This window comes from Bos indicus x Bos taurus, chromosome 17 (assembly GCF_003369695.1).
Source record: "Bos indicus x Bos taurus breed Angus x Brahman F1 hybrid chromosome 17, Bos_hybrid_MaternalHap_v2.0, whole genome shotgun sequence".
NCBI lineage: Eukaryota > Metazoa > Chordata > Mammalia > Artiodactyla > Bovidae > Bos > Bos indicus x Bos taurus.
This window is the reverse complement of record NC_040092.1, coordinates 71,829,489-72,110,818: the sequence shown is the minus strand read 5'-3', so window position 1 is coordinate 72,110,818 and position 281,330 is coordinate 71,829,489. Positions and strand designations below refer to the sequence as shown.

The following is a 281,330-nucleotide window of genomic DNA, read 5'->3' as shown; positions in this document are numbered from 1 at the left end:
TCATTTTTGCTTTTGTTTCCTTTGCTTTAGGAGACAGGTGTTCCCATACAAATACTAAAATTATTTGTCCCAGTTCTAAAAAAAAAGCCAGTGTTGTTTTGATAGGGATTGTATTGACTATACAGATTATCTTGGGTAGTGTGATCATTTTAATAATAATTCAATTCAATATAACAGTTCTTCCAATCTAAGAACATGATGTATCTTTCCATTTGTGTTATCCATTTGTGTTTCTTTCATCCGTGTCTTAAGAGTTTTCTGAGTACAGATCATTCATCTCTTTAGGTAGGTTTATTACTAGGTATGGTATTCTTTTTGCTGAAATGGTAAATGGGATTGTTTCCTTAATTTCATTGTTAGTGTATAAAAATCTATTGATAGAGTTCTATATATTAATTTTGTATACAACAGCTTTACCAAATTTATTGATAAACTCTGATAGTTTTCTGGTGGTGTTTTTAGGATTTTTCATGTCATCTGCAAACAGTGACAGTTTTACTTCTTCCTTTCCAATTTGGATTCCTTTTGTTTCTTTTCCTTGTCCTATTGTTGTGTCTAAGACTTCCAGTACTATGTTGAATAAAAGTGGGCATCCTTATCTTGTTCCTGATCTTAGAGGAAATGTTTTCAGGTTTTCACCATTGACCTATGTTAGCTGTGGACTTATCATCTGTGGCCTTTATTATGTTGAGCTATGCTCCCTTTATACTCACTTTATGGAGAAGTTTTATCATATGTAAATTGTAATTTTTGAATAAGCTAGAAGGGAATCTTATGGGGATTCGTGAGTATTATTTTGCAGTTCACTACGATTCTTGATGTCTCAACTCTTCAGTGTTGTTAATATGTTAAGACTTTGATCAAGACTGTTAAGATTTTGTTTTTATTCCAAATATAGCATGGTATTTCTGCAGCATTCATGTCATCTTCCCAAAAATGATGATGTTCCTAACTTCTCAGTATTTGCTTCAGTACACTAAGTGTTTCTTGAGAGCTTGCATACATGGTACATCTTCTCAGTTTAAACATAGGGAAAATAATGAACTCTTTTAACTAAAGAGTTTGACACAGTTCTCAGGAAGGAGTCTGTACCATATTGTTAGACAAAGAAAGAATTTATCAACACTTGGTAAACCTATAATAGTTTCTAATGCTTACTATTAACTTTTTTTCAAAAAGTGATGCCAAACTCAGACTCAGGCACACAGTCCTGATGTAAAGTAGGCATTTTGGGAATGTTCATCTAAAGCAGACTGGTTGCACTCATTGAGTTCATGTCTGATGGCAGTCAATACACACATCCTCTGTAATCAGTCTCTTCACTTCGTAGCCTCTCCTGGTGAGTCTCAACTTTAAGCAACTATTAACATTGATCCTTTCTGGGGATACTGCATGGGGCCAGCTGCTTATAGACTCCAGGTCAAAGGAGGGAAGAACAAAGAGTAAAGGGAGGAATTAAAAGGGCTGTGGCCTAAAGAAGAGTATCCTGTTACTGTAAATAAAGGACACAACATTTCCGAAATGATTTTTATAAAAAGGCCTGCTTTGAAAGGCAGAATTGTGTTTGAGTGTCTTAAGTTCTCATGCGTGTTTGGAATTCTCATGCATGTTTGGAATTTGGACTGCAGTGGGTCACCCACTGCATTATTTATGGGGCTGATTGGTTGGTTGTATGACTGACTGTCCAGGCCAAACTATCCCTCTCTGCCTTCTGCCCTCTACAGTTGACTCACTGGTCAGAGGTGGTAACTTTTTCAGAGAGAAAGGCCTGTTTCAGTTAAGATTTTATGAAGACTCCAGAGAAAAATGTGACAAAAGAAAGGACAAGCAATAATCTAGTTTACAACTAGTTACTTATAAACAGATCGAAAGCCTTCAAGTCTGTGCTTAGCATATGTTTCTTGAGTTTTGCAACCATTAAAGTCCCTGCTTTGAGATTTTTTAATAATAAAATTAACTGAAGATTAATCAATACAAGTTTTCACAATATAAAGGGATTTAAAAACAAGCCAATAAGTCAGTATAAGTTAATTACAGAGTTATGCATTTTGAAGGCAGATACCCTGAAACACTGACACTGGTGGAACAACACCAAAAATTCTGCTTTGAAATAGAATAGACAGTTAATGTACATGCTTGCTAGGGGGAAGGGTGGTATTCACTTCTGTGAAAGTAAAGAAATGGACCTTGCAGGATTTTTTTTTATTTATGTCATACATCTTAATAATTCTCTAGGAACTTTCCTCAAGGATTTATACATTAAAAACATTCTTTCTGAAATCTATGACCCTCGTAAATAGTAAACCATGTGATTTCTTTGTAGTTATAACTGACATCAGTGTTAGATTCTAGCCAAGGTATCACCAGTTACTTAAACATAGTTCTTTGGGGAAAAGAGTGGCTTTTCCCACCCAAGCCAGAACCTTTCATTTATTTTGTCCCCAGTCACAGACTGGAAGTTCAGAGGAGAAAGGTCAGATCATGCTCAGAGCAGAAATAGACAATTATAAAGTAATCTTGCCTAATTCCTTCATTTTATTGTTGAGACTGAGATATGAGCTTCACAGAGACCCTGAGGTTAGAATCAACTCTGATTACCAGTTGAACTCTTCCTTTTTTGTCAGGGAAGGAAGCTCTTCTAAAGAATTTCAGGAACAATACTGGAACCCTAGATTTTAGTTCGTCACAAGTTCTGCTAATAACTGCCTGTGTGATCTGGGCAAGATGGTTGACCTCTGGGCCTCTGCTGAGGTCAGTGGTTTCCATTGTAGATTTCTGAATTTAGGAGTAAGGACATTTAAAAGAGCAATGACTGTTTATTATTTACTATCTTTTTGTAAAGCCAAAAGCACTTCTTAACTAAGTACAGCCCTTTGAATTGAATACATATTCACTTTTCTTTATGGCTTGCTGAGCAAGTTGATAATCCTGATGGGGTTTTGTGAACATTTCTCTACATTGATCACTTCCTCATTTGACTTTAATCTGTGAACTTCATCTGTTCCCATTCTTTGGGAACCACCGGACACATTTGTTTCTGGAGTTCTTTCAGCTCAGAGAGTTTCTAATTCTGTCAATGTGTATGAAGAAAAATGCACTTATTTCTGGGAATGAAAACCACTGAATGGTGTTGCCTGCCTGTGTAGTAAGGCTTTCAATGCTGTGTGTATAGCTCCCTCAGCATTTGGGAGAACTCAGCTGTGATTGTAGCATGACACATCTACATGTCTTCATCTCTGGAATTCCTGATAAAAGTAAATGATCCGTGGGCAGCAAAAACAAGACTTACTTATTCTGTAGTGTTGCTTAAAGATCATTCGGACCATTATGCCTGGGCCTGAGTTTTGACAATTTCTTCATCTGTTTATAGTAGTGATAATAGCTGTCAAGAATTTAGAATATTGGGAGTGAGTGTTATAGTTCCTGGGCCTTAGTTACTGTAACTTAGCAATTATAATACAGAATCTACATAACATAAGATTAATTAAATAACATAAATTCCAGGTCCCATATAGACATTAGAGAAAAATCTAAGAATTTACTTTTAGTTTTCAGGTGAAACTTCTGATAGCAGAGGCTAATACTAAACGTTTTAATTTTTTTCTCCATAGGATAAACCAGAAACATGGGAAAACCAATGGAAATGTTTTAAAGTGCTTCTCTTTAATCACTTTTGTATCCAGCTTCCGTTGATTTGTGGAACTTATTATTTTACAGAGTATTTCAGTATTCCCTATGATTGGGAAACAATGCCAAGATGGTATGTAGATAAAGATTTGATTTTTATACTCAGTTATGGTTTATCATCCAATTAAAATATCCTTAGTATTACCTTCTTTCTTCATTTGGTTAATGTTTGCTCTTAACTTTGAAGTAAATAAAATATAGAAAACTACAGTAGAAACTTGAAATGTTCCCATTTTTATGTGTTTCTATATTTTAATATCTTTATTGGAGGGTGAGTTTCTTACATCAGAAGTTTCCATGGCATCCTTTATATGATTATGTACAGGATACAGGGGCTTATAGCAAGAAAAAATATATTTTAAGTCTAAAATGAATGAAAAAAATGAGTGAGGGTAAAGTTTATAAAAATTGTGTCCATATAGACACACACACACACACACACACACATATATATATGTATGTATATTATCTGAGCATATTTATGTTCAAATAATTTTTGTATTCTAGCTTTCTGTTCTGACGAAACCTGAATACAGATGTACAATATATAGATATGTGCTTTTCCTATTACTCTATATGCAACATATAAGAGAATTTGTGTATTTGTTCCTATATAAATAAAATACTTTTGCCTATTGCACTTACATGCTTCTCTTTGGCAGAAGAAAGTGATTTTACTATTATGAGTAGTAAGTCCTTTATCAGTGTTACTCTTTGCCTAGAAATTTTGAGTTTTCTTTCTTAGCTCTGATTTTATAACTTTTTTTTTTTTTATAATAGAATTGGTATGGTGGTCAGCCTCTTTAACCCTTCTTCAGGTGGTATCATATATCTAGCTTGTATCTATATGTATTGTTTTGAGAATTTGTTGATCAATATAACCAGTTAAGTCAAGATAGTATTTGATTTTATGCAGTGTCCAGCAGTGATCCTAGGTAAAAGTCTAGATTGTTTTAGTAAGTTATTTTATCCTCATTACAGTATTTTCATCTTAAAGGTACATGCTTTTGGCAAGATGTTTTGGCTGTGCAGTGATCGAGGATACTTGGCACTATTTCTTGCATAGGCTTTTACATCACAAAAGAATATATAAATACATTCATAAAGTTCATCATGAGTTTCAGGTATGTTCGAATTATATTTAATATATTTTTTACTCTTTGAGGCAAAAATGTTATTTTTTTTAAAGAATCTGAACTTAAAAAAAATTGTCAGTGATGTCTTTATTTCATTTTCCTTTGCATGATTGTTTAGAATACATACACACATAAACATGAACACAAAGCTAGTTCTACAGATTTTTTTCTAGTATCCTGATTTTGTGGTAAATTGAGGCCTGAAAGAAAAATAATTCATTTTTGTATTTTGGTTCAGAGCACTGTACTCACACAGCTGGGTACCTGGCAGTTTGATGGAGGCTCTAATGCTGTTATGATTATTTAAGTGGGACCCCAAAACAACAAACCTTGAATTATTAAATTTCTAAAACAATTTTCAACTTAGTTTTAATGCTTTTCCACCTCATTGCTAACTTCTTCCCACAAAACAGGGTTTTTGTTTTTTTTTTTTTTAATCAGAACTGCTTTGTTGTTAGCTTTGTCAGATTTGTTACGCTGGTATGTTCTGCATTGATCCTGATTACCTGATATGATAAATCAAATATCCCTATCTTGACAGAACAAATTCAGGTGCATAAACCAAATGTAGAATTCAAGCCAGTTGTTTTAATGCCTTTATCTCAAACCATTAAAATAGATCATATTAAGGACATCCCTAGCCCTTTTAATGTTTGGTAAAAACAGAGAGATATCTTTATTGAGAATTACTGTTAATGTTTATATAGGTATGACTAGATATACAGTTGACCCTTAGTATCTATGGGTTCTGAATCCATGAATTCAACCAACTAAATATGCACATCCTCTGGAAACCCTCATTGAAATATTTGGGGAAAAAATTTCAGAAAGTTCCTAAAGGCAAAACTTGAACTTGCCTTGAATGGGCAACTATTTACATAACATTTAAATTGTGTTTACAACAGTTACACAATTACATAGCATTTATATTGTATTAGGTCTTGTAAGTAATCTGTAGATGATGTATATGAGAGGATATGCATAGGTTATATGCAAATACTGCCAAATACTGCCTTTTCATTAAAGTTCGGTGTCCATGGAGGTCCTTGAACCAATCCCTTTAGAATACTGAGGGATGACTGTATTATCATAACATATAGAAGGGATATAGTATTATAAAATGATATGCACAAATAAATTAAAAATACCTATGTATATTAGGGTTCTTCCAAGAATCAATTGGAGATACATACACACAGATTTATTTTAAGGAACTGGCTCATGCAGTTGTGGGGGCTGGCAAATCTGAAATCTATAGGGCAGCTAACTGGAAATGCAGGAGAGACTTGATGTTGCAGGCCTGGATCTGAATTCCTATGGGCAACAGGCTGGAAAGCACACAGGTTTTCTGTACTGTAGTCTTGAGCATTCCTTCCTTCCTTGGGAAGCCTCAGTCTTTGCTTCTAAGGCCTTTAGCTGATTGAATGAAGCCCACCTGCATTATGGAGGATCCTCTTTACCGATTTAAGTATTAAATATTGATCACATCTAAAATAGACCTTCACACCAAATCTAGACTGGTGTTTGACCAAGCAACTGGGCACCATGGCCTAGATAAGTTGATGCATAAAATTAACCATCACAATATATTAAGCAATTCTTATTTATTTTAGGCTCCATTTGGAATGGAAGCTGAATATGCACATCCTCTGGAAACCATAATTCTTGGAACTGGATTTTTCATTGGAATCATGCTTTTATGTGATCATGTTATTCTTCTTTGGGCCTGGGTGACTGTTCGTTTGATAGAGACTATTGATGTCCATAGGTAAGGTTTGGTTTCTATTCAGGTAGAAGGTATCATAAAATATCCTTTCTTCATGGTCATAGATTATCTTTCTTTTTTTTTTTAATTGAGATGTAATTGACATATTGTGTTTTAGGTATACAGTGTAATGGTTTGATATATATATTGCTGATCCATCTTTATACATTGTTATAATTTTTTGTGTGTGTGTGATGAGAACTTATAAGATTTACTCTCTTTGCAACTTTCAAATTCACAGGACTGTTGACTTCAGCCTTTATGCTCTTCATTACATGCCCAAGGCTTATTCATCTTACAATTGGAAGTTCATACCTTTGACCACTTTCACCCATTTTACACACTCATAGTCAATGTCATAGATTATGTTTTTTAAGTAGACTAATAGTAAGAGAAGTTAAACATTGTTAATGTTACTGTTTTTAAGAAAACAGGAGAACATAATCATTGGGACAAATTCAAATAATAGACTTTTTTTTTGCATTCTTGTCTATAACTGTTGTCATTTTTATGGTGAGATTGTATTCATGTATTATTTGGGAAAATGAAACAAAGTTTTTGGAAGTGCTGCAAAACTGCTCTCCAAAGGGCCCCTCTTTACATGCCCAGCAGGAGCCTGCAAGAATGCTTTCCCTGCTTCTGATACCTTTTCCAGCCTGGACATTACAGTCTCGTTAATCTTGGTTATTAGGAGAGCAGAGAACCTTCAGGGCTGTGATCTGTGTTCCCCAGGGACTGGTGAGGCTGCACGCCTGTGTGCTTGTTGACAACAGTTATTTTCTTCCTTGAATTAGCTTTTATTTCCCTTGCCTACTTTTTGTTAGATTATATGTTTTATAACCTATTATGAAAAAAGTGAAAGTGTTAGTCACTCTGTTGTGTCCTACTCTTTGTGACCCCATGATGTGTAGCCCATCAGTCTCCTCAGCCCATGAAATTCTCCAGGCAAGAATATTGAGGGATGGAGTGGGTAGCCATTCCCTTCTCCAGGGAATCTTCCCAACACGGAGATTGAACCCAGGTCTCTCCTGCATTGCAGGCAGATTCTTTACCACCTGAGCCACCAGGGAGACTTATAACATTTTGGTTCACGTGTAAGCTTTGTTCAGTTCAGTTCAGTTTGTTCTCTCAGTCACGTCTGACTCTTTGCAGCCCCATGGACTGCAGCACGCCAGGCTTCTCTGTCCATCACCAACTCCTAGAGCTTGCTCAAACTCATGTCCGTCGAGTCAGTGATGCCGTCCAACCATCTCATCCTCTGTCATCCCCTTCTACCTTCAATCTTTGCCAGCATCAGGGTCTTTTCTAAGGAGTCAGTTCTTGAATCAGGTGGCCAAAGTATTGGAGCTTCAGCATCAGTCCTTCCATTGAATATTCAGGACTAATTTCTTTTAGGATTGACTGGTTTGATCTTGTAGTCTAAAGGATTCTCAAGAGTCTTCTCCAACACCTCAGTTCGAAAGCATCAGTTCTTCAGGGCTCAGCTTCCTTTATGGTCCAACACTCATATCCATACATAACTACTGGAAAAATCATAGCTTTGACTAGGTGGACCTTAGTTGGCAAAGTAATGTCTCTGCTTTTTAATATGCCATCTAGGTTTCTCATAGCTTTTCTTCCAAGGAGCAAGCATCTTTTAATTTCATGGTTATTACATGAAATTACAAAGTAGGTAACTTTGTTACATATGTTGTAAATATTTTCTCTTCCATCTGTCATTTCAGTTTTAACTCTTGATGGTTCTTTTACGGTACTGAAGTTTTAAATTTTTATATAGTAAAATCTATCAGTTTTATTTTTTTCTGGCTTTTGGATTTCATGCCTTGATTGAAAAGCAGGTTTAATGTTCCTGAAACACTGTTGAAAGAAATATATTTGTGGTTTTAATAAAAAATTTGGTTAAATAGTATAATTCAGGCCAGCAATTATTTTATTCTTCTGTAATGACCCTTTGGAGAAGGAAATGGCAACCTACTCCAGTGTTTTTGCCTGAAGAATCCCAGGGATGGAGGAGCCTGGTGGGCTGCTGTCTATGGGGTCGCACAGAGTCAGACACGACTAAAGTGACTTAGCAGTAGCAGCAGTCTTAGGCAGAGAAGTGGTAGATGATGTGTCCTTCTTTCTTTCTTTCCATTGCTCCTTTCTATTTCCTTCCTTCTCAGCCTGCTCAAGGGAGGGAAGGATTGGGGTGATTCAGACTGGTATAATTATAGATATCAGATTTTAGACTTGTAGTTAGAAATAAAGACAGGTACTCTAAAAAGAAGTTGCAAACAGTAATCCTCAGATTTAACCTTTGTAATGCTTGGTGCTAATTTTGTACAACTTTTCCTAAAAGACATATGTAGTAGTATGGGTGTTACAAGTTTGGTAAGCAAATTCCTCTAAAAGAGAAAAAATTCATGAAAATCTGTGTCTAAGAATTCATTACTATAATCCTTCCTTCATCTCCTGATTGTAATATCAATATTAAAATATTAATATTACATTAATACTACATTAATATTCTATAAATTGTTCAAGTTTTTCTTTAATTACTGAAAGTGGTTTCTAGAGTATGTACCATTTGCTGTGAACTTTTGTACACATCAGAAATAAGTGACTTAGGTACAGTGGAATGTTATTTGAATGGTTAACAAGCATATTATGGTCAATGAACAAGTTAATTATTGAAGGTGTACTTACTTCCTTAATAATCTTTATCATTTTCATTTCAGTGGTTATGACATTCCTCTCAACCCTTTAAATCTCATTCCTTTCTATGCTGGTTCTCGGCATCACGATTTCCACCACATGAACTTCATTGGAAACTATGCTTCAACATTTACATGGTGGGACAGAATTTTTGGAACAGACTCTCAATTTAATGCCTACAATGAAAAGATGAAGAAAGTTGAGAAAAAGACTGAATAAGCATGTCATATAAACCTTCCGGAAAATATGCATTTCCTGAATTGAAGCTAGTAGCTAACATTGCTTCTGGGGAGCAGAAATATACATATGACTTGGCCACTAAGTGATTAAAAAGACTATTAACAACTTTTAATTAATTTCCTAGTGGGAGCTTTCATATATTTAAATACAGTTTTCCTGAGGAAGCTTTAAGGGCCATTTTGCTAATCTTACAAAAAGGATTTAAGTAACGGAGTATTAATTGAAGTCTTTCCCCCAACATTGTACCATGGGCCTGAAGCCAAAATTGGTCTTTAAACCTTTTAAATATATAGTGGCCATTTCAGGAACTCTTGGTAGTGGTGTTGGCCTCCTATTGAACTTACCAAAAAGGTATTTACCTTTTTGGAATTTGAATAAAAATCAAATGCCATGGATTGAACTATACCAGTCTGTACAGTATGAGTGAGTGCCGAATCCCAGAGTAGCCACTGCCAGGAATTTCTTATCTGGAGCTGATCAGTTCGAAATGACTCTTTGGGAAGTCCTTTTTGATTACAATGTACCACTGTTATCTATAAATTAAGGCATTTATGAATTGATGTAAGACTCTTTTAGTCTAAAGGTTTTCAGGTTACTTCAACTTTTTAAAAAAATCGAGCTTTATTTCTGCTATTTCCTCTTTCATTTTTGTATATCAAGTTTTCATTGTACTTAAAGCAGTGTCCTGAAACTGTGTACTGGCTTGCTGTATTTGCACTTGCAGCTATTGAAATAAATGTGATTTTGTTTGATTATTCCGTTTCCAATTTAAAACATCATTTTTCACCTTTTATTTATTCTTATCAGGAAAAGTATAAAAATCACTAAATTATTGTTTTGTAACAAAAGGAATAATTTTATCTTTTTAAATGCTTCATTTCTTAAACTTTTTGACAGTTTCAACATGTATTTATCAGGCTATTGTGGGAAATTCTGTTGACCTAATAAAATGGAGGATACTGAAATAGCTCATTACTCCACTTAGAAAATATACAGATGGGAGAATAGAGACAAACTTTATGGGGCTGACTTAATTTCAAATAGGTAGCCCAGTGGAAAAAATCCACCTGCCAGTGCAGGAGACATGGGTTCAATCCCTGGGTTGGAGAGAGCCCCAGGAAAAGGAAATGGCAGCTCATTCCAGTACTCTTGCCTGGGAAATCCCATGGACAGAATAGTGAGGTGGGTTACAGTCCATGGGGTCGCAAAGAGTCACATGACTGAGCACATGTACATGCACCGTTTTTTGTTTTTTTTTTAATACTTATACAGTAAAGAGGTTCAAATAAGGACTGAGAAAGTTACAGCTGAGACTCTGGCTGTTGTTTGGTTGCTAAGTCATATCCCACTCTGTAACACCATGGACTGTGGCATGCCAGGCTTCCCTGCCCTTCATTATCTCATGGAGTTTGCTCAAATCATGTCCTTGAGTAAATGATGCCATCCAACCATCTCATTCTCTGTTGCTCCCTTCTCCCGCCTTCAGTCTTTTCCAGCATCAAGGTCTTTTCCAATGAGTCAGCTCTTCACATCATGTGGCCAAAGTATTGGAGCTTCAGCATCAGTCCTTCTAATGAATATTCAGGGTTGGTTTCCTTTAGGATTGACTAGTTTGACCTCACTGTCCAAGAGACTCACAAGAGTCTTCTCCAACACCACAGTTCAAAAGCATTGTTTCTTTAGCACTCAGCCTTCTTTATGGTTCAACTCTCACATCTATACATAACTACTGGAAAAACCATAGCCTTGACTAGATGGACCTTTGTCCACAAAGTAATGTCTCTGCTTTCTAATATGCTGTCTTGGTGTGTCATAACTTTATTACCAATGAACAAGCGTCTTAATTTCATGGCTACAGTCACTGTCCAGAGTGACTTTGAAACCCAAGAAAATAAAAGTGTCACTGTTTCCATTGTTTCCCCATGTATTTGCCATGAAGTTGTGGGACTAGATGCCATAATCTTAGTTATTTGAATTAAGTTATTTGAGTTAAGCCAGCCTTTTCACTCACCTCTTTCATCTTCATCAGGAGTAGCTCTTTAGTTTCTCTTCACTTTCTGCCATTGAATTGGTATTATCTACATATCTGAGGTTGTTGATATTGCTCCCAGAAATCTTAATGCTAGCTTGTGATTCATCCAGCCTGGCACTGCACATGATGTACTCTGCGTGTAAGTTAATAAGTAGAGTAGCAATATACAACCTAATGTACTCCTTTCCCAATTTTGAACCAGTTGGATGTTCCATGTCCAGTTCTGTTGCTTCTTGACCTGCCTACAGATTTCTCAGGAGGCAGGTCAGGTGGTCTGGTATTCCCATATCTTGAAGAATTTTCCATGGTTTGTTGTGATCCACACAAAGGCTTTGGCATAGTCAATGAAACGGAAGTAGATGTTTTTCTGAAATTCTACTGCTTTTTCTATGATCCAACAGTTGTTGACAGTTTGATCTCTGGTTCTTCCGCCTTTTTTAAAGCCAGTTTGTACATCTGGAAGTTTTCGTTTCACATACTGTTGAAGCCTAGCTTGAAGGATTTTGAGCATTATCTTCCTTGAATGTGAAATGAGTGCAATTGTATGGTAGTTTGAACAATCTCTGGCATTGCCCTTCTTTGAGATTGTAATGAAAACTGACCTTTTCCAGTCCTGTGGCCACTGCTGAGTTTTCCAGATTTACTGACATATTGAGTACAACACTTTAAGAGCAATATCTTAGGATTTGAAATAACTCAGCTGGAATTCAGTCACCCACACTAGCTTTGTTGGTAGTAATGCCCACTTGACTTCACATTCCAGGATGTCCGGCTCTAGATTTGTAGCCACACAATAGTGGTTATCTGGATCATTAAGACCTTTTTTGTACACTTTGGTATATTCGTGCCACCTCGTCTTAATCTCTTCTGCTTCTGTTAGGTCCTTAGCATTTCTACCTTTATCATGCCGCATCTTTGCATGAAATATTCCCTTGGTATCTCAAATTTTCTTGAGATCTCTCATCTTTCCCATTCTATTGTTTTCTTCTGTTTCTTTGCATTGTTCACTTAAGAAGGCTTTCTTATTTTTTTGTTTTGTTTTGTTTTGTAGTCTTGTTTATTTTCTTTCATTTTTTTTAAAATTTTATTTTATTTTTAAACTTTACAATATTGTATTGGTTTTGCCAAATATCGAAATGAATCCACCACAGGTATACATGTGTTCCCCATCCTGAACCCTCCTCCCTCCTCCCTCCCCCTACCATCCCTCTGGGTCGTCCCAGTGCACCAGCCCCGAGCATCCAGTATCGTACATTGAACCTGGACTGGCGACTCGTTTCATACATGATAGTATACATGTTTCAATGCCATTCTCCCAAATCTTCCCACCCTCTCCCTCTCCCACAGAGTCCATAAGCCTGTTCTATATATCAGTGTCTCTTTTGCTGTCTTGTACACAGGGTTATTGTTACCATCTTTCTAAATTCCATATATATGTGTTAGTATACTGTATTGGTGTTTTTCTTTCTGGCTTACTTCACTCTGTATAATAGGCTCCAGTTTCATCCATCTCATTAGAACGGATTCAAATGAATTCTTTTTAATGGCTGATTTCTTATCTCTTATTGCTATTCTCTGGAACTCTGCATTCAGTTGGGTCTATCTTTCCCTTTCTCCTTTGCCTTTCACATCTTTTCTCAGCTATTTTTAGCGCTTACTCAGACAACCATTTTGTTTTCTTGCATTTCTTTTTCTTGGGATGGTTCTGGTCACCACCTCCTGTACAATATTACTCACCTCTATCCATAGTTCTTCAGGCAGTCTTTCAGATCTAATCCCTTGAATCTTTTTGTCACTTCTCCCGTATAATTATAAAGGATTTGATGTGGGTCATACCTGAATGGCTTAGTGGATTTCCATATGTTCTTTATTTAAGTCTGAATTTTGCAATAAAGAGTTTATGATCTGAGCCACAGTCAGTTCCAGGCCTTGTTTTTGCCCACTGTATAGAACATTTCCATCTTCAGCTGCAAAGAATATAATCGATGTGATTTCAATATTGACCCATCTGGTGATGTCCATGTGTAGAGTCGTCTCTTGTGTTGTTTGAAGAGGGTGTTTGCTATGACCTGTGCATTCTCTGGGCAGAACTCCTGTTAGCCTTTGCCCTGCTTCATTTTGTACTCCAAGGCCAAACTTGCCTGTTACTCCAGGTATCCCTTGACTGTCTACTTTTGCATTTCAATTGCCTATGATGAAAAGAACATCTTCTTTTGGTGTTAGTTCTAGAAGGTCTTGTAGGTCTTCATAGAACCATTTGACTTCAGCTTCTTCGGCATTAGTTGTTGGGGCATAGACTTGGATTACTATATTTGAACGGTTTGCCTTGGAAATGAACCAAGATCATGCTGTTGTTTTTGAGATTGTACCCAAGTAATGCATTTCAGACTCTTTTTAACTATGAGATCTACTTCATCCCTTTTAAGGGATTCTTGCCAACAGTAGTAAATGTAATGTTCATCTGAATTAAATTAGCCCATTCCCATCCATTTTAGTTCACTGATTCCTAAAATGTCGATGTTCACTCTTGTCATCTGCTTGACCACGTCCAGTTTACCTTGATTCATGGCCCTAACATTCCAGGTTCCTATGCAATAATCTTTTTTACAGCATTGGACTTTACTTTTTCTTTTCATCAGACTTTATTTTCACCAGACAGACAGGGCATCTTTTCTGCTTTGGCTCAGCCTCTTCATGCTTTCTGGAGCTATTTATCTGCTCCTCCCAGTAGCATAGTAGACACCTACGGACCTGGGGGGTCACTTTCCAACCCTCCTCCAACGTGTGTGTGTGTGTGTGTGTTTAATAAGTCTGTTCTTAACTCTCAAACAACAATTTTGAGGCTGTACCTAAAACTATGCTGTTTAGTTGTAAGGTATCTAAGGGAATTCTTTTATCATGTACTTTCATTCCCTAATACTCTTGGAACACAGGGGTCTGAACTAAGAGTAGAGTGACACCTACTGTTGAAAATGGTGCTAAATATTTTTAAACAACTTATGTTCTAATTATCTTTTCATACTAGATAACTTTTACTGTGAATTGTGCTTGATCTTACTTATTGCTCTGGAATGTAAGTGCCTTTTTTTTTTTTTTTCTTCTATTCATATGTGAAGGAATTGTCTCAGAGGTGAAGTTAATCCGGATGTATGGGGCCAGACTTTTAACTTTAGAAACCATGATTGTGGCCACTACATGCACACACTGCAGACTTGCATCTTCTATAAAATCTCAGAAAATGCTTCCCAGAATTTCCCCCTTATGCACAATTTTTTGAGAAGACAGATGCTTTGAAAGGAGAGAAAAAGTTCTAAGCCAGTAGCCATCAGAAAGAAAGACTCATTAATAGGCACTTCAGTACAAATGAATTTTTATATGATTTACTGACCAGACTTCTTTTAAGATTACCTGAATTAAGCTGTCTTTTTTTAGCACTTGATGTGGGATAGAAACAAATAAATATGAAGACTAGAGTACAAAAACAATATGTAGATCTGTCTAGAAAACAAGGGATTCTCTGTTTCCTAGATTTTCTATTTTTAATTTTGCTGAAGTAGTAATTTGAAAACTTAAAGTTAATATCATAATTAAAATGAGAGTGTAGGATACGCTTAGTTAGTATCTATAATATTATAATTAATTAATATTTTGAGCTTCCCTAGTAGGTCAGTGATAAAGAATCTGCCTCCAACACAGGAAACCCAGGTTTAATTCCTGGGTAGGGAAGATCCCCTGGAGGAGGACAGGGCAACCCACTCCAGTATTCTTGGCTGGATAATCCCATGGACAGAGGAGCCTGGTGAGCTATAGTCCATAGGGTTGCAAAGAGTCAGACACCACTGAAGTGACTGAGCATGCACACAATTAGTATTTTACTCTCTTGTATATAATCTGGCTAAAGACATTTTAACCTTTGGGAAAGCTTGGATCTGCAATACTTAAAGAAATTCCTATCTCAACTTCTAACTCCTAAACTCACATAAAGCCTAGAGCTTTTAAATTTCCCAAGTTGGAGAAAGACTCTGTTCAAAGTCTTCATGTGTGAATGCACAGAGGGCTGTATGTTTGTCTCTGAGGATTTAGTCCCAATCTATTCTTTGAAAAGATTAAAATCTTCCAGTTAATGTTCAGAAGAGTGAGCTATGCCTTTGGTCAAATAGATGCTGTGGCAAGTGATTGTCAAATGCTGACATTCTCCCATAAAATCACCAGACTGTGGTAAAATGTCGTAGGACACACTGAGTACTGTTGTGCTCCCCATGTTGAAAGGAAGAGGATGTAAGAGGGTAGAACCCACTATACAAAATGCTACTTTCAAACTATTGAAAAAATAAAAGGGTGGAGTTCACTGTGCAATTGGAGGCTCAGAGCCTAGGCTACTGCTCACAGGAGAATGAACCCAGTACCAGGCAGGACTGAGCTGTGGCCTTGTCCCTTTGCTCCAAGTAACTGATCCACTTGCTGGAAAACCTTTCCCTCTCCTGCTACTCTACACCAATTTCCTCATCCTGAAATGAGGATGATAACGTTTCATAGGGAGTTTGTGAGAATTCATTAAAATGTTACACGTGAGGTACGTGTTGCTGTGTGCAATAAATGTTAGCTATTGTGTTTTAAGTTCCCGCCATGTTTTCTAACTGAACCAGCTCCAGCCCCCTCCCACCAGCCCTGACTCCCTCACTGAGGTCTTGTGCTGCTTCAGGGAACAGCAGCCTCCAACCCTCCTCCCTCCTCCCCATTCTGGATCACTAACCTCTGTCTGTCATGCCTCAGCACATTCTGCCTTGGGTTGCTACCTCTTTTAATCCAAAGATTTCTATGTACTTTCATTCTCCTGTAACATTGTTCTTGCTAATCTCTTTCTGAGCCTTTAAGAGGTTCAGTGAGGGTTATTACTAAGGTCAAAGTCATGCAGGTCATGAGTGACTGTGGAGCTGGGACCTTGCTATTCTCCATCTTTCCTCCCATATCCTCTGTACACCTGGCATGATACCTTGTACATGATAGGAGATCAAGAAATGTTCTATTAATTAAAAAAAGTGGAGACTATTGTAATAGGAACTTATAGGATTTGCCAATTATATTGCCATTTAAACAATTCAGAGTGTTTTAAGTAATAAGAGCCAATAGTGGGGGTGCAGGAGGGGAACGAGGGATGTTTGAAGTGCATGACAACACCAGAGCTAGGTGTGGGGCTGCTTGGGCCAGCTGAAGTCTTTGTGCTAATTCTTCAGGATCTTAAAGTTTGATATCACTGGTACAAATTCTCATGGAATATGCAGTTTGATGTGCTCTTTTAGGGAACAAGTTACAGATTAGAGGGCATATGTATTTAACTTGACAAAAAACCCTACCTAACTAAGATCATGGCATCTGGTCCCATCACTTCATGGGAAATAGATGGGGAAACAGTGGAAACAGTGTCAGACTTTATTTTGGGGGGCTCCAAAAATCACTACAGATGGTGATTGCAGCCATGAAATTAAAAGATGCTTACTCCTTGGAAGGAAAGTTATGACCAACCTAGATAGCATATTCAAAAACAGAGACATTACTTTGCCAACAAAGTTCCGTCTAGTCAAGACTATGGTTTTTCCAGTAGTCATATATGGATATGAGAGTTGGACTGTGAAGAAAGCTGAGCGCCAAAGAATTGATGCTTTTGAACTGTGGTGTTGGAGAAGACTCTTGAGAGTCCCTTGGACTGCAAGGAGATCCAACCAGTCCATTCTAAAGGAGATCAGTCCTGGATGTTCTTTGGAAGGAATGATGCTAAAGCTGAAATTCCAGTACTTTGGCCACCTCATGTGAAGAGTTGACTCATTGGAAAAGACTCTGATGCTGGGAGGGATTGGGGGCCGGAGGCAAAGGGGATGACAGAGGATAAGATGGCTGGATGGCATCACCAACTCGATGGACATGAGTTTGAGTGAACTCCGGGAGTTGGTGATGGACAGGCAGGCCTGGCGTGCTGCAATTCATGGGGTCGCAAAGAGTCGGACACGACCAAGTGACTGAACTGAACTGAACAAGAAAAATGTAGGGGGGTGGCCCCAAGATCGCAGAGGAATAGGATGGGGAGACCACTTTCTCCCCCACAAATTTATCAAAAGATAAGTTGAATGTTGAGCAACTTCCACAAAATGACTTCTGAACACTGGCAGAGGACACCTGGTACCCAAAAAGGAAGCCCAATCTCTTCAAAAGGAGGTGGGAAAAAATATAAAAGATGAAAATAGAGACAAAAGATTTAAGGGTGGACACCCATCCTGGGGAGGGAGCTGTGAAGAAGAAGTTTCCACACAGTAGGAAATCCTCTTACAGGCGTGTCTGTGGGGAGTTTGGAAATCTCAGAGGGCAACATAACTTGGAGGAAAACAAAAACCAAAAAACCCACAGAATATGCACCTAACCACAACCACTAGTGAAGTCAGAGAAGTGACACTGATGCTCGCATCCACTGCCAGCAAGTAGGGGCTGGGCAGGGAGGCACAGGCTTCATCATTGGTCCTTAGCTTAAAGACTGGGCCCAAATGCCCTGAGGGCTATCTGAGGAAGCTAATGTGAGATAGCAACCCAAACTGTGGGATCGCCTCAGAGACAGAAAAAGAAGACCTTTCTAAGAAAGGCTGTCATGCTGCACAGTGACCCCTGGCACACTCACAGAACAAAGGAGTGAGCAAATACCCAAGGAGAGCAAGCTGGCTGCCATAGAGGGAGGGTCCTCCCTCCCTGGAGGCAGAAAGGCAGGCGTGTGACAGCCAGAGCTGGAAAGCAAGAGGCTGCTGCAATCTTGGCCCCAGAAACTGCATCTTCCACCAAACTCTGAGCAGGTTGCCAGTTGCTAACCACATCTTCCTGGTATACTAGTCGGTTCACATCTGCCAGGAGTGTCACAGTATGAGATCAGCTCCCCAAAGAAGACACACAGCACACCTGGGACTGTGCTCTCGTGGTGCACCTGGGAACTGAGCAGCCAGGACCAGCGAGCGTATAAGATGCACGAACCGCTTGGGATGGGGTGCTCAACAAGCACCCAGTCGCCTGAGCTGCTTGAACCTGGAAAGAGCACAAAATGCACAGCCCATAGGGGTCTGTGCCTTTGCAGAGCACCTGAGAACCTGAACAGCTTAGAGCTGGTAAGTGCTTGAGACACAGGGTCCACTTGGGACAGTGCCCTTGCAGAGCAGGCTGGAGCCTGAGCAGTGTGCCTTGGGCTGTGGCAAACCCAGTGTGGTCCATCCACTGTAAGCACTCCCCACACATACCAGCAGTATTTGTCTGTAGTGTCCCTCCCTCCCCACAACACAACTGAACAAGTGAGTGTAAGTAAGTGGCCATGTTTGCTCCCTTGTGTCAGGGAAGAAATTAGACACTGAAGAGACTTGCAAAAAGAGGAAGCCAAGATAAGCAAAGAAGGGGGAACCACTCTGGAAGTGACAGATGCAACAGATTAAAAACCTGAAGTTAATGCTGAGACGGTACATTTGATAGACACCTATAGACCTTGAGAACAAGTACAAGCCAGAACAAAGGACTATCTGACACTGAACCAACCCCACACTGCCCACCACAGCTCCAGAGAAATTCCTAGACATATTTTTATTATTATCACTTTTCAATTTTTAAAAAAATTTTAGTTCTTTATTACTCCTCTAACTTTCATTTTTATAACCTACTATTACCTTTCAAAAAAACTATTTTTTAAAACAAATTCCATATATATTTTTTAATTTTTGTGATTGATTTTGTTTTGTATTTTTATATTGCATTTTTGAGAGTCTAACCTCTATTCTAGGTTTTTAATCTTTGCTTTTTGAGATTTGTTATCAATTTTGTACCTTTAAGAATCTAATCTTCAGTATCCATTTTCACTTAGGGATTTGATTACTGTCTTGATTGCTATCTCCTCTTTTGACTCACTCCTTTCTCCTCCAGGTCACCTCTATCTCCCTCCTCCCTCTTCTCTTTTCTATATAATTCTGTGAATTTCTCTGAGTGTTCCAGGCTGTGGAGAGCCATTAGGGATTTGATCACTGGCTATATTGCTCTCCCCTCTTTTGACTCCTTTTTTTTCCTCCTGGTCACCTCTATCTCCCTCCTCCCTCTTCTCTATATAATTCTGTAAATATCTCTGGGTGTTACTGTCTGTGGAGAATCATTTCACCATTAACATAGAGGTCTTATCTTCTGTGCTGTATGGATGGAAAAGTCTTGAGTCTACTGTAAGAGAAGGACTGAGCCAGAGGCAGGAGGCTTAACTCCAGAACTTTAGAACATCAGAGGACTCCCGACTCCAGGGGACATTAATAGACAAGAGCTCACCCAAAAGTCTCTATACCTACACTGAAATCAAGCTCCACACAGGAGCCAACAAGTCCCCGTGAAAAACACACCAAACTAATTCTCCAGCAAAACAGGAACACAATCATGAACATTAAAAGATGGACTCCCCAAAGCTATGCCAAACACATGGATCCCCCCAAAACTTGCTACTGGATGCTTCATTGCACTCCAGAGAGACAAGATCCAGCTCCACCCACCAGAACACAGACACAAGTTCCCACAACCAAGAAACTGTGACAAGACACTGGTCCAACCCCACCCACAGGGCGCAGACTCCACAATTAAGAGGAACCACAAAGTTCCATTCTGCAGAAAGGGCACCCCAGACACAGCAATCTAGGCAAAATGAAAAGGCTGAGAAATATTCAGCAGGTGAAGGAACGTGGTAAAACCCACCAAACCAAAGAGGAGGAGATAGGGAGTCTACCTGAAAAAGTACTCAGAACAATGATGGTAAAGATGATCCAAAATCTTAAAAACAAAATGGAGTTACAGATAAATAGAATAGAGACAAAGAATCAGAAGATGAGAGACATGTTTAACAAGGACCTAGAAGAAATAAAGAAGAGTCAATCAATAATGAACAATGCATTAACTGAGATTAAAAGCACTCTGGAGGGAACCAACAGTAGAATAACTGAGGCAGAAGAGAGGATAATGAGGTGGAAGATAGAATGGTGGAAATAAATGAAGCAGAGAGGATAAAAGAAAAAAAGAATTAGAAGAAATGAGGACAACCTCAGAGACCTCAGGGACAATGTAAAATGCCCCAACATTTGAAACATAGGAGTCCCAGTAAAAGAAGACAATAAGAAAGGGCACAAGAAAATACCTGAGGAGATAATAGTCAAAAACTTCCCTAAAATGGGGAAGGAAATAGCCACCCAAGCCCAAGAAACCCAGAGAGTCTCAAACAGGAGAAAAGAAACCCAAGGTGAAACACCCCAAGACACATATTAATCAAACTAACAAAGATCAAACACAAAGAGCAAATATTAAAAGCAGCAAGGGAAAAGCAACAAATAACACATAAGGGGATCCCCATAAAGATAACAGCTGATCTTTCAATAGATATTGTTCAGGCCAGAAGGGAATGGCAGGACATACTTAAAGTGATGAAAGAGAAAAACTACAACCAAGATTACTCTGCCCAGAAAGGATCTCATTTAGATATGGAAGAGAAATCAAAAGTTTTATAGACAAGCAAAAGCTGAGAGAACTAGCACCACCAAACCAGCTCCTCAACCAGTGCTAAAGGATCTTCTCTAGACAGGAAACACAGAAAAGGTTTATAAAAATGAACCCAAAACAACAAAGTAAATGGTAACAGAATCATACTTATCAATAGTTACTTTAAATGTAAATGGATTGCTGCTGCTGCTGCTAAGTCACTTCAGTCGTGTCTGACTCTGTGTGACCCCACAGAAAGCAGCCCACCAGGCTCCCCCATCCCTGGGATTCTCCAGGCAAGAACACTGGAGTGGGTTGCCATTTCCTTCTCCAATGCATGAAAGTGAAAAGTGAAAGTGAAGTCGCTCAGCAAAAGACAAAGATTGGCCAAATGGATACAAAAACAAGACCCCCATATATGCTGTCTACAAGAGACTACCTCAAACCTAGGGACACATACAGACTGAAAGTGAGGGGCTGGAAAAAGATATTTCATGAAAATGGAGACCAAAAGAAAGCAGGAGTAGCAATACTCACATCAGATAAAATAGACTTTGAAATACAGACTGTGATAAGGACACTACATAATGCCCAAGGAATCAATCCAAGAGGAAGATATAACATTTATAAATATATATGCACCCAACATAGGAGCACCACAATATGGAAGGCAAATGCTAACAAGTATGAAAGGGGAAACTAACAGTAACACAATAGTGAGGGACTTTAATACCCCACTCAACCAAACAAAAAATTAGTGAGGAAACATAAGCTTTAATTGATACAATGGACCAGTTAGAGTTAATTGATATCTATGGGCATTTCACCCCCAAAACAGTAGATTTCACCTTTTTCTCAAGTGCACACAGAGCATTTTCCAGGACAGATCGCATCCTGGGCCATATCTAGCCTTGGTAAATTTCTAAAAATTGAAATCATTTCAAGCATCTTTTTGATCAAAATATGGTAAGATTAGATGTCCAAAATCACTGCAGTCATTAAATTAAAAGATGCTTGCTCCTTGGAAGAAAAGCTATGACCAACCTAGACAGCATACTAAAAAGCAGAAACATTACTTTGTCAACAAAGGTCAGTCTAGTCAAATATACTGTATTTTAAGTAGTCATGTATGGATATGAGGGTTGGACCATAAAGAAAGCTGAGGACTGAAGAACTGATGCTTTTGAACTGTGGTGTTGAAGACTCTTGAGAGTCCCTTGGACTGTAAGGAGATCCAACCAGTCCATCCTAAAGGAAATCAGTCCTGAATATTCATTGGAAGGACTGATGTTGGAGCTGATACTCTGATACTTTGGCCACCTGATGGGAAGAACTGACTCATTGGAAAAGACTGAAGGCAGGAAGAGAAGGGGACAACAGAAGATGAGATAATTGGATGGCATCACTGATTCGATGGCCATGAGTTTGAGTAAGCTCCTGGAGTTGGACAGGGAAGCCTGGCATGCTGCAGTCCATGGGATCACAAGGAGTTGTACACAACTGAGAGGCTGAACTGAATGGAACTGAACAGGAGAAAAAACTATAAAAAATATAAACATATGGAGGCTAAACAACAAACTTCTGGATAACCAACAGATCATGGAAGAAATCAAAAAGGAAATCAAAATATGCATAGAAACAAATGAAAATCAAAGCACAACAACCCAAAACATATGGGATTCAATAAAAGTAGTGCTATGAGAGAGGTTCATAGTGATATGAGCCTACTTAGAGAAACATCAAATAAACAACCCAACTTTACATCTAAAGCAATTTGAAAAAGAATAACAGAAGAACCCCAAAGTTAGTAGAAGGAAAGAAACCATAAAAATCAGAGCATAAACAAGTGAAAAAGAAATGAAGGAGACTATAGCAAAGATCAACAAAACTAAAAGCTGGTTCTTTGAGAAGATATCTAAAATAGACAAACCATTAGCCAGACTCATCAAGAAAAAAAGTGAGAAGAATAACATCAATAAAATTAGTAATGGAAATGGTAAATCACAACAGCCAACACAGAAATACAAAAGATCATAAGAGTCTACTGTGAGCAACTATATGCCAATAAAATGGATAACTTGGAAGAAATGAATAAATTCATAGAAAAGTATAACTTTCCAATATTGAACCAGGAAGCAACATAAAATCCTAACAGACCCATCACAAGCACGGAAATTGAAGCTGTAATGAAAAATATTTCAACAAACAAAAGCCCAGGACCAGATGGCTTCACAGGTGAATTCTACCAAAAATTTAGAGAAGAGCTAACACCTATCCTACTCAAGCTCTTCCAGAAAATAACAGAGGATGGTCAACTTCCAAACTCATTCTAAGTGGCCACCATCACCCTAATACCAAAATCAAATAGTTCATTTCATTTCAGTTCAGTTGATCAGTCGTGTCCAACTCTTTGCGACCCCATGAATTGCAGCACGCCAGGCCTCCCTGTCCATCACCAACTCCCGGAGTTCACTCAAACTCATGTCCATCAAACAGAGATGCCACAGAAAAAGAAAACTACAGGCCAATATCACTAATGAACATTGATGCATAGATCCTCAACAAAATTCTAGCAAATAGAATCCAACAACATTAAAAAGATTATTCATTACCAAGAGGGCTTTATTCCAAGGATTGAAGGATTCTTCAATATTCACAAATCAATAAATGTGATACACCGTATTAACAAATTGAAAGATAAAAAGCATATGTTTATCTCAATAGATGCAGAAAGTCTTTGACAAAATTCAACACCCATTTGTGATAAAAGCTCCAGAAAGCAGGCAAAGAAGCAACATACCTCAACATAACAAAAGCCATATATGACACACCCACAGCATACATTATCCTCAAAGGCAAAAAATTGAAAGAATTTCCCCTAAAGTCAGGAACAAGGCAAGGATGCCCACTCTCACCACTACTCTTCAACATAGTTTTGAAAGTTTTGGCCACAACAGCCAGAGAAGAAAAAGACATAAAAGGAACCCATATTGGAAAAGAAGAAGTAAACTCTCACTGTTTGCAGATGACATGATCCTCTGCATAGAAAACCCTAAAGACCCCATCAGAAAATTACTAGAGCTAATTGGCGGATATAGTAAAGTTGTAGGATATAAAATTAATATACAAAAATCCCTTGCATTCCTATACACTAGCAATGAACAAAGAGAAAGATAAATTAAGGAAACAATCCCATTCACCATTGCAATGAAAAGAATAAAATACTTAGGAATAAGATTTACCTAAAGAAACAAAAGACCTAAATATAGAAAACTATAAAACACTCGTGAAAGAAATCAAATATGACACAAATAGATGGAGAAATATGCTATGTTTGTGGGTTGGGAGAATCGATGTAGTGAAAATGAGTATAATACTCAAAGCAATCGATAGATTCAATGCAATCCCTATCAAGCTATCAATGGTATTTTTCACAGAACTGAAACAAATAATTTCACAATTTGTATGTGAAACACAAAAAACCTTGAATAGCCAAAGCAATCTTGAGAAAGAAGAATCAACTTTCCTGACTTCAGACTATACTACAAAGCTACAGTCATCAAGACAGTATGGAACTGGCACAAAGACAGAAATATAAATCAATGGAACAAAATAGAAAGCCCAGAGATAGATCCATGCACCTATGGACACCTCATCTTTGACAAAGGAAGCAAAAATACACAATGGAGAAAAGACAACCTCTTTAACAACTGTTGCTGGGAAAACTGATCAACCATGTGTAAAAAAATGAAACTAGAACACTTTCTAACACCATACACAAGAATGGATTCAACTCAAAGTGGATTAAAGGTCTGAATATAAGACCAGAAGCTCTAAAACTCTTAGAGGGAAACATAGGCAGAGCACTCTCTGAGATAAATCACAGCAAGATCCTCTATGACCCATCTCTCAGAGTAATGGAAATAAAAACAAAAATAAACAAATGGGACCTAATTAAACTTAAAAGCTTTTGCACAATAAAGGAAACTATAAGCCAGTTGAAAAGGCAGCCTTCAGAATGGGAGAAAATAATAGCCAATGAAACAACTGAGAAAGAATTAGGCTCCAAAACATACAAGCAGCTCATGCAGCTCAATACCAGAAAAATAAATGACCCAACAAAAAAGTGGCTAAAGAACTAAACAGACATTTCTCCAAAGAAGACATACAGATGGCTAACAAATACAGGAAAAGATGCTCAGCATCACTCATTTTCAGAGAAATGCAATGGAGAACCATCTCACACAGGTCAGAATAGCTGCCATCAAGAAGTCTACAAACAATACTAGAACCTATCATACAGATGAAGTGAGTCACAAAGAGAAAGATAAATGTCATATTCTAACACACATATATGGAATCTAGAAAAATGGTACTGAAGAATTTATGTACAGGGCAGCAATGGAGAAACAGACATAGAGAATAGACTTATGGACATGGGGAGAGGGGAAGAGACGGTGAGATGTAAGGAAAGAGTAACACGGGAACTTACATTACCGTATGTAAAATAGATAGCCAACAGGAATTTGCTGTATGGCTCAGGAAACTCAAACAGGGGCTCTGTATCAACCTAGAGGGGTGGAATGGGGAGGGAGATGGGAGGGAGGTTCAAAAGGGAGGGGATATATGTATACCTATGGCTGATTCATGTTGAGGTTTGACAGAAAACAGCAAAATTCTGTAAAGCAAATATCCTTGAATAAAATAATAAATTATATAAAAAAAAAAGTCTACAAACAATAGATGCTGGAGAGGATGTGGAGAATAGGGAACCCTCTTCCACTATTAGTGGGAATGCAAACTAGTTCAGCCACTATGGAGAACAGTGTGGAAATTCCTTTAAAAATTGGAAATAGAACTGCCATACAACCTAGCAATCCCACTGCAGGCCATACACACCAAGGAAACCAAAATTGAAAGAGATATATATACCCCAATGTTCATTGCAGCAGTGTTTATAATAGTTAGGACATGGAAGCAACCTAGATGTCTGTCAGCAGACTAATGGATAAGCAAGTTATGGTACATATACACAACGGAATATTACTCAGCTTAAGAAAGAATGCATTTGAGTCAGTTCTAATGAGGTCGATGAAACGAGCCTATTATATAGAGTGAAGTAAGTCAGAAAGAGAAACACCAATATAGTATATTAATGCATATATATGGAATTTAGAAAGACGACAACAACGTGAAACAGCAAAAGAGACACAGAGGTAAAGAACGGACTTTTGGACTATGTGAGAGAAGGTGAGGGTTGGATGATTTGAGAGAATAGCATTGAAACATGTATATAATCATATGTAAAATAGATGACCAGTGCAAATTCAATGCATGAAGCAGGGCACTCAAAGCCAGTGCTCTGGGACAACCCAGAGGCATGGGGTGGGGACGAAGGTGGGAGGGGGTTCAGGACGAGGGTACACATGTTCACCCATGGCTGATTCATGTTAATGTGTGGCAAAAACCACCACAATATTGTAAAGCAATTAGCCTCCAATTAAAATAACTTTAAAAAAAAAGAAAAATGTAAAACTTTGTTTCATCTTTTGGCAGATTTGAGCAAGCCTTCTTGTATTCCATGAAGAGTCTCTGAGCTTTCTCTTGCTAGAAAATAACTCATCTGCTAGTGATAGAAGAAGGTAAAGAGGAAGCCTGAGGACTAGGTGCAACATCATTAATATCTAGGGGGCTTCAGAACCACTCAGTGCTTGCCCTTCTTCATCAAGGTAAATCCATGTACAAGGTAGAAAATGAATCAAATAGCCCTGCTGAAAGGGAATTGAATCCCAGTATAGAGGAGGAGATACTTCATCAAGTGTGTAATAGCTTTAAATGAACTATGAAGTTACCAGCTTCAAATGAGCTACATTTCTGAGAAGGGGAAGGATTTGCAAACATGATTCTAAAACCACTTTAGATGATCAGGCAGCACTCTGTTTTTTCAGACTTTGTCTCTTTCTTTAGGTTGAATTCAGTTTCTCCAGCGAAGAGTCTCCTAATCTCTGCATGGGGAAGAATATGCCCCAATGTCATCCTTCTGAGGATCAGCTATGGAAAAGGGACTAAGGATCCCTGAGTTCAGCAAAATGCTTCTGTTCTCAGCTGTATGCCCACCTCACATGAGGCCTCTCCAGTATCTGGAGAATCCTCAGCCTCTCTTTTTCAATTTCTACTCAATTTCTCCAGAGAATAATCTGCTCCCTTTGAGGGATGTCTCTGGAGAGCTAGGGGAAGAGGCCTGTGACATAAAGCCTTTGTGAACAGAGTTCTGAATAGAGATTGCAATGCTTTTGTCACTATTTTTCAGTACTGTGTTAGAGGGTTTTAACTGAAATACATCATGCAAACAAAAACCCACAGCTTGATAAGTGATCACATTCATGCAGTCACTACCCAGATCAAGAACTTGACTACCTCTTTATCACTTTTGACCAGGAATATAGTTAGATTCTTATGGGCTTCCCTGGTGGCTCAGCAGTAAACAATCTGCCTGCAATGCAGGAGCCACAGGAGATGCAGGTTTGATCCCTGGTCCAGAATATCCCCTGGAGAAGGGCATGGTAACCCACTCCAGTATTCTTGCCTGGAGAATCTCATGGACAAAGGAGCCTGGCGGGCTACAGTCCATAGGGTTGCAAAGAGTTGGACACAACTGAAGCGATTTAGCATGCACACATAGTTAGATTTTTACCTGGTTTAACAACAAAATACAAATTATCTTGATTAGTGAAAGTTTCTGTGCTGTGACAGGAAACTTGGCAGTGGTATTTTCCTGTTAAACTCATATATCATTCATTTGGATAATACTATTGAAGGCTAACTTATCAAATTATTGATCAAGACAAAGGCAAAAAAGAAAGCTAACACTTTGTTTTACATGACAGACTCAAGAACCAATAATTTTTTTGCTTTCATTTTAAGTTCAGCTGTTCAAATGGAAGCTTAGAGTTACAGACTTAGATAAATAGCAATATATATCTGAAGAATTTATAGAGTTTTAGTAGAGTACAAGCACTAACCTACTCCAATGTTAAAATCTTAAACTGAATTATTGGCAAGCCCAAACTTTGGAGAGAATAATCAGTCACCTCTGACTGCTTGGTTGACAGTACCTGGAACAGTATATCATGATTACTATGGTACATTTTGACTCAAAATGATAACCAGGAAGGGCTTAAGGCCCAGCAATAATGACACCAAAATAGTATGAGTGAATGTAGAGACCTAGTCTAGAGCTGCTTTATCAAGTATGAAAGTGACTGGCTACATGTAGCTACTGATGCAATTGATAGCATAAATTATAGAACATGTTCATCATTACAGAAATTCTTTTAGAAAGCACTGATTGGTGACAAAAGGACTAAATACAAATTTTTCTGTAGAAGAGGCTGAGGCATTCTGTATTGCCTCAGAGAGAAAAACTTTACTAGGAAAGAAAGTTATAGAATTCTTTTTTAATAGCTCAAACTTTGAAAGTACTTTATAGCCATTAGAGTTTGTTGCTTGCTTCTTCCTTGATGGTTTAGGCAGCAGCTGCTGCTGCTGCTAAGTCACTTCAGTCGTATCCGATTCTGTGCGACCCCATAGATAGCAGCCCACCAGGCTCCTCCATCCCTGGGATTCTCCAGGCAAGAACACTGGAGTGGGTTGCCATTTCCTTCTCCAATGCATGCATGCATGCTAAGTCGCTTCAGTTGTGTCCAACTCTGTGCAATCCTATGGACAGCAGCCCACCAGGCTCCTCTGTCCATGAGATTCTCCAGGCAAGAATACTACAGTGGGTTGTCATTTCCTTCTCCAAGGCAGCTGCTATAGGATCATTAATCAGTATTTCACAGAAGAAATCCCTGAGTTGAGGGAAAGTTTGAACAGGGTTGTTTCCAATGATACTTCCAGCTCTGCCCATGATTCTAATGGAGATATTTTAACTTATTGTTATAATCATTTTCATATGGTTACAGGGTTTTATCTCAATTGATCCTACTTGTACCACTCCAATCAGGTCCATACCAAGCTGCTCAGCCCTGCAAAGAACCTTATGCTCTCTTGCCTCTTGGCACTTTAATTTTCTCTTCTTTATCCCTAGAACAGTCTTTCATCTCCAAGATCTGGCTAATTCCCATGCATTCTGTCTCAGATCAGGCATTTCTGATGATCATTTTCTGATCTCTTCTCTCCAAGTCTGATATGGGTACTTTTCTGATGTACTCGACACTGTTCTTTCCCTATCATGCCACTGAGCATATTGCATTGCAAAGGCCAATTTGCTTGTCTTTAAAATTTCCCTCAATGTCTGTTGTAGTGGTTATTTTACTCACAGTAGCCTTCTCAGTTCCTACACAGTGTCTGGGGGTACTAGGAAAGCTAAATAAAATGAAAATATGACTATTTCTCACTGAAACCAGAATAGGTTGACAAAAATGCTAAGAAGAAAACTGATTTCAATGTAAATATTAAGTGGATGAATATTTAGTCATTGTTGAACAAAATGACACCACCCTTATGGCAGAAAGTGAAGAACTAAAGAACCTCTTGATGACAGTGAAAGAGGAGAGTGAAAAAGTTGGCTTAAAGCTCAACATTCAGAAAACTAAAGCCATGGCATTGGGTCCCATCACTTCATGGAAAATAGATGGGGAAACAGTGGCTGACTTTATTTTTTGGGGCTCCAAAATCACTGCAGATGGGTGACTGTAGCCATGAAATTAAAAGACGCTTACTCCTTGGAAGAAAAGTTATGATCAACCTAGACAGTGTATTAAAAAGCAGAGACATTACTTTGCCAACAAAGGTCTGTCTAGTCAAGGCTATGGCTTTTCCAGTAGTCATGTATGGATGTGAGAGTTGGACTATAAAGAAAGCTGAGCACAGAATAATTTATGCTTTTGAACTGTAGTATTGGAGAAGACTCTTGAGAGTCCCTTGGACTGCAAGGAGATCCAACCAGTCCATCCTAAAGGAAATCAGTCCTGAGTGTTCATTGGAAGGACTGATGTTGAAGCTGAAACTCCAATACTTTGGCCACCTGATGTAAAGAACTGACTTATTGGAAAAGACCCTGATGCTGGGAAAGATTGAGGGCAGGAGGAGAAGGGGACGACAAAGGATGAGGTGATTGGATGGCATCACCTACTCAAAGGACATGAGTTTGAGTAAACTCCAGGAGTTGGTGATGGACAGGGAGGCCTGGCATGCTGCAGTCCACGGAGTCGCAAAGAGTTGGAACGACTGAGTGACTTGACTGAAGACGATTTATCCCAGAAATATCAGTTCAGTTCAGTTCAGTCTCTCAGTCATGTCCAACTCTTTGCAACACCAAGGACTACAGCATGTCAGCCTTCCCTGTTCATCACCAACTTCAGGAGCTTGCTCAAACTCATGTCCATCAAGTCGGTGATTCCATCCAACCATCTTATCCTTTGCCATCCCCTTCTCTTCCCACCTTCAATCTTTTCCAATGAGTCGGTTCTTCACATCAGGTGGCCAAAGTATTGAAGTTTCAGCTTCAGCATCAGATCAGTCGCTCAGTCGTGTCTGACTCTTTGCGACCCCATGAATCGCAGCATGCCAGGCCTCCCTGTCCATCACCAACTCCCGGAGTTCACTCAGACTCACATCCTCGAGTCAGTGATGCCATCCAGCCATCTCATCCTCTGTCATCCCCTTCTCCTCCTGCCCCCAATCCCTCCAAGCATCAGAGTCTTTTCCAATGAGTCAACTCTTTGCATGAGGTGGCCAAAGGACTGGAGTTTCAGCTTTAGCATCATTCCTTCCAAAGAAATCCCAGGGCTGATCTCCTTCAGAATGGACTGGTTGGATCTCCTTGCACTCCAAGGGACTCTCAAGAGTCTTCTCCAACACCACAGTTCAAAAGCATCAATTCTTTAGCGCTCAGCCTTCTTCACAGTCCAACTCTCACATCCATACATGACCACAGGAAAAACCATAGCCTTGACTAGATGGACCTTTGTTAGCAAAGTAATGTCTCTGCTTTTGAATATGCTATCTAGGTTGGTCATAACTTTCCTTCCAAGGAGTAAGCATCTTTTAATTTCATGGCTGCAGTCACCATCTGTAGTGATTTTGGAGCCCAGAAAAATAAAGTCTGTCAATGTCTCCATTGTTTCCCCATCTATTTGTTATGAAGTAATGAGACCAGATGCCATGATCTTTTTTTTTTTTTTTTTTGAATATTGAGTTTTAAGCTAGCTTTTTCACTCTCTTCTTTCACTTTCATCAAGAAGCTCTTCAGTTCCACTTTGCTTTCTACCATAAGGGTGGTGTCATCTGCATATCTGAGGTTATTGATTTTTCTCCCAGCAATCTTGATTCCAGCTTGGGCTTCATCCAGCCCAGCATTTCACATGATGTACTCTACGGATAAGTTAAATAAGCAGTGTGACAATATACAGCCTTGACATCTTCCTTTTCCAGTTTGAAACTAGTCTGTTATTCTATGTCTGTTTCTAACTGTTGCTTCTTGACCTGCATACAGATTTCTCAAGAGGCAGGTCAGGTGGTCTGGTATCCCCATCTCTTTTAGAATTTTCCACAGTTGCTCCACAACTGTCAAAGGCTTTGGTATAGTCAATAAAGCAGAATTAGATGTTTTTCTGGAACTCTTTTGCTTTTTCTATGATCCAATGGATATTGGTAATTTGATCTCTGGTTTCTCTGCCCTTTCTAAATACAGCTTGAACATGTGGAAGTTCTTGGTTTACGTCCTGTTGGAGCCTGGCCTGAAGAATTTTGAGCATTACTTTGCTAGCGTGTGAGATGAATGCAATTGTGTGGTAGTTTGAGCATTCTTATGCATTGATTTTCTTTGGGCTTGGACTGAAAATTGACCTTTTCCAGTCCTGTGGCCACTGCTGAGTTTTCCAAATTTGCTGGCATATTGACTGCAATACTTTAACAGCATCATCTTTTAGGATTTGAAATAGCTCAGCTGGAGTTTCATCACCTCCACTAGCTTTGTTTGTAGTGATATTTCCTAAGGCCCATCTGACTTTGGACTCCAGGATGTCTGGTTCTGGCTGAATGATCACAGCATCATGGTTATCTGGGTCGTGAAGATCTTTTTTTGTATAGTTCTTCTGTGTATTCTTGCCACCTTTTCTTAATATCTTCTGTGCTTTATTGAGCCCATCTTTGCCTGAAATGTTCACTTGGTATCTGATTTCTTGAAGAGATCTCTAGTCTTTCCCATTCTATTGTTTTCCATAATTTCTTTGCACTGATCCCTGAGGAAGGCTTTCTTATCTTTCCTGGCTGTTCTTTGGAACTTTGCATTCAGATGGGTATATCTTTACTTTTATCATTTGCCTTTAGCTTCTCTTTTCTCAGCTATTTGTAAGGCCTTCTCAGACAGCCACTTGGCACATCCTAGAAATATAAAGCTTAGTTTAACATTCCCAAGCCAATAAACATCATGTTAATAGAATAAAAGAATAAAAACCATCTCAATGGGTGGAGGAAAAGTTATTCTACAAAAATCCAGCAGTATCATGATGAAAAAGCTCAACAAACTAGCACTAGAAGAGAAATACCTCAACCTGATAAAGGGCATCAACACAAACCCTACCAAACATCTACCACAGCTAGCATATTTAATGAGGAAATACTGATGGCTTTTCCTGTAAGATCAGAAACAGAACAAGGATGTCTGCTCTTGTCATTTCTATTTGTCATAGTAATGGAGGCTCTGGACAGGCTAATTGAGCAAGAAAAAAAAAAAAGGTATCTAGATTGGAAAAGAAGATGTAAATTTACCACCGTTTGCAGATGGGATAATCTTTTATTTTAAAAAAGTCCTCAACTAAAACTAGTTAGAATAACTAATTAGTTATAACTAATAATTATAACTATTAGTCAATTGAAAGTAATCAGAATAACGATCCCATGGACTGTAGCTTGCCAGGCTTCTCTGTCCATGGAATTCTCCAGGCAAGAAAACTAGAGTAGGTAAACCATTCCCTTCTCCAGGGGATCTTCTCAACCCAGGGATCAAAAATGGGTTTCCTTCATTGCAGACTGCTTCTTTACCATCTAAGCCACCAGCAAAACCTTTTAACAAGAACTAAATGGGTTTATCTAGGATTTAGAGTACAAGAACAATATACAAAAATAAATTGTCTTTCTATGCACTAATGAAATCAAGCAGGACCCTGAGGGGCCCTCCCGCATACAAAAGCCCTTATTTGTTCCTTGTTTCTTGTTTGCAGAGAAAGGCTTTAGTCTCCCAGGGGCATCCCCCGAGCTACAAAAGCATAGCTCAAGAATTAATGATTGAAAATATACAGACATATATGACAAAAATAGCAGGCCAAGAGAACTGCTAACAATTTAAACAGTGAATCAATCATACGACAATCACAGAATCTTTAGTTTTCCCACTGAAGGGCGTAGACAACAGTGTCAGATAGATACACATTCCTAAGCTGCTTTGCACAGTTCAAGAGGCTAGAAGCTGAGATCAGGTGTTGCCAGAGCTGATTTCTTCTCAAGTCTGCTCCATGAGCAACATTCTGAGGGAAAGTCTGTTTCACCCCTGTCTCCCAGGTTGTGGGGGATATTCCAGTCTCTGGTGTTCTGTGATGTATATTGATAGATGCATCCCTCAGATCTATGCTTTCACATTCACAGTGTTCTGTGTGTGTGTTTATGTCTTTTTGTCTAAATTTCCCCTTTTTATAAGGACACCAATCCTATTGGATTAGGAAAGTGAAAGCAAAAATGAACATGATAGTGTGGCTCAGTTCTGTCCAACTGTTTGCGACCCCATGGACTGTAGCCCACCAGGCTTCTCTGTCCGTGGAATTCTCCAGGCAAGAATACTGGAGTGAGTAACCATTCCCTTCTCCAGGGGATCTTCCTGACCTAGGAATCAAACCTAGGTCTCCTGCATTGCAGGCAGATTCTTTACCATCTGAGCCACCAGGGAGGCCACTGGACTAGAGACTTACCCTAATGACCTGATCTTAACCTGATCTTCAAATACCCTATTTCCGACTAAGGTCACATTCACAGATCCTGGCGGTTAGAACTCCAAATTCTTTTTTTAGGGGGCGGAGTATTACAATGCAGTAAGAAACAGTTAGGACATTATTATTTTCTTTCTTTTTCTTTCTATTTCTTCTAAATAGAGGCCAAGATGTAAGAATCTTGTTTCCTTCTAAAAAAGTCACTGCATTCTCTTTTTAAGACTTCAAGACTGTAATACAGAGAGAAGATCTTCTCCTTTTTAACCTCCTGTTAGCTTGAATACTTACTTGGAAGACACGGAACTTTTCCAGATGAAATTTCGGAATGTTTCTGTGTCCTTCAATGACCTTAAAAGTAATTTAATTTAGTCACCTTTCTAGACTTGAGTTTCTTTTATGTAATGATAGACATGAAACAGGGCTTGGAACTGGGACCATCCAATTCCAAGAACAATTCAAGTAGCTCCCTTTCCAACTGGTGACAGTATTTTACTTGAAGCCCTGCAGTTTGAGGAAAGGGCATAAGAACTGCAGTGTTCCCTGGTTTGGAGCCAGTTTATTGTGAGGCCTGTCTGTGTCACCTTGGGTGGTTGCTTAACTGAGTCTTTGTTTCTTTGTGTATAAAATGAGACTATTAATGCTTACCTTGCACAGTTAGCTAAAAAAAAAAAAAGCTTTTTTAAAATAGCAAAGTACCCAATACAAAACAGAAACAAGACCAACAAAAAGCTGCAAATTAAACAAAGCAACTGAGATTTGATTTTCCAAATTAATTGACCAATGTTTCTCAAATGCACCATCAAGGAAATTAAAAGTTTGGAACCAATACTTATCCTTTTCATTGCAAGTTCTGTTTTCCCACAGACACACCAACTGAGCTTTTTTTTCTGTTAAGTGGTGGGTAGATATACTCACTAAATTAAATTGATATAAGTATAAAATGCACATTTAAACTAAAAATAGTTATTAGTTCACAATATTATAACTAAGCAGATTTATTAAAAATAAAACCCTGAAAAATTTGTCTTCAACTCTTTTTTACTTCCTTTTCCCCCTGCTTTGGTCTTGCTGTGCAGCACATGAGATCTTTGTTCCCCTAATCAGGGATTGAACCTGAGTCCCCTGAAATGGAAGCAAGGATTTCTAACCACTGAACTGCCAAGAAATTCCTGATATTTCTTCAATTTGACTGGAAATTGTATGCTGCAATGATGTTTTTCAGCCATTTTGTCAGTTTTTCTTATTTTAGTCTAAAGAAATCATTTTTTATTTTTCAGTATCTCTTACAACACTGCAAAAATGAAAGTGATGTTCCTTCTATGCTGAATTGAAAGCATAAAATAAGTCTGAAACTAGATGGTCTAGGTGGCTATTCCCCCAGATGATCGCACTGACAAAAGTGAATAGTCTTCTTAAACTGTGTTCATTCTATTCCACTTTATTTTTACCTTCCCTCTCTCCTTTCTTCTTTCCCTTCCTTTCTATTTACTTATGCTGCTTTTAATTCAGCTTATTTAAATTGCAACAAAGGGGGAACTGATCACTTCACCTACTCAGGACCTTATAGTCAGTGGACTACATTCCAGGTTCCCTTTGGTTTCAGGTGTATTTCTACACAGACTGACTGAAGTGATAGTGAGAACGGGGTCCTTTCTCAAGCTCATAACACTATTCCTCTTGGATCTGCATATGTCCATAACCATGGGCTGCTTCCTGTGGTAATGGAAATGTTACAGCTTAGTGAACATAGATTTTGAACAAGTTAATTTTGAATTGATAAGGCTTAACTTTACTGGTGGTATCCATTATCAACTAAGACACAGAGCTTGATGTTTAAGAATTTATATATTCTTTCAGGAAATTTTTACTTAGTTTTAATTATATATCAAACTCTGCTAGGCACTAGGATAGTCTAGGAGGCATGAGAGAGTGTTTCCTATCTTCATAAAATGTATATATAAGGAAGATTAAGGTTGATTAAACAAACATTAATAATTATGAAGGAGCTCTGAGAAGGAAGAGAGGCACAGGGAAATTTGTTGACACAGAGTAGCAGGATCTTTCTTGCCTGATGAAGGCTGTTAGAGAAGGTTCCCATAGAAAGTAATGTTTACCTGAGACCTGAATGCATGATGGCAAGTTATCCAGGAAGAGGGGGGAGGGAGGGCAGGAGGGGATGAGTCATCCAAATCAGGGGACCTTGTGCTAAGATCTGATGGTGAGACTATGGATTACATTGCCACCCACCGAGAGAAGGATGGAAGCAGTAGGGTGAAGGTCAGAGAGAAAAACCTTGTTTGTGCTTGGGAGGTATTTTAGGCAAGGGAGCTTGCCCTTCCCTGAAGCCAGTAACTAGAAGTCAGGTGAGTGGAAAGATAATTAAGAGATGTGCAGTTCATGTTTCATCAGAGCACCTGTTACCACCACTGATTCCCTCTTTCCTCTCCTATGTAATCCCATCAGTTCAAGGTACCATTTATTTGGTGCTGTCGCCCAGAGCCTTTTGGCTGCCCAGTTGAACCTGGGCAAGTCATAGACATCCAGGGGTAGACATTAAATGGTTAACTAAATAGAAGAGACTGGGAGGCAGCCTAAACAACATAAGGAGATAAAAACTTCTACAAGCTCTGTGTTAATCAGTTTTGTATTCTTCACTGACCGCATTCCACCAAGTAACTACCAAGCACATGGTTCTAAATAAAAGTTTGTCTAGTGAACAAATGAATGTAAAGCCCTTTAGTACTGCATGGAAATAAAGCCATGTTTCTCTACCATCTTGCTTTCATCACTTCCTATACATATAAACTTATACTAATTATTTATAGTCTACACACCTTTGGAAAAGGAAATGGCAACCCACTCCAGTATTCATGCCTGGAAAATTCCATGGACAGAGGAGCCTGGCAGGCTACAGTCCCTGAGTCACAAAGAGTCGAACACGACCGAGCACTTGTCAGCAGCAAACCTTAGTCTTCTTATTTGTAAAATGCAGTAAAATGATGAAAGATTAAAAACAACAATTAGTACAGTGTTTAGTTCAAAGATTTTATATATTGAGACTACTAGAAATCATATTCTTCTTTTACAGGTAAATTGGTTATTTCCCCGAAATCTTTAAAGTCTAAAAGACATAAAGTTTTTGTGGACTTAATTTAAAATGTTAGGACATGTCTTACTTTTCAGCAAATGTTTATCATCTTCTTTACGGATTAGATTTTAGCTGCCATCAAGACGCTCACCTTCTCAAGGGAAAAGAAACAACCCAAGTAAAAAACATCAACTTTTGCTGAGTGTGAAGAGAGAAATGAGCCCAAAGCCTGACAAGTGGTAACAGGAGTGCCTGGGAGATCTAGGAAAGGAGATGGTAGAGAGGAAATAGGGGAAGGAAAGGAGAGGGGGGCAGGGAGAGGTGATGGGGGAGGCGAGACACAGGAGGGATGTGCTGTGCACATCTGTGCATTTTTGATTTCTGAGCAACTTAGCTCACACCATAAAGATCTTATTTATTTACAAGACTGATTAATTTACAATATTTAAAAGTTTATAAGATGGCCAACTTATAAGTGCTGCACTCAATATGCCAGCAAGTTTGGAAAACTCAGCAGTGGCCACAGGACTGGAAAAGGTCAGTTTTCATTCCAATCCCAAAGAAAGGCAATGCCAAAGAATGCTCAAACTACAACACAATTGCACTCATCTCACATGCTAGCAAAGTAATGCTCAAAATTCTCCAAGCCAGGCTTCAACAGTATGTGAACCAACAACTTCCAGATGTACCAGCTGGATTTAGAAAAAGCAGAGGAACCAGAGATCAAATTGCCCACATCCATTGGATCATCGAAAAAGCAAGAAAGTTCCAGAAAAACATCTACTTCTGCTTTACTGACTATGCCAAAGCCTTTGACTGTATAGATCACAACAAACTCTGGAAAATTCTTAAAGAGATAGGAATACCAGACCACCTGACCTACCTCTGTATGCAGGTCAAGAAGCAACAGTTAGAACTGGATATAGGATGATGGACTGGTTCCAAATTGGGAAAGGAGTACCTCAAGGCTGTATATTGTCACCCTGCTTATTTAACTTATACGCAGAGTACATCATGAGAAACGCTAGGCTGGATGAAGTACAAGCTGGGATCAAGATTGCCAGGAGAAACATCAATAACCTCAGATATGCAGATGACACCACCCTTATGGCAGAAAGTGAAGAGGAACTAAAAAGCCTCTTGATGAAAGTGAAAGAGGAGAGTGAAAAAGCTGACTTAAAACTCAGCATTGAGAAAACGAAGATCATGGCATCTGGTCCCATCAGTTCATGGGAAATAGATGGGGAAACAGTGTCAGACTTTATTTTTTTGGGCTCCAAAATCACTGCAAATGGTGACTGCAGTCATGAAATTAAAAGGTGCTTGCTCCTTGGAAGAAAAGTTATGATAAACCTAGACAGCATATTCAAAAGCAGATACATTACTTTGCCAACAAAAGTCTGTTTAGTCAATCTATGGTTTTTCCAGTAGTCATGTTTGGATGTAAGAGTTGGACTATAAAGAAAGCTGAGCACCAAGAATTGGTGCTTCTGAACTGTAGTGTTGGGGAAGACTCTTGAGAGTCCCTTGGACTGCAAGGAGATCCAACTAGTCCATCCTAAAGGAAATCAGTCCTGAATATTCATTGGAAGGACTGATGCCGATGCTGAAACTCCAATACTTTGGCCACCTGATGTGAAGAACTGACTTATTTGAAAAGACCCTGATGCTGGGAAAGATTGAAGGCAAGAGGAGAAGGGGATGACAGAGGATGAGATGGCTGGATGGCATCATGGACTCAATGGACATGAATTTGAGTAAACTCTAGGAGTTGGTGATGGACAGGGAGGCCTGGCATGCTGCAATCCATGGGGTTGCAAAGAGTCGGACATGACTGAATGACTGAAATGAAGATAGCCAACATCTCATCTAAAGAGAAAACCAGTCATCTTTTGTGATACTTGTCTGATGAGAGTGTGGCATTTGATTTTTTTTTTTTTTTGGTAACGTCATTCTCAAACGTAATGGATGTAAAAAATTAGCAGAAAAATTAAGACCTATAAAGCAAAGCATTCCTGTAGCTACTAGGGTCTAGCATAATATTTTATGTTTTTGTTATCTTTTTTATTATATTTCTGGAATGTTGTTTAAAATAGCAGAGTATATCATTTTAAGTTAAAAGTGGTGGCGGCGAACACCATCACCACATTTTATAGTTGTTAAAGACATATCACAATTTATCATTGACAAAGCCTGAGGAACAATTTCTTCATGGAAGGAGAGGAGTAGGCAGAAAAAAAATTCATTCTTGGCTCCAGTAACATATTAAGCCTCTAGATTTATAGTATGTTTTTCTAAAATATAATGATTCAGATCCAAAAGATTAAATGAAGGAGTAACTGTAAAATATATCTTTGAATTATAATAATTCCGTTTGACCCAGTGTACCCTTGCTTTGGAATTTATCCTCCATAAATTTAGGTGACTGGTCTCTAAAATGTGGATAATGAAATGAGGTCATTGTGAGAATCAAGTTAGAAAATGCAGGAGAAACACTTTGTAAATGTTACAGATTTTATTTGTTGTTGTTGTTATGCAACTGTGTATCTCAAATAAGATATATGAAGAGATTCTTCAGTTTGATTTAGGACTAGTCTTCCAAATTTCCCACACTTATCACAAAGTAGATGAAGTTCATTAAACTTCTAAGACCCTTGAATAGAGAAATTACCAGATTTTCACCTGCCTTACATTTTCATGTTTTCTTCCCCTCTTCCTCTTATTTTTTCATTCTCCCCCTTGCCCTCCTCTCTCTCTCACTATTTCTCTCCTCCCACCCCAATCTTTCTCTCTTACACAAATCCCACCTAGGTTCTCAGCTACACTCTTTTCCTTTCGCCATGGGATTTCCCCTAAAGAGGACAGTCTACTAAGGCACTCATAAGAAGATATGACTGGCCAGCAGAGCCTTCTGGGCAGCCACCACTCCAGACCTCCTGGCCCCTCATCTCCTAGTGAATTAGTCTGCCCTCTCCCTCTCTGGATGCAGAGTCATGGAGTAAATCATGCAACTGAGAGAGGAACAAGCCAAACCGTTTTCTTCTTTAACTTGGAGCAAGACTCAACCTATGAGTTACTTTTCAACAAAAAGGCCAACCCCAGTCCTATGTAAGGGGTGTAGGAGAAGTCTGATTTAACTTCAAAGACTGATCAATCCACACCGAGGTGCACAATAACAGTGACTGCAACTGTACCATGTTAAAGTCATAGATGTCTATGAACAGTGTTTGAGCATCCACTTGATGAATGTGCAATACTTTTTTTTTCTCGCAAAAAATGACGTGACTGACTGCTCACCTACCCACAGGATGATGTAAGTCATTCCTTCAGTGGGTTTGTTGTCATTCACAAAGCTTCTTTGAAATTAAAGGTACAGTCTTGGTAATGAGTGACAAATTTGCTTGTTGACTTTCTTGTTTTCCTCTCTGTAGCAGAGTCATCAGTCAGCCTCAATTTCAATCTCATTAGTACCTTGGTCTGTCCCTCTAGAAGCAGAAGCTTCCAAATGTTGGCCAAGGCAGAAGACACCTTAACTTATATGTGTGGGTGCAACATATATTTATTTATATTAATAACTTTGAGTTTACAGGAAAGTGGGCAGCTTCCACATATAAGAGACTGTTTCACTTTGACATTTCACATGTTCTATAAAGGCGTTTTCCTTGTGGTTCAGAAGGTAAAGACTCCACCTGTGATGCAGGAGATCCAGATTCGATCCCTGTGTCAGGAAGATCCCCTGAAGAAGGGAATGGCTACCCACTCCTGTATTCTTGCCTGGAAAATTCCATGAACAGAGGAGGCTGGTGGGCTACAGTCCATGGGGTGGCAAAACTAAGAGGTGAACAACTTTCTTTCTTGGACATTTGAGATTTAAAAAGATACAAAAAATATTATGTAATAGACAAGGCATGTTTATTGTTTGTAATGAGGAGTTTCAGTACTTCTTCATGATCTACATAATGTTTAATATTCCTGAGCTCCATAAAGTTGGCATCCTGTGTATGAAGTTGTTATGAATTATTCATGTTGATTGGCTTCCAGCAGTTGAAGGGAAAACCAATCATTCTTTGAGAGGTTTACATGATGGAAAATGACAATTTGATTTTCATTTCAGTAATTTGGTTTCCAAAGGTAAGAACATCATAGAAAAATCTACCTTTCTCTTCTGCATATTATATGTGAGATGCGGTTGACTTAAACTGACCATATGAACAACAACAATGTTGACAAAGATAGGAACTACGTTGAAGAATTACACAGATAAAATGAGATCACTGGCAAATGTATTGTTACATGCAAGCAACTTAGTGCATGTGGTTGATGAGTGAAGAGAAAACTGGTTGTGTCAAACCAAGGAAGGGAACCTGCAGAAGAATGAAAGAGCCCAGGAATTCAGTGAGTAATCAGAGCATTAAAAACACAGGTATTAGTCTCAGTGCCAAAAGTAGAAGGCAGCTGGAAGCAAGTTAGCAGTTTATCCACTGCCTGCAAGCATGTTGAGTCCCATTGGCCGTGGCTCTCTTTTTGCTGGGCTGTGGAGGCAAACACACAAGCCAGGCTAGTCTCTGTCTCTCAGTGGGAGGGAATGGATAAAGGACTCAACGTTAGGAGTGACAAACGGAGAGGTGATAATTGATACCGTAAGCAAGGATAAGGTCACCCAGACGGAGCATGTGAAGAGGGAGCAGGACAGTACTCCCAAGTGTGGACCTGAGGAAGCACAGGCAAGGCCAGGGGATGTTCAGTCTGGGTTGGGGGCAGAACCCACAGAGGAGAATTCACGTGGGAGAGAGGATGTGCTGTGAGAAAGCTGAGGTGTTTGGATGATAACTAATGGGGAAAGTAAAAAGTGAGAATTTCAGTGCTTTCTAGAGGAGAGAAGAGAGTTGCTCTCTCTTTGCAAGGACAGCAGACAGCTGCAGTTTCAGGAGGCAGGAAGAGTGCTTGGTGGGGAAGTGAGGGCAGGCGTAGGTTAGTAGATCGAGGTTGGACTAGGGAGGAGAAAGGGACAGACAGCACAGGGGTAAAGGAAGAGTAGACATAAATGTGTTGTGGTTTGAGGGGAGATGGTGCAGGAATTTGAGAGAGAAAAGGTGCTAGTGAAAGAAGCAGGAGGAGCACAAAAAGTGAGCTAAGGGAATTCTCTGAGGGAGAGGATCACAGCTTTGGCATTGATCCACTGGGTGATGGACAGGACAGGATGGTGGATGGCATAATCCAGGTGAATGAGGAAAAAGGTGGTTTTGGCAACAAGATTAGAAACTGAGGTTAACCGCTGATAAGAGGAATAATCTTCAGGGGAGGATGTTGCCATAGTCCAGGCAAGGAATAACCAGAGCCTGTGCTAAGGCATTATCTGGGAAGATAAACAGAAAGAATAATTTTAGAAGATAGGAATATAAGAAAAGCAGGATAGCCCACCTGTCCAACATAGCTGTCACCAGCCACTTGTGAGTTGTGAGCTCAGGAAATATGGGTAGTCTGAATTGTGCTGATGTGCTATAATGTAAATTACACAAGCGATTTTGAAGACTTAGAATGAAAAAATTTTATTAATAATTTATGCTATTTTCAAGTTGAAATGATAGCATTTACAATATATTGGGTTAAAATTATTATTAAAATTAATTTCCCCTCTTTCCTTTTTAAGAAACATGGCTACTAACAAGTTCAAAATTACATATATGACTCATAATATGTTTGTGTTGAGTTGTGCTGCTGGGAGATCAAAAATACTGGGGTGGCCACTGGGATACAGAGAAATTGATATAGATAGAGCTGTAGAAGGGGCTTTCCCAGTGGGTCAGTTGTAAAGAATCCACCTGCCAATGCAGGAGACATGAGATGCAGGTTCGATCCCTTAGTCAGGAAGATCCCCTGGAGAAGGACGTGGCAACTCACTCCAGCATTCTTGCCTAGAGAATCCTACAGACAGAGGAGCCTGGTGGGCTACAGTGCATGGGATTGTAAAGAGTCTAACACGACCGAAGCGACTGAGCACTAGAGCTATAGAATGCTTCCCAGGTGGTATTTGCCAAAGCAGGAGATGCAAGAGACAAGAGTTTGATCCTTGGTCTGGAAGATCCCTTGGAGGAGGGCATGGCAACCCACCCCAGTATTCTTGCCTGGAGAATCTCATGGATAGAGGAGCCTGGCAGGCTACAGTCCATAAGATCTCCAAGAGTCAGACAGGACTGAAACAACTTAGCACCCACACATAGATCTGTACAATAACACTGATAAACACTTTGGATTATATTTAATTTGAGCTGGTTATTAGGTTTTAGGCTGTGATATCTGTAAATGGGAGTTTTATCTTGCTGATTCATGTGGTAGGTTCAGAGTGCCCTGGCTGTTACCTGTCTGCGTGGTACATCCACCCACTAAGCTGATACAACTGGAATACGCAGTGGGTATTTAATGAAAGAATCAGGTAAAGAGGAGAGTCATTTTTCAAAAAAAGAAGAAAGCACACTTTAACTTATTTGAGCTTAAAACGTAAGTGTCCAGTTATTCACCTGTTGGTTTTGGTTGTTGGGATGAGAACTCCTCACCATAATGTGTTTTCTACCATTACAGTTTTAGTGTCAGATTTTTGAACAAATCTAAAAGCAGTATCTTTTGAGATTTTTTTTAATCTTTTCCTCAGTCCTTCACTGTTTTCTTATTCATACCCAATTCCATTTTTAAAATTCAAGTGCTTCCAAGGTATTCAACATTTTTCTACTCTTGTATTTATCAGTTTACTCAGTTTTGTTTTGTTTTATTAATTACACAGTGACAAGTAAAAGTGGCATGAATATTTTGGTGACACTTGCCTGATGCTTGTTTGCACACAACCCAATGATGAGAGAAATGAGAAATGGGAAAAATGGGAGACCCATGAGACCAGATGCAGCCCTGGTCAATTCAGGGACACAGGCTTCATGGTGTTGATGGAGAGAAAGTCAAGCAGAGTTTGATCAGAGAATTTCTCCAGGGCTTGCCAGGAAAGCCCTGCAGTGTGTTGGGAGTTCATGGGAAGGAGGAAGGATTCTGAAGTAGGATGACTGAATGGTGCTGCCAGGCCAGTGAGAGTACTGGCCACTGACCATGACTGGAGGCTGTCCTAGCAGGAAGAGAAGGAGCTCAGAAGGCTTCTTTACTGAGCACTCCTCTTGTACCCACCAGCTGGGAGGCAGGGGAGTGAAGTAAAGTCACTCAGTTGTGTCTGACTCTTTGCTACCCGTGGTGTATAGCCCACCAGGCTCCTCTGTCCATGTGACTTTCCAGGCAAGAATACTGGAGTGGGTTTCCATTTCCTTCTCCAGGGGATCTTCCCAACCCAGGGATCGAACCCAGCTCTCCCACATTGCAGGCAGATGCTTTAACCTCTGAGCTACGGAGGATGGCTATAAAGGTGGAGCTCAGCTCTGTGGACCAGAAGCTGAGCTCACTGCAGTCTCTGCTGGCCCAGAGGCCCTTCCCTGAGGTGCTGTCTGGCCTGGGCGCTGTCGAGCTACATGAGGATGAGTGTGGGGACCTGAAACTTGCTGCCCTCCTGATTCATGCCCACCCATGGGGCATCCATGTGCACTCTGTGTCAGAAAGAGAACAGTGTGGTTGTTGAGATCTTTTACAGAAAATGAAGTGAGTTTACATGGAGATAAATTCTTATTTATTCAGCATGGAAGCTAGGGGAGAAAAAGGCTTAGTTCCTTTTCCATCTTCTAGTGCCTGCCAGCATTCCTTGGTTTGGTGGCCTTTTCCTCCATCTTCCAAGCCAGCAGCATACCATCTTCCCTCTTTGACTCTGCTTCCCTCTGCTTGCATTATTATGAGTTCATGAAATGCTGTGTCCCTTATGATAGGGAGAAGTCATGGAGCAGCTTCTAGGAATAAGCAGACCTGGGATTAGAATGCTGTCTGTCAAACCTCAACACTAGTCTCCTTAACTGGACAGTATTCCTCTAATCCTATTATGCACCACAGTCCCCCTGAGAGAATAGGGGTGGGGTGAGCTTGCTCAAATGCAGACTTCTAAGCACCAGCCCCAGAAAATTGTATTCAACTGGTCCAGAATGTGGCCATGCTCACCAGGTGATTCTGATGTGTAAAGTTTATGAACCCTGAAGTTCAATACAACCTTGCCTCTACGGGGAACCACAGAGGAGGGCCAGGCTGGAAGGGGTCCTGTTGAGTGAGGAGTGGAGCTGGAGAGGGAAGAGTTGGAGCCATCCTGTATGGAAGGAAAATCAAACACAGTAGGCACTGCTAGAGGTGCTCTGAAACAAAGCCTCAAGGCCACCGAGGAAGTGATTCTGGATGGAATCTAACATTTTGACCACTTACTGTCTTAATTCGAGCATCCAGAACATCTGCCCAATGTCCCAGAAACTCAAGACGCTTATTGGACCCTTACCCTAAATAATGCAGACATCCTATCCTTTAAGGAAAAATATCTCTTTCTTGCATCGAAGTCCATCATGATTTTTGCCAGAAAACTTTAACAACTTTGTGGCTTTTGCCTTCATACATCCCTGACTCCTACTCTTCCTGTGAACTCTTGGTTTTACCTGAATCCGTGTCTCCAGTATTGCATTTTCTAGGACTTCCAGATAACGCTTTTCTTATTTGCAACTCCTGGGTTTCTTTGTTGACACCTGCAAGAGGCAATGGTAAAACTGAAGGAATCTTATGACTCACTTGTTAAATACAGTCATTATTTATTAAAAAATAAATTATATAAACTTACAATTAAATAAATTATATGAAAAACTTACAGATGTACAAGCTGGCTTTAGAAAAGGCAAAGGAACCAGAGATCAAATTGCCAATATCAGTGGGATCATAGAAAACACAAGGGAATTCCAGAAAAAACATCTATTTCAACTTCATTGACTAGGCTAAGGCCTTTGACTGTGTGGACCACAACAAACTGTGGAAAATTCTTAAAGTGCTGGGAATATGAGACCACCTTACCTGCCTCCTGAGAAATCTGTATGCAGGTCAAGAAGCAACAGTTAGAACTGGACATGGAACAATGAACTGGTTCCAAATTGGGAAAGGAGTACCTCAAAGCTGTATATAATCACCCTGCTTATTTAACTTACCTGCAGAGTACATCATGTGAAATGCCAGGCTGGATAAAGCACAAGCTGGAATCAAGATTGTTGGGAGAAATATCAGTAACCTTAGATATGCCGATGATACCACCCTTATGGCAGAAAGTGATAAGGAACTACTAAAGAGCTTCTTGATGAAGGTGAAAGAGGACAGTGAAAAAGCTGGCTTAAAACTCAACATTCAAAAAAATTAGATCATGGCATCTGGTCCCATCACTTCACAGAAAATAGATGGGGAAACAATGGAAACAGTGACAGACTTTTCTTGGGCTCCAAGATCACTGTTGATGGTGACTGCAGCCATAAAATCAAAAGATGCTTGCTCCTTGGAAGAAAAGCTATGACCAACCTATACAGCATATTAAGTAGCAGAGGTGTTACTTTGCCAAAAAAGGTCTCTATAATCAAACCTATGGTTGTTCCAGTAGTCATGTATGGATGTGAGAGTTGGACCATAAAGAAAGCTGAGCGCAGAAGAATTGATGCTTTTGAACTGTGGTGTTGGAGAAGATTAACGAGAGTCCCTTGGACTACAAGGAGATCCAACCAGTCCATCCTAAAGGAAATCAGTCCTGGGTGCTCATTGGAAGGACTGATGCTGAAGCTGAAATTCCAATACTTTGGCCACCTGATGTGAAGAGCTGACTCATTTGAAAAGACCCTGGTGTTGAGAAAGATTGAAGGCAGGAGGAGCAGGGGACGACAGAGGATGAGATGGTTGGATGGCATCACCCACGCAATGGACATGTGTTTGAGTAAACTCTGGGAGTTGGTGATGGACAGGGAGGCCTGGCGTGCTGTGGTTCATGGAGTCACAAAGAGTTGGACACGACTGAGTGACTGAACTGAATTGAACTGAACTGAATACAAGGTTTCGGATATAGGAAGAGACAGTTTCTGGATTTGAAAATAATAGAAGTGATGCAGGAAGTGAAGCCTCAGGGGGCTTAAATATGCTCATATAGATGTTCAGAAGTGACACAAAAAACAGATCTCTTTCTTCCTTGTGTGTGTGTGCATATATATGAATAATTTAAAATGTGCCTTCACACTAGATTTATCTATGAATGCACAGGGTCAAACATATTAAATGCTTAGCATGCAAGATTTTCTATCTAGCAATCAGGATGGGTATATAACCTTTTACATAATTGCCTATGAAACTACAAAAAATAATTACACTCCAGTGAAGCTGACCTACACCTAAAATTGCCCAGAAATTCAAAAACAAAGTTTTAATTCCTGTGAATTGATTTCTTGTTTTATGTGGTGTGATTCCGTGTTTTGGTAAACAGGAACTTTTCTCAAAAAGAAAACTTCCAGAGTTGCAGTATTTGAGATTTTCAAAGCATGTTCATCAATCAAACATCAAAATAAAAAATACCTGGGTTCTTACGAAAACCTGGAACCTTGTTAATACCTGAATCCCATCTCTGTATTGGTGGGTGCTTAGGAATCTGCACATTGTACAAATTCTCTAGATGACCCTGCTGCACTTGAGTGAATCAAAATATTTCATTTTAATAGATAAAGAAAACAAACTTCTAAGGTTCTTCCAAAAGATCCCTTTCAAGTGAGACCACAGCGCTGGCAGGATCTCACCTGTTTACAAAAAAGCAAAAAACAAAACAAAACAAAACAAAACCCATAAAACTGAGATTTGGGAGAAAATAGAAAATACACCCTTTGTTTGAAGAGAAACTTAAGGTCAACACAGGACTTCACCAAACCATATGCTGTTTACATGTGTTGTCACTAGTATATGACCCATCTCGCCACAAATTAGTGTGGTTACCTTAAATAGCTAACCTGAAAATCTTAACCTTCCACTGCTGAAGTTATTGGTTTTAGCTACACTGTTTTTTTTTTTTTTCTAGGTTTACTAGGTTGTTCTTTTGGGCATGATTTTAGAAATCTAATTATAACTCTGGTTTCAAACTCTTGAACCATGTAATCAAACTGAGATTGGTCACTGAGAAAAATACAGGGTTCTTAGCTCTGCCTAAATTGACAAGGTACGTGGCCAGGTCCAAATTCAACTGAGTGGCATGTCTTTACAGTGTCAGTTCATCCCCCCAAATTCAAAAAGGATCCATGCTGCTGTCAGAAAGTTTTGAAACCAGCACCATTTTTTCTTTTCTTTCTTTTTTATGAATCCATTCCCAGGAGAGAGTTTTTATTCAGTGCAGTGCACTGTTAGGGGGAAAAAGAATGAGTTAAGACAAAAAAAAAAGTCTAACATAAAAAATTACCCATATGATGTCTATTTTTCCTGCTTGGTTGAAATACCCAATGGATTATTTACTTAGATTTGTGCTATTATTGAATCCAAAAGGCAACCTCTTCAGAATAACGTTTGCTCTACTACAAATTCTGTGTAAAGGCTAGGTATCTAAAGCTATAAATGATTTTATATTTTTGCAATAATTATGGGAGGGGAATGGAGATATTATCTTTCATGATCAGAGTTTTCTTTCTGTAACAGTTTTGATCTTTAACTTTTTTTCTTGGAAGAAGATTTTCTAACCCCAGTCAAGCCTTCAGATGACTGCAGTCCTGGCGGCATCTTAGTTACAACCAGGTAAGAGACTGAGCCTGAACCTACCGGAAAAGCTGTTTTGGAAAGATTTAACCTTAATACCCAACTAAATCCCTTGACCATCGCTCGGGCTGTACTCTGCTTTCCCCACAGGAATTACAGAAGGGGGTTGACACAGGCACTGGCAGATGACATTGTCTTACTCTTTTCCTTCCCCGCTGGAAGAACCCAGGTATGTGCATAAATACAATTAAAGACACTATCTGCAAATCGATAGAACGCATTTTCAGTTTCTTAAACCTCTAAATCCAAGTGCCCAGTGTTCTGTTTTTCAGACAGACCATGCAATCAATTAACAGCCAACCTGTGGGTTTGTGTTTGAACTATCAATACAATTATTAAAGACACGTCACAGGCAGAAGGCAAGTGGCTGCCTTTGTGTTTCTTTCTTTTTTTTTTTTTCCTGGAATATTATCTAGTCTTGGGAACATCAAGATGGAAACCTGGTCGTCTTGGAACTGATGGCACGTTTAAAAGACTCTAACAATCTCAGAATGATTTCCCCCCAACAGGCACTGTCACGGGTCTCTCAATGATGACAGCAACGTGCCCACATCCGACCTTAGCTGTCATCTCACCTGGGTCCTAGCGGCGCCATTTGATTCTGACGTGGCTCCAAGCCCACAAACAGCATAGCGGCCCCCGGTTGGCCGCGAATCCGGCCGGCGGCGCCGCCCTCCCTGCCCCGCCCGTGCGCCTCGCCGGGCTCCGCGCCGCCTCCCTTGCGTCCCGCACTCGGCGGCGGTGCGTCCTGCGCTCCTCTCCTGCTTCGCGGTCCCTGCTTAGATCTTCGCTGCCCTCCCCGCTCCAGGCCGCCGGGAGGCGAGTCGAGGGGACCCGCAGGCCGTGCACCCCGAGGTTCCGGGCCCAGAGGAGGCCGCACAGGAGACGCGGTACGCGATGGCCCGGCGAGGGGGCTGCGCGCTGCTGGTGCTGTGCGGCTCGCTGGCCGCCTGTGCCTGGCTGCTGGGCGCCGAGGCCCGGGGGCCTGGGGGCCCTGTGGCGGGCGCAAGGCGGCGCCGGCGGCCCCAGGAGGACGGCATCTCCTTTGAGTACCACCGCTACCCAGAGCTTCGTGAAGCGCTCGTGTCCGTGTGGCTGCAGTGCGCCGCGGTCAGCAGGATCTACACGGTGGGGCGCAGCTTCGAGGGCCGCGAGCTGCTGGTGCTCGAGCTGTCCGACAACCCCGGCGTCCACGAGCCGGGTAAGGGAGCCGCGCGGGGTGGCCCGGCGGTGGGAAAGGAGGGCGAGAGGCACCCGGGGTGGAAAGTGTACGTGGGGGGAGGGCTGGGGCTGGGATTTGCCAAGCCCTGTCGGCTGGCTGTCCTCCCCAGCCTTGCACACCCCTCCCCCTGGGTAAGCCCAGGCCGGAGGGGCTGCCTCTGATGGAGGTGGGAGCGCAGCAAGCAAAGCTGCGCCCCCGCAAACCCGCTGTCACCCCCCACTTCGCTGTGCCTAAGACCGTAGGGAATAGCTGTGAGGCCTCAGGAAGGAGGTCGTCCTTCCTTGCAAGCTGGAGTAGAACGGTAAGGTGGAGAAGGCAGGGTCTGAGGAAATGAGGAAAAGTCATTTATCATTTGTTTCCTAATTTCCAGAGGGCCAGTTTATTGGCCTTGGAGGCTCTAGGTGTCCATCTCTACCTGTATGTGCGTGTTAGGTAACGCGCACTGCTGGGATGTTAAGGATCTTGGTAACGCTGGCGGGTAGAGGGTGATAAAGCCGCCTCTGGCAGGCATTCCGATTTCAAAACTGCACACAGTCTTTCTAAGGAAAAAGGAATATCCCCCCCGCCCCCCGCCCACCCACCTTTTTTTTTTTTTTCTGTTCTAGCCCTTGGAGATGAGTAGTTTGCGATCAGGATTTTATTACAACGGATGTTTCCATATGACCATCTTATTCATCTTCCTCTTGAGTGTGTTAGGGCACGTTTTAATTTATGTTAAATGTTACGCAATTGGTATTAATAAAGAGATATCTTGAAAAATGTTTTTGGTTCTTCTTTTTCTTTGCTCTTTGAAAATAACATAACTTTTAAGGCCTGGTCTTCTGACCATAAAGGTTAAAGTAATCTGGGCTAATTACATCAGCATGCTATGCTTTTTTTTTTTTTTTTAATGACAAAGAAAGCAAGAAAACAGGTAAAAACTCTCAAATGTAGGGCCAGAATAGTTTTATAATGATATTTATTATATCATTATATAATAATGGGATTAAAATTGAGATGGGATTAAAATATGTGATCCACGGAGACACTTTGATCTTCAAACGGAAGGAGTATGGTCTGATCAATAGTAAATTTTTAGTAAAATGGGAAACATTTCTTACCTTCAAATAATGTAAATGGAAAGGTTTGTATAATTTTGCCATCAAAACCCTAAAACTAGATCCTGGAAAACATTTTCAGTGGTGCTGTCTGATGCTAGTAACTATTGAAGGTGGGAGAAGAAGGGGAGGACGAAAGATGAGATGGTTGGATGGCATCACCGATGTGATGGACATGAGTTTGAGTAGGTTTCAGGAGTTGGACAGGGAGGCCTGGCCTGCTGCAGTCCATGGGATCGCGAGGAGTGGGACATGACTGAGCGACTTAACTGAACTGAATGCTCTCTAGCAGGATTCAGCATGTAGAATCGGAAATTTGGAAAGTTAGTTTCATATTTGTATCTGAAGATAAAGAAAAATTTTATATGTGAAAACTCATCTTCAGTTATTTTAGATAATTGAAGTCAAGACATCTTAGGTTTAAAGAGAATCTAAATATTTGTGATTCTCCTGCCTATTTAATTGGAACCTTTGGTTATTCTATCATAGATTGCTCCTCAGATTTTGTTGTTTCTTCAAAGAGATCATATGAAAGCAAATGTTAACTATTTGTTGTCTTCAAGTTTAGAAACAAAATTGTAAAGTGATATTACTGTTAAAATGTGATATGCTTTTGAAAATGAAAACCATAATTCTTTTGCTTAAATATCTGAACTGTATAGTCTGTCAAGATCTGCAGGTCCCTTTTCCAGCTCTAGGCTCCTTGGGGTAGATCTGTGTCTCCAGCACCTAGGGCAGGTCTGGGACACAGCAGGCACTCAGGTCACATTAGGGAAAAAGATGAGTCAGTCATTTGCTGAATAACACAATGCCTTCTATGTTTTGTTCCTTTTAAACACAAAATACAGCAACTTAACTCATTTTAAGAAAGCAAATAAATATTTTACATTACCTGCTTTACTGCTTGTTAAATGAAGGAAACTAAGCTCATGGTATTACTTAATAAATAGAATACAAAATGTCTACCAGTTATATTCCTAAAGGTTGCAATAAACTGTTATGAGCCAGCACGAAAAACATGGGGTGATTTCCCCCTCCACCATCTTTTAAGAAGAGATGAACAGGTTGGAAATCTTCAGGGAACTAATTAAAAAAAAATTGAGTAAATTTTAAAGATCTTATTGACTATTTGGTGATTCACGAATTGAACATCATTCAATCTAGCAGATAGAAAGATGTTCCTAAGATTTGTGCAGAATGAAAGACTTATAGGTAGATGGGAGCTGGAACAAGGAAGTTACACTAGGCAAAAAATGGGTTGCTTATTGCAAAGTTACTCCCTTTTACAGGATGTTGTACTGATCACAGGATTCCTAATTGATTGGGTTAAGATTTCATTTCTGAAAGAGCCAAAACTGTAATTTAGTCTTGGTTTGGTCTTGTGAGGCTTTAGCATGAACAACTCCATGTGGTGCCTATTGTCTTTTCTCAACAAATTATTTATATATTTGGCTGCATCTGGTCTTAGTTGGTCAGGTGTGAGTTTGCCCTTTGGCACATGGACTCTCCAGTTGTCGTGTGTGGGTTCCAGTAATTGCAGCATGCAAGTTCTTTAGTTGAGGCACGTGAGCTCAGTTGCCCCAGGGTTGTCCTAGAGCACTGGCTTTGGGTGCAGAGATCTGATCAGTATATGAGCTTAATAGCACTTGTGGGAATTAACTTTTAGGAAGTTTTGAATGAAGGGATGTAGTTACCATTCTTAAACGGCCTTCATATTCCTTTTTAGATTAAAATATTTTAAGGAATGAAAAGGAATTTTCATACTTATTTTGAGATAGAAATGGATTAATTCAGTGTTTTGAACATCCACACACTAGGTGAGCAAACTTACATAGGTTGTATAGTGATACACAGGATGGTCCTTGCCCTGTGAGAGATTGAGAGTTGGGAGGTTGCAGGACAGTTTAAAGGTCATTAGGGCTTCAAGAAGGGAGTGGGAGGCCCAGAGAAAGGAGACTATGGACATTAGGTCAGGGGCATTTGGTTACTGAAGAACAGATGATGAGAAGGCAGGGATATACTGATTACTGAAATTTACCAATTCCAATGTACCTCAACTGTTTTCATATTATAAGTGTTTTGGGGAGAGTTGAAATAATGTTTCTGATGAAGCTACTCAGAAATAATGTTTAACTTAACAAATTTGTTTACTTGACTTAAACATTGATGAAGTTTCCCATATTCATTTTATCTTCCAACATGAGCGAGGTATCACGTGTCTTCTTAATCTAAATTATTTTTCTGAACTTAAAAAAATTGTATATCATGCCCAAATATTTAGTATCACCATAGAAAAACTCTCCCCAAATAAGACATCAAGCCTTTCTCTGTGGTAGAAGTTGACGTGGTTAGATTTGCAGTTATGGACAGAGGGTGTTCTTTCATCCCACCACCTCCATTCCTAAGTGGGAAAAAAATGATCATCAGACTTGTTCGGCACCAGACCATGGGCCGAATTTGAACTGATCTTCTGAAAATGATCTATTCTCTCAGGTATTCTGCATTTGAATTCATCAAAAGGGAAAGTAAATTCTATTTGGAACTGGTGAGGGAGGAATATCAACATCTATTTTGACCAGCTGGATGCTGGATCTCAGTTATCGTTTTCATTACTTTGGAGGACTGAACAAATCTGCTGGAGGAGGGTGATGGGTTTAGCCGTTCTCAGAAGACCTGTACGTGGTCTTGTCCCCAGTCTCATCTCCTCACACGTTGTGAATCTGGACTCCAGACCTGGGACTGGGATAGAGCCTCAGCTAAGATTTAGACTCTGCACTCAGATGTGTTCCCTTGAGATATACCTGCCAAACCTGTTCTTGTTTCCCATTTTTCCTTCTGTTTGCTTATATTTTACACATTTAAAATATTTCTACATATAGGGGCTCATATGCTTGAACCCAAATATATGCTTTCCTAGGCATACATATTCATCATTGCAGTACTCATAAAAGAAACCATTATCAATTTATGTCTAAGCAATGGAATCTGTTTTCCCAGACCACTCCTCTCAGGGCTAAACATGAGTTAAAATTAGTTTGTTTAAAGCTCTTAATTCTTTTACATGTAGTTTAACATTGCTCTTGGGGAGTAAGTCTGATTTATAGCTAAAATGTTATCTTAGAAATGTTCTTTAGGGCATAAACTCTCCCCTCTCCAAGTCTGGAATGATTATTTTGGACTTGTTCCTCCCCAAATCTGTTCAGATTTAAAGTGTATGAATGCCAGTGTGCATTTGCCAAATATTGTGATGGAACATTAAATGCTGTCAAAATTTCTATACAACTCAAAAAAAAGTGGGGATTTTGGTTATTTTGTATGGCCTCTTTTAATACTAGATTGGGGTGAATTAGTGGGAAATGCTTACAGCTGAGAACACCTTACAACTGGTGAATATTGATGTTAGATTCCGGAGAAGGATCTAAATGTACTACATGTGGTCAAGAGTTATTTTTTAGACCCAAGTGAGTCACTGTAGCTCTTGCCAGAAATAATGTATTGGATTGACTTGTGACTGGCTAAAGGAAGAGAGGAAATTGAGCTGGCCCCTAACCTTGTATCAGATAAAATAAGTGTCTTTCTGTGAAAACTGATTTGAGAGGCAGCAAAGGAATCATCTGCCAGCATCTCCCTCATTGTGTAGCACAGAGAATATTCCTATACTCATCTTTATAGTTCTTTAGAAGAGCTATTTTTGACAAATACAAAAACAGTTCCAGAAGTAGTGACACATGACTGGCTTTTCCCAAAGTGTACTCAATGGAATATTAGTTAAGCTTGGTTTGAAAAGGATTAGGTAAACAAAGATGAAAACGTTTGCATGTGGCAAGACTTGAAATATGATAATGTGTGTTTCAAACCTCCAACTGTATACCCTACAGTATTTTCACCATTGAACTTCTTTTTGTCCCCAAGGAGGTTATCTTGTACCTGGTATTACACTACTTTGAAAAGCATAGCACTCAGTCAGTCAGTCAGTTCAGTCACTCAGTCATGTCTGACTCTTTGCGACCCCATGAACCGCAGCACGCCAGGCCTCCCCATCCTGGAGTCCACCCAAACTCATGTCCATTGAGTCAGTGATGCCATCCAACCATCTCATCCTCTGTCGTTCCCTTTTCCTCCTGCCTTCAATCTTTCCCAATATCAGGGTCTTTTCAAGTGAGTCAGCTCTTTGCATCAGGTGGCCAAAATATTGGAGTTTCAGCTTCAACATCAGTTGTTCCAATGAACACCCAGGACTGATTTTCTTTACGATGGACTGGTTGGATCTCCTTGCAGTCCTTATTATTATTCCTTTTCATATTTTGAGGGATTTGCTTGATAATTCTTTAGCAGAGACACTCAAATAAGAAGTTCCTCAGGGATGTGGCAGAGAAGGCAATGGCACCCCACTCCAGTACTCTTGCCTGGAAAATCCCATGGACGGAGGAGCCTGGTGGGCTGCAGTCCATGGGGTCGGTAAGAGTCAGACACGACTAAGCGACTTCCTTTTCACTTTTCACTTTCATGCATTGGAGAAGGAAATGGCAACCCACTTCAGTGTTCTTGTCTGGAGAATCCCAGGGACAGGGGAGCCTGGTGGGCTGCCGTCTATGGGGTCGCACAGAGTCGGACATGACTGAAGCAACTTAGCAGCAGCAGCAGCAAGTGTGACTGATGCTATATTGACACGTAGACTAAAATATCATATAGACATGTAGATTTTGTCTAAGTCTTGATGACAGCGGGATAATCATGAGTGGAGCAGTCATTTTACATTATTTTAAATTTCACTTGCATCTATAGAATCCCTTCATTTTAATTGTTTTTATCTGTAGCTTTTATCAGAAATTAAAGAATTTTCTCTTTTATCTAAGTGGCTTATATGAAAAATCACTTCTCAAAATTTTTTTTTCAGAAAATTTTCTTGGGCTATTATTTTTTTCTTTAAATATGGTCATATATTCCACCAGGATTTTAAATATTTGGCCATATTGCCTTTCCTTTCATGAGGATTCTGCTTAGGTACCCTCTGAGATGAGTTTGGAGACTTAATGGATGGATGTAGCCTTTTCTGTTCTACTCCACCCCCCCCCCCCCCCCCCGCCCCCGCTTCCTCCTCTTCTGTGGGTATTAGAATAAGAAAGGGTCATCATCTGGATATCAGCTGGGAGGCTTCCTCTGATAAATGTGGGGCTTCCTTGGTGGCACAGATGGTAAAGAACCTGCCTGCAAACGTGGGAGACCTGGGTCCGATCCCTGGGTCAGGAGGATCCCCTGGAGGAGGGCCTGAAAACCCACTCCAGTGTTCTCGCCTGGAGAGTCCCAGGGACAGAGGGGCCTGGCGGGCTGCAGTCCACAGGGTCACACAGAGTTGGACACAACTGAAGTGACCTAGCATGCACAAACCCACGTTGTCCTGGCTCATTTACTTCATGGCTCCCCATAATAGTCTCCAGTTTGGTCTTAAATAAACAGCTTTTTCATACCTATCACAGGTGAGGAATTAGATAATATTTATCTTCATGGGGACTTAAAGATCCAAGGAGAGTTTGCTGGTTGTTGAAAAGAGGTATTTAAGAGAAAAATTAGAAATGTGGATTGTCTTGTTTTTTAGAGACCTTGTCACAATGATCTTAATTCCCTATTAAAAAGCGCATAAATTGCTGTACTTAAATTTTGAAAAATCTTAGTGAATATAGTAAGAACAGTTACACTGTAAAAAAGGTAACTTCAGGTGTTTATTTTTTAAGGAAGTTATTTTTAACAGCTGTAGAAGGAACAGTTTGAGTCTTAAAATAATGCACATTTTGGTTAAGTCTGTGCAGTCATCCTTCAGTATCCATGGGGAATTGGTTCATCTGTGTATTTTACACATTCTCACGTACTTTTCAAACCCAACTTAGTGCCTAATTTGTCATTCTTCACTGTTGCCTGTGGACGACCTGGAGAAATCTCATTGACAGAATTAATTTCACTCTGTTGTCTACATGAGGTGCTGTATGTTGAGGACAACTCTAGGTCTTGAACTAATGGTAAAAGCCATGAAATATGTGATAAATGTCTTTAATATTTCTGAGACATCTTTTACATTATTTCTAAATCTTTTGGTGTGCTTTTCATAGTTGATTCAAATGGCTGGATGGCACCTTGTATTATTCTAACAAACATTTTCCCTTCTCTTTGGACTCTGTTTCAGTTTGCACAAAGTATATTTTTAAAAATGACACATAACTTTCAGAAACATCAAGCATTTTTCCTGAATAGTTTTAAAACTTGTATTGTTGCTGTTGTTTTTTTAACATTGAGGCTGAATCGTTGGCTGTAGTAATTCTATGCCATGTTTGCACAAGGAGAGGGCATGAATTAAAACGTGTTTCTGAAATGAATCTACAGAGGGTGAGGCTGGATGGTATTTCCCCCAAAATTTATAAAGATAATGTGTTTATAGCCTCTGTAAAGACAGTAGCATAAGCAAACCATTCATACCCTTACCAGCATTTTCAAGAGGCCAAAAAGGCTTTCCTTTGTAGCTAGTTCATGTCAGACTTTCCATGATGTCCTGTTTCCAGACCAAGGTAGTAACACTTTAGTATTTTTATATCATATTAACCTTGCAGGTATCAGTTCAGTTCAGTTCAGTCGCTCAGTCATGTCCGACTCTGCGACCCCATGAATTGCAGCGTGCCAGGCCTCCTGTCCATCACCAACTCCCGGAGTTTACTCAAACTCATGTCCATTGAGTCAGTGACGCCATCTAGCCATCTCATCCTCTGTCCTCCCCTTCTCCTCCTGCCCCCAATCCCTCCCAGCATCAGAGTCTTTTCCAATGAGTCAACTCTTCACATGAGGTGGCCAAAGTATTGGAGTTTCAGCTTTAGCATCATTCCTTCCAAAGAACAACCAGGACTGATCTCCTTTAGAATGGACTGGTTGGATCTCCTTGCAGTCCAAAGGACTCTGAAGAGTCTTCTTCAATACCACAGTTCAAAAGCATCAATTCTTCTGCATTCAGCTTTCTTCACAGTCCCAACTTTCACATCCATACATGACCGCTGGAAAAACCATAGCCTTGACTAGGCAGACCTTTGTTGGCAAAGTAATATCTCTGCTTTTGAATGTGCTGTCTAGGTTGGTCATAACTTTCCTTCCAAGGATTAAGCGTCTTTTAATTTTGTGGCTGCAATCACCATCTGCAGTGATTTTGGAGCCCCCCCAAAATAAAGTCTAACACTGTTTCCACTGTTTCCCCATCTATTTCCCATGAAGTGATGGGACCAGATGCCATGATCTTAGTTTTCTTAATGTTGCAGGTATAAATCACCCTAATTGTACAAATTACCAAGAAAACTCAAGGCATTTATTCACTAGACATTTGGAAATACCAGATAGAAATGCTTCTAAACCAGTTCACATTTAAAACTCAAACTCTTGAATAGTGCAAGGCAGAATGAAGTGCATCTTTCGTTACTGTGTGTGCTATTATATTTGTATCTGTAATGTACTTTACAAGAATAGCCAAGTGCCTGCTGTTTTAGTGCCATTCTGAACACTGAAGAGATACTTAGAAAAGGAGCAGCACACAGCAGTTTTTAACAGGGTACTTAATATGAAGGAATAATTCAAATTCTACGGTAAAGTTGACAGAGATATCAAAGGAAGGTGTTCAGAAGGATGTGGGGATTTGAGCAGGTCTTAAAGGATGAACCACATCTGGAAAGAAGATGAGAGGACTTCATTCTGTGCCAGTATAAGATCATTTTGCATCTTATGTCTTTTTCTCCACTATCCCAATGGTGGTGTCCTAGCTATATTCAGTTAGCATTGTGACATATAATTATATTCCATTAATGTGAAATAATGACACATTCCATTAACTTGAAATTTCTACCTTGTTAGAGATAATATAGTTTTTGGGGTGTTGTCCTTTAGGGTTGATTTCCCTCATCAGGAGGATAAAACTGTTTGAGATGGAGGTTATGATATATATATGCTTCTGAACTATGGTGTTGGAGAAGACTCTTGAGAGTACCTTTATTTCTAGTATTTCAATTTGCGCTGCCTTCTCTTTCCCCCACGGTGCCTGTAAGTCTATTCCCTACGTCTGCATCTCCAGTATCATTTTTCTAGATTTCATATATATGCATTAATATGGATTGCAAGGAGATCCAACCAGTCCATCCTAAAGGAGATCACTCCTGGGTGTTCATTAGAAGGACTGATGTTAAAGCTGAAACTCCAATACTTTGGCTACCTCATGCAAAGAGTTGACTCATTGGAAAAGACCCTGATGCTGGGAGGGACTGGGGGCAGGGGGAGAAGGGTACGACAGAGGGTGAGATGGCTGGATGGCATCACCGACTCGATGTTCATGAGTTTGGATGGGCTCCGGGAGTTGGTGATGGACAGGGAGCCCTGGCGTGCTACAATTCATGGGGTCGCAAAGAGTCTGACATGACTAAGCGACTGAACTGAACTGAACTGAAGTATATACAGAAAATCTTATCTTTCTTGGCAGTAGAATCCTTTCTCAAGGAAGAAACAAGCTTTTGTTGAAAGGCTGTTCTGATGAACTCTTTTGAGATCTGGGTCTTTGGAGCTCAGGAACAGGCTAAGTTGAATAAAAAGAAGAGGCATATTTTCAGAGGCTTGGTGGAGAGTCAGAGAGGGACAGAAAGACAATGTCTCAGGAGAACTTTGGGGAAAACAGACATTGTGAATGGAGACATCACAGAATCTTCTATGCTCTGTGATGCTTTGTATGGTAGGTTGCTTTGGGAGATGGGATGAAGTACTTAATCTTGTTTCATTATCGCCAAAACCAGAGGTTGTCCAAGGAAAGACAATTACACAGCAGTTATGAAACAAGAAATTATTAACCTTATTAACAAAGATCAGATACACACTATACCGCAGTGCTTCCTAGAAGCCATAAAGGCATTTTTTTGGAATGTCAGCCAGATGTCCCCCATTCTACTGATCATTTACCTTATACTTCCAGGTTCCTGAGTTGTGTATTCCAAATTGGAATCCTGATCCCAAGAGAATGCTAGGTGAGAGCCTTTGGGTTATGGTTGTAAGCCAGTTTGAGATTTGTGCAGCAAGCAGAATGAATCATATGTTGTATTAGTGGAGGTTAAGTGCATGGAATATAAATAACTGAAATTGGGTGAGGTTTCCTTTCAGAAAAATAGTACTTGTATTGACCTGTTCAAGTGTCTACATTATATTTTGATGTGAAAAAAGTTGTTTTTACAAAAGAGGATTACATATTTATTGAGAATTTTTCTAACCCATCAGCATACAGTTTCTTAAAGAACTTTATTTCCAGTATTTCAATTTGTCCTGCCTTCTCCCTCCCCCATGGTGCCTATAAGTCTATTCTCTATGTCTGCATCTCCAGTATCATTTTTCTAGATTTCATATATATGCATTAATATGGACTGCAAGGAGATCCAACCAGTCCATTCGAAAGGAGATCAGTCCTGGGTGTTCATTATAAGGACTGATGTTAAAGCTGAAACTGCAATACTTTGACTACCTCATGCGAAGAGCTGACTCATTGGAAAAGACCCTGATGCTGGGAGGGATTGGGGGCAGGAGGAGAAGGGGACGACAGAGGATGAGATGGTTGGATGGCATCACTGACTCGATGGACGTGAGTTTGAGTAAACTTTAGGAGTTGGTGATGGACAGGGAGGCCTGGTATGCTGCGATTCATGGGGTTGCAAAGAGTCGGACACAACTGAGCGACTGAACTGAATTGAACTGATGATATTTATTTTTCTCTTTCGGACTTACTTCACTCTGTATGACATAGGTTCATCCACATCACTACAAATAACCCAATTTTGTTCCCTTTATGGCTGAGTAATAGTCTATTGTATATTTGTACCACATCTTCTTTATTCACTCATCTGTTGATGGATGATTAAGTTGCTTCCATGTCCTGGCTGTTGTAAATAGTGCTGTAGTGAACATTCAGGTACCTATGTCTTTTTGCATTATGCTTTTCTCAGAGTATATGCCCAGTAGTGGAATTTCTGGGTCATATGGTAGTTTTATTTATAGTTTTTTAAGGAACATCCATTCTGTTCCTCATACTGGTTGCATCAATTTGCATTCCTACCAACAGTGCAAGAGGGTTTTCTTTTCTTTTTGGCATTAGATTGGGAAACTACTGTATAGCACAGGGAAGTAAGCTCGGTGCTCTGTGATGACCTAGATGGTTTGGATGGAGAAGGGTGGAAGGGAGGCCTAACAGGAAGGGGATTTATGTATACATATAGCTGATTCACATGTTGTACAGCAGAAACTAACACAACATTGTAAAGCAATTATACTCCAATTAAAAATAAAAAGAACTTTATATCCATATTTGTGAATATTTTATAACACATTACAATGGTGTAAGAATTATTGATATTATGTTGCATATCTAACAAATAGCCTATAGTAAAAGAATAAATATATATAAGAACTATGCTTAGAGTAAAGTGTGTCCTTAAATTATTATTCAGGGAATAGTGGAATTCAAGAATATTTATAAAATATAGTTGGAATTTTTTGTTTTGTTTCTTGCCATTTGAGAAACTCTACCAAGATGAATAGATGATAAAAATTCTGTTGGTAGTTTGTAATCAGGATATGGACAAACAAGAAACATGCCCATATCTTCAGGCTGATGTTTGTATGAGAGGTTGTATTCTCATGAGCAGGAAGGGGGCTAATAACAGTGAAATGACAAGATAGTTTCAGTTAATTTGGGGTAAATAACTTACCTTTTGATGACCGTGTTATTTCAGGTGAAAGTGTTTGGTCTGAATGATTCAGATAATTACTTAAATCTTCTTTTGGTCTGTGTACAGTCATAGCTGTTGGGCATTAGGAGAGTGGGAGCCCAGAGCCTAATCAGGTGCAAGGGCAGGAAGAAGGTTGGGGAGCGACAGTTCTGTGTGTAGTAGGGGTCAGTAAGTAATGCTGGGATCCTTTGGGCAGTTTTATTAGTAGCCATTTCTTTTTGTCAGACTAATAAACAGTGACTTATTACCATCATTTCCAAGTCCTTTTATGTAAATGGATTAGAATAAAGAGAAAAGACTGTGAATCAGGTTTCATTTTTTTCTTTCTGTTAAGTATATATTCAGTTTAGAAGCTAAATAGACACTTAGGATACACCTTGAAATCATAAATGCTGTGCATTCTATGTAGTTCAAAGGTATTAGCTATTGTTTCCCATGTAGGGAATTGTACAGGACCCTTGGGAAATGTTAATTCTAGAAGGTGCTAATCCATTACGTGCAGGACCCATTGGTGCCTGGAGTACTTCAGAAGCAGGATATGACGACTCAGTCACGCATGCATGGGCCAGAGAGTCTGGCTAATTCTGAGATGTGGAATTCTGGCCTTCTCTTAAGTATGATAAATAAAAAATTATATCGACCTCTATCCAGTCAGTTGTTCTAGACCATTTTTTCTCCCCACAAAAAGGAGGCACCTCAGAGATGTTCCATTTACTTTGCTCTTTTCTCCTGCCTTCAAAGGGAAAGTGTGTGTGTGTGAGTGCATGTGTGTGTGCTTGTGTGTGCACATACATATGCGCTCTTATGCGGAAATTTCAAATACAACAGTTTTCATGAAAAAAACTTTTCAGACCACTAGCTGTATTTTTTTGTACGGTGAGGTTTTTGTTTCCTGGGACGAGTTCTGAAGTCATCTTTCGTTAGGGGGAGGTGACAGAGGTGATGTAGGAGCTGTCAGTGTCACAACCATGGTTTGTGGCCTGGCGTCAGTCTGTCTGTTGTAGCTCCTACAACTTGGCTTTGAGGTATCTCCTAGGAAGTGAGCCGTCAAATACAGGAAATCTCAGATAGGAAATTAAGGTAATAAAAGATGGCTAAAAAGATTAAGACAGACTGAAATATAACAAAATAAAAGAAGGAAGTGAGGCAAACGTAAAAAAGAAAAATTAGGAAACAGTAGAAGAAAAAAATCAAATTTAAAGATGAAATAGAAAGATTAAAGAGAAAATTTAAATGTTGCAAAATGTACAATGAATATATTTTCCCCCCTCATAGTTAAGTAATGCTCAGTACATAGCAAGTACTATTTAAAAGCTTAACTCATCTAATCCTCAACCCCTGTGGAGTTGGTACTATTATTATTCCTATTCTATAAATTAGGAAGCTAAAGCACAGAGAGATAAGTGATTTATTCCTTTACCTGAGAGATCACAGGCTTGTAAGTGGCAAAACCAAGATATGAAAAATGTATTTATATATAGCTACATTGTTAGTTAAAAATAAAAATAAGTACATTAGACACCATTTGCTTCATCCTCTTTCCTTCTTCTGAATTATCTCCTTCTTCTCACCTTTCTTTCATTTTGGAAAATTCTTCTTACCATGTGATTTGAGTGGGAGTTGCTGCCATGTTCTAAGATACCCTGTGTCCTTGCTTCCAAAATAAGCCCCCTCTCCACCTCACCATCATATCTTGATTCTACAATGTATTTACAAACATTATTTCAGATTCTCTGCATTTTCATGAGGTAAAATAAGATCATTTTCCTTGGGCAAATTATCATTTCAACTTAACTATGAAGCTCTTTTAAAAATAAGATTTAATTGTTACTTTGAATGTTCATATTAGGTATCTCAAGTAATAATAAGAATGTCATTCTGGTCTTACCACATTATTTATTTCTTTGCTTATTCTCTTTAATCAGATATAATAACAGACTGATAAGAGTATGTACAAGTGAAAATTTTCTAAGGCAGTAACATTTGTCATTATATTTACAACTATTAGCTTGCAAGTATGTGCACATAAATTTATATACACAAAAACACCTTTAAATGGAATGTGTTTATCTAGGAAGTCAATAAAGTTAGAAACTGAGTGTAAATAAATATTTTTAAGTGAAAGGGCAAATGGGTAGGTCTGATTTGAGATGAGTGAGAAAATCTAGGCAGTTCTTTTAGCTGAAGTATGATCATCATAAGCTTGGAGGATACTTAAATTTTAAGATGGGTGGCCCTTTTAACCTGAAAATCCAATATTTTTTCTGAACTAGATGTTGCCATGGTGACAGGATGGCTTAGCAACTGAAGACTAGTTTCATTGGTTGAGTGTCTGCAGACTTGCTTGCTGAGTAGCATTAATATGTTGCCTCCTGCTGTTTTTTATTGAGGAGACCATCTGGCATTAGCTGTTTCAAAAGGTACAGTTCTGTTGGATAATGAATATGGGATGACACACTGAGGTGTTAGAAACAGGTTTTGCCTGCATTAGTTGTTTTAAGAAATAAGTGACTAAGAAATTCTACTTCAAATCACTGCCTATTATAGCCAATTAGTAATTCATAATTCTTGGCTATGAGACTAGAAATTAAAAAGCTTTATTTTTGAGCTTTACATATACTACATAAATAACATATGTTACATATATTTAATTCCCTAAATACACACCTTCACATGGTCACATTAATTTTTATATATCTAAAAATGTACCTATTCAATAAAACATCCTCTCACACGGTATTTTTTAAAATAATGACTGCCGAGGATGCTTAATAGGTTAGAGCATGAATAGTTGGAAGTGGAGGAAGTGTTCTGCTGCAACACTAACCTTTTTGTTACCCATCAATCAAACCGAAGTTCTTGAAAGACTAGTCTTCATCGCACTTTCCTTCTGAACGCCTAACAGTGTGGCTTGCACTGCTTCTCTCTATTGAAACTGTTGGATGAAGGGGACTGGTGACCCCTTAACAGGGTGTCCTTATGTCCTGGTTTGCACAGGACAATATTCCATGATCCTGAGGTATTTGCTACTGGAGCTCTCTTTCACTCTCAAAACTGTCCAGGTTTGGATGACAATTTCTGAGTCACCCTAGCTCTTAACTAAAAATTTCAGTGAGCAGTTTTCATTTTTTATCTTACCTGACCTTATTTAAATTTTTTGCTTTATGAGTTCATCATGATCTTTTACTGTGACTTGAAATTCCTTTTCTTTGACTTGTGCTGAGTACCTCTCCTGGTTCTCCTCATATATTCGCAGTCACTTCCCAGGTCCCTCTTTCTTCTCTTCAGCCTTCAAGTGGTAGCATTGCTCAGAGTTCTGTTCTTGTTTTTTCCTTCTTTCTATTATACACTTTCTCTGTGGATATGCTCATTCTTAGAGATAGGTACAGCTAACCTAAGCCAATGACTGCAAAATATTGATCTGATTTCTCTTTTTAAAATTTCAGGTTTATATATTCATCTGCCTAGTGGACACTTTCACTGTAAGTGAAATTCAACACATGGTAGAGAATTTGAATGTTGGAGTAAGGGAGACATAGGTTGCCAGCTGTCCCATTTAATTGTTTAGAAACCTTGCCGAAGATATTTAAACTCTATGTGACTCAGTGTTCATTCTGTAAAACCAAGAAACCTCTCAAGCATGATTTATGTGGGGAGAGAATGAGATAGCACATGTAATATGCTAATAATGGCTCATGGCACACAATCTTTAATAAGTATTGGGAATTACTATTATTCCTCAAACCTTATTCTCCTCCCATATTTCCCATCTTGATAAGATGCAGAACACCTGCCTATCTGAGTGCAGGCAGGTTCATGTTCGAGAAGACAACTTATTAGAGCTGCATTAAGTAAAAGCTAATGTTTGCATACGGGTGAGGAGGCAGTGTGGAGTGGTATGAAAAATGTTAGAGAAGTTTATTTTTGTAAAATGCACAAGTTGAAATAGACAATCACTAGGGCCCCAGCTCTGAAATGTTGTCATTACTATTAATGTGACAATGATTTAATTTTTGAAAATTTAAATTGCATATATACCATAGGGATGTATTTTCTGACTTGCTAATGACATAAAAAGATAAAGTCAATGGCCCCTTGAACTCACATTTTTAATCTTATTTTCATCTTTTTAAAAATTTCCTTTGATACACTGTAATTAAGAAGAATATAATTGAACTGACATCACAGTTTTGTCCCTGAGATTTCAGTCATATTGTTCTCAAACTCTATCCTAAAACTTGCTTCTTTTATTTTAATGGCTGAAGCCTTACTGTTATTATTATTTTTACTATAGTATATTTATTACAGTAAGTTTTGTTTATTGAGAAAGATATCACACACCAAACAATTCACACAGTGTATTCACAGTTCTGTGCAGCCATCACCACAGGCAATTTTAGAGCATTTTTATTTCCCTAACGAGGAACCCTGTACCCATTAGCAGTCATTTTCCATTTCCTCATTTCCTACAGCCCTTGGCAATCATTAATCTACTTTTTGTCTCTATGGATTTGCCTTTTCTAAGTATTTCATATATATAGTGTCATACAATGTGTGGTCTTTTGTTAACTGGCTTCTTTCATTTAGCATAATATTTTCAAGATTCATCCATGTTGTAGCATGTATTAGTACCTAATTCATTTTTATTGCCAAATGATATTTATTTATGTGAATATTCCACAGTTTAGCCATTCATCAGCTGATAGACTTTTGGATTGCTTTCTACTTTTTGGTGATATGAACAATGCTGCTATGAACATTCATGTACAAGTTTTTGTGTGGACATATGTTGTCATTTTTTTACATACAGTCCTAGCAATGAAATTGCTGGGTCATATTGTAACTTTTAGTTTAACATGTTTAGGAAATGCTTGACTGTTTTCTAAAGTGGCTGTACCATTTTACATTCCTCCCATCAATATATGAAGGTTCTGATTTTCCTATATCAATAGCTGGTTATTTTATGTCATTTTGACATAGTCATTCTACTAGGTATGAAGTGGTATCTCATTGTTATTTGATTTGCATTTCTCTAACAATTAATGATGCTAAGCATCTTTTCATGTGGCTTTGGTATGTCTCTTTTTTCCCCTTCATGGATCACAGCCTTGTTGTGGCGAAGGGGCTTGTGCAACTCAATGAAGCTTTGAGCCATGCCAAGCAGGGGCACCCAAATAGGTCTTAGTGAAGAGTTATGACAAAATGTGATCCACTGGACATAGAAATGGCAACCCACTCCAGTATTCTTGCCTAGAGAACCTCGTACAGTGTGAAAAGGCATAAGATTCAACACCAGATGATGAGCCATGCCCAGGTTGGAAGGAGTACAATATGCTACTGGGGAAGTGCATGTGCGTGCTGTTGCTTCAGTCATGTCTGACTCTGTGAGATGCTATGGACTGTAGCCCACCAGGCTCCTCTGTCCATGGGATTTCCCAGGCAAGAATACTGGAGTGGGTTGCCATTTCCTGCTCCAGGGTTTATTTACTATAAAGTTGGCCCCAAAGTTCGGGTTTTTCATAACATTTTATGGAAACCCAAATGAACTTTCGGGCCAACCAGTATATTTCCAGGAACTGACACATGCTATTCACAAAATGACCTGAACTAGCTGAGAATTTCATCCCTCACTGGCATGGCATCACTTTTCCCAGGAGCTAACTGCATCACATTTAGTACCTCTTTCATACCATACAGCAGTTTGTAAAAAGTAAGAAGGCCTTACTCTTCTTTTCTCAGGAACCTGTCAGGAGCATTAATGACTATCTCCCTCACTGTGATTCTTACCTGAGCACATCTGATTGACAGGAGAGGATAGCACTTGGCTGAGTCTTCCTAGAGACTGCCATGCAAACCAGCTTCCATTCCACCCTTGAAAGCAACTCTTAACTCACACTTTCATCTTTGCTTCATTCAAATACTGGGAATATTAAAGATGGGAGTAGACTTATTGGAGAGTATATTTCAGGGCAAGCCTTCTGCTGAGTTAATGCTACCTGCTAAAATGATGCTTATGCTCAAATGAGGGAGCTTCTTATTGCAAAATTCAACCTTAAAATGAAGAAAGTAGGGAAAACAACTAGGCCTTTCAGGTATGACCTAAATCAAACCCCTTATGATTATACAGTGGAGGTGATGACTAGATTCATGAGATTAGATCTGGTAGAGAGAGGGCCTGAAGAACTATGGACAGAGGTCTATACATTGTATAGGAGGCAGTGACCAAAACCATCCCAAAGAAAAAGAAATGAAAGAAGGCAAAGTGGTTGTCTGAGGAAGCTTTACAAAGAGCTGAGGAAAGAAAAGTGAAAGGCAAGAGAGAAAGGGAAAGATACGCTCAACTGAATCAGAATTCTAGAAAACAGCAAGGAGAGATAAGAAAGCCTTAAATGTAAAGAAACAGAGGAAAACAATAGAATGGGAAAGATGAGAGATCTATTCAAGAAAATTGGAGATATCAAGGGAACATTTCATGCAAGGATGGGCACGATAAAGGACAGAAATGGTAAGGACCTAACAGATATAGAAGAGATTAAGAAGAAGTGGCAAGAATACACAAAAAACTATACAAAAAAGTCTTCATGACCTGGATAACTACGATGGTGTGGTCACAAACCTAGAGCTGGACATCCTGGAGTGTGAAGTCAAGTGAGCCTTAGGAAGCATTACTACGAACAAAGCTAGTGAAAGTGGTGGAATTCCAGTTAAACTATTTAAAATCCTAAAAGATGATGCTGTTAACAAGCTGCAGTCAGTGTGTCAGCAAATTTGGAACACTCAGCAGTGGCCACAGGACTAGAAACTGTCAGTTTGCATTCCAATCCCAAAGAAAGGCAATACCAAAGAAGGTTCAAATTACCATACAATTGTGGTCATTTCACACGCTAGCAAGATAAGATTCAAAATCCTTCAAGCTAGGCTTTAACAGTATGTGAAATGAGAACTTCCAGATATGCAAGCTGGATTTAAGTTGTCAATATTCATTGGATTATGTAGAAATCAAGGGAGTTGCAGGAAAACATCTATTCTAAAGCCTTTGACTGTGTGGATCACAACAAATTGTGGAAAATTCTTAGGAACACCAGATAGCCTTACCTGTCTCCTGAGAAAAGTATGAGGGTCAAAAAGCAACAGTTAGAATCGGATAGGAACTGGTTCAACATTGGGAAAGGAGTATGACAAGGGTGTATATTGTCACCCTGCTTATTTAATATATGCAGAGTACACCATGTGAAATGCTGGGCTGGATGAATCACAATCTGGAATCAAGATTGCCAGGAGAAATATCAATAATCTCAGATATGCAGATGATACTGCTCTAATGGCAGGAAGTGAAGCGGAACTGGGCTTACCTGATGGGTCATCGGTAAAGAATCTGCTTGCAGTGCAGGAGATGCAGGAGACTTGAGTTCGATTCCTGGGTCGGGAAGATCCCCTGGAGCAGTGCATGGCAATTCACTACAGTATTCTTGCCTAGAGAATCCCATGAACAGAAGAGCCTGGTGAGCTACAGTCCATGGGGTCATAGAGAGTCAGACATGACTGAAGCTACTGAGCATGACTGAGCATGCACACATGTGCAAAAAGGAACTAAAGAGCCTCTTGATGAGAGTGAAAAGGCTGACTTGAAATTCAACATTATGAAAACTAAGATCATGACATCTGGTCCCATCACGTCATGGCAAACAGAAGGGGAAGTAGTAGAAGCAATGACAGACTTTATTTTCATGGGCTCCAGATTTTATTTTATAAACCACTGCCCATGGTGAGTGCAGCCATGAAATTAAGAGACACTTGCTCCTTGGAAGGATAGCTATGACAAACCTAGATGGTTTGTCTAGGTTTATTAATTAATGTATTAATAATTATTAATAAAAAGCAGAGACATCACTTTGCTGACAAAGATCTGTATAGTCAAAGCTTTGTTTTTTCCAGTAATCATGAACTGATGTGAAAGTTGGACCATAAAGAAGACTGAGTGCTGAAGAATTGATACTTTTGAATTGTGGTACTGGAGAAGACTCTTGAGTGGTCCTTAGATTGCAAGGAGATCAAACCAGTCAATCCTAAGGGAAATCAAGCCTGAATATTCATTGGAAGGACTGATGCTGAAGCTGAAGCTCCAGTACTTTGGCCACCTGATGGGAAGAGCTGACTCATTGGAAAAGACCCTGATGCTGGGAGAGATTGAGGACAGGAGAAGGGGGGCAACAGATGATGAGATGCTTGGATGGCATCACTGACTTCTCTGGTAGCTCAGACAGTAAAGCGTCTGCCTACAATGTGGGAGGAAGGAAAGAAGGAAAGTTGCTCAGTCGTGTCTGACTCTTTGCGACCCCATGGACTGTAGCCTACCAGGCTCTTCCTTCCATGGGATTCTCCAGGCAAGAGTACTGGAGTGGGTTGCCATTTCCTTCTCCAACAATGCGGGAGACCTGGGTTCAATTCCTGGGTCGGGAAGATCTCCTCGAGAAGGAAATGGCAACCCACTCCAGTATTCTTGCCGGGAAAATCCCATGGACAGAGGAGCCTGGTAGGCTACAGTCCATGCTGTTGCAAAGAGTTGGACATGACTGAGCGACTTCACTTCACTTCACCAACTCAATGGACATGAGTTTGAGCAAACTCGGGGAGATAGTGAAGGACAAGAAAGCCTGGCATGCTGCAGTCCATGGGGTCAGAAAGAGTCGGACATGATTTAGTGACTGAACAATGACAACATGGTGTTTGAAAGTGTTCCCATTTCATTCTTTCACACGTAGCTGTCCAGTTTTCTCAGCACCACTTATATGCAGGCAAGCATACAAGCTGTTTCTTTCTCCAGGCGATCTTCCCAACCTTGGGATTGAACCTGGGTCTCCTGCATTGCAGGCTGATTCTTTACTGTCTGAGCCTCCAGGGAAGCCCACTTACTGAAGAGACTGTCTTTCACCATTGTGTTTTCTTGCCTCCTTGACTCTGCAATTCCACTCTTGGGCACATAATCAGAGATAACTGTAATTAAAAAATATACATGCACCCCAGTGTTAATTGCAGTATTGAATAGATAAAAGGAGGTAGTGTACAAATACAAGGAAGTATTTATTACTCAGCCATAAAAACAATCAAATAATGCCATTTACAGCAACACTGATGGACCTACAGATTATAATAATAAGTGAAGTTAGGGAAAGACATATCATATGATATGGCCTATATGTGGATTCTAGAAAGAACACTGATGAAATTATTTACAAAATAGAAATAGACTCAAGTACATAGAAAACGAACTTATGGTTACATAGGAGTAGGATAAATTAGGAGTTTGGGATTAAAATATACATATGGCAACCTACTCCAGTACTCTTGCCTGGAAAATTGGGTGGACAGAGGAGCCTGGTGGGCTACAGTCCATGGGGTTGCAAAGAGCAACCGAGTGACTTCACTACACTGCTATATATAAAATAGATAACTAAAGAAGTCTACTAAATATCTTATAATAACCTACAATGGCAGGGTATTAAAAAATATATATATGTATGTATAACTGAATCATTTTACTGTACACCTGAAATTGATGCAACATTGTAAATCAACTATATAGCAATACATTTTTTAAAAAAAGTAAAAAAGAAACCCACCTCAAGTCTTTGCTTCCAACTGCTGAAATCACAGAGCAGAAATGTATTTTCTTACATTTGTTTTGTCACAACTTTTCCTACAGCAGGTGAGCTGCTGAGTACATAGGCAATCTCATTGTGGAATGGGTGGTGGTTCAGGAGCAGTTGCTGGAAGAAGTGTAGCGAGAGCAGCTAGACTGTGAATCTGATTCAGGAAAGTAATGTGAGTGAGGCTGATTAGAATCTTCTAACCCACAGTCAGTTTCAGTGAATTGATGCCATTTGTATGACAGACTAAAATTAAATATTGGACTTAATTTGATGATTCTCTTTGGCTTTAAGTCCTTCAAAGTACAAATGAAATCTTGATAAAGAAAATATGAAAAATAGAAGATTTTCTAAGAAGTTTTTTTTGGGGGGGTTATTACTTCTTTTTTTAATTTTTTTTTTTTTATTGAAGGATAATTGTTTTATAGAATTTTGTTGTTTTCTGTCAAACCTCAACATGAATCAGGTGTAGGTATACATGTATCCCCTCCCTTTTGAACCTCCCTCCCATCTCCCACTCCATCCTACCCCTCTAGATTGATACAGAGCCTCTATTTGAGTTTCCTGAGCCATACAGCAAATTCCCGTTAGCTATATTTTACAAATGGTAATGTAAGTTTCCATGTTACTCTTTCCACACATCTCACCCTCTCCTCCCCTCTCCCCATGTCTATAAGTCTATTCTCCATGTCTGTTTCTCCATTGCTGCCCTGTAAATAAATTCTTCAGTGCCATTTTTCTAGATTCCATATATATGCATTAGAATACAATATTTATCTTTCTCTTTCTGACTCCACTCTGTATGATAGGTTCTAGGTTCATCCACCTCATCAGAACTGACTCAAATGTGTTCCTTTTCTAAGAAACTTTGAAATTCTATGATAACCTCATCCTGCAGTAAACATGAATGGACTAGTCTTTATTGTTTTATACTATAGTTTATTTAGATTTTATGCTCACCTAGTAATCTTCATATTGCTGAGTTCTGTAAATTCATTGCAGAAGCAATATTAATGGAATTTATATAATCTCAGGATTGAGTACTGGTTGCCTCTATATCTATCAACCATACAAGGCTTTTTTTAAATTAATTAATTTAAAAAATCAGGGATCTTAGTAGATCAGTCTTGAACTGTATGAATGATCTACTGAGAAGAACAATTTGATAAAAAAAAATGGTCACTGAAGCCAAGAGCTTTGAACTGATTCCTTTTTGATGTAGGCTGATTATTAATGGTCCTATTCACAGTTGTGCCCAAAGAACTCGCATCCCCTCTGGGTGAGTTAATTAAAGAGACCAGTAACTCTGTCAGCTGCCGAAGACCCAGCTATTAATGGAATTTATTTTTTAGTATACATTTGGATGGTTTTTTGTCATCCCAAAAAGTGCTGAAATAGAATCTCAGTACTATTTGATTTAAGAGGCAGAAGTTTTATAAGTTTTAGCTATTGAAAAAAAAGAAAAGATAACTAAAGGAAGTGGATCAAATTTGTTTTCACATTTATTCCTTCCCCAGATGGAGGGTGGAATAATTTATTAGCAGATGTTTGAAAGCCTTAACTAAAAACCTGGGCTTCCCTAGTAGCTCAGATGGTAAACCATTCACTTGCAATGCAGGAGACTTGAGTTTGATACCCGAGTTGGGAAGATCTCCTGGAAAAGGAAATGGAAGCCCACTCCAGTATTCTTTCCTGGAGAATTCCATGGACAGAGGAGCCTGGTGGGCTACAGTCCATGGGACTACAAAGAGTTGGACAAGACTGAGCGACTAACATACAAAACTAAAAACCTGGGATTAATTTAGAGAATGAGAAAATCTTGCTCTAAATTTTTTTCCATTCCTTAGGTACATTGTGTGTGTGTATGTGTGTGTGTGTGTTGGCATTCTCTTTCTGTGGGTGCTACTGTATTTGAGGCTAAATAACAACAGTTCAGGAGGAAGTCTGGTTTGGGGGATGTCAAAGGTAATTTCCTGACTGCACAGGGAGATGAATCCAGGACCAACGAGTGTGTGAATGGAAGCCGTTATAGTCTTTCAGACGTGAAAGATATAGGGAAGTGATTAGGATCTTGACCACACTATCACTTAAGATAAAAATCTAACTCATTGTTTTTGAGAATTGGCCTTTTTCTTCTCTGGAGGAAATATTAACCACCCCCACCTTTTTGTCTTCTGTGAAAATAAATTAAAACAACTGTTATTAGAAAGGAAGCTTTTTTAGCCACATAAGAAAGGCACTGCCAGTGCTTGTTTATTTAAAAAATGACTTTATCAACTCTGCTTCTTTTACTCCATCTTTCCCATCTTTCACACCTTTCCCACTTTCTCCCTCCCTTTCCTCCTTTCCCTCTCTCCCTTCCTCCTAACTCCTTGCTACGTTTCCCCCTCAACTTCCTGTGACCCCTTGTTTCATTGTTTATCTCATTCTGGAGTTCACAAGTCAACCCTCTAGTAGAATCCACTTGATATTCCATACAGTTGGCCAGTCAGTACCACAGAAATTGCTAAATGATTGGCCAACAGTGGCCTCCTTAGTGTCTTTTGAATGAGGATGGACACCAGTGTTCTCCTCTTTTTTAGGTATGGCCACTTGAATTCTAATTCTTTATGGTACACAGTGGAAACCTTGTAATGTGCTTGAAGCCACTTTTTCATGGGTAGCACCTGTCAGGGGATAGGGTACATGGCAAACACATTTTGTTTATATGATCAAATGATTTTTTCAATAATTGTATTCATAGTGAAGTTTGCTCTTATTAGTGTCTTATGAGTTGTTCAGTGGATTCTGGCCCTGCTGGATGAAGCACTACACCTGTTCCTGATGATTGGAGGAGAAAACCTTTCTTTACTGGAAGGAGTGGAGAAAGCAAGTGTGCAGAACAGTAGGGTCTGAGTGTCTAAATTCCTGCATGAGAATGAATCCCTCTCTTCAAATATAAAAGTATTTTCTTTCTATGATGGAACCATCTTTTTTGTACTCATTCACAACTTTTGGCACAGCAAGCAGCTGCCATCATCTGAGCTAGTATGTCTCACCCAAGGGACAGCTCTTCTGGTGAAACAATATCTGTCCACGACCACGGCAGGTGCAGGTGATGCTGGAGGGCATTTGGGTCCGAGCCAGCCTGAAACTGAGGGTTTACAAATACATTCAACAGGTGGGGTTTTGTTTGAAAGAATGGAGCACATAATGGAAAAGTTAAGAAAGAAACGAAAGAGAAGGATGTACCACCCAGAGGGATGGTATGGGGAGGGAGGTCGGGGGCGGTTCAGGATGGGGAACATGTGTATACCTGTGGCGGATGCATGTTGATGTATGGCAAAACCAATACAATATTGTAAAGTAAAAAATAAATAATTAAAAAAACTTATTTCAATAAATATATTCAATGAGTAAAAAAAAAAGAGAAAGATGTAAACTTCCTTTTTATGTTTAACACAATAGATGCGCTATTAACAAACATTGTGGAATTTTTTTAGTATAGTGTTAGTGGGGGAAATTGGAGACATTAAATATATTTCATAGTTACAGTGACTCCTCACAATTACATATGAGTGCTCAGTGATTCAGTTGTGTCTGACTCTTTGTGACCCTATGGACTGTAGCCTGCCAGGCTCCTCTGTCCATGGGGTTCTCTGGGTAAGAATACTGGAATGGGTTTCCATTTCTTCCTCCAGGGGCTATTCTTGACTGGTGGATCTAACCTGTGTCTCCTAAATTGACAGGAAGATTCTTTACCACTGAGCCATCTGGGAAGCTCTCAGATAGCCAAAATCATCTTGTAAAAGAAGAGGAACTCATTACAATTACATAGTCCTTTATAATTTTCAAATTAATTTTAACATTAATAAGCACTTACTAAATACCAGGCACAATTCTAGATACTAGAAATAAGGCCATAAATAAAACAGACATTCTTTCATTAAATCCTCTCAATAAACTGTGAATTAGGCACCAGTATTACCTCTATTTCACATATTAGGAAACCGAGGCACAGAGAGGTGACATAACTTGCCCAGAGTTTCACAGAGGAAGCAGAGAAGACAGTGTTGACACCCAGACTTTTTACCCCAAGTCTGTGCTCCCAGGTGCTGCATACCCAGTTCATGCAGTCAGCCCTGCCACTGTGTGCTGTCTTAGCCATAACAATAGCCCATGAGGCAAGCAGGGCAAGTATTTTTCTTCACATTGAAAACATATGAAAAGATAAAAAAATTAGAAAGTGCTGTATTTGAATTGCTACATCAAGGAGAAGTTCTGGGGCCTGCTCCTTTATCTCTAGCTTGGTTAATGCCCCAGGCTCCTTGTTGGCTTACCAGCCTCCAATCAGCATGACCTCCTTCCCCATTCTCCCCACTGTTGAAGAGTATTTTCTGCCAAACATAGATCTCGACAGTTCCTCTGCTCAAAACCCTCCAGTGATCTGCCTGTACTCTGGTCAGATTCAAACTTCTTAGCAGGCTCTCTATCTCTCAATCTCTGTCTCTTTTAATTGAAATTTAATTGACATATAACATATAATGAGAGTCTGTGGGACTTTGTAATCAGATGTCTCTTAATTGAATCCTGGCTTTATCACTTACTACTTTTGAGACTTTAAGCCAGTTACTTAACCTTTCTGAGATTGTTTTCTCAAATGAAAAAGCAGGGATGACTAAAATGGCTTGGAAACTTTTCTGTGGGAAACTGACTTGTTAACAGATAATTATGGCACATAATGCATATTATAGGATACTGCTGTGGGAACACAGAGGAGCAGCAACCAGTGCAGCCCAGAGTCCAGGAAGCTGCCACTGAAGTCTTCATCTTCCTTAAAGCATCTGGCATAGATATGCCTAGAGATACTAGACATTTATTTTTCTGAAAAGTGTAGTCCAAGGTCTTTCTGAGCATTGGGATAGGGCAAGTGATCTTCCATTCATGCATATTTATGATTCTAAGTTAAATTATTAATAGCACTTGGAGAATACTGTTTCTAATATGGGTAAGAAGATGTTCAGTTTGAAACATTTTCTGAACTTGCTTATAGCTTACTGGGAAAAAAAGTCTTAGCTTTATTATTTCTTGAAAGATTTGTTTACTTTTCCTAGAATAGAATAGCAAAATAAAATCATTAAGGATTTAGAATTTTTAAAAGTGTGTAATTTGCATTTTAAGCTTTTACTCTTTCATTGGTTCTCCTAAAATAACTTGAGGAATTATTCCTTGAAGAGGCTTTATGTATCAAATTGGTCAGATGAACATATTTTGAAAATAGTTCTGCCTTTTTCGGTAATATATATTTTGTTCTAAAGAAAGTTTTTTTTATTATAAATAAAAGCAAAGTTATAAATTTTAAAGAGTCTTGTAATGAATAGGATGACCTGCCTTAAAGAAGGGTGAATTTAAATAATAAGTGTAGTTGTATACAACCTAAAGCCAGATGTTCTTATTTGAAAAACAAAATTTGTTAGGCTTCTAAGAATAGCTTTTATGTAAGAAAAATAACAACAATAATGCAGTCAGGAAGGTAAGAATATTTTTTCTGAATAAATTGTGTGTGTGTTAAAAAGCTGAAAAGTGTTCCTTTGAAGGCTGCCTGGCTCCATCGTTACAGTAGTTTGATAAAAATCCAAATTGGTTTGTACTGTTTATCCAAAGAAATGTTGGCAAAAATAACCTGGGTGGCCATATATACATACATATATATATATATATATATATATATATATATGTGTGTGTGTGTGTGTGTGTGTATGGTAAAGTGAATCAGAAAAATGTACCCAGAAATAAAATTGAGCTTAAAAAGTACCACGTCACATGACTGCACCAATAGTTGATCATTTGCGGATGATAATATTTGCATTTTGAAGTGAATCTTAGTGACTTTTTGAGACACTTTGGACTATAGCCCACCAGGCTCTTCTGTTTATGGGACTTTTCAGGCAGGAATACTGGAATAGGTTGCCATTTCCTCTTCTAGGGGGTCTTCCTGACCCAGGGATGGAACTCGCTTCTCCTGAGTCAGTCAAGTTCAGTTCAGTCGCTTAGTCGTGTCCAACCCCTTGCAGCCCCACGGACTGCAGCACGCCAGGCCTCCCTGTCCATCACCAACTACCAGAGTTTATTCAAACTCATGTCCATTGAGTTCATGATGCCACCCAACCATCTCATCCTCTGTCGTCCCCTTCTCCTCCCGCCTTCAATCTTTCCCAGCATGAGGGTCTTTTCAAATGAGTCAGTTTTTTGAATCAGGTGGCCAAAATATTGGTGTTTCAGCTTCAGCATCAGTCCTTCCAATGAATATTCAGGATTGACTTCCTTTAGGATGGACTGGTTGGATCTCTTTGCTGTCCAAGTGACTCTCAAGAGTCTTCACCAACATCTTTGTTCAAAAGCATCATTTCTTCAACTCTCAGCTTTCTTTATAGTTCAAATCTCACATCCATACATGACTACTGGAAAAACCATAGCTTTGACTAGATGGACCTTTGTTGGCAAAGAAATGTCTCTGTTTTTTAATATGCTGTCTAGGTTGGTGATAACATTTCTTGTAAGTAGCAAGCGTCTTTTAATTTCATGGCTGCAGTCACCATCTGCAGTTATTTTGGAGCCCCAAAATAAAGTCTGTCACTGTTTCCCCATCTCTTTGCCAAGAAATGATGGAACCAGATGCCATGATCTTAGTTTTCTGACTGTTGAGTTTTAAGCCAACTTTTTCACTCTCTTTTTTCACTTTCATCAAGAGGCTCTTTAGCTCTTCTTTGCTTTCTGCCATAAGGATGGTGTCATCTGCATATCTGAGGTTATTGATATTTCTCCCAGAAATCTTGATTCCAGCTTGTGCTTCATCCAGTCCAGCATTTCTCATGATGTACTCTGCATATAAGTTAAATAAGCAGGGTGACAATATACAGCCTTGAGGTACTCCTTTCCCAATTTGGGAACAGTCTATTGTTCCATGTCCAGTTCTAATGTTGCTTCTTGACCTGCATACAGATTTCTCAAGAGGCAGGTCAGGTGGTTTGGTATTCTCATCTTTGTAAGAATTTTCCACAGTTTGTGGTGATTCACATAGTCAAAGACTTTGGCATAGTCAATAAAGCAGAAATAGATGTTTTTCTGGAACTCTCTTGCTTTTTTGATGATCTAGCCAATGTTGGAAATTTGATCTCTTGTTCCTCTGCCTTTTCTAAATCCAGCTTGAACATGTGAAAGTTCACGGTTCATGTATTGTTGAAGCCTGGCTTGGAGTATTTTGAGCATTACTTTACTAGCATGTGAAATGAGTGCAATTGTGTGGTAGTTGGAGCATTCTTTGGCATTGCCCTTCTTAGGGAATGGAATGAAAACTGACCCTTTCCAGTCCTGTGGCCACTGCTGAGTTTTTCAAGTTTGCTGACATATTGAGTGCAGCACTTTGACAGCATCATCTTTTAGGATTTGAAATAGCTCAACTGGAATTCCATCACCTCCACTAGCTTTGTTTGTAGTGAGACTTCCTAAGGCCCACTTGACTTCACATTCCAGGATGTCTGGCTCTAGGTGAGTGATCATACCATAATGATTATCTGGATCGTGAAGGTCTTTTTTGTATAGTTCTTCTGTGTATTCTATCTGGGACCCTCACGTTTAGAGGTCAAGAAAATCAAGAAGAGACAATATAAGAAATTGTGAAGGAATGGAACATGAATCAGGTAGGAGGAAAACCAAAAGAGCATTTTTGCCGTTCTCCAAGGTTATCATGTAATACTATGTCTTGTCAAAAAGTCAAGTAACTACTATATGGTCTTTTTCTCCTCTCCCTTTACAAAAGCTTTCAATACTTAAAGTTGCTAGAACATATCAATACAAAATACAGATCTTTTTGTTTAACTCTCCAATCTTTAGTCCATGGGGTTGCAAAGAGTAAGTGCCAGATTGGAAGGACAGGAAGCCAATTTTTGTAGCAATGTTAATACTAAGATGAGTTTTCCAGTTATTACCTCCATGTTATAAGTTAACTCCAAGTTAATATGTTTGAAGGAAACATTGGTCTAGAATCTTTGTTACATCCTTAGCCTTGCTGATCACAAATCTTTAACAGCTAAAATCAGTGAAAAAGTTAATAGTGCCAAACCTCAAAGTTTCTCTGCATCATTGACTTCCTGACTGGGGAAACCTTTGCAGAAAGTTTTTAACAGGTTTCTGTGGTGGTGAGCTAATCTTCTTCTGATGTGGGGGTAACAGATAGGATTGTATAAGTTGTTCTCTGCTGCTGCTGCTGCTAAGTCGCTTCAGTCGTGTCCGACTCTGTGCGACCTTATGGACTGCAGCCTACCAGGCTCCTCCGTCCATGGGATTTTCCAGGCAAGAATACTGGAGTGGGGTGCCATTGCCTTCTCCAAGTTGTTTTCTAGGGAATGATTATGTAAGAACTGACTTGTTCAGTTCAGTTCAGTCGCTCAGTCGTGTCCGACTCTTTGCGACCCCGTGAACCGCAGCACACCAGGCCTCCCTGTCCATCACTGACTTGAGTAGTCTTTTAAAACTACCCTGCTACCCGGAAGGTAGTTTTAATAAATTATTTTACCACCTGAATTAAATATAGCAAAATGAAAGCATCATTATTTAGGGTAGCTGTCACCACAGTCTTTAATATTTTCTCAGTGTTATTTTCCTTGAAGATATGTTTTGAGGTAATTAACAATAATAATACTTAAATTTTCAGAAGTACAAACTTTTGGGTGAACATTTATAGTCTGTGTCTGTCTCTGGTCCCCTGCGCTGTCTGTGTTTACTCGCTCAGTCATGTCCAACTCTTTGTGACCCCATGGACTGTAGCCCACCAGGATCCTCTGTCCATGGGGATTCTCCAGGGAAGAATACTGTAGGGTGTTGCCATGTCTTCCTCCAGGGGATCTTCCCAATCAAGGGATTGAACCGAGGTCTTCTGTATTGCACTGCAGATTCTTTACCGTCTGAGCCTCCAGGGAAGCCTTCTGGTCCCCCAGCATCACCTAATTATTTCATAACTTGAAAGTACATAATTTCAATTTTGTAGATAATAATGTTGTATAGATCAAAATTGTCATTTTGTCTTCCTTGTAAAGAAAATGGGAGAAATGAACTAAATTTCATTAAAAAGTGAAAATGGAAGTGAGAGTTGCTCAGTGGTGTCCAACTCTTTGCAACCCCATAGACTATATAGTCCATGGAATTCTCCAGGCCAGAATACTGGAGTGGGTAGCCGTTCCCTTCACCAGGGGATCTTCCCAACCTGGGGATCGAACCCAGGTCTCCTGCATTGCTGGTGGATTCTTTACCAGCTGAGCTACAAGGGAAGCCCAAGAATACTGGAGTGAATAGGAGTGCATAGCCTATCCCTTCTCCAGCAGATCTTCCCCACCCAGGAATTGAACCAGGGTCTCCTGCATTGCAGCTGGATTCTTTACCTACAGAGCTATCAGGGAAGACTAGATAAACTTCACCATGCTATTATATATAAGCCCTCAAAGAAGACAGGCTCTTTGGTTGAGTGTGTAGCTTAGTTTGTTTTTTTTTGCTTTTTTTTTTGATCTAGATCCACTAGATTTAAACAGTAGATATAAAATAGAGAGAATATGAACTTGGCTTGAGTTCTCTAGTTCTATGCATGGCACTCATGCTTTTTTGGAGACTTAAGTGCTGGTCCAGGTGAGCACATTCGCATCTGTATTCCCTGCCAGCTTGGCCACCATCCATACTACTGTGCTAGCTCAGCCATAACTTTAATTGAGACCAAGTCAGTGCCTTCCAGTTCAGTGCAGGGAAACTCTGGCCTTTTTAGTACAGCTCAGACTGATCTTCCATGCTGTGTGATGGAGGGAAAAGTGTATCCACGGAAGGTGTAACGAAGCTTGGTCCTGACTCTGCCTGCCTCCCTCCACTTTCCTTCCCTGGTGGCTGTCTGCAGTCTAGCTGTCATCACAGGCCTGGTTCCCGGGGCCTGCTCTCCTCACACTCACTTCCACGTGAGGACACAGAATACGTTTTCCAGTTTTCATTAGCACAGCTCATGGCACGGCGAAGCACTCACACATGGGAAGTTAGAGGCTTTGGGGTAACAGATTGGAAACCAGCGAGAGAAGGAAATGCTATAGGCAGTTTAAGCCCTTCCATATAACTTTGTCTGCACAGCCCCCAAACGCTCCAGTTCCAGGCTTTGCACATGCTGTTTCCCTCTTCACAGTCTACTCTTCCTATCTTTGTCTGACTAGCTTCTTCTTACTCTTTAGATTTCAGAGTAGGTAAGATTCCCCCAGTTCCCAAGGTCTGGCTTAGATTGCCCATAGAGACTCTAGTAAACCCACAGCTGCCTGTTCATCACCCTGTTTTGCAGTCACACATCATATTAGGCCTTCTGCTTGCAGAGGTAGGCATTTTGTCTGTCTTTTCCAGCACTGTATCGTCAGCACCCAGAACTGTGCTTGAGGCACAGTGGGCACTTAAATAATTTATGGTAAACAAGAAAAGTCAGAACTGTAAATCATTTTCTGTTCAGTATTAACAAAGTCCGACTTTTTTAAAAGTCTAAGTGAGTCAAAGTGAATGGGAGTTCAGAAAAACAGAGCTGAAACTCTGCCATCTGGTTTCCTTTCACCTTATTGGATGATGCTTTCTTGATTGTAATGTTTCAGGATAGGGATTGGATTTTATTTGGAAAGCTGGTAGGTTTCTTATAAAAGGTGTAAATTGACCACTGAATTCAAGAGGCAGAGAGATAGGGCATTTTCTCAGACTTGAAGATAATATGGAATGGGGTAGCTGGTGCAGGGTGAGTGGCAGTTGTTGTGTTTATGATTATGAAAATTGGAAAACTGTCCATTCTGTTTAATTTGAACTTTTTTTTAAAATAAGTGAATTTCCTAAAAGGCATATGTAGCCATAGGAAAATGTCTGGACTCAGTCAAATATGGTTCTCTTGATATTATTGGATGACATTTGATTTAGAGACAGTTATATTATTTTTTTCTTATTTTAAAATTTATTTTTAATTGGAGGATAATTGCTTTACAATATTGTGTTGGTTTCTGCCATATATCAACATGAATCAGCTATAGGTATATATGAAAGAAAAGAAAGTGAAGTCACTCAGTTGTGTCCAACTCTTTGCGATCCCATGGACTGTAGCCTACCAGGTTCCTCCGTCCATGGGATTTTCCAGGCAAGAATACTGGAGTGGGTTGCATTTTCTTCTCCATGAGATCTTCCTGACCCAGGGACTGAACCCGAGTCTCTCACACTGTAGGCAGATGCTTTATCATCTGAGCCACCAGGGATAGGTATATATAGAACTATATTATTGAGCAACATTTATGGGCTGGGACTTGATATGGATTATTACCTTCTTTAATACAATAATCTATTGAGGTGTGAATTTTACTTTAGAGATAAGAAAACAAGCTCAGAGGGACCAATTAGCTTTAGAGTTGCAAAACTAATGAACAATAGAGCTGGGCGCTATTCACTTATTCAGTCATAAACAAAATTTGTTGGCAATTAGTTTTTCATCACTGGCTTTATGTTTTTCAATGGCAACAAGTACATTAAATTTAGAACCTCCTAGATTTTATTCCAGAAAAAGCTATGTAGAAAAGAGCACTAAAATAAGTAGATAATGTCAGTATAAGGGAGAAACGTCACGATTTAACTCATCCAAAAGTGTCTAGGGCTGTAAGTTCTGTAACTTCTGTTATAACTTTAATATGTTGTCTCTTTAACAATAACTTTAATATGTTGACTCATCAGCCCCTGGAATAATGCCTGGAACATGGTGGACACTTAATAAGTAATTTATGGTGGAGGAGAAAACTCAAGTCAAGCCCATAAATCATTTTCTACTCAGTATTAACAAAGTCTGATACTTTCCCCCATGGTTCTGTGTAAGGTATTTCACTGAATGTAAGTTATGAAGGACTTTAAGAATCAAATTCATATGATACTGTTACACTTGGGCTTCCCAGGTGGTGCTAATGGTAAAGAACCCACCTATTCTTATGCAGGAGACATAAGACTTGCGTTTGATCCGTGGGTTGGGACGATCCCCCAGAGGAGGGCATGGCAAAACCACTCCATTATTCTTGCCGGGAGAATCCCATGGACAGAGGAACCTGATAGATTACAGTCCACAGGTTTGCAATGAGTCGGACATGACTGAAGCGACTTAGCATACACTCACGTTGTTATACTCACTGTTGGAATAAAATTCTGAGGGGAACTAAGTTTCTTGTTCTCTACACCTTTAAGACAGAGGATACAGATGTAACAGTTGTTTAGAATAATAGATAGAGGAAGTAATACGTATGTTGGCTTAAAACACAAGTATCATCAGCTGGCAGCAAGGCAAACACGTTTTATGTGAATAAGAACTTAGCCCATTGATTGACATACAAGATCCATTGGAAAAACCAGGAACACATGAGTGGGAAGAGCTGAGACTTGATCAGATTGGAGCAGCTCTCCAAAAATACAGAAGGCCAGGAGGTGGTGAGAAAAATGCCAGACAACTGATTGCAGAAATGAAGCAAGCCAAGAAATGTTCTATTTGGCCTTAACAGAGGCATATGGTGACAGGAAGTATTCAGTGAGGGGTAATTGTGCTAAAAATCACAGACTGTAAAATTATTCATCTATATTTTGAGGTTTGGGGAAAAAATTAAAACTTTGGCTAGTGTTTATTAAAAGAAACAGTAATAGTACCAAAACAGACGATTAAGTGTGTATTTGTGTCAGGATAACAGAAATGTGATATATGTTATTCCATTAGAGGTTTTGTTTACTTAGAGACTGTGACCAAAATTATTTTAAAAGTTTTGTTTATCACATTTTTGATGTAATAAACAATTCCTCTAAGAATGGCAATAGGATGGCAATTTTAATTTTTTAACTGAAAGAAAATACAAAATGTTTTTGGACTTTTTTTCTTTAGAAAGGCCTTTGGTATGGGATATAGAAAATGAGAAATAAAAATATTGAGGCTTAAGGTACAGAATTTTAATTAAAAAGTTGAGGGGAAAATATAGCAGGGAGAATGGATCATTTGGCATGGTATTGGGAGAATTTGAAAAAAATTCATTCAATGTTTTAAGATAGACACAGTCAAACACTTAGAATTGGGAATAGGTTTTAAGTAAAGGACTTACTTGTCTATGCTTAATTTTTAAAAATTGAAATGTAGTTGATGTACAATATTATTTCAGGTATACTACATAATGATTTGACATCTAAGTACATTATGAAATGATCACTATGATAAGTTCATTAATCATCTGTCCTCATACAAATTTATTAAAATGTTATTGACTATATTACTTATGCTCTATATATCATTTTAGGATTTATATATTATGTAACTGGAGGTTTATACTCTTAATCCCCTTTACCAGTTTCCTCCACCCACTCCCACTGCCTTCCCATTTGGCAACCACATTTGTTCTCTGGATCTATGAGTCTGTTTTCATGTTGTTTTGTTTCCTAGATTTCACATATGAGATCGTACAGTATCTGTCTTTCTCTGACTTATTTCACTTAACATAATGCTCTCTAAATCCATCCATGTTGTCATAAGTGGCAAATTTCATTTTTTATGACTGATTAATATTTAATTGTGTGTGTATATATATATATATATCAATCACATTTCCATTATCTATTGATGGACACTTAGGTTTCTTCTGTATCTTGGCTTTTAGAAATAATGCTGCATTCTACATAGGGGTGCATATATCTCTTTGAATTAATTAATGTTTTTGCTTTCTTCAGAAAAAGAGCAATTACTAAATTGTGTCATAGTTCTTTTAATTTTTAATGAAAATTTTAATTAAAATAGTTTTTAATTTTTGGAGGAAACTCCATGCTATTTTCCATAGTAAACTGCTGCACCAGTTTACATTCCCACCAGGAATCATTAGGGTTCCCCCCGCCTTTTATTGCATTCTCACCAGCGCTTGTTATTTGTTGTCCTTGAAGATAGATATCAGGTGACATTCTGAAAGTGTGAGATGGTATTTTGTGGTTTTGATTTGTATTTCCTTGTTGGTTAGTGATGTTGAGCTTTTTTTTTTAATGTGCCTGTTGATGATCTGTATGTCTTCTTTGAAAAGTGTCTATTCGGATCCTTGCCCATTTTAAAATCAGATTGGCTGTTTTTTGACATTGAGTTGTAAGGTCTTTGTATATTTTGGATATTAGCCCTTTATCAGGCATATAATTGGCAAATATCTTCTCCCATATACTAGGCTGAGTTTTCATTTTGTTGGTACTTTCCTTCAGTGTGTAGAAGTTTTTTAGTTTGTTGTGTTTCCATTTGTTTATTTTTGCTTTTGTTTCCCTTGCCTCAGGAGAAAAATCCAAAAAGAATATTTTAAGACCAGTGTCAAAGAGTGTACTACCTATGTTTTCTTCTAGGATTTTTATGGTTTTAGGTTTTACATTTAATCCATATTTGAGTTTATTTTTGTACATGGTGTGAGGAAGTTATCCGATTTGATTCTTTTACACTTAGCTGTCCAGTTTTCCCAGTACTGTTTATTGAAGGAGCTGTCTTTTCCCCTTTGTACATTCTTGCTTGCTTTTTTACAGATCAATTGACCATATACATGTGGATTTGTTTCTGGGCTATTCTATTCCATTGATCTATGTGTCTGTTTTTGTGCCAGTACCATAATGGCTTGATTACAATACTGCTGTAGTATAGTTTGAAATCAGAAGTTTAATACCTTCAGCCTGTTTTCACTTCATAAGGTTATTTGGCTATTTGGGATCTTTTGTATTTCCATACAAATTTTAGAATTATTTGTTTTAGTTATGTGAAAAATGACTTAGGTATTTAGATAGGGATTGCATTGAATCTATAGATTGTGTTGGTTAATATGACCATTTTATTTTAATTCTCCCAATCCATGAACACAGTATATCTTTCAATTTGTTTGTGTTGTCTTAAGTTTCTGACTTTAGACAGAAGTTTCTGACTTAAAGTGACTTTAAGACTAAAAGTCATTAGTCTTTTAGTTTTCTGAGTATTGAGTCTTTTACCTCATCAGCTAGATTTATTCCTAGATATTTTATTCTTTTTTATGTAATTGTAAATGAAATTGTTTTCTTAATTTCTCTTTATGATAGCTCATTCTTAATGTATAAAAATGCAATAGACTTCTATATATGGTATATACATATTATATATAATATAATACTGTTTATTATATTGTAATATAATAACACAATATTATTATATACAATATAATACTGTTAATATATATAATATAACACATACTATAATATATATACAGTGTATATTATATATTACTATATAGTATATATATAATTATATAATATATATACTATATATATTATATATAGTATATATATTATTAATATTAGAAGTATATGTACTTCTAATTCTATATCCTGCAACTTTACTGAATTCATTGATGAGTTCTAAGGCTTTTGGTAATGCTTTTAGGATTTTCTATATATAGTATCAGTCATGTGCAAACAGTGACAGTTTTACTTCTTTCCAATTTGGATTATTTTTATTTCTTTTTCTTCTCTGAATTATGACTTCTAATATTTTCATTTTTCCCAGATTCATTCTTTGATGCATTTTCAGTCAGTATAAAAGGGGATATTTTTGCTACATGACAAAATGATTCTACAGCCAACATCACAGTCAATGGTAAAAAGCTGAAAGCATTTCTTCAAAGATAAGGAACTAAGAAGTGCTTTCAGCTTTTTACCATTGACTGTGATGTTGGCTGTAGAATCATTTTATCATGTAGCAAAAATATCCCCTTTTATACTGACTGAAAATGCATCAAAGACTGAACCTGGGAAAAATGAAAATATTTTATATCTTTTGTTTCTCAGAAAATTCTAACAGTTTATTAATATTGGTAATATACTTTTTATTATAGTCATTCCTATATAAACAATGCTTTTATTGCTACTGTGGATGAATTGCCTTTCAATAGTATTTTAAAGTTGTTATTGCTGGAGTATAAGAACTGTTAATTTTTATATATGTATCTTGTTTTTGGCCATTTTGCTTACATCTCAAACAACAGTTCAGGTGATCCTTTCATTTTTTCTGAATATACAGTATAATTTGTATATGATGTTTGCATTTTCTTTTTCAGAGTTTACGTATCTTAATTTATTCACATGTGTATAGTAAAAGTTAAGAATTTCTAGTGTATTGTTATATAACAATACCTTTAGGTATCTCTTTCCTCTGACTTTTAAGGGAATGGCTCTGTATCACTGCATGATGGTCCATGTGCCTACTTGAGCGTGTAAATGACTATACTTCTACACTTGCAGATTCAATATGTTAAGCCTTAATTAGCTTTTAATTAGTTTTATCAAATGTTTTGACTTGAAGTAATTTTTTATTTAAAAGATATTGCAAAAAACTCTGACTGGGGTGGGTTGTTCTAATATATTCTGTTTTCTGATGTTTCACTTAGATTTTTATGTCTATTTTCATAAAGGAGATTGGCTTTGTCAATGAAAAATGTTGCCTGCTGTATCAGTCACAAATGGTGTTGTAGCCTTCAAGCCATCACATTACAGCTGCCCTAACAGTGAGCCTTAAGAGAACTCAGGATAGAAACAGGATGCCCCACCATCTAGCAGTCAGGCACTGCAGTTACCCTCCTTCTCACTTGTGGACCTGAGGCGATTCAGGATGGAGAAAAGCAGGATACTGACCCTAGAGAGCTAAGATGCATATCAAAGGAATAATTTAATAAACCCTGAGTCTTGCATCTTCCTATACATAGAAAAAGGTCTTCCCTGGTGGCTCAGTGGTGAAGAATCCACCTGCCAAGGCAGGAGACAGAGGGGACATGAGTTCAATCCTTGTGTAGGGAAGATACCCTGGATAAGGAAATGGCAACCCACTCCAGTATTTTTATCTGGAAAACCCCACTGACAGAGGAGCCAGGTGGTCCACAGTCCATGGGGTTGCAAAGAGAAGGACACGACTTAAGTGACTGAGCATAAGTACGATAACAAAGAAAAGTATTAAATTCATTAACTTGAGATGTCTGATTGTCTTTAATTAACAGTAATCTTTTGATGTTCTGACTACCTGGTCTTGGTTGCAAAAACTCCTATGTATCCTGGATCCTCCCTTCCCTCTTCAGAGCTGTCTCTCAGAGCTACTGAGAGCCTGTATCCCTGGCTTAAGTCCTCATATTGTCCCCAATAATTCTCAGCTTTTAGGTTGTGCATTTTTTTTTTTCAGTTGGCTTTTCTATTTTATATAATTTTTGTCAGATTTGGAATTAGGGTTGTAATTTATTTTCAGAAAATCATTTAAGGAGATCAACATATTTATTAATGTAATAATAAATGTATTTAGGTCTGTATCATATAAGAAAATTACATTTCTTAACACTGTGTGATTATCTACTCTTTCCCTTTAATTGCCTAAGACTGACCAAATTAAGCATGGCAAACACTTAAGTGTTGTAGTAAAGTAAAACGTATTTTACCATCTAAATCTGTTTTTTTTATGCTCCCCTCATAGTTGGATCTGGAGACTTTTCATTGCTGTGCTCTGTAGGCTGATGGTTTCTTTGGGGAAGGAAATAATAGATATATTGAAGGGTTTACTTTCAGGATGTGCATGCCTGACTCCTTGTCCTCCAGTGTGCAGAGAAGGGACTGAATCTTAATGTTTATGTCCCTGTGTGACTGATCAGCAAATAGCCTCTGCCCCATTCCATTTCCTGGACTTGGCAATTTAAAGTTCCTGTCCCTGTGTCTCACTGAAGTAGGGATCATTTCCAGTGGGTGAATTCCCTTTTCTTCTCCAAGTTTGCCCAAAGAACCCCTAACATTTGCATAACAAACCCCCTATCCTTCTCACTTTAAAAAGAGAAACACTTGAAATTTGTCTCTCTTCAAAGAGCCTTTTTTTTTTTTTTTTTCAAACAGCCTGTCTTTTTAGCGGGAGAAAGGATAATATGAATTATAGTTGTGGATCCTCACTTAAAATTTGATTTAGGCTAAATATTTTGTGATTACATTTTCATCCATCTTATAACCCTAATTAATATCACATCCTGATTTAAAACAAAAGTTAAAATGAGAAGGTAGCATTTTCTTATTGTGTTCTCCCATTTTAATTAATGTGTGACTGTGCATAGCATTTCATTTTAGCACATTTTTCTCTATATATTATTTCTATTTTTCTAATTTATTATTTCTGCTTTTTTTCATTAGTAGTTTGCTAGAAGTTTGTCTAGTACAAGATTTTGCAAGCTGTTCTCAGAATACTAAAAAAGAGGGCAAATAAGCTTGGTAAATTGCAGTAAATACCCTCCTTGAGGATTCAAAGTACTTATTAACATAAGAAAAGATCTGAGATGTTTTAAAGTAAAAGAGAAAACTCCTGGTCTATTTAATGTTTTAAAGAACTTAAAAATAAAGAACTTATTTGTGTAGAGGAAGAGTTTCTTGGCACAGTTACTGACTTTTTCTTAACACCAGTTTGGAAAGTGTTAGTCTATTTCATCCCTTGAGAAAGGAATGGCAACCTACTCCAGTATTCTTGCCCGGAGAATCCCATGGACGCAGGAGCCTGGTGGGCCCCGATCCATGGGGTCGCAAATAGTCAGACATGACTGAGCGACTATTTCATCAACATTATTCTTTCTTCAAAAAAGGAGCTTTGGAATTTGTTTATTCAATTCACAGTTTTTCCATCGTATTTGTTTAGTTTTACTTATTTTTAAAGAAAATTTCCATCTTTTTAAATTTTTAAATGGGTTTTTCCATTTATTTTAATATGTAAATATGAAAAAATAACGATAATATCTCTGAATACATATACCTTTGACCAATCCCAACTCACTAAATCCTGAGTTAAAGTTGCTCTGTCCTGTTGGACTCTTTGCAACCTCGTAGATTTTAGCCTGTCAGGCTCCTCTGTCCACGGAATTCTCCAGGCCGGTATACTGGAGTTGGGTAGCTGTTCCCTTCTCCAGGGAATCTTCGCAACCAAGGGATTGAACCCAGATGTCCCACATTGCAGGAGGATTTTTTACTATCTGAGCCACCAGGGAAGCCCAAAAATACTGGAGTGGGTAGCCTGTCTCTTCTCCAAGGAACTTCTTGGCCCAGGAATCGAACTGAGGGTCTCCTGAATTGCGGGTGGATTCTTTACCAGCTGAGCTACCAGGGAAGCCCTAAAGGGACCAATCCTAAAGGTTTTGGTAAAGCAAACTCATTATTGCTATTTTATTTTTAATTTTTTCTTTAAAAAACTTATGCAATTTTTTAGGAAAAAAGTTTCAAACTTTCTAATTTTATTTGTTGCTGTTCAGTTGCTCAGTCTTGTCCGACTTTGTGACCCCATGGACTACAGCATGCCAGGCTTCCCTGTCCTTCATTATCTCCTGGAGTTTACACAAACTTATCTCCATTGAGTTTGTGATGCCATCCAACCATTTCATCCTCTGCATCCTCCTCTCTTCCTGCCCTCAATCTTTCCCAGCAGGGTCTTTTCCAGTGAATCAGCTCTTTGCATCAGGTGGCCAAAGTATTGGAGTTTCAGCTTCAGCCTTGGTCCTTTCAATGAATATTCAGAGTTGATTTCCTTTAGGATTGACTGGTTTGATATCCTTGCTGTCCAAAGGACTCTCAAGAGTCTTCTCCAGCACTGTAATTTGAAAGCATCGGTTCTTTAGCACTCAACCTTCTTTATGGTCCAACTCTCACATCCATGAAAGACTACTGAAAAAAACCACAGCTTTGACTATACAGACCTTTGTCAACAAAGTGATGTCTCTGTTTTTCTTTTTTAAAAAATTGTTATTTATTTTAATTCGAGGCTAATGACTTTACAGTAGGTGGTCGTTTTTGCCATACATCGACATGCATCAGCCACAGGTGATGTCTCTTCTTCTTAATACACTGTCTAGGTTTGTCATAGCTTTCCTTCCAAGGAGCAGCATCTTTTAATTTCATGGCTGCAGTCACCATCTGCAGTAATTTTGGAGCTCAAGAAAATGAAGTCTGTCACCATTTCCATTTTTTTTCCTATTTGCCATGAAGTGGCAAGGGGACTGGATGCCATGATCTTAGATTTTTGAATGTTGAATTTTAAGCCAGCTTTTTCACTCTCCTCTTTCACTTTCATCAAGAGGCTCTTTAGTTCATCTTCGCTTTCTGTCATTAGGATGTTGTCATATGCATATCTGAGGTTATTGATATTTCTCCTGGCAGTCTTGATTCCAGCTTGAGCTTCATTCAGCCTATTTCATGTGATGTACTCTATATATAAGTTAAAAATAAGCAGGGTGACAAGCCTCTTTTCAAACTTTTTATTAATTGCCAGTTTTGTTGTATGGTTATTAGAGAATGTGATCTATAATTTTATTTATACAACTTTGCCTTTTAAAATTACTCAGAAATTTGTCTATGACCAGTTATGTAACTAGTCATTATGTTTCATTTGTATGCTTAGAAGGTGAATTCCTTATTTCTAGATTATCAAGTTGAATATGTTTTCATTAATATTTATCTTTCTTTTTAAAAATCTCTGCTGTTCTTCTTTTTGTCTGCTTGACTTACTGAAAACTGATTAAAGTTGGTTGGTCTCTTTATGTAGTTGTCCTTTGACAGTTTTCTACTTATATCTCCTAAGGTGTTTTTGTATGTACTTTTCTTGATGCGTTATTCAGACTTATATGTACTCAGTAATATTGTGACTTCAAAATATGACTTCCTTTTAGAAAAAGTTAAAGTCAACTCTGCAGACTAGCTTACTTTCTTATTTTTTGATTTGCTTTATATGCATTATACATATTCTTTTAAAAAATATTTCCAAGTCATTTTATTTTAGGTATACTTATCAGAAGTTGTAGAGTTAGTTATTTCTCGTCACATCTTAGGCTTTTTATCATTTTGATATTAAATATAAAAGATTGATATTGATTGCCATAATTATAATGCTTAATCTTGTCATTCTTTTATTTTCTATTGCTATTTGCTTTCTATTCTGCATTTTGCAACAAGGGTCATCATCTTTTAGTTTCTATAATGATTTAAAAAGTAGAAATCTTTTTAATTCCACTGTTGCTGACCATAAAGATAATATAGATTTATAATCTTTTTATTAATATAAAAATATAAATTCTCTTTTAATATTTATTGGTTCTTTGTATTTAACTTATGAGTTTTTACTTTGATTTTTCAGCTTCTATACTTTTTATCTTTTCATACTGTTCTGTTCATGGGGTTCTCAAGGCAAGAATACTGAAGTGGTTTGCCATTCCCTTCTCCAGTGGACCACATTCTGTCAAATCTCTCCACCATGACCCGCCCGTCTTGGGTTGCCCCACGGGCATGGCTTAGTTTCATTGAGTTAGACAAGGCTGTGGTCCTAGTGTGATTAGATTGACTAGTTTTCTGTGAGTATGGTTTCAGTGTGTTTGCCCTCTGATGCCCTCTTGCAACACCTACTGTCTTACTTGGGTTTCTCTTACCTTGGGCGTGGGGTATTTCTTCACGGCTGCTCCAGCAAAGCCCAGCCATTGCTCCTTACCTTGGACAAGGGGTATCTCCCCACTGCTGCCCTTCCTGACCTTCAATGTGGGATACCTCCTCTAGGCCCTCCTGTGCCCGCGCGGCTCTGGGTAACTCCTCTCGTCGCGGCTCCTGGCCTCCGGTGTGGGTTGCTCCTCCGGGCCGCCGCCTCTGGCCTCAGACGTGGGGTAGCTCCTCTCGGCCGTTCCTGCGCCATCACAGTCTGGTACTCTCGGCCTCTGCCCCTGACCTCGGATGCGATGAAATTAAAAGACGCTTACTCCTTGGAAGGAAAGTTATGACCAACCTAGATAGCATATTCAAAAGCAGAGACATTACTTTGCCAACAAAGGTTCATCTAGTCAAGGCTATGGTTTTTCCTGTGGTCATGTATGGATGTGAGAGTTGGACTGTGAAGAAGGATGAGCGCCGAAGAATTGATGCTCTTGAACTGTGGTGTTGGAGAAGACTCTTGAGAGTCCCTTGGACTGCAAGGAGATCCAACTAGTCGGAGATCAGCCCTGGGATTTCTTTGGAAGGAATGATGCTAAAGCTGAAACTCCAGTCCTTTGACCACCTCATGCGAAGAGTTGACTCATTGGAAAAGACTCTGATGCTGGGAGGGATTGGGGGCAGAAGGAGAAGGGGACGACAGAGGGTAAGATGGCTGGATGGCATCACTGACTCGATGGACATGAGTCTGAGTGAACTCTGGGAGTTGGTGATGGACAGGGAGGCCTGGCGTGCTGCTATTCATGGGGTCGAAAAGAGTCAGACACGACTGAGCGACTGATCTGATCTGATTGATCTGATACTTTTATCTCGTTAAGAAACTGCTGCTGCTGCTGCTAAGTTGCTTCCATCATGTCCGACTCTGTGCGACCCCATAGACGGCAGCTCACCAGGCTTCCCTGTCCCTGGGATTCTCCAGGCAAGAACACTGAAGTGGGTTGCCATTTCCTTCTCCAATGCATGAAAGTGAAAAGTGAAAGTGAAGTCGCTCAGTCGTGTCCGACTCGAGCGACCCCATGGACTGCAGCCTAGAGGCTCCTCCGTCCATGGGATTTTCCAGGCAAAAGTACTGGAGTGGGGTGCCTCCGCCTTCTCTGTAAGAAACTGCTACAGTTCCTTTTTTCTTACTGTATTTTCTTGTTCTTGAGTTAATTTCAAGTCTAAGCTATTTATAAAAGTCTGTTCAAGCAATATTTCAGATTAATATTCCCTTATGTGCCTACAGGGTGAAAACTTTGCCTGATTCTTGTTTAGGAAAATATTTAATAGAAAATTTAACCTGCCTGTTTCTTGGATAAAGATGAGCCATAAATGAAAGACAATCTGTCAGAGTTGTTAAGATATCGACAATGTACTTAAAATCGTGCAAAGATTGCTCAAAGTCAGATACTTTTAAAAGTAAAATATTTTTCTAAAAATTTACTTAATACCAATAAGTCTAAGTAGATGTTTTAAATTAGTGGTTTTCAAGGGGAGATTGCTCCCCAGGGAACATTTATGAATGTTTGGAGACATTTTTGGTTGTCACAACTCATGGGGAGGTTTTACTGCCATCTATTGTGTAGAGGCCATCAGTTCATTTCAATTCAGTTCAGTTGCTCAGTTGTGTCAGACTCCACCACCCCATGAGTTGCAGCACCCTAGGCTTCCCTGTCTATCATCAACTCCCGGAGTTCACCCAAACTCATGTCCATCAAGCCGGTGATGCCATCAAGTCATCTCATCCTCTGTCGTCACCTTCTCCTCCTGCCCCCAATCCCTTCCAGCATCAGAGTCTTTTCCAATGAGTCAACTCTTCACATGAGGTGGCCAAAGTACTGGAGTTTCAGCTTCAGCATCAGTCCTTCCAAAGAACACCCAGGGCTGATCTCCTTTAGAATGGACTGGTTGGATCTCCTTGCAGTCCAAGAGACTCTCAAGAGTCTTCTCCAACACCACAGTTCAAAAGCATCAATTCTTCAATGCTCAGCTTTCTTCACAGTCCAACTCTCACATCCATACATGACCACAGGAAAAACCATAGCCTTGACTAGATGGACCTTTGTTGGCAAGTAATGTCTCTGCTTTTGAATATGCTATCTAGGTTGGTCATAACTTTCCTTCTAAGAAGTAAGCATGTTTTAATTTCATGGCTGCAGTCACCATCTGCAGTGATTTTAGAGCCCCTTAAAATAAAGTCTGACACTGTTTCCACTGTTTCCCCATCTACTTGCCATGAAGTGATGGGACCCAATGCCATGATCTTAATTTTCTGAATGTTGAGCTTTAAGACAATTTTTTCACTCGATGATGCTAAACATCCTATGGGGCACAGGACAGCCCTGCAATGATAAATAATCTGATCCCAAAGGGCAATAGTGCCATAGTTATACCTTCTTTAGCTTGCTGCTTCTAAGTTGCTTCAGTCGTGTCTGACTCTGTGCGACCCCATAGATGGCAGCCCACCAGGCTCCCCCATCCATGGGATTTTCCAGGCAAGAGTACTGGAGTGGGGTGCCATTGTCTGGGGTATCTTAAATTAAGTGTTTATGTACAGTAGTAAATTTTTTTATAATGTTGATGTGCATTGTATAATTTTTGTAAGATAGAAGGAGAAATCCAAATACCTATCAGTGCCTGAATGAATTATTTGAAGGCTTTAGCAATAAACTTTCTGTATTATTCTCTGTATTTTGGATTTCCGGGCTCTTACTAGCTATGATCTAGAGTTTTCAGCCAAGTCAAAATAACTGGTAATTTTCCCACACTGAAAAGACTTCTCTTGGGGAATGCCTTTCAAAACTAGAAATTTAAGGCTCTATTTTAGTGGCTCAACCAAAGCCTTTGTAAATCTATCACTTCAGTTCAGTTCAGTTGCTCAGTCATGTCCAACTCTTTGCGACCCCATGAATTGCAGCACGCCAGGCCTCCCTGTCCATCACCAACTCCCGGAGTTCACCCAAACTCACGTCCATCAAGTCGGTGATGCCATCCAGCCATCTCATCCTCTGTCATCCCATTCTCCTCCTGCCCCCGATCCTTCAGAGCATCAGAGACTTTTCTAATGAGTCAGCTCTTCGCATGAGGTGGCCAAAGTACTGGAGTTTCGGCTTTAGCATTAGTCCTTCCAAAGAACACCCAGGACTGATCTCCTTTAAAATGGACTGGTTGGATCTCCTTGCAGTCCAAGGGACTCTCAAGAGTCTTCTCCAACACCACAGTTTAAAAGCTTCAATTCTTCAGTACTCAGCTTTCTTCATAGTCCAACTCTCACATCCATACATGACTACTGTAAAAACCATAGCCTTGACTAGATGGACCTTTGTTGGCAAAGTAATGTCTCTTCTTTTGAATATGCTATCTAGGTTGGTCATAACTTTTCTTCCAAGGAGTAAGCGTCTTTTAATTTCATGGCTGCAATCACCATCTGCAGTGATTTTGGAGTCCGCAAAAGTAAAGTCAGCCACTCTTTCCAGTGTTTCTCCATCTATTTCCCATGAAGTGATGGGACCAGATTCCATGATCTTTGTTTTCTGAATGTTGAGCTTTAAGCCAACTTTTTCACTCTCCTCTTTCACTTTCCTCAAGAGGCTCTTTAGTTCCTCTTCACTTTCTGCCATAAGGGTGGTGTCATCTGCATATCTGAGGTTATTGATATTTCTCCCAGAAATCTTGATTCCAGCTTGTGCTTCTGCCAGCCCAGCGTTTGTAATGATGTACTCTGCATAGAAGTTAAATAAGCAGGGTGACAATATACAGCCTTGACGTACTCCTTTTCCTATTTGGAACCAGTCTGTTTTTCCATGTCCAGTTCTAACTGTTGCTTCCTGACCTGCATACAGATTTCTCAAGAGGCAGGTCAGGTAGTCTGGTATTCCCACAGAATTTTCTACAGTTTATTGTGATCCACACAGTCAAAGGCTTTGGCATAGTCAATAAAGCAGAAATAGATGTTTTTCTGGAACTCTCTTGCTTTCTCAGTGGATGTTGGCAATTTGATCTCTGGTTCCTCTGCCTTTTCTAAAACCAGCTTGAACATCACAAAGTTCACAGTTCACATATTGCTGAAGCCTGGCTTGGAGAATTTTGAGCATTAATTTACTAGCGTGTGAGATGAGTGCAATTGTGCGGTAGTTTGAGCATTCTTTGGCATTGCCTTTCTTTGGGATTGGAATGAAAACTGACCTTTTCCAGTCCTGTGGCCACTGCTGAGTTTTTCAAATTTGCTGGTATATTGAGTGCAGCGCTTTCACAGCATAATCTTTTAGGATTTAAAATAGCTCAACTTGAATTCCACCACCTCCATTAGCTTTGTTTGTAGTGATGCTTTCTAAGGCCCACTTGACTTCACATTCCAGGATATCTGGCTCTAGGTGTGTGATCACACCATCGTGATTATCTTGGTCTTGAAGATCTTTTTTGTACAGTTCTTCTGTGTATGCTTCTGTTAGGTCCATACCATTTCTGTCCTTTATTGAGCCCATCTTTACATGAAATGTTCCCTTAGTATCTCTAATTTTCTTGAAAAGATCTCTAGTCTTCCGCGTTCTGTTGTTTTCCTCTATTTCTTTGCATTGATCACTGAGGAAGGCTTTCTTATCTTTTCTTGCTATTGTTTGGAACTCTGCATTCAGATGTTTATATCTTTCCTTTTCTCCTTTGCTTTTCACTTCTCTTCTTTTCACAGCTATTTGTAAGGCCTCCCCAGACAGCCATTTTGCTTTTGCATTTCTTTTCCACGTGGATAATCTTGATCCCTGTCTCCTGTACAATGTCATGAACCTACGTCCATAGTTCATCAGGCACTCTATCTATCAGATCTAGTCCCTTAAATCTTTCTCACTTCCACTGTATAATCATAAGGAATTTGATTTAGGTCATACCTGAATGGTCTAGTGGTTTCCCCTACTTTCTTCTATTTAAGTCTGAATTTGGCAATAAGGATTCATGATCTGAGCCATAGTCAGCTCCCGGTCTTGTTTTTGCTGACTGTATAGAGCTTCTCCATCTTTGGCTGCAAAGAATATAATCAATCTGATTTCGGTGTTGACCATCTGGTGATGTCCATGAGCCACATTTGTCTGTTACCCCCACGTGTTTCTTGACTTCCTACTTTTGCATTCCAGTTCCCTGTAATGAAAAGGACATCTTATTTGGGTCTTGGAGGTCTTCATAGAACCATTCAACTTCAGCTTCTTTAGCGTTATTGGTTGGGACATAGACTTGGATTACTGTGATATTGAATGGTTTGCCTTGGAAATGAACAGAGATCATTCTGTCATTTTTGAGATTGCATCCAAGTACTGCATTTTGGATTCTTTTGTGGACCATGATGGCTACTCCATTTCTGCTAAGGGATTCCTGCCCACAGTAGTAGATATAATGGTCATCTGAGTTCATTTCACCCATTCCAGTCCATTTTAGTTCGCTGATTTCTAGAATGTCAATGTTCACTCTTGCCATCTCCTGTTTGACTACTTCCAATTTGCCTTGATTCATGGACCTAACATTCATTCTTTCTGAAGTTATTTCTCCACTGATCTCCAGTAGCATATTGGGCACTTACCAACCTGGGGAGTTACTCTTCTAGTATCCCATCATTTTGCCTTTTCATACAGTTCATGGGGTTCTCAAGGCAAGAATACTGAAGTGGTTTGCCATTCCCTTCTCCAGTGGACCACATTCTGTCAGACCTCTCCACCATGACCCACCCATCTTGGATGGCCCCACATGGCATGGCTTAGTTTCACTGAATTAAGACAAGGCTGTGGTCCATGTGATTAGATTGACTAGTTTTCTGTGATTATGGTTTCAATGTGTCTGCCCTCTGATGCCCTCTCACAACACATACCATCTTACTTGGGTTTCTCTTACCTTGGATGAGGGGTATCTCCTCACAGCCGCCCCTCCTGACCTTGAATGTGGAGTAGCTCCTCTCAGCTCTCCTTAGCCTGCCTTGTAAATCTATAAATACTGTTTTTTTTTCAAGAAGTGTGTGCAGCAAACTTCTGTATTTTTTAAAAAATAAAATTTAAGGCCAGGTTTTGGAGAAATTCTTTTTACTAAACTACAGTTTCCAAAGTTAGCCTTTGTTATTTATGGTGATTCATTCTGTTTAAACAAGTAGGAAAAATGCTAAATCCAGCATCTAGTTATATTGAGTATGTCATCTCAGGTGCTCTATGCCACCTGCTCCCTGTTTCTTTCCTTGCTCTCTGAAGTGTGGTGCCCATCCCGCCCTCTCTACCAGCAGCATTGGCAACACCTGCTTTACACGTGCAGTCTCTCAGGTTCCAGACAGACTCACCGCATCAAAGTCTCTGAGTTAACAAGGTCTCAGGTAATTTCTATGCACAGTAAAGTTTGAGACACCTCTTTTGTTGGTCTTGGTTCTACTTTCAATTTCAGTTGTTTAGTTTATGTAAGAGGCTTTCCTGGTGGCTCGGTGGTAAAGACTCTGCCTGCAAATGCAGAGGATGAGGGTTTGATCCCTGGGTCAGCAAGATCCCTGGAGAAGGAAATGGCAAACACTCTGCCTGGGAAATCCCATGGACACAGGAGCCTGGTGACCTGCAGTCCATGGGGTAGCAGAAGAGTCAGGCATGACTTAACTAAACAAAAACAACAGCAGTTTATGTAATGTTAAATTGTGTAAAGTGAAAATGTTAGTCACTTAGTCATGTCTGACTCTGCGACCCCATGGACTGTATCCTACCAGGCTCCTCTGTCCATGGAATTCTTCAGACAAGAATACTGGAGTGGAGGATTCCCTTCTCCGGGGATCTTCCCGACCCAGGGATTGAATCCGGGTCTCCTGCATTGCAGGCAGATCCTTACTGTCTGAGCCACCAAGGAAGCCTCATAATTTCTGTAAGCTGCCTCAAATTCTTTTAGACATAGGAAGAAACAAATATCTGTGTCCATCTTAGGTGGGGCATTTCTGGTTTATAAAAGAAAGACATCAACACAGTTGGGAAAATGAAAAACATAAATAACCACAGCAGTGCTTTGGCATTACTCCTTTTTTGCCCTGTTTCCATGCATATGTGTATATAGATATTATAGTTTTGTCTTGCCTTTTTAAAGCATTTTATCAGAAACATCTCCTCAACCATTTTCTACAGGGATTTGGAAAACATATTAATGGTTGCATAATATTCCATTTTGTGGATGTAGAATAATTGTTTTGTGAAGAATACTTTCTGAATTAAAAAAAAAAATTACATGGACATGGGGTAAGAACCTACAAAATTTTTTGATTTTTTGTTTCTGAATACTAGATCCTCTGAAGTAGACCCTATCTTCTACAATGTGGACAGAACTCCCTACTGATGATGCTTCATCTCTCTAAGACTCTGTCAGGAGTGTCCATTGTCCCTGTCATGTGAATGTACATGAATATAACTCATCTCAGTATTGTTCATGAAATTTCCTCTAGCAGTAGGGGATAGTGATTTAGAATCTCCAACAATCTCAGGGGGCACTCTTAAGCACCCATACCTTGTACATTTGATATTTATTTTAGGTTTAATTTTCTTCAAAAAAATCATATGAATTTATATTGCATTCTCTTGCATTTATTACTTACTAGTGAAATGAACTCTTTCCTTAAGATTTTATGCTTTATGCTGTACTTTCTTACTCCTTGGCCAGTTTGAAGTATCCCAGTGTGAAAACACTCAAAGAATGACCTACTGCTCAAAGAAAAAAGATCTATCTGTAATGGGAGATAATATTTTCTTTGACATCACACATAAAGACAGCTTGTTTCCCATATACATTCATTACCCATTGTATTAGTTTCCTGTGGGTTATGTAACAAATTTGGTGGTTTAAAACAACAGAAATTTATTCTCTACAGTTTTGGAGGCCAGAATTTTGAGATTAGTATTACTGAGCCGTAATAAAGGTGTTGGAAGGGCCAGTGTTCCCTCCGGAAGCTCTAGGGGTGAGCCCCTTCCTTTTCTGTTCCAGAATGTGGTTGCTGCCAGCATTCCTTGGCTTGTGGCCACCTCACTCTAGTATCTGCCTTTGTAGTCACATTGCTTTCTTGTCTTTTGTATGTGGTATCTCTTCTTACAGCATATGGAATCACTCATGCTGAGCCCCACATCACCAAACCAGACTTAATTATAGTTTCAGGTCTCTTGGAAATGGAATCTCTTTTTTTATTCTCTTTTTTAAAAATAATTTTTAATTGAAGGATAATTGCTTTACAGTATTGTGTTGGTTTCTGCCAAACATCAACATGAATCAGCCATAGGTATACATATGTATCCTCCATCTTGAACCTCCATCTTGAACCTGGAGGTTCACCCCTCTAGGTTGTTTCAGAGCCCTGGTTTGAGTACCCTGAGTCATACAGCAGATTTGGAAATGAAATCTTCACCAGTCAATTAGGAAGCACCTGTCAGCACTAGTAGGTAATCTGCCTGATAGATCTCTGCCATTCACTGAAGGAAAGTAATTTTGCATGACTGAGCAACTTCACTTTGACTTTTCACTTTCATGCATTGGAGAAGGAAATGGCAACCCACTCCAGTGTTCTTGCCTGGAGAATCCCAGGGACGGGGGAGCCTGGTCGGCTGCCATCTATGGGGTCACACAGAGTCGGACACAACTGAAGTGACTTAGCAGCAGCAGCAGCAACAGGGTTTAGTGTCCTAGCTATAGTTTGCCGAGAATCCTCCTCAATTAGAAAATCCCGCTCAATCCTCCTCTGGCCTGTGATGCTTAAATGCTGAGTGAATCGTGTCTGACTCCTGCCTAATGCTTTCACAGCTCATGGGAGTAAATTGGAAATGCCTATGTCTTTGGTCTACTTATGATCCCCTTCTTTCTTGATCATTGTAAGCCAGTCCTTTTGGCCTTATGTCAGTGAGATCCTTGAAAGCTCCAAGCTCCTTCCTGACTTGTGATCTTTACATAAGTTGTTTTCCTTTCCATGGAAAACTTAACTTTCTTAACTCCCACTCAACCTTCTGCTCTCAGCTTAAATATCACTTTGCAAGGGAAATTGTCCCTATCCCCCTAGACTAATTTAGGTTCTTTATGCTATGTCCATACTTTTAAAAAATGGTTTTTAGTTGTAGTTTTAATGAAACAACACTTGTGTCATTGTTTGTCTAACATTTAGCCTCTTACTAAGGAGTGAAACCTGAGGGTCAGGAAACATGTCTGGAGTTTCAACTATGAATTCTCAGCATCAAATAGTGTGCCTTTAGATTAGGCAGTTAGCAAGTATTTGCTAAATAAATAAATGTACAATTGTTATCTGTATATGTGAAAATTGATATTAGAGAAACTGTTTCTAGTTTCTAGTATGAAGGTGAAACTTGATATGTAACCATGGAGGACACACAGATTTTTACAACGAAAACATTTTTTTGCAGAGGCTGAACTGTATGAGACTGCCTACATTTGACTATTCTTGACCTGCAAAAAAGGTGGTTTCTTGTGTCTCAACCTAATGTGCCCTCTTTCTCATAGTTCTCTACTTTCAGCACCTATAGATCTCATTGGAACCAACAAACACCAACATGGGATCACAGTGCCCACCTGGACTATGTTGCCATGAACATTGGGTTTAATGAGCTCCTGATGGAGATGAAGCTCTGGAAGTAAGAATGAGGGAATCGGCTAGTAGGGTTTGAGCAGGTAGAAGAGCTGTAGCAACACTTGGTGATTGATGTATGCTAACAAAAGATCTTTGTAGCTAGTTAGTCAAAACTATAGGAAAAAACATGGAAAAGTTATAGTCTCATAACTTTTCTCATAATCTATATAGCCTCTGTGAAATGAAAAGGACCATGATTTTGCACATTATGACTTTCTGGGTGTTGTGCTGAAAGTTTTACTTCCATTTTAGGTTTGAAGGATTCGTTAACAGAACAGAAGAAACCACATGTTACATACATAAACAATTTCAATTTTTTATAGAAGATTTGACCTAATTTCAATATACAATCATTAAAAGAAAAGAAACAATAGAGAGAAGTAACAGTGTACATATCATCAAATTGGGCTTATCTTCAGACTTAAATGGAGAAGGCGATGGCACCCCACTCTAGTACTCTTGCCTGGAGAGTCCCATGGATGCAGGAGCCTGGTAGGCTGCAGTCCATGGGGTCGCTAAGGGTCGGACACGACTGAACGACTTCACTTTCACTTTTCACTTTCATGCATTGGAGAAGGAAATGGCAACCCACTTCAGTGTTCTTGCCTGGAGAATGCCAGGGACAGGGGAGCCTGTTGGGCTGCCATCTATGGGGTCGCACAGAGTCGGACACGACTGAAGTGACTTAGCAGCAGCAGCAGCAGTCAGACTTAAAAACGGTGCTGAGAAGTCCCTTCCTTAATAGCAATCTGGAGTCCCACTTGGGAAAGGGTCCCAGGTTGTGCATCCACCCCCTGGATAAAACTTCAAATTGCAGTTTCAGGGACTCCTGATTATAATCCCAAGCCTCAAACTGATATTATCATCAGTTTGCACACAGAAGTTTCAGCTCTGGGTTTACTTTAACCTTTTTACAAGGCTGTTTTTTTCACCTGGTGATTCATAGGATTTTGTTAGACTTTGAGTATTGGTCAGAACTTCAGGAGATGAGGAATTCCAGGACTCACTCCCTTCTTATCTAAAGTGCCACCTGACTTGCTGTGCTTGTGGGCAGACACGGAATCCAGGCAGTGTCCAGGCACATCAGAGGCCTGCTCTCCTGCTTCTGAAGCCTGAACAGAGCTTCCCCCATTTAAAGTTCCCAAACTCTGGGAGAATTGAAATGCTAATGCTTTTGGGGCTGTAGAAGAGAATACAACTTGGAAAATAATTCAGAGATGCAAAGGAAGAAAGGATGAAAGCTTGAGCTTGGGTTTTTACAAAGACATATATAGTTAATTCATTAGTGGAAGAGGTCATAGGTTGTTTAGTCATAGAAAATGATTATACCTATGATGCAAAATATTAAAAATTACCTAAAGTTTTGGAAATATGAGTACTGTTACCTCTTGTGTGCCCTCTTAGCTTTATGATTCATAAAAGGTACAGAAGGGGAGAGAAAAATAATATGTATAATAATACATTTGAATACATTTTATATGCCATAATTGATACCAAGTGTACTGACATTTTTTCACTTCATTGGTGCCATGCCCCTCACACATTTTGGATATTTATCTGTGCCATTTTACTGGAAGACCTTTGTGTTGGAGTCTTCACTTTCCTTCCTGTTGAATAAATTACAATTAAGTTTTTCTCCTTCAGCCCCACTGAAGGTTACTATCTCTGACTGTGAGACTGTCAGGAGCCATGTTGCTGATACAGTAGTGATTGGATTAGTAGTTGCTCTTGCTGGTCATTTCTTCCTTCTTAAAACAAACACTTTTTTTTTAAAATTTAAATTTATTTATTTTAATTAGAGGCTAATTACTTTACAATGTTATATTGGTTTTGCCACACATCAACATGAATCTGCCATGGGTGTACACGTGTTCCCAATCCTGAAGCCCCCTCCCACCTCCCTCCCCATACAATCCCTCTGGGTCATTCCAGTGCACCAGCCCCAATCTTCCTGTATCCTGCATCGAACCTGGACTGGCGATTTGTTTCTTATATGATATTACACATGTTTTAATGCCATTCTCCCAAATCATCCCCCACCTCCTTCTCCCACAGAGTCCAAAAGACTGTTCTATATATCTGTGTCTCTTTTGCTGTCTCGGACACAGGGTTATCATTACTATCTTTCTAAATTCCATATATATGATTTGTATACTGTACTGGTGTTTTTCTTTCTGGCTTACTTCACTCTGTATAATAGGCTTCAGTTTCATTCACCTCATTAGAACTGATTCAAATGTATTCTTTTTAATGGATGAATAATACTCCATTGTGTATATGTACCACAGCTTTCTTATCCATTCATCTGCTGATGAACATCTAGGTTGTTTCCATGTCCTGGCTATTATAAACAGTGCTGTGATGAACATCAGGGTACACATGTCTCTTTCAATTCTGGTGTCCTCAGTGTGTATGCCCAGCAGTGGGATTGCTGGGTCGTATGGCAGTTCTATTTCCAGTTTTTTTAAGGAATCTCCACACTCTTCTCCATAGTGGCTGTACTAGTTTGCATTCCCATCAACAGTGTAAGAGGTTTCCCTTTTCTCTACACCCTTTCCAGTATTTGTTGCTTGTAGACTTTTGGATCGCAGCCATTCTGACTGGCATAAAATGATACCTCATTGTGGTTTTAATTTGCATTTCTCTGATAATGAGTGATGTTGAGCATCTTTTCATGTGTTTGTTAGCCATCTGCATGTCTTCTTTGGAGAAATGTCTATTTAGTTCTTTGTCCCATTTTTTGATTTGGTAGTTTATTTTTCTGGAATTGAGCTGTAGGAGTTGCTTGTATATTTTTGAGATTAGTTGTTGGTCAGTTGCTTCATTTGCTATTATTTTCTCCCATTCTGAAGGCTGTCTTTTCACCTTGCTTATAGTTTCTTTTGTTGTGCAGAAGCTTTTAATTTTACTTAGATCCCATTTGTTTATTTTAGCTTTTATTTCCAATATTCTGGGAGGTGGGTCATAGAGGATCCTGCTATGATGTATGTCGGAGAGTGTTTTGCCTATGTTCTCCTCTAAGAGTTTTATAGTTTCTGGTCTTATGTTTAGATCTTTAATCCATTTTGAGTTTATTTTTGTGTATGGTGTTAGAAAGTGTTCTAGTTTCATTCTTTTGCAAGTGGTTGACCCGTTTTCCCAGCACCACTTGTTAAAGAGATTGTCTTTAATCCATTGTATATTCTTGCCTCCTTTGTCAAAGATAAGGTGTCCATAGGTGTGTGGGTTTATCTCTGGGCTTTCTATTTGTTTCCATTGATCTATATTTCTGTCTTTGTGCCAGTACCATACTGTCTTGATGACTGTGGCTTTGCAGTAGAGCCTGAAGTCAGGCAGGTTGATTCCTCCAGTTCCATTCTTCTTTCTCAAGATAGCTTTGGCTATTCGAGGTTTTTTGTATTTCCATACAAATTGTGAAATTATTTGTTCTAGCTCTGTGAAAAATACCGTTGGTAGCTTGATAGGGATTGCATTGAATCTATAGATTGCTTTGGGTAGTGTACTCATTTTCACTATATTGATTCTTCTGATCCATGAATATGGTATATTTCTCCATCTATTAGTGTCCTCTTTGATTTCTTTCACCGGTGTTTTATAGTTTTCTATATATAGGTCTTTAGTTTCTTTGCTGCTGCTACTGCTAAGTCGCTTCAGTCGTGTCCAACTCTGTGCAGCCCCATAGATGGCAGCCCATGAGGTAGATATATTCCTAAGTATTTTATTCTTTTCATTGCAATGGTGAATGGAATTGTGTCCTTAATTTCTCTTTCTATTTTCTCATTATTAGTGTATAGGAATGCAAGGGATTTCTGTGTGTTGATTTTATATCCTGCAACTTTACTATATTCATTGATTAGCTCTAGTAATTTTCTGGTGGAGTCTTTAGGGTTTTCTATGTAGAGGGTCATGTCATCTGCAAACAGTGAGAGTTTTACTTCTTCTCTTCCAATTTGGATTCCTTTTATTTCTTTTTCTGCTCTGATAGCTGTGGCCAAAAGTTCCAAAACTATGTTGAATAGTAATGGTGAAAGTGGGCACCCTTGTCTTGTTCCTGACTTTAGGGGAAATGCTTTCAATTTTTCACCATTGAGGATAATGTTTGCTGTGGGTTTGTCATATATAGCTTTTATTATGTTGAGGTATGTTCCTTCTATTCCTGCTTTCTGGAGAGTTTTTATCATAAATAGATGTTTTATCATAAATGGATGGATTTTGTCAAAGGCTTTCTCTGCATCTATTGAGATAATCATATGGCTTTTGTTTTTCAATTTGTTAATGTGGTGTATTACATTGATTGATTTGTGGATATTAAAGAATCCTTGCATCCCTGGGATAAAGCCCACTTGGTCATGGTGTATGATCTTTTTAATGTGTTGTTGGATTGTGATTGCTAGAATTTCGTTAAGGATTTTTGCATCTATGTTCATCAGTGATATTGGCCTGTAGTTTTCTTTTTTTGTGGGATCTTTGTCAGGTTTTGGTATTAGGGTGATGGTGGCCTCATAGAATGAGTTTGGAAGTTTACCTTCCTCTGCAATTTTCTGGAAGAGTTTGAGTAGGATAGGTGTTAGCTCTTCTCTAAGTTTTTGGTAGAATTCAGCTGTGAAGCCGTCTAGACCTGGGCTTTCGTTTGCTGGAAGATTTCTGATTACAGTTTCAATTTCCGTGCTTGTGATGGGTATGTTAAGATTTTCTATTTCTTCCTGGTCCAGTTTTGGAAAGTTGTACTTTTCTAAGAATTTGTCCATTTCTTCCACGTTGTCCATTTTATTGGCATGTAATTGTTGATAGTAGTCTCTTATGATCCTTTGTATTTCTGTGCTGTCTGTTGTGATCTCTCCATTTTCATTTCTAATTTTATTGATTTGATTTTTCTCCCTTTGTTTCTTGATGAGTCTGGCTAATGGTTTGTCAATTTTATTTATCCTTTCAAAGAACCAGCTTTTGGCTTTGTTGATTTTTGCTATGGTCTCCTTTGTTTCCTTTGCATTTATTTCTGCCCTAATTTTTAAGATTTCATTCCTTCTACTAACCCTGGGGTTCTTCATTTCTTCCTTTTCTAGTTGTTTTAGGTGTAGAGTTAGGTTATTTGTTTGACATTTTTCTTGTTTCTTGAGGTATGCCTGTATTGCTATGAACTTTCCCCTTAGGACTGCTTTTACAGTGTCCCACAGGTTTGGGGTTGTTTTGTTTTCATTTTCATTCGTTTCTATGCAAATTTTGATTTCCTTTTTGATTTCTTCTGTGATTTGTTGGTTATTTAGCAGCGTGTTGTTCAGCCTCCATATGTTGGAATTTTTAATAGTTTTTCTCCTGTAATTGAGATCTAATCTTACTGCATTGTGGTCAGAAAAGATGCTTGGAATGATTTCAGTTTTTTTTTTTTTATAATTTACCAAGGCTAGCTTTATGGCCCACGATGTGATCTATCCTGGAGAAGGTTCCATGTGCACTTGAGAAAAATGTGAAATTCATTGTTTTGGGGTGAAATGTCCTATAGATATCAGTTAGGTCTAACTGGTCTATTGTATCATTTAAAGTTTGTGTTTCCTTGTTAATTTTCTGTTTAGTTGATCTATCCATAGGTGTGAGTGGGGTATTAAAGTCTCCCACTATTATTGTGTTATTGTTTATTTCCCCTTTCATACTTGTTCCTATTTGTCTTACATATTGTGGTGCTCTTATGTTGGGTGCATATATATTTATAATTGTTATATCTTCTTCTTGGATTGATCCTTTGATTATTATGTAGTATCCTTCTTTGTCTCTTTTCATACCCTTTGTTTTAAAGTCTATTTTATCTGATATGAGTATTGCTACTCCTGCTTTCTTTTGATCTCTATTTGCATGGAATACCTTTTTCCAGGCCTTCACTTTCAGTCTGTATGTGTCCCCTGTTTTGAGGTGGGTCTCTTGTATACAACATATATAGGTGTCTTATTTTTTTATCCATTCAGCCAGTCTTTGTCTTTTGGTTGGGGCATTCAACCTATTTACATTTAAGGTAATTATTGATAAGTATGATCCTGTTGCCATTTAGTTTATTGTTTTGGGTTCAAGTTTTTGTGTCTCCTGTCTAGAGATTATCCTTTAGCATTTGTTGGAGAGCTGGTTTGGTGGTGCTGAATTCTCTCAGCTTTTGCTTGTCTGTAAAGCTTTTGATTTCTCCTTCATATTTGAATGAGATCGTTTCTGGCTACAGTAATCTGGGCTGTAGGTTATTTTCTTTAATCACTTTAAGTATGTCTTGCCATTCTCTCCTGGCCTGAAGAGTTTCTATTGAAAGATCAGCTGTTATCCTTATGGGAATCCCCTTGTGTGTTATCTGTTGTTTTTCCCTTGCTGCTTTTAATATTTGTTCTTTGTGTTTGATCTTTGTTAATTTGATTAATATGTGTCTTGGGGTGTTTCTCCTTGGGTTTATCCTGTTTGGGACTCTCTGGGTTTCTTGGACTTGGGTGATTATTTCCTTCCCCATTTTAAGGAGGTTTTCAATGATTATCTCCTCAAGTATTTTCTCATGCTCTTTCTTTTTGTCTTCTTCTTCTGGGACTCCTATGATTCGAATGTTGGAGTGCTTAATATTGTCCTGGAGGTCTCTGAGATTGTCTTCATTTCTTGTAATTCATTTTCATTTTTCCTCTCTGATTCTTTTATTTCTACCATTCTATCTTCTATTTCACTAATCCTATCTTCTGCCTCCGTTATTCTACTATTTGTTGCCTCCAGAGTATTTTTTGATCTCATTTATTGCATTATTCATTATATATTGGCTCTTTTTTTTTCTTCTAGGTCTTAGTTAAACTTTCTTGCATTTTCTCAGTCCTTGTCTCCAGGCTATTTATCTGTGATTCCATTTTTGTTTCAAGATTTTGGATCATTTTCACTATCATTATTTGGAATTCTTTATCAGGTAGATTCCCTATCTTTTCCTCTTTTGTTTGGTTTGGTGGGCATTTATCCTGTTCCTTTACCTGCTGGGTATTCCTATGTCTCTTCCTCTTGTTTATATTGCTGAGTTTGGGGTGGCCTTTCTGTATTCTGGCAGTTTTTGGAGTTCTCTTTATTATGGAGTTTTCTTGCTGTGGGTGAGGTTGTATTGGTGGCTTGTCAAGATTTCTTGGTTAGGGAAGCTTGTGTCAGTGTTCTGGTGGGTGGAGCTGGATTTCTTCTCTCTGAAGTACAATGAAGTGTCTAGTAACAAGTTATGACATGTCAATAGTTTTGGAGTAACTTTGGGCATCCTGTATATTGAATCTCAGGGCTGTGTTCCTGTGTTGCTGGAGAATTTGCTTGGTATGTCTTGCTCTGGAACTTGTTGGCCCTTGGGTGGTGCTTGGTTTCAGTGTAGGTATGGAGACATTTGATGAGCTCCTGTCGATTAATGTTCCCTGGAGTCAGGTGTTCTCTGATGTTCTTAGGATTTGGACTTAAGCCTTCTGCTTCTGGTTTTCAGTCTTATTTTTACAGTGGTCTCAAGACTTCTCCTTCTATACAGCACCACTGATAAAACATCTAGATTAAAGGTGAACAATTTCTCTGCAATGAGGGACACCCAGAGAGTTTCACAGAGTTACATGGAGAAGAGAAGATGGAGGAGGGAGTTAGAGGTGCCCTGAATAAAATGAGGTGGAATCAAAAGAGGAGAGAGCAAGCTATCCAGTAATCACTTCCTTATGTGAGCTCCACAGTCTGGACCACTCAGAGATGTTCATGGAGTTATACAGAGAAGAGAAGAGGGAGGAAGGAGACAGAGGTGGCCAGGAGGATAAAAGGGGGGAATGAAAAGGAGAGAGACAGATCCAGCCAGTAATCCGTTCCCTAAGTGTCCTCCACCATCTGAAACACACAGAGATTCAGAGAGTTGGGTAGAGAAGAGAAGGGGGAAGGAGGAGACAGAGGTGACCTTGTGGAGAAAAAGGAGAGTCCAAAGGGGGAGAGAGCAGTCAAGCCAGTAATCTCACTCCCAAGTAAAAATGGGTACTGAAGATTGGGTTCTTAAAGGTACAAAATTGATAACAAATACCAAAAAGCAAAGATTAAAATTCTAGAGTAGAGGTTGGTTTTTCGAAAATACAATATTAAAGAAAAGAAGAAGAGGAAAAAAAAAGTCACAAAAGTTATTTAAAAAATACATTAAGTTTGCTTTAAAAATAGTCTTTTTTTTTTTGAAAAGCAATAGTAGGTTATAAAAATGAAAACTAAAGGAGTAATAGAGGACTTAAAAATTTAAAAAAAAGTTAAAAAAAGGAAAAGAATGATTGTAAAAATAGTAAAAATGTATCTAGGACTTTATCTAGTGTTATGGGCAGTGTGGGGTCAGTTCATTTTCGAAGAGTTCCTTGATCTGGCTTATATTTCTCAAGATCTATAGACCCCTTCCTATGTAGTTGGTACTAACTACAGGCTTTTAATCTATTGCACCTGTCACTTCCAAGGCGGTTCCCTCAGTTTTAGCTTCTTCTGTTTGCTGGTGTCTTCAGTGTCTGATTTCCACCCTGACACAAGGAAGGTGGTGGTGGACACTTTTTTGGGGGGGGGGGGAGGGCGGAGCTCACTTGTTCAATTGCACTGTGGGGAGGGAGGGACGCTGCAGACAAATAACACTGACGTGTGCTCGTAGTGTCTCAGCCACACTGGGCCTGCCCCCGTTCATGGCGGGTGCACCCTCCCTGCCCACACAGCTCAGGCTCTAGTTTGCTCCGCTGCAAACCGTCCGAGGCTGGCCCTGGGCTGCATGCACCTCCCAGGTCTAAGCCGCTCAGGTTCAGGCATTTGGGTAGTCCTCAGTGGCGCAGACTCCGTTGGGCCTGTGTTTTGTGCCCTTTCCAGCTCTGAGCAGCTCGGGTGATGAGGTGTTTGGCAAGCTTGGTCACTGAGACTTATCACCTCTCCCATCCCTGCCGCTCGGTTTTCTGGGTGTACAACCGGCAAACCTTCTCAGGTGGATGATGACTGTCCAGAACCCCAAGAAGTCTTAGTTAGCAAAGAAGCCTGCTTGCAGTTAGGTAGATAATGTCTCTCTGGGGCTGCAATTGCCCCCTTTTGGCTCTGGCTGCCCTCGCCTGCCTCTCACCGGAGGGGGATAGGCTGGTCTGCAGCCAGCTAGCTCTGCTCAGTCCTTTGTTCTATGAGTGGGCCTGGCAGTGTCTTAGGTTAGGGCTTTTCGTGTGGTAGTTATCCCATAGTCTGGTTTGCTAGCCCGTTGGTTCGTTCAGATTGCCCTTTGGGGCATTCAGGCGCAGTCCTTACTATAAGCAACGCAACCCGTGCCTCCCTGCCCAGCCCGCGATTGCTAGTGGCAGGTGCAGGCGTCTGTTGTGCTTCTATGCTGGGGGAGTTACCGTTGGGCTCTTAATCTGTGGGTTTTAATTATTTACTTATTTTTCCTCCCTATTATGTTGCCCTCTGTGCTTCCAAGACTCGCCACAGACTCGGCAATGAGAGTGTTTACTGGTGTTTGGAAACTTCTCTCTTTTTAAGACTCCCTTCCTGGGACAGAGCTTCATCCCTACCTCTTTTGCCTCTTTTTTTGTCTTTTATATTTTTCCCACCTCCTTTCGAAGACAATGGGCTGCTTTTTTGGGTGCCTGATGTCCTCTGCCAGCATTCAGAAATTGTTTTTTGGAATTTACTCAGTGTTTAAATGTTCTTTTGATGAATTTGTGGGGGAGAAAGTGATCTCCCCATCCTACTCCTCTGCCATCTTAGGACCAACCAACAAACACTTTTTGACATGGTTTCTTAGTTCTCTTTTCTCATTAGCTGATTCTTCTCTATTTGCTTTATAGTTCCTCAACTGCTGCTGCTGCTAAGTCGCTTCAGTCGTGTCCGACTCTGTGCGACCCCATAGACAGCAGCCCACCAGGCTCCCCTGTCCCTGGGATTCTCCAGGCAAGAACACTGGAATGGGTTGCCATTTCCTTCTCCAATGCATGAAAGTGAAAAGTGAAAGTGAAGTCGTTCAGTCGTGTCCGACTCCTAGCGACCCCATGGACTGCAGCGCACCAGGCTCCTCCGTCTATGGGGTTTTCCAGGCAAGAATACTGGAGTGGGGTGCCATTGCCTTCTCCGAGTTCCTCAACTACCCAAACTCAAATGTTTAGAGTATCTGGGACTTTGTCCTTGAGCCTTTTCCTCTGTATACATTTCTTTATTCAGTTACTTTGAAACTCATTTTGATTCGTATGTAGTAAAAAAAAAAAAATTACTTTTGATGATATTCCTGAGCGTGTGCACTCACACACACACACACACACACACTTCATCAAAGTCCTCCCAACACAATGCACTTTGATGTTTTCTTTTCTCTTTTCTAATTCATTAAGCATTCTCTTCACATCCACTAAATTCATTGCAGTACACACTTATGAGTCACAACTTGTTGTTGATAAAACATTTTTCTAAGTAGGTCTCACACAGTGCCACAGCTTTGGATGCCACTTTTGTGCTGATAAATACCTAAATACATAGGCAGTTTTCACTTTGCATAGCAATGTAGGATCATAAAAATGACTGGCCGTAAAGAGCAGTCTTAATGAATAATGGGAAAAGTTACAATCTTTAAAAATTTTTGTTAAAACTTAAAAAACTCTTACTCCTGAAATATATAAGGAAATGAAAAAATAGTAAGCTCACTACTATTTTAGTGTGAAGACTGGGCAGAGGCAGAGATGCTTGGGCTGACTTCCAGTGTGAGGACTAGTCCCTTTCACAATGGGTGATTTGGCACAGGCAGTTCTGACTAATGTGTCCTGGTATTTTAAAAGAGTAAGTGTATTTTTCAAAGGTGTCTGATTTGCAGCCGGGGAGAGACTTAAACCTTCAGAGAATATGGCTCTTATAATTCTGACATAGAAAAAAAGAATATTGAGAAAGCATTTCATTTGCCTATTTCACTAAAGATGTTTTTGGGTAAATAGTCTAGTTTCACGTTTCTAAAAAAAACCAACCTAGAAACCAACCCAGTTAATAACCACCACCAAAAATCCCCCACCTCCAAATAACAAAACGTAAAAACTGGCTGTCCAGTAATTGCCACTGGATCATAGAAAAAGCAAGAGAGTTCCAGAAAAACATCTACTTCTGCTTTATTGACTATACCAAAGTGTTTGACTGTGTGAATAATAAGAAACTGGAGAATTCTTCAAGAGATGGGAATACCAGCCCACCTGACCTACCTCTTGAGAAATCTGTATGCAGGTCAGGAAGCAACAGTTAGAACTGGACATGGAACAACAGACTGGTTCCAAATAGGAAAAGGAGTACATCAAGCCTGTATATTGTCACCCTGCTTATTTAACTTATATGCAGAGTACATCATGAGAAATGCTGGGCTGGAAGAAGCACAAGCTGGAATCAAGATTGCTGGGAGAAATATCAATAACCTCAGATATGCAGATGACACCACCCTTATGGCAGAAAGTGAAGAAGAACTAAAGAGGCTCTTGATGAAAGTGAAAGAGGATAGCGAAAATGTTGGCATAAAGCTCAACATTCAAAAAACTAAGATCATGGCATCTGATCCCATCAGGCAAATAGATGGGGAAACAGTAGAAACAGTGTCAGACTTTATTTTTTTGGGCTCCAAAATCACTGCAGATGGTGACTGCAACCATGAAATTAAAAGACGCTTGCTGCTTGGAAGAAATGTTATGACCAACCTAGACAACATATTAAAAAGCAGACACGTTACTTTGCCAACAAAGGTCTGTCTAGTCAAAGCTATGGTTTTTCCAGTAGTCATGTATGGATGGATGTGAGAGTTGGACTATAAAGAAAGCTGAGCGCCAAAGAATTGATGCTTTCGAACTGTGGTGTTGGAGAAGACTCTTGAGAGTCCCCTGGACTGCAAGGAGATCCAATCAGTCCATCCTAGAGGAAATGAGTCCTGAATATTCATGGGAAGAACTGATGTTGAAGTTGAAACTCCAATACTTTGGCCATCTTATGTGAAGAACTGACTCATTTGAAAAGACCCTGATGTTGGGAAAGATTGAAGGCAGGAGGTGAAAGGATCGACAGAGGATGAGATGGTTGGATGACATCACTGACTCAATGGACATGAGTTTGAGTAAATTCTGGGAGTTGGTGATGGACAGGGAGGCCTTCCATGCTGCAGTCCATGGGGTCACAAAGAGTCAGACACCACTGAGTGACTGGACTGAACTGAGTAATTGCAAAGAGTGACCTTGGGTTAAGCCAACTTTAAAATTTGTCAAGGCAACAAAAAGATCATCTGAAAAGGGAAATAGATAACGTAGAAGAGAGGAAAAACCATAGACTTAACTGGGGAAGGACAGTAGACCATGTCCTTGTTTTTCATTTTGATTTATGAGTTAAGAGGAATTCACTTCCTACTTAAATTGTTAAAAATAAATTATTCATGTAAGAGCCACCTGTGTTCTTTATTGCTGATTTATCCATATGGGTAAAACAATATGTTGTGGCAGAACTGGCTGCAGCCATTTTTTATGTCTTTTTGAAGATTTTACCTCAGTTTTAAACTTATTTCTTATGTGATGAAAAGTTTATGCTGCATTTCCTATTCATAAAAAATTCAGAGAGACTAACAATAAAAGGATGCTGTTACTAATGAGAATATAAATTTGCAGTTGATGCTAGAATTTTCTGTATACCAGAAGCTTGGGGCAGCCATCTGATTAGGAAAGGAGAACAGATTTCTTAAACTGAGAAAATGTCAATGTTCTACAGAAAAGAATGTTGAGGTGATGGGGAGCTGATGGACTTACGAGACAGCTACACTTCCCCAGATCAACTCATTAACCTGATGAATGAACCAAATACTATTTTCCTGTTTGAAGATTTACTTCTATGCTTTCTAGGTTTTTTTAGATTTGAATACCTTAGCTGAAAGACTATTGCTTTCATACTATATTTATGCTGTTATGTTGCTTTACATAAGACTTCCATACCAGCCTTTTTTTCTTGTTCAGTTTTTCCTGCAAAAGCACAGTGTGTTTATGTGTGTTTTCTGTTTTTATTTTCCATATATCTTTCCCAGGTTTTCAAAATACTTCTCATGCAGTGATGTCTTTAACCACAAAGGCCCCTAATGATTTTTTCAGTGCTGAATCAGTGGGAGACAGGAAGACTGGTGGCTTTAGAGTTAATCTTCACCATCACAGAAAATAACTTTGTTTACTTATTCAGAATTCAGATCATCTAAGTCCCTCTTATAACATGCATGTTAGCAAATGAAAGTATTACCAAAGTACTCAATTTGCAGCAGAAATGAGCCAAGCATAAGTTTCATAATTCCCTCAGCTTCTGCCATGCTGCTGCTGCTAAGTCACTTCAGTTGTGTCCGTGGGATTTTCCAGGCAAGAGTACTGGAGTGACAGCTACTGTCATACCCCCTCCCTAACTGGTTTCTGGAATACTGGTATTGCTTTCAAGGTTTTGGGAAATGTCACTGATTTTATGATTCATAGAAACACCATGGGAATGAACAAGAGTAAAATTTTATAATAATTTCTATATAATACTTTACGCCTTATCCACTTTACAGGATATGCTCTTCATATCTTCCCACCTGAGCTATGTTATAGTATCACTATGACCTATTCAGTTCTGTTCAGTTGCTCAGTTGTGTCTGACTCTTTGTGACCCCATGAACTACAGTATGCCAGGTCTCCCTGTCCATCACCAACTCCTGGAGTTTGCCCAAACTCATGTCCCTTGAGTCGGTGATGTCATCTAACCATCCCATCCTCTGTTGTCCCCTTCTCCTCCTGCCTTCAATCTTTCCCAACATTAGGGTCTTTTCAAACGAGTCAACTCTTCGCATCAGGTGGCCAAAGTATTGGAGTTTCAGCTTCAACATCAGTCCTTCCAATGAATATTCAGGACTGATTTCCTCTAGGATGGACTCCTTGCAGTCCAGGGGACTCTCAAAAGTCTTCTCCAACACCACAGTTTAAAAGCATCAATTCTTTGGTACTCAGCTTTTTTTATAGTCCAACTCTCACATCCATACATGGCCACTGGAAAAACCATAGCCTCACCTAGATGGCTTGCTTGACAAAGTAATGTCCCTGTTTTTTAATATGCTATCTATGTTGGTCATAACTTTCCTTCCAAGGAGTAAGTGTCTTTTAATTTCATGGCTCCAATCACCACCCGCAGTGATTTTGGAGTCCCAAAAAATAAAGCCTCTCACTCTTTCCACTGTTTCCCCATTTATTTGCCATGAAGTGATGGGACCACATGCCATGATCTTCATTTTCTGAATGTTGAACTTTAAGCCAACTTTTTCACTCTCCTCTTTCACTTTCATCAAGAAGCTCTTTAGTGTTTCCTCACTTTCTGCTATAAGGGTGGTGTCATCTGCATATCTGAGGTTATTGATATTTCTCCCAGCAATCTTGATTCCAGCTTGTGCTTCTTCCAGCCCAGCATTTCTCATGATGTACTCTGCATATAAGTTAAATAAGCAGGGTAACAATATACAGCCTTGACGAACTCCTTTTCCTATTTGGAACCAATCTGTTGTTCCATGTCCAGTTCTAACTGTTGCTTCCTGACCTACATACAGGTTTTTCAAGAGGCAGGTCAGGTGGTCTGGTATTCCCATCTCTTTCAGAATTTTCCACAGTTTCTTGTGATCCACACAGTCAAAGGCTTTGGCATAGTCAAGAAAGCAGAAATAGATGTTTTTCTGGAACTCTCTTCCTTTTTTGATGATCCAGCCAATGTTGGCAATTTGATCTCTGGTTCCTCTGCCTTTTTAAAAACCAGCTTGAATATCAGGAATTTCACGGTTCACGTATTGCTGAAGCCTGGCTTGGAGAATTTTGAGCATTACTTTACTAGCATGTGAGATGAGTGCAATTGTGCGGTAATTTGAGCATTCTAACCTTTAGTAAATGCTAAACTCAGTGTTGGGGGAATTCCAAGGACTGAGCAAGAAAATATGGCCACATCTGTCTCGTATCTCCAACGGGCAAATACTTGCCTTGAGGCACTTGCCCTAAGACCTGTAAATTCTTGATCAGGACTGGCTACTGAATGTCTGATAGCCCCCTCTGAGTTAGGGACTTGATTCCCAGTGTGGCTTCTATGCTCCTTATTGCAGGGAGAGCATCAAAAATCATCAGTATGATACAAATCTTAAAATCTACCCCCTACAATCTAATCTCATCAGTAAAAGAATATAAAATGCTGTACCTTAAAGGAACTGCAGGGTGTCACTGGATGGAAAACTTCATCAGTACAAAGACCATCCAAAGGGAGACAAAGCAAGGGAGATGCAGGTGCTGAACCATCCCTTCCATTCTCTTACTGCTGTTGTTCTAATCATTGATCATCTCTCTTGCTAAGAGAAGGGAGTAAATTCTTTTTCTGGGGGATGGGTGAGGTAAGTAAATTTTTATTATTCAAGTAGCATTTCTTGTTTGGCAGAACCTTTTAAAATTTCCCTACTAAGGAATGTTTCTTTCTATGCAAAACGATGAAGTTTTATTCTAAAATATAACTACAGCTTGTGCTTGTTTGTCCACAGCACTATTTCTGAACTTCCTTCCGATATTCCTCAAACCTTTTTTTTTTTTTTTTGCAATGCAAATAAACTCAGCATACAAGGAATTAATAATAATAATAATAAAGCCAAATTCAGTTTCCATATTGTTATAAACAAACAAAAATATTCTTCCATATGTGTTCAATACTGTGTTCTTCAATATGGTAGCTGCATACAGCTATTAAAATTAAGTATAATTAAAAATTCAGTTCTCAGTTGCACTAGCTACATTTTTGGTGCCCTCGTGTTACTATAGTGGACAACACAGATATAGGAGATTGCCACCAGTACAGAAAGTTCTACTGGACTGAGATAACAGAGGAATAGGCAGATTTTGTATAAACACTCCTTTTATTCTCCAGTAAAAATATAGTTGAGTCAACCTACAGTTGTGTATTCATATCTGATTCTGTGCTAGTGAATCAGAGCTCTAGGAGAAGCCTTTATGTTACTTTGAGGAAGAGCAATGAAACATAAGAGTGATCCCAGAATTTAGAACCCTAGGTCTGAGAGACTTGAAGTTTCATGAAGGCAAGGTCTACATCTGCTTTGTTTTCCACTGTGACCCCAGGGCCTGGCTCATAGCAGACACTCAGTTAATACTTCTGTGAATGAATAAATGAAAGAGCTTAGCAAAGACCAATTAAAGGGGTTCTAATACCAGACCACCTGACCTGCCTCTTGAGAAATCTGTATGCAGGTCAGGAAGCAACAGTTAGAACTGGACATGGAACAACAGACTGTTTCTAAATAGGAAAAGGAGTACGTCAAGTCTGTATATTGTCACCCTGCTTATTTAACTTATATGCAGAGTACATCATGAGAAATCCTGGACTGGAAGAAACACAAGCTGGAATCAAGATTGCCAGGAGAAATCTCAATAACCTCAGATATGCAGATGACACCACCCTTATGGCAGAAAGTGAAGAGGAACTCAAAAGCCTCTTGATGAAAGTGAAAGAGGAGAGTGAAAAAGTTGGCCTAAAGCTCAACATTCAGAAAATGAAGATCATGGCATCCGGTCCCATCACTTCATGGGAAATAGATGGGGAAACAGTGGAAACAGTGTCAGACTTTATTTTTTGGGGCTCCAAAATCACTGCAGATGGTGACTGCAGCCATGAAATTAAAAGACGCTTACTCCTTGGAAGGAAAGTTATCACCAACCTAGATAGCATATTCAAAAGCAGAGACATTACTTTGCCAGCAAAGGTCCATCTAGTCAAGGCTATGGTTTTTCCTGTGGTCATGTATGGATGTGAGAGTTGGACTGTGAAGAAGGCTGAGCGCCGAAGAATTGATGCTTTTGAACTGTGGTGTTGGAGAAGACTCTTGAGAGTCCCTTGGACTGCAAGGAGATCCAACCAGTCCATTCTGAAGGAGATCAGCCCTGGGATTTCTTTGGAAGGAATGATGCTAAAGCTGAAACTCCAGTTCTTTGGCCACCTCATGCGAAGAGTTCACTCACTGGAAAAGACTCTGATGCTGGGAGGGATTGGGGGCAGAAGGAGAAGGGGACGACAGAGGATGAGATGGCTGGATGGCATCACTCACTCGATGGATGTGAGTCTGAGTGAACTCTGGTAGTTGGTGATGGACAGGGAGGCCTGGCGTGCTGCAATTCATGGGGTTGCAAAGAGTCGGACATGACTGAGCGACTGAACTGAACTGAACTGAAGTACAAAGATGTGGGCCTCTCCTGAGGTTTGGATCATTTTTAAGTTTCTCTAGGAATTCTGAGAAGGAGCATGTTAAGAGTCATTGGAAGTTCCTTCCACATAGAGGTCAGGATAAAGAATTTAGCAAGCAGCGTTTTTCTGAGGGCTTTCTCCTCTTCCTCTCTTTTCTCCTACTCCCCTCTCTCCTCCCTCCTCTCCACCATCATCACTATTATCAAATAGTTAATATTTTGAGGCATTTATTACATGCAAGCCACTATCCTAAGTGCTTTTAATATATTTTTAAATTTAATCCTCCCAATAACTCTATGAAGTAGGTTTTATTGTTATTCCAGTGTCCGAGTTGAGGAAACTGAGGTACAGGGGATGAATACCTTACCCAAAGTCTGCTGCTGCTGCTAAGTCGCTTCAGTCGTGTCCAACTCTGTGCGACCCCATAGATGACAGCCCACTAGGCTCCTCTGTCCCTGGGATTCTCCAGGCAAGAATACTGGAGTGGGTTGCCATTTCCTTCTCCAATGCATGAAAGTGAAAAGTGGAAGTGAAGTTGCTCATTCGTGCCCAACTCTTAGCGATCCCATGGACTGCAGCCTACCAGGCTCCTCCATCCATGGGATTTTCCAGGCAAGGGTACTGGAGTGGGTTGCCATTGCTTTCTCCTACCCAAAGTCTCCCAGCTGGTAAATGATGAAACACAGAAATCTAGCCTGTCTACCTCCAGTACTTGCATTTTGACATTATCTTCTTGACAGTCCATTTGGGTTTGAAACGTATTAGGCAAAGAAATAGCTTTTAATTGAGATGGAGTTTTAGGGATGATTATGACCAAGTAGGGAAAAGAGTTCACAGGTTTGATGTAATCCCGCTTGTTTCCTTTCTCTTTTGTTGCTCTTTTTTTTTTTTTTAACTAATGAGAATAAAAGTGATTTTAACTTTGTCTACATTTATGTTATTTTTCCCTTTCTTCTAATAGTATGTAAATTTATTTTACTTTTTTGTTTTTTTCTCTTTTCAGGCTCAACAAAACTTAATTAATATTTCCTATTGTATTGGTTGATTTTTGCTTATAGCTTTGAAAATTTCCCACCTTCTTTTGCTGATTTTAGTATTTTCTTTGCATTTGAAAAAATAAAGGGAATGACAAAAAGTTAACAGTTTTTAAAAAATGGTGGCAATAATAAGTTAGATATAGTAGTGGAAAATATATTCCTTTCACCATTATATATCCAGGAATATATTTAACAAGAAGGGTGCAGCTTCTATGTGAGGAAGGATGTACAACATTATTGATAAGAGTTGAATAAATGAAAACTGAATTCACAGGAAGACTTAAAATCATGAAAGTAGTAATTCTTCCAAAATGAACGTGCATTTTTAATTAAATTCCAACCACAGTCTTATGTTTCCAAAATGAAGGAAATTATTTTCACTTTTATGTGAAAGAATGAATGTACCAGAATTCTAGAGACTGTCTTAGAAAATGAAAATTATATTGTATTACCAGCTGTTAAAATATACTTTTAAGATTATCTGATCAAAAAACATGATATGAAATCCAGAAACTAGTAGAAAAGAAAAACATCCAGAAATAGATTTAAGTTATATATGGAAATCTAATTTGTGATAAATGTCTAATTTAAATTCAGAGGGAAAATATTATAGGCTTCCAATTATGGTCTCCATCTGGAATAAGATAAAGTTAAAAGCTATTTCGCATCATATATGTGTGTGTGTGTGTGTGTGTGTGTGTATGTATAAATTTGAGGTAGAATAAAGATCTAAATACAAAGATTAAAATGATAAATAGAAGAAACTTTAGAATTACATTTGTTTAATTTTCCTTAAAAGAGAGGAAAAATCCAGATGCCACTTAAAAAGAGTTGAAAATTTTTTGACTAACAAAATTAGTAATTTCTGTGTGGGAAATATATGACAAAAAGTAAAAAAATAAGTCTAAACTGAGAAAATATTTGCAAGACTGCATGATAAACAAGCAATTTGTACTTAATGTGCAATGAGCTTCTATAAAACAATAAGAAAAATAGAAATATGATGAAAAAAATAGGCAAAGCCTGCAATTATACAGTATTTAAGATGGAAGGCAGATGGCCAGTACAAATGTATGAAATATATAAAAGAGGTTCAACTTCTGTAATAAAAGAAATTAAAATTAAATCAAAATTATTATTAAAATTAAAAATAGACAACAAGCTCCATTGCTGGCAATGGTATGGGTAAACAAATACTGTCATATATTGCTGATGGGTGTGTGAATTACTGTAACTTTTTGGAAGAAGCTATTGAAGTATACATATCTATCCGTGTAAATAGACCTGTGCAAGTTTTTGGTTGTTTTTGATTTCGTGCAGTTTCATGTGCATTTTTTCTGTTTGTTTTTAGTTATTAATTCTGTTCCCAGAAAAGACATTCTTTTCTCTTGTTGGGCTTGGGATATAATTATTTTTCTTTTTTCTGAGCTGTTAAGCAGTTAGAAAATCTTTTTAGATAGAAACTTTTGATACACATGATGATTCATATCATTAAACTTGAAATAAACAGACAACTGTTTATTTTGTTCACTAAGATATGTTCCCATAAGAATGTTTTGACAAGATATCTCAAACCATCCAAATATACAATCTTAAATAGCTTTAAAAGAATCATGAATAAAATCAATGATAACAAAAGTAATGACAAGGTTCAATATAAAATTTTATGTTGATATTTTGGGACTCTAGATATGGTTTATTTGTGATCACATGAAGTTAAAAGTAATTAGCTAATATTTAGGACATTATTTCTTCATTACCTTTTAACTGAAGCCAGGTAACTCATAAAAACATTTCAATTTTTTTTTTTTTTACTTTTGAATGCTTGTAGAACAATTATTTAAATTAACATTAAAGAATCCCTAAGGGAAGGAAAAGGTAAAGTACTAATACAAACTAATATTAAGAATTATATAAGATCAGAAATATCTAGTCTTTTGGGGGCCCATGTGAATTTGTTTAGTTGTCTACTTGTCCTTATATGATTTTGTCCCTTATTTTACTAACCTTTTTTCTTCATTGCAAAAAAAAATTTTTTTTCTATAGGTCTTAGTCTCTGAAGAAATACAAAGAGTAACGGAAAATGGGTGAGATGGAGTGGGAGGTAAAGTTAGAATAGTTTCAATGAGTGAAAATCATGAAAGTACTTAATGAGAAAACTATAAACAAAATAAAATATTATAGTACATGTCCTGAAGACTCTACTCATAATTTATTCATAACTTTATTAAAAATATAGCTCAGTGCATAATTATTTCATGTATATTTAAAAGTTAAACATTGGATTTAGAATTGAGAAGAGCCGTTTGCTTTCCTATGATCTGAATAGTTCCAGAGTGTTTAGGGTTATTTCAGGAAACCCTGTAATAGTCTATCATCTTTCTGCATCTAACGGGTTCAGAATACACCAGCAGATAGTTTTTTAGTCACACAGTTTAGCATTTATAGTGAATCTTAGACCCAAGGCCGTGTCATGGCCTCCAGAATTATGCTGTATGCCTTTGGGGTGGTAGGCACTCAGGTTGATTGGAGTAAGCCAACAATAAGAAAAAGCACTCAAGTTATTATTTAAAAGTCATTCTCTCTTATTATCTCCTTCTCTCCCCTATTCTTGATTTCAGAGGTTTCAGATAGTCTTCCCACATTGAAAGAGTGGTCCACAGACTAACAGCATGGTATCAACAGGGAGATTATTAGAGCTTCAGGCTCTCATGCCCCACCGCAGAGCTACTGAATTGGAATCTACATTTTAACAGGATCTCCGGGCCATTCACATGCATATCCAGGCTCAGAGAGCCTGCTATATGGGATAGGTTGACAGTAGGCTGAAATTATTATCTACATTCCTGGAAAGATTGGTTAGTTTTCCAAATCCACTTTGGTTCCATAGTTCTTTGAAAGATCCAAGCACAACCTCATATTCCTGTTGGAAGCTTCTAGCCTGTATATGTCTTGGGTAGGGAAGATTGTTCATATCATAGCAATGTTTTTAATGGGTAATGTTACTTCCATTTATTGGTTACCTATTATTCATTTTGGATGGTGCAAAATATCTATATATTTTCTTATTTAACCCTCTCAAAAAGTCAACGAAAGAGGTTTTAATATGCCAATTTACAGAAAAGAACACTAGGGCTCAGAGAAGGTGCAGAAGTTTATATATGTTAGAGCTGAAATTCAAACCCAAGTTTGTCTTACCCAAGTGCATGCTCCCCACTTTCCCAAATTTTTAAACAATACCAAATTGCTTTCATGTTCTATCTGCAGGAAGGAAGTACACATAATAGTCTCCTGTTTGTTTAGAAGGGAAAACAAGCCTATGTACGAGATTAATATTTATGGTGGCTATGCTTTTCCCTCTTTCCTGACATGTAATTCCCTCTTTCCATACATTGTTTAGTATACAATTCCTTACATTTGTAAGATCTTTACATACTTTTGTGGATTATTTTCTTGCAAATGTGAGGAAAAAGAATTCATAGTGTTGTTTTAAATCAACTTCTCAAAAAAAGTTTCTGACCCATAAATTGTTAAAAACTATCACCCTACTTGGGTTATATTCTGATGGAATTAGCTGTTGGAATTCCCACCTGTCTGGTGTCATTATTGACCTCCTCCCACCACTAGACTTTCCCTGTACCTGCCTCCTTAACCACTCCTTCTCAATCCTGGGAGTTCATCAGAATCATCTCTAGATCCTTTAAAAAATACATGTGTTCAGCCTCTTCCTCAAATCTTTTGAAGTAAGATCTATGATTATGAAGCTCAGAAATCGGTATGTATAGGAAGCCCACAAGTGATTCTGACCTACAGAGCTGTTATGTCAGCATACTTTTCTTTAAAGACTTTGAAAAAAACGAAGATACTTCATGCATTCCCTGATATGGAAATATCTGGAGGGAGACCTGGAGTAGACCCAGCCCTCCCACAGGTGAGGCATAACTGGCTAGGTGCTGGCTTCAGTGCTGAGGCAGCAGAGAGACCCAGGCTCTATTTGATCCTTTTCTCATCTTTAAAGATTCTACTGTATTGCTCATTTCTTCTGAGACTGATATACGTTTAGCATTGCAAGTCGTTAGTTATGATGTTGAAAAAAATAACATCTTAAAGATGTTTGACAAGTAAATTTGACTTTTGAGTTTTTTTTTTTTTTTTCCTGATTGAATTGAAAAGAAAGTTCCAAGGAGTTTCTGGTGAGGGACTGATCAACTAAACTTTTATGTTGCTGATTTTGTTTTAGGTAGTGCTCATGCTTGTGCTACCACTTTATCTGCTTATTAGCAAATTGAGGGTTTTCTTCATCATTCATCCATGTCTGCTAGAAATGCTTGGCATTTTCCACCCACACAGATTTTGTTCACCCTCTCAAATATTTATTTTTGAAATAAGATGAACTCTTTATTCATGGGCATTCGTGGGAATAGACTCATGTTTTTCCATTACATTTGTGATCATGTCTTAGTTCACTATGATGATTCATCATTTTCTCTTTCAGAGAACTATCAAAATTATCACGTATCATATATTGAGGGCTGTGATTTGTATAGTACAAGTTTAGATGCTCGAATACCAATAGCTTGTCAAAGGTCCTATTTCAATGGAATCATAGGATGATGTTTCAGAGACCATCCAGTCCAACCTCTATACCATGTCTCTGAGATAGCTTTGTGCCTTCCAGAGGAATTAATGACTTCATCCCAGACATTCTATCTTCCAACAGCTCTAGCTGAAAGATTTGTTCTTCACCTGTGTTAAATGCTCCCTGTTGGAACCTTCTAGTTTCAATTCTAGTTTTGTCCTCTGGACTTTTGCAGAATCAATTAAATCCTTCCCCGCATAACAACTTTAGGAAACTTAAATTTCAAACTTTAGAAACTTGATGCTACATCTAATCTTCTCAAGATACGAAGTGAATTCTTCATGAGCATTGTTTTTCAAATAGACATACAATCACAGCCAAATATGTTAGAGAGCGAGTAGGCAAAGACTGAATCATAATCACTTGTCTGAAACTAGGTCCTTTCCTGTTTCTTTTCTTCTAGTGCTAATTCTTTTAATTCTATTCTGTTTCTGGCCTCTTAGATAAATTTTTCCTTATAGTTTATTTTATTTGATAAGACTACTGGTGAAAGACAGCAGAATCTTCTGAGTTATCTAAAATAACTAGAAATTAATACTTTTAAAGGATGCTTTAAGGTCAAAAAGCCATTTTTAGTAAATGAATGCACAAATACACCCTACCAAGCTTTTGAGGAGATCCATAATTGTTGTGGTGCTTTAAAGCAATTCTCTGATGACAGAAAGATTATCTATCATGAGACTACATCATTAAAACAATATCTGCCTTATCTCATTTCTGTATTAAAAGTCTCTTTGTTCACTTCAAGATGTTTTTAAGTCAAAGGTTTTTCTGAATCTAAAGGTTTTTGTGGGCAGTCTCTTCTCAGTAATTATAAAATGTTTCACATTACTAATTTTAAATACTGATTTCTGTGAGTGGGCACAGAAATTATATTGCCTTATCCATCGTAAAGATAGCCTTGTAGTTCAAGACTGTAAGAAGAACAGAGGAACTTGGAAGACATGAAATTGCTGATAAATATCTTAGAAAAACTATTGAATAGGTTAAAGTTAAATTTTTTTCATTGATTTATTGTGGCCAAATTTAGAGCAAAGGGTCCAGTGAATTAGTAACTGCTAGGATAATTAACTCAGCCCCAAAATATTCCCCACTTCTCTCTACCTTTCCTTCCTCCTAGAATGAATGAACAATGGTGCAATGCTTTGGAAAACAGGTCTATTTCAGTATAAGAAAAAAAAAAAAATTGGAACCTCTTTCAATTCTTCCTGTATAAAATGAAACATAAAGACAATAGAGTAGAAGCTAATCTGATTATATTTCTTATTATGTGTTTGAAAAGCCTTCAGACTGTCTAGGCCTCAGATTCCCCTTCTGGAAAACTTATGAAGAAACTGAGAGTCATACATCCCAAATAATTGCTCTCCATATGCAGTGGTATGCTGGAATATGTTTGTGCTGGTTTATGAGGGCTATTTTTTACTATTCAGTAAATTTGTGGGCAAATTGACCTCAGGTATATAGCTTCAAATTGGCTATGGTGGGAGTATTTACAGCATGGAAATTAGCAAATGCTACAGATCAGAGCTGGCTATTAAATATTTACCAGCTTCTCATTGTAATCTAGCATTCTCGTGTGAAAACAAATATTTTAATTAAAATATTTATTTTTCCTTTCCTTCTTTCTTTGCTTCTCATAGCTTCTGTAGAAGAGGAATCTAATTTTATAACCATAGTCACTCTCTTCCATTGTTTATTTGCATTTCTTTTAGGAATTTGCTTAGCATTTTAGGTTACTATGATGTGCTAACACAGGAGCCAATTAATGACTATTATTTGTCCACAAGTTCTAGGAAACTTGCAGGGTTCATTCTGTAAGAATTGTTTACAGGCTATAATATGTTAGGATGTCAAACAATTGGAAATCATTACTAACACTAATGTCTTAATCTTAGGGTTTACCACTGAGGGAGGAAAGTCATTGATTAAAAGGCCATCTGTTCCAAAGGTGTGTCTGATTTGCTTACACAGTGAGTCAAGTCAGTTCAGTGACTGTGCTGCTTGTGTAACTGTTTATCTGTTTCTCAAAATCATTGATTATGTTCTCATTTTAACATGATGTCTTTGAGAAACGGGGTTTTAGTTTTGGATGCTATAGGTATTCAGTAGTGTGTTTAATATATTACATGTACCAGGGGACATGTATTTGGAATTGTCCCTAGCTCTAATAACTGTGTAATCAGTGAGTTAAGTATATGGAGGTATTTGAGAATTTCCCTGGTGGGGGCTTCCTTGCTGACTCAGATGGTAAAGAATCTTCATGCAGTGTAGGAGACCTGAGATTGATCCTTGGGTCAGGAAGATCCCCTGGAGAAGGGAATGGCTACCTACTCCAATGTTCTTGCCCAGAGAATTTATATGGAGTAGAACATGGCAACTCACTCCAGTATTTGTGCCTGAAAAATCCCATGGACAGAGGAGCCTTGTGGGGATACAGTCCATGGGGTCCCAAAGAGTCAGACACAACTGAGCACATATATTTACTTCAAATGAGTGAAATAATATTTTGGTAATAATTTGATGTTGGAGGATTAATCTTGGTATGAGTTCCATTTCTATTTTCAGGATGAAAGATGAAGGGTTTGTTACTATCATCAAGTTCTTTCTTAAAGTATCCTTAGTCTGCCTATTTTTTCTATATAGTGATGCTGCTGCTGCTGCTGCTAAGTCACTTCAGTTGTGTCCGACTCTGTGCGACCCCATAGACAGCAGCCCACCAGGCTCCCCCGTCCCTGGGATTCTCCAGGCAAGAACACTGGAGTGGGTTGCCATTTCCTTCTCCAATGCATGAAAGTGAAAAGTGAAAGTGAAGTCGCTCAGTCGTATCCCGACTCTTAGCAACCCCATGGACTGCAGCCTACCAGGCTCCTCTGTCCAGGAGGGATTTTCCAGGCAAGAGTACCGGAGTGGGTTGCCATTGCCCTACACCTCTTAAATAGAACTTCACAATTTACCACCCACTTTCACATTTATCGCATTTTCCACTAGATATTTTCCCTCTGCAGGTTTCTTCCCATAAAGTCATTAAATAACTGACTCTAAGATATAAAGGGGCCTTAAAATATTTGATCACTTATTCTACCGAGTAGTTGGCATGTCTGTTATTTCCAGGAGGAAAACATATTAGAGGGACTAATTGGGTCAAATAAGGAGGTGAAAGGTTTTTTTGTGGAAAAGGTAGGCAGTATTATTTTTTTACTTTTACCCATTTGTTTGGTCATTTTGTTTCAGGCTCAGCTGATTGAATATGGATTCTGCTTCATGGTCTCTCTGGTCATTAATTACTCCTATTTGGGGATTTGCCATTCTGCTGTCAGCTGTAGACTTCACTCAAATGCTGAGCCTAAAGATGTGGTAGAAAATACTTACGTTTTATTTTTAAAGCAATAGAAATTCCTTCCTCCCTTTCCCCTCTCCTTTCTTCCTGATTTAGTTATTCAAATCATATCAATACACGTGGGAAAAATTAAGAGTTTAAAATCATTTGTTTCCTCCAGTTTAGTATTTATTATTTCTGACTTCAATAAAAGTTTGGATCTTAGGTTTAAAAATCCTTGTAAGTTATTCTTATCTTGTTCTGACAGATCCACTCAGGTGCATTCTGAGACACAGATGAGAAAGACAGAAACAGCCGACCCAGACTGAATGTGGTTTGTGAGTTGACTGTCTTTTAATGCTGGCCTAATTGAGGATTGTGTGCCTGGAAAACTGATAGTACACAAAATTGAGGAAACATTAATGCCACAGGGAAACTATACTTCCTGAGCCAATGTGATGCAGCCTGTGCAAGTGTGATTCCTCACCTGCAGAAATACTTAACAGGGTAACTACTTCATAAAAAGATACTGAGTAAAGTAAGATGAAAGTAAAAACAACCATCCCCGAGTGTACAGGGAAGCGTGGCTGCTGCCTTTTCTTCTTGTTGCCAAGAGAGAGATAAGCCCTTGCCCGGGTACACATGCGTCACCAGTTATGTCCACGAGGAATGATGTCCATGTTAAACCTTGGATCTGGTAAACAGGAATACATATGTCATCCTGTTGTAAACTCCATCTGTATAGCCACAGAAAACAAGTGCTGAGGAAAAGCTCTCACTCTTTTGTTAAACAAATTGAAAGTAAATTGACACAGAGAAGCTTATTTCAAGTCTAAATTCTTCCATTTTATGTCTATTTCTGGATTAAAGATTATGAAGGCAAAGTTTCTTCAGAATTCTTTGTTTGGACTTTACAGCAAAAACAACCTTAGGGAGCTGTTTGCCTGGAGAGTTTTTATGGTTCTCTGTGATCCTGGAGATTAATCTTCCTAGGATATCAGCAGCTGTTCACAACACTCCTGCCTTCATTCCCAAATAAGAAATTCCATTCCTGCCTGAGAATGTGAGATAGGGCAACAAATGCTGAGGCCTCAGGCTTGACTTCCCTGACACTGCCTCAGGCCCCCTTCAGTTATTCAATTATTCCTCTCACTATTCCAGAAAGGAACATCTCAAGGGCAAGTTTTACTGTTAGCTATGCTGCTGGGATCATCGGATTTAGAAGAACACTATTCGTTTATTTACTTAATAATGAATTTAACTATTCTCTCACTGTGTCTCAGACTCAATGCCAGGCACAGGTGATAAACATGTAAGCTGACATGGACACCATCCCATTATATACAGTGTGGGGTGGGGATTAAACATATAATCACTCTGGTTAATGTACATTTCCAACTGAGGTATTAAAGATAACAAAGGAACTGAACTGTGACAAAAATGCTCTAAGGAAATCATAGTTACCATAATCATAGAGATGAGAGAGCAAAATGTGTGTGAGGAGTAAAGAGCATCACAGAAAGAGCCCTGTGCTGAAGGAAGTATGGCTGGAAGATGGGAGAGGAGATGGTGCTCAGGAGACACCAGAGTCCTCAGGCCAGACCCTTCATTCAGAAATGAGACAGGGAAATCAAGAAAGTAAAGTGAGGATTTATTTAAGTAAGAATATGCTCTCAGAGGGAGAGCTGGCAGACAAGAGAGTAGCTGGGTTTCTTTGGCAAGCTGGTTATGAGGGGCATAAAATGAATGGGTGGAATATTCATTAGGGAAGAAGTTTGGAGGGTCTTCTTCCTTGATTTTCACCCCACCTCCACCTTTCCAAGAGGAGGAGGGATTTTTGTCCTTATTTAGCTTAGATTAGAATTGTTATGGCATCAGTGCATGATGGGTACTTCTTAGCTTCTAGGCTAATTTTATTGTAATGAGCAACAGGTTACATTTGGACACTGGAGATTCTTGCCTTTTCCTACCTTTCTTTGTCTGCCTCAAAATGTGTGGTTTCCTGTCAGTCTGAAGGTTCCTCCTTTTTTTTATGTGCCCATGGATGTACACTGTTTACAAGATGCATGGTGTCCTGCCACCTGGCTCATGCTCCCCTTTTTCTGCTCATATCCAGTTACCTGCCTGCTGTAACACTATGGAGAACTTTGGTGTTTATGGTACAGCCCAGTGGGAAGTTAGCTGCTGGATTTTCATGTAGAGGGAATCAGATGAGGACTGTATTTTGAAAAATGTCAACTTAAAAATGCTCACAACTTAAAGTTGAGAATTATATTTTATTCAGTGGGAATTTTTAGAACTCCAAGCCCAGAAGATGGCATCTTAGGTAACCCTGAGAGAACTGCCCCAAGGAGGCACGGGGAGGAACCAGGTTATTCAGAAGTTTTGCAACAAAGGGCAGGTAGTCTGAACATCAAAAGGTTATAGTTAATTAAAGAAAACCATGGATGGATGTTCTGACATTGTACAGGAGACAGCGAGCAAGACCATCCCCAAGAAAAAGAAATGCAAAAAAGCAAAATGGCTGTCTGAAGAGGCCTTACAAATAGCTGAGAAAAGAAAAGAAGTGAAAAGCAAAGGAGAAAAGAAAAGATATACCCATTTGAATGCAGAGTTCCAAAGAATAGAAAGGAGAGATAAGAAAGGCTTCCTTAGTGATCAGTGCAAAGAAATAGAGGAAAACAATAGAATGGGAAAGACTAGAGATGTCTTCAAGAAAATTAGAGATACCAAAGGAATATTTCATGCAAAGATGGGCACAATAAAGAACAGAAATAGTATGGACCTAACAAAGAAAGAATATATTAAGAAGGTGGCAAGAACACACAGAAGAACTATACAAAAAAGATCTTCATGACCTAGATAACCACGATGGTATGATCACTCATCTAGAGCCAGACATTCTGGAAGGTGAAATCAAGTGGGCTTTAGAAAGCATCATTACAAACAAAACTAGTGGAAGTGATGGAATTCCAGTTGAGCTATTTTAAATCCTAAAAAATGATGCTTTGAAAGTGCTGCACTCAATATACCAGCAAATTTGGAAAACTCAGCAGTGGCCACAGGACTGGAAAAGGTCAGTTTTCATTGCAGTCCCAAAGAAAGGCAATGCCAAACAATGTTCAAACTACCACACAATTGTATTCATCTCATACGCTAGCAAAGTAATGCTCAAATTTCTCCAAGCCAGGCTTCAACAAGTTCAACAAGTTCATACATGAACTATGAACTTCCAGATATTCAAGCTGGTTTTAGAAAAGGCAGAAGAACCAGAGATGAAATTGCCAACATCCACTGGATCATCAAAAAGGCAAGAGAATTTCAGAAAAACATCTATTTCTGCTTTATTGACTATGCCAAAGCCTTTGACTGTATGGATCACAATAAACTGTGGAAAATTCTGAAAGAGATGGGAATACCAGACCACCTGACCTGCCTCCTGAGAAATCTATATGCAGGTCAGGAAGCAAAAGTTAGAACTAGACATGGAACAACAGACTGGTTCCAAATTGGGAAAGGAGTACGTCAAAGCTGTATATTGTCACCCTACTTATTTAACTTATATGAAGAGTTCATCATGAGAAATTCTGGGCTGGAGGAAGAACTGGCTGGAATCAAGATTTCTGGGAGAAATATCAATAACCTCAGATATGCAGACGACACCACCCTTATGGCAGAAAGTGAAGAGGAACTAAAGAGCCTCTTGATGAAAGTGAAAGAGGAGAGTGAAAAAGTTGGCATAAAGCTCAACATTTAGAAAACAAAGATCATGGCATGCAGTCCCATCACCTCATGGGATATAGATGGGAAAACAGTAGAAACAGTGGCAGACTTTATTTTTTTGGTCTCCAAAATCACTACAGATGGTGACTGCAGCCATGAAATTAAAAGACACTTACTCCTTAGAAGAAAACCTAGACAGCATGTTAAAAAGCAGAGACATGACTTTGCCAACAAAGGTCTGTCTAGTCACAGCTATGGTTTTTCTAGGAGTCATGTATGGATGTAAGAGTTGGACTATAAAAAAGCTGAGTGCAGAAGAATTGATACTTTTGAACTGTGGTGTTGGAGAAGACTCTTGAAAGTCCCTTGGACTGCAAGGAGACCCAACCAGTCCATCCTAAAGGAAATCAGTCCTGAATGTTCATTGAAAGGACTGATGTTGAAGCTGAAACTCCAATACTTTGGCCACCTGATGGTAAGAGCTGATTCAGTGGAAAAGACCCTGATGCTGGGAAAGATTGAAGACAAGAGGAGAAGCAGACAACAGAGGATGAGATGGTTGGATGTCATCACCGACTCAAAGGACATGAGTTTGAGTAAACTCCAGGAGTTGGTGATGGACAAGGAGGCCTGGCATGCTGCAGTCCATGGGTCGCAAAGAATTGGACACAACTGAGTAAGTGAACTGAACTGAACTGAAAGAAAACCAGTCATTCCCAATTAAAGAATTTATCACTTCTCTATGTATGGGAAGGTGCAAGAGTCTGGGCTCACTGAAATCATTCCTTTCATATGTACCTCACCTATCTGGGGCCAGTATATTATGTTTTTCACATCCTGAACTCCCTTGGGTTCATCGTATGGAGTGGCTGCAGTCTGATGAGTGGTAGATCCCAAGTATTTTTCTCCTTCCTGAGTGCCCTTAGGGCTCACCAGCTGTAACCACTTGGAGGGCTGTAACCACTGCTGACTGCGACATCTTTGTTTATTGATATGGCAGAAAATATTTCATTTCTCAAAAAATAGATCTGGCCTTGGGAGGGAAAAGGGCTAGAGAGAGGCTAGAGCAGTGGTGGCAACATTTCATCTTGGGGACTTGAAGCTGGTTCATTATGGATCCAACATTTCTTTCTTCTTCATGGTTGCCTCCTACCTCCTGACTGCTGTCTGCATGTCTGCACCCTCCTCCAGACCTTGCATTCCTTGAGTTTAAGAGTGCTGCTTTATTTGCTTTGGGGGCCCCTTACTGTCTGACACTGGGATTTGCATATTTGCATACATTCAACAAATGCTGTATTTGAACTACGACTCTTCCTTATCTCATGTGTTGTGCTGTGCTTACTCGCTCAGTTGTGTATGACTCTTTGTGACCCCATGGACTGTAGCCCACCAGGCTCCTCTGTCCATGGGGATTCTCCAGGCAAGAATACTGGAATGGGTTGCCATGCCCTCCTCCAGGGAATCTTCCTAACCCAGGGATTGAACCCAGGTCTCCCACATTGTGGGCAAATTCTTTACCGTCTGAGCCACAAGGGAAGTGCTAAAAGATCATAACCCTTCTATATTCTGGTGGTAGCATTATCTAGCAATCAAATTTATTCCTGAAGACCAAAGAAGTATATAAAAATACACTTTATTTTCTTTTGCTAACTCACATATGCCTTGTACTTTATTTCCATATATGAATATCTTCTATAAAATGACCTTTACAATCCTACCTCTATGTCAGCCTAAAGCATTGCTGTTGTCATTACTACCTTCTTACAAATATAATAAGCATATTGGGAGAGATTTGTTTCTGAGATTTTCTACATAGTTAAAGAAGCAAAACCACACTGGAAATTTTCTGACTCTGGAAACAAATAAAGCAGTGATATGGCATGGCGCCACCTGAAGCAGACTGGAAACTGCATGCTCTATGCCAGAGCATTCAAATTCAAACACGAGTTTAGGCTCTGGCAGCCAAATTTGGCTGAGTGACTGAGTTTGCTATTTCTCCTTTAAATCATTAAAGAATTTTTGCTTTTTAATCCAGAAGAGTAATAGAAAATTTCAGTGTGTTCATTATGGGTTGTGGGCCAAGGTCTTTTGAGTGACTGAAGCTTCCAAGTTGTATTGGGGTAAAGCAACATGACCAGAAAGCCTCCAACATTGCAATCTCCTCAAATACTTTGGGGAGGTAGGCTTCTAAGACCCCCTGGCATCCTGGTTTCTGTTTTCTCTTGGTCCAGTCTCAGTGGACTGTGGTAGCTTCCCCTGTACCTCAGTCCCGCCAACACACACACTGAGAGAGTGAGTTTGACAGAAAGGTACAAGATTATTATGACTTGAAATCAGAAGGAAAGAAAACTTGCTTTCCACATACATACCTTCTGGACGAGTCCCTGAGTGTAGTTTTATGGAGACTTTCCTTCCAAGTGAAAAATGAAGGTCATATAAATATAGCTCTGACTGCTCCCACCTGATCCTTAGGTTAGGATTAGCTTCAGCTCAGGCTGAGAAGTCACAAGGGACATGGTTTCTAAAGTTAGTGGTCACTCAAATCACACAGAAAATATTTAGATAATGTATTTCTGAGAGAAGGATAATTCCAACTTCTTTTTTTTTTAAATGGGAAGGTCTTTTCCACTGCAGAAATTGGGCCTGTTTGGATGGGTGAAGCAGAAAGGATCAGAACAACAGATTAATTCAGATTATTTTGCAGCCATGCTCGGCAGTTTTATTACTCCTTATAAAATGCAATGGAATGGGCAGCATGATTTATGTTTGAATTCTGGGCCCTTCAAGGAAACTTATCTTCTTTTCCTGCATTTCTATGATAATGATAATAAGTGTCTTCAGTATTTTATTGAGATTTTGCAAAGAGAAAACTAGATTATTTGAGGTAAGTCTTCTCACAATGACAAGATAATGTGATATGATAATGATATTTAAAAAATTATAGCAGTGTCCGCTGCGCGACCCGCCCCCGGCCCCGCTTGCTGAGGTGCGCGCGGCAGTGGTGGCGGCGGCGCGTGGCAGGTATTTAAAAAAAAAAAAAAAAAAAATTATAGCAAACACATGGCACTTGTTTGTTTGTTTTTCACTCATTATTTCACTTAGTTCTTACAGCAACATTGTGAGGTAGAATCTAGTATTTCATGTATAAATGGGGAAATAGAGCCACAGAGAGCTAAAATAACTACTTGAGGCCAGCCAGTAAGAATTGCTGCCAGGATTTGAACACACACAGTCTGATTCTAGAAGTTAGTGCTTTCAGTCATGATGGTTAAAAAAAAAATGTAGATTTTTTAACTAAATGAAGAGACCAACATTTGAGTCCTGGGTCTATTGGCTGTGTAACTGAGGTAAGGCCTCTTAAGCAGTCTGAATTTTAGTTTGCTTACCTTAAAATAGAGGTGGATAATAATACTTATTTTAAGATGTTTGATAGGGGCTAAATAAGAAAGCATGGAAGTTCAGTGTTTAAGGATAGAAGGCACAGAATGTACTATTATTAGTTACTGGGGTAGAGTGCTATATGTGTCCACTCTGGCTGCCGTAACAAAATGCCACAATGGACACTTGTTTTCTCACAGCTCTAGAAGCTGGAATTCCAAGGTCAAGGTATCTGCAGTGTTGGCTCCTAGTGAGGCCCCTCTTCCTGGCTTTTAGGTAGCTGCTTGCTTTTCTTCATGCATCTGAAGAGAGAGGGTGGGTAGGGAGGATTCTTTGGTGTCTCTTCCTCTTCTTCTTTTTTTTTTTTTTTAACTTTTTATTTTATATTGGAGTATAGCCAATTAGCAAAGTTGTGGTAGTTTCATGTGGACAGCAAAGGGAACTCAGTCATACATATATGTGTATCCAGTCTCCCCAAACTCCCTTCCCATCCAGGCTGCCACATAACTTTGAGTAGAGTTTCCTGTGCCATACTTAGGTCCTTATTTTGTTATCCATGATATATATAGCAGTGTGTACATGTTGATCCCAAACTATCTAACAATCCCTTCCCCATCTTTCCTCCCCAACCCCTATAACCATAATTTTGTTCTCGATGTGAGTCTGTTTCTATTTTGTAGATAAATTCATTTGTTTCATTTCTTTTTAGATTCTGCATATAAGGGATATCATGATGTTTCTCTTTATCTGTCTAACTTACTTCACTCAGTATGACAATATCTGTGTCCAGCATGTTGCTGCAAATAGCATTATTTCATTCTTTTTCTTGGCTATTGTAAATATTGCTGTAATGATGCTTGGGGAGCTTGTATCCTTTAGAACCATGTTTTTCTCTGGATATATTCCAGGAGTAGAGTTGCAGGGTCGTAGTGTAGCTCTATTTTTAGTTTGTTAAGAAACCTCCATACTGTTCTCCATAGTGGCTGTACCAACTTCCATGCCCACCAAGAGTATAGGAAGGTTCCCTTCTCTTCACACCTCTCCAGCATTTATTGTTTATGGATTTTTTTGTGATAGCCATTCTGACTTGTGTGATATTTCATTGTAGTTTTGCATTTCTCTAATAATTAGTGATGTTGAAACTCTTTTCATGTGGCTCTTGGTCATTAGTATGTCTTTGGAGAAATGTCTATTTAGGTCTTCTGCCCAGTTTTTGATTGGGTTGTTTGTTTTGATGATACAAAGCCTTATGAGCTATTTGTAAATTTTGGAGACTAATGCACTGTGGGTCACATCATTTGCCAATATTTTCTCCCAATCCATTGGTGGTCTTTTTATTTTACTTATTGTTTTCTTGTTGTGGAAAAGCTTTTGAGTTTAAGAGGTCCCATTTGTTTATTTTTGTTTTTATTTCCATTATTCTTGGAGATAGATTGAAAAAGATATTGCTGTGATTTATGTTAGAGAGTGTTCTGCCTATGTTTTCCTCTAGGAGTTTAATAGTGTCTAGACTCTGATGCTGGGAGGGATTGGGGACAGGAGGAAAAGGGGACAACAGAGGATGAGATGGCTGGATGGCATCACGGACTCAATGGACATGAGTTTGAGTGAACTCCGGGAGTTGGTAATGGTCAGGGAGGCCTGGCGTGCTGCGATCCATCGGGTCACAAAGAGTCGGACACGACTGAGTGACTGAACTGAACTGAACTGAAGTCTCACATTTAGGTCTTTTATCCATTTTGAACTTATTATTTTTTTTTAAATGTGGCTTAAAAGAATGATCTAGTTTCATTTTCTTACATGTAGCTGTCCAGTTTTCCCAGCACCATTTATTAAAGAGACTGTCTTTCCATGATTCTTTAGTTTTGCCTCCTTTGTCATAGATTAGTTGACCACAGGTGCATGGGTTTATTTCTGGGCTTTCTATCCTATTCCACAATACCTTACTGCTTTGAAGGCTATAGCTTTTATAGTCTGAAGTCCGGGAGCTTGATTCTTCCAGCTCCATTTTTCTTTCTCAAAATTGCTTTGCTTATTAGAGGTCTTTTATGTCTCCATGCAAATTTTAAGGTTTTAGTTCTGTGAAAAATGTGATTGGTAATTAGATAAGAATTGCATTGAATCTTGTAGATTGCCTTGGGTATGACAGTCATTTTGATGATATTGATTCTTCCAATCTACAAACATGGTATATCTTTCATTCGCTTATGTCCTCTTCAGTTTCTTTCATCAACGTCTTATAGTTTTCAGAGTACAGGTTTTTTATTTTTCTCATTAGATAGGTGTATTCCTAGGTATGTTATTCTTTTTGGTGCAGTGGTAAATGGGATTGTTTCTTGAATTTTTCTTTCTGAACTTTCATTGTTAGTGTATAGAAATGCAAGATTTCTGTGTATGAATTTTGTAATCTGCAATTTTACCGGATTCCTGGATGAGTTTCCTGATAGCATTTTTAGGATTTTCTATGTATAGTATTATGTCATCTGCAGACAGTGACAGTTTAACTTCTTATTTTCCAACTTGTATTCCTTTGTTTCTTTTTCTTCTCTGATTGTTGTAGCCAGGACTTCCAAAACTATGTTGAATAAAAGTGGTGAGAGTAGACATCCTTATCTTGCCCCTGGTCTTAGAGGAAATGCTTTCAGCTTTTCACAATTGAGTATGATGTTAGCTGCAGGTTTGTTGTATATGGGCTTTATTATGTTGAGGTATGTTACTTGTATGACAACTTTCTGGAGAGCTTTCATCATAAATAGCTGTTGAATTTTATCAAAAACTTTCCCCACATCTATTGAGATGATTATATGGTTTTTATTCTTCAATTTGTTGATGTGGTATTTGCTGATATTGAAAAATCCTTGTATCTCTGGGATAAATTCTACTTGGTCATGGTGCATGATCCTTTTAATGGATTGTGGATTCAAAATTCTAATATTTGTTAAGGATTTTTGCATCTATGTTAACCAGTGATATGCATGTGCGCTTAGTTGCTCAGTTGTGTCTGACCCTTTGCAACCCCATGGACTGTAGCTCGCCATGCTCCTCTGTCCTTGGGGATCCTCCAGGCAAGAATACTGGAGTGGGTTGCCATGCCCTCCTTCAAGAGATATCCCCAACCCAGGAATCAAACCCAGGTCTCCTACATTGTAGGCAGATTCTTTACAGTGATATTGGCCTGTAATTTTCTTTTTTGTGATATCTTTATCTGGTTTTGGTATCAGGGTGATGGTGGCCTCACAGAATGAGTTTGGGAATTGTTCTGCCTTTGCAGTTGTTCTGGAACATTTTCAGAAGTGAAAGGCTCTGGCTGCAAGCTGTGAATGACACCAGGATTCATGGCCTCTGGAGGAGAGGATTTTGATCCACAGGCAGTGATGAGGCTTGATCACTTGGAACTTTTGTGTAGCAAAGTTTTATTAAGGTATAAAAGAGATAGAGAAAACTTCTGACATAGACATCAGAAGGGGACAGAAAGAGTGCCCCCTTGCGAGCTCTTCAATTCAGTTCAGTAACTCAGTCATGTCCAACTCTTTGTGACCCTATGAATCGCAGCACGCCAGGCCTTCCTGTCCATCACCAACTCCCGGAGTTCACTCAAACTCACGTCCATCAAGTCAGTGATGCCCTTCAGCCATCTCATCCTCTGTCGTCCCCTTTTCCTCCTGCCCCCAATCCCTCCCAGCATCAGAGTCTTTTCCAATGAGTCAGCTCTTCACATGAGCTCTTAGCAAAGCGTTATATACTTGTTAGCTTTAAGCGTTAGTCGCTCAGTCGTGTCCGACTCTTTGCGACCCCATGGACTGCAGCCCACCAGGTTCCTCTGTCCATGAGATTTTTCCAGGCAAGGATACTGGAGTGCGTTGCTATTTCTTTCTCCAGGGGATCTTCCCAACCCAGGGATCGAACCCAGATCTCTTGCACTGCAGACAGATCCGTTAGCAAGCTGCTAATCAGATAAAAGAAATGTCTCAAGACTGAAAGAGTTGCACATGGCCCCCTCACCTACAACATGTATTTTGAGATAGCACTGGCACAAGGGGAGTAGTCCTGGGCCATAAAACAATTGACATGAATCTTGAAGAAAGGCAGATTTCCAAGCAAATACATAGTTCATTAACATCGCTTAAGAAAAATATTTCCGTGAGAAAAACGCATGGGTTTGCTCAAGGTTTGAGAAAAGTTAAATTCATGCAGAACCAGGTGTCATCATGACAGCACAGAATTAGAAGAGAAAAAAATGTCTACCACTTGCAGTTTATTTCCTCCTGCTGCTTGTGGACCCCTGGCCTTCCTACATGACTGTTAATCCTCTTAGAAGGATACATGCTAAGTCCTCTCTAAATGTTTGATAGAGTTCAACTGTGAAGCCAACTGGTCCTGGACTTTTGTTTATTGGAAAATTTTAAACCGCAGTTTCAATTTCAGTGTTGTGATTAGTCTGTTCATGTTTTCTATTTCTTCCTGATTCCGTCTTGGGAGACTTTATCTTTCTAAGAATTGTCCATTTTTCTTTCAGGTTGTCCATTTAATTGGCATACAGTTGCTGGTAGTAGTCTCTTGTGATCCTTTGTATTTCTATGGTTTCAATTGTAACTTCTTTTTCTTTTCTAACTTTCTTGATATGAGCCCTCTCCCTTTTTTCTTGAAGAGTCTGGCTAAAGTTTTATCAATCTTTTTTATCTTTTCAAAGAACCAGCTTCAAGTTTCATCGATCTTTGTTATTGTTTTTTTGGTCTCTGTTTCATTTATTTCTGCTCTGATCTTTATGATTTATTTCCTTCTACTAACTTAAGGTTTTATTTATTCTTCTTTCTCTAGTTTTAGATGTAGGTTAAGTTGTTTCTTTGAGACTTTTCTTGTTTCCTGAGGTAAGATTGTACTGCAGTAAACTTCCCTCTTAGGAATGCTTTTGCTGCATTCCATAGGTTTTGAATCAGTGTGCTTTCACCTTCATTAGTCTCTAGGTATTTTTTGATGTATTCAGTGATCCATTGGTTGTTTAGTAGAATATTGTTGAGCCCTGATTGTTTGTGTGTTTTTTTTTTTAATTTTTTTCCTATAGTTTATTTCTAATCTCATAGTGTTGTGATCAGAAAAGATGCTTGATATGATTGCAGTTTTCTTAAATTTTAAGGCTTGCTATGTGGTCTAGCATGTGGTCAGTCCTGGAGAATGTTCCATGTGCACTTGAAAAGAATGTGTAATCTGCTGCTTTTGGGTGGAATGCTCTATAAATAACAATTAGGTCCATCTGGTCTAATTTGTCATTTAAAACCTGTGTTTTCTTATTGATTTTCTGTTTGGATGATCTACCCATTGATGAAAATTGGGTGCTGACTTCCCTCACTATTATTGTGTTACTGTTAATTTCTCCCTTTATGGCTGTTCTTATTTGCCTTATATATTGAGATGCTTCTATGATGTGTGCATGTATACTTACAATTCTTAAATCTTCTTAGATTGATCCCTTGATCATTATGTAGTGTCCCTTTTTGTCTCTTGTAACAGTTTTTGTTTTAAAGTCTATTTTCTCTGCTATGAATATTGATTTTCCAGCTTTCATTTGATATCCATTTACATGGAATACCTTCTTCCATCCCCTCATGTTCAGTTTGTATGTGTCCCTAGGTCTGAGGTAGGTCTTTTATAGAAAGCATATATAAAGATATTGTTTTTTAAATCCACGCAACCAGTCTATGTCTTCTGTTTGGTGCATTTAGTACATTTATATTTAAGGTAATTATTGAGATGTGTATTCTTATTGCCATTTGCTTAATGTTTTGGATTTGTTTTTTGGTTCTTATCTCTTGTGGTTTGATTACCATCTTTATTTTTGTGTTTGCATTGCTTTTTCTTTTGTGTGTGTATATCTGTTGTAGCTTTCCTGTTCCCATGAGGTTTTGATATAATAGTTTGAATGTGTAGAACCTCTGTCTATAGTTCTTCAGGCACTCTGTATATCAAATCTAATCTCTTCAATCTATTTGTTACTTCCACTGTATAATTGTAAAGGATTTGATTTAGGTCATACCTGAATGATCTAGTGGTTTTCCCCACTTTCTTTAAGTCTGAATTTTGTGATAAGGAGTTCATGATCTGAGCCACAGTCAGCGCCCAGTCTTGTTTTTGCTGACTGTATAGAGCTTCTCCATCTTTGGCTCCAAAGAATATAATCAATCTGATTTTGGTATTGACCATCTGGTGAAGTCCAAGGATAAAGTCGTCTCTTGCTACGACCAGTGCTTTCTCTTTGCAAAATTCTGTTAGCCTTTCCCCTGCTTCATTTTGTACTCCAAGGCCAAACTTGCCTGTTACTCCAGGTATTTCTTGATTTCTTACTTTTGTATTCTAGTCCCCTATGATGAAAAGGACATCTTTTTTTTTTTTTTTTTTTGGTGTTAATGCTAGAAGGTCTTGTAGGTCATCATAGAACTGTTCAACAGGGAAACAGTCAGAGTTCCAAAGAATAGCAAGGAGATATAAGAAAGTCTTCCAAAGTGATCAAGAAAAGAAATAGAGGAAAACAACAGAATGGGAAAGACTAGAGATCTCTTCAAGAAAATTAGATACCAAGGGAATATTTCATGTACAGATGGGCACAATAAAGAACAGAAACTATATGGACCTAATAGAAGCAGAAAATATTAAGAAAAGGTGGCAAGAATACACCAAAGAACTATACAAAAAAGATCTTCATGACCCAGATAACTATGATGGTGTGATTACTCACCTAGAGCCAGACATCCTGGAATGCAAACAAGTGGGCCTTAGGAAGCATCACTACAAACAAAGCTACTGGAGGTGATGGAATTCCAGTTGAGCTATTTAAAACCCTCAAAGATGATGCATGAAAGTGCTGCACTCAATATACCAGCACATTTGGAAAACTCAGCAGTGGCCACAGGACTGGAAAAGGTCAATTTTCCTTCCAATCCTAAAGAAAGGCAATGCTAAGGAATGTTCCAACTACCATGCAATTGTACTCTTCTCACACACTAGCAAAGTAATGCTCAAAATTCTCCAAGCTAGGTTTCAACAGTATGTGAACTGAGAACTTCCAGATGTTGAAGCTGGATTTAGAAAAGGCAGAAAAACCAGAGATCAAATTTCCAACATCCTTTGGACCATAGACAAAGCAAGAGAGTCCAGAAAAACACCTGCTTCTGCTTTATTGATTACACCAAAGACTTTGACTGTGTGGATCACAACAAACTGTAGAAAATTCTTCAAGAGATGGGAATACAGACCACTTTACCTGCCTCCTGAGAAATTTGTATGCCAGTCAAGAAGCAACAGTTAAAATGGGACATGGAACAACAGACTGGTTCCAAATTGAGAAAGGGGGTATTTTGAGGCTGTATATTATCATCCTGCTTACTTAACTTGTATGCAGAGTGCATCATGCGAAATGCTGGGCTGGATGAAGCACACCCTGGAATCAAAATTGGTGGGAAAAATATCAATAACTTCAGATATGCAGATGACACCAATCTTATGGTAGAAAGCAAGAGGAACTAAAGAACCTCTTGATGAAAATGAAAGGGGAGCATGAAAAAAGCTGGCTTAAAACTCAACATTCAAAAGCAAATATCATGGCATCTGGTCCCATCACTTTATGGCAAATAAGGAAACAATGGAAACAGTGAGATACTTTATTTTCTTGGGCTCCAAAATCACTGCAGATGGTGACTGCAGCCATGAAATTGAAAGATGCTTGCTCCTTTGAAGAAAAGCTATGACAAACCTAGACAGTGTATTAAAAAGCAAAGACATTACTTCCAACAAAGGAAGTAATGTCCATCTAGTCAAAGTTATGGTTTTTCCAGTAGTCATATATGTATGTGAGAGTTGGACCATAAAGAAAGCTGAGTTTTTTTATGCTTTTGAGCTGTGGCACTGTAGAAGACTCTTGAGAGTCCCTTGGACTGCAAGAAGATCAAACCAGTCAAACGTAAAGGAAATCAGCCCTGAATATTCATTGGAAAAACTGATGCTGAAGCTGAAGCTCCAATACTTTGGCCACTTGATAAGAAGAGCTGACTCATTGGGAAAGACGTTGATCCTGGGAAAGATTGAAGACAGGAAGAGAAGGGGACAATAGAGGATGAGATGGTTGGATGGCATCATCAAGTCGATGGACATTAGTTTGTGCATGTTCTGGGAGGTGCTGAAGAACAAGGAAGCCTGTTGTGCTGCAGTCCGTGGAGTCACAAATAGTCGGACATGACAGAATGAACTGTACTGAACTGAATGTGTAGAATTATTTTTCCTTAGAATTGCTATTCTCTTTTCTGCCTAGAGAAGTCCTTTAGAATTTGTTGTAAAATTGGTCTGGTGATGCTGAGTTCTCTTAGCTTTTAGTTGTGTGTAAAGCTTTTTATGTCTCCATCAAATCTGAATGAGATTCTCACTGAGTAGAGTTTTCTTGGTTATATATTCTTCCCTTTCACACCTTTACATATATCATGACACTCCTTTCAGCTTGCATCGTTTCTGCTGAGAATTAGTTGATGGCCTTATGGGAGTTTCCTTGTGAGTTATTTTTCGTTTTTCCCTTGTTACTTTTAATATTTTTTCTTTGTCTTAGTTTTTGTCAATTTGATTAGTATGTGTCTCAATCTGTTTCTCCTTGTGTTTATCCTGTGTGGGATTCTCTGTGCTTGCTGGACTTGGTTGACTGCTTCCTTTTCCATATTAGGGAAGTTTTCAGCTCTCATGACTTCAAATATTTTCTCATGTCCTCTCTCTCTTTTCTCCTTCTGGGACCCCTATAATGTGAATGTTGGTGAATTTAATGTTGTCCCAGAGGTCTCTTAAGCTATCTTCATTTCTTTTCATTCTTTTTTCTTTATTCTGTTCTTCAGTGTGATTTCCACCATTCTTTCTTCCAGGTCACTTATCTGCTCATTTGTCTCAGTTATTCTGCTATTGATTCCTTCTAGTATATTTTTCATTTCAGTTATTGTATTGTTCATCTCTCTTTGTTCTTTAGTTCTTCTGGGTCTTTGTTAACTTTTTCTTGCATCTTCTCAGTCTTTGCCTCCATTCTTTTTCCGAGATCCTGCATCATGTTCACTATAATTATTCTGAAAAAAAAATTTGTTTTTTTTTTTTTTTTTTGAAGTTTGCCTATCTCCACTTCATTTAGTTGTTTTTCTGGGGATTTTATCTTGTTCCTTCATCTAGGACATAGTCTGCTGCATTTTCATTTTGTCTAACTTTCTGTGATTGTTGCTTTAATTTTGCAGGCTCTAGGATTGTAGCTCTTCTTGCTTATGCTATCTCTATCTTCATTTTCTTATAAGGGCAGTAGTCCTTCTGGGTTATGACCTCATTTAACCTTAATTACCTCATTAAGGGTCATATCTCCAGATACAATTACATTCAAACTTAGGATTTAGACTTTTGATTTTGGGGGTCAAAATTCAGTGTACAATAAGTGGGAGATTGGGAAGAGAGAACTCAAAAGATGGAAGGGAAATGTTAAGTATTTTGTGTTTAGATTAGATTTCTTAGACATCAACTGTGGAGGGCAGGGAGTTTTATTCTTTGTGTAATAAGTTAGTAACTGTACAACTTTTTTTACACTGTTATTTGCCTTCTCTTTGGTATGATAGAAAAAAGTTTCTATATTATTTATTTTTGGGCTTTTAGGTGAGCCTGAATTTAAATACATCGGGAATATGCATGGCAATGAAGCTGTCGGACGGGAGCTGCTCATTTTTCTGGCCCAGTACCTGTGCAATGAGTACCAAAAAGGGAATGAGACAATTGTCCAGCTGATCCACAACACCCGAATCCACATCATGCCTTCTCTGAACCCTGATGGCTTTGAAAAGGCAGCATCTCAGGTGGGTGTGGGTCAGATCACAGCAGAGCATGAATTTTTTTTTAAGGTTTGTACATATATACTTATAGTCAAGGAATATATGCTCACATGAAGCTTACAGAGAGTGCAAGGCTGAATATAAGTGATATGGTGTTCTGTTTCTGGGTAAGAAAAAAGTTCAGAAGGTAAGGAATGATGGGTGACGGTTTCTTCCATAGAAATTCCAAATGAGAATTTTATAAGTCAATATTTAATTTTTTGGTTATTGTTGTTAAATGAATCATATTTATTCATTCATGTTTGTCACTAGGTAACTTTCTTTCTAAAAATCCAGAAGTTTGACAGCTATCTACTCCCATGTATTGAAGAGTGATGCCATTGCTGTTTCTAAATTAGATGATATTATATTGCCATCTACTGAAATCAAGGATTTTTGGCTAGATAATGTTTTATGGATGCTTAATCCTATTCTTATCTATTGATATACATGATCCATAAAGTAAAAAAAAAAAAAAAAAAACAAATAAACAGAACAAAGCCTTCCTAACATAAATAAAAAACTAATTTAGTAAATTTTAACTGTTAGAGAAACTGGGTAGTAATTATGTTTTCATAATTATGTGTGCTCCCTTTTTGTTTGGACAGGAATGCAGGACATTTTATTTGTTGTTTTCTACAGTTTGAAATAATTTTTGTGTTTAATGGGAACATATTAAAGTATATATTTAGTATGTTAATCTATAGCTAAGAATTTGTTTTGTACATTAAAAATAAAAGATCCAATTACCATTTGACCTTGTAAAAAACCCAAACAGTGAATTTCTGTAAGTACAATGTTGATATAATTTCTAAAGTTATGAAGAGAAAAATTCTAGTATATTCTAGTACATACAGAATTAAATTACTGACTATTTTAAAGTGATATTTAGGACTGTCAGGATGGACAAAAAACTGTCATTGCTATTTTTTGTCTTATAGATTTCAATTCCTCACAGTCTAAGCTATCTGAACTTACCTGACTTTAAGAATATGTGCATTATCTCTGTGTTAGAGATTTAGTATTAATAGTAAAACAAAAATGGAATATAACTGAATATTCTAGAAATTTGTTAAGTTCCTGGATTATATCATTGGTGAAATGAAGTTTTTAGAATTAAGCAGAAAATTTTCAATTTACAAAGTTGAAACAAAAGTTACAGAGCTTACACTTTTTCATTAAGACTATAAGAGAGAGGTAATATGTAAATAATTCATGTTAAACTCATTTTAAGTGCCCAACCTTCTTTAGTAATTTATTCTTTCAAATATTTGTAAGTAGATTGCTGTGGTTTTCAGAGACAGTGAGCATTTTACTTAAACAAAGTAATGAGTAGTGTGCTGTGAGGCATGCCATCTACATTAATAGCTAACATATATGCAGTTTGATGTTGAATATCTTGTATATATAATTAACATTTAAAATATTGTTCATTGAGAATGTTTTGAAAATATCCATAAAAAATGCTTTAAACCCGATACTTTCATGTGTGTATCAGTTAGATAATAAAATGTCACTGTAGGAGGATATTGTTGAAATGAATAGTCTTATAAATTATTTTAAAAGCCATTAATGAAGACTTTAAATAAATGATAACATTAACAATAAATAACTGATGATTTTCCTCTGATTTTTTTTTCTAGCTTGGTGAGCTGAAGGACTGGTTCGTGGGTCGAAGCAATGCCCAGGGAATAGATCTGAACCGGAACTTTCCCGACCTGGACAGAATAGTTTATATTAATGAGAAAGAAGGTGGTCCAAATAATCATCTGTTGAAAAATCTGAAGAAAATTGTGGATCAAAACACAAAGGTAGAGAACATGTATGGTTTTCTTGGGTTCTGTTCCTCCAGCCTAAGGAAATACATCTATTATCTTCATAACAATGAAGGATGCAGAAGTGTCATGAATGCTTGTATGGGACACATCCCTGTGGCTGTGAAAGTCAAGGCTGGGGGCCTGGGGCCTGGAAACTAGTCCTGCCACTAGAATTGGTCATGAATTTATGACATTGAATGTAACAATAAGGGAAGGAGGGAGGAACCCAGTTGTCTAGAAAGTATTTTTGGCCTATTTAGGAGCCCTTTATCAGCACATTGGCGCGCGGGAGCAGTGGGGCCATGCTGCGGGCCTGGGCCATGGCTGCCGCCGATGCTGAGGTGGTTCCGGCGAAGGGGGAGACCACGGAGGACTGCAGCCTGGGAGCCGAGCTACCGAGCGAAGCTCAGTCAGTAAAGAATCTGCCTGCAGTGTAGGAGATCTGGGTTCGAACCCTGGGTTGGGAAGATCCCCTGAAGAAGGAAATGGCAACCCACTCCAGTATCCTTGCCAGGAAAATCTCATGGACTGCAGGCTGCAGTCCAAGGGGTCACAAAGAGTCAGGCACGACTGAGCGACTAACACTATCAGCACATTTGATTTGCTTCTCCTACAGCATTTTACACTGTTGACTTTTTCTTCTTTTCCAGAACTTTCTCCTGCTTTGCACAACTCTACTTTCTTCTACCTCTTCTAGTACCTTTTAAATCACTTCTGAGTTTCTTTCCCTGCTTCTTCTGCCTTGGCTTAAACACTGGCCTTTAGGGTCCCATTTGCTACCCTTATTTCTCTCCCTGGGTTTCTATCCTCTTCTGTACCTTCAGTGTGTTGTTGATCATACAGATTCTACCAGATCTCTTTACTTACTCAGTCCCTTTATGTGGTGACATCTAGGGCTTCAAACTTAGCATGGCCAGAAATAAATTTTTTCCTGAGTAAACACTATTCTCTCATTTGCTCGATCATCAAGACCTTGAATTTTCTGTCTGTCACCACTCCCTACACATGTTACCAGATCTTGGTGACACTCTCAGCCTCTCTCTTCTCTGAAAACTCAGGCCCTATGGTCTTCTGTTCTGATGAGGAAAGTAACCCCCATCCTTGTTTTGGGTTCAGCCTCTCCCAACTCCTTTCAGTCTTCTCAAATTCCTCCGGAGTGATTTTCATACAGAAATAAATGCTCTATTGGTTAAAAACTCTAAACTTGTCAGGTCTCCATTGCTCCAAAGAATAAAGTAAAAACTCAAAATTTGAGGCCACTGTGATGATTTAGTGTGAAGATTCTGGAGGCAGCCACCTTGGTTCAAATGTTGGTTCTGTCCTTGCTGTATGAGTTTTAGAAAGTTATTTAACCACTGTGTGCTTCTTTGTCTTTATTTGAAATATGGAGATAATTGTAGTATCTATTGCATAGAGTATCTATGCATTTGAGAGGATTGAGTGAGTTAGTACATATGAAGGGCTTGAGGCCAGGATCTAGAATTCTTACTACTGTGTCGGCATTGTTTCTCAGTGCTTTATTATGGACCACAGGGTCAAATGGACACACACCCACCCACTAAACATTGAGTTTGAAGCTTATACTGTTTGAATGCTGTTTTTAGTTCCATGGAGGGGAGGTGAGCCCATTGTGGAGAAATGGCGACGACTACTGGTCCCTCTGCCTCTTGTGTCTTTCCTGGCAATTCCACTCTTACTTATCAACTTCTTCTAGTACCTTTCTAAGTGAGAGATTGGAAAGGACAGCCATTTTATTATAACTCCAGGACCATTCAAATTTCCCTTGGCCCCTAGCAGCTGCCAGCTCAGCCACTCCTTAATCTGGCTTTGATATGCCATGTACTCCTTAAATGTACCATCTTCTAATAACTTTATATCTTCATATGTGTGCTTATTCCAGCTGTTTACAGTGCTTTTCACTTCCCTTCCATATCACCTCCTCTGTGAAGCCTTTCTCTGCTCTTCCAGACATTCTGTTAAGCCTGCCTTTATGTTCTTTATATATACTTCCAGCCTGGTGTTTATAGTTATATAGAACTTTATATATGTCATATATATGTCATATGACATATGTCATATGTCATACTACTTGTTTATATAGCTGTTTTTCTTTTGGATTTTAGATTTCAGTCCCTTGATTACAGGAATTAGAATTCCTATTTTAATCTAACATATAGTAGGCTTAAAGCCTATTATGAATGAGTTCAATCCAGCCTGGCAAGCATATCACAACATCTGAAAACCGGCTGCTGGAGCTCCAGACATGCACTCAGCACATGGCTGGGATACTTGTTAGAAGATCCAGGAGAAAGAGTCTCAGATTATTTGTATAAAATTCTTAAAATTTTCCTGTCTATATTTAGAATTCATCCTAGAAACCTGGACTGAGTCTATAAATGGGGATCAGTCTTTGAAAGGGCTGCCTGGGGCCAAGGATTTTGGCAGAACATGATAAATGGGTGACTTAAACGCTCTTGCCTCTGAGTCACAGGTCTTCATTTTTTCTGCTCCTAAACCAATTTTCCTGGGAGAAGGGAAGGCTAGAAAAGAAAAGGTCAGGGGTAATCAGAAGGGAAAAGAGGATAGTCCTGTGTGACATGGCATAAGACAGAAATGAAAAATTGTTCTGGAAGCTTAGTGTGGCTATCTTCCCAAATTTTCCCCATTGCCCATGCTGTCTGTTACAACTAAGAAATGAGAGCATCTTCTTCTGTGAGAGCATTAAAATCACAACTAGCTGTTGAATGACCATCAATAGGAGGACACTGGAACCCACCACAAAAGGATACTCCACATCTAAAGACAAAGAAGAGACCACAGAGAAATGATAGAAGGGGTGCAATCATGATAAAATCAAATTCCATACCTGCTGGTGGATGACCTGCAAACTGGAGAACAATAATACCAAAGAAGTTCTCTCACTGTTGTGAAGATTCTGAACCCCACATCAGGCTTCCCTGCCTGGGGATCCAACAAAGGGACTAGGAATTCCCAAGGAACTTGACCTTGAGGGCCAGTAGGATTTGACTATAGGACTTCCACAGGACTGGGGGAAACAGAAACTTCAGTTTTGGAGGGCACAAATAAAAATCCTGTGCACACCAAGACCCAGAGGAAAGGAACAGTGACTTCACAGAAGACTGAACCAAAATGAAGGGTTTCCTGTGGAGGTGTGGGTCAGCAGGGGCTCACCACAGGGACTAGGACACTGGCAGCAGTAGTCTGGGATGGTCTTCCTTGATGAAAGCCCTCTTGGAGGTCACCATTAACTCTACCATAGAGCCCATAGACCCCAGGGCTGGGTTGCTCAGGCCAAACAACTATCAGGGAGGGAGTGCAACCACACCCATAAGCAGATAATTGGATTAAAGCTTTACTGAGCAAGGCCCTGCCCACCAGAGCAAGACCCAGTTTTTCCCACTACCAGTCCCTCCCATCAGGAACCATACACAAGCCTCTTAGCCTCTTCCATCAGAGGGCATACAGAAGAAGCAAGAAGAACCACAGTCTCATAGCAGCTAAAACAAAAACCACATTACAGAAAGCTAATCATGATAGAAAAGGCAGAGGAACCAGAGATCAAATTGCCAACATCCGCTGGATCATGGAAACAGTAAGAGAGTTCCAGAAAAACATCTATTTCTGCTTTATTGACTATGCCAAAGCCTTTGACTGTGTGGATCACAATAAACTGTGGAAAATTCTGAAAGAGATGGGAATGCCAGACCACCTGACCTGTCTCTTGAGAAACCTATATGCAGGTCAGGAAGCAACAGTTAGAACTGGACATGGAACAACAGACGGGTTCCAAATAGGAAAAGGAGTACATCAAGGCTGTATATTGTCACCCTGCTTATTTAACTTATATACAGAGTACATCATGAGAAACACTGGACTGGAAGAAGCACAAGCTGGAATCAAGATTGCTTGGAGAAACATCAATAACCTCAGATATGCAGATGACACCACCCTTATGGCAGAAAGTGAAGAGGAACTGAAAAGCCTCTTGATGAAAGTGAAAGAGGAGAGTGAAAAAGTTGGCTTAAAGCTCCACATTCAGAAAACAAAGATCATGGCATCTGATCCCGTCACTTCATGGGAAATAGATGGGGAAACAGTGGAAACAGTGTCAGACTTTATTTGGAGGGGCTCCAAAATCACTACAGATGGTGACTGCAGCCATGAAATTAATAGACGCTTAATCCTTGGAAGAAAAGTTATGACCAACCTAGATAGCATATTGAAAAGCAGAGACATTACTTTGCCAACAATGGTCCATCTAGTCAAGGCTATGGTTTTTCCAGTGGTCATGTATGGTAGTGAGAGTTGGACTATGAAGAAAGCTGAGAGCCGAAGAACTGATGCTTTTGAACTGTGGTGTGGGAGAAGACTCTTGAGAGTCCCTTGGACTGCAAGGAGATCCAACCAGTCCATTCTAAAGGAGATCAGTCATGGGTATTCTTTGGAAGGAATGATGCTAAAGCTGAAACTCCAGTACTTAGGCCACCTCATGCGAAGAGCTGACTCATTGGAAAAGACTCTGATGCTGGGATGGATTGGGGGCAGGAGGAAAAGGGGATGACAGAGGATGAGATGGCTGGATGGCATCACCAACTCGATAGACTTGAGTGTGAGTGAACTCCGGGAGTTGGTGATGGACAGGGAGGCCTGGTGTGCTGCAATTCACAGGGTCACAAATAGCTGGACACGACTGAGTGACTGAACTGAACTGAACTGAACTGAATCATGATGAAAAAGCAGAAAGTTATGTCCCAGATGAAGGGAGAAGATAAAACCCCAGAAAGATAACTAACTGAAGTGGGGACAGGCAACCTTCCAGAGAAACAATTCAGAGTAATGAATAATGAAGATGGTCTAGGATCTTGGGAAAACAATGGAGAAGATGTGAAGGAAGCAATAACAGAATAACTGAGGCAGAAAGATAAATGACCTTGGGGACAAAATGGTGGAAATCACTGCCACAGAACAGAATATAGAAAAAAGAATGAAAAGAAATGAAGACAGTCTGAGAGACCTATGGGACAATATTAAATGCAGCAATGTTTGCATTACAGAAGTCCCAAAAGGAGAAGAGAGAGAGAAAGGTCCTGAGAATATATTTGAAGACATAATAACTGAAAACTTCCCTACCATAGGGAAGGAACTAGTCAACCAAGTCCAGGAAACACAGAGAGTCCCAGGCAGGATAAACCCATGGAGGAACACATCAAAGCACATAGTGATCAAATTAACAAAAATTAAAGACAAAGATAACATATTGAAAGCAACAAGGGAAAAACAACAAATAACGTAAAGGAACTCACATCAGGCTGATGTCTCAACAGAAACTCTACAAGCCAGAGGAAATGGCATGATACATTTAAACTGATGAAAGGGAAGAACCTACAACCAAGAATACTCTACCCAGCAAAACTCTCCTTCAGAGTTGATAGAGAAATCAAAAGCTTTCCAGACAAGCAAAGGTTAAGAGAATGAGGCACCACCAGACCAACTTGAAAACAAATGCTAAAGGAACTTCTCTGGGCAGGAAACACAAGAGAAGGAAAAGACCTACAGAAAATAAACCCCAAACAATTAATAAAATGGCAACAGTATCATGTATATTAATAATTACTTTAAATGTAAATGGGTTAAATGCACCAGCCAAAAAACATAGATTGACTAGGTGGATGAAAACATGTGCATGTGTGCACTTCCACTTACCACATCACTCTACTTGACCCCAAAATTGTATGTAATTATTTTACATTGTTAAGTTAATCATGTTACTATTATGGCTTGCAATTGTAATTATCTTTTACTTTTTGTCTATTGCTTATGAAAACTGATAAACATCTTATACTATTGTATAAAAAAAAGAAACTAAGCAACGAGAAAAAGAATTATTGTTACCAATCATAGAACAATCATGAAATAAACTCATGTTGACAGGATATTAGATTAACAGTTTTAGTGAAAATGCTGTCATTTTCAGCCAGCACTGCCATCCTTTTCCCCAATGGAACCTATATAATATTTCTGTAAGCTTTATATTAGATATTTTCATATATCTAGTTTAAGAAATACTTTAAAAAGATGCATGTTCATGAAACTTAAAAAAAAATTAGAGCTTTTATTTTAAAAAGTCTCTTTGCCAATACCTTTCCTGGGTATTATAAAGGTAATAAAAAGAGAAACATATAAAAAATAAGTTTTGAACTCTTTTCAGGAACAGAAGCAAGATTTGTTTATATTTTACTAAATCTTCAGTAAATCGGCTTTAATCATGGATGATATTGCCCATGTCTGCCTTATCTCCTTTTTCCATCTTTGTTAATTAGGCTTAGACAGTGTTTTGATATGGCCCGGTTCAAGATACATAGTAGGCATTTCATTAATGTTATTACACATCACCCCTTTCTCACTTCACTCTTAGCCTTTTAATGCTTTGTAGGTATGTCCAGTTCAGTTCAGTCTCTCAGTTATGTCCAACTCTTTGCAATGCCATGGCATGAAGCACGCCAGGTCTCCCTGTACATCACCATCTCCCAGAGTTTACTCAAACTCATGTCCATTGGGTCAGTGATGCCATCCAACCATTTCATCCTCTGTCGTCCCCTTCTCCTCCTGCCGTCAATCTTTCCCAGCATCAGGGTCTTTTCAAATAAATCAGATCTTCCCATCAGGTGGCCAAAGTATTGGAGTTTCAGCTTCAACATCAGTCCTTCCAGTGAACATTCAGGACTGATTTCCTTTAGGATAGACTGGTTGGGTCTCCTTGCAGTCCAAGGACTGTCAGGAGTCTTCTCCGGCACCACAGTTCAAAAGCATCAGTTCTTCGGTGCTCAGCTTTCTTTACGGTCCAACTCTCACATCCATACATGACCACTGGAAAAACCATAGCCTTGACTAGACAGATCTTTTTTGGCAAAGTCATGTCTCTGCTTTTGAATATGCTATCTAGGTTGGTCATAACTTTCCTTACAAGGAGTAAACGTCTTTTAATTTCATGGCTTCGGTCACCATCTACAGTGATTTTGGAGCCCAAAAAAATGAAGTCTCTCACTGTTTCCACTGTCTCCCCATCTATTTGCCATGAAGTGATGGGACTGCATGCCATGATCTTCGTTTTCTGAATGTTGAGCTTTAAGCCAACTTTTTCACTCTCCTCTTTCACTTTCATGAAGAGGCTCTTTAGTTCTTCACTTTCTGCCATAACGGTGGTGTCATCTGCATATCTGAGTTTATTGATATTTCTCCCAGAAATCTTGATTCCAGCTTGTTCTTCCTCCAGCCCAGCATTTCTCATGATGTATATAAGTTAAATAAGCCGGATGATGATATATAGCTTTGAGGTACTCCTTTCCCAATTTGGAACCAGTCTGTTGTTCCATGTCCAGTTCTAACTGTTCCTTCCTGAACTGCATACAGATTTCTCAGGAGGCAGGTCAGGTGGTCTGGTATTCCCATCTCTTTCAGAATTTTCCACAGTTTATTGTGATCCAGACAGTCAAAGGCTTTGACATAGTCAATAAAGCAGAAGTAAATGTTTTTCTGGAACTCTCTTGCTTTTTTGATGATCCAGCAGATGTTGGCAATTTGATCTCTGGTTCCTCTGCCTTTTCTAATATGAGCTTGAACATCTGGAAGTTCATGGTTTGGTTCACATACTGTTGAAACCTGGCTTGGAAAATTTTGAGCATTACTTTACTAGCATGTGAGATGAGTGCAATTGTGTGGTAGTTTAAGCATTCTTTGGCATTGCCTTTCTTAAGGATTGGACTGAAAGCTGACCTTTTCCAGTCCTGTGGCCACTGCTGAGTTTTCCCAATTTGCTGGCATACTGAGTGCAGCACTTTCACAGCATCATCTTTTAGGATTTGAAATAGCTCAAATGTAGGTATGTAGGTTCTGTGTTTATATATATCTATAGATATAGATAGGTATGGATACAGATACATACCTATAGATATAATTAATTTATAACATTATTTAATTTGAAGCATACAACATATTGATTTGATATTTGTATATATTGTGAGATGATTGTATAACAATCTAGTTAACATTTATCACCATACATAGTTACACTTTTTTTTTCTTGTTTGTAATGAGAACTTTTAAGATATTTTCTCTTAGCAACTTTCAAGTATACAATACAGTATTATTAACTATATTATCCATGCTATACATTACATGTCTAGGATTTATTTTATAATCCAAAGTTTTTAATTTGCTTCTGGCAACCATCAGTCTCTTCTCTGTATCATTAGAAGGTGAAAGTTGCTTAGTCAGGTCTCACTCTTTGTGACCCCATGGACTATATAGCCCATGGAATTCTCCAGGCCAGAATATTGGAGCGGGTAGACTTTCCTTTCCCCAGGGGATTGTCCCAACCCAGGGGTCGAATCCAGATCTCCTGCATTGCAGGCGGATTCTTTGCCAACTGAGCTATGAGGGAAGATGCTGTATCATTAGAGTGGTAGATGCTGTATCATTAGAGTGGTTTTAAAACTATAGAGTTGTAGGAATGAAGGATTAAAAAGGCAGATTCTTTATTTACAGTAGTCAAGATATGGAAGCAACAGATATTAGATAAAGAAGCACACACATACATGCACACATAATGGAAAACTACTCAACCATAAAAAAGAGTAAAATGTTGCCATTTACAACAACATGGATGGATATGGACAGTATTAAGTGGACTAAATCAGGCATAGATAGATAAATACTGTATGGTATCACCTATTTGTGAAATCTAAAATATAAAACAGACTAGTGACTATAAGAAAAAGGAGGAGACTCACAGATATAGAGAACTAGTGGTTACCAGTGTGGAGGGGGAGGGGGAAGGGGAAGAGATAGATAGGGGTAGGGGATTACGAGGGTCAAACTACTATGAATAAAATAAATAAGCCACACGGATATATTGTACAGCACAGGGAATATAGCCAGTATTTTATAATAACTATAAATGGAATATAACCTTTAAAAATTGAAAATCACTATGCTGTATACCTGAAACTCATGTAATATTGTACATCAACTATATGTCAATTAAAAAATTCAGATTCCTGTGAATGTTGAATCAGGAAGTCTGGGGTATATATGCAATGGGGTTGAGTTATGGAAAGGAACATACATTTTTACCAAGTCCTCCAGATGCTCTCTTTGCTCTTCTGAACCTCTCTGAGCACAGGGTCCCTTCTGTTCCCTGGAGTTCCTCCTGCTGAATCATTTCTCATCTGCCCTCGAGGTCTTCAGTCTGGTTATGTCCACCATTGTCTAGGCTCAGTATATGGGCCTTGGCTTGGATTGCATCCAAACAATGATTACATCAAATAATTATATTAAATACTTGCCTTTAGTGGCTAGAGTTGTGAAGAATATAGAATAAACATGGCTTTGATATATTTTAAGAGCCAAGCTATATAATTATAGAGCATAACATTTGAACTATAGTTATAGTCTCTCAATGAAAGTTTAAAAAATAGGTTATATTTGGCTTTAGATTCTGTTAAGGACTGGCTTAACCAGCCCCATTTAGGGGTGCTCCAAAGCCACCTCTATGGATTAGTTAAATATGTGATTACAGTACTGAGGATAGTTCAGCATTTAGTCAGCCTAAAAGACTCTATTAATAGTCAAAGAGAAATTAAGTTTAACTGATCAAATTGTGGAGTTTGTTTGTTTTTGAACATTTAGTAACATGAACAGTGTATACAGTATATGTAAGAAATAGTCTCTGTATAGGAACTAACAGTAGGCAAAAATCTAGTAGTCACATACTATTTTGTGTACTCAGGACTGTATTATTTTTTCTTTTTCTCTTTTTAAAAAGCAGGTTTATTAACATATGATTTACATAACATAGAACTCACCCATGTGAAGTATATAATCCAGTGGTTTTTAGATATTCTGTCCCTAAGAACAATGTGAACCATATTTCCAGTGGGGCGGGGGGAGCGGGGTGGGAATCAAATAAAAAAGGTAATTGGGAGTTTGAGAGTCTTCCTAGTTGCTATTAAAAACACATCACATAAAAGTGTCAAGCTTTTGGCTCAGATTAATTCTTTGGTGTAGATTTCTTTCCTCCTTTGTTTTGCTTCCAAGGTAAGAGGGGCTGTGAATCTTTCAAAAGACCACATGAATTCCTAAATTGCTGTTGTCTTAAATTTATATTAAAAAAAAAAGAAAAAAATAAATTTGAGATGATCATCCCAAAGTACATTATTTGGTGGTGAAATCTGAAAAAGACCCGATTTAATTTTTTTATAGGAAAAATGTTGAAGTTGTTGAAGGGAATTGGAGAAATAGTATACAAAACTCAGAAAGAAAATCTACCACCTTTCTTGAGTTGAACCACCATAAAGAAGAACCTTGTTTGGCTCAGCTATTTTCTTTTCTCCTTGTCTTATCATTATTATTAACAAGTTCAGATGGAGATGTACCCAAATTTGTAAATGATTTGTATGCTGTTTTTCAAGTTACAAAGAAAGAAAACTGGCAGCTTTTAAATAGAACTTTTAAGGAAATAGAAATATTTTTTATTATAAGTCTGAGAAAGATAGAGATGAGGAATGCTCCTCTTTTCTTTTTTCTATGAAAACAATCACAGAGTGCTTGGAATATGACAAGATTTCAGTTGTCATTGTTCTTACCTTTTATATGTCTTTTCTGTCAAGTGACCCCACCAACGACTGTCACATTTAGAATCCTTTTAACCTCTAATCTTTAATATAGCTTGCTCCTGAGACGAAGGCTGTCATTCATTGGATTATGGATATTCCTTTTGTGCTCTCTGCCAATCTTCACGGAGGAGACCTTGTGGCCAATTATCCATATGATGAGACGAGGAGTGGTAGGTGTTCTTCCTGTTTCTATAATTCATTCAAGGTTTACAATTACTTTACAAGGGTTTATTGAATGATTTCTGTAATATTCTTTTAAGGAACTGGTTGTTCAGTGATTTTGCCTATAGAAATACATCTGTTGAACTGGAATATCCCCTGTTTCATGTGGCATTGGTATATATCTGGCAACAAAAGACTGTAATTTTTTTAAAAAAAATTTAAATGAAGAGAAACATAATTACTTAGGTAAGAGAAAGGGGAAAAACGAAAGTTGTGAACTTGGGTAACTCTTGGATTCCGATAAATGGAGGAATAACGGATCTATGTAGCTTTATGTACAAGACAGCTTAAAACTGAAGGCAAACTTTTAGAACTCCATCAGGGGCCCATGAATATCTCTGCATGTGTCTTATTATGCATTCACACTTCTACATTTGGAACTGTTTCTTGGTGGTGTCAGGGAGAAGAAGTGATGCTTTGATTTTCTTTAACTAGTTTTAGCTAATCTTCAGACACAGCAAACTTTAGCCAGATAGATGTTCTCAGCTTAATTTTTGTTGTTCCAAGAAATTACCCTTTTTGAATAAATTTTCAGGAGACTTTGAAGAGTTAGGTCTTTGTAATACAGGATATTGTTGTTGTTCAGCCTCTAAGTCATGTCTGATTCTTTGTGACCCTGTGGACTGCAGCATGCCAGGCTTCCCTGTCCTTCACTGTCTCCCGGAGTTTGCTCAAATTCATATCCATTGAGTTGGTGATACCATCCAACCATCTCATCCTCTGTCATCCCCTATTCCTCCTGCCCTCAGTCTTTCTTAGCATCAGAGTCTATTCTAGTGAGTCAGCTCTTCACATCAGGTTGCCAAAGTATTGGAGCTTCAGCTTCAGCATCAGTGTTTCCAATGAATGTTTAGTGTTGATTTCCTTTAGGACTGACTGGGTTGACCTTCTTGCTGTCCAAGGAACGCTCAAGAGTCTTCTCCAGCACCACAATTTGAAAGCACCCACACAGGAAACTTTTGAAATTTAGACTTTATGGTTCGTCAATAGCTTGGAAATTTAAAGGACTGGCATATTTGATAATACAGAATAAGAATACTGTGTACCAAAATAGATATTATTTATTTCAGTAGTAGGAGGTTTTTAAAAACTGTAAATTCAGATACTGAAGAATATGTGTGACAGTGGTTCACAGTGCCTATTGGATTTGTACAGGTGCAATTTATAAATTAAAAATTTTAACAATGGAAATCTCCTTACTGTCTTCCCAAGTCCAATTTACTATGTGCTTATCTCTTTTCTTGTGAAGCTTTCAATTCATTAGAAGAATGTACATTCTACTCAATTTCTACTTTGCAGTATCAGCAGTGGACCTTATAAAACCTGAAAGAAAACTAAGTGTAATTGCTGAGTACTTAAGCCTTCACTCCTTTCCCATAGTGATGTAGCTAAAAATGTATCAGCAGGAGATCAACACTAAATCAATCTCCAGAAAACATGCAGTACTAGTTGGTTTGTGTCAGTTTCTTTAGTGTTGTGGCTTTGTTTTCCAGGTAGTGCTCACGAATACAGCTCCTGCCCAGATGACGACATCTTCCAAAGCTTAGCTCGGGCATACTCATCCTTCAACCCCCCAATGTCGGACCCAGATCGGCCCCCATGTCGCAAGAATGATGATGACAGCAGCTTTGTAGAAGGAACGACCAATGGCGCTGCATGGTACAGCGTGCCTGGAGGTGAGTTTCCCTTTCACTCTTCATGTGAGTAGTGACTTTTAAAAAATAATTACCATTTATATGTAGCTTTTGAACTGTGGTGTGGGAGAAGACTCTTGAGAGTCTCTTGGATTGCAAGGAGATTCAACCAGTCAACCCTAAAGGAAATCAGTCTTGAATACTTATTAGAAGGATTGATGCTGAAGCTGAAACTCCAGTACTTTGGCCACGTGATGAGAAGAACCGACTCATTGGAAAAGACCCTGATGCTGGGAAAGATTGAAGCCAGGAGGAGAAAGGGACAAGAGAGGATGAGATGGTTGGATGGCATTACCGACTCAATGGACATGAGTTTGAGATGTAGAAGAGATGTAGGAAAGGAACTGAAGATATCCACTGGGAAAATACAAATTGAACATTGTTAATTACCCTAGTTTTCAAATTCTGGCCTTAGGGAACAAGATACCATCATGATTATATGTTAGTCATGCTTTGACATATGTAAATGTGTATTTTAGAGGGCTGGCTTTGGCCTCTAGCATATCTTGGTTCACATACCTTTTGTTTTTATTTAATAAGTTCCACTTCATATGGGATGTTTATTTTGTATTCATTACTGCAGTAAGTTCTATTATCAGTTCAGGAAGCTCTACACATTTTATTGAGTCTGGACATGGAAAAACCCACCTCAGCACAGCTGCAGGAAGCAGTTCTAGACATCAAGGCAGCTCTTATGGCTCTCTGTTCGAGTATGAACTTTGAAGAGCTCTCATTTTTCTGGCTACCTGGATCACTCACAGTTGTGTAGTATCACCTCTAACAAGGATAAAGAGTGAAATGTAAAGATACCATTTTTTTCCTCTGCCTAAGAACAATTTTCTGTGGCCCACCTAAAAGAATAGTGAAAAGAGAATTAGGACAGTAGCAGTACTGGCTAATTATAGGACTTGTTTGGTTTAATACGCTTTTTTTTTTTTTCTTTTTTTGGTTGAATTATGCCTTGATAAATATATTCTTTCAGATATTTTCTTTATTATATATGTTTATCTTGTTTTATTTAAAATTGAGATAGTTGATGTACAATATTATGTAAGTTACAGGTGTACAACATAGTGATTCAGAATTTTTAAAGGTTGTACTCAATTTCTTTGTGCTCAGTTGCTCAGTCATATCTGACTATGTGTGACACCATGGACTGTAGCCTGCTAGGCTCCTCTATCCATATGATTTTTTCAGTCAGGGATATTGGAGTGGGTCGCCATATAAAATATTGGCTGTCTTACCTATGGTATAAAATATATCCTTGTAGCTTATTTATTTTATATGTAATAATTTGTACCTCTGCTGCACTCAATATGCCAGCAAATTTGGAAAACTCAGCAGTGGCCACAGGACTGGAAAAGGTCAGTTTTTATTCCAATCCCAAAGAAAGGCAATGCCAAAGAATCCTCAAACTACCACACAATTGCACTCATCTCACACGCTAGAAAAATAATGCTCAAAGTTCTCCAAGCCAGGCTTCAGCAATACATGAACCATGAACTTCCAGATGTTCAAGCTGGTTTTAGAAAAGGCAGAGGAACCAGAGATCAAATTGCCAACATCCGCTGGATCATGGGAAAAGCAAGAGAGTTCCAGAAAAACATCTATTTCTGCTTTATCGACTATGCCAAAGCTTTTGACTGTGTGGATCACAATAAACTGTGGAAAATTCTTCAAGAGATGGGAATACCAGACCGCTTGACCTGCCTCTTGAGAAACCTATATGCAGGTCAGGAAGCAACAGTTAGAACTGGACATGGAACAACAGACTGGTTCCAAATAGGAAAAGGAGTACGTCAAGGCTGTATATTGTCACCCTGCTTATTTAACTTCTATGCAGAGTACATCATGAGAAACACTGGGCTGGTAGAAGCACAAGCTGGAATCAAGATTGCCGGGAGAAATATTAATAACCTCAGATATGCAGATAAAAACACCCTTATGGCAGAAAGTGAAGAGAAACTAAAAAGCCTATTGATGAAAGTGAAAGTGGAGAGTGAAAAAGTTGGCTTAAAGCTCAACATTCAGAAAACGAAGATCATAGCATCTGGTTCCATCACTTCATGGGAAATAGATCGGGAAACAGTGTCAGGCTTTATTTTTTTGGGCTCCAAAATCACTGCAGATGGTGATTGGAGCCATGAAATTAAAAGATGCTTACTCCTTGGAAGAAAAGTTATGACCAACCTAGATAGCATATTGAAAAGCAGAGACATTCCTTTGCCAACAAAAGTCCGTCTAGTCAAGGCTATGGTTTTTCCAGTGGTCATGTATGGATGTGAGAGTTGGACTATGAAGAAAGCTGAGCACCGAAGAACTGATGCTTTTGAACTTTGGTGGTGGAGAAGACTCTTGAGAATCCCTTGGACTGCAAGGAGATCCAACCAGTCCATTCTAAAGGAGATCAGTCTTGGGTGTTCTTTGGAAGGAATGATGCTAATGCTGAAACTCCAGTACTTTGGCCACCTCTTGTGAAGAGTTGACTCATTGGAAAAGACTCTGATGCTGGGAAAGATTGGGGGCAGGAGGAAAAGGGAACAACAAAGGATGAGATGGCTGGATGGCATCACCGACTTGATGGACGTGAGTTTGAGTGAACTCTGGGAATTGGTGATGGACAGGCAGGCCTGGCATGCTGTGATTAATGGGGTCCCAAAGAGTCAGACATGACTGAGTGACTGAACTGAACTGAATCTCCTTCCCCAATCTTTCCCCTCCCCTCCTTGCTGTCTCCACTGGTAACCACTAGTTAGTTCTCTATATCTGTGAATCTTTTTTTTTTTCCTTGTTATTATATTCACTGCTTTATTTTTTAGATCCCATGTATAAGGGACATACAGTATTTTTCTTTCTCTGTATGACTTATTTCACTAGGCATAATACCCTCCAAGTCCATCCATGTTGTTGCAAATGACAAATTTTCATTCTTTTTTATGGCTGAGTAGTGTTCCATTGTGTATATATACCACATCTTCATCCACTCATCTGTTGATGGACACTTAGGTTGCTTTCATATCCTGTCAAGTATAAATAATGCTGCTTGAATGTTGGGGTGTATGTATATTTTTGAATTAGTATTTTTGTCTCTTTTTGGATGTATGTCAGGCTATATGGTATTTCTATTCTTAGTTTGTTCAGAAAGCTTCATACTGTTTTCTGTAGTATCTGTACCAATTTGCATTTCCTACAACAGTGTTGGAGGGTTCTTCTCTGCATTCTTGTCCACTGATGTTATTTGTGTTCTTTTTGAAGATAGCCATTCTGACAAGTATAAGATGATATCTCTTGTGGTTTTCATTTGCATTTCTCTGATGACTAATGATGTTGAACATCTTTTCATGTGCCTGTAGGCCATCTGTGTGTCTTCTTTGGAAAAATGTCTATTCAGATCTTTTGCCCATTATTTAATCAAGTTTTTTTTTTTTTTTGAAACTTATCTTGAGTTGTATGAATTCCTTACATATTTTCAATATTAGCTCCTTATCCAATATATGATTTGGAAATACTTTCTCTCATTCCTTAAATTGCCTTTTCATTTTGTTGACTGTATCTTTTGCTGTGCAGAAGCTTTCAGTTTGATGCAGTCCCACTTATCAATTTTTGCTTTTGTTACATGTATTAAGTTGGTGCAAACAAAATTGTTTCAGACTGTGAATTTTAAATTATTATAATTAGGCTCAAATACATGTTTATTAGTCAAAATAGGAACCATTACAATCAACACATTTTTGCCAACAAGAAATAAGTTTGTTTATTCTTAAAACATAAAAATCCATGCTTTGGGATTCAGCAAACTCTAGGAAAGCCTTTTCTGCCTCTTGCTGGTTGTGGAAGCATTTTCTTTGTAAAACGTTATTGAGATTGATAGCTTATGGTGTTTGGTGCCAAGTTTGTGGTCTCCGAAGGAGAAGATTTAACTCTGGAACCAACACAGTCTCAGTCACTCAGAGCTTTGTGCAGCAACATTTTATATAACTGATAGGACAGAGAAAGCTTCTGACATAGAAGCTTCTGACATCAGAAAGTGGTAGAAAGAGTACCCAACTCACTAGTTGAAGCAGAGCATTATATACTTTTCAACTGGAGGCTGAGAATAGATAAAAAGAATACCTCAAGGTTGTAAAAGTTCTACCAGACCCTCTCCCAAGGCATGCATCCTGAGATAACTTCAGTACAAGCTTAGCCAGAAGGAATAAGTTCCTGGCAATATATTTATGAATGAGATATATTGTTACTGAGAAACAGTTTCCCAGACAAGATTTGTTACAATTATAATCATTAACATAGAGCCCAAGAAAAGCATAATGGGGTCTAAGAAAAGCATTTTCCTTGAGTAAAATGTATGGCTGCTGTATATTCATTAGCTCCAGATCTAAAGAAAAGCCAGTTCTTTTGGGCAAGATGCATTGTTGCACAAGGCTTAAGGAAAGCATGAGTGAGAATATTCACCTTCTCCTTAAAGGGCCCTGGACTGCCTATCAACCTGCTTACCTCTCTCAAGATGCTTGAAGAAGTGGTAGATGGTTGGCAAGAAGTCAGATGAATATGGTGGATGAGGCCAAACTTCATAGCCCAGTTCATTCAACTTTTGAAGCATTTGTTGTGTGATGTGTGGTTGGGTGTTGTCATATAGAAGTATTGGGCCCTTTCCATTGACCAATGCGAGATGCAGGCATTGCAGTTTTCAGTGCATCTCATTAATTTGCTGAGCATACTTCTCCGATATAATGGTTTTGCCAGGATTCAGAAAGCTGTGGTGGATCAGATGGCAAAAGACCACTAAACAGTGACCATGATCTTTTTTTGATGCAAGTTTGACTTTAGGAAGTGCTTTGGAGCTTCTTCTTGGTCCAACCACTGAGCTGGCTATTGCCAGTTATTGTTGTGTAAAATCCACTTTTTGTTGCACATCACAATCTGATTGAGAAATGATTCATTGTTGTTACATAGAATAAGAGAAGATGACACTTATAAAATGATTTTTTAAAATTTTCAATCAGCTCACTTATTGAACTTTTTCACCTTTTCAATTTGCTTCAAATGCCTCATGACTGTAGAATGATTGATGTTGAGTCTTCATCAACTTCTCATGTAGTTGTAAGAGGGTCAGTGTTGATGATCTTATCAGTTGGTCATTGTCAACTTCCAAAGGCCAGCCACTGTGCTCCTCATCTTCAAGGGTCTTGTCTCCATTGTCAAACCTCTTGAACTACTGCTGCATTGTATGTTCATTGTGAAGAAAGCTGAGCGCTGAAGAATTGATGCTTTTGAACTGTGGTGTTGGAGAAGACTCTTGAGAGTCCCTTGGACTGCAAGGAGATCCAACCAGTCCATTCTGAAGGAGATCAGCCCTGGGATTTCTTTGGAAGGAATGATGCTAAAGCTGAAACTCCAGTACTTTGGCCATCTCATGAGAAGGGTTGACTCATTGGAAAAGACTCTGATGCTGTGAGGGATTGGGGGCAGGAGGAAAAGGGGATGACAAAGGATGAGATGGCTGGATGGCAACACCGACTCGATGGACATGAGTTTGAGTGAACTCTGGGAGATGGTGATGGACAGGGAGGCCTGGCGTGCTGCAATTCATGGGGTCATAAAGAGTTGGTCACGACTGAGCGACTGAACTGAACTGAACTAGCAGTTCCTGTGCTAAATGCATTGTTATTGCAAGTTGTCTCCACTGCTTTATGACCCATTTTGAACTCAAATCAGAAGATCACTCAAATTTGCTTTTTGTCTAACATCATTTCTATAGTCTAAAATAAATATAAAATAAACAGCAAGTAATGGCATTAGCAAAAAACATAAAGCTAGACATTGCACAGTAAAATTATGTATAACATAACCACATTTATTTAAGAATGCATTCCAGTATCAAATGACAAAATTCAACAATGCAAAACCACAAACACTTTTGCACTAATCTAATACTTTTGGTGTCATACCCCACAAATTTAGTTAAGACCAATGTTGGGAGTTTTTTCTCTGTTTCCTTCTAGGAACTTTATAGTTCAAAGTCTTGAATTTAATCCTTTAACCCATTTTAAATTAATTTTTGTGTTAGTGTAAGATAAAAGTCCCATTTGTTGCTTTTACAGGTATGTATCAAGTTTTCTCAAAACGTTTTATTAAAGAGACTATCTTATTTCCATTGAGCATTCTTGGTTCTGTTATCAAATATTCAGTTCATTTCAGTTCAGTCGCTCAGTTGTGTCCGACTCTTTGCAACCCCATAAATTGCAGCACACCAGGCCTCCCTGTCCATCACCAACTCCCGGAGTTCACTGAGACTCACATCCATCGAGTCAGTGATGCCATCCAGCCATCTCATCCTCTGTCTTTCCCTTTTCCTCCTGCCCCCAATCCCTCCCAACATCAGTCTTTTCCAGTGAGTCAACTCTTCGCATGAGATGGCCAAAGTACTGGAGTTTCAGCTTTAGCATCATTCCTTCCAAAGAACACCCAGGACTGATCTTAGTTGGCTGTATATATCAGGGTTTATTTCTGGGCTCATTCTTGATTTTGTTCAGTGATATGTGTCTGTTTTTATGCTGATACCAAACTTTTGATTATTTTAGTTTGGTAGTATGACTTGCAATGCAGGTAGCCTGGGTTCAATCACTGGGTTGAGAAGATCCCCTGGAGTAGGAAATGGCTACCCATTCCAGTATTCTTGCCTGGAGAATTCCATGGACAGAGGAATCTGGTTGGCTACAGTCCATGGGGTTGCACAGTTGGACATGACTGAGTGACTAACACTTTCACTTTTCACTTGAAATAAAGAAGTTCTTATTTTTTCTTTGTTCTTTTTTTTCAAGATTGTTTTGGCTACTCAGTGTCTTTTGTGATTCTATATGCATTTTAGGATATTTTTCTGCTAGCTATGTCAAAAACGTCATTGAGATTTTGATAGGGATTGTATTCAATCTATAGACAGTTTTGAGTGCTATGGATATTTTAACAGTATTAAATTTATGAACATCGGGTATCTTTCCATTACAATTGTACCTTCTTTCATTTCTTTTTTTTTTTTTTATCACTGTCTTATAGTTTTCTTTGTTCAGCTCTTCCATCTCCTTGGTTAAATTTGTTCCTAAGTATTTTATTGTTTTTGTTGCTATTGTGAGATTGATTTCTTTATATGTTTGTTGGATAGTTTTTGTTAGCAGATAGAAATGTAACTGATCTTTGTACGTTGATTTGGTATCCTGAAACTTTAATGAGTTATTTTATTAGTCCGAATAGTTTTGTGTATGTGTGTATGTTCTTGGTAGTCTCTAGTGTTTTCTTTATATAAAGTCATATCATTACAGACAGAGATAATTTTACTTCTTCCTTTCTAACATGTGTGTCTTTTATTTATTATTCTTGCTTCATTTCTCTGGCTAGGACTTCTAAAACTATATTGAATAGGAATGGTGAGAGTAGACTTCCTTGTCTTGTTCTTGATCTTAAAGGAGAAGCTTTAAATCTTTCGACATTGAGTATGTTAGTTGTGGAATTGTCATATATGGACTTTATTATGTTAAAGTATGTTCCTTTTCTACCCAACCTGTTGAGAGTTTTTATCATTAAAACATGCTGAATTTTTTCAGGTGATTTTTCTTCATATTTTGAGATGATCACTTAATTTTTATCTTTCATTCTATTAATGCAGTGTATTATATTTGTTGATTTGTCTTTGTTGAACCATCCTTGCATCCTAGGGATAAATTTCACTCAATCATGGTGTATGATGTTTTTTATGTGCTGTTGAATTCAGTTTGCTAATTTTTTGTTGAGAATTTTTGCATCTTTATTCATCATGATAATTAGCCTGTAATTTCTTTTTCTGTAGTATCCTTATCTGGCTTTGAAATCAGCATTATGCTGGACTTGTAAAAAAAAGTTTGAGAGTGTTCCCTTCTCTTCAGTTTTTTTTGGAAGATTTTGATGAGGATTGATGTCAATTCTTCTTTAAATGTTTGGTAGAATTCATCAGTGAAACCTGATTCTGGGCTTTCCTTTTTGCAAAGTTTTTGATTACTGATTCAATTTCCCTATTAGTAATTGATTTGTTTTGATTTTCTGTTTCTTCCTGGTTCAGTCTTGGTAAGTTGTATGTTTCTGGGAATGTATCCATTTCTTCTAGGTTGTCCAGGTGTTGGCTTATAATTGTTCACAGTCTTTTATGATCCTTTGCATTTCTATGGTATTAGTTGAAATGTCTCCCCTTTCTTTTATTCTTGGTAAGTCTAACTACAGCTTTGTCTATTTTATCTTTTTCAAAAACCAGTCATGTGTACCCATGGCTGATTCATGTTAATGTGTGGCAAAAAAAATCACAATATTGTAAAGCAATTATTCTCCAATTAAAATAAATAAATAAATAAATAAATAAAATATAAGAGAAAATAAAAAAAACAGCCCTTAGATTTATCTTTTCTTTTATTTATATTTTTTATTTTATTTATCTTTATTTTATTTATCTTTATTTATTTATCTTTTCTTATCTTTTCCCTGCCTGTATTTCATTTATTTCTGCTTTGATCCTTGTTATTCCCATCCTTCTGCAATTTTGTGCTTGATTTGTTCATTTTCTAGTTTTCTTAAAGTGTAAGATTAAATAATTTATTTTACATATTTCTTTTTTCTTTTAAATGTAAGCATTTATCATAATAATTTTCTTTCTTAGGATTGCTTTTGCTACATCTCATAAGTTTTGGTAGGTTGTTACTATTTTCATTTGTTCAAGATATTTTGGTTTCTCTTTGACTTGTTCAAGTGTGTGTTGTTTACTTTTCTACATGTTTGTGAATTTTCTAGTTTTTCTCTTGTTATGATTTCTAGTTCTGTACCATTGTGGTTGGAAAAAATAGTTGGCATGATTTCAGCCTACCCTAGTCTGCTGAGATTTTTTTTGTAACCTATGATATGATCTATCCTAGAGAATGTTCCATGTTGGATGGCTTGTTCTGTATGGCTATTAGGTTCATATAATATAAAGTATAGTTCAAGGCCAGTGTTCCCTTGCTGAGACTGTATGGATGGTCTAGTTATCCATTATTGGAAGTAGGATACTGAAGTCCCCTACTGTTATAGTACTGTGGTCATTCCTCTTTTCAGACCTATTAGTATTTGCTTAATATATTTAAATACTCCAATGTTGAGTGTTTGTGTATTTTTGATAGTTGTATCATCCTTTGATGAATTGACCCCTTTATCAAAATATAATGATATTTGTCTCTTATTACAGTTTTTGGCTTAAACTGTATTTTGTCTGAGAAAAGTACTGCTACCTCTTCTCTCTTTTGGTTTTCATAAGCACTGAATATCTTTTGACATCCCTTCGCTTTGAGCTTATGTGTGTTCTTAAACCTGAAGTGAGTTTCTTGTAGGCACCACATAGTTGGGTCTTGTTTTTTTTTTAATCTATTCAGCTACTCTATGCCTTTTGATTAAAGAATTTAATCTGTTTACATTTAAAATAATTATTGATAGGTAAGGCCTTGCTGTATTGTTGTTTTCTGTTTTGAAGTTACCTTGTTCCTTTCTTCTTCTCTTGCTGTCTTTCTTTATGAATTGATGATTTTCTACAATGGTATGCTTTGATTCTTTTATCTTTACTGTTTTTGAATAGGTTTTTGCTTTATGGTTACTATGTGGCTTACATAAAACATCATATAGTGTAATAGTCCATTTTAGGCTGTCAACAACTTAACTTTGATTGCAAGCAAAACTTTACCCCACATTTTATGTTTTGATGTCACAATTTACATCTTTCCATTTTGTGTATCTATGAACAGATTATTGTAGCTATACTTATTTTTAATATTTAAAAAACTTTATAGTAAAGTGAATAATACACTTTCATATTACAGTACTAGAATATTCTGAATCTAACTATATACTTACCTTTACCAATGTGTTGTATGTTTTTATATGTTTTCATATTACTAATTAGGTTTCTTTGGCACTAAGCTACCCCACCTTAGGGAAGGAGGTGATACAGGTAAAGTGAAACTGTTCCTCTTCCTCACTTCAACGTGTCCAGTCTTGAATTTTTTTCTCCAATAGTGTGCTTTAACTTTTCCATTAAATTCCTGAACTTCCACAAACACATTCTATTCATGGGTAATTGTTAAGATTTGTATTTTTGGGGGGAGGGAAGACAGTAGAAAATTCCTGCTTCACCTTTTTGATGATGTCACTCTCCTGTTGTCTTTGAAGTTGATTCCAGCACTGTGGAATGTAGCTGATACTTGCTTTAGGACTATCAACAGCAATGCATTACACTAAATGACTGCTTGTGCTTGTGAAGTGGTAACTATCCCCCAAGTATGTTGTTCCTTCTCATATAGTAGGTGATTTCACTTGCAATTTCCCACAGTCTCCTCAAGATGCATGGATTGGTACAGTATTTACCTAGCTGTCAGCAGAACAGTCAGTGTGGGTTCTAGTCACCACATGCATAATTTAACTTTTCATTTGGTGTTTTGGCAGGAATGCAAGATTTCAATTACCTCAGCAGCAACTGCTTTGAGATTACTGTGGAGCTTAGCTGTGAAAAGTTTCCACCTGAAGAGACTTTGAAGAACTATTGGGAGGATAACAAAAACTCCCTCATTAGCTACATTCAGCAGGTAAACCCAGTCTCCAGCATAAAATAGGAGGTCTAAGTGCACAATAGTAACTTGGTGAACAATAGTCTCCTAAGAGGATCCCAGACTATATGAATCCACCTGACCCAAAGTAAGAATGCTACATTTGGAAAAATGCATCAGTCATGATTCAAATAGTCTTTCATTTGTAATTGGTTTTTTAGTTCATGAATATTTGCTGAGAACTGATTAAACTGGAGTTATGGAAAGGTAGGGCGACACCCTCTTTTCTTTCATATTGCATTAATTAAGGGCAATCCTAGGATACTCCTCTACCCTGATCACCTTGGATTTGTCAGACATTCCAGGTAGGACCAAATCTAGAATGAAGTAAATGAAGCACCCAGGGTGAAAAATTTAATGAGCCATTCACTCCCAGGGTTATGCAGGTGTAGGATCAGCACCTAGGAGTGAAAGTCTCCTTATGCCTCACTTGTCACAGCCCAGACTCAACTGGAGATGAGGTAATGGCAATGATGGGTAAGTTACATTTACTGGGCATTAACTCTTTCCCTGGCATTATCCTAAATGCCTTACATGTAGTAATTGATTAATTTACTTGTCACAACTCCATAAGGAACGTTATATCATCAGCAACATCGTCTTATTTTATTCCACCACCATTATCATCCATGAATTAAAAATAAGAAATCAGAAGCACAGAGAAGTTAAACAACTTGCCTGAAGTTATTCTGCCAGAATCCAGGCTGTCTAGTTCCAGAATCACCATGCTGTATTGCCTCTCATGACATAAATTTAGATCTTTAGCAGAGAGTCACTGTACAGAAATTTGTAGAATCTCACCACGTGTCAGAATGAAATACCTACCTGTTCAGACTTGATCCAGGCCAGTTCCCTGTAGCCCCACCCCTATGTACTAGGTAGAGACTGACACCAGGGGCAGTACTGTTGGGAAAGACCTAAGGACTCTGTTCTTTGCTTGCAGTGCCTTGACAGTTTCACTTTCCATTCTGTATGTGGCCATTTACATCCAAAGTCAGGAAGAGTAATGTTAGTTTCATATACTGGCAGGTAGTATAGACTGATTTTTAAACTAATTTGATATAAACAAATGCTATTATATAGATAAGTAGCTATTTGCACATACATGTACATATAAACGGGCTTCCCAGGTGGTATTAGTGGTAAAGAACCTGCTTGCCAATGCAGGAGACATAAGAGATGCAAGTTTGATCCCTGGGTCAGGAAGATCCTCTGGAGAAGGCAATGGCAACCCACTCCAGTGTTCTTGCTTGGGAAATTCCAAGGACAGAGGAACCTGGTGGGCTACAGTCCATAGGGTTGCAAAGAATAGGACACCACTGAAGTGACTTAGCTCATACCCACAGGTACATAGAAATATATACACGTGAACCCAATACATTAAAAATGTGAAATCAGCTTAAGAATTCTTTTACACTTGTCAAGTATCCATGCTGCTGCTGCTAAGTCACTTCAGTGGTGTCTGACTCTGTGTGACCCCATGGATGGCAGCCCACCAAGCTCCCCCGTCCCTGGGATTCTCCAGGCAAGAATGCTGGAGTGGGTTGCCATTTCCTTCTCCAATGGATGAAAGTGAAAAGCGAGAGTGAAGTTGCTCAGTTGTGTCTGACTCTTGGCGACCCCATGGACTGCATGGGGACATAGAGACAGCCTACCAGGCTTCTCTGTCCATGGGATTTTCCAGGAAGAGTACTGGAGTGGGTTGCCATTGCCTTCTCCACAAGTATCCATATACCTTACCAAAAGGTATTATCATGGAAGAGATACAGTCATGACAGTTATAAAAAAACATCCATTATACAGGATTTTTATGTCAGTGGAATTAACATAAAAGTGCATGTTAACACAAAAAGATATTTTCAACAACAAAGCTAAAGATAATTAGCTATGTTGATTCTGAAAAAACTTGAGTGGGCACCCTTCTAGAATGTTGTTTGAGGAGAGCTATATTTGGATGGATATTTTAAGAGCAAAATTTAAAAGTAAAGTTGTAGGCTGAGTAAGTAAGATGGGGCTATTTGGTGTGTTCTTTGCTTATATAGCAAAGAATGCTTCCTTAATTCAATGCTTTTCATTTTATTTATTAATTTTTACAGCAAAAATGTATTAAGCTACTTTTGTGTCCTGCTGCTGCTGCTGCTAAGTCGCTTCAGTCATGTCCGACTTTGTGCGACCCCATAGATGGCAGCCCACCAGGCTCCGCCGTCCCTGGGATTCTCCAGGCAAGAACATTGGAGTGGGTTGCCATTTCCTTCTCCAATGCATGAAAGTGAAAAGTGAAAGTGAAGTCGCTCAGTCGTGTCCGACTCTTAGCGGCCCCATGGACTGCAGCCTACCAGGCTCCTCCGTCCATGGAATTTTCCAGGCAAGAGTACTGGAGTGGGGTGTCCTAGGCACCCTATAAGGCTCTGGGGAGAGTGTGTTTCATCTTAAGTTCAGATATCAATACCTAACTACAAGAGAGGATGATAAATGCTAAAATAAAGAGCAATGGCAGTACACAGAAGGGTCCTTAACCCAGTGCTGCCAGTTCAGAAAAGGCTTCTTGGAGCTATGCTCTAGGATTCCCTACAGTTGATGTCAGTAAAATTATTACCCCATCAACAATTAAAAGAAAATGTTCAGCTGCTATTTAAGTTCTTATTCTAATTTATTTATTTTTGACTGTGCTGAACCTTCATTGCTGCACATGAACTTATTCTAGTTGCAGTGACTTGGAGCTACTCTCTAGTTGTGGTGTGCAAACTTCTTATTGTGGTGTCTTCTCTGGTTGCAGAGCATGGGTTCTAGAGTGTGCAAGCTCAGTAGTTGTGGTGCCCAGGCTCAGTTGCTGTGGTGCATGGTTATGGCATGTGGAATCTTCCTGGACCAGGGGTTGAACCTATGTTCCCTGGATTGGCTGGTGGATTCTTAACCACTAAACTACCAAGGAAGTCCTATCTTAGTTCTTGAGAAAAATTGCACTATAAAACAAAACCCAAATGTGTGCCATCAGAAAGAGTAGAATGATTGTCATATTTATGGTGACAGTTGCATTAATTAATGTAAAAGCTGTATCAGTTTATGTAAGAATCAGCTGAAAACAAGAGGGATCAGATGATACAGTCCTGTTTTATGCCACTTGAAATGAAAGTTTTATCTGTCGACAGATCCCTGTGACCCATCCTGGTGTGACATCACTATTATTGTACAGAATGTATGGAAGCAGTAAGATTGGTATTTGCAGTGAACTCACACCAGCTTGCCTCAAAGGACACTCCAGATTAGGGAATCAAAGGCTGGTGGAATATTAGTGAAGGCTTCCAGAAGTTCTGTGTTGAAATTATTTCACGACAGTGGAATATAGTAGTGATAAATAATTGAACACCTGGGCCTAAAATCTAATCATTGACTAGTTTTATAACAGATGGAAAAATAGGTGATTCAGTTCATTTCAGTTCAGTCGCTCAGTTGTGTCTGACTCTTTGAGACGACAGGGACTGCAGCATGCCAGGCCTCCCTGTCCATCACCAACTCCCGAGGGCTACCCAAACTCATGTCCCTTGAGTCAGTGATGCCATCCAACCATCTCATCCTCTGTTGTCCCCTTCTCCTCCTGCCGTCAATCTTTTCCAGCATCAGGGTCTTTTCAAATGAGTCAGCTCTTCGCATCAGGTGGCCAAAGTATTGGAGTTTCAGCTTCAGCATCAGTCCTTCCAATGAACACCCAGGACTGATTTGCTTTAGGATGGACTGGTTGGATCTCCTTGCAGTCCAAGGGACTCTCAAGAGTCTTCTCCAACACCACAGTTCAAAAGCATCAGTTCTTTAGCACTCAGCTTTCTTTATAGTCCAACTATCACATCCATACTTGACTACTGAAAAAACCATAGCCTTGACTAGATGGACATTTGTTGGCAAAGTAATGTCTCTGTTTTTTAATATGCTGTCTAGGTTGGTCATAACTTTCTTTACAAGGAGCAAGCATCTTTTAATTTCATGGCTGCAATCACCATCTGCATGATTTTGGAGCTAAATAAATAAATAAATAAAGTCAGCTGCTGTTTCTCTATTTCCCATGAAGTGATGGGACCCGATGCCATGATCTTTGTTTTCTGAATGTTGATCTTTAAGCCAACTTTTTCACTATCTTCTTTCACTTTCATCAAGAAGCTCTTTACTTCTTCTTCTTCACTTTCTGCCATAAGGGTGGCATCATCTGCATATCTGAGGTTATTGTTATTTCTCCCAGAAATCTTAGTTCCAGCCTGTGCTTCATCCAGCCCAGTGTTTCTCATGATGTACTCTTCATATAAGTTAAATAAGCAGGGTGACAATATACAGCCTTGATGTACCCATTTTCCTATTTGGAACCAGTCTGTTGTTCCATGTCCAGTTCTAACTGTTGCTTCCTGACCTGCATACAGGTTTCTCAAGAGGCACATCAGATAGTCTGGTATTCCCACAGAATTTTCCACAGTTTATTGTGATCCATGCGGCTTTGGCATAGTCAATAAAGCAGAAATAGATGTTTTTCTGGAACTCTCTTGCTTTTTCCATGATCCAGCAGATGTTGGCAATTTGATCTCTGGTTCTGCTGCCTTTTCTAAAACCAGCTTGAACATCAGGAAGTTCACAGTTCACATATTGCTGAAGCCTGGCTTGGAGAATTTTGAGCATTACTCTACCAGCATGTGAGATGAGTGCAATTGTGAGGTAGTTTGAGCATTCTTTGGCATTGCCTTTCTTTGGAATTGGAATGAAGACTGACCTTTTCCAGTCCTGTGGCCACTGCTGAGTTTTTCAAATTTGCTGACATATTGAGTGCAGCACTTTCACAGCATCATCTTTCAGGATTTGAAATAGCTGAACTGGTATTCCATCACCTCCACTAGCTTTGTTCATAGTGATGCTTCCTAAGGCCCACTTGACTTCACATTCCAGCATGTCTGGCTCTTGGTGAGTGATCACACCATTGTTATCATCTGAGTCATGAAGATCTTTATTGTATAGTTCTTCTGTGTATTCTTGCCACCTCTTCTTAATATCTTCTGCTTCTGTTAGGTCCATACCATTTCTGTCCTTTATTGAACCCATCTTTGCATGAAATGTTCCCTTGGTATCTCTAATTTTCTTGAAGAGATCTCTAGTCTTTCCCACTCTATTGTTTTCCTCTATTTCTCTGCACTGATCACTGAGGAAGGCTTTCTTTTCTCTCCTTGCTATTCTTTGGAACTCTGCATTCAAATGGGTATATCTTTCCTTTTCCCCTTTGCTCTTTGCTTCTCTTCATTTCACAGCTATTTATAAGGCCTCATCAGACAGCCATTTTGCTTTTTTGCATTTCTTTTCCATGGGGATGGTCTTGATCTCTGTCTCCTATACAATGTCACGAACCTCGATCCATAGTTCATCAGACACTCTATCAGATCTAGTGTCTCAAATCTATTTCTCACATCCACTGTATGATTGTAAGGGGTTTGGTTTAGGTCATAACTGAACGATCTAGTGGTTTTCCCTACTTTCTCCTATTTAAGTTTGAATACAGCATAAGGAGTTCATGATCTGAACCACAGTCAGCTCCTGGTCTTGTTTTTGCTGACTGTATAGAGCTTCTCCATCTTTGGCTGCAAAGAATATAATCAATCTGATTTTGGTGTTGGCCATCTGGTGATGTCCATGTGTAGAGTCTTTTCTTGTGTTGTTGGAAGAGGGTGTTTGCTATGACCAGTGCGTTCTCTTGGCAAAGCTCTATTGGTGATTAGGAGATCCAATTCAATGATTGGTTGAGAAGAAATCTATTGCAGAGCCTTAAAAGGGTGTTTTTAGGACCTCGAGTTGTAAAGTTAATCAACGTAAATAGTTTTCTAAGAAGAGCTCCTATGCAATAGCCATGGAACTGTCTAGTTCTCAAAATTTCCAAAGAATTTTTCAAAGAATGGTTCATGAGCACTTGCCTCAGACTCATCTAGATTATTGTTAAAAATGAGTTTTCAGTCCCAACACTGAATCACATTCCTTGAAGGGCAAGACCCGAGTCTCCATTTCAGCAAGCCCTCTGGAGGACACTTAAGTATTTGAAGATTTAAAGGTTATTGACATTAAACTATTCTAGCGACAATGAAAATTTAATTTTTTTTTTTTGTTTTTAGCCTTGCTTGATTGAAATGTCTAGGATCTGGGGAAGGAGAATTATAGGAAGAACAAGTGTAGTAAAATAACTTGCCCAGATATGAGTGAAATTTATTAATAAACTTCTGGGGTTTCTTTTGCAAACACCATAAAGTAACTGTTTTCCAGTCTGCATTCCTGTGGAGTCCTAGTAGCCCATAACATTTCCATTGAGGTTTATTCCTATAGTGGAAAATTTCAAACAGAAAAATAATGCTCCATAATTGGCGTATCATACATTTATTTATTTAACCATCAGGTTGGTTTGTTTCTCACCTTTGGTTCTTGTCTCATAGTAACAAAGATTTAGAAAGATGGACTAAAGGGTTTGAAACAACAGAAAAGTTGCAGTTCAGTTATAGCTCAAGCAGACAGAATATTTATTAAAGAGACGTGGAAGTGGGCCAACCTGAAAGGAATCATAACAATCCCTCTTGGCTTCTCCTTTTATACTTCCTGTCTCTTCCTCTTGGTTCTGTCCTGTGCAAAATAGGGCCTGTACTCACCACCTATCAGGAAAGAGCATACCCTCAAGGCTAGTTGGCACTTGCAAGTTACACAGCCACAGTCTCTGTTGTGCATGTCTTTCCCATCATTCAGTTTGTACAATCAGATATATGTATATATGAACACATACATATTTATGACTATGTAAAAATTCATAAATCCATACATATTATGAGTATTTATGAGCGCTTAATGGGCTCCTAGCTGTTTAAGGTTACTTGAAGAAGCCCTTGTGGTTAGTTTGTATTCACTATGTGCCTAGGGTGCATGTGCAGGAGTTGGAAAAGTCTCTGTGGTTATTTTTGTAGCATATCTGTGAGCTCTCCTGGGTGTGTTTAGGATGGGGTTTAGAGATCAGCTTGCATCCTTTTCGGCTAGGCCACTGCTTGTTGCTCATGCCTAATTTCCTACCTAACATAGCTATTTGTTAATCACATACTGTAATTTAAGTCTTGGGTTGCAGAGGCAGAAAAACATACAATTATGAATATTAATGGGTATATTTATACCTAATGTAGGTGAATTATATGTTTTTGAAGTGATTGATTTATTTTTTCAATGATGAGGACATTTTAAACATATATCAGGATTAGAGTGCCCCAAGATGAATAAATTAATCTCTACAATTTTTCTAATACTTTTACCATGTGAATTTCATTAAGAAAGCTAACTTCTCTTGTTTCCAGTAGCTAAATTTCAGTCTCATTCAATTTTGGTTGGCTAATCCATAGGTGAATCTTGGGGAAAAGATTAAAAATATCTTTTTGTTTTAAAATTGTGTTTACTCTCTTCTCACTTTGCTGGTTGCCATTAAAATTATTATTATTACTGCAAATGTATCACTTTTTACAAAAATGTTTATTTGGCTGCATTGGATCTTAGTTTTAGTACATAGGATTTTCGATCTTTGGCATGCAGGATTTTTTAGTTGTGGCATGTGGGATCTAGTTCTCTGACCAGGGATCAAACTCAGGCCTCCTGCATTGAGAGCACACAGTCTTAGCCACTGAACCACCCGGAAAGTCCCTGTATCACTTTTTTACCATGAGTAAATTGCGTTTAGAGAAAAGAATTATGTGTTACTTAAAGAGTTTTGCTTTTTTTAAAAAAATAGAAAATTCAAAAAAATTTTACTAGTATACAAAGGGTATCTCTTTGATAAAAAATTTTACCACTGCCATATTTATTCTCCAGTGACAAAGGGTCACATGAGATTTATTCTATTTTCTGTAGGAAAATATGTAAATATCATCAATAGCAAAAGAAAATTTATTTTCTGGGGTCATATGAGTGAAGAGCAACTGGAGTGGGGTGGATGGTGTTTTGCTAAATTATCAAGATTGATAGATTATCATTTGATATTCCAGAAGCAGTACTTTCTCAAAGACCTTAAGTGACCCTACTTTACTTCAAATACATGTTGACTTGGTTGAATTATCATTTAGAAATAAAATTGTTTTTGTAGTTTTCATTGTAGTAGTTAGTTGATGACAGCAACTTAATTCAATAGCTTGTTCTCAACATAAACTCTTCTTTTTTATTAATAAACCCAGTTTTCAGTTAGTAAGTTCACTGACTTTTCATGCACTGATTTTCAACCAAAATAACATTATTAGTGGGTTTAATGCAAAAATATTCACAGTATATATATATATATATATATATCTTTTTATCTAAAAGGAACAAGTATTGAAGGGCTATAATGTGATATCTTGTTAACTGATACGTGGCATATAAAGTATACATAATTAACCAAATTTAAAATAGAAAGCAATGAAATATGTTCAGACCAGAACTGTTTTACACATTGACAGGTTTTTTGTTTGTTTGTTTGTTTTGGTAGTTTGGAAGGTACTTCAAAGTCTTATTTGACTCAGAATAAGATATCAATTTTCCAGGGGTTACTTCTCATTTGTCTACTTGAGAAAAAGCAGAGTAAAGAATGTACAAAAAATTCAGTGACTTTTTGAGCTTGTTTTGATACCTAAACAATAGAAATCTGCAGTATTTTGCTAGAAAATAAGGAGATGTTTGATATGAAGCATGTTTTTAGGTTGTTTCTAATACAAATTTTTTTGGTTATTCTTGACCATCACAGATACACCGAGGAGTTAAAGGATTTGTCCGAGATCTTCAGGGTAACCCAATTGCTAACGCCACCCTCTCTGTGGAAGGAATAGACCATGATGTCACATCTGGTGGGTGTTCTTTGCTGTGATCAGAGGCTCTAGTATTGCATATGAGACCGTGGCTACTTCTTAGCGTAGTTACATTCTTATACTGTTCTATGCAAAGCAATTAAATGCCTCATGTCTCTTTACACTCTCTCCAGCTTTGATCTAGTTAAATTTTTATCTGGGGAACAGGTCAGGTAGTTACTTAGGAGGGCTGTGAGGCAGGGCCGTCTGTGAGACTCTTTGCAGTTGTCAAGTCAAAGGAAGATGAACCAGCTGGAATTAAAATGCTGTATCCTAATGATCTCTCCTAAGAAGGGCTTCCCTGGTGGCTCAGAGGGTAAAGTGTCTGCCTGCAATGCGGGAGACTTGGGTTCGATCCTTGGGTCAGGAAGACCCCCTGGAGAAGGAAATGGCAACCCACTCCAGTACTCTTGCCTGGAAAATCCCATGGAGAAGTCTGGTGGGCTACAGTCCATTATCGCAAAGAGCTGGACATGACTGAGCGACTTCACTATCACTTTCAAGAAGAGATTCTAAAGAGCTGTTAATTGGTGGACCTCAGGAGGGAGCAGAAGAGTAGGAAGGAGGTTAACTGCCTGTGTTTTGTTGTCTAGGATGTCCCATCCATTTCTTCATTTAATCTGTGTCATAAAGCCATATATATCCAAGGCTGAAAAGGACCTTACAGGATTGAAGTTTATGTTAGTTGTTTCTAGGTTTAAAGCCCTCTTTCCATTTTCCTAGTTTGGGGGGAATGATGTGTTTTTCTGGCAAACCTATCTACTACTAGCAAGTTGCTTCAGTTGTGTCCGACTCTGTGCGACCCCACAGATGGCAGCCCACCAGGCTCCGCCATCCCTGGGATTCTGCAGGCAAGAACACTGGAGTGGGTTGCCATTTCCTATCTACTCCTGTTAATAAACATCTCTCCAACTCATTTTAGTGTAATTCTCATTTGTTGGTATCTTATCAAAAACAATAATATCTTTTTAGCTATAAACTCCATTTATACATGTTTCAAGACCTTAGCATTAGTTAACCTTTAAATTAGTGCCCAAACATCCTATACCATTAACTCTTATTTAACCTCCACATTTATAATTTGTATTTTTTAATCTTGAATATTTGTTTTCTAAAAATCCATTTATTTATTCAAACAACAATGCTTTTCAACACCCGATGAAGTGCCAGCCCACCTTCTGGACCAATATGCCAGAATCTGTGCCAAATTATTGCTCCCTTCACCCCTGGGGCGGGACTTCTTGAAGGACCTAGGCCGTGCACCCTATGGCCACAAGCAACTGCTTTTGTTAACATTAGTAACATATAAACATTATTTTCTCTGCATTCCAGATGTGAAAATTTTAGGAAAATCTCACGTTGGCAGTATAAATAGGTAGAAAGGAATGAAATCTGAGGAGCAGGTTCTGGGACTAGCTTTTTTAAAAAATAATTTATTTTTTATTGAAGGATAATTGCTTTACAGGATTTTGCTGTTTTCTGTCAAACCTCAACATGAATCAGCAATAGGAATACATATCTCCCCTCCCCTTTGAACCTCCCTCCCACCTCCCTCCCCATCCCACCGCTCGAGGATGATACAGAGCCCCTGTTTGAGTTTCCTGAGCCATACAGCAAATTCCCATTGACTGTCTATTTTACATATGGTAATGTAAGTTCCATGTTACTCTTAACATACATCTCACCCTCTTCTCCCCTCTCCCCATGTCCATAAGTCTATTCTCTATGTCTGTTTCTCCACTGTTGCCCTGTAAATAAATTCTTCAGTATCATTTTTCTAGATTCCATATATATACATTAATATAAGGTATTTATCTTTCTCTTTATGACTCACTTCACTCTGTATATGTTCTAGGTTCATCCACCTCATTACAACAGACTCAAATGCATTCCTTTTTATGACTGAGTAATATTCCATTGTGTATATGTACCACAACTTCTTTATCCATTCATCTTTCGATGGACATCTAGGCTGCTTCCATGTTCTAGCTATTGTAAATAGTGCTGCAATGAACAATGAGATACATGTTTCTCTTTCAATTTTTGTTTCCTCAGGGTGTATGCCTAGAAGTGGGATTGCTGTGTCATATGTGGTTTTACTCCTAGTTTTTTTTTTTTTAGGAAATCTCCATACCATCTTCCATAGTGGCTGTATCAATTTACATTCCCAGCAAAAGTGCAAGAGCATGCCTTTTCTCCACTCTGTCTCCAGCATTTATTGTTTGTAGGCTTTTTGATAAGGGCCATTCTGAGCAGTGTGAGGTAGTATCTCATTGTAGTTTTGATTTGCATTTCTCTAATAATGAGCAATATTGAGCATCTTTTCATGTGTTTGTTAGCCATCTGTATGTCTTCTTTGGAGAAATGTCTGTTTAGGTCTTTTCCCCACTTTTTGATTGGGTTGTTTGTTTTTCTGGCATTGAGTTGTATGAGCTGCTTGTATATTTTGAACATTAATCTTTTATCAGTTGTTTCATTTGCTATTGTTTTCTCCCATTCTGTGGGTTGTCTTTTCACCTTGCTTATAGTTTCCTTTGCTGTACAAAAGCTTTTAAGTTTAATCAGGTCCCACTTGTTTACTTTTGTTTTTATTTCTGTTACTCTAGGAGGTGGGTCATAGAGGATCTTGCTTTGATTTATGTCATCGAGTATTCTGCCTATGTTTTCCTCTAAGAGTTCTATAGTTTCTGATCTTACATTTAGGTCTTTAATCCATTTTGAGTTTATCTTTGTGTATGGTGTTAGGAAGTGTTCTAATTTCATTCTTTTATATGAAGCTGTCCAGTTTTCCCAGCACCATTTATTGAAGAGGCTATCTTAGCCCCATTGTATATTCTTGCTTCCTTTGTCAAAAATAAGTTACCCATGGGTGCATGGGTTTTTTCTGGGCTCTCTATTTTGTTCCATTGGTCTGTATTTCTGTTTTTGTGCCAGTACCATACTGTATTGATGACTATATCTTTGTAGTATTATCTGAAATCAGAAGATTGATTCCTCTAGCTCCATTCTTCTTTCTCAATTCTGCTTTGGCTAATCAGGATCTTTTGTGTTTCCATATGAATTGTGAATTTTTTGTTCCAGTTCTCTGAAAAATACAATTGGTAATTTGATAGGGATTGCATTAAATCTGTAGATTGCATTTGGTAGTATAATTATTTTTACAATATTTATTCTTCCTACCATAAACATGGTATATCTTTCCATCTGTTTATGTTGTCTTTGATTTCTTTCATTAGTGTCTTATAATTTTCTGTGTACAGTTCTTTTGTCTCCTTAGTTAAGTTTATTCCTAGATATTTAATTCTTTTTGTTGCAATGGTGAATGGGATTGATGCTTAATTTCTCTTCCTGATTTTTCATTGTTAGTATATAGAAATGAAAGTAATTTCTGTGTATTGATTTTGTATCCTGCAACTTTGCTAAATTCACTGATTCACCCTAGTAATTTTCTGATACTATCTTCACAGTTTTCTATGTACAGTATCATGTCATCTGCAAACAGTGAGAGCTTTACTTCTTCTTTTCCAATCTGGATTCCTTTTATTTCTTTTTCTTCTCTGATTGCTGTAGCTGAGACTTCAAGAACTATGTTGAATAATAGTGGTGAAAGTGGACACCCTTGTCTTGTTTCTGATCTTAGAGGGAATGCTTTTGGTTTTTCACCATTGAGAATAATGTTTTCTGTAAGCTTATCATATATGGCCTTTATTATGTTAAGGTAGGTTCTTTCTATGCCCATTTTTTGAAGAGTTTTAATCATAAATGGGTGCTGAAATTTGTCTAAGACTTTTTCTACATCTATTGAGATTATCATATGGTTTTTATCTTTCATTTTGTTAATGTGGTGTATCACATTGAGGGATGTCCATATATTGAAGAATCCTTACATCCCTGGAATAAACTCAACTTGATCATAGTATATGAGCTTTTTGATGTGTTGCTGAATTCTACTTGCTAAAATTTTGTTGAGGATTTTTGCATGCATGTTCATCAGTGATATTGGCCTGTAGTTTTGTTTTTTGTATTGTCTTTGTCTGGTTTTGGTATCAGGGTGATGGTGGCCTTGTAGAATGAATTTGGAAGTGTTCCTTCCTCTGCAATTTTTAAAAAGAGCTTTAGAAAGATAGGCATTTGTTCTTCTCTAAATGTTTGATAGAATTCTCCTGTGAAGTCATCTGGTACTGGGCTTTTGTTTTTTTGGGGGAAATGTTTGATCACAGCTTCAATTTCAGTGCTTGTAATTGGGTTGTTCATAATTTCTATTTCTTTCTGGTTCAGTCTTGGATAATTGAACTTTTCTATGGATCTATGGATTTCTTCCAGGTTATCTATTTTATTGCCATATAGTTGTTCATAATAGTCTCTTATAATCCTTTGTATATCTGCATTGTCTGTTGTAACCTCTCCTTTTTCATTTCTAATTTTATTGATTTAATTCTTCTCTGTTTTTTCTTGATGAGTCTGGCTAAGTGTTTGTCAGTTTTGTTTATCTTCTCAAAGAACCAGCTTTTCATTTTTATTAATCTTTACTATTTCATTTCTTTTTCATTTATTTCTGCTCAGAGCTTTATGATTTCTCTCCTTCTACTAATTTTTCTTTTGTTGTTGTTGTTCTTCTTCTTCTTTTTCCAGTTGCTTTATGTGTAAAGTTAGGTTGTCTATTTGATATTTTTCTTTTTTCTTGAGGTAGGATTGTATTGCTATAAGCTTCCCTCTTAGAACTGTTTTTGCTGCATCCCATAGGTTTTGAGTTGTTGTGTTTTCATTGTCATTTGTTCCTAGAAATTTTTTTTATTTCCCCTTTGATTTCTTCAGTAACCTGTTGGTTATTTAGAAATGTGTTGTTTAATCTCCATTTGTTTGTGTTTCTTACAGGTTTTTTTTTTTTTTGTAATTGACATCTAGTCTCATAACATGTTTTCATCAGAGAAGATGCTTGATACAATTTCAATTTTCTTAAATTTACTGAGTTTTGATTTGTGACCCATGATGTGGTCTATCCTGGAGAATGTTCCATATGCACTTGAGAAGGTGTATTCTTCTGCATTTGGATGAAATATCCTGAAGATATCAATAAGATCCATCTCATCTAATGTATCATTTAAGACTTGTGTTTCCTTATTAATTTTATGTTTTGATGATACGTCCACTGGTGTGAGTGGGGTGTTAAAGTCTCCTACTATTATTGTGTTACTGTCAATTTCTCTTTTTATGTCTGTTAGTGTTTTTCTTATATTTTGAGGTGCTCCTATGTTGGGTGCATAGATATTTACAATTGTTATGTCTTCCTCTTGGATTAATCCCTTGATCATTATGTAGTGTTCTTCCTTATCTCTTGTAATCTTCTTTATTTTAAGGTCTATTTTGTCTGATATGAGGATTGCTACTCCAGCTTTCTTTTGCTTCCCATCTGCATGGGATATATTTTTCTGTCCTCTCACTTTTGGTCTGTATGTGTCTTGAGGTCTGACGTGGATTTCTTGTAGACAGCATATATATGGGTCTTTTTTATTTTTGGTATCCATTCAGCCACTCTGTGTCTTTTGGTTGGAGCATTTAATCCATTTACATTTAAAGTAATTATTGATATATATGTTCCCATTGCCATTTTCTAATTGTTTGGGGTTGATTTTGTAGGTCTTTTTTCTTCTGTTGTGTTTCTCGACTATATAAGTCCATTTAACACTTGTTGCAAAGCTGGATGGTGGTACTGAATTCTCTTAACTTTTGCTTTTCTGTAAAGCTTTTTATTTCTCCATCAATTTTGAATGAGATCCTTGCTAGGACATTAATCTTGATTGTAGATTTTCCCCTTTCAGTACTTTAAATATATCCTGCCATTCCCTTCTGGCCTGCAGAGTTTCTGCTCAAAGATCAGCTGTTAAGCATGTGGGGTTTCCCTTGTATGTTACTTATTGTTTCTCCCTTGCTGCTTTTAATTGTAGGGAATATGCTTCCCTGGTGGCTTAGACGGTAAAGTGTCTGCCTGCATACAGGAGACCCAAGTTTGATCACTGGGCTGGGAAGATCCCCTGGAGAAGGAAATGGCAACCCACTCCAGTACTCTTGCCTGGAAAACTCCATGGACAGAGGAGCCTTGTAGGCTACAGTCCATGCGGTCGCAAAGAGTCAGACACGACTAAGTGACTTCACTTCACTTCACTTTGCTATGCACAAGCCTGTACTATAATTAATAGAGCCTCTTTGAAAAATAAGAATAACTTTCTCATTTCCCCCAGGCGAAGGGCTGGGAGCAGTGAAAGGTCCATCGTGGAAAGACATCTTGAAAACAAGATGTTGAAGTTCTGATGTGACTGATGGAAAACCATTAGTGACTGTTCCCATAAACAGAGCCTTGAGGTAGATGCTGAGAAAGTGCATCACTAGCCAAAGGGCTAAACAAAGTCATGAAAGGGCTGAAGGTTTGACACTGAGGACTGTGCATTGTATATCTTTATCCCCAATCTGAGATTGTAAAGAATAGATATCTCTAGAGCATGAGTAAAGAAGTAGAAATTAACAATAAAAGGCATGCGAGGATTAGGATCTGGGCTTTGGACTGCTATTGGCATCAGCCCCCTGATCCCCACTTTATTTCTGAGTCTTATTTTTCCTTATTCTTCTGCATCACCACTCCCTCAGGTCGGTTCGTTGTTGGGCTGGTCCCAACATTAATATTTTTCTTTGTGTTTAGTCTTTGTTAGTTTGATTAGCATGTGTCTTGGCATGTTTCTCCTTGGGTTTATCCTGTATGGGGCCCTTTGTGCCTCTTGGACTTGGTTGATTATTTCCTTTTCCATGTTGGGGATAATTTTCAACTATAATCTCTTCAAAAATTTTCTCATACCCTTTCTTTTTTCTCCTTCTGGGACCCCTATAATTCAAATGTTGGTGAATTTGATATGGTTCCAGAGGTCTCTGAGACTGTCCTCAGCTCTTTTAATTCTTTTTATTTTATTCTGCTTCTCAGAAGTCATTTCCATCATTTTATCTTCCAGCCCACTGATTTGTTCTTCTGATTCAGATATTCTGCTATTGATTCCTTCTAGAGTATTTTTAGTTTCAGTAATTGTGTTGTTTGTCTCTGTATGTTTATTCTTTAATTATTCTAGGTCTTTATTAATTGATTCTTGCATTTTCTCCATTTTATTTTCAAGGTTTTGATCATCTTTACTATCATTATTCTGAATTCTTTTTCAGGTAATTTTCTTATTTCCTCTTCATTTATTTGGACTTCTGTGTTTCTAGTTCCTTCATTTGTGCAGTATTTCTCTGCCTTTTCTTTCTTTCTTTTTTTTTTTTTTTAGGTTACTGTGTTTGAGCTTTCCTTTTTCCAGGCTTCAAAGAAAGTTGAATTCTTTCCTTGAAGAAAGTTGAATTCTTTGTTGCTTTTGGTTTCTGCCTTCCTAAGATTCATCCAGTGGTTTATGTGAGCTTCATATAGGGTGAGATTTGTGCTGAGTTTTTGTTTGCTTGTTTGTTTGTTTTTCCTCTGATTAGCAAGGCTGAGTGAGGTGGTAATCCTGTCTGCTGATGATTGGGTTTGTATTTTTGTTTTGTTTCTTGTTTAGATGAGGCATCCTGCACAGGGTGCTCCTGGTGGTTGGGTGATGCTGGGTCTTTTATTAAGTGGTTTCCTTTGTATGAGTTCTCACTATTTGATACTCCTTAGGATTAGTTCTCTGGTATTCTAGGGTCTTGGAGCCAGTGCTCCCACTCCAAAGGCTCAGGGCTTGATCTCTGGTCAGGAATGAAGACCACAAGTGATTTGTTATATCATTAAGTGAGATTAAAACAAATATCCAAAAATGAGAAACCAAAGATGAATCCCAGACAAATGCAGTTACAAAACCAGGCAAATAATAGTTAAAATAATAGAATATAAACATATACATATACACCCATGAGCAAAGTGAAAACAGTCCAACAAAAATAAAGTACAGTAGATTGATCTGGCAAACAAAGGAAATCAAAGATTATATTTACCAGTTAAGAACAATACTAACTTATGCACAAACTGGAAAACAAAGCTAAAGCAAGGTGCCAAGTTGGGAATAAAGCAGTGAAAACAAAACTAACAAATATGTTGAGAGGAAAGGAAAGAAAGAAAGAATAGGTATGCAAAGTTAAATAGAGGTATATGAAGAGGATTTATATACATTAAAGATTAACTGCAAGGGGAAGAGAACAGTAGGAAAGGCAAATAAAAGGAATAAATGTAGAAAAAGTATAATAGGTTTAAAAATTTCATAATTAAAATTATAAAAAAGAGAAAAAAAGTAAGAAGAAAGAAAAAAGAGGGGGAAAGGGGAAAACTCTACAGAACTGCAAAAGTCCAGTGTAGAGGCAAAGGTTTATAACAACAATAGAAAATGTGACTGAATACACACATATACATATACACCCATAAGCAAAATCCAAACAGCCCTCCAAAGATAAAGTACAGTAGATTGACCCAGCAAATAAAAGAAGCCAAAAACTACACCTACCAGAACAAAACTAATTAAAGCACAAACTGGAAAACAAAACTAAAGCAAGCTGCCAAGTGGGGAATAAAGCAATGAAGATAAAACTAACAAATATGTTGAGAAGAAAGGAGAGAAAGAAAAGAAAGAAAGAATAGATATGCAAAGTTAAATAGAGGTAGAAAAAGATTTATATATGTTAAAGATTAACTGCAATGGGAAAAGAACAGTAGGAAAAGCAAACAAAGGAATAAATGTGGGAAAAAATAATAGGTTTAAAAAATTAAAAATTAAAATTGAAAAAAGAGGAAAAAAGTGAGAGAGGAAAACACAGAACTGCAAAACCCAACCTAAAGGCAGAGGTTTATGACAACAATAAAAAATGTGACTGAGGAAAAAAAAGAAAAAAGCTCAAAAGCTTAATTGGATTTCTTAGTGCCAATAAAATCGACAACTACAACAGAGGGGGGGAAAAAGGAAAAAAAAAAAAAAAAAAGAATCTACAGAATAAGTAAAAATAATAATAATAAATGTTTTTCTTGAGTCACTGCTGTAAGAGTCCTTTCCCGTGCTAGGAATCACAGTCCACCTTACCTCCCTAGGATGCCCTCCAACACTGTGCTGATCTCTGGACTTGCTGTAGGGGCTGCTCAGATTCTAATCTGGTCCTACTCTTGTGTGTTCGTGCCTCCAATGTCCACAGCTATCAGAGCTAGTGCATTTTCTTTTGTGGGCACTCTCAATGGCCTTTTATACATTCCATAGATACAGAGTCTACTTAGTTGGTTGTGTGGCTTTAATCTGCAGCTTGTACAGCTGATGGGAATGTTTTGAATCTTTTTTCTTAGCCTCGCTACCTCTGGGTTTCAGTTGCGGTTTTATTCCCACCTTTGCATGTGGGTCGTCCACTGGGGTTTAACTCCTGAGGCTGCCCTGGACTTGGGTCTGCCCCAGTGAGGGCCAGGTGTGAAGGTGGTGCAGCTGCTTGGGTCGCAGGGGTTCTGGCAGCACCAGGTACTCAGGGGGGTTGGCGGCTAGGGCTGCAGGAAATATAGTGCTCTAGAAGGGTATGGCAACTAGTCTTGGCCAATACGCTCCAGTATTCTTGCTTGGAGAACCCTCTCTCTGACAGAGAAACCTGGCAGACCACAGTCTACAGGGTCGCAAAGAGTCGGACATGAACGAAGTGACCCTGTGTGCATAAATGCAGGACTATTTTTTTTTGCCTGTGGCATCTCTTCCCCTGTGAGAGTTGAGGGTGAACATGGTGCAGCTGCTTGGGTTTCGGGGACCCTGGTGGCACCAAGTGTGCAGGAACACAGACTGCTTCCACTGCAGGAGGTAGGCCCTATCAGAGTCTTTTTCGAGCCTCTTGTAGCTGGTGATCAGAAGGCCTCTTTGGCCAGTCTTTCTTCACAACTCCACCCATTCGGGCACTTAGAAGGCTCCTTTGCCTGGGGTCAGGCACATAGAGGGGCCCCCCTGAAGGGTCATACTCTGTAGATTGGCACATGGGACACTTAAAGGGTCACTCTAGGTGGGTTCCTACTCTGCAGTTTGGCGCATCAGTCACTGAAAGGAGTACCCTGCGTGGGGTCCTACTCTGTAGTTCAGTGAAGTCAGGTTTTTGATGGGCCAGCCTCTCTGTTGTTCAGCTGCCAATGCTGACATGTGGGGAGAAAGAGGCTATGGTGATGGCTCCACCCACTATGCGTGACTCAGCAGTATCGCCTTGCTTCCATGGTTGCCTGGCTTTCTTCTACCGGCATTTCTCACCACTATCTCCTCCCTCACATCCCCTCAATCCATATCTCTGCAGTCAACCACAGCCCTCACCCTGGCATTGCTCCACAATCCCTAAACTCCAGCTCCCAGCAGCTGCCCCTTCCAGGAGACCAGCATTCCTACTCGGGGTATGTATGGCTGTGGCAAGGACTGTCTGATTCTCATTCCATTTAGGCTGCCACAGATCAGCTGTTTCACTCTCGGCCTTAAATGTTTCTCCTCTGACTCAGACAATTGCCCCAATGTGGGGATTGGACCCCTGCTTCAGTTCCCCCACCCACCAAAGGCAGGTCCAGTCCTACTAACACTCCTGTTTCCCCCCCTAGTTCCTTCACCCTACCGAATTTTGTGTGGTTCTACATATTCTTTTCCACTGGTCGGGTACTCCTGTCCAATCTCAGCTGGTGTTCTGGATGCACTTCTGTGTCTGAAGGTGTATTCCTGATGTATCCATGGACAGAGATGTACTCCACGTCCATCTACTCCTCTGCTATCTTGTTCTCCCTTGACACTGCAGCTTTTCAAGGGCAGCATAGGGTAGTAAGGAGAAACAAGCAATGGGTCAGTGGAGTCAAAGGTGGAGAGAAAATGTAGTGCCTTGTCCGGGAATCCTGAAAGTGTTTCAGGACAGATGAAATGTGAAATGTCAGGAAAGATGCACCTTTGAAAGAGGCAGTGTGGAGTCTTGATGAGTCTATTTCAGTGGACTGTGGAGGATGAGGAAAGGGCCTGAAATGGAGAGTATTGACAAGTCTTTCTAGAACTTTTGCTGTAAACTGAAGAACAGAAATGAGACACTAGCTTAAAGGAGATGTAGAGTCCAGAGAGGAGAAGAGATGGTGATGAGAGTTTATTTTTTTCTGATGGTTTCCATATTCACAGTGAAATATTAATACAATGTGAAGCATCAACTAAGAGTGAGGATGAAGAGGATGCTGTACAAGTGTTAAGAAAAGGGAAAATTCCACTTGGACCTTGCTATTCAGAATGTGGCCCCTACCAAGATTGAATTCAGCAATCACCTGGAACTAGCTAGAAATGCAGAATCTCAGGCCTCATCCCAGATCTAGGGAATTAGAATTTGCTCCTTACTGTTTCTCAGGTGATTGATGTGCACTAACCTAAGATACAGGAAGGTGAAAGGACTTTGGAGGAAGACAGGGCAGGACCAGGGCCTTGTGTTTGTAGACAGGGGACAGCTCATCATCGGTGTGTGTTTTCCTGCAGCCCCTTGCAGCCACAGAGGCAGGCAGAGAGTAGAGGGGTGGGTGTTTCCCAGTGCTGGTGGCTTGCCAGGCATATAAGCAGGTGGGGAACAGCACATCAGTTGAAGGAGACATGTGAGTGGATGACTAGGGGGTCTGGGAACCTAAGCTGCTCAAAGAGAGGATGGAGGTACAGGAACACAACTCTGCTTAGAAATCCTCTGGAAAGCTGGTAGAAAATGCAATCCTAGAAAGCATGCCAGCTATTCTGAGTCTTTATAAATCTAAATTCTAACATGTCCCTCAGGATTTCCAAAGAAGTGCCATCGGGTCACACTTTGTGAGATACTGACCAGACTTTCAGATCTTCAGATCTTCACAGCCAGATGGCAGCAAGAATCAAATCAAAATGGTGCCAGCAGCTTGGGGACTTGAGAATATCCATTAATCTGTGTTATTTCTGATGTGAATATGATGATTCATTATATTAGAAGATTCATTAAATAACATTAGTATCTGTAAAACTGCTATAAAAAATGATGCCTTCTAGAGAGTGTCATACTCTTTTCAATGGAATTTCATTAAATTCTATAAATAACTAAAGACAGAGAATAAAAATTGAATTTAGGTGGCATAACTATGAATTTCTCATATGTGCCTGTGACTTGATATTCTGTTCCCTACAGCAAAGGATGGTGATTACTGGAGATTGCTCGTCCCTGGAAACTATAAACTTACAGCCTCAGCACCGGGCTATCTGGCAATAGCAAAGAAAGTGGCAGTTCCTTATAGCCCTGCTGTCAGGGTAAGTGATTGTGATAATAGCTAAAGTTTATTAAACACTTACCATAGGTCAGGCATATTTAATCATTATATTTAGCTTTCATAATAACTCTATGAGGTAGAGTTATTATTACCCTGTTGTCCATCTGTTAAAAGAGAAAACTGAGGCCTTGAAAAGCTAAGTGACTTGCCGAAAGGCTCAGTGTTTAATTTAATACCACTCAATGTGAAACTTTGTTACCATTTCTCAATTTCTGAAGAGATCCACAAAAAAAATAAAACTTAAAAAAAGTAAGGTTTTATTTGCTGATCTTGATTTATATCTAAATAATGTTCTGTTTGATTTATCTTTTTATCCCAAACAGCTAGTATCATACCTTACTCAATGAGGATTTTGAAAAATAAATTAGGCTTGCAACATAATTTTAGGCATTAACTAAACATCTATTAAGCACATACTATGAGCAAAGTCAGGTCCTTTATGATAAGAACTATAAAATATGATACTTATTTAAGTAGATGCCATTTATTGATATTTTACTACTAAGGGTGATAATGATGAGACCAAAAATCTCATAGATCATGATTTTACTATTATCCTTGTAATATATTACTATGGAATGGCCTACAGGATTTCCAATTAAAAGCTTTACTTGAAAAGAATTTATTATATTTTTGGTTATATACCCTAAGTTTGGCAATAAATGCTCGGTTTTGCAAGCTAAATATCTTGGGTTTTTAAGTGATCCTTTGGTTTTGATTGTATGTGTTTATTAGGCTGGATATGTATTAAAATCAGGAAGTAAATTTGAACAAATAAATCCTGGAAAAATGTGACTTCAGAGTCAGGTTATAAAAGATTTCATTTTGACCCTTGACCTTTCTGCTATGTGTTAATTCAAAGAGGTGTTGAGTAGTCACATTCTTAAATAACCATAGAGTGCCTGATGAACTATGGAATGAGGTTCATGACATTGTACAGGAGACAGGGATCAAGACCATCCCCGTGGAAAAGAAATGCAAAAAAGCAAAATGGCTGTCTGGGGAGGCCTTACAAATAGCTGTGAAAAGAAGAGAAGCGAAAAGCAAAGGAGCAAAGAAAAGATATAAGCATCTGAACGCAGAATTCCAAAGAATAGCAAGAAGAGATAAGAAAGCCTTCCTCAGCGATCAAAGAAAAAGAGGAAAACAACAGAATGGGAAAGACTAGAGATCTCTTCAAGAAAATTAGCGATACAAAAGGAACATTTCATGCAATGATGGGCTCGATAAAGGACAGAAATGGTATGGACCTAACAGAAGCAGAAGATATTAAGAAGAGGTGGCAAGAATACACAGAAGAACTGTACAAAAAAGATCTTTATGACCCACATAATCACGATGGTGTAATCACTGACCTAGAGCCAGACATCCTGGAATGTGAAGTCAAGTGGGCCTTAGAAAGCATCACTACAACAAAGCTAGTGGAGGTGATGGAATTCCAGTTGAGCTATTTCAAATCCTGAAAGATGATGCTGTGAAAGTGCTGCACTCAATATGCCAGCAAATTTGGAAAACTCAGCAGTGGCCACAGGACTGGAAAAGGTCAGTCTTCATTTAGATCCCAAAGAAAGGCAATGCCAAAGAATGCTCAAACTACCTCACAATTGCACTCATCTCACATGCTGGTAGAGTAATGCTCAGAATTCTCCAAGCCAGGCTTCAGCAATATGTGAACCGTGAACTTCCTGATGTTCAAGCTGGTTTTAGAAAAGGCAGAGGAACCAGAGATCAAATTGCCAACATCCGCTGGATCATGGAGAAAGCAAGAGAGTTCCAGAAAAACATCTATCTCTGCTTCATTGCCTATGCCAAAGCCTTTGACTGTGTGGATCACAGTAAACTGTGAAAAATTCTTAAAGAGATGGGAATACCAGACCACCTGATCTGCCTTTTGAGAAATCTATATGCAGGTCAGGAAGCAACAGTTAGAACTGGACATGGAACAACAGACTGGTTCCAAATAGGAAAAGGAGTACATCAAGGCTGTATATTGTCACCCTGCTTATTTAACTTCTATGCAGAGTACATCATGAGAAACGCTGGACTGGAAGGAACACAAGCTGGAATCAAGATTGCCGGGAGAAATCTCAATAACCTCAGATATGCAGATGACACCACCCTTATGGCAGAAAGTGAAGAGGAACTAGAAAGCCTCTTGATGAAAGTGAAAGTGGAGAGTGAAAAAGTTGGCTTAAAGGTCAACATTCAGAGAACGAAGATCATGGCATCCGGTCCCATCACTTCATGGGAAATAGATGGGGGAACAGTGGAAACACTGTTAGACTTTCTTTTTTGGTGCTCCAAAATCACTGTAGATGGGACTGCAGCCATGAAATTAAAAGACGCTTACTCCTTGGAAGGAAAGTTATCACCAACCTAGATAGCATATTCAAAATCAGAGACATTACTTTGCCAACAAAAGTTCATCTAGTCAAGGCTATGGTTTTCCTGTGGTCACATATGGATGTGAGAGTTGGACTGTGAAGAAGGCTGAGCACCAAAGAATTGATGCTTTTGAACTGTGGTGTTGGAGAAGACTCTTGAGAGTCCCTTGGACTGCAAGGAGATCCAATCAGTCCATTCTGAGGGAGATCAGCCCTGGGACTTCTTGGGAAGGAATGATGCTAAAGCTGAAACTCCAGTCCTTTGGTCACCTCATTCGAAGAGTTGACTCTTTGGAAAAGAGTCTGATGCTGGGAGGGATTGAGGGCAGGAGGAGAAGGAGATGACAGAGGATGAGATGGCTAGATGGCATCACTGACTCGATGGACGTGAGTCTGAGTGAACTCCAGGAGTTGGTGTTGGACGGGGAGGCCTGGTGTGCTGCGATTCATGGGGTCGCAAAGAGTTGGACACGACTGAGCTACTGAACTGAACTGAACTGAGTGGCCAAATCAAAGATCTCTTAGCTCCATGTGGAATGGAGCATGGCTATCTCATGGGCCCAAAGAGGTTGCATATTTTAAATAGTCCTTTGTGGAAAAATATATGAATTCTCCATAGACCTGATTAGGATGCCTGGTCTACAGGCAAGTTGAGTTCCTGGGTTACTGATCTTCATGGTGGTTTGGAGGTGTGTGTATTTCCATCAGTTCTTTCACAGATGCAAGATTCTGGAAAACAGAACCCTGTAAAAGCTACATTTAAAAAAATTTGTTTTTTTTTAATTAGAGGATAATTACTTTACAATATGTGATGGTTTCTGCCATACATCAGTATTAATCAGCCATAGACAGAGTGAAGTAAGTTAAAAAGAGAAAGACAATATATATTAATGCACATATATGGAATCTAGAACAGAGAAGGCAATGGTACCCCACTCCACTACTCTTGCCTGGAAAATCCCGTGGACAGAGGAGCCTGGTGGAGTGCAGTCCATGGAGTCACTAAGAGTCAGACACAACTGAGCGACTTCACTCTCACTTTTCACTTTCCTGCCTTGGAGAAGGAAATGGCAACCCACTTCGGTGTTCTTGCCTGGAGAATCCCAGGGACGGGGGAGCCTGGTGGGCTGACGTCTATGGGGTCGCACAAAGTTGGACATGGCTGAAGAAACTTAGCAGCAGCAGCATGGAATCTAGAAAGATAGAACTGATGATGATCCTACTTGCAGGGCAGCAAAGGAGACACAGGCATAAAGAACTGAGTTTTGGACGCGGTGAGGGAGGAGAGGGTGGGGTGGTTTGAGAGAAGTTACATCTTTTTATGGGAGAAAAGACTGCCTTTAAATAATCTGCCTATAAATAATCTGCTTTCCAATAATCCTGAGCATGTGCATGTGCTAAATTGCTTCAGTCATGTCCGATTCTATGCGACCCTATTAGATGAAAGCACATTTCAAACATAATGACTTTTGATATTCTTTTTCCCTAAAAGTATCTTTTTGGTTATCATGAGAGATTTTTTACGATTTACTTTTATTCAGATGGCTAGATTGAGATTATTCTAATAAACTTTAAACCTGTTCATTTTTAATTTTAGTTTTTAAAAGTACACAATCAATTTGATAATAATATATTATTATTTTCTCCTTTAGGTTGATTTTGAACTGGAGTCATTTTCTGAAAGGAAAGAAGAAGAGAAGGAAGAATTAATGGAATGGTGGAAGATGATGTCAGAAACTTTAAACTTTTAAGAAGGCTTCTAATTAATTGCTTTTAATCTATATAATGTATGTAGTATGATGTAATGTGGCCATTTTCTTTTAGATTTTGTGCAGTTAATATTTAACATTGATTTATTTTTCATCATTTAAATATTAATAGACATTACTTAAAATAGACTCTTAGGTTAAAATATAAGAACTTGGTCTATAACATTCATTTTCGTATATATGTGATACAGAGGACTGTAGAAGAGATTTGAGTGATTTTGCCATGTTAGGCTTAGATACAATATTCCATATGTTATTTACAATATAGAACTTTTTGAGTAATTCTAGGTTTTAAAAATTAGTGAGTCCACTTATGGTTGCTGTAGGGGAAGAAGAGATATGGAGTCTGGGATCAGCATGTACACACTGCTATATTTAAAATGGATAACAAACAAGGTCCTACTGTATACTACAGATAACTCTGCTTAGTGTTATCTGGCAGCCTGGAGGGGAGGGATATTTTGAAGAAAATGGATACATATATATGTATGTTTGAGTCCCTTTGCCATACACTCAAAACATCATAACATTGTTAATCAGCTAAACTCTAATATAAAGTAAAATTTTTTTAAAATCCTAAAAAGAAGAAAGGAAAATGTATTTGAAAAAGCATCTGTGCAATGGATAGAAGGGGAGAGTAAACAAGGGGTACTTTGACGTGATAAAAGCTAAAAGTGAAAAAAAAAGATAAAATAGAGAGTCCCTTTAATTAATGTAATTGGTGACAGTGTCACATAATGAAGCCATTGGAAAAGTCAATAGCTACAGCTTGAGTTGTCAGCACTATACTGCAAAACTTAAACAGTCCCGTATTGATCATCATTGTGTAGTGTGCTGTCTAGCTATAGAAGTATGATCTTGTTAATGCATTCTTGATGGGAAAGTTAAAGTGAAGGTGTTCAGTCGTGTCCAACTGTTTGCGACCCCATGGACTGTAGCCTACCAGGCTCCTCTGTCCATGGGATTCTCCAGGCAAGAGTACTGGAATGGGTTGCCATTTCCTTCTCCAGGGGATGTTCCCAACCCAGGGATTGAACTCGGGTCTCCTGCACTGTAGGCAGACGCTTTACCCTCTGAGACACCAGAGTAAGTATACTTGATGGGAATAAAATGTAAATGTTTAGTGAGAAGTTTTATGAAAAGAGTGGAAATTGATTTCTTGCTTGTATACATTGGTGCAATAGTGTTATATTATTCAGTGTGCTAACACTACTTTAAAGTGTAGGGTTTTTCTTGGTTGTAGATTGCCCCAGAATTGCATTCTAAATGAATAAAGGTTAAAAAAAGTCCCTATGGTATGTATTTTAATTCTTTTTAATTTTTTGGTCTACAGTTTTGATCACGTGATAAAAAATGTATTCCCTTGAGAGCAGCCTCTCATTGGTTCATCTTCTATAATTTTAAATTTGTTAAGTGACTGCTGTATGCCAAGCACAGTGCAAGCACTGCATGCACTGTGTACATTATTTTGGTGGTCAAAATGTGATTCCATGGATCAGGTGTGTACATAAACTTTAAATACATATACAGAAAAATGAACATGTAATTAAGCATTGTGATGAGTAAAGTTATAGGAAGGACTAGTGTGTGGATAAAGAAATGTCAGAGCAACTTGCTTTAGACTAGATTCGGGGATAGCTTCTTAATGCAAGTTAAGCCCATACTTAGACTATGAGTTCAGTTCAGTCAGTTCACTCTCTCAGTCATGTCTGACTCTTTGTGACCCCATGGACTGCAGCATGCCAGGCCTCCCTGTCCATCACCAACTCCCAGAGTTTACTCAAACTCATGTCCATTGAGTCGGTGATGCCATCCAACCATCTCATCCTCTGTCGTCCCCTTCACCTCCCATATTCAATCTTTCCCAGCATCAGGGTCTTCTCAAATGAGTCAGCTTTTCACATCAGGTGGCCGAATTATTGGAATTTCAGCTTCAGTATCAGTCCTTCCAATGAATATCCAGGACTGATTTCCTTTAGGATGGATTGGTTGGATCTCCTTCCAGATGAAGGGAGTCTCAAGAGTCCTCTCCAACACCACAATTCAAAAGCATCAGTTCTTTGGCACTCAGCTTTCGTTATAGTCCAACTCTCACATCCATACATAACTACTGGAAAAACCATAGCTTTGACTAGACGGACCTTTGTTGGCAAAGTAATGTTCCTGCTTTTTAATAAGCTGTCTAGGTTGAACTGTGGAGTTGGAGAAGACTCTTGAGAGTCCCTTGGACTGCATTCTGAAGGAGATCGGCCCTGGGATTTCTTGGGAAGGAATGATGCTAAAGCTGAAACTCCAGTACTTTGGCCACCTCATGCGAAGAGTTGACTCATTGGAAAAGACTCTGATGCTGGGAGGGATTGGGGGCAGGAGGAGAAGGGGACGACAGAGGATGAGATGGATGGATGGCCTCACTGACTCGATGGACATGAGTCTGAGTGAACTCCGGGAGTTGGTGTCGGACAGGGAGGCCTGGCATGCTGCGATTCATGGGGTCACAAGCAGTTGGACATGACTGAGTGACTAAACTGAACTGAACTGAGGTTGGTCATAACTTTTCTTCCAAGGAACAAATGTCTTTTAATTTCATGACTGCAGTCATCATCTGCATTGATTTTGGAGCCTCCCAAAATAAAGTCCGTCACTGTTTCCACTGTTTCCCCATCTATTTGCCATGAAGTGATGGGACCAGATGTCATGATTTTAGTTTTCTGAATGTTGAGTTTTAACCTAGCTTTTTCATCTCCTCTTTCACTTTCATCAAGAGGCTCTTTAGTTCGTTGCTTTCTGTCATAAGAGTGGTGTCATCGGTATATCCGGAGAAGGCAATGGCAACCCACTCCAGTACTCTTGCCTGGCGAATCCCATGGACAGAGGAGCCTGGTAGGCTGCAGTCCATGGGATCGCTAGGAATCGGACACGACTGAGCAACTTCACTTTCACTTTTCACTTTCATGCATTGGAGAAGGAAATGGCAACCCACTCCAGTATTCTTGCCTGGAAGATCCCAGGGTGGGGAGGAGCCTGGTGGGCTACTGTCTATGGGGTCTCACAGAGTCGGACACGACTGAAGCGACTTAGCAGCAGCAGCAGCAGCATCTGCATATCTGACTGAGGTTATTGATATTTCTCCCAGCAATCTTGATTCCAGCTTGTGTTTCATCCAGTCCAGCATTTCTCATGATGTACTCTGCACATAAGTTAAATAAGCAGGGTGACAATATACAGCCTTGTCATATTCCTTTTCCGACTTGGAACCAGTCTGTTGTTCCAGGTCCAGTTCTAACTGATGATTCCTGACCTGCATACAGATTTCTCAAGAGGCAGGTCAGGTGGTCTGGTATTCCCATCTCTTGAAGAATTATCCACAGTTTGTTGTTATCCACACAGTCAAAGGCTTTGGTGTAGTCAATAAAGCAGACATAGATGTTTTTCTGGAACTCTCTTGCTTTTTCCATGATCCAGCGGATGTTGGCAATTTGATCCCTGGTTCCTCTGCCTTTTCTAAATCCAGCTTGAACATGTGGAAGTTCACAGTTCATGTATTGCTGAAGCCTGGCTTGGAGAATTTTGAGCATTACTTTGCTAGCGTGTGGGATGAATACAATTATGCGGTAGTTTCAGCATTCTTTGGCATTGCCTATCTTTGGGATTGGAATGAAACTGACCTTTTCCAGTCCTGTGGTCATTGCTAAATTTTCCAAATTTGCTAGCATATTGAGTGCAGCACTTTTACAGCATCATATTTGACGATTTGTAATAGCTCAACTGGAATTCCATCACCTCCACTAGCTTTGTTTGTAGTGATTCTTTTTAAGACCCACTTGACTTCCAGGATGTCTGGCTCTAGGTGAGTGATCACACCATCGTGATCATCTGGGTCATGAAGATCTTTTTTGTGTAGTTCTGTGTATTCTTGCCACCTCTTCTTAACATTTTCTGCTTCTGTTGGGTCCATACCATTTCTGTCCTTTATTGTGCCCATCTTTGCATGAAAATTTCCGTTGGTATCTCTAATTTTCTTGAAGAGATCTCTAGTCTTTCCCATTCTATTGTTTTCCTCTATTGCTTTGCATTGATCACTGAGGAAGGCTTTCTTATCTCTCCTTGCTCTTCTTTGGAACTCTGAATTCAAATGGATATATCTTTCCTTTTTTCCTTTGTCTTTCACTTCTTTTATTTTCATATCAGTTTGTAAGGCCTCCTCAGACAACCATTTTGCCCTTTGCATTTCTTTTTCTTGGGGATGTTCTTGATCCCTGCCTCCTATACAATGTCATGAACCTCTGTCCAGAATTCTTCAGGCACTCTGTCTATCAGATCTAAGACCTTGAATCTATTTGTCACTTACACTGTATAGTCATAAGGGATTTGATTTAGGTCATACCTGAATGGTCTAGTGGTTTTCACTACTTTCTTCTATTTAAGTCTGAATTTTACAATAAGGAGTTCATGATCTGAGCCACAGTTAGCTCCCTGTCTTGTTTTTGCTGACTGTATAGAGCTTCTCCATCTTTGGGTGCAAAGTATATAATCCATCTGATTTTGGTGTTGGCCGTCTAGTGAGGTCCACGTGTAGAGTCTTCTCTTGTGTTGTTGGAAGAGGGTGTTTGCCATGACCAGTGCGTTCTCTTGGCCAAACTCTGTTAGCCTTTGCCTTGCTTCATTCTGTACTCCAAGGCCAAATTTTCTCCTTACTCCAGGTATTTCTTGACTTCCTCCTTTTGCATTCCAGTCCCCTGTAATGAAAGACACTTTTTTTTTTTTTTTGGTGTTAGTTCTAGAAGGTCTTGCAGATCTTCATACAACCATTCTACTTCAGCTTCTTCAGCTTTATTGGTTGGGGCATAGCCTTGAACTACTGTGATATTGAATGGTTTGCCTTGGAAATGAACAGAGATCATTCTGTCTTTTTTGAGATAGCATCCAAGTACTGCATTTCGGATTCTTTTGTTGATTATGATGGCTACTGCATTTTTTCTAAGGGATTCCTGCCCAAAGTAGTGAAATAATGGTCATCTGAGTTAAGTTCACCCATTCCAGTCCATTTTAGCTCACTGATTCCTAAAAGTCAACATTCAGTCTTACCATTTCCTGTTTGACCACTTCCAATTTGCCTTGATTCATGGACCTAACATTCCAGGTTCCTATGTAATATTGCTCTTTACAGCATCAGACTTTACTTCCATCACCAGTCACATCCATAACTGGGTGCTGTTTTTGCTTTTGCTCCGTCTCTTCATTCTTTCTGGAGTTAGTTCTCAATTGATCTCCAGTAGCATATTGGGCACCTACTGACTAGGAGTATGTGTGAGCAATGCAGAGTTACTTAGTATGCATTTGTATGTATGGTGGTGGTGATATGGTTGAGCAATGCTTCAGGTTGATGATGGTTTTCAGTCACTAGTTTGTGTCCGACTCTTTGTAATATCATGGACTGCAGCACACCAGGCTTCCCTGACCTTCACCATCTCCCAGAGCTTGCTCAAACTCATGTCCATTGAGATGGTAATGCCATCCAACCATCCCACCCTCTGTTGCCCTCTTCTCCTCCTGCCTTCAATCTTTCACAGCATCAGGATCTTTTCCAATGAGTTATCTCTTCATAACAGGTGACAAAATATTGGAATTTCAACTGCAGCATCAGTCCTTCCAATGAATATTCAGGGTTGATTTCCTTTAAGATTGATTGGTTTGATTTCCCTTCAGTTCAAGGGACTCTCAAGAGTCTTCTCCAACACTACAGTTCAAAAGCATCAATTATTCACCACTCAGCTTTCTTTATAGTCCAACTCTCACATCCATACCTGACTACTGGAAAAACCATAGCTTTTACTATATGGATTTTTGTCAGCAATGTGATGTCTCTGCTTTATAATATACTGTCTCGGTTTGTCACAGCTTTTCTTCCAAGGAGCAAGCATATTTTAATTTCATGGCTGCAGTCACTGGCAGCAGTAATTTTTGAAGCCCAAGAAAATAAAATCTGTCACTGTTTTCATTTTTTCCCCATGTATTTGCCTTGAAGTTATGGGACTGGATGTCATAATCTTAGTTTTCTGAATGCTAAGTTTTAAGCCAGCTTTTTTCTCTATCCTATTTCACCCTCATCAAGAGTCTTTTTAGTTCCTCTTCCCTATCTACATATCTGAGGTTGTTGATATTTCTCCCAGAAATCTTGATGCCAGCTTGTGATTCATCCAGTCCAGAATTTTGCATGAATGTACTCTGCAAGTAAGTTAAATAAGTAGGGTGACAATGTACAGCCTTGATGTACTCCTTTCCCAGTTTTGAACCAATCCATTGTTCCATGTACAGTTCTATCTATTGCTTTTTGACTTGCATACAGGTTTCTGAGGAGACAAGAAAGGTGGTCTGATATTCCCATCTCTTTAAGAATTTTCCACATTTTGTTGTGATCCACACAGTCAAAGTCTTTAGGATACTCAATGAGGCAGAAGTAGATGTTTCGCTGGAATTCCCATGCTTTTTCTATGATCCAACAAATATTGACAGTTTGATTTCTGATTCCTCTGCCTTTTTAAAATCCAGCTTGTACATCTAAATGTTCTCATTTCACACACGGTTGAAGCCTAACTTGAAGGATTTTGAGCATTACCTTGCTAGCATGTGAAATGAGCACAACTGTACAATAGTTTGAACATTCTTTGGCATTGTCCTTCTTTGGGATTGGGATGAAAACTGACCTTTTCAAATCCTGTGGCAACTGCTGAGGTTTCCAAATTTGCTGTCATATTCAGTGTAGCACTTTAACACTGTAGGTGAGTGACTACACCATCGGTTATCCAGGGCATTAAGACCTTTCTTGTATAGTTCTGTGCATTCTTATTACCACCTCTTCTTAATCTCTTGTTCTTCTGCTAGCTTACCATTTCTGTCTTTTGTCATGCCCATCTTTGCATGAAATGTTCCCTTGGTAGCTCCAGTTTTCTTGAAGAGGACTGTGGTCTTCCCCATTCTATTGTTTTCCTCCATTTCTTTGTATTATTCACTTAAGGCTTTCTTATCTCTCCTTGCTATTCTCTCAAACTGTGCATTCAGTTGGATGTATCTTTACCTTTCTCCTTTGCTTTTTACTTCTCTTCTTTCCTCAGCTATTCATGAGGCTTCCTCAGACAACCACTTTGCCTTCTTGCATTTCTTTTTCTTGGGGATGGTTTTTGTCACTGCCTCCTATACAAAGTTATGATCCTCTGTCCCTAGTTCTTCGGGCACTCTACCAGCTCTAATCCCTTGAATCTATTCATCACCTCCACTGTATAATTATAAGGGATTTAATTTAGGTCATACCTGAATGGCCTAGTGGTTTTCTCTACTGTCTTTAATTTAAGGTGGGTATAGGTTTTTTATTACATAGTTTTAACCATTGTAATAGCTGCAAAAATATATACTGGCTTAAACATGATAGAAGTATATTTCTTGCTCAGATACCTGTACTGAGCAGAAGACAGAAAGATTAGATGGCTTTTCTCTACCTTGGCATTCTGAGTCACGTTCTGACAGATGATCTGCCATCTTCCACATGTGGCCACCAAGTTGCTGGTGTTCCTCTTCATTGTAGCCAGTGGGAAAGAGGAAAGACCATGGAGGAGCAGGTTAGGGTTGCCTGTATGAATCAGGCCTGGCAGTAGTATATGCTACTTCTGCTCACATAATATTGCCTAGAATTGTATCTTCTGGTCATAATATTTGCAAGAGAATCTAGGCAACGTAGTCCATCAGCACACCTCGGCTGGTGAAGGAAAACTTGATATTTGGTGAGCATCTGCAGTCTCTGCTAGATAGAAGGAACAGCACATGTAGAGGCATCGGGGGTAGGAAAGAACATGGATTGCTGAAGGAATAGAAAGGGAGGTGGGAAGTCAAGGCCAGGTAAGTCAGCAGGCATAAAGTCATGCAGGACATTATGGACCAGAATTGAGATTATGGGGTTTTGATTTTAGAATCACTGAATGGTTTTAAGCTAGAAGTAGTAGTTGCTCGTCACTCAGTCATGTCTGACTCTTTGCAACCCCATGGACTGCAGGATGCCAGGCTTCCCTGTACTTAACAATCTCCCAGAACTTGCTAAAACTCATATCCATTCAGTCAGTGATTCTATACAACCAGTTTGTCCTCTGTTGTCCCCTTCTACTGTCCTCAATCTTTCCCAGCATCAAAGTCTTTTCCAATGAGTTGGCTCTTCCCATTGGGTGGCCAAAGTATTGGAGTTTCAGCTTCAGCATCAGTCCTTCTGATTAATATTCAGGGTTTATTTCCTTTAGGATTGACTGGATTGATCTCCTTGATGTCCAAGGGACTCTCAAGAGTCTTCTCCAACACCACAGTTCATGAGAATCCATTCTTCAGCGCCCAGCCTTCTTTATGGTCAAACTCTCACACTCATGCATGACTACTGGAAAAACCATAGCTTTGACTGTATGGACCTTTGTTGACAAAGTACTGTCTCTGCTTGTCAATGCATTGTCTAAGTTCGTCATTTATTTTCTTCTGAGAAGCAAATATCTCTTAACTTCATGGCTGCAGTAACCAGCTGCAGTAATTTTGAAGCCCAGGAAAATAAAGTCTGTCAATATTTCCATTGTTTTCCCATCTATTTGCCATGAAGTGATGTAACTGTATGCCATGATCTTAGTTTTTTGAATGTTGAGTTTTAAGCCAGTTTTTTCACTCTCCTCTTTCACCTTCATCAAGAGACTTTTTAATTCCTCCTTGATTTTTGCCATAAGGGTGGTGTCATGTGCATATATGAAGTTGCTGATATTTTTCCCAGCAATCTTGACTCCAGCTTGTGCTTCATCCAGCCTGGCATTTCACATGAAGTACTCTGCATATAAATTAAACAAGCAGGGTGACAATATACAGCCTTAATGTACTCCTTTCCCAATTTGGAACCAGTGCATTATTCCATGTCTAGTTCAAGTTGTTGCTTCTTCACTGCATACAGGCCTCTCAGGAGGCAGGTAGGGTGGTCTGGCATTCCTATCTCTTGAAGAATTTTCCAGTTTGTTGTGACTGACACAGTCAAAGTCTTCAGGGTGGTCAATTAAACAGATGTAGATGTTTTTCAGGGATTCTCTTGCTTTTCTATGATCTAAAGAATGTTGGTGATTTGATCTCTGCTTCCTCTGTCTTTTTAAAATTCAGCTTGTGCATCTGGAAATTCTCAGTACACATACTATTGAAGCCTAACATGGAGGATTTTGAGTATTACCTTGCTATCATGTGAAATTAGCACAATGGTACTGTAGTTTGAACATTCTTTGGCACTGTCCTTCTTTGGTATTGTAATGAAAACTGACCTTTCCCAGTGCTGTGGCTACTCTGAGTTTTCTAAATTTGCTGGCATATTGAGTGAAGTACTTTAACAGCATCATTTTTTTAGGATTTGAAATAGCTCAGCTGAAATTCTATCACTTCCCTTAAGCTTTGTGCATAGTGATGCTTCCTAATGAGGTAGAAATTGCTAGGCAGGCAGGCAGTGTAGGGCTCTTTGATCTCGGTCTTTTTTTCAGTAAACATCTCACTCCATAACCTAAAGCTATACCCTTTGTTTCAGTTTCCTGACTTTCAGAGCAATTCATCTTCAGTCCTGGTAGACCATAAAACACTCAGATTCTGGACAGGACAACCATTAACTCCTGGCCCTCTTATCTAAAAGAAAAACAACAGGTAGACCGTCAACTTTTGGCCTATATCTGGTCCTTTGTGGAATGGCCAGGGTTATAAGGTAGGGTCACAGGACGGTAACTCAATGTCATAAGAGACTTAGAAACTGGGAATCAAAAGAAGCCATAAAAATATCATGTTAAACATTTTAAAATGTTTGGTTAGAAATGGCATATGTTATGGACAGGAACCAACCATATCAATACCAAATGTACAGATCAATACTAATGAGGATATAAGCTGCTGTTAGCCCCACCTTTGGGGGACACTTTGCCCACTCTCAGTGTCTATGCTGAGAGATTTGTACTTTCTTTTAAAAATAAATCCTATTTGCTGGCTACTGTAAAATTTGTGTGTTTGTGAAGTTCATTCTTTTGCCCTGGAAAGAACTTGGTTTCCCATTTCACTAAGGCCAATTTGAGTTCACATTCCAGGATGTCTAACTCTAGGTGAGTGATTAAACCATCATGGTTATCTGGGTTATTAAGATCTTTTTTTTGTATAGTTCTTCTGTATATTCTTGCCATCTCGTCTTAATATCTTCTGTTTCTTTTAGGTTCATAACATTTCTGTCCTTTATTGTGCCCATCCATGCATGAAATGTTCCCTTAGTATCTCAAATTTTCTTGAAGAGATCTCTAGTCTTTCCCATTTTATTGTTTTCCTCTATTTCTTTGTGATCATCACTTAGGAAAGCTTTCTTATCTCTTCTTGCTGTTCTTTGGAACTCTGTATTCACAAGGGTATATCTTTCCTTTCTCCTTTGCCTTTCACTTCCTTTCTTTTCTCAGCTATTTATAAAGCCTCCTCAGACAACCATTTTGCCTTTTTGCATTTCCTTTACTTGAGGATGGTTTTGATCACTGCCTCCTGTACAATGTTCAGCTCAGTTCAGTTCAGTCACTCAGTCATGTCCGACTCTTTGCGATCCCATGAGTTGCAGCACGCCAGGCCTCCCTGTCCATCACAAACTCCCGGAGTTCACCCAGACTCAAGTCCGTCAAGTCAGTGATGCCATCCAGCCATCTCATCCTCTGTCATCCCCTTTTCCTCCTGCCCCCATCCCTCCCAGCATCAGAGTCTTTTCCAATGAGTCAACTCTTCGCATGAGGTGACCAAAGGACTGGAGTTTCATCTTTAGCATCATTCCTTCCCAAGAAGTCCCAGGGCTGATCTCCTTCAGAATGGACTGATTGGATCTGCTTGCAGTCCAAGGACTCTCAAGAGTCTTCTCCAACACCACAGTTCAAAAGCATCATTTTTTCAGCGCTCAGCCTTCTTCACAGTCCAACTCTCACATCCATACATGACCACTGGAAAAACCATAGCCTTGACTAGATGAACCTTTGTTGGCAAAGTAATGTCTCTGCTTTTCAATATGCTATCTAGATTGGACATAACTTTCCTTCCAAGGAGTAAGCGTCTTTTAATTTCATGGCTTCAGTCACTATCTGCAGTGATTTTGGAGCCCCAAAAAAGAAAGTCTGACACTGTTCCCACTGTTCCCCATCTATTTCCCATGAAGTGATGGGACCGGATGCCATGATCTTCGTTTTCTGAATGTTGAGCTTTAAGCCAACTTTTTCCACTCTCCAATTTCACTTTCATCAAGAGGCTTTTTAGTTGCTCTTCACTTTCTGCCATAAGGGTGGTGTCATCTGCATATCTGAGGTTATTGATATTTCTCCCGGCAATCTTGATTCCAGCTTGTGTTTCTTCCAGTCCAACATTTCTCATGATGTACTCTGCATAGAAGTTAAATAAGCAGGGTGACAATATACAGCCTTGATGTACTCCTTTTCCTATTTGGAACCAGTCTGTTGTTCCATGTCCAGTTCTAACTGTTGCTTCCTGACCTGCATACAGGTTTCTCAAGAGGAAGGTCAGGTGGTCTGGTTTCCCATCTCTTGAAGAATTTTCCACAGTTTCTTGTGATCCACACAGTCAAAGGCTTTGGCATAGTCAATAAAGAAGAAATAGATGTTTTTCTGGAACTCTCTTGCTTTTTCCATGATCTAGTGGATGTTGGCAATTTGATCTTTGGTTCCTCTGCCTTTTCTAAAACTAGCTTGAACATCAAGAAGTTCATGGTTCACATATTGCTGAAGCCTGGCTTGGAGAATTTTGAGCATTACTTTACTAACGTGTGATATGAGTGCAATTGTGCGATAGTTTGAGCATTTTTTGGCATTGGCTTTCTTTGGGATTGGAATGAAGACTGACCTTTTCCAGTCCTGTGGCCACTGCTGAGTTTTCCAAATTTGCTGGCATATTGAGTGCAGCACTTCCACAGCATCATCTTTCAGGATTTGAAATAGATCAACTGGAATTCCATCACCTCCACTAGCTTTGTTGTAGTGATGCTTTCTAAGGCCCACTTGACTTCACATTCCAGGATGTCTGGCTATAGGTCAGTGATCACACCATCGTGATTATCTGGGTCGTGAAGATCTTTTTTTGTACAGTTCTTCTGTGTATTCTTGCCACCTCTTCTTAATGTCTTCTGCTTCTGTTAGGTCCATACCATTTCTATCCTTTATCGAGCCCATCTTTGCATGAAATGTTCCCTTGTTATCTCTAATTTTGTTGAAGAGATCTCTAGTCTTTCCCATTCTGTTGTTTTCTTCTATTTCTTTGCACTGATTGCTGAGGAAGGCTTTCTTATCTCTTCTTGCTATTCTTTGGAACTCTGTATTCAGATGCTTATATCTTTCCTTTTCTCCTTTGCTCTTCACTTCTCTTCATTTCACAGCTATTTATAAGGCCTTCTCAGACAGCCATTTTGCTTTTTTGCATTTCTTTTCCATGGGCATGGTCTTGATCCCTGTCTCCTGTACAGTGTCACGAACCTCATTCCACAGTTCATCAGGCACTCTATCTATAAGATCTAGGCCCTTAAATCTATTTCTCACTTCCACTGTATAATCATAAGAGATTTGATTTAGGTCATACCTGAATGGTCTATTGGTTTCCTTACTTTCTTCAATTTCAGTTTGAATTTGGCAATAAGAAGTTCATGATCTGAGCCACAGTCAGTCCTGGTCTTGTTTTTGCTGACTATATAGAGCTTCTCCATCTTTGGGTGCAAAGAATATAATCAGTCTGATTTTGGTGTTGACCATCTGGTGAGGTCCATGTATAGAGTCTTCTCTTGTGTTGTTTGGAGAGGGTGTTTGTTATGACCAGTGCATTTTCTTGGCAAAACTCTATTAATCTTTGCCCTGCTTCATTCTGTATCCAAGGCCAAATTTGCCTGTTACTCCAAGTGTTTCTTGACTTCCTACTTTTGCATTCCAGTCCCCTATAATGAAAAGGACATCTTTTTGGGGTGTTAGTTCTAAAAGGTCTTGTAGGTCTTCATAGAACCATTCAAGTTCAGCTTCTTCAGCGTTACTGATTGGGGCATATACTTGGATTATTGTGATATTGAATGGTTTGCCTTGGAAACGAACAGAGATCATTCTGTCATTTTTGAGATTGCATCCAAGTACTGCATTTCGGACTCTTTTGTTGACCATGATGGCTACTCCATTTCTTTGAGGGATTCCTGCCCGCAGTAGTAGATATAATGGTCATCTGAGTTAAATTCACCCATTCCAGTCCATTTCAGTTCGCTGATTCCTAGAATGTCGACATTCAGTCTTGCCATCTCTTGTCTGACCACTTCCAATTTGCCTTGATTCATGGACCTGACGTTCCAGTTTCCTATGCAATATTGCTGTTTACAGTATCGGACCTTGCTTCTGTCACCAGTCACATCCACAGCTGGGTATTCTTTTTGCTTTGTCTCCACCCTTTCATTCTTTCTAGAGTTATTTCTCCACTGATCTCCAGTAGCATATTGGGCACCTACCGACCTGGGGAGTTCCTCTTTCAGTATCCTATCATTTTGCCTTTTCATACTATTCATGGGGTTCTTAAGGCAAGAATACTGAAATGGTTTGCCATTCCCTTCTCTAGTGGACCACATTCTGTCAGATCTCTCCACCATGACCCGCCCATGTTGGATTGCCCCACAGGCATGGCTTAGTTTCATTGGGTTAGACAAGTCTGTGGTCCTAGTGTGATTAGATTGACTAGTTTTCTGTGAGTACAATGTTACAAACCTGCATCTGTAGTTCTTCAGGCACTCTATCAGATTTAATCCCTTGAGTGTATTTGTCACTTCCACTGTATAATCATAAGGGATTTGCTTTACATCATATCTGAATGGTCTAGAGATTTTCTATACTTTCTTCAATTTAAGTCTGAATTTTGAAATAAGGAGTTCATGATCTGAGCCACAGTCAGCCCCAGTCTTGTTTTTGCTGACTTTATGGAGCTTCTCCATCTTTGACTGCAAAGAGTGTAATCATCTGACTCGGTGTCGGCCGTCCGGTGGCGTCCGTGTGCAGTGCCACCTCATGCAGCAGTCCACAGTTTGTGGTGTAAGTCCTCTTGGGGGAGGTCGCCATCAAACCCACTACAGAGTCGCCAAGTGGTGACCCAAAGACTGGAGAACAATTATACCAAAGAAGTTCTCACACTGCTGGGAAAGTTCGAGGACCCACAACAGGTTTCCCAACCTGAGGATCAAGTGAAGGGGTTGAGAACCCGGGGGAATTTGACTTTGAAGTTCAGTTGGATTTGATTACAGAACTTCCATAGGACTGGGAAAACAAAAACTCTTGGAGGTCACAAACAAAACTTTATGCACACCAGGGCCAAGGGAGAAGGAGCCGTGACCCCACAAGAGACTGAGCCAGACTTGTCTGTGAGTGTTTGGGAGTCTCTGGCAGAGATGTGGGTCAACAGCAGCCTGCTTTGGGGTCAGGGACATTGACTGCCTCGGTCCTGTGAGGACTAGTATAAGTCCTTTTAGAGGAGGTTGCCATTATCCCTACCATACTTTGGCCTCAAGCCAAACTACAGGGAGGGATCATAGATCCATCCATCAGCAGAAAAGTGGATTAAAGATTTACTGAGCATGGTCTTGCCCACCAGAGCAGTTTTCCCCACAGCCAGCTTCTCCCATCACAAGCCTCTTATCCTCATTTATCAGAGAGCAGAAAGAATGAAAACCACAATCACAGAAAACTAACAAAACTGATCACATGGATCACAGCCTTGTCTAACTCAACTATGAGCCATGCTGTGTAGGGCCACTGAAGACAGATGGGTCATGGTGGAGAATTCTGACAAAATTCACTGGAGAAAGGACTGACAAACCACTTCAGCATTCTTGCCTCGAGAACCCCATGAACAGTATGACAAATCAAAAACATATGACACTGAAAGTTGAACTCCCCAGGTTAGTAGGCACCCAATATGCTACTGGAGAAGAGTGGAGAAATAGCTCCAGAAGGAATGAAGAGGCAAAGCCAAAGTGGAAATAATGCCCAGTTGTGGATATGTCTGGTGGTGAAAGTAAAGTCCAGTGGTGTAAAGAAAAATATTACATAGGAACCTGGAATGTTAGGTCCATGAATCAAGGTAAATTGGAAGTGGTCAAACAGGAGATGGCAAGAGTGAACATTTTATGAATCAGTGAACTAAAATGGACAGGAGTGGGCAAATTCAGATGACCATTATATCTACTACTGTGAGCAAGAATCCTTCAGAAGAAATGGAGTAGCCCTCATAGTCAGGAAAAGAGTCTGAAATGCAGTACTAGGGTACAATTTCAAAAATGACAGAATGATCATGGTTCATTTCCAAGGCAAAGCATTCACTATCACAATAATCCAGGTATATGAACCAACCACTAATGGCAAAGAAGCTGAAGTTGAATGGTCCTTTTCATCATAGGGGACTGGAGTGCAAAAGTAGGAAGTCAAGCGATACCTGGAGTAACAGGCAAGTTTGGCCTTGGAGTACAAAATGAAGTTGGGCAAAGGTTAACACAGTTTTGCCAAGAGAACGCACTGGTCATAGCAAACACCCTCTTCCAACAACACAAGATAGGAAGGGACAAGATCTAATTTAAGTTTAAAAGGTTCTTCTTGCTGCTGTGTACAGGGTAGAAGGAAGAGTAGAGACTAGTCAGGAATTTGTTGCAGGGTCTAGAAGAGCAGTAACTTGGATCATGTTTTGGCAGTAGAAATAAGAATATGTGGGAGGTTTGCAGTGTATTTCAGAGACAGAATTGACAGGCCTTGGTGAGAAATTGGATGTGGGTGATGAGGGGGAGGCAGGTGTCACAGGTGACATCATGTTTCTAACTTGATCATGAATATGTGGCTTGTGATATATTGGAGAAGCAGAAGATTTGAAAAGGTGAGAAGAAAAAAATCCAATATAGGAAATGTTAAGCTTATTTTGCTTATACTTATAAGATACCCAAATAGAGATGTTGAGTTTGTGGCTGCCTAGTCTCTGTGTGAAGCTCTAAAAGATGCCTGAGTTTGGAAATATAAATTTGAATTTAATTGGTGTATAAATAAAGAGCTATTAATTATACAAATCCAGGGCAGTTTTGAGAATGAAAGGGGTACAATTAATTTTGCCAGGACAGGAAATACAATTCAGAACTGCATGGGGCAAGATTGAGAGTAGGTTCCCCTACATATAGATGGTATACAAAGTCATATAAAATCATGGGAATGTATAAGATCCCCCAAGAAGAGGCCATAGAGATAGAAGGAAGTAAGACCTGGACTGATTTCTGAGGAACTTCAGAATTCTGCTCCTTGTGGTTCATATCAGATAGGATAAGTTAGGCTATGATGTAGTAAGAAACAACCCTAAGTCTCAGTAGTTTAACTTAACAGTAATTTCATGGTTACATGACATTACATAGGTCTATGTAACTCTCCAGGAAATTTGTCCCTGCACGTAGTGATGCTCCTATGGAATGTTTCTGGCCTGCAGCTCTGCTGTCTCAGCATAAAGCTTCCTCAGTCTTTAGTTTTAGTCATAGGAACATACCTGAAGTCACTTCTGCCCACTGCTCAAGACTTCAGCCCTTAGCCTTGTTGATCCAGAGAGCTTGGTGAACATCACTGTCTACAGCTTAGTCTTCCCTACTGGCCTTCAACATACCTTTGCACATCTTTTTCCAAATATATATTTCATCTAACTCCTCCACAGAGGAGGCAGTTTAAAAGTCACATCAAATCAAGGCTTTGAGCTTCAAGTTGGGAATTTTTGAGGAATCCCATGATAGCCTCTGTATCAGACATGCATATGGTCACTCTTGCTCCAGAAAATTGTGAACTAAAAGGCGAGATTGTATGCATCCCTCACACCCATCATACAATGATGGAACACAATACACTTCCTGCAGAATGATGAGGAGTAAGATGTGCCCAGTGTTTATTGGTCCTCAACAATTCTGAAATCTTGCTGAACGAATATTTTATAGGCCTTTCTTTGGGGGATGAAGAATGTTTTTGTCCTCAGAATTGATTCTACACTTTGGAAAGCACTTCCTCTTATTGTTCCCTGCAGCCATGACCTTGCCTTCTTGTAGGTTTTTCTCATTCACTCAGGATCTAAGTTGACAGAGGCCCCACCTAGCACTGCTCACTATCTGGAATATGGGACCTCCAGGTCACTGCAACAGAGGGTGAGAGAGACCCAAGAACCAAGAACAGACTTACCTTGGACTGTAGGTGGCATATCAGCTGTGTTTACAATTTACTGGGCAGTGTAGAGGATACAGAAAATATTGCAAATATCATGTCTGTCTCTGCCACAAGGCCATGCAGGCCAACTTGTCACTCATTTAGCAGTTGGAAGGAAGGTTTTAATTTGATGTAGTTCTTTCATCACAATCACTTATGGTTCCCTGGTAGCTCAGCTGGTAAAGAATCAGCCTGCAATGCAGGAAACTCTAGTTCAATTCCTGGGTTGGGAAATTCCCCTGGAGAAGGGATAGGCTACCCACTTCAGTATTCTTGGGTTTCCCTGGTGGCTTAGACAGTCAAGAATCTGCCTGCAATCCAGGAGACTGGGGTTTGATCCCTGGTTTGGGAAGGTCCCCTGAAGGAGGGCATGACAACCCACTCTAGTACTCTTGCCAGGAGAATCCACATAGACAGAGGAGCCTGATGGGCTACAATTCATGGGGTTGCAAAGAGTCAGACATGACTGAGCAACTAAGCAAAAACATACAATGGTTATAATACAGGGTTTCAAAGGTCTGCACTATCTTGGTCATGGTCTCAGCATGCTCAGATTTTATCTGATAAGCAATCTAGAATTGGATCAAAATCTGTGTAACTCAAGGAAGATATGAGCCATGCCATGCAGGTCTACCCAAGAGGGATGGGTCATTGTTGGAGATTTCTGACAAAATGTGATCCATTAGAGAAGGAAATGGCAAACCACTTCAGTATTCTTGCTTTGAGAACCCCATGAACACAGTGAAAAGGCAAAAATATATAACATTGGAAGATGAGCCCCCTCAGGTCAGTAGGTCTCCAATATGCTACTGGAGAATGGCAGAGAAAGAGTTCCAGAAGGAATGAAGAGCCTGGGCCAAAATGGAAATGTTGTCCAATTGTGGATGTCTCTGGAGGTAAATGTAAAGTCCAATGCTGTAAAGAAAAATATTGAATAGGAACCTTGAATGTTATGTCTGTGAATCAAGGTAAATTGGATGTGATCAAGCTGGAGATGGAAAGGGTAAACATCAACATTTTAGGAATCAGTCTAAAATGGACAGGAATGGGCAAATTCAGATGACCATTATATCTACTACTATGAGCAAGAATCAAATAGGATATGGGGAGGGAGAAGGGTTCAGGATGGGGAACACATGTATACCTGTGGCGGATTCATTTTGATATTTGGCAAAATTAATACAATTATGTAAAGTTTAAAAATAAAATAAAATTTTTAAAAAAATTAAATAAAAAAATAGAGTAGGCCTCATAATAAAAGAAAAAAAAAAAAAGAGTTTGAAATGCAGTACTTGGATGCAATCTCAAAAATGACAGAATGATCTTAGTTATTTCCAAGACAAACCATTCAATATCACAGCAATCCAAGTCTATGCCCCAACCAATAAAGTCAAAGAAGCAATGCAAAAGGAGGAAGTCAAGAGATAACTGGAGTAACAGGCAAGTTTGGCCTTGGAGTACAAAGTGAAGCAGGTCAAAGGCTAACAGAGCTTTGCCCAGAGAAAGCACTGGGCATAGTAAACATCCTTTTCCAACAACATAAAAGACAACTCTACACATGAACATCACTAGATTGGCAACACCAAAATCAGATTGATTATATTCTTTGCAGCTGAAGATGGAGAAGCTCTCTACAGTGAGTAAAAATAAGATCTGGAGTTGATTGTGGCTTAGGTCATGAGCTCCTTATTGTAAAATTCAGACTTAAATTGAAGGAAGTAGAGAAAAACACTAGGCCTAAATCAAACCCCTTATGATTATACAGTGGAGATGACAAATAGATTTAAGGGATTAGAGTTGGTAGACAGAGTGCCTAAAGAGCTATGATGGAGCATTGTACAGGAAGTGGTGACCAAAACCATCCCCAGGAAAAAGAAACGCAAGAAGGTAAAGTGGTTGCCTAAGGAGGACTTACCAATAGCTGAGAAAGGAAGATAAGTGAAAACCAAAGGAGAAAGGAAAGGCTATACCCAACTGAATGCAGAGTTCCAGAGAATAGCAAGAGGGGATAAGAAAGCCTTAAATAATGCAAAGAAGTAGAGGAAAACAATAGAACGGGAAAGACTAGAGAATTTTCAAGAATATGGGGGATACAAAGGGAACATTTCATGCAAAGATGGGCTCAATAAAGGATGGAAATGGTATGGACCTAATAGAAGAAGAAGAGATTAAGAAGAGGTGGCAAGAATGCACAGAAGAACTATAAAAAAGGTATTAATGACCTGGATAACCATGATGATGTGGTCACTCACCTAGAGCCAAACATCCTGGAGTGTGAAGTCAAGTGGGTCTTAGGAAGCATTACCACCAATAAAGCTAGTGGAAGTGATGGAATTCCAGCTGAGTTATTTCAAATCTTAAAAGATGGCACTATTAAATTGCTGTACTCCACATGCAAGCAAATATGGAAAACTCAGCACTTGCCACAGGACTGGAAAAGGTCAGTTTTCATTCCAACTGCAAAGAAGGACTGCCAGAATGTTCAAACTACCATACATTTGCACTCATTTCACATGCTAATAAGATTACATTCAAAATCCTTTAAGCTAGCCTTCAACAGTACATGAAAGGAGGACTCAATGTACAAGCTGGATTTAGAATAGACAGAGGAACAAGAGATCAAATTGTCAATATCCTTTGGATCATAGAAAAAGCAAGCTAAATTCCAGAAAAGATGTCTACTTCTGCTTCATTGACTATCCTAAAGCCTTTGATTGTGTGGTTCACAACAAACTGTGGAAAATGCTTAAAGAGACGGGAATACCAGACTACCTTTCTTGTCTCCTGAGAAGCCTGTATTCAGGACAAAAGATGGAGATGAAATGACAGACTGATTCAAAATTGGGAAAGGAGTACATCAAGATTATATACCGTCACCCTGATTATTTAACTTACATGCTGTGTATATCAAGGGAAATGCTGGGCTGGGTGAATTACAATGGGAATACATCATAGGAAATGCTGGGCTGAATCAAGACTGCTGGGAGAAATATCAACAACCTCAGATATACATATGATACCACTTTAATGGCAGAAAGCAAAGAGAAACTAAAGAGCCTCTTGATGAAGGGAAAAGAGGAGCATGAGAAAGCTGGCTTAAAACTGGCATTCAAAAATCTAAGATCATGGTATTTGGTCCTATCACTTCATGGTAAGTAGATTTGGAAATAACGGAAGCAGTATCAGATTTTATTTTCTTGGGCTAAAAAATCACTGCAGATGGTGACTACAGGCATGAAATTAAAATATGCTTGTTCCTTGGAAGAAAAGCTATGACAAATCTAGACAGCGTTTTGAAAAGCAGAGATATCATTTTGTCGACAAAAGTCTGTATAGACAAAACTATGGTTTTTCCAGTAGTCATATATGCACATGAGAGTTGGAACATAAAGAAGACTGAGCAGCAAAGAACTGATGCTTTTGAACTGTGGTTCTGGACTCCAAGGGTGAGAGTCCCTTGGATTGCAAGACAATCAAACCAGTCAGTCCTAAAGGAAATCAACCCTTAATAGTCATGTGATAGGCTGATGCTGAAACTGAAGCTCAAATACTTGGGTCACCTGATACAAAGAGCTGACATGATGCTGGGAAATTCTGAGGGCAGGAGAAGTGGGCAACAGAAGATGGGCTAATTGGGTGGCATCTTAAATGTCACTTTCTCCAATTAGTTTATCAATAATAAAGTTGACAGTTTAACATGTTAGTCTTCTGTGTCTTATTTTTCAGTTGGTTCTAAACACAACAATGGAAGAAATGGATATTATGTATTGAATCCCTAAAATCTTTAAGAGACATAAATAATACGTTCGGTGTGGCTTTTCTTTTTTTCCTTTTTTCCAAAAGTGAAATTTTTTTTCCAAAGGTGAAATTGGACCAGCATCTCTTGCATTCTGAATAGTGTACTTCTCTTATTTCCAAGATGATACTTACCTTTTTTTGGAGGTTATGTCACATTTGTGCCTCACATAAACTTAGCATAAATGTAAACTCTGATTTGATTTGAAAGTACAAGTTAGAGCAGAGAAGAACATGAGGGATATGAGAGCTGAGGGCTAAGCAAATCAAACCATAAACAACAAGACCAAATTATTTTAGGTAACCAAAATCAGGAAGGGAGAAGACTAGGCAGTTGATTTTTAATGAAATAATGAACATACGTGAACTTTGTTTTTTCCTCATTGACAATGAAAATCAGACATTACTACAGAAGGACTCTCCACTCACATTTTGATTTTCAATTCATCCCAAGATAAACTTGCAGGAAGGGAACTTTAAACTTTGATGTTCATATAGTCATATTTTATTTATACTTCTGAAATCTTTCGACAATTTTATGTTCTGGGAGACTAAAAACTTATCACTTTTTCCAAAATATGACTCAACTTCTCTTTCAAAACTCATGAGGGTCATCTTCTGTTGGGATTGGATGGCATTCAGGGGGTCTACCTCAGAAAAGTCTGATAGAATAGCACTGAATTTCAGAATTCACTTTATGTATATACTACTTCCTGCTTTTGCTTTTCTTAGGTAAACATTCATTCTAGGTACTTACGAATGTTCTGATTCTTTATCCTTCATTTATTTCTACCAGACAGCCAAAGAATCATCTCAATTATAACTTCTGTTTGTAGCATAGTGTCATATTGAATGCATACCTTTAGTTTCATGTGATTAATTTAAATCATCACAAACTCCTGGATGTTTTTAAAGACAATGGAAAACTCAGTTGGGTTAAGGATCCTCATTGCAACCCAAGCAGATTTTCAAATATCTGTAATGGCTGAGAAAAGAAAAATCACCTTGGTGAAGCTTGTAGGAAATGTTTATGATGCCAGGGGCTACAAGACTGGTTTTAAATTGCTTTAGATTTGTTTAGGTTGCTTCGCTTTCTTTTGACTCTTGTAGTTTTTAATATATCTTAGCTTCTTCCCCCCCCCCCCCTTTCCCTTGTTTTTACTTCTCATTTATTTTCTTTGACATTTTCTTCATCAATTACCAAATGCTCATCCCATCCTGCAGGCTCTCCCAGAGAGCCAAATAGCACATCTCCAGGGTCTATGTCCATGGCTATCATCACTGTACTCATCAGCATTACATCAGTAGCATCCTCACCACTACTGCACATGCATCTGTGTCACTGTCCATGACAGGCATTTCAAAGTATTAAATGCCATATTTGGAAGCCATGCCACAGCACTGTAAGACAGAAATGTCTCAGCATTTCTATTTAACAAATAAAGAAACAGATGCAGAACTTAAATTCCTCACTTCACACAGCTGGTAAGTGACAAACCAAGATTAACACTTCTGATTGCTTGACCCTGAGCTTGCCATGTTTCCTTATTTTTCTAGCATGACCTAGAAAGAGTTGTATTCTTCCTGATTAAGCATACTGTTGTTCTATTTTTTTGACTACTTCACATATGCTTACTGCTATACTTTGGGTTTCTGGGGAGTATTTATTATCTATTCTGAAAAATACCCTTTAAAGATAATTTTAGAACATTTTGCAAATAATTATAATAAGCTTATGTTTGACAGCTTCTTGCTACATGGAATTAGTGTGAATCGATTAGTTCCATCAAGCTCCTTGTGGACATGGTAATGTTTGGCCCTCACATGAATTCCGTAGAGAGATGCATTTCAGGATTTACAGGACATGTCAGTAACTGATAACAAAGCAGGGCACATGAGGAAATGAGAGCTTGACACCACAAATGCCTCTTATTCTCCATTTCCTGGGAAGCTGACCAACCACTGGCTCTGGTTTCAGAAGTTGTCTTTCTTGACATTGCATTCAGGATAAGCTACAGCAAGAGTGGATGGGAGGGTATGAAATGAAATAGTAGAGTCCCTAAAGTCAGGTAGAAATTGATATATCAACACTTCACTAAAGGGATGAAGGGACCCTTAATGTTAAGTCTGCTCTCCTTGAAGAGAGAGGCTTATGTTCCTGGATGAAGATTCTCAGTCAGTTTGCCATTCTATGAGGCAGGCTGGCAGAAAACACCTGTGATGCACATATTAAATGAATTAATGTGTAATGCATTTTGAAAACTGCCTGGCACGTAGCAAGTGCTCAAAATGTAATTATTATTTCTCAAAAATGTGTTATTATTACCCAAAGATGTTTTATACCACTGCTTTTATTGCAAGATAAGTTACTAGATTTGGTACTGAGAAACTGGAATCATGGAAAAATCTCAGGTAAAAGACCCACAGGTTGGATCAGAACTTGGAAACGAGATGAAAACCTAGTTATTAGAAGTGCAATGGTATAATACTGAGATGGAGATAAGACTCTTAGAGTTGTTTAAATATCCCTCTGTTAGATCAGGATCAGTCCAGGTAGCCAAAGTTGATTTGAGTCTGATCATGATATCAGTGGGCAGAAAAGGGAAAGAGATGTGAGCCTCATGTAAAAGGATCTTCTTTTTAGTGTCAACTATAGTGGTATTTGAATAACTGAAAATGGTCTAAAATAATTATTGATATTTTTCTACTCATTGTTGTATTTAATTAGCAATCATAAAGCCAGAATGATAAAATGAAATAGAGCAATAAAACCATAATAAATCAGTACTTCAAGATTTGTGAGGTTAGTGTTCAGCCTGCATTTTGAAATCTTGGTACTTCTGAAATGTCATCAGCTAAACATCCATGTTGAGAGGCCAGTGATGGAACATGGTGGGACACAGAGTTACTGGGCATGAATGTCTATCCTCAGGTATGTTTTGGAAGGATGATGATATAGAAAAGGAAGGCACGTGTTGTCAGGTAAGCAGGCTGACCTTGAATAAAGGTGTCCCAACATTGACACACAAATATGATCAGAGTCTAATCAACAGCAAGCAATCCATTTGACAAATTTAGAAAACTTACAAGGAAGAAAACACTGATGAAACAGACACAATAATCTGGCCCTTCTTACTTAACACAAAATGTACCTACTATAATTGTTGTAAAACTGGGCAAAATACAGTCTTTTTCTGATATTTCTTTTCAGAATTAAACAGTAACTAGCTATGTGTTCATTGACAGAAAACCTATTCATGGACTCTAAAAACCTGACTAATGAATATTTACTAAATTTCTAAGAAATCACGAACTTATTACCACAAAAGGAAGTATAACAAGTACAAAATATGTAAACCAAAGGTTGAGTTAGTCAAACTTCATGAGATTGAATATCATAATAATGCATTCTTCTTATTGTTCTGATTAGATGACAGTTTTCCACTGAACCTTTTGGCTAAAATTTCTGTTTCTTCTCACCCACATTTACACTAACATTTACTCTAGAAATTCCTGAAAAATAAAGTCTGACACCACCAGGCATACATCCATCCCTGTGAAAGGTTGTCACTATGAGCTGTGAATGACCTTGGTATTCTTGGCCTCCAGAGAAGAGAAATTCCATCTGGGGCCATTGACAAGGCTTGATCACTCAGAGCTTTTGTGTAATAAAGTTTTAATAAAGTATAAGAGAGATAGAGAAAGCTTCTGACATAGACATCAGCAGGGGACAAAAAGAGTTCCTCCCTTGCTAGTTTTTAGCAAGAAGCTATATACCTATTCAGTTCAGTTCAGTCGCTCAGTCGTGTCTGACTCTTCGCAACCCCATGAATCGCAGCAGGCCAGGCCTCCCTGTCCATCACCAACTCCCGGAATCCACCCACACTCATGTACATCGAGTTGGTGATGTCATTCAGCCATCTCATCCTCTGTCGTCCCCTTTTCCTCCTGCCCCCAATCCCTCCCAGAAACAGGGTGTTTTCCAATGAGTCAACTCTTCGAATGAGGTGGACAAAGTATTGGAGTTTCAGCTTCAACATCAGTCTTTCCAATGAACACCCAGGACCAGTCTCCTTTAGGGTGGACTGGTTGGATCTCGAAGTCCAAGGGATTCTCAAGAGTCTTCTCCAACACCACAGTTAAAAAGCACCAATTCTTTGACGTTCAACTTTCTTCACAGTCCAACTCTCACATCCATACATGACCACTGGAAAAACCATAGCCTTGACTAGATGAACCTTTGTTGGCAAAGTAATATCTCTGCTTTTGAATATGCTATCTAGGCTGGTCATAACTTTCCTTCCAAGGAATAAGCGTCTTTTAATTTCATGGCTGCAGTCACCATCTGCAGTGATTTTGGAGCCCCATCCCCCAAATAAAGTCTGACACTGTTTCCACTGTTTCCCCATCTATTTCCCATGAAGTGATGGGACCAGATGCCATGATCTTCGTTTTCTGAATGTTGAGCTTTAAGCCAACTTTTTTGCTCTCGTCTTTCACTTTCATCAAGAGGCTCTTTAATTCCTCTCCACTTTCTGCTATAAGGGTGGTGTCATCTGCATATCTGAGGTTATTGAGATTTCTGCCGGCAATCTTGACTCCAGCCCATCGTTTGTGCTTCTTCCAGCCCAGCGTTTCTCATGATGTACTCTGCATATAAGTTAAATAAGCAGGGTGACAATATACAGCCTTGACGAACTCCTTTTCCTATTTGGAAGCAGTCTGTTGTTCCATGTCAGTTCTAACTGTTGCTTCCTGACCTGCATATAGGTTTCTCAAGAGGCAGGTCAGGTGGTCTGGTATTCCCATCTCTTTCAGAATTTTCCACAGTTTCTTGTGATCCACACCGTCAAAGGCTTTGGCATAGTCAATAAAGCAGAAATAAATTTAGCAAGCTGCTAATTAGAGAAAGGAAATGTGTCAAAACTCAGATAGTGGCACCAGGTCCCTCACCAAAAACATACATGTTTAGATAGCATTGGCACAAGTGGAGTCATCCCAGGCCATAAAACAACTGACATGAATTTTGAAGAAAGGCAGATTTCCAAGCAAACACATAGTTTCATTAACATAGCTTAAGAGAACATTTCCATGAATAAAACCTACTGGTTTGTTGAGCCATTATTAGTTCTGAGTCTTAGCCAGAACCAGCTTGAAGAAAGGTAGAATCTAAAGTAACTACATTTTCATTTGTTTCTATGCATATTTTGGTTTCCTTTTTGACTTTTTCCATGATTTGTTGATTATTCAGAATCATGTTATTTAGCCTCTATACGTTTGCATTTTTAATAGTTTTTCCCCCTGTGGTTGACATCTAGTCTTACTGTATTGTGATCAGAAAAAATGCTTGAAATGATTTCAATTTTTTTTTTTTTTTTTTGAATTTACTTAGACGCGATTTATGGCCCAGGATAACAATGACAACACAAACCTATGGGATTCAGTAAAAGCCGTGTTAAGGGGAAGGTTCATAATATTACAAGCTTACCTCAAGAAACAAGAGAAAAATCAAATAGATAACCTAACTTTACATTAAAGCAACTAGAAAAAGAAGAAGTGAAGAACCCCAGGGTTAGTAGAAGGAAAGAAATCATAAAAATTAGGACAGAAATAAATGACAAAAAAACAAAGGAGACTATAGCAAAAATCAACAAAACGAAAAGCTGGTTCTTTGAGAAGATAAATAAAATAGACAAGCCATTAGCAAGACTTATCAAGAATAAAAGGGAGAATAATAAAATCAATACAATTAGAAGTGAAAATGGAGAAATCACAATAGACAACACAGAAATGCAAAAGATTATAAGAGACTACTATCAGCAACTATATGCCAATTAAATGGACAACTTGGAAGAAATGGATGAATTCTTAGAAAAGTATAACCTTCCAAAACTGAACCAGGAAGAAATAGAAAATCTGTACAAACCCATCATAAGGACAGAATAGAAATTGTAATAAAAAAATCTTCCAAGAAACAAAAGCCCAGGACTAGGTGGCTTCACAGGTGAATTCCACCAAACATTTAGAGAAGAGGTAACACCTATCCTACTCAAACTCTTCCAGAAAATTACAGGAGAAGGTCAACTCCTAAACTCATTCTGTGAGGCTGCTGCTGCTGCTACTGTTACTGCTAAGTCACTTCAGTCGTGGCCGACTCTGTGCAACCCCATAGACAGCAGGCCGCCAGGCTTCCCCGTCCCTGGGATTCTCCAGGCAAGAACACTGGAGTAGGTTGCCATTTCCTTCTCCAATGCATGAAAGTGAAAAGTGAAAGTGAACTCGCTCAGTCATGTCCAACTCTTAGCGACCCCATGGACTGCAGCCTACCAGGCTCCTCTGTCCATGGGATTTGCCAGGCAAGAGTACTGGAGTGGGGTGCCATTGCCTTCTCCGTCTGTGAGGCTACCATCACCCTAATAACAAAACAGACAGACACCACAAAAAAGAAAACTACAGGCCAATATCACTGATGAACATAGACGCAAAAATCCTCAACAAAATTCTAGCAAACAGAATCCAACAATATATTGAAAAGATTATACATCATGACAAAGTCAGCTTTATCTCAGGGATGCAAGGATTCTTCAGTATTTGCAAATCAATGAATGTGATACACCAGATTAACAAATTGAAGGATAAAAACCATATGATTACCTCAATGGATGCAGAGAAAACCTTTAGCAAAATTCAACACCCATTAAGACAAAAACTCTCCAGAAAGCAGGAATAGAAGGAACATGCCTCAACACAATAAAAGCCATATATAATAAACCCACAGAAAACATTGGTAAAAAAATTGAAAGCATTTCCCCAAAAGTCAGGAACAAGACAAGGGTGCCCACTCTCACCACCACTATTCAACATAGTTTTGGAAGTTTTAGCCACAGCAATCAGAGAAGAAAAAGAAATAAAAAGAATCCAGATTGGAAAAGAAGAAGTAAAATTCTCACTGTTTGCATATGACATGACCCTCTACATAGAAAACCCTAAAGACACCACCAGAAAATTACTAGAGTTAATCAATGAATGTAATAAAGTTTCAGGGTATAAAATTAATACACAGAAATCCCTTGCATTCCTATACACTAACAATGAGAAAACAGAAAAAAATTAAGGAAACAATCCCATTAACCATTGCTACAAAAGGAATAAAATGCTTAGGAATAAATCTATCTAAAGAAATAAAATACCTATATATAGAAAACTATAAAACACTGATAAAAGAAATCAAAGATGACAGAAACAGATAGAGAAATATACCATGTTCATGGATCAGAAGAATCAATATAGTGAAAATGAGTATATTATCCAGGGCAATCTATAGATTCAATGCAATCCTTATCAAGTTACCAATGGTATTTTTTCACAGAACTAGAACAAATAATTTCACAATTTATATGGAAATACAGAAAAACTTGAATAACCAAAGAAATCTTGAGAAAGAAGAATGGAACTGGAGAAATAAACTTTCCTGACTTTAGACTATACTACAAAGCTACAGTCATCAAGACAGTATGGTACTGGCACAAAGACAGGAATATAGATCAAAGGAACAAAATAGAAAGCCCAGAGATAAATCCACACATCTATGGACACTTCATCTTTGACAAAGGAGGCAAAAATATACAATGGAGAAAAGACAATCTCTTTAACAAGTGGTCCTGGGAAAAACTGGTCAACCATTTATAAAAGAATGAAACTAGAACACTTTCTAACACCATACACAAAAATAAACTCAAAATGGATTAAAATTTTAAATGTAAGACCAGAACCTGTAAAACTCCTAGAGGAAATCACAGGTAGAACACTCTCTGACTTAAATCACAGCAAGATCCTCTATGATTTACCTCCCAGAGTAATAGGAATAAAAACAAAAATAAACAGTTGGAACCTAATTAAACTTAAAACCTTTTGCATAATGAAGGAAACTATAAGCAAGGTGAAAAGACAGCCTTCAGAGTGGGAGAAAATAATAGCAAACAAAGAAATTGACAAAGAATTGATCTCCAAAATATACAAGCAGCTCATGCAGCTCAACACCAGAAAAATTAATGATGCAGTCAAACAGTGGGCCAAAGAACTAAACAGACATTTATCCAAAGAAGACATATAGATGGCTAACAAACACATGAAAAGATGCTCAACATCACTCATTATCAGAGAAATGCAAATCAAAACCACAATGAGGTACCATCTCATGCCAGTCAGAATGACTGCTATCAAAAAGTCTACAAACAATAAATGCTGGAGAGGGTATGGAAAAAAGGGAACCCTCTTAACACTGTTGGTGTTAATGCAAACTAGTACAGCCACTATGGAGAACAGTGTGGAAATTCCTTAAAAAACTGGAAATAGAACTGCCATATGACCCAGCAATCCCACTGCTGGGCATACACACTGAGGAAACCAGAATTGAAAGAGACGCGTGTACCCCAATCTTCATCGCAGCACTTTTAAAGCAACCTAGATGTCCATTGGCAGACGGATGGATAAGAAAGCTGTGGTACATATACACAATGGAATATTATATTACTCAGCTATGAAAAAGAATGCATTTGAATCAGTTCTAATGAGGTGGATGGAACTGGAGCCTATTATAAGTCAGAAAGAAAAACACCAATACAGTATATTAACGCATATATATGGAATTTAGAAAGATAGTAACAACAACCCTATATGTGAGACAGCAAAAGAGACACAGATGTAAAGAACAGACTTTTGGACTCTGTGGGAGAAGGTGAGGGTGGGATGGTTTTAGAGAATAGCCTTCAAACATGTATATTACCATATGTGAACAGATCACCAGTACAAGTTTGATGCATGAAACAGGGCGCTCAAAGCCAGTGCACCAGGACAACCCAGAGGGATGGGATGGGGAGGGAGTTGGGAGGCAGGTTTGGGATTGAGGACACATGTACACCTGTGGCTGATTCATGTCAATGTATGGCAAAAAAAAACACCACAATACTGTAAAGTAATTAGCCTCCAATTAAAATAAATAAATTAATTTTAAAAAGATAAAGTAAATACATAGTTCATTAACATAGCTTAAGAAAAACATTTCCATACCAAAAAATGCATTGCTTAGATCAAGGTTTGAGGAAAGTTAAATTCAGGTGGTACCAGGTATCATCATGGCAACATAGAATTTTAAAAAGAAACCTTTTAAGTTTGTATAGAGAAGGAAAAAAAAATATATATCTAACACTTGTAGTTAGTTTTCTCCTGCCACTTAAGAGAGAGAGGAAAAAAAAGTCTGACACTTGCAGCCTATTTTCTCCACTTGGGGATCCCTAGCCTTCCTGCTTGTTACCTTCTCATCTGCCCTTGCAATGAAACAGTCTACAAGCAGCTGGCCATAGTCATTTGCCCATAGCTATCCTTCACTCCAGAAACATACCTGCAGCTTTTCTTCTACGTTTTTTTGTTTTTTTTTTTTTAACCTTAAATTTGAAGAGCAAGATGGTGAGGGAAAATGTTGAGCCTGACCAGGAGGGATCTGTGCAGTTGCTGCCCTGGTTCATCTGATCACGTGAAATGTGGCTTGGAATTTGGGGTGTGGTCCCTGGAGGAGGGCATGGCAACTCACTCTAGTATTCTTGCCTGGAGAATCCCATGGAGAGAGGAGCCTGGCAGGCTGCAGTCCACAGGGTTGCAAAGAGTCAGATATGACTGAAGTGACTTCGCATGCTGGCACGAATGCAGGGAAGATTAGAGCAGCGGTGGTGCAGCATTTTTCACTTTAAACCTGAAAGGTTGTTGCTGACTCACGAAAAGATGCCAGGATTCTTGGCCTCTGGAGGAAAAGAATTCAATCCAGGGCCAGAGATGAGGCTTGGTGTCTCAGAGCTTTTGTGTAATAAAGTTTATTAAAGTATAAAGGAGATAGAGAAAGCTTCTGACATAGGCATCTGAAGGGGACAGAAAGAATACCCCCATGCTAGTCTTCAGCTGGATGTTATATAGTCATTAGCAGTCTGTTAATGTGGAGAAGGCAATGGCACCCCACTCCAGTACTCTTGCCTGGAAAATCCAATGGACGGAGGAGCCTGGTGGGCTGCAGTCCATGGAGTCGCTGAGGGTCGGACACGACTGAGTGATTTCACTTTCAATTTTCACTTTCATGCATTGGAGAAGGAAATGGAAACCCACTCCAGTGTTCTTGCCTGGAGAATCCCAGAGACGGGGGAGCCTGGTGGGCTGCCATCTATGGGGTCGCACAGAGTTGGACACGACTGAGGTGACTTAGCAGCAGCAGCAGCAGCAGTCTGTTAATGAAAGAAAGGAATGTCTTAAAACTCAGAATGGCACCAGCCCCTCATCCATAAGATGTATTTTGGGATAATCTCGGCACCAGGTGATTCATCCAGGGCCATAAAACGATTGACTTGAATCTTGTAGAAGAGCAGGTTACCATACAATAGTTTCATTTACATAGATTAGGGGAACAATATCTGAGTATAACATACTGGTTTGTCAAGTAGGTTCTGAGCCATTAGGGGGAACCGACTTGAAGACAGAGTCTGGGGTAAATGCATGGTACATTAACATAGCTTAAGACAAACATTTCCATAAGAAGAATACATAGGTTAACTCAAGCTTTGAGAATAGTTAACTTCAGGTGGAACCAGGTGTTATTATGGCAACACAGTATTTTAAGAGAAACCTCCTTTTAAATTTGTAGAAGGGGGAAAATGGGATAATTTGAGAAGGGGGAAAAATATATCACAATTTGTTTCCTCCTGCCGCTTAAGAGAGAGATAAAAATGTCTGACACTTGCAGCCTATTTCCTCCTTTTGGAGACCCCCGGCCTTCCTGCCTGTTACCCTCTCATACTTAAAATATATTTCCCTGTGCATTAAATATACAGAGGTATTTTAAAGCCAAGTACATATGTGTGTACTTGGTGTGTTCAAATTAGCCAAGATGGAGTGTTCAGGCTCTCTCACCCCACGTTCTGTAAATAATGACTATGTAACAGCTGAGATCACATAGTACTGCACATGAATGCCATGAGGTCATGGCTTGGTCATGAGCTGCTTTGCGGTGTAGGGATATATGAACTCCACCCAAGAAAGAAGCGGCTTTTTTTTTTTTTTTTTTCCGCTGTGTCATGGCTGTGTCTGTTGGGTCAGCCAAGAGAGGAGAGACTATAGTGTATCTACTGCTATGGCTAGAGATCTCTTCAAGAAAATCAGAGATACCAAAGGAACATTTCATGCAAAGATGGGCTCGATAAAGGACAGAAATGGTATGGACCTAACAGAAGCAGAAGATATTAAGAAGAGATGGCAAGAATACACAGAAAAACTATACAAAAAGATCTTCACGACCGAGATAATCACGATGGTGTAATCATGGACCTAGAGCCAGACATCCTGGAATGTGAAGTCAAGTAGACCTTAGAAAGCATCACTATGAACAAAGCTAGTGGAGGTGATAGAATTACAGTTGATTTATTTTAAATCCTAAAAGGTGATGCTGTGAAAGTGCTGCACTCAATATGCCAGCAAATGTGGAAAACTCAGCAGTGGCCACAGGACTGGAAAAGGTCAGCTTTCATTCCAATCCCAAAGAAAGGCAATTCCAAAGAATGCTCAAACTACTGCACGATTGCACTCATCTCACACACTAGTAAAGTAATGCTCAAAATTCTCCAAGCCAGGCTTCAGCAATATGTGAACCGTGAACTTCCTGATGTTCAAGCTGGTTTTAGAAAAGGCAGAGGAACCAGAGATCAAATTGCCAACATCCGCTGGATCATGGAAAAAGCAAGAGCATTCCATAAAAACATCTATTTCTGCTTTCTTGACTATGCCAAAGCCTTTGACTGTGTGGATCACAAGAAACTGTGGAAAATTCTGAAAGAGATGGGAATACCAGACCACCTGACCTGCCTCTTGAGAAACCTGTATGCAGGTCAGGAAGCAACAGTTAGAACTGGACATGGAACAACAGACTGGTTCCAAATAGGAAAAGGAGTACATCAAGGCTGTATATTGTCACCCTGCTTGTTTAACTTATATATTCAGTACATCATGAGAAATGCTGGGCTGGAAGAAGCACAAGCTGGAATCAAGATTGCCGGGAGAAATACCAATAACCTCAGATATGCAGATGACACCACCCTTATGGCAGAAAGTGAAGAGCAACTCAAAAGCCTCTTGATGAAAGTGAAAGTGGAGAGTGAAAAAGTTGGCTTAAAGCTCAACATTCAGAAAACGAAGATCATGGCATCTGGTCCCATCACTTCATAGGAAATAGGTGGGGAAACAGTGGAAACAGTGTCAGACTTTCTTTCTTTGGGCTCCAAAATCACTGCAGAGGGTGACTGCAGCCATGAAATTAAAAGACGCTTATTCCTTGGAAGGAAAGTTATGACCAAGCTAGATAGCATATTGAAAAGCAGAAACATTACTTTGCCAACAAAGGTCTGTCTAGTCAAGGCTATGGTTTTTCCAGTGGTCATGTATGGATGTGAGAGTTGGACTGTGAAGAAAGCTGAGCATCGAAGAATTGATGCTTTTGAACTGTGGTGTTGGAGAAGTCTCTTGCGAGTCCCTTGGACTGCACGGCGATCCAACCAGTCCATTCTGAAGGAGATCAGCCCTGGGATTTCTTTGGAAGGAATGATGCTAAAGCTGAAACTCCAGTACTTTGGCCATCTCATGCGAAGAGTTGACTCATTGGAAAAGACTGTGATGCTGGGAGGGATTGGGTGCAGGAGGAGAAGGGGACAACAGAGGATGAGATGGCTGGATGGCATCACTAACTCGATGGACGTGACTCTGAGTGAACTCCAGGAGTTGGTGATGGACAGGGAGGGCTGGCATGCTGTGATTCATGGGGTCGCAAAGAATCAGACATGACTGAGAGACTGAACTGAACTGAACTGATTTTCACTGCTTATTATTAGAGAAATACAAATCAAAACTACCATGAGGTATCATCTCACACCAATCAGAATGACTAACACCCAAAAACTACAAACAAGAAATACTGGAGAGTGCCAGGAGCCGGTGAGGCATTCCGCTCATGACAAAGGTCATGAGGAAGGAGGCTCGGCATACGCAAAGGCGGGATTGAGCCTCAGGAGTCCGCCCGGATATTCTCGAGCATTTTCCCCCCAAAAACCAGAGTCTGCCTACTTTATTGCTTTGTGCTCTCACCTCTGACTTTACTGGGGGCTGTCCCCTATCACCATCTCTCTCTCTGTGTCAAAGAGTTAACTTACAGCTCCAATTAATAAAGTTCCTGGGCAATTAGGAGTGTTTAAATCCAAACCCCTCAGATGGCTCTCTAACTTGCCTGACAAGTTTACCCGGACTCCTGCAGCTATGCATACGATTGTTTACAGTCTCCTAGCCTCCAGAGGCAAGGGAAGCTTAAGATATTCAAATAGCTTAGAGCCTCTCAGAGAGTTAAAAACTGTCAGAATAAACTAGTAAAGGATTTCATTGATGAGTCAATGCTTGTTGCCAAGTTTTCACATCCCCTGAATTGTATCCTTGAATGTGTATTAATTAATAGTTGGTATATAGAAAAAAATAAGTAGTGGCCTTGGTGTTAGTAACTTTAGACCCTTAAGGTAATAAATTCTTTCCTTTGTTGTAAACCCATTACACATCCGCCCTATAGGAATGCAATTTTATCTTTGGAAGATGGTGCCAAACCTTAAAATAATTACTCTTAGAGAAAATAAGTCTTTGTTGATAAGTCCTTGTCAAGAGTCATAAAATGTTAGTAGGCCTTCTGGCCAGAAGATGATGTAAATCACCTAAACCATTTGTATACGATAAATTTGCAGGAAAGAAACCTTGGTTTTTGATAAGAATCAAAGACTGCTGACTTTGCATCCCCTATTATCCTCTATGTGTAACTTAGGGTATAAAAGCCCCTGTTAAAAATAAAGCTATGGGCCTTGTTCACCAACGCTTGGTCTCCCCATGTCATTCTTCCCTTTAACTTCCAGCTGAGTCTCCATCTGGAGCGTGGAACCCACCACGCTTACTAATTATGCCTGGACTGCTAAGACCCACTCGAGAAGTTGTCTAGGGTGAGGCACCTTCCGCTATTCGAGAGGGCGCCTGCGGCCTACGTAAGTGGTGCAAACTTCTTGTCTTGAAGTTTTATTGGTCTCCCGCGTAAACCAAGCTACTCAGCCTCTTTTCTCCACTGAATTTTCCTACTGAGCTATCCTCATTCTATCATTCTTTATATCTCTAATTAGCATATAAATAGTCGCCTAGGCCATCTCTCCTTCGAATACCCTGGATCAGCTGGGGCTGGTCCCCAGCAGGAGAGGGTGTGGAGGAAAGGGAACCATCTTGAACTATCGGTTAGAATGCAAATTGATATGGCCACTATAGAACAGTCTTATGGACTCTGTGGGAGAGGGAGAGGGTGGGAAGATTTGGGAGAATGGCATTGAAACATGTAAAATATCATGTATGAAACGAGTTGCCAGTCCAGGTTCAATGCATGATACTGGATGCTTGGGGCTAGTGCACTGGGACGACCCAGAGGGATGGTATGGGGAGGCAGGAGGGAGGAGGGTTCAGAATGGGGAACACATGTATACCTGTGGCGGATTCATTTTGATATTTGGCAAAGCTAATACAATTATGTAAAGTTTAAAAATAAAATAAAAATTAAAAAAAAAAAGAATAGCATAGAGATTCCTTTAAAAATTAGGAATAAAACTACCATACGATCCAGCAATCCCACTACTGGGCATATACTCTGAGAAAACAATAACTGAAAAAGACATGTTCCCCAGTGTTCACTGCAGCACTATTTACAAGAGCTAGGATAAGGAAACAACTTAAATGTCCATCAACAGATAAATGTATAAAGAAATTGTGGTATATATACACAATGGAGTATTTCTTAGCCTCAAAAAGGAATGCATCTGACTCAGTTCTAATGAAGCAGATAAACCTAGAGACTGATATATAGAGTGAAGTAAGTAAAAAAGAGAAAGACACATTATTATATTAATATATTATGCACATTATGGAATATATATGCATACATTAATGCATATATATGGAATCTAGAAAGATGGTCCTGATGGACCTAAGTGCAGAGAAAACATTAAGAACAGACTTGTGGACACTGTGGGGGTGCTGCGGGGGTAAGGCAGGAGAGGAGAGTCAGTGGGATGAAGTGAGAGAGCAATATTGAAACATACATAAGCACAAACCAGTTGTAAAATTAGATAGCCAGTAGAAGCTGGCTGTATGATGCAGAGAGCTCAAATCCAGTGCTCTGTGACAACCTAGAGGGGTGGGATGGTGTGGGGGGTGGGAGGGAGGTTCAAGAAGGAGCGAACATATGGAGTTCCAGTATGTGAGACCTTGACCATAATAACTTTGATAAAGTTTGCTTAAAAACATTTTCACATATATAATAAATCGTCCTGTGAGGTAGACCTTGCAGGCATGATATCTTCATTTTTCAGATGAGAAACCTGAGGCTTACAGAAGTTAAATGGCTTGCCCTAGATCATACAGCTGATGAGGGCTGAAGCCAGCTCTTCTACCAGTGCTTGACCCAGTGGGCTTTCTACTGTGGTGGACTAGTTCTCCTGACAGTAGAGACTGTCTGCTCTTGAGGATATTGTACAATGAGAATTATCAAAGAACTCTTTGGAATGTGGGGTTTGGAGGCAGTAACTACTTACAATATTTGAGCCAGACACAGAAACTACTCTAATTTAGCAGAAATCTCAAAGGATTCTCTAAAGTGGGACTTTTTGAATCTAGAAAATTGTTTCATGTTTTATAAATTAAGGCCTAAAAATCATAAGATCAACATGATTATTCTCATTTAGCTGAGAAAACTGAGTCTCAAAGATGTTAAGTAATGTGTAGTAAAGATTTTGGACTTGCCCAGAGAGAGCACTGACCTTTGCCCCTGATTTCTGGGAGTTGCCTCTATATTACTCTGGTAGAATGTCTTTGTTTATGGTGGTGGCTGAACACACCTGATGGTCTTAACGTGGGAGTTGCAAATACCACAGAGACAAACCATGTGATTTAGGGTGGGGAGCAATGTATTACAAAGAATTAGTGACCTGGATGCTGAGTTCAGCCACAAAGGCAATCAATCAATCAGTCCTGTCTAGGTAATAAAGTCCCCAAAAAACTCTGAAGTGGAGACTTGCAGGAGCCTCCCTGGTTGGCAGTACTCTGTGTATATCATCACACATGGATGCTGAGAGGAGAGCAATGTCATGAGGGTGATAGAAAGTTCACTTTTGTAATACTTCCAGACTCTGTCCTTTACATCAATTCACTTTCTGATTTTAATATGCATCCTTGCCTTGTAATAAACCATAATCATGAATATAAGGCTTCATTTCTGAGTCCTTCTCCTGACTATCATACTTGAAGGTGGTTTGGGAATTCTCTGAACTTGGAGTTGCTGTCAAAAGTAAGGGTGGTTCTATTTCCAGTTTTCTAAGGAATCTCCACACTGTTCTCCATAGTGGCTGTACTAGTTTGCATTCCCACCAACAGTGTAAGAGGGTTCCCTTTTCTCCACATCCTGTCCAGCATTTATTGCCATACGACCCAGCAATCCCACTGCTGAGCATACACACCGAGGAAACCAGAATTGAAAGAGACACGTGTATCCCAATGTTCATCGCAGCACTGTTTATAATAGCCAGGACATGGAAGCAACCTAGATGTCCATCAGCAGATGAATGGATAAGAAAGCTGTGGTACATATGCACAATGGAGTATTACTCAGCCATTAAAAAGAATACATTTGAATCAGTTCTAATGAGGTGGATGAAACTGGAGCCTATTACACAGAGTGAAGTAAGCCAGAAAGAAAAACACCAATACAGTATACTAAGGCATATATATGGAATTTAGAAAGATGGTAATGATAACCCTGTATGTGAGACAGCAAAAGAGACACAGATGTATACAAAAGTCTTTTGGACTCTGTGGGAGAGGGAATGGAGGGGGGATTTTGGAGAATGGCATTAAAACATGTATAATATCATATGAAAACAAATTGCCAGCTCAGGTTTGATGCAGGATACAGGAAGCTTGGGGCTGGTTAACTGGGATGACCCAGATGGATGGTATGGGGAGGGAGGTGGGAGGGGGGTTCAGGATTGGGAACACGTGTACACCCGTGGTGGATTCATGTTGATGTATGGCAAAACCAATACAATATTTAAAGTAAAAAAAAAAAAGTAAGGGTGGTTTTCTGTGGACTTTCCCCTCTAACTTTGCAGATGGTGTCAGAGGTCTTGGGAGCCTAGAGGACTATGTCCTTGAACTTTGCAGTTTGAATAACCCCAGGTAAGTGACCTGTTCAGAGTCACCAGAGCCATAAATGGATCTCAGATACTTACAAGTACATATAACTACATATGTAAGCCAAAATGTTGCTAATCACTTACTGTATTGTATCCTACCAGGAATATCCCCAATAGGGCAGAAATTGCAAAAGCATCTTGCAATCAGAGTATCTAGAAAGTGGAGGAATACAGAAAAATCAGTCCATCAGGGCATGAAACAACAGCACTGAAAAGGAGTAGCTTGGGAGATCTTGAAGTTGGATCAAATGGCACATGGCAGCAGGTACAATGAACAAGTTGACTGCTTCATAGGTTTTCTGGCAAACTCCTAGCACTTATGTAGTGCTTCCTTCCATCAAAGGCAGAGGTTGCTAAGCATTTCATCCCAAGAGCTGATGGGCCCAGATATGGTAGTCAGAGACTCTGGTTTTAGATTTTAAGTCTGATTGCTATAGGGTTCTAGGCTATACTAAGCCCTTGCAGTGAGTTATGAGATGAAATTATCACACATACATTTTCCTCCATGGATCCTAAATTTATTGCTGTTTCCTGAAATTTAAAAATTTCCGGAGAAGTACAGCTGCATTAACAGAGTTCTCACTTTGAAGTTAATGTTGGGTGTACTATGGCACAGCAAAACAGTCCCCTCAACAAGTCTCCTACTGAAAAGTGTCCAGCAGCACCAGAGATTGAGGGTGTGAGTCACCCATTCTTTCTCTTCACAGAGAAAGCAGAAACAATCATAACCCTCCAAAAAGTCTGCTGTAATACTTGCCTTAACTTTAAGGCTTCCCCACCCCACCCCCCCCCCAGAAAGCAACCAGTTTAACATTTTGACTAAATGAGATAATTCAGTCCAATGGCCTGGTTCTATTAAAAGCAAACTTTATAGTTTAATTAATTTTACTGAGGTTAACAGTGATTTATAACGTTACATAAGTTTACATGTACAACACTGTATTTCTACTTCTGTATACTTTACATCATCACCAAAACATTTACTTTCCATGCAGTTAATGTCCTCTACCCATTTTGCCCTAATTCCCATCTCTCCTTGCTCTGGTAACCACTACTTTCTTCTCTGGACCTACATGTTTCTCATTTTAAAGACTGAATAATAGTTAATTTACAATATTATATTATTTTCAGGTATAAAATACCTTAATAGGATTATTACAAAACAATGGCTGTATTTCTCTATGCTATACAATATATACGTACATGTATGGTAATGTGCTAAATCACTTCAGTTGTGTCTGATGCTTTGCGATCCTATGGACTGTATATTGCCAGGCTCCTCTGTCCCTGGGGTTCTCCAGGCAAGAATACTAGAGTGAGTTGCCGTGCCCTCCTCCAGGATACAATATATCCTTATAGCTTATTTATTTGTACATAGTTGGTTGTTCCTATTAATCCCTTACCATTTCTCCACGTCTCCACTTCTTTATCCCCATGGTAACCACTAGTTCATTCTCTATATCTGTGAGTATGTTTCTGCTATATTTTTATTCACTTGTTTTATTTTTTAGATTCACATAAAATATTCATCTTCCTTTGTCTGACTTACGTCACCAAACATATTGCCTCTATGTCCATCTATGTCACTGTAAATGGCATAATTTCATTTTTTATGGCTAAATAATATTCCACTTTTACATACATATTGTTCACATCTTTATTCATCTGTTGATGGACAGACACTTAGGTTGCTTCCATATCTTAGCTATTGTAAATAATGGGCTGTGAACTTTGGTGTGAGTGCATCTTTTCAAATTAGTGTTTTCATTTTCTTAAGTTATATAGCCAGGAGTGAAATTGCTGAATCATATAGTGTTGGGGTCTAGTCCCAGTAGGATCTAGGGATACCCTCGGGATGAATGGCGTCGGGAAGAGAGATGAAAGTAAAAGGAGAGAGAAAGAGAGAGAGAGAGAGAAAGAATGGCACAGGGAGACCATGCTCTGATGAAGCCGGGTCTGCTGCTTTATTTTCAAAAGGAGCTTTTATACCCTGAGTTACACATTTCCAGAAGTGAAAGATACAGAGTCATGCAGAGTCAGCTCAACACTACATCAGTTTGACCTTCATCGGGACCAGGATGTTTTTTGCATACCTTTCCATTTACAAGGGTCTTTCTGTTATGCACATTATCTTCTGGCCCGGAGGCCTATTGACATTTTATGACTTTTTTGGATAAAGGTTGGTCAACCAGAAAACTTGTTTTCCCTTAAAGTGTTTCTTCTTTATTTTTTTTAATCTGTGTCTCCCTCAGAAAGTATTAAATAAAGTTACATTCTTATGGAGCAAAGGTGCAGTGGGTTACAACAAAGAAAGAACTTATTAACTCAAGGGTCTTATGTTGCTAATGCCAAGGCTGCTGCTTGGTTTTTTTTTTTTTTTTTTGCATACCAACCATATTAACTAATGCAGTCCCAGGTGCACATTGGGTAAGGGACAAGGAAACTCGGTAGCAAACATTGGCTCAACAATGCAATATTATTCTAATAAAGCTTTTTTTTTTTTTTTAATCGCTCGAAGGTTATGCTTGGGGTGTTATGAACAATCATGTGCGTTAGTTGCAAGAGTGTGGATAAACCTGCCAAGCAAGCTAAAATAGTAACAGAGGGGTTAAAGTTAAAATGCTCCTTTCAAGCCTAGGAGACTTATTAACTAGAGCCCTAAGTTGATTTTCTTCGGAGAAAGGTGGTCGAGGATAGCCCCCTATTAATGTCAGAAGAGTTGGTGAAAGGCATAATATAATAAACAGTAGACAGGCAGATTTTGGTTTTGGGGTAGATGCTCGAGCAGGTCCAGGGAATCCCTCGAGTCCTGATCCACCTTTGCCTGTCAGGTCTTCTCTGCATGACCTTTGTCATGGGTGGGAACTCCCGTGGTGGCCCCCAGCATCTCCCCATTTTTTATTTTTTAAGACAGCCAGATGTAATTAATCATGAGCTTTTGAGTGTTCTGTCAAAGAGTTCTGACAATACAAGGAAGAATAATTATGAGAAGCAGAATTAGAGAGGCCACAGTGGCATAGATAGACAGAATGTTTTTTTCTTTTTTTTTAAATAGAGTTTGAAAATGTATGAAAAAAAGTCATTTGTTGTTCCTGTGGCAGTAAAATCTAATCGGGAATGTTTTATAGTCTTTATCTGATTGTGAAGCTTTTTAAAATCTAAACTAATGTTGGAGCTATTTTATACTCCTGAAATGTGGTTTTAAATTTTTTCCCAGTTATAATCTGTCTCGTTTACTTTTAGGGATGTTACACAAATCCACCCGTAGTTGGCATGACAGGACAGTGTCTATTTTATTTTTAATGCCTGTAATTCAGTCAATATGTATTATTGCTTCTTTCTGGGCGTCTATCTCCGTCTCTGGTTTTTTATCTATAACTTCTTATGTTGTCAGCACTAAAGAGACATTTTTTAGACACAGTATTAACATATTGAGCAGTATGCACTTGTTGAGTCAATGACATTGTCGCCACAGTGACAGAGGTAATTGTAGTTATTAAAGCTGATATTCCCAAGATAAGTAAGCCACAAACCGTCGTGATTGCATCAAATCTTGTAATTGTTGCAATAGAGCAAGACCATAGTTATCATACCAATAAGTGGTTACAGTCACAGGCACCATAAAATAGGGTGGACGTTGTAACACTACAAAGAAGCAAACATTATATTGAGGGTTCAAACAAGATGAGAGCATACATTGTTCACAAGATATTATATTAGGTCTACTTCTCTTTTACTGACTGCTTTGGCCTTGATCACTATGTCTGTATTGTAAAACGCCTGTTGTGGGTGTACTGGGGAGCAGCTGTAGGTGTCGGCCCAGGGGAGCAGTGTCCCCAGCAGCAGGAGGCAGAACGTGAGCCACTGGCTGTGGGCCGTGGCGCCTATGGTGGGCAGAGGGGCGGGGGTCACAGACTCGGGCTAGCCGCCACCACCTGGGCTCGGGGTGCTCTCCTCTCGCCGGCTGGAGCTGCACTGGTCTGGACAGCACTCTGTGGGCGTGCTCTCTTTTCTGGCCCTCACTCACCGCACAAATTTTTTTGGCTCTAGGTCTCAGGGTGCAGTGAGGACGATGCAGGGCACGGCTGGTGGCATGGAGGTGAGAGCTGGCTGGGGGGTGGTGAGTGAGCGAGTGCACGTGCGGCGGACCTGGTGTCTGGAGGACTGTGACATGAAGAATTAGTCTGTCTGGGATCCAAATTGGAGAATCTGTGTCCTGAGGAAAAATACAAGCATACCCTCGCCCACAAGTTAGCAACACATCTGGCCCTATTTATTCTCTGGTAAGGAGGTCTTTTCACTTGACCAGGGGCCGAGTCATAGCTCCTTCTGGAATCTAGTGTCTCATCATTGTAGTCTGTCTCTGTGTGTCTATGTTTAAATGATTAATCATAAAAAAAAGCATGGTGTAGAACATGATGTGGGGAGGAATACTTAAATTTTTTTTATCTTAATTTAGCTATTTGATTTTTTAAAGTCTGGTGTGTCCTTTCCACTATGGTTTGACCGTGGGGATTATAAGGTATTCTTGTTGAATGTTGGAAAATTGTTGACAAAATCTCTTAAAAACAGCAGAAGTATAAGCTGGGCCATTATTTGTTTTTATCTGTTCAGGGAGTCCTATTTGGGAAAAGCATTGAAACAAGTGTTGAATTATATTTTTTACTGCTTCACTTAATCTAGCAGAGGCTATAATAACATGAGAAAAGGTAACATGTACAAAGCACAGTTTTCTAAAGGCCGGGATATGAGTTACGTCCATTTATCAGCATTAGGCCTAAGGCCTCAGGGATTTATTTTTAATGGTGGAGATGGATTAAATATTGGGCAATTTGGACATAACTTAATTATTTATCTAGCTGTTTCCCTAGGGATATAAAATTCATACCTTAAACCAACTGCATTTTGATGGTGAATTTTGTGAGAATTTTTGGCCTTGTCAATCTTTTTATGTAAGTTTAAAGCAATTATTTTAGTTAATGCATCTGCCAAAGCATTTTTTTTTTTTTTAAATAAAGGGCTGGGCAAGCCGGAATGGGCTCTAATATGTCTCACAAAATATTTTTTATCTCTGTGTTTAATCTATTTTTGTAAATCAGATAACAAGGAGAAGATAGTAGTTTTATTTTTTTGAATATTAGCAGTCTCTATATGAGGAAACAACCTTACAATATATCGGGAGTCAGTCAAAAGATTGAAGGTGTGGTCTCCTAAATGTTGAAAAGCCTAAATAACTGCTTGTAACTCAGCCCTGACATTTTATTTTCTTGAATTAAAAGATCCTTCAAAGGCCTTAGAGCTGTAATTTCCTGCACCCAAAAGGCTAGATCACTAGATCCAAATGTTCTGTGGCCCCTAGCTTGAGAAGTCAAGTTTTTTGTGTGTGATAATAAGGTAAAGTAAAAGCTGTGTTACTCTTTGACCTTTATTAATTTGTACAGTTTTGGTAGGCGGTGAGATAAAAACTTTAATTTCTCCAATATAATCAGAATCTACTATACCAGGCGCCACTGAAATTCCTTGAAAAGAAAGTGAGCTACGCACACTTCTTACAAATCTTACAATGTCCTCAGGTAGGGGGCCAGCCACTCCCATTGGAATTGGAGTAACCGGCACATCAGGGGTTAATATTGTTGCTAAATCCCCTTACCGTTTTGCTTCTCTCCTAGCCTGGGTGAGGCCCCCCTGACGGGGTTTTCTTTAAGGAGTATATTGTGCACTAGTCTGCTTTAAAAGCTCTTTTGTTCGAAAAAACTTTTATCTTCCTCAGGCTTAGGCAACACTTTGGGAGGCTTTGGGGGCAAAGTGGGGAACTCCTGGGCCCTGGGAGGTGCAAACAGAGGCGGCGATCACTTTAAATCAGAAAGTGGTGGATAAGTTTTTAAAGGTTTGTGCAGAGGGGGAGGGGGCTCGCCAGGGCGCCTGGCCACAGAGCCCTGTAAGCCCTCTCCTTCTTTAGGAGGTAGAGCATAGTCTTTCTCTCTCTCTCTCTCTTTTTTTTTTTTGTCAATGGCAGAAAATATGATCTGTGCAGAAAGTGGAGACCCACCACCATCTACCACCATAGCCTTCCCCATAGACTATCTAACAGCCTCATGACGGGGGTCCAGGACATTTCTAATCACATTTTAAAGAGCAAAGGCATCTACAGGAACCTTTTTTGGCCCAAGCAAAGTATAAAACAAACAGAAATTTAGACAGTCTTCCTGTGCTTTCTTTAATGTCTCTATGGGCTAACATGTGAAGTAAGATTTCAATAAACATTTGTCTATTCTTAGATGCAGAGCAACCCATCCTTCTAGAGAATATTCTTATTCATTTTGTACTCTCTTCACCCTGCTGGCAGTTAGGCAGGTACAATCTTAACCACCCTGCATTACAGTCTCAAATTACTTACCCCTGAGATTCACGAGCAGGATCTAAAGCATCCCTAATCATATTCCATAGAGAAAAGGTGTCAGTGCAGTTCAGTCACTCAGTCGTGTCCGACTCTTTGCAACCCCATGAATCACAGCACGTCAGGCCTCCCTGTCCATCACCAACCCCCGGAGTTGACTCAGACTGACGTCCATGCCATCCAGCCATCTCATCCTCTGTTGTCCCCTTCTCCTCCTGCCCCCAATCCCCCCCATAATCAGAGCCTTTTCCAATGAGTCAACTCTTCCCATCAGGTGGCCAAAGTACTGGAGTTTCAGCTTTAGCATCATTCCTTTCAAAGAAATCCCAGGGCTGATCTCCTTCAGAATGGACTGGTTGGATCTCCTTGCAGTCCAAGGGACTCTCAAGAGTCTTCTCCAACACCACAGTTCAAATGCATCAATTCTTCGGCACTCAGCCTTCTTCACAGTCCAACTCTCACATCCATACATGACCACTGGAAAAACCATAGCCTTGACTAGACGAACCTTTGTTGGCAAAGTAATGTCTCTGCTTTTCAATACGCTATCTAGGTTGGTCATAACTTTCCTTCTAAGGAGTAAGCATCTTTTAATTTCATGGCTGCAGTCACCATCTGCAGTGATTTTGGAGCCCCCTAAAAATAAAGTCTGACACTGTTCCCACTGTTTCCCCATCTATTTCCCATGAAGTGATGGGACCAGATGCCATGATCTTCTTTTTCTGAATGTTGAGCTTTAAGCCAACTTTTTCACTCTCCACTTTCACTTTCATCAAGAGGCTTTTGAGTTGCTCTTCACTTTCTGCCATAAGGGTGGTGTCATCTGCATATCTGAGGTTATTGATATTTCTCCCGGCAATCTTGATTCCAGCTTGTGTTTCTTCCAGTCCAGCATTTCTTATGATGTACTCTGCATAGAAGTTAAACAAGCAGGGTGACAATATACAGACTTGACTTACTCCTTTTCCTATTTGGAACCAGTCTGTTGTTCCTTGTCCAGTTCTAACTGTTGCTTCCTGACCTGCATACAGGTTTCTCAAGAGGCAGGTCAGGTGGTCTGGTATTCCCATCTCTTTCAGAATTTTCCAGAGTTTCTTGTGATCCACACAGTCAAAGGCTTTGGCAGCCAATAAAACAGAAATATATGTTTTTCTGGAACTCTCTTGCTTTTTCCATGATCCAGCAGATGTTGGCAATTTGAGCTCTGGTTCCTCTGCCTTTTCTAAAACCAGCTTGAACATCAGGAAGTTCACGGTTCATGTATTGCTGAAGCCTGGCTTGGAGAATTTTGAGCATTACTAGCATGTGAGATGAGTGCTATTGTGCGGTAGTTTGAGCATTCTTTGGCATTGCCTTTCTTTGGGATTGGAATGAAAACTGACCTTTTCCAGTCCTGTGGCCACTGCTGAGTTTTCCAAATTTGCTGGCATATTGAGTGCAGCACTTTCACAGCATCATCTTTCAGGATTTGGAATAGATCAACGGGAATACCATCACCTCCACTAGCTTTGTTCATAATGATGCTTCCCAAGACCCACTTGACTTCACATTCCAAGATGTCTGGCTCTAGTTAAGTGATGACACCATCGTGATTATCTTGGTCATGAAGATCTTTTTTGTACAGTTCTTCTGTGTATTCCTGTCACCTCTTCTTAATATCTTCTGCTTCTGTTAGGTCCATACCATTTCTGTCCTTTATCGAGCCCATCTTTGTATGAAATGTTCCCTTGCTATCTCTAATTTTGTTGAAGAGATCTGTGGTCTTTCCCATTCTGTTGTTTTCCTCTATTTCTTTGCATTGATCACTGAGGAAGGCTTTCTTATCTCTTCTTGCTATTCTTTGGAACTCTGTATTCAGATGCTTATATCTTTCCTTTTCTCCTTTGCTTTTCGCTTCTCTTCTCTTCACAGCTATTTGTAAGGCCTCCCCAGACAGTCATTTTGCTTTTTTGCATTTCTTTTCCATGGGGACTTTTTCTGGGCCATGTAAAGTGTAATAAGCTTTTAGCTGCTTCCCTACCTTTTTCCAGGTATCTAAGTTTACAGTGCCCTCTTCTGGAAAACAAGGACATTGCTCTTGTACAAATGTAAAAAAGGATTGAATACTAGCTTTTTTTTAACTTTAATTCTTCTTTTATTTAAGAATTGTAAGACTACTCCAAAAAAGAGTTGTCATTCTTTTGACTCGTTGTTACCCTTGTCAGTGATTTCTGTTGTCAGTGATTTCTGTCTTTTTTACTTCTGTCTATGTGAAAAGATTCCACTACCCACTCGTCTTCACCCTACCTATCTTATGCAGCGGGGTCTGCAGCACCCTGGGTGGGGTACTAGCTGTCCTGAAAAACTGAACAATGGGGAGACTTACCCTCGGGTCCCTGTTCGGGTGCCACTTGCTGGGGTCCAGCCTTAGCAGGATCGAGAGATACCCTCAGGATGAATGGCATCGGGAAGAGAGATGAAATTAAAAGGAGAGAGACAGAGAGAGAGAGAGAGAGAGAGAGAATGACACGGGGAGACCATGCTCTGATGAAGCCGGGTCTGCTGCTTTATTTTCAAAAGGAGCTTTTATACCCTGAGTTACACATTTCCAGAAGTGAAAGATACAGAGTCATGCAGAGTCAGCTCAACACTACATCAGTTTGACCTTCATCGGGACCAGGATGTTTTTTGCATACCTTTCCATTTACAAGGGTCTTTCTGTTATGCACATTATCTTCTGGCCCGGAGGCCTATTGACATTTTATGACTTTTTTGGATAAAGGTTGGTCAACCAGAAAACTTGTTTTCCCTTAAAGTGTTTCTTCTTTATTTTTTTAATCTGTGTCTCCCTCAGAAAGTATTAAATAAAGTTACATTCTTATGGAGCAAAGGTGCAGTGGGTTACAACAAAGAAAGAACTTATTAACTCAAGGGTCTTATGTTGCTAATGCCAAGGCTGCTGCTTGGTTTTTTTTTTTTTTTTTTTGCATACCAACCATATTAACTAATACACTCCCAGGCGCACATTGGGTAAGGGACAAAGAAACTCAGTAGCAAACATTGGCTCAACAATGCAGTATAATTCTAATAAAGCTTTTTCTTTTTTTAATCGCTCAAAGGTTATGCTTGGGGTGTTGTGAACAATCATGTGCGTTAGTTGCAAGAGTGTGGATAAACCTGCCAAGCAAGCTAAAATAGTAACAGAGGGGTTAAAGTTAAAATGCTCCTTTCAAGCCCAGGAGACTTATTAACTAGAGCCCTAAGTTGATTTTCTTCAGGGAAAGGTGGTCGAGGATAGCCCCCTGTTAATGTCAGAAGAGTTGGTGAAAGGCATAATATAATAAACAGTAGACAGGCAGATTTTGGTTTTGGGGTAGATGCTCGAGCAGGTCCAGGGAATCCCTCGAGTCCTGATCCGCCTTTGCCTGTCAGGTCTTCTCTGCATGACCTTTATCATGGGTGGGATCTCCCGTGGTGGCCCCCGACAATATAATCCTTCAGTTTCGGTTATTTCTATTTTTTAATTGGAGGAAAACTGCTTTACAATGTTGTGTTGGTTTTTGCCATACAGCAATGCAGATAGGCAGGTACATATAATTATACTTATAGCACTTCACTCTTGAGTCTCTCACCCTTCAACACATCCTACCCCTTTGCAGTGGGAACCTTCTACAGGTAATTTCAGAGTGCCAAGCTGTGCTCCCCATGTAGTACAGTAGCTTCTCATCAACTATCTGTTTTCCATATGGTGGTGAATACATGTCAGTAATGCTTTTTCCATTTGTGCCAATCTTTCCTTCCCTCACTGTGTCCACAAGGCTCTGCACGTCCATTCCATCCCTGCAAATAGATTTATCAATATCACCTTTCTGGTTTCCATATATATGCATTAATATGTAATAATTTTTTTTCTTTTTCTGATTTACTTCACTCTGTGTAACAGACTCTAGGTTCACCCACCTCACTAGAATGGACAAAAATTCGTTCTTTTTTATGTTTGAGTAATGTCCCATGGTATATATGTACCACGACTTTTTTTTATCATCTGTTGATGGACATCTAGGTTGCTGCTATGTCCTAGGTATTGTAAATAGTGTTGCAATGAACTTTGGGGTACAAATGTCTTTTTCAGTCATGGTTTTCTCAGGGTATATGCTCAGTAGTGGAATTGTTGGGTCATATGGTAGTTTTACTCATAGTTTTATAGGAATCCCCATGCTGCTCTCCATACTGGCTGTATCAGTTTGCATTCCCACCAACAGTTCAAGAGGGCTCCCTTTTCTCCATATCCTCTCCAGCATTTATTTTTTGAAGATTTTTTTGTGAAGGCCATTCTTATAAGTGTGAGGTGATACTTCATTATAGTTTTGATTTGCATTTCTCTAATAATGAGTGACATTGAGCATCTTTTCATGTATTTATTATCCACCTGTATGTCTTCTTCAAAGAAGTGTCTGTTTAAGTCTTCTGCCCATTTTTTGATTGGTCTTTGTTTTTCTAATATTGAGCTGTAAGAACTGCTTATATACTTTAGAGATTAATCCTTTGCCAGTTGCTTCATTTGCAATTATTATCTCCCATTCTAAGGGTTGTCTTTTAATCATTTATTGTTTCCTTTGCTGTGAAAAAGCTTTTAAGTTTAATTAGGTATCATTTGTTTATTTTTCTTTTCATTTCCATTCCTCTAGGAGGTGGGTCAAAGAGAATCTTTCTGTGATTTATGTCAAAGAATGTACTGCCTATATTTTGCTATAGAAATTTATATTTCTGGCCTTCCATATAAGTCTTTAATCCATTTTGAGTTTATTTTTGTGTATGGTGTTAGAAAGTGTTCTAATTTCATTCTTTTACATATAGCTATCCAGTTTTCCCAACATCAATGATTGAAGAGTTATCTTTTCTCCATTGTGTATTCTTGCCTCCTTTGTCAAAGATAAGGTGCCCATAGGTGCATGTGTTTATCTCTTGGCTTTCTAGCCTATTCCATTGATCTATATTTCCATTTTTGTGCCAGTATGATGCATCTTGATGACTACAGCTTTGTAGAATCGTCTGAAGTTAGGAACATTGATTTCTCCAGTGCCATTCTTCTTTCTCAAGATTGCTTTGGCTATTTGGGGTCTTTTGTGCTTCTTTTTGTGAAAATTTTTTTCTAGTTCTGTGAAAAATACTGCTAGTATTTTGAAAGGAATTGCATTAAATCTGTACTTTGGATAGTATAGTTATTTTCACAATATTGATTCTTCCAATCCAAGAACAGGTATATCTCTCCATCTTTTTGTGTTGTCTTTGACTTCTTTCATTAGTGATTTACAGTTTTCTGCATATAGTCTCTTTAGATAGATTTATTATTAGATATTTTATTTTTTTTTGCTGCAGTGGTGAATAGGATTGCTTCCATAATTTCTCTGTCTGATTTTCAATTGTTAGTGTATAGGAATGTAAGGGATTTCTGAATATTAATTTTATATCCTTCCACTTTGCTAAATTCACTGATTAGATTTAAGTAATTTTCTGATAGCATCTTCAGGATTTTTTATGTATGTTATTATGTCATCTGCAAACAGTGAGAGTTTTACTTTGTTTTCAATCTGTATTCTTTTCTTTTTCTTTCCCGATTTGCTGTGGCTAGAACTTTCAAAACTATGTTGAATAATTGTGATGAGAGTGGGCACCCTTGTCTTGTTCCTGATCATAGGAAATGTTTTCAGCTTTTGACCACTGGGAATACTGTTTGCTGTGGGGTTTTGGTATATGGTCTGTATTATGCTTCCCTTGTGGCTCAACTGGTAAAGAAACCACCTACAATGTGGAAGACCTGGATTGAAATCCTGGGTTGGGAAGATCCCCTGGAGAAGGGAAAGTCTATCCACTCCAGTATTCTGGCCTGGAAAATTCCACGGAGTTGTCCATGGGGTCACAAGGAGTCAGACACAACAGACCAACTTTCACTTTCACTTTTATTATGTTGAAGTATGTTCCTTCTATGCTTACTTTCTGGAGAGTTTTTTTTTTTCTTTTATAATAAATGGATATTAATTTTTGTCAAAACCTTTCTCTGCATCTATTGAGAAGACTGTATGGTTTTTATCTTTCAACTTGTTAGTATGGTTTTTTCACAGTGATTGATTTGCATATATCATAGAATCCTTGCATCCCAGGGATAAAGCCCACTTGATCATGGATTCTGTTTGCTAGAATTTTGTTGAAGATTTTTGCATCTATGTTCATCAGTGACATTGGCCTGTAATTTTTTTTTTTTGTGATATCTTTGATTTCTATGTCAGGGTGATGTTGGCCTCATATAATGAGTTTGGAAGTGTTCCTTCTTCTGCAATTTTCTGGAAGAGTTTGAAAAAGATAGGTATTAGCTCTTTTGCTACAATTCACCTGTGAAGCCATCTGGCTGTGGGCTTTTGTTTGTTGGAAGGTTTTTGATCACAGGTTTGATGTCCATGCTTGTGATTGGTCATTCAAAATTTCAATTTCTTTCTCATTCAGTTTTAAAAGGTTATACTTTCCAAAGAATTTTTCCAATTCTTCCAGGTCATCTATTTTATTGGCATAGTTGCTCTTAGTAGTCTCTTACGCTGCTGCTGCTAAGTTGCTTCAGCCATGTCCGACTCTGTGCAACCCCATAGACGGCAGCCCACCAGGTCCCCCTTCCCTGCCAGGCAAGAACACTGGAGTGGATTGCTATATCCTTCTCCAATGCATGAACGTGTAAAGTGGAGGGGGGTGGAGATGGAGATGGTGATGGATACATCAGTGCCCTGAAGAACAGCCCCCGCCTCCACCAGTGCCCCATGGTTCCCGGACACTGACTAGCCATGACAAAACTGCTTAGTGGTATCCCCAGAAATATTGATTTGAGGTTGGATAATATTGAAAAGCTCCTGACCACTCTTTCATTACCAAAACCTTGCAGCTGAGGCCCACCCATGAGTCCCCCTCAGTAAATCCATCAGATGTCTCTCAGATAGCCATAAAAGACCCTTTCGAGTTGATTTTGACCACATATTTGCCTGCACTTTATGGAATATGAAACTATCAAACCAAATCAACGTTGCTGCTGATTCAAGAGTCTTAGAGGCAGAAAACTAAACATTGGAACATTTGTGAGTGTATGAAGAATTCTAATAGGACATCAATTGTTTTTTTTTTTTTTAAACAAAACACTTTTTTTTTTTTTTTAGGGTATTCAGAACCCTATGGAAGTTGTGTGCAGTCTTCAGACTCAACACCTGTCTTCACTTCCCCTGGGGAAAGCCCAGGTACATGGTAGGCACTTTCCTTCCAGTCTGAATATGAGTGCCCAGACTTCCCCAGCAGAGAAGGGCCTGGATCCAGGGCTGCTGTGCCAGGAAAGTTACACCTGCAGTGGGACTGACGAAGCTGTCTTCGAGTGTGATGAGTGTTGCAGCCTGCAGTGTTTCCATTGTGAGGAGCAACTCCATTGGCAGGAGCACCTGAGAAACCATGAGCGGATCAGACTCAAAGCTGGCCATGTCCCTTACTGTGACCCCTGAAAGGGCTCCAGTGGGCACTCTCCAGGTGTGAAGCAGAGGGCAGTGGTGAGGTGCCAGACCTGTAAAATCAGCTTGTGCCTGGAGTGCCAGAAGAGGACTCATTCTGGGGGTAACAAAAGGAGGCACCCCGTTACTGTGTACCATGTATCTAAGGTCCAGGAGTTGCTGGAAGAAGAAGGGACGGATGAGGAGACCAAGAGGAAGAAGATGACTGAGAAGGTTGTGAGTTTCCTCCTAGTAGATGAAAATGAAGAAATTCAGGTAATGAATGAAGAGGACTTCATTAGGAAATTGGACTGTAAACCTGATCAACATCTAAAAGTGGTTTCCATTTTTGGAAATACTGGGGATGGGAAGTCTCATACCCTCAACCACACTTTCTTCTATGGCCGAGAAGTTTTCAAAACCTCCCCTACCCAGGAGTACTGCACTGTGGGAGTGTGGGCAGCATATGACCCAGTCCACAGAGTAGCCATGATAGACATGGAAGGGCTCTTGGGAGCTACAGTGAATCTAAGCCAGAGAATACGGCTGCTGCTTAAGGTCCTGGCCATCTCAGACCTAGTCATCTATCGAACTCATGCAGACCAACTGCACAATGACCCCTTCAAGTTCCTTGGAGATGCCTCAGAAGCTTATTTGAAACATTTCACTAAGGAGCTGAAGGCTACCACTGCCCACTGTGGCCTGGATGTCCCCTTGTCCACCTTGGGCCCTGCTGTTATTATGTTCCATGAGACTGTGCACACCCAGCTGCTGGGCTCTGATCACCCCTCTGAGGTGCCAGAGAAGCTCATCCAGGACCTGTTCTGGAAGCTGGGCCGCTTCCCGGAAGCCTTCAGTTCCACTCACTACAAGGGGACGAGGACCCACAACCCTCCCACTTTCTGGGCTTCAGCATGCTCTGGAGAAGCAACTGGAGAACAATACAACCCATCCTCCCTGGCACCCGGGCGTCATCTTCAAAGCCCTGAAGGCTCTGAGTGACCACTTCAGTGGTGAGATCCCCAATGACCAGATGGCGCACAGCTCCTTTTTTCCAGACGAGTACTTCACCTGCTCCTCCCTGTCTCAGCCGCGGGGCTGGATGTAAGAACAGCATGAATCACAGGAAAGAAGAGGTACCTAATGAAGCCAAGATCTGCTGCAGATATTCCCATCAGTATGACAACCAGGTTTTCACCTGAAAGGCCTGCTACGAGAGAGGCAATGAAGTCAGCGTGGTGCCCAAGATGGCTGCTTCCACTGACTCCCCCTGGATGGGTCTTGCAAAATATGCCTGGTCTGGGTAGGTGATTGAATGTCCCAACTGTGACGTGGTCTATTGTAGCTAGCAGTACTGGTTTGGGAACCAAGATCCTGTGGCTACGGTGGAGTGGACAGAGATTGTGCACGTGTGGCCTGGAACCGAAGGATTTCTGAGGACAACAACAAAGCTGCCCAGCGCCTCTTGGACAGGATGAACTTCATGGCTCAGTCGGTGTCTGAGCTTAACCCTGGGCCCACCAAGGCTGTGACGTCCTGGCTGACAGACCAGATTGCCCCTGCTTACTGGAGACCCAACTCCCAGATCCTGAGCTGCAACAAATGTACTACATCCTTTAAAGATAACAACACCAAGCATCACTGCCGGGCCTGTGGGGAGGGCTTCTGTGAGGGCTGTTCGTCCAAGACCCAGCCGGTGCCCAAGCGGGGCTGGGACCCTGCGCCCGTGCGGGTGTGTGACAACTGCTATGAAGCCAGGAATTCCCAGTTAGATGTTACTGAGGCACAGGGGGATGACAAAGGTGGGACGCTGATCACTTGGAAGGTGGGTGAGGCCATGCAGAACACTTTAGGAGCCTTGGTGAGAGCCACTGACATACCACTAGGTCTGGTGAAGGATGCGGCCAAGCAGGTGTACTGGGTCCTGGACCATGAAATCCTGCACTGCCACAGCTACTGGAAGGAGTTCAGCATCAAGCTCTTGAAGCACCACTGCCGGGCCTGCGGACAGGGCTTCTATGACGAGTATTCCTACGACCACTGGGCTGTCCCCTCGCGAGGCTGGGACCATCCTGTCAGAGTCTGCTTTAACTGAAATAAAAAGCCCAGTGATCTTTAACCGCCCCCCCCCCCCAAAAAAAAAAGGAAAGTGTAAAGTGAAAGAGAAGTCGCTCAGTGGTGTCTGACTTTTTGCGACCCCATGGACTGAAGCCTACCAGGCTCCTCTGCCCATGGGATTTTCCAAGCAACAGTACTGGAGTGGGTTGCCATTGCCCTCTTCAAGTCTCTTATGATCCTCTGCATTTCTTAATTGTCTGTTGTCATTTCTCTTTTTTCTTTTCGAATTTTATTGATTTGAGTCTTCTCAGTTTTTTTCTGGATGAGTCTGGCTAATGGTTTGTCAAATTTGTTTATTGTCTCAAAGAACAAGCTCTTAGTTTTATTGATCTTTGCTATTGTCTTCATTTTATTTACTTCTGCTCTGATCTTTAGGATTTCTTTCCTTCTACTAATTTTGGAGTTTTTGGTTCTTCTTTTTCTAGTTGCTTTAGGTGTAAAGTTAGGTTATTTGATATTTCTCTTATTTCTTGAGGTAGGCTTGTATTGCTACAAACTTCCGTCTTACCACTACTTTTATTGCATCCCATAGGTTTTTTAGTTGTGTTTTCATTGTCATTTGTTTATAGGTATTCTGTTATTTCTTCTTTGATTTCTTCAGTGACTCTTTGGATTTTCAGAGCATATTGTTTAGCCTCCATGTGTTTGTGTTTTTTACAGGCATTTTCCTGTATTTGACATCTAATTTTATAGCACTGTGGTCAGAAAAGATGCTTGAAATAATTTCAATTTTTAAAAAAATTTACCAAGACTTATTTGTGACCCAAAATGTGATTAATCCTGGAGAATGTTCCATGTGTACTTGGAAAAAAGTGAAATGAACTCTTTGGATGAAATGCTCTGCAGATATCAATTAGGTCCAACTATTCCTGCATATCTTTTAAAGTTGTGTTTCTTATTAATTTGTTTGTCTGTCTGGATGATCTGTCCATTGATGTGAGTGGAGTGTTAAATCCCTCACCATTATTGTGCTACTTCTGAGTCACCTTTAAGAACTGTTGGCATTTGCCTTATGTATTGAGATGCTTCTATGTTGGGTGCATATATATTTATAATTGTTATGTCTTCTTCTTGGATTGATCACTTAATCATTATGTAGTGTCCTTCACTGTGTCTTGTAATGGTCTTTATTTTACAGTCTATTTTATCTGATATGAATATTGCTACCCCTGCTTTCTTTTGATTTCAATTTGCATGGAATATCTTTTTCCATCCCCTCACTTTCAATCTGTATATATCTCTAGTTATGAAGTAGGTCTCTTGTAGACAGCAGATATAGGGGTCTTGTTTTTATGTCCTTTCACCCAGTCTACTTCTTTTGGTTGGATCTTTTAATCCATTTACATTTAAGGTAATTATTGATATGTATGATTTTATTATCATTTACTCTATTGTTTTGGGTTTGTTTCTGTAGGCCTTTTCTTTCTGTTTCCTTTTCTAGAGAAATTTCTTTAGCGTTTGTTATAAAGCTGGTTTGATTGTGCTGAATTCTCCTGACTTTTGCTTATCTGTAAAATTTTTTATTTCTCCTTTGAATCTGAATGATACCCTTGCCGGATAGAGTAATCTTGGTTACAGGTTTTTTCCCTTTTATCACTTTAAGTATACCCTGTTACCCGCTTCTGGCCTGACAAATTTCTGTTGAAACATCAGCTGTTAGTCTTATGTGGATTCCCCTGTATGTTATTTGTTTCTTTTTCTTTGTTCTTTTTAATATTTTTCTTTGTGTTTAATTTTTGTTAGTTTGATTAATATGTTCCTGAATAATATGTTTCAATTAATATGTTTGATTGGCTTATTTCTCTTTGGGTTTATTTTTTATGTGTCTCTTTGTCTGTCTGGACTTGGATGGCTATTTCCTTTCCCATGTTAGGGAATTTTTTGACTATAATCTCAACAAGTATTTTCTCATACCCTTTATTTTTCCCTTATTCTTCTGGAACCCTTATGATTTGGATGTTTGTGCACTTAATGTAGTCCCAAGAGCCTCTGAGGCTGTCCTCATTTTTTTTTAATCCTTTTTTCTTTATTTTGCTCTGCTTCAGCTATTTCCACCCCAGCTCATGTATCTGTTTTTCTGCTTCAGTTATTATGTTACTGGTTTCCTCTAGAGTATCCTTTGTCTCATTCTGTTGTTTATTGCTGATTGTCTGTTCTTTGTTTATTCCAGATTCTTGTTAAATATTTCTTGTATCTTCTTGATCCATGCCTTCATTCCCTTTGTGTCTCTCTTTTACTTCCAAGATTTTGGATCATCTTTCCTATTTTTACTCTGAATTATTTTTCAGGTGGGCTGCCTGCTTCTTCTTCATTTGTTTATCTTGTGGGTGTTACCATGTTCCTTCATCTATTGCATGTTTCTTTGTCTTTTTATTTTGTTTATGTTTGTCATCTCCTTTCTGCTGGCTGAAAGAATATAGTTCCTCTTATTTGTGGTGTCTTCCCCCCATGAGTGGGGTTGGACCTTGCTAAGCTTTCCTGGTTGGGGGGACTTGTGCTTGTGTTCTTGTGGTTGGAGCTATATTTTGTCTTTCTGAAGGGCAGTGCCATGTCTAGTAGTGTGTTTGGGGGTTTCTGGGGATTTGGTATGCTTTTGGGTAGACTGTCTGCTAACAGGATTTTGTTCTTGTTTTACTGAAAGTTTGACCTGAGGCATCTGGCATTGGAGCTTGCTGTTCTTTGGGTTGAACCTGGTCTTAGAGTTGTGACAGAAGCCTTTGTGAAAGCTCTCACTGATTAATGCTCCATGGGGCAGGAGGTCTCTGGTGGTACAAAGTCCTGGACTCAGGTCTCCCTCTTTGGAAGTTCACACCCAACTCCTTACTGTAGCACCAAGATTTCATAGGCCACACAGCACAGAAGACAAGACTCCAAGACTAATGGTAAAAGCAACACTTAACAGCCAATATCAGCCAAAGAAACTTACACACTTACAAAGAGTAAAAAGAGAAAAAGAAAGAATTAAAAACAAGAATCAAAAAAGAGAGCAATCAAGTCAATAAACAAACCCATAAGTGAAAATGAATACTAAAAACTAGATTAGCAAAAATACAAAATCAAAAACATGGAAAAAATGCAATATAACAAAAAAGCACTTTTTGAAAATCTGGGTTTCATTCGGCATTCAGAAGGTGTTCTGTAGGAGTTGTTCCACATGCAGATGTATTTCTGATGTATTTGTAAGGAGGAAGTTTATCTCCCCATCTTGTTTCTCTGCCATCTTCCCATCGACTCTATTTTTAGCTTTTTGAGGAACATCCGTACTATTTTCCATAGCAGCCTCATCAATTTACATTTCCACTAATAGTGTATGAGTGTTCCTTTTTCCCCATCTCTTCATTAACACTTACTATTTTTTATCTTTTTGATGACAGCTATTCTGACGTGTAAGGTGATATCTCATTGTGGTTTTAATTTGCATTTTCCTAATAATTAGTGGTGTGAGAACACTTTTTCATGTGCCAGTTGGCCACCTTCATGTCTTCTTTGGAAAGTTGTCTATCAGATCTTCTGATGACTTTTGTTCTTTTGTTGTATGAATTCTTTATGTATTTTCTATAAAAATTTTTATAGTAATATATTATATATGTATAAATATATATTGTATATACTAACACATAAAATATATCACTTGCAAATATCTTCTCCCATTTGGTAGGTTGTCTTTTTTTTTTATTGATGGTTTCCTTTGCTGTGCAGAAGCTTTTTAGTTTGATGGAGTCCCATTAGTTTATTTTGGTTTTATTTCCCTTGCCCATTTCTCCTATAGGAGAAATATCTAGAAAGATACTAAAAGCAAATATTTGAATGAGTTATTTGACTGTGTTATCAAGTAGAGTGCATCTTAAACTTATCAAAAGGTCTGAGTATGGAGTCATGGAAATTAAGGAAATGATGGATAAAAATATATTGCCGGGTGTCCACTACTCACTGGCCACTTTCCCTACTTTTCCAGAGTTTTTCATGATCCACACAGTCAAAGGCTTTGGCATAGTTAGTAAAAAAGAAGTAGATGTTTATCTGGAACTCTCTTGCTTTTTTGATGATCCAGTGGATGTTGGCAATTCAATCTCTTGTTCCTCTGCCTTTTCTAAATCCAGCTTCAACATCTGGAAGTTCTCTGTTCATGTACTGTTGAAGCTTCATTGGAGAATTTTGAGTATTACTTTGCTAGCATGTGAGATGATTGCAATTGTGCAGTAGTATGAACATTCTTAAGCATTGCCTTTCTTTGGGATTGGAATGAAAACTGACCTTTTTCAGTCCTATGACAAGTGCTGAGTACCAGACCACCTTACCTGCCTCCTGAGAAATATGTATGCAGGTCAAGAAACAACGGTTAGAACTGGACATGGAACAGTAGACTGGTTCCAAATTGGGAAAGGAGTATGACAAGACTGTATATTGTCACCCTGCTTATTTAGCTTATATTCAGAGTACTTCATAAGAAATGTTGGGCTGGATGAAGCACAAGCTGGAATCAAGATTGCCAGGAGAAATATCAATAACCTCAAATATGCAGATGACATCACCTGTATGGCAGAAAGTGAAGAGGAACTAAAGAACCTCTTGATGAAAGTGAAAGAGGAGAGTGAAAGTGGCTTAAAACTCACCTTTCAAAAAACTAAGATCATGGCATCCGGTCCCATCAGTTCATGGCAAATAGATAAGGAAACAATGGAAACAGTGAGAAACTTTCTTTTCTTGGGCTCCAAAATCACTGCAGAGGGTGACTGCAGCTGTGAAATTAAGAGACACTTGCTCCTCCTTGGAAGCAAAGCTATGCCCAACCTAGACAGCATATTAAAAAGCAGAGACATTACTTTGCTGACAAAGGTCCATCTAGTCAAAGCTACGGTTTTTTGAGTAGTCATGTATGGATATGAGAATTGGACCATAAAGAAAGCTGAGTGCTGAAGAATTGATGCTTTTGTACTGTGATGTTGGAGAAGACTCTTGAGAGTCCCTTGGACTGTAAGAGGATCAAACCAGGCCATCATAAAGGAAATCAGTCTTGAATATTCATTGGAAGGACTGATGCTGAAGCTGAAACTCCAACACTTCAGCCACCTTATGCAAAGAACTGACTCATTGTAAAAGACCCTGATGCTGGGAAAGATTGAAGGCAGGAGGAGAAGAGGACAACAGGATGAGATGGTTGGATGGCATCACCGATTCTATGGACATGAGTTTGAGCCAGCTCCAGGAGTTGGTGATAGACAGGGAAGACTGACATGCTGAAGTCCATGAGATCGCAAAGACTGGGACATGACTGAGGACTGAACTGAACTGAACTTCCCTACTTTATCCTCACAGTGGCCTGCTGAAACTTGTAAACTTCCCTGTTTTACAGCTACAAACTAAGGCTCAGTAACTTGCCAAAGGTTAGAAAAAATGGCAGAGAGAGCACTGAAACATAATCCTTTACTACCAAATTTCAATCTTCCCATTACTTCACACTATCTACTTGTTACAAATACAAATGTAATTTAGAAACATATTGCACTGATGGGTCATCCCAGTGGACAATTCTTTGAGGATTTTAAGTAAGAAATTCTGAGGTACTAACTAAATTATTATCCTGATTCATGATTTGTTTGTGTGTGTGTATCTCCATGTCCCAATGTTGTCCAAATGTTAAAATTCAAATAAATTCAACACATATCTACTAAATATTAATTTGTCTAACCATATTTTCTTCTTTTCATAGGAATGAGTAGTTTCAATTTATAAACAGCAGTAACAGGTTAGTTCATTTATATTTTCTTCATTATATGGTTTATACCCAGAATTGTGTTGGTACTATTTCTTGAACATAAATATATTTTATTTTTAAATGATTTACGTTTTATGATGTATGTGTTAAGTATTAATAATAGGCAGCCTGGAGAGGCATGATAGATTATGTTACTTTAAAATAAAAAAATAATTGATTTAATGTTTTTTTTTTAGTTTTTAAGTTAGATTTGTAGGCTAGGATGAAGTTGGAAAGAAGGTTTTTTGTTTTTTTTTTTCCCCCCTAAGTACAGTGCTCAGTTATTCTTAGGTAATAAGGTGAAAAAATTCTGTGTATCTTAGCAGGGCAATGGCAGCTTTTTATGGCTAGGATGACATAAGAAACCTGCTTTTACCACATGATCAACTGCATTTGATGCCGACAAACTCACACCTGCATATTTCTGGGGCATTCATGATTAAGATTTTAAGATTGCTTAAGATTTTTGGCCTGATCTCTTAAAAGACTGACTTCTGGTCTATCCTTTATCTCTTGTGGGTTATGGTTTTTTTAATGAATGATGCAAAGGTATGTTCTGTTTTTCTTTCTAGGGAGGAAGTTTCACCAAGGGTCTACAACTTGGAGAAAGAATGGAATAACTGCGTATCTTTTCAAGTACATCTCAGTGTGTATGGTTTTTGTAATAAGATCTATAGCACTATTTTTCTGTGAGAAATAAGTATACATCAGTCTGAAGAAATAATAAATAGAGAATCCCTTGTATCTGTTTATAAAGTAGAAATATCTTCATAACTCATTATCCTTGCTTCTGTGTCATGCCTACTTTGTTCAAGGGAGTCTATTGTCCTGCCCATGGTGTAAGCTCATATGCAAAATTTCAAAGTCAGTATTTTTATCATATTTTACGCTATATTCATTACCTTTTTGTTAGTTCACTTAATAAAATATGGCATACAAATAATAAGAAAAAGCATACTTTTTAGAAAGTAAAATGAATGTGTTCTAAAAACTTTTGAGTTTCAAGTCTCACTGATTTGGGATTCACCGTGGCACCCCCTTGGCTTCCAAAAGAACTGCAGGCCAAACTGGCCTTGCAAGTTGCACCAAGAGGTCTCTGAAAGGCTAACAACACATTTGCATTTAGCTGTTCTTTCTCTTAAATACACGTATTTTTCATGTGTGCAAACACGTGTTAGTGTCCACAGCCTTGAAATTCTGTGAGGCCAGCCCTACTCTTCTCCTCTTTACTTTCTGAATTACTCAACATTTTTCTGCTCTCACAACCTTGTAACTCTTTCATTGAATGTATCACACTTCAGTAAATTTTGTTTATATACTTATGCCCAGTGTAAGCTTGATACAGACACCATGCCCTCATTTTTTAATTGAAAAAAATGTAGCATAATAGTTTCTCAAGAAATATTTGATTAACTGATGTGCATGGTATATTATTTACTGGAGGCAGTAGTGCAGTAGTTAGAAGTCACAAGTCTTTGGGACTTCAGTGTCGGTTCTGGATCTTTATTCACTAGCTGGTCTTACATTTTTTTTTTTAAAACCTGATATATAAAATATGAGTTTGCCACTTGCTGAGACAGAGTTTGCTATATCAGTGTATTCTCTTGGCAAAAATCTGTTAGTCTTTGCCTGCCTCATTTTGTATTGGAAGGCCAAATTTGCTTGTTACTCCAGGTATCCTTGACTTCCTACTTTCGTATTCCAGTCCCCTACTATCTTCGCTTTCTCTTTCTCTTTGCTTTCTGCCCTAAAGAAAAGGAAAGTGAAGTCGCTCAGTAGTATTTGACTCTTTGCGAACTCATGGACTGTAGCCTACCATGCTCCCCTGTCCATGGGATTTTCCAGGCAAGAGTACTGGATTAGGTTGCCATTTCCTTCTCCAGAGGATCTTCCTGACCCAGGGATCGAAACCGGGTCTCCCACAGACCGGTCAGTAGACGCTTTACTGACTGAGGCACTTTGTCTCTATCAGCTCAAATATATAGCACAACTTCAGTTAGTGAGTCACTATTATTTATTAAATGTTTATGGTATCAGTTAAGTTCAGTTGCTCAGTCATGTCTGACTTTTTGCAACCCCATGGACTGCAGTACACCAGGCTTCACTGTCGATCACCAGCTCCTGGAGCTTGCTCAAACTCATGTGCATCGAGTTGGTGATGCCATCCCTCCATCTCATCCTCTGTCGTGCCCTTCTTCTCTTGCCTTCAATCTTACCCAGCATCAGAGTCTTTTCCAATGAGTCAGTTCTTTAATCAGGTGGTCAAAGTATTGGACCTACAGCTTCAGCATCAGTCCTTCCATGAATATTCAGGACTGATTTCCTTTACGATGGACTGGTTTGATCTTCTTGCAGTCCAAGGGACTCTCAAAAGTCTTCTACAACACCACAGTTCAAAAGCATCAATTCTTCGGCGCTCAGCTTTCTTTATGGTCCAACTCTCACATTTATACATGACTACTAGAAAAACCAGAGTTTTGATTAGAAGGGCCTTTGTTGGCAAAGTAATGTCTCTGCTTTTTAATATGCTGTCTTGGTTGGGCATAGCTTTTCTTCCATGGAGCAAGAGTCTTTTAATTTCACGGCTGCAATCGTGATCTGCAGTGATTTTGGGGCCCAAGGAAAGAAAGTCTCTCACTGTTTCCATTGTTTCCCCATCTATTTGCCATGAAATGATGGGACCAGATGCCATGATCTTAGTTTTATGAATGCTGAGCTTTAAACCAACTTTTTCATTCTCCTCTTTCACTTTCATCAAGAGGCTTTTTAGTTCTTCTTCACTTTCTGCCATAAGGGTGATGTCATCTGAGGTTATTGATATTTCTTCTTACAATCTTAATTCCAGCTTGTGCTTCATCCAGCCCAGTGTTTCTCATGATATACCCTGTATATAAGCTAAACAAGCAGGGTGACAATATGCAACCTTGTCGTACTCCTTTCACAATTTGGAACCAGTTTGTTCCATGTCTGGTTCTAACTGTTGCTTCTTGGCCTGCATTCAAATTTCTCAGGAGGCAAGTAAGGTGGTCTGGTATTCCTATCTCTTGAAGAATTTTCTACAGTTTGATGTGATGCACACAGTCAAAGGCTTTGGCCTAATGAATAAAACAAAAGTAGATATTTTTCTGTGATGCAACAGATGTTAGCAATTTGATCTCTGGTTCTTTTGCCTTTTCTACATCCAGTTTGAACATAAGGAAGTTCTCAATTTACATACTGCTGAAGCCTGGCTCGGAGAATTATGAGCATTACTTTGGTAGCATGTGAGATGAGTGCAGTTGTGTTTGAACATTCTTTGGCAGTGCCTTTCTTTGGGATTTGAATGAAAACTGACCTTTTCCAATCCTCTGACCTCTGCTGAGTTTTCCAAATTTGCTGGCATATTGAGTACAGCACTTTCACAGCATCATTTTTAAGGATTCATAATAGCTCAATTCGAATTCCATCACCTCCACTAGCTTTGTTTGTAGTGATGCTTCCTAAAGCTCACTTGACTTCACATACCAGGATGCCTGACTCTAGGTCAGTGATCACACCATCGTGATTATCTGGGTCGTGAAGATCTTTTTTCGTATAGTTCTTCTGTGTATTCTTGCCACCTCTTTTTAACATCTTCTGCTTCTGTTAGGTCCATACCATTTCTTTCCTTTATCGTGCCCATCCTTGCATGAAATATTCCCTTGATATCTCTAATTTTCTTAAAGAGATCTCTAGTCTTTCCCATTCTACTGCTTTCCTCTATTTCTTTGCATTGATCACTGAGGAAGGCTTTCTTATCTCTCCTTGCTATTCTTTGGAACTCTGCATTCAAAGGTGTATATCTTTCCTTTTCTCCTTTGCCTTTAGTGTCTCTTCTTTTCTTAGCTATTTTAAGGCCTCCTCAGACAACTATTTTGCCTTTTAGAATTTTTTGGGGGGATTGTCTTGATCCCTGCCTCCTGTACAGTGTCACAAACCTCTGTCCATAGCTGTTTAGACACTCTATCAGATCTAAACCCTTGAATCCATTTGTCACTTCCACTGTATAATCGTAAGGGATTTGATTTAGGTCATACCTGTATGGTCTAGTGGTTTCCCTACTTTCTTCAATTTATGTCTGAATTTTGCAATAAAGAGTTCATCTTCTGAGCCACAGTCAGCTCATGGTGTTGTTTTAATTGATTGTATAGACCTTCTCCATCTTTGGCTGGAAAAATAATAATTAATCTGATTCAGTATTGGTCATCTGGTGATGTTCATGTGTAGAGTTTTCTGTTGTGTTGTTGGAAGAGGGTGTTTGCTATGACCAGTGTGTTCTCTTGGAAAAATTCTGGTAGCCTTTGCCCTGCTTCATTTTGTACTCCAAGGCCATATTTGCCTGTTTATCCATGTAACTCTTGACTTCCTCCTTTTGCATTCCAGTCCCCTATGATGAAAAGGACATCTTTTTTTTGGTGTTAGTTCTAGAAAGTCTTGCAGGTCTTCATAGAACCTTCAACTTCAGCATTACTGGTTGGGGCATGGACTTGGATTACTGTGATATTGAATGATTTGCCTTGGAAATGAACAGAGATCATTCTGTCATTTTTGAGATTGCACCCAAGTACTGCATTTTGGACTCCTTTGTTGACTATGATGGCTACTCCATTTCTTATAAGGAATTCTTGCCTGCAGTAGTAGTTGTAATGGTCATCTGAATTAAATTCATCCATTCCAGTCCATTTTAGTTTACTGATTCCTAAAATGTTGATGTTCACTCTTGCCATATCATGTTTGACCACTTCTAGTTTATCTTGATTCATGGACCTAACATTCCAGGTTCCTATGCAATATTGTTCTTACAGCATCAATCTCCAGCTATATCTACACCTGGGCGTTGTTTTTGCTTTAGCTCCATCTCTTCATTCTTTCTGGAATCATTTCTCCACTCTTCTCCATTAGCATATTAGGCACCTACCAACCTGGGGAGTTCTTCTTTCAGTGTCATGTATTTTTACATTTTTGTACTGTTCATGGGGTTTTCAGGGCAAGAAGACTGAAGTGGCTTGCCATTTCCTTCTCCAGTGGACCACGTTTTGTCAGAACTCTCCACCATAGCCTGTCTGTCTTTGTTGATCCTACATGGCATGGCTCACAGTTTCATTGAGTTAGACAAGGCCGTGGTCAATGTGATTAGTTTGGTTAGTTTTCTGTGATTGTAGTTTTCATTCTGTTTGTCCTCTGATGGATAAGGATAAGAGGCTTATGTAAGCTTCCTGTTGGGAGAGACTGACTGTGGGGGAAACTGGATCCTGCTCTGCTGGGCGGGGCCGTGCTCAGTAAATCTTTAATTCAATTTTCTGTTGATGGGCAGGGCTGTTTTCCCTCCCTGTTCTTTGACCTGATACCAAACTGTGGTGGAGGCAATGAAGATAACAGGACCTCCTTCCAAAGGTCCCATTCACACACTGCTGCATTCAGTGCCCCCAACCCTGCAGCAGGCCATGGCAGACCCACCCCTCTGCCAGAGACTCCTGGACACTCACAGGCAAGTCCAGGTCAGTTTCTTGTAGGGTCACTGCTACTTTCTCCTGGATCCTAGTGCACACAAGGTTTTGTTTGTGCCCTGCAAGAGCCTGTTTCCCCAGTCCTGTGGAAGTTCTGTAATCAAATCCACTTGCTTCCAAAATCAGTTTCCCTGGGGGTTCTCAGTCCCTTTTCCAGATCCCCCTTTTGGAAAATCTGTTGTTGTTCCTAGAACTTTCTTAACAGTGTAAGAATTTATTTTTTTAATTATAATTATTCTGCAGTTTGTTGGTTGTCTGCTTGGTGGTTCTGTGGTGGGGTTAATGGCAACCTCTTCCAAAAGGGCTTATGCCATATGCTGTGTGACCCAGGTCTGTTGCACCCTGAGCCCCTGCCCCTCTGACAGGCTACTGCTGACCTGTACCTCCTCAGGAGACACTCAAACTCTCACAGGCAGGTCTGGTTCAGTCTCTGTGGGGTGTCTGGGTCCTGGTGTGCACTAGGTTTTGTTTGAACCCTCTGAGACTCTCTGGTGGATATGGGGTTTGATTCTAAATGTGATTTCACCCCTCCCACCATCTTGCTGGGGCTTCTCCTTTGCCCTTGGATGTGGGGTATCTTTTTTTTGGTGGGATTCAACATTCTCCTGTCAGTGGTTGTTCATTAGTGAGTTGTAATTTTGGAGTTCTTGCAGCAGGTAAGAACATGTCTTTTACTTAGCCATCTAGTGTGTAGCTTGTGTGTAGTTTATGGTATATCAGACACTTTTCTAAGCTTTATTTTAAAATTTTGCTACCAAGACAAGGCAAAATAAAATCAGTTAATTACTCATTATTTACTAATGAGCTATTTAAGTAGATAATATTCAGTCTCTGCTTTTGGAGTTTCAATAAACATCTTAACTTACTGTCCCTTCTTATAAGAATATGTTGTTTACATGAGCTATACATCTAATGTTTGTGTCCCTACCCACAAAATTCATATGTTAAATCCCAATACCCATTGTAATGGTTTTTGGAGGTGGGGCCTTTGTGGGGTGATGAGGTCACAAGGATGTAGCAGTCATGAATGGATTGGTGCCCTTATAAAGAGACCCCAAACAGCTCCCTTATCTTTTCTGCCTTGTGAGAACACAGCAAGAAAAAAGCCATGTATGAACCAGAAAATGGGCAAGAGCCCAGATGCTGAACCTGCTTGTGTCTTGACCTCAAGCTTCCAGAACTTTGAGAAATAAATGTCTGTTGTTTATAAATACCAGTATATGATATTTTGTTATAGTAACTGAGTGGATTGAGGTAGCATTCAGTATCCATAACTGTAACAATCTTTCCCATGAGAAACATATTTAACTCCCTTGAATAAAAATGAAGGATGTCCTTGCTTTTCACAGTGGCAATAAGTTACTAGATTACAAGGCCTGTACCACCACCTCTGTTTCATTTTGTAAACATGCTTCCATCTCTCTGGAGACCTCCTTTTTCTTTAAATATATCCACACCAGATGTTAACCAGACAAGATGATCTTATAAGTGTATACCAATCCATTTTTGTTCATATAAAAGCAATTAAGTGAATGTATTCTAATTTCTGCATCACATTTTTCTTTATATGTTATCTTTAGAAATGTAGACATTATTAAGAAAAAGATGAGCCAATTAAAATATTTATTTTAAAATTATTAAATGTATTTGTTATATAAAGTAAGTGTGGTGAGAGATGAAAGGCAAATAAGATAGCAGTTTGGGCTTATTAGCCAGAAAAAATTATTCATAAGAAGCTGGTAATTTTCAAGGGCTTAAGTGTCAGTTGAGTGCAATACTGTAAATTTATTAGAAGATGAATAAATTTATGTATATGAGTATTTTGTGACTATCATTGATACCCAAATATGCATAAATATTTGTGTTCACATATATCTAAATGGAACTACACTGGTCTCAACAGTTTCTCTGCTTTGAAGTGGATAGAAAAGTGTTTCAGTTTCCTGACCAAAGCATCCCCTGATTGCCATGAAGCCAGAAGAGACATTAATGAATTACATCTCCCAAATAGGGTGTTTTATTCATGAGTACCATTAAAGTGGTTTATGAATCATGCAAAAGCTGTCAACTTGGTACAGAAAAAAGTGAAAATGAAAATCACGTCTGATTCTTTCAGACCCCATGGACTATACAGTCCATGGAATTCTCCAGGCCAGAATACTGGAGTAGGTAGCTGTTACTTTCTGCAGGGGATCTTCCCAACTCTGGGATTAAACCCAGGTCACCTGCATTGCAGGCATATTCTTTACCAGCTTAGCCACCATGGAAGCCCAAGAATACTGGAGTGGGTAGTCTATCCCTGCTCTAGCAGATCTTCCCAGTCCAGGAATTGAACCAGGTCTTCTGCATTGCAGGCGGATTCTTTACCAGCTGAGCTACCACGGAAGCCTTTTTTATTTGGTACAGGGAAGTTATAAAATACAGAAATCATTTTCCATGCTTGGACGTGTCAGGGGCAAGCTTTAGTTAGGAGGAGGTTCTAACTCAGCAGATTGTCTGGAAGGGATGTCCAAGGCAAAGCTTGATGAGCTGGATGTGTAATTTTTTTTTTAATTAATTTTTATTGAAGTATAGTTGATTTACAATGTTGTATTAGTTTATGCTGTACAGTTAAGTAATTCAGTTATATGTATATCCACTCCTTTTTAGATTATTTCCCCATACAGATCATTATGGAGTTTTGAGTAGAATTCCATGTGCTATACATAGGTCCTTATTATTGATAGTTATCTATTTTTTTTTCATGGTCACATGTGGCAAAACCAATACAATATTGTAAAGTAATTAACCTCTAATTAAAATAAATAAATTTATATTAAAAAAAAGATAACTATGATGAAGATGATATCTATTTTTTTAAAATAAATTTATTTATTTTAATTGGAAGTTAATTACTTTACAATATTGCATTGGTTTTGCCATACATCAACATGAATCTGCCATAGGTGTACACGTGTTTCCCATCCCAACCCCCCCTCCCTCCTCCCTACTCCCTCCCGGTACCATCCCTCTGGGTCATCCCAGTGCACCAGCCCCAAGCAACCTGTATCATGCATCAAACTTGGACTGGCGATTCATTTCATATATGATATTATACATGTTTCAATGCCATTCTCCCAAATCATCCCGCCCTCTTCCTCTCCCAGAGTCCAAAAGACTTCTATACTTCTGTGTCTCTTTTGCTGTCTCGCATATAGGGTTATCGTTACCATCTTTCTAAATTCCGTATATATGCGTTAGTATACTGTATTGGTGTTTTTCTTTCTAGCTTACTTCACTCTATAAAATAGGCTCCAGTTTCATCCACCTCATTAGAACTGATTCAAATGTGTTCTTTTTAATGGTTGAATAATACTCCATTGTGTATATGTACCACAGCTTTCTTATCCATTCATCTGCTGATGGACATCTAGGTTGTTTCCATGTGCTGGCTATTATAAACAGTGCTGTGATGAACATTGGGGTACACGTGTCTCTTTCCCTTCTGGTTTCCTTGGTGTGTATGCCCAGCAGTGGGATTGCTAGGTCATAAGACAGTTCTATTTCCAGTTTTTTAAGGAATCTCTACACTGTTCTCTATAGTGGCTGTACTAGTTTGCATTCCCACCAACAGTGTAAGAGGGTTCCCTTTTCTCCACACCCTCTCCAGCATTTATTGCTTGTAGACTTTTGTATTGCAGCCATTCTGACTGGTGTGAAATGATACCTCATTGTGGTTTTGATTGGCATTTCTCTGATAATGAGTGATGTTGAGCATCTTTTCATGTGCTTGTTAGCCATCTGTATGTCTTCTTTGGAGAAATGTCTATTTAGTTCTTTGGCCCATTTTTTGATTGGGTCATTTATTTTTCTGGAATTGAGCTGTAGGAGTTGCTTGTATATTTTTGAGATTAGTTGTTTGTCAGTTGCTTCATTTGCTATTATTTTCTCCCATTCTGAAGGCTGTCTTTTCACCTCGCTTAGAGTTTCCTTTGTTATGCAGAAGCTTTTAAGTTTAATTAGGTCCCATTTGTTTATTTTTGCTTTGATTTCCAATATTCTGAGAGGTGGATCATAGAGGATCTTGCTGTGATTTATGTTGGAGACTGTTTTGCCTGTGTTCTCCTCTAGGAGTTTTATAGTTTTTGGTCTTACGTTTAGATTTTTAATCCATTTTGAATTTATTTTTGTGTATGGTGTTAGAAAGTGTTCTAGTTTCATTCTTTTACAAGTGGTTGACCAGTTTTCCCAGCACCACTTGTTAAAGAGATTGTCTTTAATCCATTGTATATTCTTGCCTCCTTTGTCAAAGATAAGGTGTCCATAGGCATGTGGATTTTCTCTGGGCTTTCTATTTTGTTCCATTGATCTATATTTCTGTCTTTGTGACAGTACCATACTGTCTTGATGACTGTGGCTTTGTAGTAGAGCCTGAAGTCAGGCAGGTTGATTCCTTCAGTTCCATTCTTCTTTCTCAAGACTGCTTTGGCTATTCGAGGTTTTTTGTATTTCCATACAAATAGTGAAATTCTTTGTTCCAGCTCTGCGAAAAATACCGTTGGTAGCTTGATAGGGATTGCATTGAATCTATAGATTGCTTTGGGTAGTATACTAATTTTCACTATATTGATTCTTCCAATCCATGAACATGGTATATTTCTCCATCTATTAGTGTCCTCTTTGATTTCTTTCACCAGTGTTTTATAGTTTTCTATATATAGGTCATTAGTTTCTTTAGGTAGATATATTCCTAAGTATTTTATTCTTTTCGTTGCAATGGTGAATGGAATTGTTTCCTTAATTTCTCTTTCTATTTTCTCATTATTAGTGTATTGGAATGCAAGGAATTTCTGTGTGTTGATATTATATCCTGCAACTTTACTGTATTCATTGATTTGGTCTAGTAATTTTCTGGTGGAGTCTTTAGGGTTTTCTATGTAGAGGATCATGTCATCTGCAAACAGTGAGAGTTTTACTTCTTCTTTTCCAATTTGGATTCCTTTAATTTGTTTTTCTGCTCTGATTGCTGTGGCCAAAACTTCCAAAACTATGTTGAATAATTGGTGAAAGTGGGCATCCTTGTCTTGTTCCTGACTTTAGGGGAAGTGCTTTCAATTTTTCACCATTGAGGATAATGTTTGCTGTGGGTTTGTCATATATAGCTTTTATTATGTTGAGGTATGTTCCTTCTATTCCTGCTTTCTGGAGAGTTTTTACCATAAATGGATGTTGAATTTTGTCAAAGGCTTTCTCTGCATCTATTGAGATAATCAAATGGCTTTTATTTTTCAATTTGTTAATATGGTATATTACATTGATTGATTTGTGGATATTGAAGAATCCTTGCATCCCTGGGATAAAGCCCACTTGGTCATGGTGTATGATCTTTTAAATGTGTTGTTGGATTCTGATTGCTAAAATTTTGTTAAGGATTTTTGCATCTATGTTCATCAGTGATATTGTCCTGTAGTTTTCTTTCTTTGTGGCATCTTTGTCAGGTTTTGGTATTAGGGTGATGGTGGCCTCATAGAATGAATTTGGAAGTTTACCTTCCTCTGCAATTTTCTGGAAGAGTTTGAGTAGGATAGATGTTAGCTCTTCTCTAAATTTTTGGTAGAATTCATCTGTGAAGCCATCTGGACCTGGGCTTTGTTTGCTGGAAGATTTCTGATTACAGTTTCAATTTCTGTGCTTGTGATGGGTCTGTTAAGATTTTCTATTTCTTCCTGGTCGAGTTTTGGAAAGTTGTACTTTTCTAAGAATTTGTCCATTTCTTCCACGTTGTCCATTTTATTGGCATATAATTGGTGATAGTAGTCTCTAATGATCCTTTGTATTTCTGTTTTGTCTGTTGTGATCTCTCCATTTTCATTTCTAATTTTATTGATTTGATTTTTCTCCCTTTGTTTCTTGATGAGTCTGGCTAATGATTTGTCAATTTTTTTTTTTTTTGATCCTTTCAAAGAACCAGCTTTTTGCTTTGTTGATTTTTGCTATGGTCTCCTTTGTTTCTTTTGCATTTATTTCTGCCCTAATTTTTAAGATTTCGTTCCTTCTACTAACCCTGGGGTTCTTCATTTCTTCCTTTTCTAGTTGCTTTAGGTGTATTTAGGTATTTAGGTTATTTATTTGACTTTTTTTCTTGTTTCTTGAGGTATGCCTGTATTGCTATGAACTTTCCCCTTAGCACTGCTTTTACAGTGTCCCACAGGTTTTGGGTTGTTGTGTTTTCATTTTCATTCATTTCTATGCATATTTTGGTTTCTTTTTTGATTTCTTCTGTGATTTGTTGGTTATTCAGCAGCATGTTGTTCAGCCTCCATACGTTGGAATTTTTAATAGTTTTTCTCCTGTAATTGAGATCTAATCTTATTGCATTGTGGTCAGAAAAGATGCTTGGAATGATTTAAAAATTTTTTTTGAATTTACCAAGGCTAGATTTATGGCCTAGAATGTGATGTATCCTGGAGAAGGTTCTGTGTGCGCTTGAGAAAAAGGTGAAATTCATTGTTTTGGGATGAAATGTCCTATAGATATCAATTAGGTCTAACTGGTCTATTGTATCCTTTAAAGTTTGTGTTTCCTTGTTAATTTTCTGTTTCATTGATCTATCCATAGGTGTGAGTGGGGTATTAAAGTCTCCCACTAAATAAATAAATAAATAAATAAATAAATAAAGTCTCCCACTATTATTTTGTTATTGTTCATTTTCCCTTTCATACTTGTTAGCATTTGTCTTACATATTATGGTGCTCCTATGTTGGGTGCATATATATTTATAATTGTTATATCTTCTTCTTGGATTGATCCTTTGATCATTATGTAGTGTCCTTCTTTGTCTCTTTTCATAGCCTTTGTTTTAAAGTCTATTTTATCTGATATGAGTATTGCTTCTCCTGGTTTCTTTTGGTCTCTATTTGCATGGAATATCTTTTTCCAGTCCTTCACTTTCAGTCTGTATGTGTCCCCTATTTTGAGGTGGGTCTCTTGTAGACAACATATATAGGGGTCTTGTTTTTGTATCCATTCAGCCAGTCTTTGTCTTTTGGTTGGGGCATTCAACCCATTTACCTTTAAGGTAATTATTGATAAGTATGATCCCATTGCTATTTACTTTATTGTTTTGGGTTTGAGTTTATACACCCTTTTTGTGTTTCCTGTCTAGAGAAGATCCTATAGCATTTGTTGGAGAGCTGGTTTGGTGGTGCTGAATTCTCTCAGCTTTTACTTGTCTGTAAAGCTTTTGATTTCTCCTTAATATTTGAATGAGATCCTTGCTGGGTACAGTAATCTGGGCTGTAGGTTATTTTCTTTCATCACTTTAAGTATGTCTTGCCATTCCCTCCTGGCCTGAAGAGTTTCTGTTGAAAGATCAGCTGTTATCCTTATGGGAATCCCATTATGTGTTATCTGTTGTTTTCCCCTAGCTGCTTTTAATATTTGTTCTTTGTGTTTGATCTTTGTTAATTTGATTAATATATGTCTTGGGGTGCTTTGTCTTGGGTTTATCTTGCTTGGAACTCTCTGGGTTTCTTGAACTTGTGTGATTATTTCCTTCCCCATTTTAGGGAAGTTTTCAACTATTATCTCCTCAAGTATTTTCTCATGGTCTTTCTTTTTGTCTTCTTCTTCTGGGACTCCTATGATTTGAATGTTGGGTCATTTAACACTGTCCTGGAGGTCTCTGAGATTGTCCTCATTTCTTTTAATTCGTTTTTCCTTTTTCTTCTCTGATTCATTTATTTTTACTATTCTATCTTCTATTTCACTAATCCTATCTTCTGCCTCTGTTATTCTACTATTTGTTGCCTCCAGAGTATTTTTGATCTCATTTATTGTATTATTCATTATATACTGACTCTTTTTTAATTTCTTCTAGATCTTTGTTAAACCTTTCTTGCATCTTCTCAATCCTTGTCTCCAGGCTATTTATCTGTGATTCCATTTTGATTTCAAGATTTTGGATCAATTTCACTATCATTATTTGGAATTCTTTACCAGGTAGATTCCCTATCTCTTCCTCTTTTGTTTGGTTTGGTGGGTGTTTATCCTGTTCCTTTACCTGCTGTGTATTCCTCTGTCTCTTTATCTTGTTCATATGCTGAGTTTGGGGTGTCTTTTCTGTATTCTGGCAGTTTGTGGAGTTCTCTTTATTGTGGAGTTTCCTGTCTGTGAGTAGGTTTGTACAGGTGGCTTGTCAAGGTTTCTTGGTTAGGGAAGCTTGTGTCAGTGTTCTGGTGGGTGGAGCTGGATTTCTTTGCTCTGGAGTGCAATGAAGTGTCCAGTAATGAGTTATGAGATGTCAATGGTTTTGGAGTAACTTTGGGCAGCCTGTATATTGGAGCTCAAGGCCGTGTTCCTGTGTTGCTGGAGAATTTGCATAGTATGTCTTGCTCTGGAATTTGTTGGCCCTTGGGTGGTGCTTTGTTTCAGTGTAGGTATGGAGGCGTTTGATGAGCTCTTGTCAATTAATGTTCCCTGGAGTCAGGAGTTCTCTGGTGTTCTCAGGATTTGGACTTAAGCCTCCTGCTTCTGGTTTTCCATCTTATTTTTACAGTAGTCTCAAGACTTCTCCTTCTATACATCACCATTGATAAAGCATCTAGGTTAAAGATGAAAAGTTTCTCCACAGTAAGGGACACCCAGAGAGGTTCACAGAGTTACATGGAGAAGAGAAGAGGGAGGAGGGAATTAGAGGTGACCCAAATGAGATGAGGTGGAATCAATAGAGGAGAGAGCAAGCTAGCTAGTAATCACTGGACCGCTCAGAGATGTTCATGGAGTTATACAGAGAAGAGAAGAGGGAAGAAGGAGACAGAGGTGGCCAGGAGGATAAAAGGGGGGAATCAAAAGGATAGAGACAGATCCAGGCAGTAACCAGTTTCCTAAGTGTTCTCCACCGTCTGAAACACACAGAGATTCACAGATTGGGTAGAGAAGAGAGAGGGTAGGGAGGAGACAGAGGCGACCTGGTGGAGAAAGAGGAGAGTCCAAAGGGGGAGTTAGCAGTCAAGCCAGTAATTTCTCTCCCAAGTAAAAATGTGTACTGAAGATTGGGTTCTTAAAGGTACAAAATTGATAACAAATACAAAAAAGCACAGATTAAAAATCTAGAGTAGAGTTTGGTATTTCAAAAATACAATATTAAAGAAAGAAGAAAAAAAAGAAAGAGGAAAAATAAAACAAAATCACAAAAATTATAAATATATATATATATATATATATGAAATTTGCTTTAAAAAATAGGGTCTTTTTTTTTTTTGCAAAGTAATAGTAGGTCACAAAAATTAAAATTAAAGGAGTAATAGAGGACTTAAAAATTAAAAAAAATTAAAAAAAGAATGATTGTAAAAATAGTAAAAATATATCTAGGACTTTCTCTGGTGTTGTTTGTGGGTATTGTGGGGTCAGTTCATTTTCGGAGAGTTCCTTGGTCTGGCTTATATTTCTCAAGATCTATAGGCCCCTTCCCATATAGTCGGTACTAATGACAGGGTTTTAATCGATTGCACCTGTCACTTCCAAGGCAGTTCCCTCTGTTTTAACTTCTTCTGTTTGCTGATCTCTTCAGTGTCTGATTTCTGCCCTGACACAGGGGTGGTGGTGGACCCTTTCTTTTAGGCTCACTTGTTCAGTTGTGCTGTGGGGAGGGAGGGATGCTGCAAATAAATAACACTGGCTTGTGCTCGCAGTGCCTCCACCACACTGGGCCTGCCCCAGCTCACCGTGCATGTGCCCTCCCTGTCCACACTGCTCAGACTCTAGGTTGCTCTGCTGGTAACCATCCGAGGCTGGCCCTGGGCTGCATGCACCTCCCAGGTCTAAGCTGCTCAGGTTCAGGCACTCAGGTAGTCCTCAGAGGCGCAGACTCGGTTTGGCCTGCGTTTTGTGCCCTTCCCAGGTCTGAGCAGCTCAGGTGATGAGGTGTTTTGTGAGTGCGGTCTCTGCAACTTGTCACCTCCCCCGCCCTGCCGCTCGGTTTTCTGGGTGTACAACCAGCCCACATTCTCAGGCGAATGTTCACTGTCCAGAACCCCAAGAAGTCTTAGTTAGCAAAGAAACCTGCTTGCAGTTTGGTAGATAATGTCTCTCTGGGGCTGCGATTGCCCCCTTCTGGCTCTGGCTGCCTGTCACCAGAGGGGGATGGTCTGCAGCCGGCTATCTCTCTTCAGTCCTTTGTTCTGTGTGCGGGCCTGGCAGTGTCTTAGGTTAGGGCTGGCTTTGCGCCTGGTAGGTATCCCACAGTCTGGTTTGCTAGCCCAAGTTAGTTCCCTCAGATTGCCCTCACAGCATTCAGGCCCCGTCCTTACTCTAAGCCATGCAGTCCGCGCCTCCCTGCCCCACTCCCGCTTGCTAGTGGCGGGTGCAGGCGTCTGCACTGCTTCTTCACTGGGAGAGTTACTGTTGAGCTCGTAATCTGTGAGTTTTAATTATTTATTTATTTTTCCTCCCTGTTATGTTGCCCTCTGTGCTTCCAAGGTTCGCCACAGACTCGGCAGTGAGAGTGTTTCTTGGTGTTTGGAAACTTCTCTCTTTTTAAAACTCCCTTCCTGGGATGGAGCTCCATCCCTACCTCTTTTGTCTCTATTTTTTGTCTTTTATATTTTTTCCTACCTCCTTTCGAAGACAATGGGCTGCTTTTCTGGGTGCCTGATGTCCTCTGCTGGCCTTCAGAAGTTGTTCTATGGAATTTGCTCAGCGTTTAAATGTTCTTTTGATGAATTTGTGGGGGAGAAAGTGGTCTCCCCATCCTATTCCTCTGCCATCTTCTATCTATTTTATATATAGTAGTGACAGAGTTAATTCTTAGGTAGTCTGTGGTCTCTGAGGAGGAGAAAGGGGTATGGGGCTCTGGAGGGGGAAATGACAAACTTTTTTGTTTAATCCCAGAGTTAATGACACAACAAAACAACTTCTCTTGCTCAAGGGTGTTTTTCCTTAAGTTCTGAGAAGGAAATGGCAACCCACTCCAGTATTCTTGCCTGGAGAATCCCATAGACAAAGGAGCCTGGTGGGCTGCAGTCCATGGGGTTGCAAAGACATGACTGAGCGACTAACACACACACTGTACCAATGATTATATAACAAAGATGTATTCTGTTTGAGGACATGTTTCTCCTTAAGAAACTTTTGATTAATCCTGTCATTTTAAAGTGTATGTTGTGGGAGTGGGTCTGGTAAGGTCTTTCTATTGTTAGTTCTAATCCCATTATCTTAAAATGTAAGTTGTGGGAGTGGGTCTGGTAAGAAGTGTACAACCTAGAGACATGCTTTTGATTTAAACTCTGGGCTGGAAGAAGCTCAAGCTGGAATCAAGATTGCTGGGAGAAATATCAGTAACCTCAGATATGCAGATGACACCACCCTTATGGCAGAAAGTGAAGAGGAACTAAAAAGCCTCTTGATGAAAGTGAAAGAGGAGAGTGAAAAAGTTGGCTTAAAGCTCAACATTCAGAAAACGAAGATCATGGCATCTGGTCCCATCACTTCATGGCAAATAGATGGGGAAACAGTGGAAGCAGTGTCAGATTTTATTTTTTTGGGCTCCAAAATCACTGCAGATTGTGACTGCAGCCATGAAATTAAAAGACACTTACTCCTAGGAAGAAAAATTATAACCAACCTAGATAGCATATTGAAAAGTGGAGACATTACTTTGCCAACAAAGGTCCATATAGTCAAGGCTATGGTTTTTCCAGTGTTCATGTATAGATGTGAGAGTTGGACTGTGAAGAAAGCTGAGCACTGAAGAATTGACGCCTTTGAACTGTGGTGTTGGAGAAGACTCTTGAGAGTCCCTTGGACTGCAAGGAGATCCAACCAGTCCATTCTGAAGGAGATCAGCCCTGGGATTTCTTTGGAAGGAATGATGCTAAAACTGAAACTCCAGTACTTTGGCCACCTGATGGGAAGAGTTGACTCATTGGAAAAGACTGTGATGCTGGGAGGGATTGGGGGCAGGAGGAGAAGGGGACGACAGAGGATGAGATGGCTGGATGGCATCACTGACTCGATGGATGTGAGTCTGAGTGAACTCCGGGATTTGGTGATGGACAGGGAGGCCTGGTGTGCTGTGATTCATAGGGTTGCAAAGAGTTGGACATGACTGAACTGAACCGAATTGAATAACCAATTGGAAAAGCATACAACTCCCTTGCTAAGACTAGCGAGTGGGCACTCTCTGTCCTTCTGATGTCTATGTCAGAATCTCTGCCTGTTCTTTTTCACTGTAATAAACCTTATGCCACCCAAAAGTTCTGAGTGATCAAGCCTGGTTTTGAGTGATCCTGAAGCTAAATCTTTTTTGGAGATCAGGTTTCTGACATTGTTGTATTAGTAGTGTGTATATATCAATCCCAGTCTCCTAATTTATCCCTCCCTGCTTTGTCCCCCCAGTAACCATAGATTTGTTTTCTACATCTCTGACTATATTTCTATCTTGTAAGTAAGTTCATTTGTATCCTTTTCTACACTCCACATCACTTTTTGAACTTATTTATATTCCCACTATGCCAAAGCCTTTGACTGTGTGGATCAAATAAACTGTGGAAAATTCTGAAAAAGATGGGAATACCAGACCACCTGATCTGCCTCTTAAGAAATTTGTATGCAGGTAAGGAAGCAACAGTTAGAACTGAACATGGAACAACAGACTGGTTCCAAATAGGAAAAGGAGTACGTCAAGGCTGTATATTGTCACCCTGCTTATTTAACTTATATGCAGAGTATATCATGAGAAACCCTGGACTGGAAGAAACACAAGCTGGAATCAAGACTGCTGGGAGAAATATCAATAACCTCAGATATGCAGATGACACCAGCCTTATGGCAGAAAGTGAAGAGGAACTAAAAAGCCTCTTGATGAAGGTGAAAGAGGAGAGTGAAAAAGTTGGCTTAAAACGCAACATTCAGAAAACGAAGATCATGGCATCCGGTCCCATCACTTCATGGGAAATAGATGGGGAAACAGTGGGAAAAGTGTCAGACTTTCTTTTTTTGGGGGTCCAAAATCACTGCAGATGGTGACTGCAGCCATGAAATTAAAAGACACTTACTCCTTGGAAGGAAAGTTATAACCAACCTAGATAGCACATTCAAAAGCAGAGACATTACTTTGCCAACAAAGGTTCGTCTAGTCAAGGCTATGGTTTTTCCAGTAGTCATGTGTGGATGTGAGAGTTGGACTGTGAAGAAAGCTGAGCGCCGAAGAATTGATGCCTTTGAACTGTGGTGTTGGAGAAGACTCTTGAGAGTCCCTTGGACTGCAAAGAGATCCAACCAGTCCACTCTGAAGGAGATCAGCCCTGGGATTTCTTTGGAAGGAATGATGCTAAAGCTGAAACTCCAGTACTTTGGCCACCTCATGTGAAGTGTTGACTCATTGGAAAAGACTCTGATGCTGGGAGCGATTGGGGGCAGGAGGAGAAGGGGACAACAGAGGATGAGATGGCTGGATGGCATCACTGACTCGATGGATGTGAGTCTGAGTGAACTCCGGGAGTTGGTGATGGACAGGGAGGCCTGGCGTGCTGCGATTCATGGGGTCGCAAAGAGTCGGACAGGACTGAGCGACTGAACTGAACTGAACTGAACATTCCCACAAGCAGTGTAAGAGGGTTCCCTTTTCTCCACACCCTCCCCAGCATTTATTGTTTGTAGATTTTCCATGATGGCCATTCTGACCAGTGTGAGTGCAGTTTCTATTTGCATTTATCTAATAATTAGTGATGTCGAGAATATTTTCATGAGCTGTTTTGGTCGTTTGTATATCTTCTTTGGAGAAATAACTATTTAGAACTTTTGTCCATTTTGATTTTTTTTTTCTTTTTTGATAGTGAGCTGCATGTGCTGCTTATTTTGGAGATTAACCCTGTGTCAGTCACTTCATTTGCAAACATTTTCTCCCATTCTGTGATTGTCTTTTTTGTTGTTGTTGTTATGGTTTCCTTTGTTGTGCAAATCTTTAATTAGGTACCATTTGTATATATTTGCTTTAGAACTACCATGTGATTCAGCAATCCCACTCTTGACCATATAGCTGGAAAAAACCATAATTTGAAAAGATGCATGCACCCCAATATTCATTGCAATACTATTTACAATAGCCAGAACATGGAAGGAGCCTAAATGTCCATCAACAGGGGAATGGATAAAGTACAATGGGATATTACTCAGCCATAAAGAAGAATGAAGCAATGGCATTTGCAATGACATGGATGAGCCTAGAGATTGAAGTAAAGTCAGTGAAGTAAGTCAGACAAAGAAAAATATATAATATCACTTATGTGCAGTGCAGTGGTTTCAGACTTAGTCCACTGGGGTCCTCTGTCCATGGAATTCTCCAGGCAAGAATACTGAAGTGAGTTGCCAGCCCTCCTCCAGGGGATCTTCCCAACACAGGGATCAAACCTGTGTCTCTTAAGTCTCCTGCACTGGCAGGTGGGTTCTTTGCCACCAGCACGACCTGGAAAGCCCTATATGTGCACTTATATATGGGATCTAATAAAAGGGAACAAATGAACTTATTTATAAAACAGAATCACAGAGGTAGAAAACACTTATGGATACAAGGAGATATGGGAGAGGGAATTATATATACACAATACTATATATAAAATAAATAACTAATAGGAACCTACTGTATAGCACAGGAAACCCTGCTTAACACTCTATAATGACCTATATGGGAAAAGAATCTAAAAAAGAATGGATATATGTATATGCATAGCTAATTCATTTTTTCTGTACATATAAAACTAACATAACATTGTAAATCAGCCACACTCCAGTAAATTTTTAGAAAGTAAAGGAAAGGAAAAGCCCTGTGGAGATTTTACTGTTACTTTGCCTTTTAGCTGTGTGCTAGTCATATAGTTTTTCATCACTAGATGGCAATATAACACCAACAAAAAGCTAAGAAAAAATGTTCCCCCCAATTTCAAAGCAAGTTTAATGTCTGCTATCACAGTTTAAAGACAACTGTCTTGAGAGGGGTAATTGTGTACTAGGAGTAAAAACAAAACAAAACACAAAAATTATCAAAAGTACACCAAATTAAAAAAAAAATAAAAGCGCAAAATCAGCTTGCTCTTAGGAGTAAAAAATTTTCTAACCTCTTTTCTTTCAGGCTTCAGATAATTCAGGCTTGTAACTTGATTTTTCTGTTTGGAATATGCTGAAATAATCCTATAACATTCTTCTTTCTTATCTTCAGAAGAAATTTCTTATTCTTGGAAGATACCTTCCAGATTCGAGCAAGCTTTTGAAGAAAGATTTCCATATTGAATTCTTTTGATTTATTTCTTTAGTGATACAGACAAACAAAAGAAGCTAATTTTGTAGTATATTGCTTCTAATATAAGTGCTATGGAGAAGTATAAAGCTGTGAAAGGAGAAAAACAGCACAGGGTAAGAATCTGCAATTTTTAATGGTGCAGTGAGAAAGGGTCTTTTTGAGAGGGCGAAGTGTGCCTGAAAACTTGAAAGAAATGTCCCTGGAGCAAGCAGGGACACATCTGGTGAGTTCAAGGAGCTGCATGGAAGCCAATGTGGCTGGAAGGAATAGAGAGATTTAGGGGACTTGTCAGAGAGGTAGTGAGTGGCACACCACGTAGGGCCTTGTAGTCCTTTGAAACACTATCTTGGTCAGAGCCAGGAGCTATGAATGTTCTGAATAGAGACATTATCTTACTTGTAAGAGGATCACTCTGGCTGTTGTGATGAAAGTTTTAAAGGATCAAAGAGGGAAGCCAAGATACCCAAAATTCAGAGAAATATTATAATAGTATGGATGTAGATGGTATTGAGAAGTGGTAAAATTCAGGCTAGTCTTTGAAGGTACAGCTAATAGAATTTCCTGAAGGATTGGATGGAAATTTTTTTAAATTATTTATTTTTTTAATTGGTTGAAAATTGCTTTGCAATTTTGTGTTGGTTTCTGCCATACAGCAATGTGACCCAGTCATAATTATACATATATCCCTTCCTTCATGAGCCTCCATTCCTTCCCCTCATCCCATCCCTTTAAGTCATCACAGAGCACCAGACTGGGCTCCCTGTGCTATTTAGCAACTTCCCACTAATTTCACTTATTTGACAATAATAACTTCCCACTATTTCACAAATGATAGTGCATATATATAAATGCTACTTTCTCAATTCACCCCATCCTCACCTTACCTGCTGTGTCCATAAGTCCATTCTCTACTAGGTTCATCAAGTACCATTTTTTTCTAGTTTTGGATGGAACATTTTTAAAGAGAGCAGGAGATAAAGAGAGGAGGTACAATCATTTGTCTGTTGGATAGGCATTTGATTTGACCAACTTAAAAGTAGAGGAGCCACTAATTGAGATGAGAGAGACTGAGGATGGGGCAGGTTTTGAGGTTAAGGACCAGGAATTCAGTTTAGGACATGTCAAGATTGAAGTGTGTGTTGATCATGCAGAGGTCAATATCTTGTCTCAGTTGGAGGTATACATTTATGAATTGACATCATTACCATTTCATGGTATTGAAAGTTACAAGCTGGATGAGTGAGTAGCTTAAGTCTGTGAAGGGGAATGGAAGTTTTCTCTGAAGAAGTGACATTTCAGAGGGCATCTGAAGGATGAAGAAATTAGCTGGTGGACAGTGATAGAAATAACTCTCCCCTCAATGGCATCACTAATCTACTAATCCACCAATGAAGTGAAAAATGGAGGAACAGACTGATAGGCTTTCTTTGTTAGATACCAGACAAAATTCTGGTGGAGAAAGAAATGGCAATGCACTCCAGTATTCTAGCTTGGAGGATTCCATGGACAGAGGAGCCTGGTGGGCTAAAGTCCATGGGGTTGCAAAAAGTTGGTTATATTAACACAACACACAGACAAGATTCTTGGAGTCAGAAGGTAACTTTCCTTTAATAGGCATATAAACTTTCAATGCAGTATTGAAGAAGGTGAAATCCTAGCACTTTTACTGATAGTTCTTAAAGAATTCTCAATGAAAATGAGGTGTAAGCATTATCATTGAAAATGACTTTGTACATGTGTGTGTGATAGCAGGAGAGGTCTGAGGGCAGTTGTTATCAGGTGATGCAGCACACATTGTCTCTCTCACTGGGAACAAAAGTATTCTGGGAACTGAGTGTGTATTCATCATTGTAGATAATAGTTTCTGAGAGTATGGGCCCTTGAGTCAGACTACTTGGGATTGAGTTTCAGGGCTGCCACTTACAAGCTGTGTAACTATAAGCAGATTGTTTAAGTTTTTGTGCTTTTATTGCCTGCTTTAGCAAAAACAGACATAAAGCTAGTTTTACCATGAAAATCAGATGAGAATATGAAAAGTTACTCAAAGCACTTGAATGATAAATAGTTAAGGCTTCAGTGGTAGGGCTTCCCAGGTGGCTCAGTGGTAAAGAACAAGCCTGCCAATTTAGGAAACATGACATGTGGGTTTGATCCGTGGGTTGGGAAGATTACCTGGAGGAGGGCATGGCAACCTACTCCAGTATTCTTTCCTGGAGAAGAGTCTGGTGGTCTACACTCCATGGGTTCACAAAGAGCAATTGAAGTGACTTAGCACACACAAGACTTTGATGGTCATAATCACACAGTGATTTTATTGCTTTGCATCACCAGGGAATTAAATTTTATGATGAAGAATATGGAAACAGTCAGACACATTTCTGGTTGAGAAAAATAGACTGTATTGGATACTAAAATATGTACTTACTATCTATCATGGCTGGCATGCTGCAATCCATGGGATTGCAAAGAGTTGGTCATGACTGAGTGACGTAACAACAGCATGATTTTACCTAGACTCTCAAATAAAAAGACTGAAAAATAAAGGCAGACTTACTACAAGTAAAGCACTGTACATGCATTATCTTATTTTATCTTTACAATACTGTATGGTAGGTATAATTTATCCCATTTTTTAGATTAGGAAACCAAAGCTTGGAGTCTTAACTAAAGATACAACCTAGTGAGTGGCCAATCCATGATATGAAAGAAGTCATCTTTCAAGCTCTTCAGACCATTATTCCATCTTTCTCCTTCTACAGAAACTATTTGCTTCAGGAGATCACATTTGAAGTATATTACTCATAACTGAAGGCTTTAAGATTGCGGTTCACATTTCAGGAGTAGGAAGAAGAAAACCACATGAGAACATACTTGTTATTTCGAATGATAATATAGACAAATGTATTCCCTGACACCCCCCACCCCTGCTTTTTGAAGGACCCAAGGTAATTATGTTTTTAAATTTGCTTCCATGAAGATTTTGAAACCTGGCAATTCTTTCATATCCACTTAAAATTTCCAAACAGAGTCAAACCTCTAAGTCATGGTTAGCCCAATAATGCCTGGAAAAGCTAGAGAGTCAGATTCTTCCTTCTCTGTTTCACTTATTATTAGTTCAGTCATTTGAGTACCATAATACCTTTGAACAATAACAAGATGACCCTTTCGCTGCCTTTATGTTTCCAGAAAAACTGGCTTGTGATTTAATCTATATAAGTCCATAGAATTTTCATGTTATTATTTTCTACAAATGCCTTTAGCCCCCTTCTGAAAATAGCCAAAATCTATACCGCTCAGCCCTCCTTGGCCTGGCTTAAAATAAGCTCTGCTAATGTTACTACTGCATGGGAGTGAAATGTTGTCTGTACACCATTTAGTTGTTTCCTTTTGCTTTGGAATCACTCCCAGTGCTTAAAGCTTACAGAATTTACAGCAACAATTTTTGGTAGGGCATTTTGTTTCTAATGTAAAGGTTCTCATATAAAGTATCAAATTTCTTATTGCCTGAGAGACTAAAAATTTTAGGTAGATATTTATTGGTTAACTCCACGAGTTCTCCAGACATTACTCTCCTTATGCTGTCTTCTAGAATTACATGATTTGGGGTCCAAGAAGGCCACTTTTTGGACTATATTCAAATCCCATGCACATGTTTCTTTTTTGATCAAAATTTCTCCAACACAAATCAAACTTAGAAGATTCCTATAGGGAAGCTCTAAAACAATTCATCGGATGTGTATCATTCATTCTTTTCCTAAAGGAAATCAACCCTGAATATTTATTGGAACGACTGATGCTGGGCCTGAAGCTCCAATACTTTGGCTACTGGATGTGAAGAACTGACTCATTTGAAAAGACCATGATGCTGGAAAAGACTCAGGGCAGGAGGAAAAGAGAACCAGAGGATGAGATGGTTGGATGGCATCACCAGCTCAATGGATGTATGTTTGAGCAGACTCCAAGAGACAGTGAAGGACAGGGAAAGGAGCAGGCATGTCGCAGTCCATGGGGTTGCAAAGAGTCAAACATGCCTGAGCAACTGAACAA

The 281,330-nt window shown here is 39.1% G+C and overlaps 2 protein-coding genes and 1 pseudogene across 6 annotated transcripts in view; all 3 read left to right on the top strand.

Moving 5' to 3' along the window:
- Nucleotides 1–10,277, top strand: part of MSMO1 (methylsterol monooxygenase 1) — a 16,747-nt gene extending 6,470 nt beyond the window's left edge. For all 4 annotated transcript variants that reach the window (XM_027513523.1, XM_027513521.1, XM_027513525.1 and 1 more), the window contains 4 exons: nt 3,612–3,760; nt 4,685–4,811; nt 6,437–6,591; nt 9,306–10,277. In XM_027513523.1, coding sequence (XP_027369324.1) covers nt 3,612–3,760; nt 4,685–4,811; nt 6,437–6,591; nt 9,306–9,501 — 627 coding nt within the window. In that variant the 3' untranslated portion in view covers nt 9,502–10,277. The remainder of the gene's footprint in view (nt 1–3,611; nt 3,761–4,684; nt 4,812–6,436; nt 6,592–9,305) is intronic.
- Nucleotides 10,278–49,506: 39,229 nt separating this feature from the next.
- On the top strand, nt 49,507–197,582 carry CPE (carboxypeptidase E). Of its 2 annotated transcripts, XM_027513519.1 has the most exons (9): nt 49,507–50,051; nt 145,721–145,917; nt 147,576–147,743; nt 158,496–158,613; nt 160,159–160,341; nt 170,845–170,984; nt 179,761–179,860; nt 192,002–192,120; nt 196,177–197,582. In XM_027513519.1, exons 1-9 carry the CDS (start codon nt 49,748–49,750, stop codon nt 196,273–196,275), a joined length of 1,428 nt encoding a protein of 475 aa, XP_027369320.1. In that variant the 5' UTR covers nt 49,507–49,747; the 3' UTR covers nt 196,276–197,582. The 2 variants fall into 2 exon arrangements, with proteins under 2 accessions (XP_027369320.1, XP_027369321.1); XM_027513520.1 differs by lacking the exon at nt 179,761–179,860 and having other exon boundaries at nt 49,584–50,051.
- Nucleotides 197,583–248,392: 50,810 nt separating this feature from the next.
- Nucleotides 248,393–250,730, top strand: LOC113875163 (annotated as a pseudogene).
- Nucleotides 250,731–281,330: the final 30,600 nt, after the last annotated feature.

Bases quoted from the DNA above. Each gene is read 5' to 3' on its own strand.
- CPE (XM_027513519.1), top strand. From the start codon at position 49,748: ATGGCCCGGCGAGGGGGCTGCGCGCTGCTGGTGCTGTGCGGCTCGCTG. The intron at 50,052-145,720 runs GTAAGGGAGCCG...TTGGGCTTTTAG, and splicing joins CCCCGGCGTCCACGAGCCGG to GTGAGCCTGAATTTAAATAC. The intron at 147,744-158,495 runs GTAGAGAACATG...TCTTTAATATAG, and splicing joins TTGTGGATCAAAACACAAAG to CTTGCTCCTGAGACGAAGGC.